The 288358-nt window shown below is 43.2% G+C and overlaps 3 protein-coding genes across 3 annotated transcripts; 1 reads left to right on the forward strand and 2 right to left on the reverse strand.

Moving 5' to 3' along the window:
- Positions 1 to 100930: 100930 nt before the first annotated feature.
- On the forward strand, positions 100931 to 226359 carry LOC147452588 (AMP deaminase-like). The gene is made up of 20 exons (XM_086518223.1): positions 100931 to 101094; positions 101502 to 101966; positions 102660 to 102793; positions 103293 to 103503; positions 112429 to 112607; positions 112738 to 112789; positions 163479 to 163606; positions 163693 to 163872; positions 177361 to 177428; positions 177512 to 177654; positions 178972 to 179033; positions 180101 to 180214; positions 215662 to 215802; positions 216466 to 216618; positions 216721 to 216774; positions 216856 to 216966; positions 217055 to 217228; positions 217330 to 217410; positions 217502 to 217600; positions 225733 to 226359. The coding sequence occupies exons 2-20, from the start codon at positions 101573 to 101575 to the stop codon at positions 225799 to 225801; spliced, it is 2547 nt and encodes an 848-aa protein (XP_086374349.1). The 5' UTR covers positions 100931 to 101094; positions 101502 to 101572; the 3' UTR covers positions 225802 to 226359.
- On the reverse strand, positions 115064 to 118388 carry LOC147452589 (uncharacterized). Its single transcript, XM_086518977.1, has one exon. It carries the CDS (start codon positions 118344 to 118346, stop codon positions 115239 to 115241), a length of 3108 nt encoding a protein of 1035 aa, XP_086375103.1. The 5' UTR covers positions 118347 to 118388; the 3' UTR covers positions 115064 to 115238.
- Positions 154383 to 156211, reverse strand: LOC147452590 (uncharacterized). Its single transcript, XM_086518978.1, has one exon. The coding sequence runs from the start codon at positions 155373 to 155375 to the stop codon at positions 154410 to 154412; it is 966 nt and encodes a 321-aa protein (XP_086375104.1). The 5' UTR covers positions 155376 to 156211; the 3' UTR covers positions 154383 to 154409.
- Positions 226360 to 288358: the final 61999 nt, after the last annotated feature.

The raw sequence follows: 288358 nt of genomic DNA on the forward strand, positions 1-288358 counted from the left end.
ATACGCAAATTGGCTTTTATAACATAGCCAAGGTCTAAAAATAAGGATTTTTGACTCAAAATCTAGGTAAACCAAGGCTAATAGCTGCATCTGATCAAATGTAATTACGAGCTAGAAGCCCTTGGCCATTTACCTATTTTACACGTCCAAATGAATGATTTGATACAACCATATTGGGTTTGATGGGGTTTTCCTTCAATAAGTGAAGCATATCACAAGAGATGTAGCTAAAATGATAAAAAGCGATATTCTACTTAGCTGAGTAGCTAGCATTTCCCCCCTCCTTGCATGTGTTGTCCGCGACACAAGTACTTATTGGCCCACATAGTGTGTGTGACTTGGCATGTAGCATTGCGTTTTTGGAGTTGCTCCAAGTCTTGGTGGTACTTGATATGGAGCTCTTTGTCAGCCACACTGAAATAAATTGCATTGTAATTTGGTTTTTGTCTACAATGGCAAAGTAGTCCACAAACCTTGCACGGTGGTTCGCAAATGACAGGGCAAAGGATCTTTGAACTATGAGTAGAAGACCCTGTGTAGAATGCCTCCTCAAAGGTTTTCATATAATATGAGGCTAGGAACATCAGGCATGCCTAGATCTCATATAGAGTTTCATGGACAGGCTAATCGGACAAGTTATTGCAAAGGCCTTGGTTTCTCTCTAAGAATTACATCCATTCTGTGTCAATTTGTTCAACTGTATGGAGAGTCTCTAAACATGTAAGCATCATTTTGGGAATATTTATAAGCATAATGCATGCTAAATTTGGTATGCGTCTATCAAAGTATGCACAATATGTTCTTCGGTTGATCGTACATCCTTTCATGGTGGTACTCGTGGATAATTTAGCCATGTAAGATGCCTTTGCTTCAATAGGAGATGGTTGGACCAACTCTTGAATCTTGGCATTGAGCAATGTGTAGGATCTTTCTTTATCTTTGTAGGGGCACCGACATATAATATCAAAAACCTTGGATGTCAAGATAGCCATATTCTTCTCCATGTCGGGCCCTTCCATTGTTGCATCTTTTGTTTGTTCTTAAGTAGTCTTTCTTAGCAACTCAAATTTTATCAATGGAACTAGTAGAGACTTTTTGATGCCGCTCTTGTTCAATCTTTTTAGGTGTCAAAACTAGGTCGCATTGAAAGAATGGAGAATTCTTACCTCCCATTCCATTGCCTCGTTCCAGATTTTCTCTGTCTTTTCTAGGTTGTTTGCTTTGAGTTCCCTTTTGGCTTCTATACTTAGACTTTTTGGTGCTACAAAGAATCCGGCTTCAACTTCAAGTGTGTGAACTCTGGCAGTGATATTGATGCACCCACGGCTCATCTACATAATGTAAAAATTGTAGAGCTTCAAAGTCACGTGTGGATTTCTCTAACCACTCTTCCTCAAAGTCTATGTGCTTTCCCTTGCTAGCTTCATGTGCTTTATTCGATTTTGTTTTCAGTCTCTCAATTTATTGATGGTATGTCTCTTTGTTTTGCACGAAGCTCATAGAGAGCTCCCTCCTCTGCATGTGCTCCAACTTTAACTCCATTTCCAGGTCCTTGTCCTTTTTCTCCATAGCTTTATATGCTTCGTTCGCACCTTGTAATGTAAGCATCGATGGGTTGACATGGAGCTGATTTAAAAGTTGAGCTTGTTCTTGGTTCCTTGATTCCACTTGTGGTAGTTGTGTGTTTCCCACATTGAGTTGTACTTGGACCCTCTAAGCATGTGCACTAGTATTGTACAATAGAGTGCTCACTACTTTGAGTCTTGTATAGTGTAGTGCTCACTACTTTGAGTCTCTACGCTTGATGTTCACTTATTATAGATAGTTGGTTCAAAAATTTGGCCAAATTTGAAATTTTTTTGAGTTGGTTTTGGTTGACTTATTTCAATTCTTGTATCTCTTTTTGAGCTCTCTCATTGACTTTACTATAGTCTTTGTTGAAGGCATTGTCTACTTCGAGCCTCGTCGTGGTGAGCTGAAGTGTTTGTTGGAGGTTATGGATCTAGCTTTGCTTGGTAAAGAACTCCTCTTTAATCTTCTCCATGACTGTACGTACATACTCAGTATGTTCTTCTATGTCTTCTAGTGGGGCCACTTGTGAAGTGCTAGCTTCCTTATCTCTGGTTGTATTATCTCCTCCTTCCTGTTCATGTTCTTCTTCTTTACTAGTTTCCAAATCCTCTATATTTTCTTATCATTGCCCAAGTTCTTCTAGATCCTTGTGCATGCCATGTTCCTTAAGCTCTCCATCTTTTGGGTCTTCTTCCCTTATTGAGTACAATGTATTATGTCACCTATTGTGTGTGGCAAAATCTAAAGGCTTTGATTGAGTTTCGAAGGGTGTTGTTGTTGTTTAAGAAGTTGTGGCCACTTCTAGTAATTGTGCATCACTGGTATCAATCACTTATTGCTTTCTTTTCATAGTTTCTTCTTCAATTTTGGCTCGATCAACATTTTCTTTCACCCCTTCCTCTTGTATTCGAGTTGTCTCTTCTTCCTGTTCATGTTCTTCTTCTTTACTAGTTTCCAAATCCTCTATATTTTCTTATCATTGCGCAAGTTCTTCTAGATCCTTGTGCATGCCATGTTCCTTAAGCTCTCCATCTTTTGGGTCTTCTTCCCTTATTGAGGACAATGTATTATGTCACCTGTTGTGTGTGGCAAAATCTAAAGGCTTTGATTGAGTTTCAAAGGGTGTTGTTGCTGTTTAAGAAGTTGTGGCCACTTCTGGTAATTGTGCATCACTGGTATCAGTCACTTATTGCTTTCTTTTCATAGTTTCTTCTTCAATTTTGCCTTGATCAACTTTTTCTTTCACCCCTTCCTCTTGTATTCGAGTTGTCTCTTCTTCTTTACAAAGGAATTCTAGGCCAGTCGTGCGAGTCGCCTTGTTGTCAGTACATAGGATTCTTTGTGCGTAATTTATTGGGGTTTGGTTGCCAAAATTCTTCAAAATCTCCTCGTAGCCCTCTTTCTAGCCCAAAATATTCTCTTTCTCTTTCCAAGCGGGTTGCCCTTTGAGATGGTTCTTCAACTTTGATAGATGGCAGCGCTCAAACTTTTTTCTACCTCTTTCTATTACTTTCTCCTTGCCCTTGGCTACCCTCTGTTCTTCCTTTTTATTGGTTGGTTCTAGGGTTGTGTTAGCGATAGCTTCTTGTGTGGTGTCAGTCATGGCTTCTTGATGAGCAATAGCAGCTTCTTCTTCTTCTTCTTCCTCGAATTGCCTCACTCTCACCGATGTTTTTTGTGGTTGTGTTGAAATTGGATGTGCTCTTGGAAGAGTCTTCTCTTCATCATTATCTCATTTCTAAAGTAACCAATCATTCATCCTAAAGTGGGTGGTAGGTGTTCCACTTGCGTAATGGCATGATATGCCACGTGTCAACACCTCTTGTGCTCCCAAGAATGTGATAGTTTTGGGCATTTTCATCTTTGTTAGAGTCATATGGATGTATTTGGCATGGCTGAGTGGCAATGCCCCTTTCTTTCTCCATGCTTTTGTAAAGGTAGAGGCTATTGCATGATTTGGGCAAGTATATCTCGAAGGTCTCTTAGCGGTGAAGTGAAAGTTTTGGTGGTATACATAGAGGGCATTCTCCACATCCTTCTACTTCAAATTAGCAAATGAGGTTGGTGGCTTGGATGAACGTCTCAGTGGTTACCATCTCCCTATGCCTCATAATTTGACCCTCTACAGGTACTCTAAATCTTCTACCAATGTTTCCTTTTAAATATGTAGTTTAGTGCTTTTAACACCATTTCCTCTGAAATGTGTATCTCAACTGGAGTGTTTTTGAGATCTAAGATGGCTGCTTGGCCGTCTTCCTTGATGGTTTCTACCAATTTATAGGCCCTCTGGTATTCAAGTGAACATGATGGTAGCTCTATATCTTCCTTCAAGCTGACCTTCTTTAGTAGGGGTTATATTGCGATTTCTTTGGCTGAATTTGCAGCTTCTTATGAAGCATGTGTACTTCAGCTTTTCCACAATGTGCACTTTTGAATAATCTATGCTATACAGCAACTTGTTGTGTAACATTTAATGCACTAGTAACTTGTGTGTAGCGAAAATTGATAACATAGTGAGCATTTCATTAAGAACAAGTTCCTAATGAGCATAGAGAGAGTACTTAATTTGGGAAAGCAACATAGCAATTTACACCTAGCTATTTTGGCATTGACAATACTTGAAAAGAGAGAGAAACTAAACAATTGACAACAATTGAAGATTGGATTTACATGGAGCCGGGTCCCCCCTCCATAAAGGCTTTGTATTATAGCTTCTCCCATCAAAGGAGACTTGTGTACAATACAATCTTTGTGTTCCTTGACAAAACTAGTTGGTACAATGAAGATGGAAGCTTCATGCACCAAATTATGCTTGAAAAACACACCCAGTATCCCTAGCCTCAGTCCCAAGACCTCACACACCTTCAAAAATGGCAAGAGCCAGCAGGGAGTGAGATTAGATTGAGAGGTAGACGATGTATCTTACGAGAAAGAAGTATTCTCCTCACATAATCACTTTAATAGCATAGCTTAGCTTAGTAATTAGCATGGTAGAGGAGATGAGCATGCCATTGAAGCTTGGCTCTTGGTTGGATTTGCATTCCATAGACAAGAGTTGTTGGTGTAGGCCTCTACTTCCCAAAGCTTGGAGAAGGAGATGGAGTTCTTCTTGCAAAATTGAGTTGTGTGTGTGTGTGTGTAGAATTGTGTTAAGAGTAAAATGCAGCCCTCTCTCTCATCTTGGTCAACTCCTCTTGCTATTTGCTCATGCAGGCCTCCCATTGGCTCCTGTAAAGCTTAGCCAATCACAAATTAGAAGTATAATTGATAGTCTTTTGACAAGTGTCCCCCTTTCCCCTTTTGTGAAAGCTTTAGGTAATTAAATAATTCAATTAAACTCTCATTAGACCTCTTAGTCTTCTGGCCAATAGGAATTAGGCAAGCCATTGGGTTGTTGGATGCTCATTGGACCCCTTGGTAGACTATCCAATAGTCTTCTAGGGAGCTTAATTTCTATTGGTTCTTTTATCAAGCATTTTTAAAATTGATTATACTAACTTTACTCTTGCATTATTCTCATTGGTCCACCTCTATGGCCATCCAATAGGATTTGAGGGGAGCTTGGGGGCAACTGGCCTAAGAGCCTGACATGTGTCCAGTATTCCCTTTGTGTAAAAGGGAGAGATTGGGGGAGAGAGTGTGTGTGTGTGTGTGTGTTTCTCTCTCATCCCCTACTAAAAGGGCTCGTCCCCTCCTTCCTAGGGATGTGGGAAGACTTTTTAGTCTTCCCATGACCATCAAATTTCCCCTACTTAGGCCTTTGGACAATTGAATTCAAATTAGGAACCTTAGCCTATGGAAGTTTTAATGGAGTTGAACCTTAGGTCTTTTAAGCCCCACTTTGGATCCCTTTTTTTCCTCCTTTGGATCCCTACAGAGACCCGTCTGATAGCCTTACCAATAATCTAGCTTGGTCTCCCTTTCCCATTTTGTGAGAGCTTTAGGTAATTAAATAATTCAATTAAACTCTCATTGCACCTCTTAGTCTTCTAGCCAATAGGAATCAGGCAAGCCATTGGGCAATCGGATGCTCATTGGACCCCTTGGTAGAATGTCCAATAGTCTTCTCGGAAGCTTAACTTCTATTGGTTCTTTTATCAAGCATTTTTTAAATTGATTAGACTAACTTTACTCTAGCCTAATTCTCATTGGTCCACCTCTATGGCCATTCAATAGGATTTGAGGGGATCTTGGGGGCAACTGGCCTAGGAGCCTAACATGTGTCCAGTATTCCCTTTGTGTAAAGGGGGAGCTTTGGAGTGTGTGTGTGTGTGTGTGTGTGTGTGTGTTTCTCTCTCATCCCCTACTTAAAGGGCTCTCCCCCTCCTTCCTAGGGATGTGGGAAGACTTTTTAGTCTTCCCATGACCAACCAATTTCCCCTACTTTGGCCTTTGGATACTTGAATTAAAATTAGGAACCTTAGCCTTTGGAAGTCTTAATGGAGCTGAACCTTAGGTCTTTTAAGCCCCATTGAAGCACATTGCTCTTTTGTAGATTGTCCCCCTTTGGATCCCTATTTTCCTCCTTTGGATCCCTGCAGAGACCGGTCGACGGCCTTACCAATATTCTAGCTTTTACTCCCCTGGTACTTCCCCATATTAAATGATCAGTTTGACATGATAAAATCATTCGGGAGAACTAAATATTAGTTTTTATGACTCTACCTCTCTCTTGAAATCATAGTCGTCCTCGACTATGAGGTAGAGAAGATAAAGCCTAGTCATTAGTCTGTTTGCTAGCGGGTAGAGGATACCTATTTTACCCTACAACACCATTCCATAATGGATGACTGGTCCATTTGGTGCTTGAGAGCCTTAGCTGCCGCAAGCATGTCTGCACTTTAGTCTGTATCAATCTTCCATAGTAGAGTGACAAACTCTACTTGGTGTTCAGGAGAGGTCGTCCCCACAAACATGATCCTAAGCATGCATACTTATTAACATGTGTGCACAATAAAGAAAAAGAGAGTCTTATAAGACAAAAAAAATGTTCATTTATACATATTTACATTTGCTTACTCTAGGGAATCGTTGTAAACGTTGACAAGGTTTAGGTTATCATTTGATTGTATGCCTTTCATCCATCTAGCATCTTCAAAATAATAATTTTTAAACTTGATAAGATATCGTCGGATAGTCCTACCACCTCGTAATACCTTGTCTTCATATCGGAGAATGGACTCGGCTTGCAACACCTCTTATTGGTCCTCGATCTCCGGTGGGTCTTCAATAATTGCTTCTTGAGGTGGCTCTCCATTGTAAGGCTTTAGTAGGCTCACGTGGAAAGCATTGTGTATGAGCCAATGGCTGGGCAACTTGAGTTGATAGGCCATCTCATTGATTGGCCTAAGAATCTGAAAGGGACCATAATATCTTTTTGCTAACTTAGCATAGTACTTTTGGTGTCCCGTAGGATTCTTGCCCGTTGTGTGCCTTAATCCAGCCTTGGGAAACTTAAGCAAGACCCAATCATTTTGTTTAAAGGCTAGGGCTCTTATGTGCTTATCATCAGCAACCTTTGGCCTTTGTGGAGAGATGGATATAGCATCCTTAATCTTTTGGAAAGATTCTTGTAGGCCTCGGCTATATTCATCTGCAACATAGATCTTCCCATGTACCTTGAGTAGCAGGGGACTTTTTTATCTTCCCTCTATAACCTCAAAAGGTGCTTTTTCTGTGGAATTATGTACAGTGTTATTGTAGGCATACTCCACTAAGGGTAAGTATTTCTCCCATTGGGACTTTTGATCTAATTCAGTGACATAAGCTTTTAGTAGATCAAGAATGGTTAGGTTAGCTATTTCGCTTTGGCCATCCGTTTGGGGATGATAGGCCGAAGAGAAGTTTAGCCTTGTACCTAAATTCTCAAAGAGACCCTTCCAGAAATTACTGGTCATTCTAGGATCTCTATCCGACACTATGGATATTGGCAAGCCGTGGTACTTGAAGATTTGTGATATAAAGAGGGTTGCCATTTGATGGGCCTTGATAGTCTTTTTGACAGGTATAAAATGTGCTTGTTTGCTAAACCTGTCTACTATCGTCCATATTCCTATATTCTTATGGATAGACTTGGGAAATCCAAAGATAAAATCCATGGATATGCTCTCCCATGGTGAATTAGGGATTGGCAAAGGTTGAAGCAACCCAAGTTGCTTCCGTCTATCAAACTTTGTCTTTTGGCATGCCACGCATTTTGAAACATACTCTTGTATGTTAGCTTTCATGGCAGACCAATAGAAATATGTTTCTATCGCTTTTAGGGTAGACTGAATCCCTCTATGCCCCGCATAAGGAGGAGCATGAGGTTCATACATTACTTTCTGACGTAGTGAGTTAGTAACGCATAGTCTATTGCCATAGAGAAGATAACCATCTTGTAGGGTAAATGGTTCTTCCTTCTTCCTTCGTGCAAGGGCTGAAATCACATCTCTAAAATCGGGATCGATAGCATACTCATCTATCATAGAAAATAGATCATTGTGAGTTGCTATGGATACCGCATTCACTCTCCGCCATCTTGAGAGTGCATCGGCTACTTGATTATGCTTGCCAGCAACATTAGCAATATGAAAATGAAATTGTGAAAGGAATTTTTTCCACCTCATTTGTTTGTCGGAGAGCTTGGTTTGTGTCATGAATTACTTAAGGCTTTGGTGATCTGTTCGCAGAATGAAAGGAGTCCCCAATAAATAGTGCTTCCACGAGTCTAGAGCATGTAGAACTGCTAAGAGTTCCGTTTCATATATCCCTAGAGCTTGCTCGATAGGGTCGAGCCTTTGACTTTCATAGGCTATGGCATGCCCTTCTTGGAGAAAAATAGCTCCAAGGCAATGACCCCAAGCGTCGCATTGGACCTCAAATGGCTTTGAGAGATCCGGCAGTGTAAGCATTGGTTGAGAGATAAGCTTCTCTTTAAGCTTTTCGAAAGCATTGTTCTCCCTGGTGGACCATATATACCTAACATTTTTCTTTGTTAGGTCATGTAATGGTCCTGCGATTTTGAGAACTTTTCTATGAAGCGCCTATAGTATGCACACATACCTTTAAAGCTTCTTAGTTCATGCAAATTCCTTGGATTAGGCCATCCTTTTTTTACCTCTAACTTTTCTAGATCCATTTGGATGCCATCTTGAGAGATGATGTGACCTAAATACTGAATCTCTTGTAAGAAAAAATCACTTTTCTTTCGATTTATATAAAGCTTATTCTCTCATAAAACTTGAAATATTACTTGGAGGTGTTTCTTGTGGTCGTCTAATGAATTAGAGTAGATGATTATATCATCAAAGAAGACTCTAGTAAAGGTTCGATGAGGCCTGAATAGCTTCTTCATCAAGCGATTAAATGTGGCTGGTGCATTGGTCAAGCCAAAAGGCATGACAATGTACTCTTAAAGACCAAACGTAGTCCGAAATGTGGTTTTTTATAATGTCCTGATCAACTATCCTTATTTGATGGTAGCCACTTTTTAGGTCAATCTTACTGAAGTAGGTCGACCCTTGTAGCTTATCAAATAGGTCTTCTACCCTTGGAACGGGAAATGTATTATTGATAGTGATCCTATTTAGTGCTCTATAGTCCACACACACACACACACACACACACACACACACACGATATGTGCCATCTTTCTTTTGCACTAATAACATTGGTGAACAAAATGGAGATGAGCTAGGCCTAACCATGCCTTTCTCAACCAACTCATGCACTTGCCACATAATCTCCTCTTGTTGAGCTTGAGACACTCAATAAGGAGGTTTATTAGGCAAAGAGCTTCTTGGAAGAAGTTCAATTGCATGGTCGTCATTCCCTCGTTTGGGAGGTAGTTCACAAGGGATGTCGTCAATAAAAACATATTGGAACCCCTTGAAGAAGTTGGATAACTCTAATTCCTTTTGATTGTTTATATTTTCTTTTGCTAAAGCATTAGGTTCATTTTGAGAATCTTTAACAAAAATCATGTACATGAAAATAGAGCTCTTTATTGACTTATTGAAAGCTTGCTTATGTACAATGGGTATGGTACTACCCAACTCCTTAGCATCTATGTACATATGTTTTTCCCTGAACCTAAGGTAGATTTGCCTTTCAAGGACTTTAACATTAGCAGCCGTGTGATCAAACCATGGTGCCCCTGGGATCACATCCTCATGCTTGAGAGGAGAGATGAAGACATCCTCCTTGTCCACATAGCTTTGGACATGGAGCCTCAATTTCCCAATAAGGGGGTGACTGAGGCTTCTTGCCCCTTGAAAGCACCATCGGCAGGTAGGAAATCTCCCATCTCATAGGCTTGGGTGCCTAGCTTGGTGGCCAACTCTGTGGATATGAAATTGTGAGTAGAACCAGGGTCAAAGAGAATAAAAGCATCATATTCTCTTACCTTTCCCCAAGCATGGATAGAGGAGATCCTTTGTGATGAGCATCCTCTTCTTGAATTTTGACCAAGGTAGCTCTAGGAGGCTCATTACATGTATTCTTGTGGGGACAAGCACGATAGGCATTCCCTTGCTCCCCACACTTGAAACAATGGTTATCTTTTTGATAACGCTCTAGCTCTTCAAGAGAGAGTTTATTTTTGCCTTTATAAACTCCCTTCTCCTTAGCTTTGTTGTTATTGGCGTTGCCTTTGGGAGACTTTTGGACGTTGTCCTTCCCCTTAGGCTCATTAAGTCCTTGTTTTTCATGGGCTTAAGATTTCTCTTAGCCCCTTGTTGGAAATTGATTCTTGAAGCCACCATGGTATGGTGAATGACCGCAGATATGGTGCGTGGTCTTTGGGAGTTAACATACTCCACCATATCCTCAGTTAAACCCGCACAAAATTGTTTTTTTTTGCTTTCCAATATCCATATTTTTGAAGACAGTGGCTTTGAGGTGTAAATCCCAAAACTTGTCTACATATTTGTGAATAGATTCATAGGGAGAGAGCTTCAAGCTTTGCCATTCGGTGAGTACTTTGTCTTTGGCATTGGTAGCCAAAAATTGCTTCATGATGGAAGCTCTTAAAGCTTTCCATGTTCGTGGAGCTTCATCGTTTGCTCGTAGGCTAGATCACCATTGCCTGGAAGACTTTTGAAAATGCATGGTTACATGATGTAGCTTAGAGGACTCCTTGAAGCCCTCATCTCCAAACGCCGCATCGAATTGTTGGATAAAGGCCAAGACTTTGTCCATAGCACCAAAAGTGCCATCATAAGTAAGGAAAGAGATGTGCTTTCCTCCATCTTTGAACTTTTTGAGCTTGGAAAACCTCTTCTAGGTGGCATAGGATCTCTTATGGCCTCTTCTTTTAGGCGGTTCAAGAGCTGCGCAATCACTTTCTTCAGAAGAGGAAGAGTATGAGGAGGATGGAGAAGAGGGTGACCTCTTTCTCGCCCTTTTCTTTCGTTGTTCCTCCTTGTCTGCACCATCACTTTCTTCATAAGAGGAAGAGGATGAGGAAGATGGAGAAGAGGGTGACCTCTTTCTTGCCTTTTTCTTCTCTTGTTTTCTCTCTTCCCTGTTTGAATTATGGTGTAGAGAAGTATGCGATGGTCTTCTCTGTTTAGGGGGTGTTGGAGAGCGTTTTGTTCATGGAGCCATCTCCGTCAAGGTGGTAGGAGACTCAATTCTTTCTCGTTCTTTCGGTGGGGGCTCTACTGTTGAAACTTGGGTTCTCCTTTGAGAGGGTGATGCGTCATCAAGCAGTAAATTTTTGAGCCCTTCGTATGGATCCTCCTCTTCTTTCCTTATTGGCGAGAGTCCTCTTTTCGAAGTCTCACCAAGAGCTTTCCTAGGTACTCTCTCTTCTTGGTGGGGAGTTTGGAGAATACCATGGGTGCCCAATTGCTGTAGCACTTCACCTTGGAGGGATGGGTTGCCCAGGGCTTGTTGAAGCCTAGATACAAGATAGTTTACAAGCATAGGGGCATCATTAGTTGCTTTTTCATTAGTTTCTTTTTGAAGCCTAGAAACAAGATAGTTTACAAACATAGTGAGCATTTCATTAAGAACAAGTTCCTAATGAGCATAGAGAGAGTACATAATTTGAGAAAGCAACATAGCAATTTACACCTAGCTAATTTGGCATTGACAATACTTGAAAAGAGAGAGAAACCGAACAATTGACAACAGTTGAGGACCGGATTTACATGGAGATGGGCTATCCACCCTCCATAAAGGCTTTGTATTATAGCTTCTCCCATCAAAATGCTGATTATTTTCCTTCAGTTTCAAATTTTGACCGAGGGCACTCCTTGAAAGCCACTTTTGAAGGTGTTAGGGCGAGATTTTGGGAAAGTTTTGTATGTAGGAAATACAATCCTTAACACAATAAAAAACATTGGTTCTTTGAGTATTTTCAGATTCCATGGTTTTAATGCTCGTTGGAGCCCACAGATTAAGGAAAAAGTAAGAAATGTTTGTTTTACATCATTTTTAAAGAAATTACCAACTTGCACGTTGTCTTTTTGAGAATCCGAGCAAGATATGATTTTTTTTGCATCACAGTCTAAAAGTTCAACACTATAAAAAATAAAAAAGAGTGGTCACAAGGGTCCGCGAAATGCCCATCCAGGACTCTTGGATGGCCATTTTGCGCGCCCTTGTGGCCACTCTTGTTGAGGGCCATGGAGGCCTTTACATGGAAAAAATTTGCAAATTTATTGTGTATAAGTATGAGATAAAGCTGTAAGTTAGATGTATAGAGTGCGAGAGCTCACCCCCTGGGGGCTTTGAAGGTGTTAGGGCAAGATTTTGGGAAAGTTTTGTATGTAGGAAATACAGTCCTTAACACAATAAAAAACATTAGTTCTTTGAGTATTTTCAAATTCTATGATTTTAATGCTCGTTGGAGCCCGTAGATTAAGGAAAAAGTCAGAAATGTCTGTTTTATATCATTTTAAAAGAAATTGCCAACTTGTACGTTGATTTTTGGAGAATCCGAGCAAGATATGATTTTTTTGCATCACGGTCTAAAAGTTCAACACTATAATATAAAAATTAAAAAAAAAGTGGCCACAAGGAAGTCCCGGATGGGCATTTCGCGCGCCCTTGTGGCCACTTTTGTTGAGGGCCCCGGGGGCCTTTACATGGCAAAAATTTATAAAATTATTGTGTATAAGTATGAGATAAGGATGTAAGTTAGATATACAGAGAGCAAGAGCTCCCCCCTTGGGGCCTTATAATGACAAATAGGGGCTTTTTTTAATGCATGGCCATGAGATAGAGGTGTAGCATTTGATGTAATCAGAACCCCCCCCCTGTCCCTTTTTCTCTGTGTTCAAAGGTCTGAACATTCACCATGTAAATTTACAAGAATATAAAATCCCTTATGTTGAACATGTGTGCTATGTTACATATACTTTAATGAACTCCCTAGGTCAAAGGCCTCACAAATCCTTTGCACTAAACATTCAGCACTAGAAATTGACCAAAAAAGGAGCCAAGTTTTACTTCCTCGTGTCCACCTCGTGTTCTTGGGAATGTTTTGGTTAAGCCATTTCTTTGGTATTTGAAACCACATGTTACCCGTATTTTTATAGTATCCAACCAAAGGTTTCTTGATTAGCAATTTACATAGGCTCGATTGGTACATATCTTCTATGTTAACAATGCATGTATCTATAATTTATGTTTACACTTTCTCTATCCAAGTGAGCTACATAGTAAAAATCAACTCCACAACTTAACTGTTAAGTTCACAAGGTAATAGGATTGGTATCATCTTTAGTAATACCAAAGAAATAGCTACCCATAGCTCATGAATAGGGATATTTAAGAAGATTTGATACCAAAAACTTGTCAACACTACTCAAAAAGGTGGAAACTCAAAGGCTTTACAATATATGTATGATGAAACACGAGTCAATAATAAGTCACCCTTATACATCGACACCTTCATCTCAAGTTGTCATTTCTCTAAGTCAAGCTTGGCATAGTCATAGTATGGAAACAATAACATGTTGGAAAGCAAGAATTTAGCTTTCTCAACTTGTGAAATGTTGCTAATGATATATATTCAACATCCCCAAATGAGGACATCTTGACAAAGGTTATGATCCACCTTATTAAGAATAACCATTAATGATTAAACTGAAATCAAAATATTGCTTGAATTTCTGATTAAGACTTGAGACTTGACACATCTTACAAGCAAATCAAAATATCCATAAAGTTCAACAATAATTCTCAAATCTGTATGAAACTCTAGTAATCTAATTTAAATACTCTCACTCAATGCGACACCATTTAACAAAAAAACACATTATTGCATTGATAGAGGAATCTAGCCTCATGAAAATAATTACAAACGGAGACAATGTTGTTGTTATTAGGCTTCTCTTACAAGTATTTGTCTTCCTCATCTAGAGATCCATATACACTTGAGTATTTGTGTGTCTATGACACTAGGGAAGATAGTAGTACTATATGGATGGCTTTTCTAAGAGCTCCTAGAGAGTACCTATTGGTTCAAGATTCTACAAAAATTCTACTATTCTTATCAAAATCCTTTAACATCGTAGTGAAAGGTTCCTCATGGAACAAAAATAGAGTGATTTTCATCTTTGCACATGGTTGCTTGCTCATGTCCTCTGAAAAGAAGTTGACTCTGTAAGTAAACAAAAGATTATGTGAGCACAAAGTTATAAAGTACAAAATGACAACTATACAAAAAATATATTATAAGAAAAATCTTTGATGACTCTCCATAGATAACACAACTTACTTGCATTGTGAGACTCAATCACATGCTGCACAACTATAGATGGCGCGCCAAAGCCATCAACAAAATAACACCACCCAGTGTTATGAGGTATGAAGCCTAAACATTGAAAGCCATAAAGAGGTTTATTCTCTCTAGTATGATAAACTTAAAGATGGAGATGATGTTAATCTCTGAATGTAAGCTACAAGGGTAGTTTTCTTACCATTTTATCTTTATGTTGGAGATGAACCCTTGCAATGCCCACACACTATTCACACCTCCTATTGTTGTGGTATGCAAGTCATGTGAGCTCATACTTTTGCCATCTTTGGGAGTAGAGGTTTCCAGGTAGTGTTAGTGAATAAAATTAGAAGGAGTAGAATCTTGTTTCATGGTGTAATGGAGCTGAGAGAAGGAAGAGGAGATAGCTTGGTGTGAAACTATGTGGTGAGCAAGGGGAAGAGATGGGGGAGGAGCTTGCTTGGTGCTACAATGGAGGTGGGAGAAAGCTAGCAGAGAGATAGTGTTAGACTAAAGGGGGCGCATGTGGTTGTTGTACCAATGAGAGCTTAAAAGAGTTTGTAGAGAGAGAAAATCACTTTTTAGCTATAGAATAGGTTTGGAAAGACTTTGGAGGGTGGAAAATGATGTTTTGAAGTTTTTTTTAAAAAATCAATTTTTTGGATTTTTTAGTGCACATTTTTGACTTTTGGAGGTCAAAAATACTTTTTTGACCATGAAATAAATTTGGGAACCGTTTAAAGAGGGAAAACTTGAAATTTGATTTTTTTTTTAAATTTGAATTTTTTAGTGTATTTTTAAATCCGGACCAAAAAGCGGGGGGGAAAGGTCAAAGTGGTCCCTCCCCCCCCCCCCCCCCCCCCCCCCCCCTTTCCCCTCCCTTTCCCCTAGCCACCTCCCTTACCTTCTCACTAGGTAAGAGTCCATTAAGAGGTGTAAGGCTACCTTGTCCCCCTACTTTTTTGAGGGTATAGAGTGTGTTCACCACCCTCTTCCTATTGGTTGGCTTCTAATTAACCTTAATCCCAAAGAGACCCTAGAGGTTTCATATTTTTCCTAATGTAACATATCATTTATTAATGGCAAATGATACTTCTCAAATCTACCACCACTAAACAAATCTCCAATTGCAAACATATCATTTTCCTTGTTCTTAAACTTTGGAATGTGTTGTTTCCATGAGTCCACTAGTACAAGGTATCATTTTTGAATCCCTTTGTGAGAATTTTTGAGTCAAAGAACTATTTTCGTTTCCACTTTTGAGTGTAGATATGTGTTATGGTCATCAAGTTTTTCAAGCTCTTTGAGCTTGTCAAACACTTTATGTCCATCCCATTCAAGTGGTTTAGCTACACAAAGTGTTGGAATTAGGAATTCCATTGGAAGTATTGCATCCTATCCAAAGACTAAGTTGAATAATATTGAGTCAAAGCAGTTTTGTAATCTACATGGTATGCCCATGATCCAGAGTGCAACTGTATTTTCAAATCAGTTTGTCTGGTATTAACAATAGTCACATGAGAATTGAGTTTGTGGATGATAGGAAGGTGTCACATTGAATTCATTCAATGATTGCTCAATTACTTTGTTTAGGAAATGAGTTCCCCGATTACTCACAATCTCAATAGGTAAGCCATAGTGTGTATATACATTCACGTACAAGAATTGTGTCATGATTTGTGCATCATTTTTTCTTATAGCCTTGGCTTCCACCCATTTTATCAAACAATATGTAGCAACAATGATGAATTGAGCTTGGGTTTTATGTGTTAGCAATTGAATTTGTCCTATAAAATCAATACCCCATTTCGCCAAGACTTGAGCACCCATCATTGTTCATAAAGACATATAATCTCTTCTTTGTGGCACTTGTGCTCTTTGACAAGCATCACAATGTTTAACATACTCTTTTTCATCAAACTGTAGTGTAGCTCACCAAATTCCTATTGTTGCGATCAATCTTGCACTTGTGTTTGTAGAAAAGTGTCCTCTTGCTATTCTTGCATGTGCTTGCTCCAATATAGGAATGTAGTCCATCTTGTTTGCATAGAGGCAAAAATGTTGATCCTATCCCCGCTTATACAATTAATCTCCACCTGATGTATAGTTTGGACTTCTAGTTCAATTGCTCTTCGACATCGTTTGCTCATTTTTTTTGGAAAATTTTTATTTGTTGATAGAAGTTCTACCAAATGTTTGCTCCATTATGGTGTTGGCATTACTTGAAATAGGATGACATGCGAAATAAGTCTCATCTTTTGGCATTGCTTGCACAACTTTATGTGCATTGCAACATTGTGTATACTTGATGGCAAACTTGAGTCTTTTCACCATTTGATCCCTTCCATAATGAAGATCGGTAATTTTTTTATGAGCTTGTTTCAGATAGTCTATTTGTTCATGGGGTTCTATGCATAATGAATAGATAGGCATCTAACATATCATCATCTATTCATGATGTTTTTTTCCTGTTATTATGGTGAGCCCTCACATTATGCCCATGTTACAAAGCTTGTTTACCAAGTAAAGAAGGGCTTGGTGATCCACAAAATATGTGAATTTGTATGCTAAACTTCTTTATAGCATATATCATTCAAGGTCCCTCTCTCTCCGTGGTTGTGTAATTGTTCTTAGCAGTGTTGAGTTGTATACTAGAATAGCGGATTGGAAAATCCCTGGTAACATGACCTGGTTGGGCTAGTATACATCCAAGGTCCCTCTCTCTCTATGGTTGTGTAATTGTTCTCAACAGTGCTGAGTTGTCTACTAGCATAGTAGATTGGAATATCTATGGTGTCCTCACCTGCTCAAGCTAGTATACATCCAATAGAAAATTGATGCATCTACATAAACATGGAATATTTTGGTCCAGTCTGGTGCTTTCAAGATAGGTATAAAAGCTAACACATCTTTCAGCTTCTAAAAGGATACTTCAAACTCATCCATCCAATTAAAACTTGTGATCAAGCCATACAGTGGTTTAGCTACAACATCATACATGTATCTATAACTTTGATAATGTCCACAATTTCCTATGAATGCTTGAACTTCTCATACTGTAGTTGGCCAATTTGTAATCAATCCATAGAGTGGTTTAGCTACAATATATAAATCGTCTCAGCAATATCTATAATGTCCCATGAATGCTTGAACTTCTCATACTATAGTTGGCTTGGTCAATGCCATAATGTCCGTCATCTTTTCAAGATCTATTGAAATCCTATTTTTTGAGCTAATATGTTCAAGAATTTTTCCTTGTCATACCATAAAAACACACTTTTAAGGATTTAAACAAATCTACTTTAGTATTTTTCAAAGATATTCTTGAGTTGTTCAAAATGATCCAATTGCAAAGAAGAATGAATACGGAGATAATCCATATACGCTTCCAAAAATAAGCATAGATGGTGGCTAGCTATCAAGCCTCACCATGTCGATGCTAGCAAAGTAAGAACCAGATACAAAAAATGTCAATCCGTGGGACGTAGCTGACCTGACTAGTGCATGGAGGCTACAAGAGATAACTAATCTCTCGAAAAACCCAAGTCTAAGCCTCTCCTACCTATCTCAGTTTCAAATGTGTGTCAAACATCAAAAGCTACTTTCCTTACCACAAGCTTGATCCGATGATTTGGCATAGCTAAGAGTCTATGAATGCAACAAAACTTTATGCCTAGTATGAGCAGAGTATCCTTAACGCTCTCGTGTGCTCAGATGTCGTTTTTGACACTCGAACAAAATTGTACATAAGATTGAAAAACCTATTCTAGGTCAATCAATTTGGGTGCCCGAAGCACTCTATAGCTTCCTCTAGACGTGCTCTACCTATTCCTAAGGTCAAAAACCAATTTTGGTGCGTGTATTGTGCATAGGAAGCAAAATCAGCTTGTAGAAAACACGACTAAAAACACATTTTCATCGTGAGAAACTTACGTTAAATTGAAGAGCCTTCACCTGCGAATGCGTTGGTATGCTCAGAATAGCAATGCAACACCGTACAAGAGAGACACAAAGAATTAAAGAAACAGTAGACTCACATTGAGCTTCTGTAGCAAAAGCTTACTTTCATTATGCAAAAAATTAGGTTTTTATTAATTACAAAAGTTTTCTTTTATACATCAGTGAAGGTTCAAAGAATGGATTCCTAGCTATTTGGGCTCAATACAAAGCTTAAAAACTGCATACAAATATAACTTGGAGGCTCTCAACCCCTCTAGACTCGTTGGCGATCAGTAATATGACAATGACTTTGGACTTTGGGGGATTTCACAATAATACAAAGGGGTTTAATACAATCAATTGTCTTTAAAAAATGAGTGGCATCTCTTTTGATGATCTTTCTCCGGCTCTTGTTAGTTCAGCAGCTAACATTTCCCCCCTCCTTGCCTGTGTCGTTCGCGACACAGCTACTTAGGGTGCTAAGTAGTAGTCGGGTTTCCTTGCCGGGGTCCTTTGTGCATGCTATTCTAAACCTTGTTTGTATCCAAGGTGGAGTTCTTTATCTTCAGTAGACATAAACTTCATGGCTGATTTATTTGTTTGCTCAATTGCAGAGTAACTGACACATATCTCACTCGCAGATTGGTGATGACATTGCCAAAGATCTTGGACCGATAAGTGAAGAAGCCTGTGTAGAATTCTTCTTCAAATGTCTGCATATAGTAAGCCTGGTAGAAACATCACCCTAGCATAGAATCCATGGAGCACTTCTTTCGAGGTCTGGCCTGATAAATCATAGCATAAGCCCTTGGCACCTTCAAGAAAGGACATCCATGCTGCCTTTGTTTGCTTTGCACTGTGAAAAGTCTGCAAACAGGTTAGGAGCATTTTGGCAATTTTTACCAACATAATGCATGCCCGATTCAAAATTCCGTGAAATAGAGTGGTTTGTTCTTTAGGTGAGTCCTCTCTAGGTGGTGTATTGTCTTCTTCTTGTGCCTTGGCCTGCTCTTGTTGACGTTCTTCTTTGTGATAGAGATGTTCTAAGCGGGCTTGAGGATTGTCCTTCGTATCAAACATGGTATGTTTGGTTCCAATTTTCATCCTTCTTGGAGATGGTTTCCATTTCTCCCTAAAATCTTGTTTGAGTCCTCTCTCTAGCTCAAAATCCACCTTCTCTCTTTCTACTCTTGCTGCTTTTTGGACTGGTTCCTCTGCTGCTACTACACGTCGTGGTCGCTTTGTGGCTTTTGCGTCTAGCTTAGCTTTCCCTTTTTCTCTTTTCTTTCTTTCAAGAGGAGTGTCTTTCTCCGACATCTCTTCTTCTTCCTATTCGCTTTCCACAGCTCTTGCTACAGTAGTTGTTTCATGGCTGGGGACATTGACTACCTTGTCCTCAGTCTTGTCGCCACTGGTGGAGCTCTTGTATGCACTTTGTCTTCATCAGCTATCTTGTTTAGTAGCCATATATTTTTCTTTGCGAGGTGGTAGATGCTCTACCTGGCCTATAACGTGGTAAGAAATCAATGTTAGCACTTCTGGAGCTCCCAAGAAGGTGATTTTCTCTAGCTTTTTCACACGAGTGAGAGTTGTGTAAATATATCGGGCGTGGTCCACTTCTGTCACTCCTTCTCTCTTAGAGGCTTGTGTGAATGTGGAAGCCACGGCATGATTTGGAACTATGTACCTCAGAGGTCTTTTAGCAGTGAAATGAAAGTATTGATGATCGAGCCGAAGAGCCCGCTCTATCTCTCTTTCCTTTAGATCCAAGGAGGAGGTTGATTGACTGGTGAAAATGCCAGATGTGGGTAACCCTCGGGATTTCTCATGGGTTTTCCTACTCTTTGCAGCTTTAGGGCTTCAGTAACCTGGTCCTCTGTGATGTGCACCTCTATTGGAGAGTCATTTAAGTCTCAGATGGTTGCCCTTCCTTCTTCTGTGGTGCTGTGTAGGAGCTCATAAGCCCTCTTGTAGTCCCCACCACAAGGCTCCAGTTCAAGGTAGTCTTTAAGGCCAATTCTCTCCCACAGTGGCCTGACTGCCTCTTCTTTGACAAAGATCTTGATCTTCCTTTGGCAACATCTGAACTTCCATTTTGGATCCTTGTACGCTTTTGAATGATCCATGGTATATAGTGACATGCTGACTTTCTACTTGTTCTTTTGACAAACATGTGACATTTGCTTCCTTGAGGGAGTCTTCTTCTAACGAGTATGGTGGAAGCTCAGAAAATTTTTCCTTCATGGTTTTCTTCTTTGGGGCTCTCGAGGTAGATGAGAGTGAACCTGGCAGGGCATCATCCAATTCATTGATCATACCAAGTTTAGCAAGTCCTAGTCAAGTAGAAAAACCAATAAGGTAGAAATGAGCTCCAAAAAGCACAATCTTGGCAAAATTTATCTTAGGTGCACCTAAGATATAGATGGGTGCAAGTGTATGCAAATTGGTGTCGGAGTGACCGCATAGGAAGTGTATGGGTTGTTGGTGATGTGCAAGAAGTTTGATAACTTTTGGACACTTGTGGTGAGAATTGTGCACAAAATTTGTGTCCGCTTTATTGCTTTCAAAGCTTTTGGTGATTGATAGAGTTATATTGTGCCAAACTTGATGAAACTTGTCAAGGTAATTTATTTGACAATTGTAGACATACATGTGTCTTCAAATTGTAAGTGAGGTCCTCCCTATAGCATTTCTATCTTAGGTGCACCTAAGATAAGAATGACTAATTTGGGCTCATTTTGTTCTTGTGACACCTTGATTGGTGGTGGAGTGTTGATTCTTGATGTCCCATAAAGTTGGGTTTTGAATTGACAGGCTAAAAGTCAGTTTTGAGGCACTTGAGTCTATTTGGTGCGGTAAAGTGCATTTGAGAGTAGTTGTGCATGAAAGGAGAGTACCAGTGTAATGTGGGCTTTGTGAGTGGTAGGGGAATCATGCCAATGTGAAAACGTGTGAAAATATTCCTCCATCTTAGCAGATTATCTTCGGCGTCTTAAGATAATTTTTACAAATTATTGCAATTTAGGTCCTAATCTTGCCCCATATAGCTTCCACTAGGTTAATTATGATGGGTGAACCCCTTGGTTGTGTTTCTTGCACTTGTTGATGTGCTTGATTAGGTTGACAGTTCCTTTTTGAGCTGAGCTTGACTTGGAGTCATTAGTCACTAGTTGTATGCCCACTAAAGGTTGGTGAAACTCCAATGTAAGGTATAGAGAGCCCCCTTTGAGTTTGAGGTTAAACGGATCAATATTTGCATTGTGGTGCAAAATGTTGCTTTGCAGTAAGGATATGGTCATTTTTCCGTCCACTGATGACTGGCCTCCAATGCATCCCTAATTCTCGAGAATTGCTTAACATGATAGTCCCAACACATATGTGAAATCTTGTCCAGATTTGGGTTCTCTATCTTTGGTGCACCAAAGATACTAGGTCAGCTTTTCTGACACATTTTACATCTTTGACTCTAGAAATGTGTTTCTCTACTAGTGAAGAGCCTCTGGTTCACGTTTGGTGTAATATGGATGTCTGATGTGGCCAGTGTTAGTGGTTCTGATCCCGGATGTTCCCAGATTGGCCTGTGTTATCGTGCATCGTACAACTCGCCCTTTTGACAATGTGATATTCAAAATGCTTCTAGACATAATTAGGAACTTACCCCTCATGGCTGGAGTGAGTAAGAGCTGGCAAATAGGGCGTAGGAGAGCGTGGAATGTCGTCAAAATTCACAATCCGAAGCTCTCTCTCTAAAGGCTAGAATGTAAATGAGCAAGAAGATGGCCCAAGGGACTATACATACTTGGACTTTTTCGACACCCCCTATCCACCAATGCTTAACCAGTGAGCTTATTAGGCCTTTCAGTCTCCCGAATCAAAAATCTTTGAAAATTGACATCCATGGATCTTTTTGTCGCAATCTCTCCTAGATGATTAGTGAGTCGGAGGGAGTGGCCGTTGAGTTTTTTGATCAGAACTGCTTCAATATTTTTTTGCCTTTTCCATTGAGCTTCAAAATTTGGTGATTGAAGTTGAAATCCAATTCTGACATTCTTGTTTAGTATTTTTATTTATTTGGTTTTTATTAGATTTTATTAGCAAAATTCAAAGGAAAATTAATGAGACTGCTAAAAAAAAATTATCCTATACTCAAAAACACTTCTAATTTTATTATTTGGCTCTATTTTTATGGATTCCTCCGTTTTCATAACGATTTTGGTGAGAAAACACGTAATATAAGTTTTTATGGATTTTAGCAGTTATGTACAATATACACACACACCGAGGGGTTAACCTATTGCATTCCCCAATCATCTTGTTATTAGGGCAATCGGCTAATGTATTCAATAAGATCGTACGTTAACACACAATTGCTTCAAAACATTACCCTTATCTTTTCCAAATCGATATGCTTTGTCCATTTTCAGATTGTCTACCCCCCTCCTTGCTTCAATCCTCCGGGACAACAGAGTATTTTGGCTATGCAGTGGGTAGGTTATAAAGTCGTGTCTATGCATCGACATGATTGGCCCTATAATTCTATTGATGTTGATGCAATTAAACACGCTATGTTGTGCAAGAGGTGGGTCTTGAGTATTGTACTCAAGGGTTTTCGATGGCGAGGTATGTTGTGATTGAACTCTCTTGAAGAGTAAATCTTGTAGCAATTGATGGCGTTCTTTTACGGTGCGATATGCATTGTCTGTCGTGTGATGATTGGAATCGATGGTTTCAATCTTGATTGGTGGTTTGACTTTAGGTATCCACTTGTACCTGATGGAGGTTGGCTTGAGTTGCGGTGGGGTTTTTGGTACCCATAGTTTGACTTGTTTGCTTTGCACAGTTGGTCTTTTGCTTTGAGCTACACATTTCTTCTTTGGTTGCCATATCCATTTCATCTTTAGTAGCGGTGGTTTCTGTTGAAAAGGTGGATACGATGGTTTTCCTTTAGGGTTGCTAGAGGTGTACATCAATCTTTTGGGCACCCAGATTTGTGGAGCCCGATTGACAAGCTGACTTTTGGGTATCCAAACTTGCATGGTTCCCTGCATTAGTTGAGTGGCAAAAGTCTTTATTGGAGTTGTAGCTGTAATTGTGGTTGATGACTCATGCTTATTTTATTGGAAATCACCAAGAGCTTCTTTCCATTCCTCTTTACTGTATGCAAATGGTATTTTTAGTTGTTCTCCTTTGAGTGTGAGTTCCAAAATTTTGGCATCCCAATCCTGAATTGCTCTATAGGTTCTCATCCAATGTAACACCTAATATTAGTTCCTCATTTATGCGTTCATCCGCTATACATATGAAAGTATCCGAGCAAGAGAATCCATGAACCATAATATTCAAGTTGATGTTCCCTAAAGTTGGAGTGACGCTCTTTTTGCAACCCTTGACCCGTGGCTTGACAATACTCAAGTGGTTGATTAGTTGCTTTGCGATAAGTGGAATAGTTGATTGCATTGACTCGGGCTCCTGTATCCGCTAAAGCTTTGACGTTGTAAACCTCGTTCAGATTCACATTGATTCGCATATCAAGACCATCCAGCCACTCATAATCAATTTTGACCTCATTCTCTACTAAGCGTTGAATGTGCATAGTACTCAATAGTCCTCAGTGGTACAGCTTAGAGAACAGGTTGTCTTGCAGCTTTTTGTTTTAGAACTTGAATGCGAGCTTCTTCTTGAACCTCCTCAACAACCTGTTGTCGTTTAAGCTTCCTTTCCTTGGATTCATGCATTCTTTGCAAAAGTTCTTTAGTCAAGGGAAGGTTGTATTTGTGGAATTGACATCCACTAATCCAATTTTCCATGATTTCTCCATGTACAGTGGCTAACTTGATAGCCCCACTTGGTGAAACATATTCAATGACAAAAGGACCATGTCCTTTTTTCTTGAGCTTGGGTATATGTCGTTTCAACGAGTATACTAGGACTAAATCTCCTTGTTTCAAAACTTTAGTCAGCAAATGCGAGTCAAAGAACTGTTTTTGTGCATATATGTCGGCAATGGCCGCTTAACCTTGTTCATCTAGGCGTTCTAAGTCCTTGAGTCATTGTGACAACTCATGCCCTTTCCATTCCAACTCAGTCTTGCAACTCTAAGTGTGGGTAATAAGATTTCCATTAGCAATATTGCATCCATGCCATAGACCAAATTAAAAGGAGTCATGTTCAAAACCGTTTTAAAGGAAACTTGATAAGCCCATAAGGTAGAGTAAAGATGAATTTCCCAGTCCGTTCTACCTGAACTAACAATTTTGGTTAGTATAGAGCTCAAAATGTTGTTTGTATGTTCTCCTTGACCATTTGCTTGAGGGTGGTAGGGTGCAGATTTGTTATGGATTACCATAAACACATCTAGTAGATATTCTATCACCTCATTGAGGAAATGCGATCCGCAATCACTTACAAGCTCAATTGGAAGTCAGTATCTAGTAAAGATGCATTCGTAGAGGAATATAGCAGTGGCTCTAGCATCGTTCTTCTCGGTGGCTCGTGCCTCAGCCCACTTGGTTATGTGTTGCCACAATAATATATTATGCCTGAGTTTTGTAAGCTAGTGGTTGTATTGTATCTACAAAGTCTATACCCCATTTAGCAAATGCGCGCACTCCCATCATAGGTCGCAGTGGCATGTATGTTATCCATTCTCGTTGTCATCTTTGCTCATTGACATGCATCGCATCGTCGAACAAATCTTTTGCATTAGCAAGTAGTTGGCCCCAAATGCCTGCCATCAAAATGGCTTGGCTATGGTTTCATGAGAGAAGTAACCCCCTGCTAGACCTGCATGAGCTTGTTCCAAAATAGAGAGTGGATAGTTATCTCGTATGGTGGCAAAGTTTACTTTTTTGAGATTTACACACACTCTAAGTTTTCCATTCTTTTTAGGCACCACTACAATTGATGATACCCAATCAGTGTGTTCTATATAGATAAGTTTAACCTCCTTGAGTTTCTCTATCTCTTCCTTGATTTTTTTGGCAAAGGTCTCGTTATAGGTGTATGGTCTCTGTCTGCTTGGCTTACCATCATTTCTCATAGGGATAGTGTGTTGGCATATGGCAGGATCCACCCCTTTGAGATCTTTATAAGACCATGCAAAATCATCCATGTATTCTTTTCCGTCCTTATAAGAATCTTCTCTTCTTCTTGCAACAGATCCTTGGCTATGTATGCCGCTTTTGAATCTTCTCCAGGCCGTGCAAGATCAACTCGTTTGGTGTTCTCCGGACCTTCATAGGACTTCCCCGGTTCTCCCTAGGGTTGATCGTGCGATCTTGTACAATTAATTTCTATAATGAGTTGGAACACTGATTTTTCCCAATTTGTCACTATCCAATTCCATTTTCGTGGTCCATACTTATTTCAAGGTTTGTTTCAGTTCTTTGTATTTTGCTTTTTGCTCCGTCTTTGTCATCGAAATTTGTTTCCCTTTGATTTTATCTGTCTTAATTGACCTTGGTTTTGTTTGGTTTTGTATCTTTGCATGCTCTACATTTGGATACCTTCCAATTATCTTATATTTATGTAGCCTGCTACGTTTTCTTTCATCAAGAATTGAGTTTTGGTTTCCAATGGCCGTTTTGTAGTTTTCTTTCTCAAGTTATGGTCTCATTTTTTCCGATATCTTTGTTGGTATCTTTGGTATTGGTTTGGAAACTCCTCTGAATAGAAGTCTGGCCCTTGCCTACTCTTTCTTAGAATTCGATCCCTCTGTTGTAATTGGTTCTTCTTCCCACTCCTCTGAGTACAAGTTTGGCCCTTACCTACTCTTTCTCGGAATTTGATCCCTCTATTGTAATTGGTTATTCTTCCCACTCGTCCATAGCATCATAATAGTGATTAGAGAAGACTTGTTGATCCTCGATCATCTCAATAAATACCATTTGGATTGGGACTATATCATAGCCTTGTTTGTCACAAAAGTGTGTAGGTGTAGATTCATTAACACATATATCCATGGTGTCCAGGATTTGAGTCCATTCAAAGGGTTCGAACAAATGTTCAAGGAATGGTTCTGGTATGTAATCTGCATCATTTACATATTTGTCCAAAATGTAGTCTTCCTTTTGTAAACTACCCGATTGAGAAGCCCCACACATCCAAACTCGAGTGTTTTTATGTACCCGTGACGGCAGTTTAGTTTTTGCATAAGTTTCAAAGTCCAATTCCTGTATTGGTGTCCTCATGACATCTTTGTAAGAATGGTCTTTCAAGTTCACTCGAGTGACTACCCCTACTTGTTTTAGGTAGAGATAATCATTGCCCCAATCTTGGATTAGTTGTATCTGTCTCATGAACGGTCTTCCCAAGATGAGTTCATAATTGAGTTCCTTCCCAAAGTCTACAATGGCAAAAGTGTGTTGGTAGTCAATTCCACAAGAGGTGACTATCACATTCTCTAGTAGGCCCATTGGTTTCGCTACATGTCCATCTACCAAATGAAAATTCACTTTTGTTTGCCTAATTGCTAGTTTTCCCCAAGCTTCCCAGACAGCTTTGATTTCTATGGCTATGTCTACTCCATTGTTCAAAACAATTGTTACATCATTGTGTTGTACTGGAAGGGTTGGATTTCCCTCATTCCCTTTACAATAGTCCCTAACCTTATTTATAGTAGGTACCGACTTGACAAGTCTAGTATTTATTTATTTGTTTTGTAATTTTTTCAGGTTCATTCAAGATGCTCCTTTTAATCCCATCCTTGCGATGGTGGTTTGTATATCTTCCCATAGATGTGGCCTCAATTTTAATAGCTCACCCAAAGTGATTGTGCACTGAATTGGTGTCAACATAATGGATTGTAGATTAGCCAGAACCAAAGTCTATCTTGGCCTTTCTAGTTTTGTTGTTTTGCAGACCATTGATTTCTCTTCATTCTCACCTAAGTAAGATGGTAGTGTTCGCAAGGTTTCAGCTTTTGTAGAGTCTGATTGTTCTAATCCCCAATCTCCATACAATGATTGTTCATCTAATTTCATGGATGATCTATCCAACCGAACTTCTTTGGTTGGTGTTGATTTCAGAGTCAATCTCCCATCTTTCACTTCCCTAACTTGTTTCCATGGATAGTTCCTTCTTCACTATCATGAGCTTTGAGTTTAGATGGTTGTATTTCATTGTTTCTCAGTTTTTTGACCCTTCCTTTTTTTGAGCTTTTCTCTTAGGGTTTTGGTCTTAACTTCTGTCGGTTCTCCTATAACTTCCTGCTGAGGATTATATTTTTTCATCAAGGTTTGCGTGATTTGCACCAGGTTCCTGTACGCTTCTAATTTAGCTACTTCCATTTCAAGTGTTAATTAGTTTTTCCATTGGTTTTCCAACGTTTGCTTGGCTTTTAACCCTGCTTGAAAAGCTTGCAAAGTTGCATTGATTGGTTCAAAAATTTTATCAACCAGAACAGATCCAGCCAATTTTGGTTTGGGTTCTTTAAAATATGTTAAAAGAGTGCATTTTTTCTTATGTCTCCTTTTTAAATCTTCCCTTTGATCTTCTTTTGCTGTTTTTGTCTCTTGCGTCTTTCTTTCTTGGACTTTTTGGAAGAATTGTTGGATTTATCAGATTCTTTTGCATTTTTTTGTTTGTTTTGCTTGGTTTGTGCTCTAGTCATCACTTGAACAGGAATAATCGGTTCCCCTTCTGATGAACTACTTGGCACCACTTGAACTATGTTTAAGGCAATTTTCTCTTTGTTTGCCGAATTCCTAGGGTAGTCCTCAAGAAAGTGTCCACCCTTGCATCCACACGCTCTGTAATATGCCTCTATAGGTCTCACATACTTATCCGGTTCAAGACAATCATTTTTCCAATGGTCATTCGCTCCATTGTGGCAATTTTCACTTTGTGGTTTGGGCATTGGCTTGACCATAGGTGATCTTGCCCCCTGGTTTGCAATAAAGTAAATAGGTGTTCTATAAGTGGGTGTTTGATATATCAGCTCGATAGGGACTGGAGCAGGTTGGTTATACCACTCTTCTTCTATCCTCATTGTTACTGAACTAGTCTCACGATATGGAGTAATCGGTACTAGTGCATGTTCCACTGTTTGTTCCTCAAACACCGTGTACTTAATATGTATAGATTTATTCCCTGGAACTGGCGACTGCTGACCCAACACCGGTTGTGGTCACTCCACATTCATGGGTTATCTTTGCATGGGTGTCATATTGAGTCAGTATCTATACATGGGTTGCCCCTGTGACCTCATTGGCACATACTGGACATTTCCATCATATTTAGGCTTTTAGTAGCACTCGTTTGTCTCATGATTTGTCCATTTTCCTTCAATGGTGCACCATTTTAACTACCTTTGTTGTCCCATAGGTTGTCCTTGATTTTGGTCCCTGCACTGAGCCTCGCACCAGCATCCTTTACATGTTGATCATCATATCGTTCATGCATTTAAGCATGTCCTCTATCGCATTGGTAGGAGCTGCATCCGCTGATCCTACTTGTGTTGGCACAATGGATGTGTTTTTCCCACTCTATGTATTTTAAGCTTTGCTTTCCTCATTGAAGATCTCACAATTATCACTCAAGTCAATCACATCTAGACTACATGCTTCCCAAGTCATGTGTTTTTTGCTATACAAAATAGCACGCAAATCTTTGTTTAATAGCCCTTCTAGAAATAGTGAGACTAGTCTTTCCTTGGTTGGAATCTCCAACTCTGGGCATTTGTCAATGTATTATCTCATCCAACTCACGCTATCTCTGGTAACTTTTGTTTTTGTTTGAAACTATAGATTTGTGTCATAGTGCTATGCTTTATTCCCATTTTAGAACAAGTAGCAACAAATCTCATGGCCAAAGTCTTCAAGTCGATTATCGATCCATGAGGTATGGTCTAGAAACAAGTCAACGCTTTCCCCTCCAAGGTCATCCCAAATCCCTCAAACTGTGTATGGAAATCGGTTATGTGTCTGAGCTCTCAAAACCTGTCTGAAGCTGGTTTCCTATCCCACTATATTTTTTAACGCACTTTTGGAAATCTGCTGGTTTGACTATACAATTGTGTTCAACACCACTCTCTCCCTCCTAGCTGGTGTTTCTCTCATTAATCCCTCAAACCAATTGTTTGGTAAGTGTGAGTCATATGGACCTCTTCTCGTCCTCATGTCACTCATTCCTCCCCTATTATAGGTGGTTTCCACCTTTCTTTTCCTGTTGGCATCATTGAGGTGGCTACTCCTTGCTGCGCTTAATTGTTGATTGACCATGCTATCACAAGTTCTAGCATTTTGAGCCACATCCCGATCGATTTCTATATTGTTCCCTGATCACTTCATGGATTGAGTGTCCTTGGTACTTTGTTCGTTTAATCCCTCAAACCAACTGTTTGGTAAGTGTGAGTCATATGGACCTCTTCTCGTCCTCATGTCACTCATTCCTCCCCTATTATAGGTGGTTTCCACCTTTCTTTTCCTGTTCGCATCATTGAGGTGGCTACTCCTTGCTGCGCTTCATTGTTGATTGACCATGCTATCATAAGTTCTAGCATTTTGAGCCACATCCCGATCAATTTCTATATGGTTCCTTGATCACTTCATGGATTGAGTGTCCTTGGTACTTTGTTCGTTCAATCTCCTTTGCACTCATCATGACAAAATTATTGTTGTAACAATCCCTAAAGAGATAAACAGGAAATTTTGTTAATCCCTTTTCCTTGATTTTTAAAATGTACACAATTTTCAAGGGTGTTAGTTATCCTAATCTGGCATGTGTAGTCCATACCAAATCTTTAATATTGTTTTCTTCTTAGCAATAAACTCCAAGTCTTGGGTTGCTAGCGGGGATGCGTTTCAATGGTTTAGCATCTATTAACTCATACCCTTCTAATTCTAACACTTGATGTCATAAAATCTAATATCTAATATCTAACCAACCCAAATGATTTTCTCATATTAAATTGATCACTTAATGTGGGAGAATAAACGGGAACAAGTGTTAAGATATAGACATGTGCTTATAGATCTATCTCAACACGGGGCCAATGGTAAAGGGGCCCAAATGAGAGATGGTCTATCAAAGAGCAAGGCTAACAAATGGAGCATAAGACCTTAGGGTTAGCTTCATTGAAGACCTCCAATAATGTGTATAAAAGGCATTTGACCTTAGGTAAGCGAGGGCTGAGCTTGAGGCGCGGGAACCTGACCCAGCTCGAGGTGCTTGTCCTGCTTGATGACTAAGGTGCTTGAGGTGCTTGATGATTGAGGTGCTTGAGATACTTGAGGTGCTTAATTATTGAGATGCTTGAGGGGCTTGACATGCTTGAGATGCTAGGGTTGCACTTGAGGTGAGAACCCAGCCCAAGCTTAAAGTGCTTATGAGCCAAGCTTGTGGTGGGAACTGGGACTATGCATGAGGGGCTTGAGGTGTCAAAAAGTCAAAGATTCAATCCCTACAAGGAGGGGGCGAGCCCTACATGAGGGGGGATGAGAGAGAACACCCACACACTCACACAAGGCATGCATGGTACAAAGAAAGCAAAACGGACACTTGTCAAGTTCCTCCTCATGTTGCCCTCATTGTGTGCCTGAAGCCTATTGGTTGGCCACCCAAGGGGTCCAATAATAATTTAGGACATTTGATTAATTGATTTAGCATTTATCTAGCCCTCTCTCTCAAAGGGGAAAGGGGGACACTTGTCTCAAGGCTACCCTTGCTGCTTGTAACGCCTCCTGCTTGTGATTGGCTAGGCCTGGAGGGGTCCAATGAGCTTCAAGCATGAGCTACAAGGGGGGGTCGACCCAAGCAAGCTAGGGGGTTGCTTAGGGGGTATACTCACCCACACACACTCACAAACACTCTCAATGTGTTCTATGCAAAGTGCAAGAGCTCCCTCTCCTTCTCCAAGCAAGTAGAGGTTGAGAGCCTACACCAACACTCTTGGATATGGAGTGCAAATCCAACCAAGAGCCATGCTTCAATGCTTAAGCTTTCCATCTCCCTCTTCTTCATTACTATGCTATTATATATGCTAGCAACAAGAGTTATGATAAGTGAGGAACTAATTCTTTCTCCTACGAAATGTTTCTTCTTCCTCTTCCCTACCCTCATTCCCTGCTAGCTCTCTCCACCTTCGAAGGTGTTTGAGGTCTTGGGACTGAGGCTTGGGATAGTTAAAGATTTCTTCAAGTTTATGTTATGTTTGTGGTGAATGAAGCTTTCCATCTTCATTACATCACCTAGGTCACAAGGAACACAAAGATTGTATTGTAACAAGTCTCTCTTAATGGGAGAAATCATAATACAAATGCCTATTGGAGGGGGGACCAGCTCCACATAAATCCGGTCCTAAACTGTTGTCATGTTCTCTAAATTCTCTATCTTGCAAAAGTATTGTTCATGCCAAGTTAACTAATTGCTATGATTATGTTGCTATCTTCAATTATATTCACCCGCTATCCTCACAGTCATTTCTCAAAAGTACTCTCATTAATTTCCGCTACTCTCAAATTAAATAGGCCAATTTAATTACATTGGTATCAGAGCATTTGGTTTTCTTGCTTAAGAGGATAGAACGGCTCCAATGGCATCATCCTCTACTGATGGATTTACATAAAACACTTTCTCCCAATCAGGAGTCTACATGGCTGACAACCCCCCTAACACCTCTTTCTTCTCTTGAAACAATGCTTCACACTTGTCATCCCATTGCAATGGATCATGCTTTGCCACTTGTTGTAATGGATAAAGGAGCTGTGAAGACAATGGAATAAACCGTTCCATGTACTTCATAAAGGTTGCCAATTTCTTTGTACTCGTAGGTGATGGAAGAACAATAATAGACTTAACCTTGTCTGGATCTGCCTCAGTGCCATTTTCTGACACCATATGGATCAATAACTTCACCCTTGGCTGTGCTAGATGACATCTTTTTGGATTTAGTTGTCCTCCACATTCATCATATCGAGCCAATACCATCTGCAGCTTCTCATGGTGCTCAACCCTATTGCTGTAGACACAGAAGTCATCCATAAAAGCTTTAACACAACTACCAGTGAATGGTTTCAAAAATTCAACCTTGGTTTGCATTAGCCCTTCAATCACTTCATGAGGCCCTTCACTTTCATCTTCAATCTCCTTTGCAAATGCAACTAAACTAGATTCATGGATTTCTTTGTCCATCAAAAGAAATGCAACATCAACATCCTCATCATTGCTGGTAGTACTATCACTGTCCTCGTCAGTCACTGTGGAATAGTCTTCATCACTAGACTTATCCTCACCTTCATAAAGCTCCTCCAATACTTTCCTTGTGTCCATATTACATAGCTTCTTGACACCTGTCTTTCCATAGAGGCTAATTGTACCACGCCGCCAATCTTGAACAACCCCCACTGCACGTAACCATGGTCATAGACTCCCAACCCCACTGGCATCACATGAAAATCAACCACCGCCTTTGCATCATACGCCTCCACTTCTAAGCTCTTTATAACACCCAAATATTTTACTTTCTAATGGTTTGCCAATCTGATTCGAAAGCCTGACACCCGAGTCACTGTAAGACCCATCTTCTCAATGCATGAGTATGTTATGACACGTATTTGGGCTCCGCCATCAACATAACCTTGTCCCATATTTTTTCTTTTGTGCCACACATCTACTATTGGACAAATGTCTGGTAGCTCATCCATCGCCAACACCTTCACTAAAAATCTCTCCATTGGGTTAGCCATCCTCTTCCACTGTTGCTTTAGCTTAGGCACCATCTCTATAAGCTGCCCAAAAGTAACATCTGCTTTCCTGCTTGTCAAATCCTCCTTCAAGTCATAGCTTAATTGCCCATCCCCTAGTGGAAAATCGGAAACATGAAACTTGCAATGATCCCTTCTTTTCTGCTTGACCTTGATATCCTCGTCTTCATGGCTCTTTCCCTTCTTCTTACTAGGACTTGGGGCACTTCTTCCTTCCTTATCCTGCGTGGTCCTCTTCCCAATAGGCATCACTAATGTATCCTCCAGCTTTGCTGCCTTCTCCAAGGTGACCACACTTATCACTTTTGTCTTTCCCTTTTCCTCTTGGGTTAATCCATTGGTTCCTTCTTCTCCCTTAATTTCAATGCCATAATCATTTGACCTGTTAGCACCTGCCTTGGAAATGGATACATGTCCCCCCCCAACCTTGGTGGCTTATCACATTGCGGGTTGATGTGGCCCAACTCTCCACAATTATAACACGTGGGAGTCTACCTCCAGAACCTACCAGTGCTTTGTCCAACACCATTCCTCGGTTTTTCTTCACGTCCTTGCTGATTTGCAAACCTCCCCCAACCTCGATTATTTCCCACATTACCTAGCATGTTCAGACAAAGATTCTTCATTAAATCTACCACTTGCCTTATGTCTTGCCTTAGCCCATCATCTTGCACTACTATAGCGACCACTGCTGGCATAACCTGAGGAGTAACCAAAACCACTGGTTCATGATGAACCCCTGGCATGAGACCTTGCAAAGAATCCATAGGCTGAAACTCAGACCTCCTGGGCAAAGACTCTACTCCTAGCTGACTCATTCTTCTCAGCTTCCACTCTTTGTTCCTCGCTACATCTAGTGCATCTTCATATGTCCTAGGCTTCTTTAGCTCCACTCCAATGTATATACTCCCAAAGACCAGCCAAGAACCTGTCCTTCTTCATCATGTCAGGTGGGGGTACCTGTGGTGCTAACGCTTTGCACATCCTCTCCCATGCCATTGAAAACTTACATATGTATGCATCTACTGGCTCACCTTCCCTTTGCACCAAACTCTGTACTTCTTGCCACACTTTGTCAGGATCTTCTATCTTCACAAACTCCACTTCCAATCCATGCCTTAGATTGTCCCAACTTAATCTCACAAGCGGAGTTGCCGCACGCAACTCCTCCTCAAATGCTTTGGACCAAACTCGTGCATCACTCTTCAAACAAATTTGGAAGACGTAATATCTGTGCTGGATCGTGAATCTGATTGCTAATGCAAGCAACCTCCATCTTTTCCAAAAAGTCTCCATATCTTCATCACTTCTTCCATGAAATTCCGGATAATAAGAGAAAGCCATGGCTACCCAAGTTTCAATGCTTTGAGAACCCCTTCTAACACACGTGCAAAAACCCAAACTTTTTATTGACTCGATCCCTAGAAACTTCAACGAAGCTCGTCTTTAGATAAGGACAAACACATGCACATCAAATGAGTTTTCATAGTTAATCATTAGAATTATAAAAGGCAAAGGGTATTCCAGTATCTCTCTTAATCTTCTTGGACCAAACATAAAGACTATGCAGTGCTGGAAAAAATCTTCCCGGACACATTAACATTTATCTGAATTTTTGTGCAAAATGAAAAAAAGTGAACTGAGGTTGGCTTTGATCATCCATTAAAGCCAACCATGCAGCTCCCAAGAAGGCACACATGACTTATCCTCTGATTTTGCGAGAATTTCAGGAGCATAACAGCATAAATGGCATAAAAGACCAAAAAACAGCCATCACAACTTGGAAAAATTTTGGCAGAGTTTCCCCAAAAGTAGAGCAATAAGAACCCAAAATATAGATTGTATATGTATGCATAACCTGCCAACAATAGAACCCGAGCATCAAGTAGGAATCACTAGTACGTAGCATATGGCAAGGTCACGAAAAGGGTGCTCCAGCCACCTGTATCACCAAAAGGATCTTACATTTGAGAATCCCCCAGCTCAATAAAACCTCACGCTACCGACCCTCTCACGAAAGCTTATGCAAATCTCGTATAGTCAAGCCTCAGAAATGACTATCTTCCATACCAAGTCTCAGAAATGGCTGGGACTACCAAATAAAACCAAGTATGGCTCCACAAAGGCATACAATGGTAGTATCCACAAGTAACGTACAATACAAGACAATGCACTCAAACAGGCACCAATTGATGCATACGGCAACTTTAAGTGACTTCCACTTGCCAGTATATCACTCTATTCTAGCTACCTGTACCTATGTGAATCACCTGTACCTATGTGAATCACCTGTACCTGTAACATGTAATCTGTAATCTGTAATCTGCAACCTGTAATCCCGAAGTTGAAGGTACTTGAAGAAGATCCTCCGTGGGGGTGCCAAAAGAATGTGAGCAGGATGGAAACATACACAACACCTCTATAATCACCCAACACACACTCTTGGGATAATTCACACACACTATGGGGCACCACTCAGCTTATACAACCCACTTGGCTGAGACAGGGAACACACCGATGGAGTGAGAGGAGAGAGGCTATCCATTTGCCCACTCAACACAGATACACACACACACATACACACATACCCAAAAAACTCAGCTCAAAAGAGGAATACTTCTGATGTTTAGATACAATTGAGCCTGGGCCAACACCAATGGGGCAAATAGCTCACAGAATATGGATGAAATATGTCAGATACAATCACAAACTGGGCAGAGGCTTCGCTGAAATGAGCAACTTACACAGTCAAAACAATAGAAAATAAATGAGGAATTTGACAAAATGGATAGCACCATTGCGTCCGGAATGGCCAAAAACCCCATTCTACAATATAAAAGTGCTCAAATACGACCTCGGATGAGCAGTTTATGGCCAAAACAGGCTTCAAAAACAGCAAAAACTCAGTTGTGGTTGCTCCTCCTCTTCTCTCCACACTTTGCTAGTTTTTTTCTCAGGTTTTCCAGTTTCCACACTTCACTTTATCCCTTGGGAATCTTTGGCCTTTTCATTGACCTCAAACGAACAGGCCAAAAAATAGGCACGTGGTGCATTTTTGTCACCCTTCGACATCCATCCGCACACTTGGCACTCGACTTTTTCCAATAATGCATCCCATAATCATGTGAAGTGGTCCCCCAAATACAGTTCTCATGATGACCTTTCTGCATAATCATCACAAGAAAACACCCACGTTATGTCCATACTTATCCACGTGAAATTCTTGACCCCATCCGACCTCCTGACGCCATTGGATGTCATCTGATGCACTTGCTTACCTCATGGCGTGTGCCTGTTGATAGCTTCCTCAAGAATTTTTACGTGCTATCAACTCCTCATTATTATAGAAAAAACACATTGGTACTGGTGATAATGAAAATCAATGCACTATGTACATGTTGTCCCCTACATGTACACATGTGGGCCCCACGTAACCACCTAGCTCTGAAAAATGGGCAATTCTTTATTTGATGCACCATGCATGGATATGTACATATGTGCAATCACTTCTTCTGAAAAACTCCTAACAACGTGATGGAGATTTGGGAGGTGACCTAGTAGGGGAAGTCCATCTAGTAGGTATCTGTGGACTCTTTGTTGTCATCAACATAGGATGTTGGCAATGCCATGGAGCATAGGGCAATCCAGTCATCAGGGAATATGCAGCATCATGTATATCCCTTTAATTCCTATCACAGGATCTCCTACATGATACACTATAAGGCTCGTGCCTAGCTCAAAACATGGCATGGCCGCTCTCATCGATATCTACATCCACAATCATCAACATAGGTGAATGTGTGCTCAAGTCTATGTAACTATACTATCCTCGGATGTACCCTTGTGTCCAAACAATCATCAGAATGTGCTCTCTCTGCAACATTGTATGGGCTAATCAATAGGGACATGTATGTGCCCTTGAGCTCATGAGTATAGAACTAAGTCGAACCAAAGTGACCTCTATGAACTCTAACTACCTATCATATTGAACGACCAATGTCATCTAAGAAGGTGCCTTTGGTGCAAGAATGTCCATCAAAGTCAAGAAACCAAGGCATGACTCTTCTATAGCTAAAAAATGTAGCACAAACTTAGTTCGGTGCTCTTTGCTCATCTTGGGAACTCCATCCTCATGTGGTACATGTGTGGTGTCTTTCAACTTGTCAGCATAATTGATGCATGTGGTCTTTTAGGCTCTATGTCTGGTGTGCTTATGGTCTATGGTGTAGTCTCTATAGCCTCTCTAGCATGTGTACTAGTCGTGATAGTGGTCAAAGTCTGTGATGTGGATGCCTCTATGTATGGTAGCTCTGGTTGTGCAACGAAACATTGTTGGCAAACACGCAAACTGGAACACCTCTAGAGCTTTGTAACCCAAGAGATTTGAAAGGGCACTACAAGAACACAAAAAGCTTTGGAAAACCCCTTTGAAACACCACAAATCCAACAAGAGTTATCCCCTTGGTAATTTACTGGCCATCACCCACCTAAGAGACTATGTCACATAGGTGCAAAACCCTGTCAAAGCACGGATTTATAGCACACGCCGACCAATGCATATGAAGACAAGGGCCTCCCCTTTCACAATTGAACATCACAAACCCACAACTTCAACATCAATTCCACAATTCATAGATACATCCCCTCCCAATCCGTGTGCACACAATTTGCCACTAGTGTGCCATAGCCATAACCCTGCAGAGAACTAGTCGTAACCTGAAGAGCACAACTCCAATTGGGGCACTTTAAAGATTGAGAGAAAGCTTGAAAAATTACTGGCAAGAAATCTGAAGATGACCAAATTTGAATCTACATGCCACTACATGCAAAATTGATGCAAATAGGGAGCTGTCCCGACACGACTACACGTAGAGTAGGCAAGGCGGGGGCAAACACTGCAACAAAAACCACCAAGCTCAAACGTGAAATTTTTTGGAGTTTGGCTAAATGTTTTTTAAGTTTGTACATGAGTTTACGTTATATACAAGTCTCCCTTCAAAAAACTCACTCACGGGCACTTAGAACAGCCCAACAGCTGGCGCTATACTAGTGACTTGCCCTACATGTACATGTGCTTGCTAAAGCAAGCTAAAAAACCCACAAAAAGAAATCCCACACACACTTTTGACATCGGGCATCATGTACATATGTAAAAATGTACAAAAAACGGGGTGTCAGAAATGCGCCCAACATAGTTTACCACACCCCAGCCTGCAAGATCATTCATGATCAGTAGCACAAAAGAGATCCAGTAAACCACATGAGAGAGTCTTCACTTCATATTCATCCTTAGCCACATGATCAAAAAATTATTCAAAAGAAGGCTCATCCTTAATCACAGTCATCAACCTTGCAATATACTGCTTCAACCTATAGCCATTCACACGTGCTTTATGTGGGGTACCATCGAAGTCAGCAAGTTGATATGTGCCATTTGGAAACCTATTTAATACCAAGAAAGGACCTTGAAACTTGATTTGAAATTTCTTTTGAAAAGTTCTATCAAGATTGCTATTGTAACGAAGCACCATGTCACCCTTCTTGATGTCTTTGTCCTTCACCTTTTCATTTGCTTTTGCTTGATTGTTCTTCAAGACCTGCTCATAATGCTCAAAAGCCAGCAACTTATCTAGTTGTACAAATTGCAAATATAGAAGCCTTTCCTTGAATGCATCATTGGGCTCTTCTTCAAAATTTTGCATCATCTTCAAAGCTGGTATCTCCGCCTCAATAGGAAGTAAAGCCTCTTTGCCAAAAACTAGATGGAAGGGAGAGAAACCAGTAGCTGATTTGATGGCGGTCCGGTAAGTCCATAGAGCACAAGGTAGCTCAAAATCCCATGTCTTTACATTGTTTCTTGTCATATTTGTAAGCATCCTTATGATTTCTCCATTAAACCTTTCATTCATGCCATTGCATTGGGGATTTTATGGAGTAGTAAACGTATGATGCACATGAAGCTTCTCACATAGATAATCCACCAGCTCTTCCCTAAAACTTGGACCCTTGTCAGAAAGTAACTCCAATCGCATGAAAATTTTCAACAAATATCTTCATATATAAATTGGGAAACATCTTTTCTCGTGGTATGCTTAACAGCTTTGGCTTCGGCCCACCTGGATAGATAGTCAACAGCAGTAAGTGTGTAGCATTTGCCTCTAGTTGTCATAGGTAGATCACCTATTGCGTCAATACCCCACTTCTCAAACACATCATAAGCCACAATGGTGCCTCTAATTTCTGATTTGAGAACCCTATTTTCCATGGTTTGACACTCTTTACAGGACTTGCACCAATCATGAACACCACGTTCAATGCTTGGCCACGCATATCCTCCCGCAAGACTTTATGCAAAGTGATCTTTGAAGCAAAGTGACCACCACAAGAACCCTCATGATTCTCCTCTAAAATTTTATAAATTTCCTCTTTCCAAGGAACTTTTCTTATCACAAGATCAGCCCCTTCATATATAAGGCATCACCAAGTAGCACCTACCTTTTGGCACGGCGTTGGAACCCATACTTTTTTGGCTTTTCCAACTCTGATGGAACCATACCTGTTTGTAGAAACTCTTCCTCCCTCTCTAAAGCTTCCCTTCCCAGATAAAGAGGAGAATTATCCCTTATCACATACAATTGTCAGGTTGAAGCTTGCACTGCACCATGTGCTTCTTCATTTTGAGACATGTCCACATGCCTTAAACTCCAAGCTTCAAAATGCTTAAGTAGATTCTTCACTTGAAAACACGTATTTTATAGCCTTGGATTCTTACTTTGCCACACACCAAGTACTTGCTTAACCACCAAAAGAGCATCACCTCTTACCCTCACACGATGGATGCCAAGCTCAAGGCAAAGGTTGAGTCCTTTCTCCAAAGTAGCATACTCGGCTGCATTGTGCTTTGTTCTGTAACATTTAATGGCCTAATATCTTATGTGTAGCGGAAATTAGCATGAACATAGTGGGCATTTCATTAGAATAGATTCCTAATGAGAATTACAAGAGTGCTTGGGTGGAGAGAGCAACAAAAAGCATAACACCTAGTTAGATAGCATCAACAATACTTTCAAAAGAGAGAGAAATTAAGCTATTGACAACAGTTGAGGACCGGATTTGCATGGAGCCAGTCCCCCCTCCAAAAGGCTTTGTATTATGGTTTCTCCCATCAAGAGAGACATTGTACAATACAATTCTTTGTGTTCCTTCAAGACTAGCTAGTGCAATGAAGATGAAAGCTTCATGCACTAAGCAAAACACTTAGCAAACACAACTTGAATTATCCCCGTTCTCAGACCCAAGACCTCACACACCTTCGAAGATGGTGAGAGCTAGCAGGGTATGAGAGTAGATTGAGAGGAAGAAGGAGTATCTTACGAGAAAGATGTACATCTCCTCACATAATCACTCATATTAGCATAGCTTAGCTTAGTAATTAGCTTGGTAGAGGAGATGAGCATGCATTGAAGCTTGGCTCTTGGTTGGATTTGCATCCACATGCCAAGAGAGTGTTGATGTAGGCTTCTATCTCACAAGCTTGGAGTAGGTGATGAGTTCTCCATTAAAGCTTGGGAAGAGATAGTCTTCTCTTTCTTCACACATGAGATTGTGTGAGTGTGTGTGTGATAATGCCTTCCAAAAATCAGCCCCCCCTCTCTCTTGGGCGAGCTCCCTTGCTATTTGCTCTTCCTGCAGCCTCATTGGCCCTCCCCAAGTCAAGCCAATCACAATTAAGCAGCATAAGTGATAGCCTTCTGACATGTGTCCCCCTTTCCCCTTTTGTGAGAGCTTTAGGAAATTAAATATTTGAACTAAACTCTCATTGGACCCCTTTGCCTCCTGGCCAATAGGAATCAGGCAAGCCATGGGGCTCCTGAATGCTCATTGGACCCTTTGGGAGACTGCCCAATAGTCTTCTAGGAGACTTAATTCTTATTGGTTTCTTTTATTAAATGTTTTTAAATTAATTAAACTAGATTTACTCTAGCTTAATTCTCATTGGTCCACTTCAAGGGTCATCCAATAGGAATTGGGCACACCTTGTAGGCATCTGGGCTAGGAGCTGACATGTGTCCCTAATTCCCTTTGTGTAAAGGGGCTTGTGTGTGTGTGTGTCCCTAATTCCCTTTGTGTAAAGGGGCTTGTGTGTGTGTCTTTGTCTCTCATCCCCTAGAAGAAGGGCTCGCCCCCTTCCATGTAGGGATGTGCATTGACTTTGGAGAGCACACAAAGCATCCAATTCCCCCTAAGCTTTAACCCTTTGGGCACAACCTTTGAATTTTGGAACCTTAGCATTTTGGAAGTCTTAATGGGCTGAACCTTAGGGTCTTTTTAGCCCATTGTTGCACATGGCTCTTTTGCAGATGGCCCCCCCTTTAGATCCCTATTTTCCCTCCTTTGGATCCCTACTGTGGCCGGTCTGCTAGCTTAACCAATATTCTAGCTTTTTCTCCCCTGGTACTTCCCCACATTAAATGATCAGTTTAATATGAGAAAATCATTTAGGAGAATTAGATATTGATTATTATGACATTACCTCTCTCTTAAAATCATAGTCGTCCTCGACTATGGTGTAGAGAAGATAAAGCATATTCATGAGTCCTTTTCTTAGCATGTAGAGGATCCCTATGTTACCCTACGACATCATTCCATAATGGATGACTAGTCCATTTGGCACTTGAGAGCCTGAGGCTGCCGCAAGCATGTCTGCATATCAGTCCTATCAGTCTTCCATAGTAGAGTGACAAGCTCTACTTGGTGTTTGGGAGACGTCGTCTCCACAAACTTGATCTAAGCATGCATACTACTTCATTTTTGTGCACAAATAAAGAAAAAGAGAGTCTTATAAGACAAAAACTTTGTTCATTTTTAACATTTTGTACATTTGCTTACTCTTGGGAAGCATTGTAAGCATTGACAAGGTTTAGGTTATCCTTTAATTGTATGCCTTGCATCCATCTAGCATCTTCAAAAGGATAATTCTTAAACTTAATAAGATATCATCGGATAGTCTTACCGCCTCTTAGTACCTTGTCTTCATGTTGGAGAATGGACTCGGGCTGCAGCACCTCCTCTTGGTCCTCGATCTCCGGTGGGTCTTCAATAGTTGGTTCTTGAGGTGGCTCTCCTTTGTATGGCTTTAATAGGCTCACATGGAAAGCATTGTGTATGATCCAATGATTGGGCAACTTGAGTTGATAGGCCATCTCATTGATTGGCCTAAGAATCTGGAAGGGACCATAGTACCTTTTTGCTAGTTTAGCATAGTACTTTTGGTGGCCCGTAGGATTCTTGCCCGTCGTGTGCCTTAATCGAGCCTTGGGAAACTTTAACAAGACCCAATCGTTTTCTTTAAAGACTTGGGCTCTTCTGTGCTTGTCAGCAGTAGCCTTTTGCCTTTGCTGTGAGATAGAGATAGCATCCTTAATCTTTTGAAAAGATTCTTGTAGGTCTCGGCTATACTCATCTGCAGCGAAGATCTTCCCATGTACCTTAAGTAGCAATGGACTTTTTGATCTTCCCTCAATTACTTCGAAAGGTGCTTTTCCCGTTGAAGTATGTACAATGTTATTGTAAGCATACTCCACTAAGGGTAAGTACTTCTCCCATTGGGATCTTTGATCTACTTCCGTTACATAGGCTTTTAGTAGATCGAGAATTGTTAGGTTAGCTATTTCACTTTGGCCATCCGTTTGTGGATGATAGGCCGAAGAGAAAGTTAGCCTTGTCCCTAAATTCTCAAAGAGACCCTTCCAGAAGTTACTGGTCATTCTAGGATCTCTATCCGACACTATGGACATTGGCAAGCCATGGTACTTGAAAATTTGTGAAATGAAGAGGGTTGCCATTTGATGGGCTTTGATAGTCTTTTTGACAGGTATAAAATGAGCTTGTTTACTGAACCTGTCTACTATCGTCCATATTCCCGTATTCCCATGGATAGACTTATGCAATCCAAAGATAAAATCCATGGATATGCTCTCCCATGGTGAATTAGGGATTGGCAAGGGTTGAAGCAATCCAAGTTGCTTCCCTCTATCAAATTTTGTCTTTTGGCATACCACACATTTGGAAACATACTCTTGTATGTTCACTTTCATGGTAGGCCAATAGAAATATGTTTCAATTCCCTTTAAGGTAGACTGAATCCCTCTATGCCCCGCATAAGGTGGAGCATGAGATTCATACATTACTTTCTCACGTAGTGAGTTAGTAACGCATAGTCTATTGCCATAGAGAAGATAACCATCTTGTAAAGTAAATGGTTCTTCTTTCTTCCCTAATGCAAGGGCTGAAATCACATCTCTAAAATCGGGATCAATAGCGTACTCATCTATCATTGAAGATAGATCATTGTGAATTGCTATGGAAACCGCATTCACTCTCGGCCGTCTTGAGAGTGCATCAGCTACTTGATTATGCTTGCCAGCAATGTGAGCAATATGAAAATGAAATTGCAAAAGGAAATTTTCCCACCTCATTTGTTTGTCGGAGAGCTTGGTTTGCGTCATGAAGTACTTAAGACTTTGGTGATGTGTTCGCAGAATGAAAGGAGTCCCCAATAAATAGTGCTTCCATGAGTCTACGGCATGTAGAACTGCAAGGAGTTCCTTTTTGTATATGCCTAGAGCTTGCTCAACAGGGTCGAGCCTTCGACTCTCATAGCCTATGGCGTGCCCTTCTTGGAGCAAAACAGCTCCAAGGGAATCACCACAAGCACCACATTGGACCTCAAATGGTTTTGAGAGATCCGGTAGTGTAAGCACATGTTGAGAGATAAGCTTTTCTTTAAGCTTTTTGAAAGCATTGTTCTCTTTAGTAGACCATGTATACCTAATGCTTTTCTTTGTTAGGTCATGTAATGGTCCCGCAATTTGTGAGAACTTTTCTATGAAGCGTCTATAGTATGCACACATACCTATAAAGCTTCTTAGTTCATGAAGATTCCTTGGTTTAGGCCATCCTTTTATTACCTCTAACTTAGATGGATCCATTTGGATGCCATCTTGAGAAATAATGTGACCTAAATACTGAATCTCTTGCAAGAAAAATTCACTTTTCTTTCGATTAACATAAAGTTTATTCTCTCTTAAAACTTGAAATATTACCTGGAGATGTTGCTTGTGTTCCTCCAATGAATTAGAGTAGATGATAATATCATCAAAGAACACTCCAGTGAAGGTTCGATGAAGCCTGAACAGCTTCTCCATCAAGCGGTTGAATGTGGCTGGTGCATTGGTCAAGCCAAAAGGCATGACAATGTATTCATAAAGACCAAATGTAGTACGAAATGCGGTCTTTACAATGTCTTGATCAACTATCCTTATTTGATGATAGCCACTTTTTAGGTCAATCCTACTGAAGTAGGTCGATCCTTGTAGCTTATCAAATAGGTCTTCTACCCGTGGAACGGGAAACCTATTCTTGATAGTGATCCTATTTAGTGCTCTATAGTCGACACACATACGATATGTGCCGTCTTTCTTTTGCACTAATAGCACAGGTGAGAAAAATGGAGATGAGCTAGGCCTAACCATGCCCTTCTCAACTAACTCATGCACTTGCCGCATAATCTCCTCTTGTTGAGCTTGAGAAACTCTATAAGGAGGTTTGTTAGGCGGTGAACTTCCTGGAAGAAGTTCAATTGCATGGTCATCATTACCTCGTTTAGGAGGTAGCTCACAAGGGATGTCGTCAATAAAAACGTCTTTAAACCCCTTGAGAAAATTGGATAACTCTAATTCCTTTTGGTTGCTTTTATTTTCTTTTGCTAAAGCATTAGGTTCATTTTTAGAATCTTTAACAAAAATCATGTACACGGAAATAGAGCTCTTTATTGACTTGTTGAAAGCTGGTGTATGTACAATGGGGATGGTGTTACCCATTTCCTTAGCATCTATATACATGTCTTTTTCCCTGAACTTAAAGGAGATTCTCCTTTCAGGAAATTTAACATCAATAGCAAGGCGGTCAAACCATGGTGCCCCTAGGATTACATCCTCATGCTTGAGAGGAGAGATACAGAAGTCCTCTTTGTCCACATAGCCTTGGACATGAAGCCTCAATTTCCCGATTAAGGGAGTGACTGAAGCTTCTTGCCCCTTGAAGGCACTGTCTGCGGGTAGGACATCTCCCATCTCGTAGGATTGAATGCCTAGCTTGGTGGCCAACTCTATAGATATAAAATTGTGAGTAGAACCAGGGTCAAAGAGAATAAAAGCATCATGTTCTCTTACCTTTCCCCAAGCATGGCATAGAGGAGATCCTTTGTGAGTTGTTTGGTGAGTCTCCTCCTCTTGGATTTCAACCAAGGAAGCTCTAGGAGGATCTTGGCGGTTGTTCTTTTGGGGACAAGCGCGGTACGCATGCCCTTGTTCGCCGCACTTGAAACACCGGTTATCCTTGCGATAACGCTCAAGCTCTTCAGGAGAGAGTTTGTTCTTACCTTTGTAAACTCACTTCTCTTTAGCTTTGTTGGAGTTGCCCTTAGGAGACTTTTGGACATTGTCCTTCCCCTTAGGCTCATTGGAACCCTTGTTTTCCGGGGGCTTATTATTTCTTTTAACCCCCGTTTGGAAATTGATTCGAGAGGCCACCATAGTATGGTGTATTACCGCTGATATGGTATGTGGCCTTTGGGAGTTGACATACTCCGCCATTTCTTCGGTTAAGCCCGCACAAAACTGTTGCTTTTGCTCTCCAAAATCCAACTTTTTGAAGACAGTGGCTTTGAGTTGTAAGTTCCAAAACTTGTCTACATATTTGTGGATGGATTCATTGGGAGAGAGCTTTAAGCTTCGCCATTCGGTGAGTACTTTGTCTTTGGCATCGGTGGCCAAAAACTGCTTCATAATGGAAGCTCTTAAAGCCTTCCATGTTCGTGGAGCTTCATCGTTGGCTCGTAGGCTAGACCACCATTTTCTGGCGGACTTTTGAAAGTGCATAGCTACATGACGTAGCTTAGAGGACTCCGTGAAGCCCTCATCTCCAAACGCCGCATCGAATTGTTGGATAAAGGCCAAGACTTTGTCCGTAGCACCAAAGGTACCATCATAGTAAGGAAAGAGATGCTCTTCCCTCCCTCTTTGAATTTCTTCAGCTTGGACGACCTCTTCCATGCGGCATAGGATTTCCTATGGCCTCTTCTTTTTGATGGTTCAAAGGTTGCACCATCACTTTCTTCAGAAGGTGAAAAATTTGAAGAAGGTGGAGAAGAGGGTGACCTCTTTCTCGCCTTTTTCTTGTCTTGATCTTTGTCGTCTTCACCATAGCTTTCATAAGAGGAAGAGGATGAAGAAGATGGAGAAGAGGATGTCCTCTTTCTCGCCTTTTTCTTCTCTTGCTTTTTATCATCCCTCTTTGAATTGTGGTGAGGAGAAGAATAGGATGGTCTTCTCCGCTTTGGTGGTGATGGAGAGCGTTTAGCCCGCCGTCTTCGTGGAGCCATCTCCACCGAGGTGGCGGAAGACTCGCTTCTTTCTCGTTGCTTCGGTGGAGGCTCTTGAGTTCTCCTTTGGGAAGGAGATGCATCATCAAGAAGTAAATTCTTGAGCCCTTCATAAGGATTCTCTTCTTCTTCCCGAATCGGAGAGAGACCTCTGTTGGGAGTCTCACAAGGAGGCTTCCTAGGTGTTCTCTCGTCATGGTGATTAGCTTGAAGAATCCCGTGAGCACGGAGCTGCCGTTGCACTTCACTTTGGAGAGATGGATTGCCCATGGCTTGTTGAAGCCTAGAAACAAGATAGTTAACAAGCATTGAAGCATCATTAGTAGCTTGCTCATGAGCAAAATCAAAGTTATCAACATTAATTTCACTCTCTTTACTATTGTCAGCCATTCTAACAACTTTTAGGTGTAAACTTTTTAGGTGTACTTTGGCACTTCAAGCCCTAGTTGCTACTCCTCTTTACCCCTTTAGAAAAAGCACTCAAGCTACTGTACCCGCGGCTCGAATACCATTAATTGCAAGGAATAGAAGAGAGGGTCTTTCAACACCAAAACAACACCGGCTCCTGTCAAGCTTCTAATAGCTCAATAGTGGTTAAGCCGTAGGAAAGCCCCATAGGACTCCACTATTAAGACCATAGCTCTCGACGGTGATGCCCCGTTAACTGCACAAAGGCAGGCGCACTGCAAGGCTGAAAAATCCCTATTCTACTTACTCACAGGCAATTAATAATACCAACCATTTGTAGCTAGCTTGAGGACCTCCCTTCTTGAGCAAGAAAAGAGAAACCTTGAGCTCTGATACCAATGTAACATTTAATGGCCTAATATCTTATGTGTAGCGGAAATTAGCATGAACATAGTGGGCATTTCATTAGAATAGATTGCTAATGAGAATTACAAGAGTGCTTGGGTGGAGAGAGCAACAAAAAGCATAACACCTAGTTAGATAGCATCAACAATACTTTCAAAAGAGAGAGAAATTAAGCTATTGACAACAGTTGAGGACCAAATTTGCATGGAGCCGGTCCCCCCTCCAAAAGGCTTTGTATTATGGTTTCTCCCATCAAGAGAGACATTGTACAATACAATTCTTTGTGTTCCTTCAAGACTAGCTAGTGCAATGAAGATGAAAGCTTCATGCACTAAGCAAAACACTTAGCAAACACAACTTGAATTATCCCCGTTCTCAGACCCAAGACCTCACACACCTTCGAAGATGGTGAGAGCTAGCAGGGTATGAGAGTAGATTGAGAGGAAGAAGGAGTATCTTACGAGAAAGATGTACATCTCCTCACATAATCACTCATATTAGCATAGCTTAGCTTAGTAATTAGCTTGGTAGAGGAGATGAGCATGCATTGAAGCTTGGCTCTTGGTTGGATTTGCATCCACATGCCAAGAGAGTGTTGATGTAGGCTTCTATCTCACAAGCTTGGAGTAGGTGATGAGTTCTCCATTAAAGCTTGGGAAGAGATAGTCTTCTCTTTCTTCACACATGAGATTGTGTGAGTGTGTGTGTGATAATGCCTTCCAAAAATCAGCCCCCCCTCTCTCTTGGGCGAGCTCCCTTGCTATTTGCTCTTCCTGCAGCCTCATTGGCCCTCCCCAAGTCAAGCCAATCACAATTAAGCAGCATAAGTGATAGCCTTCTGACATGTGTCCCCCTTTCCCCTTTTGTGAGAGCTTTAGGAAATTAAATATTTGAACTAAACTCTCATTGGACCCCTTTGCCTCCTGGCCAATAGGAATCAGGCAAGCCATGGGGCTCCTGAATGCTCATTGGACCCTTTGGGAGACTGCCCAATAGTCTTCTAGGAGACTTAATTCTTATTGGTTTCTTTTATTAAATGTTTTTAAATTAATTAAACTAGATTTACTCTAGCTTAATTCTCATTGGTCCACTTCAAGGGTCATCCAATAGGAATTGGGCACACCTTGTAGGCATCTGGGCTAGGAGCTGACATGTGTCCCTAATTCCCTTTGTGTAAAGGGGCTTGTGTGTGTGTGTGTCCCTAATTCCCTTTGTGTAAAGGGGCTTGTGTGTGTGTCTTTGTCTCTCATCCCCTAGAAGAAGGGCTCGCCCCCTTCCATGTAGGGATGTGCATTGACTTTGGAGAGCACACAAAGCATCCAATTCCCCCTAAGCTTTAACCCTTTGGGCACAACCTTTGAATTTTGGAACCTTAGCATTTTGGAAGTCTTAATGGGCTGAACCTTAGGGTCTTTTTAGCCCATTGTTGCACATGGCTCTTTTGCAGATGGCCCCCCCTTTAGATCCCTATTTTCCCTCCTTTGGATCCCTACTGTGGCCGGTCTGCTAGCTTAACCAATATTCTAGCTTTTTCTCCCCTGGTACTTCCCCACATTAAATGATCAGTTTAATATGAGAAAATCATTTAGGAGAATTAGATATTGATTATTATGATAGTTCTGTAAGCTTCAAACTCCTTTTAGTTACCAAAGCACCTTGAGGATCATAAATAACAACATCTCTTGAAGCTTTACCATACGCTTTCCTGTAAGAGCCATCAAAAAATAATAGATAGCCATTGTCTATGTCAGGATCCTCCATGTGTTGCTTCTTCATTGTGTCCTCCTTAAGAAGAAGAGGGCTTTCCTTATAAGTAAGCAAATCATCCAATGTAGCCCTTGTACTCTCCTCAACAAGAAAAGAGAAGTGGAATTCTTGTAACTCTGCAATCCACTTCATGAGACTCTTTGAAAGTAGGGATATTCGCCAATTGAGGTAGAAGAGTGTAGCTAGTGAGGAATGTGAATGGTTTAGGGAGAAGGTAGTGTCTAAACCTTCTACATACATAAATCGCACTCACCATGATGAGATCCACCTTAGTATAGCCTCTTTCCACCTCTAGCTTCACGCTGCTAGCACAATAGATAGGCTTCATGTAGTGGGAGTTGTTACCTCTTTGAAGAAGCATAGCTCCAATAGCATCCTCACCTACTGATGGATTAACATAAAACCCCTTATTCCAATTAGGAGCTTGCATAGCAGAAAGAGAACCAATAACTTTTTTGATACCTTGAAAAACCTCTTCACATTCATTTGTCCATTGTAGAGGATCCAACCTTGCTATCTATTGTAGGAGATAAAGAAGTTGAGAGAACACGGGAATGAACCTTGACATATACTTCACTTTTTGAATGAAAGTAGTAAGTTGCTTTGTATCCTTAGGTTATGGGAGGAGCACCAAAGCCTTCACTTTGTCATGATCCACTTCAATCCCATTCTCTAAGATCATATGCCCCAAAAACTTTACTCTTGGTTGAGCAAGATGACACTTCTTTGGGTTGAGTTGACCTCCACTTTCATCATATTGCTTCAATGCCATCCCAAGCTTTGCACAATGATCCTTTCTAGAGCTATAAAGACAAAATTCATCAATAAGATTCGTCACAAACTTGCCAATGAAGGGAGAGAACACAGATACCACGGACATCCATTCATAAGACCAAAGGAAGCACACAATAACAAAAGCATCCCCATGGTGTGATAAATGTGGTCTTCTTTTGATCTTCTAAAGCCAAGCTGAGCTGAAATATCCAGAGAATTCATCACATACACTATACCTTTCATGCCCTGCAATAGAATCAAGTATGTCATCTATGAAAGAAAGAGGGTACGGATCTCTCTTCATGGTTGCGTTTAGAGGCTTAAAATCAACACATATCCTCCACTTTTCATCCTTCTTGGGTGTGACAACAACAGGACTCACCCATTCTACAGTACTCAGAGGAGATTTGAAACCTGCTTCAAGAAGCTTGTCTACTTCTTCCTTTAAAGCATTAAGTTGTACCTGTCCCATTCTCCTTAGCTTTTGGCGTACGATCTAAGCTCCTTCCTGGATTGAAATGTGAATTTCCTCTCCCTTAAAGCCTCTAATTTCCTCATAAGAAGTGATGAATAAATGGGGAAATTGTTGTATCATATTTAGATACTCACCCTTCTTAGGATTAGTCAAGTCAGGAGAGAACATACCTTGTATTAGCTCATGTTTGACATTAGGTTGAACTTTGGGTTGCACCAGCTCTTCAATTTGCTCATAGGTACCAAAGATATTCTCATTCTCCATAAGGCCAAGAAATCTTTGTTTCTCATCATGCTCTTCTTCAAGAAACAAGGAGGAAACGTCTAGATCACTATCGCTGCTATCTTCCACTTCACTGCCATCATCCCCATTGTCTTCTTTAGCCAGTTAATTGAAGTATATCAACCATGACAAAAAACCAGAAGCTGTTATGAAAAGGACATGTGTGTATAAAATCTAGCTAAATATTCAGTTAATAAGCATGTTCAATTTCAAGGTAAAAAAACCAGTTAAAGTCCCCCAACAGAGCAAGGGATTTCCTCAGTATTGAGATTTTGAGTACAGAGTTAAATCACCTGTGAGCAGAAGCACCTATGAGCAGAAGTTATCACTTGACTTCCTCCATAAAGCCAAGAGAGCCCAAGTCTAAGTGAAGGGAAGATCCCCTCACCTTAATATATAGGTTAGAGAGGCATGACAGTAGTCGTCACAGCAAGCCATGTAAGGCCACCCCTTGCAAGCCATTCATGGCGCATAATCGTCATCCGGATCGCGTGGAAGCCCTAAGGAGGGGGAGATTTTATGAAAAAGGTAGAGCAACAGGTATCGTCGGGTCACCCATCATCATCAGAAGGGGATCGGTGGTGACAGGAGGAAAAAAACACTTGATTCCAATAGGTTAAAATCCTATGGAACTGCTCCCACCAAGCCCAAGTTCTAATAGGTTTAAAAGGAGTCGCTTCCATTGGTCCCAAGTTCCAATAGAATGGTTACTATTAACCCAAGTAAACCAAATGAGATTAAATCTACAAGGGGTTGCACCCACCAAGCTAAATTTCTTTGTGGCATTCATTCAGCCATACAACAGTTGGATGCAGTTGGATGCAACAGTTTATTCTTAGATAAAGTGACTAAGTGTGTGAATGTGTGTGTGTGTGTGTGTGTGTGTGTGTGAGTTGTAACTAGCATCAAGGTCAGATGTTGTGACCAAGTGTGTGTGTGTGTGTGTGTGTGTGTGTGTGTGTGTGTGTGTGTGTGTGTGTGTACCCGCCCTAACCCAGGCGCCATACACAATGGGTTTCGGCAGTAGGCCCATTGTGTATGGGCCTACCGCCTCATCAAACAGATAAGTTAAACAAGAGTCTTTAGCATAGAAGTGCCAAGTGGAAGTGTTCCTAAAAAGGGTAGAATTGGTTGTACTAGTACAAAATCAAATAACGTCTTCAAGGAAGACAATACTCCTGTAGGAGTTTTAAGGCTTTGTCAGCCAGTTTGAAAAAGTATGGTTGTCATTGAGTTAGTCAATAGGTGATATACGCCAAGCATTTCCACTTGTTCCCAAAAGTCATCGTATGTGCAATAGGTAGCAAGTTCCTGTAATTGTCAAAATACAATTTGCTTAAGCATAGGTGAGTAAAATTGGATTAACCTACTACTTAAAACTGCCTGAGCCAAAAGACTACAATAGTCGTGAGTAGGAATCCAGTCTATAGTCAAGGAGAGACCACCTAACACCTGTCACCAGTCAAGGAATTAAAGACAGTGGCTCACTCAAAGCCTACAAACACAAAAGATCCAAAGCTAGCGTCCTTGTCCTCCCAGTTGCCTGAGAGGGCTTGGTGTTTAGGGGTGTGTGTAGCTGTTTTAATTAAAATAAATAACACACCAATGAACAAGATGTTCAAAAAGATGACTGGCTAAAGATGTATAGGCAAAGATAACTATAGAAACAACTCAGTCTTTGATTCATAACTGTACAACATAATAAGAATGAAGTATCATTCCAAATGAATTTTTACAGAGGTATCAGAACTATCCCAATTGAATCATAGAATGTTTTCAAAGTCAGACTGTAGAAAGCTAAACTTCTTTAAGCCAAGACAGAATTATCACCTGCATCCATATAGTCAAGACAACTGATATGTTAAACTCGGCTACGTATGGTAGGCTTCAAAGAACCTATCAGTTGTTATCTATGTCCAACTTAAAAATTATTAGACTAGCTACTATCGTGTATATTTAAAGTAGATAATATCTCAAGTTTTTTCAGCATTTCAAAGTACATCTACCAGAATTGCTTTATATAACAGTTCTTCTTTAAAACAACTGTTGTGCGCATATGTCGCACGTGTCAATGCAAGGAACTTGCCGATACACTATGTGCGAGCCACAAATGGCTCCAAGCACACAACAAGCCATTTGTGTGACTCACCGCTCTACGCTTCCTGTTGTGGAAGATTCCTCGCTGCGAAGAAGAGGGAGACGTCGCTACGCCGCGCTCAACCGCCTCGCCGTCGTCGTGCCGCCGCAATGCTCGATCGCACTCTCTCTCTCTCTCTCTCTCTCTCTCTCTCTCTCTCTCTCTCTCTCTCTCTCTCTCTCTCTCTCTCTCACGCATACACACATACACAAGGAGATGAAGAAGAAGAAGATGGAGATGGAGCAAGAGCACTCTTCAATTGCACAAATGAGAGAATGAGTGAATTTTAGGTTTAGTTGACTTTTATATGAGCTCGCCCTATTCACACTTGGGCGCCCATGCTTAGCCAACTAATCCCTTGAATGTTCCAGTTAGAGTGCGCCTCTCATCGATGATCACTCTTACCCTTTTCCTATTGGACCGACAAGCCCGGTACCTGACTCTACCAAGTAAATAATACAACGTTTGTCGTAGGTGATAGGGTGTCCATGAGCCGTGAGGATTAACATGCCCCCCTTCCTGATGTAGATTCCGTCCTCGGAAGCTATTGAGTTGAAGCGTAATCAGTGAGGTATTAAGAGAAGATCTGTAACACCTAACTTGGTCAAACTAGCTTAGTCGGACTGCTTGATTTTTAAACCTAAACAAGTGATTATGACAAAAAATTACATTGAATTTAATGTTTTATACTAAGCAAATGTGTTGAATATTATGCTACCAATCATAATTAAAGCAAACAAATGTGGATGCAAAAAGGTAAGAGGCAATGCTAATGGACAAGAAACACCTGTTTGTGTTGATGTTCGCGCTTGATTTGAAGTGTGAATGAGAGAAATATTCCATGAAGGTCCAAATCCTAACCACAAAAACACGTTCCTGTACACACGAGGAAACACAAAGAATACCTCTAGCAGGCATATCAGTGGGAAGAAAGAACTTTGCTAATCACTAAACTCTAAAACAGAAACACTCCTATCGTACTAATCTTACCTACACTCCATCACTCAAGTGATGAGGATCAAAGGTGTTTGATGACATAGGTTTCTGTTTCAGTGTACCAGATGTGAATGTGTAGGTCTGGGTCAATGTTTTGACTTTTATTGTGCATACTCGTTTGCTAATTGCTCTTGCTCTTTACTTTTTTTTTTCTATTTTTTGTGAGTATAAGGATTTATATATACATTCCCTAAGATTGGGAGATTGAGAGGTCAGGGAGGAATGTTGAGAGAGAAGTAAGTGAATGATGGATGTCAGCAAACACTCCCCCCTTCCTTGGGTAGATCATACCGTTTGAGATGTGCTCGTCACCCTTTAGACATGATTGTTCCAGTTGGTAATAGGTGAGGATTTTTGCCATTAGTTTTCTATTACCTTAGGTGCCTCATCGAGTTGTAAGGGTGGTAAGGTACTCTCCCAGAATCGAACTTGAAGTGGTTCAGTAGGTGATTCTTGAACACTGGGAGGTGTGGATTCCTTTGTAACTTCATGGAGGTCCACTTTTGTAGGTGGAGGCTGTGGAGAAGCTTTTACCTCTATGGATGCATTACATGAGGAGCTAGAAGCTTCATGGGACTCCCCCCTTCCTGACCTAGGTAGAACAAATCGTTTTTTCTTCTGTACCCAAACTAGCTCTGGAGCAGGTGTGTAGCATTCTATGATTTTTCTCTTTCCGCGATCATCAATTTGTTTTGGAGCTACAAGATTGGGCTCACATGGGCCAGGTGACAGGTAAGAACACAATCTACGTTTTGGCACCCAGATTTGATCATTTCCTTGATAGTAGCCTTGGGCTTCCAATAGTTTTTTAGGAATCCAACGCCACGTTTTCTTACATTTCTTGGGGCGAGTGGGACGTTTCTTACAAGGCTTCTATTTTTTAGCACTAGCTATGGTCGCTAAAGAAGCTTTAGGTACCCACTTGTATGTTTCCTTTGTTATATGAGGATGAGTCTTGACAGAAGCTATATGCATTGCTTGTAGGATATTTAAGGGTACAAGCATTTCATCCCCCTCAAGTGTTACCCAGGTCGTCCCCCTGTTTCCCCAAGTGTCTATGGTTGCTGCTAGGTGGACCCAATCCACATAATCCGACTTAGTCATTCTAGGTAGTACATTCATATAAGGAGTCTTCCTCAACATCAATGCCTGCTTTACACATGTAACAATACTGCAATGGGGCCGAGTGAACTGTGGTGTCAGATCGATGATCAATTATAAACCTGTTTCCTAGAGGATGTGCTTGACCCATCACAAGATCCACTCGAGTGACAGAATCTTGGAACTGCAAGTAAACATGGTTTTTAGACCAATCATGCACCATTTTTGCTTCCCTCATGAAAGGACGTCCTAAGATCATCTCCGATGCCATTGTGTTTGGAGAAATCCATAACAATGAAGGTAATCCTTATTTTATGTCCAAAGACCTTGATCTTGAGATCTTCTAGCATCCCAATAGGTTTAACAATAGACCCATTGGCCATCTTCACTACTATAGTTGTGGTCGCAAGGTGAGGTCTTCCCATAGTTTCCCAGCAATTTTTAGTCACAATGCTAACCCTAGCGCCACCATCAAGGATTCCCTTCACAGTTAATCCCTTAGTAGTGATTGGTATGGGTGCATTAGAGTCATCACCCTCAAAGTATTGTCCCAACTTGTTAACAGGTATTTCTATAACAAGGTTCTCATCTAGGTTGAGTGGTGGATATAAGTGCTCCTCCTCTATTGGCATCTCCCCAGCTCCATCCATGTGGGCAAATTGTGGTAGCCCAAACTTTAGTTCTCCATTGAGGAAGGCTCGAAGAGCTGAGACTAGCTCAGGGTCTTTATATAGTTTGGACATGATGGTAGTTCTAACTTCTGAAGACATGAAATCCATCAATTTGGCAATGTTTAACGGCACCTTTTGGCCTTGAGTCCCTTGACGTGGGGAAGATGGGATCTCCATTTCTTCGATAGAATCAAGTAGTCCCTCTGTAAACATTCTTTCCATCAAGAAGTGAGTACGCCCACTTTCCCATGACTTTAAGTCACTTTCTTCTTGGATGACACTAGGTATGGCTAAGGGTCTATGGATTTGGTGAGGTTGTTGTTGCGTAGGGAACACGATGTCTATAATCTGGATTTGCCTAGGTGCTGGTTCTAGATCCCTTTGGGTATCTTCTACCAAACTCCTTAATTGCTTGACTCGCTCGATCTCCTCTGTAGGGTTTGGATAAGTTCCTATCTTCTTCTTATCCCTGCCATTATGGCTCATGAAGATCTTCCTTGTTCGTTTCTATCTTAGTGGTCGTTTTGGTCTCCATGGTTTCACCTGAATCAGAATCCTCTTCAGAGTCGTTCATATATACGGGGTCGTCACCAGTCCCTATGTTGGTCTTTGAACTAGGGTTTGATTTCGCTGCTTTTTACGATCTCTTCCTTCGTGTTTTCTTCTTTTTCTGAGATTGGGCAATTGATGCCGTGTCTCTTCCTCAGGGATATAATTTTGTTTTTGGAGCATCGATCGTGTGAGTACGTTTACTGGTACCACAGGTGTACTTTGTGATGGCTCCTCGGTAACTTCAATCAAGTTTAATGGCGTGATCTTTGGTGCATTTGGATTATTTGGATTATTTGAACATGAGTATCGGCATTGTAGATGTGCTCACTTGACTGGTTTGCATTAGTGTGGCGTTCTTTTGTAGCCTAATAGGACACTCGGCTACACGATGTGGACCTCCACACTCATAGCAATGAAGAGGTGGTCTCTTAGCAGTGTAATTCATATTTTGGCCTCTTGCAGCAAGAGCAGCTACTTGATATACAGGTTTGACTTGTCCCCAATAGTCCTCCATGTAGTATTGTGGACTTTCTTCAAGCACATCCATCCCATAGGCAATAGGGTCTATATCTTCCTCACACCTTCCAAACAAGCAATAGATGACTCACAACCCACTTGATTCACAGAAGTGATTCTCGGATGTGGTGGTTGCAGTCCTAGCACTGGAGGTGGTAAGGGTGTTGTTTGAACAACATTTTGGGCCCTAGGGACCATGTGTTGTGTTGTTTGTTCAAGAGGTGGGGACGGCATCAATGCAAGCACTCGAGGTGTGTCTGTCCATGCTAAGGTTGGTCTATTGGCCATCGCACGCTTAAATACTATGCAATCCTTAGCTTGATGACCATACCTCCCACAGGCATTGCAGTTCCCATTGAATTTTACTCTAAAAGTAGGGCATTCACTGGTACTATGCGGTCCATAGCATACTGAGCACCATTGTTGCTCCCTTCTTGGATACATATGATTGTTTTGCGGAGCACGATTATCCCTAAGACTCTCTTGAGTAGCCTTGGTGAGATCTGCTAAAGTCATCTCTGATATCTTTGGCTCCTTAGCAATAAGCTTTAGGGTCATTGGCTGATGCCCTGATGCTTGTGAGCTAATAGATTTAGGCTCAACAGACAGTCTTTCTCCTTGAATCATTAAATTATCCTCCAATTGGATCGCATTGGTGGTGACTGCTCCCCAAGTTGTGATACCTCTAATGACTAGGCCATTGTAGATATCCTCATGTCGTAATCCCCTAATGAATCTATCAAGCAATTGGTTATTGTTGAAGCGCTCATTTGGATTACAACGAGAATTCAAATGCTTCAAGCGACTAATAAAGTCTCTCACCGGCTCTCCTTCCTCTCGTTGGGCTTTCTGGAGCTGAGAGGCTACACCCCAAAGCACTCCCTCTTGTATGTATTCTTTCAAGAACAATCTCCTAAGAGTAGGGTAAATCGTTTTTTCTTCCACCCTTAGGGTTCTATACCAATCCCCTGCCTTCTCACTTAAGGTTAGGCTTAAAGCATTACTCTTATGCAGGTCATTGTGTTCTCCTAGAGAATCGCATATTTGTTCAAACACTTCGATATGCTTTCTCACTTCCCCATCTCCACTAAATTTCTGTGTGAGCTTGGCTATTTGTACTGCCTTACTTCTAGGCTCTCTATCAGGCGTGTTACGCATATTCTCAGCAATCGATTGACCAATATCTTGATCTAATATTGCCAAGTCACCTAAGTGAGCAGGCACCGTGGGTGAAGGCGATCCAGGGACTACATGTGGAGTAGGTATTGGCATTTGGGCTTGGCGTATAGGAAGCCGTTGGGTTTCACGTTTGGTACAGTGTTGTGCCATGTGGCGGCCCAAAGTTCATATGTGTGGCCCTAGGCAGGCAAACGTCAGATGTGACATGCTAATGCTAGCCGGTATGGTCCCATGGAAATAAGAGCTTGGGTGTTGTGGTTGTGGAGCATAGGTAGTTGAAACAATGGGAGGGGTAGGGACTACATGAGTGCGATGACCCATAGGTGCATATGATTGGTACACACTTGTAGGTACTGTTGCAAGCATTGAGCTACCATGTAGCAGTGCTTTACTAACAAATGAGGTCCATGGCGTGTTTCTTGGCATGCCCATCATTGGGGTAGGCATGGTAGCCGTGGTGTCATCAAGGGAAAGGTGAGCTAGACTTGGAAAGGTGAAGCTATCACTCGTGGGTTCAGATTGCACTGAGACCCCTGGAGAAACAACATATGGAGGATCCATCGGACTTACCGAGGGAGTCTCCATTTCCGACAAGGTTGGTTGTTAGCCTTTCCTGTATCCAAGAATCTCATGAGACCCGTTGAAGGCATGTTGATCCCCTTTTTCTGTCTCTCTAACTCAATGACCCTATGGATGACCTCACAAACTCTTTGTTGTTGATCCTCCAAACTAGAAGCACCCATTGTGGATTGTAGGACATCTAACCAACCCACGTGATAGGTGTGACATGTGTATAGGTCGGTCAGAGTTTCCGTTTGTAGTTCGTACTCCCAATTCTCATTTAAGAACGCTCCATCTATGATTGAGGTGCTAGGGGTGTCCCTTGAGCTAGATGCAATGTTGCTTTCTAGGGGTTGGTCCTTAGCGGTTGCTAAGTCAGGAGCACACGATTGCTCTCTTAGCAAGGATATTGACATAGGGGATTTCTCATTTAACTCTCTTCATTGCTCCGCCTTGCATAAGCTCTCGACTTCCTTTTCCCTCGCTGCAAGGATATACCGCTCAACCTCTTGCACTTCGGCAAGGCTTCTATCATCAGGTAATATGACCTCGGAGGGAAATAACTCTCAAGAGTCAGGAGGTGCAGTGAATGAAGTATTCACGTGCACATTCTCTAAGGGCATAGGGTCTACGTTGGTCATGAATGGAGAATTTACTTCCCCACCCCCCTCATTTACATCATTAGCTCCATGTTCGGAGTGAGTGGCTCTACTAAAGGTTTCCTGCAGGCGGTTAAGCACACTCGGCCCGGACCGTGGACCCATGGCATGCATGTGTTGGCTTGAGCTATCGAGATTAGGCATTGGGAAACCCTCCATGACATCATAGTCAGAGGAAGAGTCACTAGCCGCTATGTTCGGGTCTTGGTTTGTACTACCTTGGGTCCCCGCCGAGGGCATGGAACCTAAGGTAGGTGGATATTGAGAACTCGCGTAAGTTGAAATTCTCTCTAGTTGCTCCGTCTCTACCACACGACCAGAGCGCAGATGCATGTGCCTTTGGCACCCTACAAGCGTCGGTGAATAACCTCGAAGGTTAACTGCTTACTTTTTTAGGCGTCCGTTTTCACTCGTTTTTTTATGTTTTTTAATATTCTTGAATGATTGGTTTTTTTATTAAAGTGTGTGATAGCTCAAAACGAGCGTATCACTCAGAGGGTTGAGGGTTGCGGTGTGCTTTACAACACAACGTTTGGTCACCTGAAACTCCGTTGGTCCTCAAAAAAGTAAGATTTTTAGCTACGTGTGAAGCTAAAATACGTGATTTTAAAGGGGCCTGGGGCCTAAGCCTGAGCGTGAGCTTGGGCTTGGGTCTCGGATTTGGTCTGGGAGATATTCTCGATCCCGATCCTACCTTTAAATTTTTTTGAATTTTTTTTTATTTTTTGCTTTTTAATTTTTTGGGATAAGGTCGTCGCGGCCTACGTGCGAGCACACACACACACTCTACCTACCTACTTCGAACTAATACACCTATTGTTACACACTAACACACTTTATTAGCTCTCACAGATCTACTTCTTACTTACCGTACTTTATATTACACAGAACTAACAACCTTAATACTAACACCTTACATAGAGAAAAAACACAGTGCCTTTGAAAACTCCATTAACAAAAAAATACACAGTAGTAACACAAAATCCTTCTTCTCAACACGCACACCCTCCTTCCTTACCTTTCCTACAATTGAAATTGTACTACAAAAGAAGCACAGAGTGCCATTCAAGCTTAGTGTATGGCATTCCCCGGCAACGGCGCCAAAAATGTGCACGTATGTCACACGTGTCAATGCAAGGAACTTGCCGATACACTGTGTCCGAGCCACAAATGGCTTCAAGCACACAACAAGCCTAAACTAATAAGCTCAGAGATGGCGTTGGTGTGTCACTCACCACTCTACGCTTCCTGTCGTGGAGGATTCCTCGCCGCACAGAAGAGGGAGACGCCGCACTCAACCGCCTCGCTGCCGTCATGCCGCCGCAATGCTCTCTCTCTCTCTCTCTCTCTCTCTCTCTCTCTCTCTCTCTCTCTCTCTCTCTCTCTCTCTCTCTCTCACGCATACACACATACACAAGGAGATGAAGAAGAAGAAGATGGAGATTGAGCAAGAGCACTCTTCAATTGCACAAATGAGAGAATGAGTGAATTTTAGGTTTAGTTGACTTTTATATGAGCTCGCACTATTCACACTTGGGCGCCCATGCTTAGCCAACTAATCCCTTGAATGTTCTAGTTAGAGTGCGCCTCTCATCGGTGATCACTCTTACCCTTTTCCTATTGGACCGACAAGCCCGATACCTGACTCTACCAAGTAAATAATACAACGTCTGTCGTAGGTGATAAGGTGTCCGTGAGCCGTGAGGGTTAACAACAGTTTACTTGTGAAAGGAAGTCATCTGCAGCATATCATTCAAAGTATTCTTTTAGCTAAACATTATATGAAAAAACAACCAAAGTATTTAGATAGTTTTCCAAAGCTCAGTGAGCAGGCTTGAAGTAAATTTGTCCAGTTTGAAGACTTCCAACCTATTTAATGATGCGGCCAAAATTCAATATTTTATTTCTACTAAACCAAGTGAGCAGATCCACCTAGATTTATAAGAGATATTCCAAAAACTTCAACTACTCAGTGTACCAAAACTAGGTAGTAAAGTGCCATCAAAAAGATGATCTATCTGTAAAAAGTTTTGGATTTAAGCTAGATATCCAAGACCCAAAAAGGCCAACCAGTAATCAACAATCAAGGAGTAGGTAAAGCCAACCAGTTACCCCACCTTGGTATAGAGATACCCAAAAAAAAGGCCAACCAGTAACCAACAATCAAGGTGTAGGTAAATCAAAGCAAACCAACACCCCCTGCTTAGTATAGAGATTTTTGTATTTTCGGTTTTATCAAACCTGGACCAGATTAAAGGTATTATTCCAGTAATCAGTGGCATGTTTTAGATTTTTCACCTTAAGGAAAGCAAGACAAAGTCCAGCAAGGTCAACACAAAAAAGTGAGAGGATCTTGCAAAGAAACAGCTCAGAGAAGTATTAGCCAAAGCCAGAGAAGTGCCAGCCAGAGCCAGAGTTGGCCAACCAGATGTAGTAAAAAAAGGACCAGTTTTAAGCTAATAAACCAAGTATCAAGCAGAAGGTTTAATGTTTTGTCAATGCTAGTAGCCTCCCCCATATCATACCATACACAGGTAGTAGAGCAAAAAAAGGCCAGATCAGTACTTCACAAGGTCAGATCAGAATCTAAGCCAATGCTTTTCTTTATGAAAACCAGAATATGTATGAAGCCAAACCAAGAAAGAGCCAAAACATGTTTTAATCCTGCAAAACCATAGAGGCCAGTAAGAAGTGAAAGGATCTAGAGACAGAGAAGAAATTGCCAGAGTAAAAGAAGTGTCAGAGAAGTGTCAGCCAAAGCCATAGCCAAAGCACCAATGTTTCAGATTTTTTGCAAATTGAATGTATCATACCCAGATAAACAACTGCAACAATCCAAATTCAAATTTTAGCAGCATAACCAGCAATGCCACTATTCTCACTATAAGTATCAATTTCAATGCAAAGAAACATCAAATTTAACAGTTTCCATGATAAGTTTCCTTGAATCTCCTCATAACCCACCAGAATATGAACCATCACATAACATTTTAGAGTATCAACCAGTGATCAGTTAGATCAGTTTCAGCATATTACCATAGTATACCACAATTAGGTAACAACCTGATCAGTAACCATAGAATTGATGCCACTTTTTTGTCAAGCAACAAAAAACTAGAGTGAGTATGTAAACAATACCAGGTAGGAAGCAAAAAGAAACCATCTATTGATGTGCAATTAACATTGCCAAGGTTATCAAACATATGCTTTAGCTAAAGAAAGTCCCAAATGTACAGTTCTGCCAATACTTCTAATGTAAAATGCCTATTGTAATTACCCAACAAAGCAAGGAATTAAGCATTTGAGATTTTGAGCATTAGTAAAAGACTAGAAAAGCCAGTGTGGTAGAAAAAACTTTAGCCAGCTAACTGAAGTATATCACCCATGACAAAAAAACCAGAAGCTCTTATGAGAAGGACATGTGTGTTTAGGCCGCATGGTAGAGCTTTTTTTTATAAAAATATCTAGATAAATATCCAATTGATAAGCATGTTCAGTTTCAAGGTAAAAAAACCAATTAATGTCCCCCAACAGAGCAAGGGATTTCCTAAGTATTGAGATTTTGAGTACAAAGTTAAATCACCTGTGAGAAGAAGTAATCACTCGATTTTCTCCATAAAGCCAAGAGAGCCCAAGTCTAAGTGAAGGGAAGAGCCCCTCACCTTAATATATAGGTCAGAGAGGCATGACAGTAGTCGTCATAGCAAGCCAGGTAAGGCCACTCCCTGCAAGCCATTCATGGCGCATAATCGTCATCGGGATCATGTGCAAGCCCTAAGGAGGGGTAGATTTTATGAAAAAGGCAGAGCAACAAGTATCGCCGGGCCGCCCATCATCATCATAAGGGGATCAGTGGCGACAGGAGAAAAAAATGGGAAGGTAACCCATCACTTGATTCCAATAGGTTAAAATCCTACGGGACTGCTCCCACCAAGCCCAAGTTCCAATAGGTTTAAAAGGAGCTCCACCCATTGGTCCCAAGTTCCAATAGAATGGTTAATACTAATCCAAGTAAACCAAGTGAGGTTAAATCTACAAGGGGTTGCACCCACCAAGCTAAATTTCTTTGTGGAATTCATTCAGCCATGCAACAGTTGGCTGTAGTTGGATGCAACAGTTTATTCTTAGATAAAGTGACTAAGTGTGTGAATGTGTGTGTGTTTGAGTTTTAACTAGCAATCAAGGTCAGATGTTGTGACCAAGTGTGTGTGTGTGTGTGTGTGTGTGTGTGTGTTTGGTATGTGTGTGTTGATTCAAAGATTTGCATTTTAGGGGGGAGAATTTTTCAATAGGTTTTTTGAAATAAAACAAAAGTAAAAAACTAATGTATAGTTTTACAAATAAAAACTACAAAAGAAGAAAGAAACATAGCATGCCACAGTAAGGACCCAAAGAATTCAAACTTGTGAAGAGGAGGCAATTTCCAAAATATCCATGTTGAATACACTATGGTAAGATCAAATGTGTTCAGAATTCACCAGTATAACATCACCATATTTTGTGATCACTCATCCTTTCTCATTCTCTCTTTTCTAAGCAAGATAGAAAGGAAAAATAACCATTTTCAAGCATAGGCCTATAGCCTTTTAGTAGACTATCACATCCTTTCTAAACCAAAATTAGATACAAAATCATTGTGTCTTAAGATCAAAATCAGGCAAAAAATAGAGTAGGCCTACATTTAAGCTTTACAATACCTCTCAAGTTGGACAACCATGTCAAGGCCCAATATTGAAGATGTAATCTCATATAGACAAAGTGTGTTAAGCAAAGCAAGAACTTTTAACTAGTGGCATTCATGCAATGAGGATGCCAAGGTGGAAAGCATAATTAATCAAACAAAAATATAAACTTAGTAAAGGACCTGAGATGAAGATGCATCCTCGATGATCTCCATGTGTTTCAAAATAGATGAAGCCCTTAAAATTGAGTGAAGTATAAAAGAGCCCTCTTACACTCACTCTCTCTAGCTTTTACAAAAATCAAAGACAATCGAAGACTAAGTGAGAGATAGAAATCCCTCACCTTTAGGTAGATGCAACGTTGTCGAGTCAAAATCAGAGCCAAGATCAGGTCCATTTGCTACTCCATTGCATCCAGTTTAAAACAATTTTCAGGCAAAGTAAATAACATTTAATGCTTTATTAGTACATCATTCAAGGGAGAAGAAATTACTTGCAAAGGTGAGACGCAAGTGAAGTAAATGTGGCAAGGATGGTACCTCACATGAAGATCAAAGAGCGCATTGAACCGTGGTTCATTTACCATGCCATATTTGTGATGACTAGACATCAAGCTCCTAGGTGTAGATTATTGAGAGTATGGTGATGTAAGAGGAGAATACCTTAGCTATGGATAGAGAGAGGGTGTAACCCTCTAAGCTAAAATGAGATGAACTTGGACTGAAAACACTCACCCACGAGCATGTAGTCCCATCAAAAGGACCTGGGAAACCACTCACCCATGAGTATCAAAAGGACATGGGGAAACAACACCTTACAAGCCTACCTACGGAGCAAGGAGAGGGTGAATTTTCCATGCAAATCCTTGTTGCAAAGGGGTCAGAGGCAAGGACCATCAAGATAGAACATAGTAAGCTAGTTGAGGGAGATAGTGTGAACTACCTTCCCAAGTTTGGAAGTGAGTTAGGTGGGGAACTATAAGAGGTACTTCTTGTGCCAATCAGCACCTCTTGACAAAGTTTTTTGGATAATTTTGAAAAAATTAAAGTAGGAGCACCTCTTATAGCAACTTGCATAGGAGGTTACTAGGTGTAAGGCCATTTGGCATAGTGTAGGTAAGCAAGTAGATCAAAGGAGTGAAGAGTAAGGACTCATTTCAAGACCATTGAAGTTTTAGCTACCGACAGGCTTTACAAAAGAGAAGAATCAATGTACAAGCTCCAATACAAACTCAAGCTAGGGAGAGTATATTCTGAGATAGTTTTTAGAAAACTTCAAAGATGTTCATGCAAGAGAACATCTTATAGGTTTTGAGAGAGTCGGTAAGCAAGTACCAAATACAAGCAAAAGAAGTTTCTAGAAGATTGAAGTGCACTGAGATGAGATTACTTGTGTGCTCTTAGATGAGAGCACACAAGTACATGTGTGTGTGTGTGGATCCCACCTAGGTAGTGCAAATCTTAAGGATCGCTGCAATCATAAGGGGCATTAGCTACCCTGCCACCTAAGTTCAATAGTGCATATAGAGAGGCATATATCAATACATAGGAGTTAAAAAGTGTGTAAAGATAGGGGTGACGAGTTAAGAGCAAGTATTTGTTTCATGGTAGAGAGCACTATCAATAGATCCAATAGAGATTGAAGTGTGGCAAAGCGAGATGAGGAGATCCAATCATGTAAGAGATGTTCGATAGGATAATGAATTTGAAGGTAGATGATTAGAGAGATGAGTGCGCTTCCAAGTAGCACTAGTAGATGTGTGCATGTGTGTGGTTGTGTTTACCCACCCTTTCCTAGGCACCATACTCAAAAGGGAATAGGCCAATTGAGTATGAGTCTACCACCTCATCAAGTCGATGAGGTGATAGACTCATACTCAATGGGCCTATTCCTTTATCAAGTCAATGAGAGTACAAAAATCAAGTTTTTGTACTCTCACCAAGTGGATGAGAGTACAAAAATCAAGTCTTAAGACGAGCAAGTTGTTATAATCATTATCAAAGTAGATGATATAGCATAAGTCATGCTAATGAGAACATCAAATCATACAATGTTCCCATGAACATTATAGGCAACAGTTTCAAGGCTTTGTCAGCAAGTAAAAGATAGAGTGGAAAAATTTCATAGCCCTTCTTGAAACAAAAGGCTTCAATACTAGATATAAAATCTACCAAGAGGAAGTAAATTGATAGCTCCTATTTTTTGAAACCAGTAAAGTCAAAGGATTAAAAAGGTTTGTGAAGAGGAACCCCTGTTTGAGATCAATGTCAAGACCACCTAACACTTTTCAACCACAAAGGAATTACTAAAAATGGGCCTGTGAACGACCATAGACAATAGAGTAATCCAAACTCAGCATCCCCACCACCCAGTTGCTTAGGTAGGCCTTGCGTTTAGGATGTGTGTGTTGTTGTATTAAAATAATACTTATACACAAAAGAACATGTCATTCAAAAGACAACTGGCTTTAGACATTAGGAAGGTAGTTTGCACAAAAATGATTCTGTATTTGACTCACTTTTGTACAATATGATAAGAATGAAGTAACATTCTAGCTATCCTATACAATAGGATTATACCAACTTAATAGTATGAAATAATCCTTTATCTCTAAGGTTTATGCAGCAAAGCTAAACCTCTTTAAGAACTTGTATCGATATAGACAAAATAGTAGATTTTGTTAGACTTGGCTACATGTGGAAGGTGTCAAAGAACCTATTAGTTGTTATCCATGTCATAATTATAAATTAGTGAACAAGCTACAATCCTAAATGTGCAAAAGTAACTAAAGTAAAAAAGTTTAGAAAAACCATCCTTTCCTTTGAAGCTTACTGCAAAGTTTGAAAATATTGAAAATAAAATAGATATCCTCTAAAGAAGATACGACCTCTGCTTGTAACTTTCATTCGACTCAGAGAAAGCCCCTTCCATAAATTCCATGAGCAATCCATGAACTCATAGCCATATCATGTTTCCAATTCTCTCACTTTCTAATTCTAAAGTATTGTAGCGCATCCCAAGCATTTATGGGTTCCCAACCAACAAAATTCACTTGTCCAAATTTAGACACAATAGCCACATGGGATAAATTTTCAAGTCTATCAAAATAGACTTCCTTTAGTAAAGCATCATAATCAAAAGACAATTTTCAACAGCGAGCAGACCAATACCCAACCGATTTTCAGCTAGTAGATCAATATCCAACCAATCAACATATCAGTAAATCGACCAACAATCATCAAATAATTGGGGTTTCCCACTAATATTTAGGGTTTAACAAGCCAATTTTAGGACCTATTTAAAGTTTAAGCCCAAGAAAAGTTATAAGAAACTAGCAAAATAAAGAAGTCTAAGATCTTAGTGCCATCAAAGAATCATTAGAAGGCACACAACCATAAGTTTTTAAGAGAATTAGATATCAAGCAAAAGTAAATCAAATCCAATCAAAGAGGACAATTAATAAATATTCTAGATCCTTAAAAGCAAAGAAATCCCATTTTATCAAGAACTGTGACTAGTATAAAGTCATCCAAAATTAGAATAAGGTAGAAAAACGCACATATTTTTTAGAACAAACTCCAAAAAGGAGATCAATTTTCAGTGTATGAGACCAAAATTATGTTGTTTATCAAAAAGTAGAAGTATCCAAGCCAATCATGCCAAAAGTACTCAAAAAATATGCTTTCCAAGGGATTATCTAAGCAAAGGAGCAATTAGTTTGCAGCTAATCCAACTACGGATAGTGAAATTATGTTGCACCTTCAATGTAGGTCAGTAGTGAAATACTGTAAGTTCTTTAGAACAACTCAACAATTCAATTACTAACCCTTAAGAATAACCAAACCAACCAATGAACAATTGATATCAAAACAAGGAGTCAGTAGGCAGCCAGCTAGCCAAAACTAATGCCAAAAGGAGTGTAACTCAATATAGCAAGAGATTTTAATACAACAATTTTAGAGTAGTCAAAGTGCCTATTTCCTAGTGTCATCAGAACAAAAGTTCTAGAACTATTATCTACAATAAACCATATCATAACTCATAATCAAGTAATAACATAGCAAGGATTCAATAATGAAAAGTCTAGAATCATCAGAAGGTCATCACACCATATATTATTTTTTACCCTCAATCCATGTCCTGTGGAATTTAGTATAATAGACAGAAGGCCCAATCAACTTTTGCAACATGCCAATAACTTTAGGAAATGCACTTTTCCAAAGTAGTCATTAAACAAAAAGTGAAGCCACGATTCTCAATCGTGCGGCCTCAGAGGTTGCATAGTAGCAAAGAATAAATGCCAGCAACCTGGCCGAGCCGCGAAGGCAACTAAGCTAGTTAGCAACCCCAACATCTATTGCTGGTCATTGTATATGACCTCAAAATTCAAGAATCGATGCATTATTGTATTGAGGGGTTTCTCAATGTCATATGTAGGTTTCATTAAACAACCTTATTAAGCATTGGTGTCAATGGATCCTAAGCCAGGAAGACCATATCAAAGCTCAAGCCCAAGCACAACCAGAGAAAGAGTCTAATAGAAGTTTAGGAGAAAGAGTTATCAAAAAGTCATCATATGGCAAAATATTTTTAAGAGTCGTAAATAGTTAAGTGTCCTCAAAGAATTCTTCCAATGACTCAGAGGCCTGAGAAATACACAGTACAAGCATTATAATGTTAAGCATATTAGAGCCGTTCAATCAGTCCCTTACTTGAGAGCTTAATCCAAGTACTTTACTCTCGTTTGGACAACCAAACCAAAGACTCAAAGTGAGTAAGGTAACAATGGCCAATCATTAATAGTGTATGTGATCCAAAATTTCTAATGTAAAACCGATCCTATACAGCAATACCTCTCAAAACAAAGCATCAATAGTCTCATAGCATGCAAGAGTACCCAACGAACCAGATACTATTCAAATCGGTGAAGAGGAGGCAATCTTCAAAATATTCATGTTGAATACATTATGGGGAGGTCAAATGTGTTCAAAACTCACCAGTATAACATCACCATATTTTGTGATTGCTCATGCTCTCTCATTCTCTCTTTTTTAAGCAATAGAGAAAGAAAAAATAACCTTTTTCAAGCATAGGCCAATAGCCTTTCAATGGAGTATTACATCCTTTTCAAAGCCAAAATTAGATACAAAATCATTGTGTCATAAGATCAAAATTGAGAAAAAAGTAGAACAAGCCTACATTTAAGCCTCACGATACCTCTCAAGTTGGACATTCATGTTAAAGCCCGGTATTAAAGATGTAATCTCATATAGCCAAAGTGTGATAAGAAAAGGGACGATCATCAAACTAGTGGCATTCATGCAATGAAGGTTCCAAGGTGGAAAGCACAATTAATCAAACAGAAATGGAAACTTAGTGAAGGACCTGAGATGAAGATTAATCCTCAATAATCTCCATGTGTTTCAAGATAGATGAATCCCTTAAAACTCAATGACCCACATAATAGCCCTCTCAAAGATCCCTCTTACACTCACTCTCTCTAGTTTTTACAAAACAAAAAAACAGTCAAAGACTAAGTGAGGAATAGAAATCCCTCACCTTTAAGTAGATGCCAGGTTTTCAAGTCAAAATCAGAGCCAAGATCAGGTCCAGTTGCTACTCCATTGAATAAATTTTCAAGGTGGTATAGGTAGAATACAGAGCATTTAAATAAACGATACAAGGGAGAAGGTGAAGCAAATATGGCAAGGATGGTACTCACATGAAGATCAAAGAGCTCACTCAACCCTAGTTCATTACCATGCAATAGCCATGGTGAGGGGACATCAAGCTCCTAGGTGTAGGTTATTGAGAGTATTGTAATGCAAGATGAGAATACGTGAGCTATGGATAGAGGGAGAGTGTAAGCCTCTAAGTTGAAATGAGACAAACTCGAACAAAAAACACTCGCAAGTAGGTAGTCCCATGAAAAGGACATGGGGAAACAATGCCTTACGAGCCTACCTATGGAGTGAGGAGAGGGAAAATTTTCCATGCAAGTCCCTACTGCATAGGTGGGGTCCAAGGCAAGGACCATCGAGAGAGAACAGACAAAGCGAGGAAGGTAGTGTGAACTATCTTTCCAAGTCTCAAAGTGAGCTAGGTGGGAAATCATAAGAGGGAGTTCTCGTGCTAGTCAACACCTCTTGACATGGTTTCTTGGAGAATTTCAAAAAAGTTCAAGCAAGAGCACCTCTTATAGGGACTTGCACAGGAGGCTACAAGGTGTAAGGCCGTTTGGCATAGTGTAGGTAAGCAAGTAGACCAAAGAGGTTAAGAGTGAGGACTCATTTCAAGACTATTGAAGTATTAGCCATGGACAAGCTTTACAAAAGAGAGAACCAAGGTACAAGCACCAATACAAACTCAAACTAGGGAGAGTATCCTTTAAGATAACTTGAATCATATAATGAGATAGTTTTTAGAAGCTCACATCAAAGGGAGTGGGAGCTAATTCAAATGGTTGTGGTAGTGTGTATCGCTGACAAGGGGATAGGGTCAAGCATATAAGGGTGAGTATGGTTTCCTCTTTCAGTGAAGAACATGTTTTTATAGTTGGGGGCAATATGGGTGGTGTAATGTATGAAGCATGACCCACCAGATTCCTCCCAAGCTGAAATGCATTGGTGTTGTAGAAAAGCTTCATTCAATTGGGAGTCTATTGAGGCATCATGTAGCAAGTGAAATGCATCCCATCTCAGAAGTACCAATTTTTTTGTGGAATGAGCATGCCCATTGGGTGAGCCTTCAGCTAGAGAAACATTCCAATTGTACAAGGGGGGTGCCTCCATGAGGGAATCACTCTAGGGAGAATGGATCCAATTGAGGCTAGGCATCCTCTTGGGTAGGACCAAGAGGGGACTATTGTTGTTCATCCATGACAACCATACTACTATTGATGCTTCAAACCTTTTTTACTACTTTCTGATTGAAATCATGGAGCTTTGCCTTTGAGACTCCATTTCATGACCCATGCACACTTGTCGTTCAAAGTACTACTCATGTTGTGGGAACTTTGCAATGTCCAAGTATTTGTTGAATGGTTCCCCTTTTAGAGAAATCTTAGTTTGGCCGCCCTTTGGATGACATCTTTGTTGGCTAAGATTGAGAGCCCCAAAGTGATAGGTTCAAGCTTCTCCATGATGTTAAGCTTGCCTTTTGTGACTACCTAAGGCTGTGGGAAATGATATTTTGGCATGCATCACCTTGACCGTGACCTTAGTTAACTAGAAATACCAATGGGCTATGTGTATCCATCATTATGGGAGCGGTCTATTGGGAAATGATATTTTGGCATGCATCACCTTGACCATGACCTTAGTTAACTAGAAATACCAATGGGCTATGTGTATCCATCATTATGGGAGCAGTCTATTGTGAAACAAGCCCAAACCAATTGATTTCTCAAATGAGCCCAAACCAATAAATTTACCAACTTCCCACTAGACAACGTTCTCCATGGTGAGCTTCTTATTCTTTTCAGCTAGCGTGCATTCCATTATTATAGTGTTTCAGCAATTTTTTGCATAAATCCATTGGGCCCTTTCGGTGCACTTTCCAATCCATGCAACTTTGAAGTAGATTTGCCAAGATATTTGTGATATGGCATCAATCTAAGCATGGGCCTCATTATTTTCTGTAGATCAATGATAATGCATTTGTTTTCTCCCATCTACACCCACTAGGCAATTGCCAAGCCTTAGACCAATCAACAAGCACCACATATTTCTCTACATCAAGAGGTTTCATCATGGTAGGATACAATGCACAATGAAAAGTTGGAAGCACCTCTAGTTTAGGACCATTAGCCTATAAGAGTGAGGGAGTATCAAGCATCTACTTTTGTGACATGCTTCAAGAGTTGCATCTCTTGCTTTGCCATATTTGCCTTAGAGTGCCATTGTTGATGCAAGTCATGTAGCGGTGTAAAAAAATAGTTGGCTAGACTCAAAAGATCTTCAGGAATTTGTAACTCCTACACATGCCAATCCAAAGTTTTCCTAATGTAATCTACTTAATCCAAAATGCATAGTATCTCCTTGTAGCACTCATCCATGTATCCATACTTTTATTCATTTCCCTAAAGAGCTCTAGTAAGACCACGGTGCCTTTTATGCCACATAATTCCTTTTTGCATCAATCCTTGCTTCAAGTAAGGTAAAAGATTGTGTTTTTCTCAATACTTGAATGCAAATGGGATCTTGGGGTACCAACATTTGGCAAGATTGTGCGGATAGAACTTAGGCTATCCCTTTGTCAACTTCTTGACCCTATGCTTCATGGATCTTTGTACTAATGGGCTTATGAGACCCCGTTGCACCATAATCTTCCGCCTAAAGATGCTTGAACTACACTTTCACCCATTTACTAATGTTATCTACGTCCCTCTTGTTGATAGGTTCCTCCCCTTTCAATAGCCACCATAAGGCCCTTCACTACTAGCATCTCCCAATGACCTCCAAGCTGCCTCTCTTATCTTCTAGCCCTTTCCCTTAATTAGTGCCTTTTTCCTCTCCTTATCTTGTCTAGCTTGCTTTCTAGTCTTGCCACATTCTTCCTTCCCTCATTCCTTGCTAGGACTCTTATTTTCATTCTCAAGCTTCCTAAATTTTTCCGGATTTGTGTCCCCTGCACCCAAGGTGCATTCATCTAGATCATTTCCATCCTCATCATCATCATCATGCTTCCGTCCTCTTTCATGACCCTCACTTGTGCTATCCTCCTCATTAAGCCTACTTGCATGAACCTACTCCTTCAAGTGCATTGTATTCAAGCATAATCTCAAAGCCAATAAGGAACAAGGAGAAATTGGGTCAGTTACACCAAATAAAGTGCTTTGCTCAATTGGAAGCACCTTTACTACTCAATAGAAAATCTTAAAGGGTACTTCAGCTTCCTCCACAAAGGCTTCCATAAACAATGCAATCAAAGACCAAGTTAAATCCTCTTGCAATAGTGCATTAATGTACAAATGGATTTAGTTTAAGGTGTATTGCACTACTTGACCAAGATGCAAAATTCAACTTGGTTTCCAAAACCCTCCGGTACCTACTTGGTCAACCACCAACAATGCCCAATCCTATCAAAACTACAATGTAGATTTGTACATTAAGCAACAAATTCATTGACATCACCACTAGCTTAAATGATTATCTTGAGGTTTGTCAATTTTCAAGTGATGGAAACGGCACACCTAGTGAAAGAAGTGGTCCTTGCTCAACTTTGGATGGCTCAACCCCAATGTTACAAAGGGATTGTTATACTTTTAATCGATTCCAAGTGATAGTTAACAACTTCTACAACTACCCCTAGTACATGACCACGTCAATCAAAACACCAACATTGATACATAATCTACAGAAATACATTCATCTAATTCTATTCTATGCTCAAATGCCAATCATCCTCCTCGAGCACCTCGAAGAGTAGACCAAACTCAAGGATCAATGATGGAATCATCTCGATTTCTCTAATAGTCTTGTGAAGATACTTTACGTGTGTCACATACTAAGTTTTCATGAGCAAAAAAACACATACAACGTGGTAATGTTAGACCTCATATTGTTGGAATTAGGGTTGCAGAGAAACGCACACATCTTGGAGAAGACGAAGGAAGCTCAAGGCACACAATAGAGAGTGTGTTACTTAGTGTGCAATGGAAAGATAGATAGCCCTAGAGTGATGGGCGTATATACAATGCACGGGGGAAAAAACCTCCTCAAGAGGGGAAAAATGCCCCGGCGATCCTAGTGTGTTCACACACATCACTACCACATGTATATGGTAACAAATCCCCCCTAGAGTAATGCGGTGAACGGGGGCTGGCACATGAGTAAAGGGAAGTGCCATGCCCTGAGGACATGATCAGTCCACAAAGGGGAGTAAGCCCAAAGCTTTGCGGAAAGCTTCAAGCTTCTCATGAGACAATGCCTTTGTGAAAAGATCTGCAAGGTTGTCCTGTGTTGGCACATAAGCCAAGCTAATCTCTCCTGCTGAGAGCCTCTCCCTGACATAGTGGTAATGCACCTCAATGTGCTTTGTGCGAGCATGAAAAACTGGGTTTCTCGCAATTTCCAATGCGCTCTGACTGTCAGTGTAGATAGTGTTGGCAGTGTCCTGTCCAACACCCAAATCAGCCCATAAGGTGTCTGAGCCATACACACTCAACCGTAGTTGTGAAGACTGCCTTGTACTCAGCCTCACAACTCGAAGTGGCCACAGTAGGTTGCTTCTTGCTCAACCATGATATACATGAACTGCAAAGCATGAAACAAAAACCACTTGTGGACACTCACGTGTCAAAACAGCCAGCCCAAATTGAGTCCGAAAAAGCATGTAAATCTGGCGGCAATGATCCCCCTTTGGGATAAAACAAGCCAAGATGTAAGGTGCCACTAAGGTAGCGAAAAATCCTCTTGACAGCTTGCCAATGCTTAGACCCTGGGCTATGCATAAATCTGCTGACCTGTGAGACTGCAAACTGAATATTTGGCCTTGTGTTGCATACATAAATGAGGCAGCCAACAGCAGTTTGGTAAAGAGTGACATGAGCACGATCGCTAGCATCAGTATACCCAAGTAATGATGCAACAACCCCAAATCTTTCATCTTGAAAGTAGCATTCAAATCAGCCTTAAATTCAGCAATATGTCTCTCATTTGGTCCAGTGATCAGCAAATCATCGACATAAAGAACCACAATGAGAAGTACATCACCCTCACGCTTTACATACAATGTGCTTTCTATTGGACTGTTAATGAAAGCCTCGTTTGACCAAATGAGTGTCAGCTTTCTCATACGAAGCACGAGGAGATTGCTTCAACCCATACAAAGCCTTCTTACATCTACACACTTTGTCCTCTTGTACTTTTATGACAAAACCGCAAGGCTGTGTTACATAAACTTCCTCAAATATGTCACCATTCAAGTTGTCTGATTGATGTACATCCCAACCAAAATGAGCTGCCAATGCACATAGAAAACGCACAGTAGTCATACGACAAGTGGGAGAAAAAGTCTCTTCATAATCTATGCCTTTTTGCTGTGCATAATCCTTTGCAACAAGTCGAGCCTTATGGCAATCGATCTCACCATCCAGCTTGCGTTTCAACTTGTAAACCCACTTCGTACCAATGGCCTTTTTTCCAGGAGGCAAACTTACATAAAGTCCATCTGTCATTTTTTATAAGTGCATCATATTCTGATTGCATGGCAGCCATCCAATTTTTTGAATTTTGTGCTTCATCAAAAGATAGAGGCTCCTCAACCTCATGTAAGCTACACACAACCAAAGCATAACAATCTGATGCATAACATCCATGTTGTTGTCAGCCATGGTAAATGTTGCACCTGATGTGAAAACTGCCCGAAAATAGGAGAAACGGAGTGGAAATAACACGTGCTATATAGCACAAACCGTAGAAGACTGTAAGGCACCTGTTATGCAGAAAACGGCACTGACAAAAATTATGCACAAAATGATGAAATTGCATGTGCAGACCTGCCTGAAGTGGAAACAGAGGCCAAAATGAGCCTGAATCAGAAATCTGAGCAGACTGAGCTCTACGAGTACGCCCGAAATATTTGTAGACCTGCGAACGCTCGCCAAACCTCACTGTAATCGAAGAAAGTGAGCAGGCGTGTGCTGGAGCAGCTGGCGACTAAGCCCGAGAGGACCTAACCTGCTCTGATACCAATTGTTGGAATTAGGGTCCAGAGAAACGCACACAGCTTGGAGAAGACGAAGGAAGCTCAAGGCACACAATAGAGAGTGTGTTACTTAGTGTGCAATGGAAAGATAGATAGCCCTAGAGTGATGGGTGTATATACAATGCACGAGGGAAAAAACCTCCTAAAGAGGGAAAAAATGCCCCGACGGTCCTAGTGTGTTCACACACATCACTACCACATCTACCGCAATTTTAGTAGTCAATTATAGGCATAGAAGCCTTCAAACAAAATTCAAAATTACACAATAATAATGTATATCAGGAATGGAAAAAAAATAACAATTGCCTCACAAATCCTATGTAGCAATGATTGTGACGTTTTTTAACAAGTATGTAGCACAATATTTAAGACTCTTTTGCTACCTTTAGAAACCTCGTCGGCATTATATGTACATTTGGTTAAAGCTCTTAACTAGGACAAGTAGAGAATGCTAATTGATCATATCTGGGAGAAAGAAAAGATCTATAAGATGAGTCTTGAACTCAAAAGTTAGTTTGCCACAAGGAACCACAATCGGGCTTACTCTAGTTTCTCCTTCTTATTCTCTCACACATACACATAATCTACTTGAGAGATGGAAGAGTTAACAAAGACCTCAAATATCTTTTTTAACAATTCTTGAACTCAAAGATAGGTATTTAAGTAGATAGAGAGTAGAGAGACAAAGAGAAAGAAGAGACAATACATATACATAAAGAGAGAAAAGAGAAATTCAATGAGTGAGAGAGAATTGTGAAAGAGAAAAGAGGACCTCAAAAGTTAGTTTGTTGTAAGGAACAACAATTGGGTTATAAAATCTTACTCTATATTCTCCTTCTTATTCTCTCACACATACACATTATCTACCGAAGAGATAATTGAGATTACCAATCTACCACACTTAGGTGACACTCCTATAAGAAGATAAATTTTCAACATCATAGGAACAATCTCAAGAGGCCTCAAAGATCCAACGAGTCCATGGGATAAGTCTTAAGTTCAAAATCTGATATTATAGAGAGAATTGGGGTGAATTGAAGTAACCAACCTACTATCTTTGGCTAACAGACATGTTATGCCAGTTTTGGGTGCTTACTTATACCCAGAAGATTCCGCAATCATGGCTAGGGTCATAAATTGTATTCCATCAATCTAGCACGCTTGGGTGGCAAAAAGGATATGCCAATGCTCTTTGCTTACACACTCAAACTTCTACAAGAAGAGAAATTTAACATTGAAGGAAGAATCCCAAGAGGCCTCAATGATCCTGCATGGGATGAGTCTTGCATTAAAATATTATACATAAAAGAGTTTTGGAGTAACAAACCTATGTCACCTTTCGCTAATAGAAAAATTACCCCAATTTTGTGTGCTCAAACCTTACCCAAGAGATCCCAAAGATATAGCGAATCCAACCCTTGGATGATAGAAGGATCATGCCATTTTTTTGTGATTACTCTCACACCCAAGATACCTTATCTACACTCACAATTCTATGAGAAGATAATTTTTAGCATTGTAGGATTAATCCCAAGAGGTCTCAAATATCCATCAAGTCCATGGGATAAGTCTTAAACTCTAGCCTACCACTATGGCTAATAGTAAGGTTATGCTAGTTTCATGAGCTTACTTATATCCAAAAGGGTCTCAAGCCATGTTTAGGGTCAAAAAAAATTTATTCCAATTTTGTCGAGTTACCAATCCCAACAGACACTAAAAATTTCATCAAGTCCATGGGATAAGCCTTAAGATCAAAAATTGATACTTTAGAGAGAATTGGAGTAACCAGTCTATCATCTTTGGCTAACAAAAGGAAATTCAAGAGAGAAAAGAGATAACCAATCTATATTCTATTTTCCTCTTCTTATTCACATATACTCCCACACACGTAAACACATATCCATATAAATTTTAACTTAGTAAGAATGATCCCAGGAATACATAGACATTTCAATGAAATCAAGATGTGATGCTCAAGAGGGCACTGCGATAAGAGGGCACTTTGATGATCAACCTACTTTGATGATCAACCTATTCTTGCTCATCTCCAACTCTTGCTCTGTGAGGGGACTTCTAGAAGCTTCCTTTTAAGTCACCAACATGTTCTATCCTATGAGTCTTGAACTCAAGACCTTATATTCATGAGTGAATGTGGATATCCAAACCACCACACTTTTGTGGGTTACACTTATCTTGAGAGACCTCATACTCTAGAAAAAGGTGAAACCAAGGAAAATTTTAAAAATTAGTTAAGTGATTCTTAATTTCAAGAGACCACAAGAGATCTATTTGATGCAACATAAAATAAGCATAGATTAGTTAACCTAGCAAAAGTGATGTCTTGATTATCAAAAGAAAATTGAAGAAACTAATTTCCACACTTAGGCGACCAAGTGACCAATATTTTATTTTAGTTTCCTCAACTTACCAATTGCAAGAGCTCACCACTATTTATCGAGGACTCTTATTTAAGACTATTTGTAGAGAGAACGAGAAAAGCCAAGAGAGAGATTTCAAAGAGGATGAGATAGATTGATAGATAGCTAACAATAGAGAGCTAAAGAAAGAACATAGGTGTGATTGAAAGGATATTCCAATTTTCCTCTTCATATTCACAAACACACTCCCTCTCTCTCTCTCTCTCTCTCTCTCTCTCTCTCTCTCTCTCTCTCTCTCTCTCTCTCTCTCATCCATAGGATCCATGATGTGAGTGATAATCTCAAATTGTGATACTCTAGAGAGAATTGATCTCCAATTTAACTCATTTAGGTGATAAAAAGATTATACTACTTTCTTGTGCTTACTCTGACACCTAAAGAGATCTTAGCAATTTAACGGATCTCATTTTTGTGATAAAAAGGTTATGCCAGTTTCCTGTGCTTACTTTCACACCCAAGAGATCTCCAAGGTCTATTCAATGTGCTTAGTCTCACACAACTGCAAATCAAAAAAGGGGAGAGAGAGAGAGAGAGAGAGAGAGAGAGAGAGAGAGAGAGAGAGAGAGAGACAAAAACACTTATCTACTGCTTTAAGCAATTATCCAAAGAGACGACTTCAAATATCAAGTTTTTGCTCTAGGAAAGGATACTTTTTTGGGAGAAGTCGTATAGCAATTAGATTTATGTTGTCTCCTCTTTTTTTTCCTTGGCAGTGTTATGGCTCTTAGGATCTCGGAATGCTTTGGTCATGGGTTTGAAGCCATGGAGATAGTTTTTGATGACATAATGAATGATCCATTATCTTGGTGGGAGAAAGATAACTCTTGTCAGTCTTGTTTGAGGTCTCTTTCCTAGTGTTACCTTAGAAGAAGCTTGGAGAGCCTATGATGGCATGTCTAAGACTCAAGATAGTGTACCATTTCACCAAGTGTTTGTGAAGATTTAGATTGATCCCAATCAATGGTTTTGTAAGCTACACCTTTTGCAAATACAAGTAGAGTTGAGATACTCAGATGCTCTTTGCCTTGATTCCATGCTAGGCTGTTGTTCTATCACTGAAGCTTATAGTAAAAGTGACTCTTTAAAGCACATTGTAAGGTCTAAGAATATTGAGAATAACAAGGAGTGTCCTTTCAAGCATTTTCATGTTAAGTGCTCTTTTCAAATGTAGATAGGAATGATTATGTAATAAGCAACAGTTTCATTTGATTCTAGCTTTGTTTAATTTTAAAATATGATGAGCACTTTGGTTTGTTCATCAAATGCCATGTAGTTTCTTGCTATTTATCAAAGTTATAAATTAATGTACGTAAATTGCCAATATAAGTTTAGATGAGAAATTAGGTAGAGACTGCCTTGTTCATTATTATTTTTTGAAGGTAGGTATGTAGAAAGTGAAGATACAAGGAGAGGAGTCATTTCTTATGCACATCTTTTAGCATAGTTAAAAGAAATGTTCCAAAATGGCTAAGATATGACGAGATATACAAATAAGAGATCATTTTAATTCCTTCTATTTGGTTTTCATGCTTCAACTTGCAACAACCATTGTAATTTTTGTGTATAGTAAACTGGAGACTGGTCATGTTGTACCTCTTGCTATTGCGACCAATGGGCCAACATTTTCTCAAATAGAGCCAATATCCACATCGGCTATTCTAGTTTTCTTAGCTTACCAATTCAAAGAGACCTTAAAGATCTACTCAATGAGTCATGTGTAAGACCTTCAATTGCAAATGAGAACTAAGATAACTGATCTAGCCTCAAAGATCCATTGAGTACATGGGATAAGTCTTTAGTTCAAAAAGTGGTACCCTAAATAGAATTAGAGTAACCAAGCATATTGGGGTTTTTTTATAATCTTTAGTCGTTTTGGAGGCATTCTATGAAAGAGCCTCTATGATTAGTATAGAATATAATAGTAGTTTACTATTCAAAGAGAGGCATTTGCTATCTAAAGCCTCACTAAAAAATAAAATAAAAAATCCGTCTATTTGGCTGATGTGCTTCCCCTTACAACCATTGTATTTTTTTGTTTATAGTAAAATGGATATTGGGTATGTTGCACCTCTTGCAATTGCAACCAATGTAGAAACCTTGGAGACAATAGCAATGTTGGCTCATAAGGAGGAGATTTTGTTGGCACTTCCAATTTGTGATGTATGTGCAACAAAGAGAGAATCCTAAACTCTAGGAGAGTTTCTAAAGGAAGATATTTTAAACCCTTCAGTAGGTCAAGGTATCATGTAACTAGTTGAGACAGTCCAGCACAATATCACCAAATTTTTTGGGGAGGTTTTAGAACATGTCTCGATGATAAAGTTTCAAAAGCAAAGCCTTTCTCATGCTCATAAATTGTTGATACTTGCACTTGAGTATAAGTCTATGGATACATTTCAATATGATAAATTGGTTTGTGTAGAGCTTCTATATAAGATTTTGTTTCCAAAATTATTTGATATACTAAGCTGCTACAATGTTTGTGGGCCATGCGGTTCGTTGAATGCAAATGCTCCATGCATAGTCAATAGCAGTTGTAGATTTAAGTTCCTACATAAAATTTTCGTGTCTACGATTGTAGATAAAAGTGGATATTGTACTTATTCATGACAAGATAATGGAAGGATTGTTTGATCAAAAGATTTCAAATTGGATACTTGTTGGGTTGTTATATATAGTGTGCTTTTGTCTTTGAGGTATAAATGTTGAGATTTTCTCAACTGTAACGGCTATAAAAGACCTTTATAAGTATGTTTACAAGGGACATGATAGGTAGGCTCCTATAGTGCTTCATCAAGATTCCAAAGGATTTAGTGATAAAATCAAGAGTTATCTTGATGCACGTTATGTTTTTGCATCTATAGATTTGTGGAGAATATATGGTTTTGACATACACATTGAACAACACGCTATTCAATGAGTACAAGTACACCTTCCCTCATAGAATTTGATTGGCCAAAATTAGCTAAGTTTGAACATAACTCATTGAGATATTTTAGGACACCAACACAGTGGCATTTGTGACACCGTCCAGGAAATGCAATGTTCGAGGTTTGTGATTTAGTCTAGTAGTAGTATTCACCGGATGAACCTTGCCTAGGGTCAGTGGAAACTCAAACACCATGTGACCACTGTATGTTTTCATAATCTTTTGCACTTGTTTGGTTTCCACTATTTTTTAGATAGAAAGCCTCCACCGAAATCAAGACTATTTTGGTATTCAAGTTTGTACAAATGTGTATTTTCTTTTGTTATACAAATTGAATGTGCACTAAGATATTTTTTATAGTCTCCCCACATATTTTGCAATGGAAGTTCAATGACTATAGCTACCTCCTTATTTTGAGGAGCGAGCATTGCTCGACACAATGATGCATTTACAATATTTGCACAACAATGTTGCACACAATAGGTGGTATTTTTTTAAAGTCTCCTCCAAATAGAAATTTGACACCAAACAAAGTGTCTGATCACATCATATCCCTTAAAGTTATGGCCAATTCTTCAAATGCATAACAATGTAGCATAGGAGTCTCAACTCATATAAGCAAAGTTGCTTTCCTTATGACTTTTGCAAGTTCACTATTTGTCTTTATGTTGCAAGTAGCTTCGGAATCAAGCTTCAAAGGTCTCTTAAATCTAGAATCAGTCTTTCTTCAATTAGATGAAAGCAAAGCTACAATACATGGTGGTGCACATGCAAGAGCAATCTTACAATCACCTTGTAGTCACCCCGAGGTGATTGTCTTTCCTGAGCCACCCCGATCATCCAAGAAGAATTCCTTTCCTGATTGAACATCAATTGCTTATAAGCATTTTGTTGGTCATCATTCAATGAACTTTCCAGATAATTTGCCATAGCACACTACTCATCCACATTGAACATTGTCTCTTCTAGTATAGAATCACTTTCACTAAACATGACATTGTTGGGTCTATTGCAAGCAATAATTAATCACAAAGTCTCTTGCCATGTTGCTGCAGGAAGATTTCTTTGTTAAATAGAGCTTGTTTTTTTGCAACATCGAAGCGCATGGTTGCATCGCAAATACGTATCCTTAAAGCATAAGCATAGTATTATAAGGGTTCATGCCAACCTATCAGACACCCATCACTAACTAAATTATTTCCCTTAATAGAATAAAGAGCAAAGGATAACTATCCTTACTTGTGCTCTACCACTCTTGTATGTCTTCTCCTTCCCCCACACATCTCATGCATGCTCCATATGCACTCGCTCATGGTATTGGAGCTATGGTGATTTCGCCTCTTCTCCTCCCATGCCCGCATAAGCTCCTTCTACACAAAAAAACTAAGGCTTGGGTGGATTAAGGTTGTGTGCAGAGAGAATTGGAGCAGATTAGAGAGAGAAGATGGATCGTGGAGAATGTAGAGCAAGAGAGAGAGAGGGAGAGAGAGAGAGAGACAGGGACAGAATGGGTCGGCAGCCCCCACATCAAAGCTGCAATTTCTTGTCCACGTCATGTGCATGCAGTTTGAGCCTGAATTTTGGTTCCACTTGTTGTTCAACTTCTTTGTCATTCCAAGACTATTCCCACTAAATGTCCTAAAATTTTACCCCCCTTTCAAAGCCATTTCTACCCTCAAAATCTCCATCTAAGTATCACAACAGAAGATAGCTTGCAAGCAACATTTTTTGCATCGAGATCAACTCTTGACACTTCTTGGCCTATGACATTGATTTGGTTTTCTCCTTGCATCCCATTGACATTGGCATCCCCCATCAACTTCAGCATCCCTCGTGTCCTTGTCATTGACTATCTACCTCCGCTAATGATCATCATACGACATCAATATCACACTTGTAGGTATTTTTTGTATCCACATCCCTATGTTTTGTTTTGGCTCAAAGACACGCTCTTCCATGTCAACGAGAGAGTGTCATAGTGTGCTTGAGGGCTACCATGGTGTAGTCTTGTAGTAAGAGTGTACCTTTTGCTCTCATAGAGTCTCTCAAGAGACTATTTTCTCATGCGCACTGATTGAAGGTGGATTTTTCTGCATTCACATCGCAAGTGGTGTTAGTATTGGAGTTTTAAAAGGACTCCATTTTGATCGAGGCGTAGATTTTCACGATGAATTTACACATCATGGGATAAGTTTAACACAGCCATAAGTAACTCTGTAGCTGGCAAGTTTCAAGTAACTCTGCAGCTGGCAGGAAACTTGCATTCAGTGATGTTATTGGCACTTTGCTCACTAAAAAGATATGTCAATCTATTGATTCTAATGGACATGGAGATGCACATGGTTAGTGGTGGTTATCACAGGCAAGGAGTTTGTAGTTGCATTCTAAAGACTGCAAGAATGGTCGTAGCAAGAGCCGTGGATGTGACATGCATAATGCAGAATGCTACCATTGCCACAAGAAGGGCCATTTAAGAAAATATTTTTGTATTTTGATGCGTAAGAAAGGGACATCCATTGCGAAGTATGATCCTCCAAAGAGAAATGTGAAGATTGAGAAGCTCAATGTAGATGAGTGTCCACCAACTAAGGTTCTTCTTGACATGTGTAGATGATAGATGCGTAGATTTTCAGTGTGGTAATCTGAGCGAGATGCATATTTGGCTCTAAGATGAGTGTTATGTACACAATTGGATCATTGACTCATGTGCGAGTTTTCATGTTACTCCGCATAGGGAGTCGTTCTCCAATTATGTTCCCACGCATGGTTTGGTCAAGCTTTGTGATTTCTATTCGCTTGAGATTTGTGGCATTGGAGATGTGAAACTGTGTATCCATAAGGGCACTAAATTCCATCTATGTTGTCGAGCTGCCTTATACTGAGTTATGGCATAGCCGGCTTGGTCATATGAGTCAGAAAGGAATGAAACAACTTTACTGTTTATCCTACTTACTGGCAGCGAAGGAGAGAATAAAGTGAGTTTTATGAGGGCCAAAATGGGTAGCTATGGAGTCTTTGAGGGCTAAGAGGCCTTGTTTGATTGGGATACTAGGATAAAGGGCCTCAACATCAAAGGTGAAGAGGAGGGTATTAAGTGGAAGGGGGACGTTGTTAAGGTCTTGGATGAGAGTGAGAGAGTTTTAAAGATTTTTCTTATAGGTGAGGAGGATAGGAAAAAGTTCAAAGTGAAGCCAAATGAAAGCTTTTTCAAAGATATAGCCTTTGTAGGAGAAAATGGGCTATGAGACAAGGGAGGGTTTGTGGAGTTTTGGATGAAGTAAATGGGGCAAGGTTTAAGTTGGTTGACAAAGGGCGAGAGGATGAAATTCCAATCTAATGCAAGTAACACCAAAAATTGGATGGTGAGGGAGGAGAGGAGGGAGGAAATTAAGGGAAAGGGGATGGAAGGGCAGGGCTCATAAGTGGAGGTATCATTGAAGTGGGTGAGGGCATTACTTTCATACCAATCCAAAGGTAAAATGGCGAAGCCTAGGTTCTTGTTAGCCGGTTTTATGAGACGATTGAAGGTTTTTGAGGCTAGATAAGGCTTGAGTGACAAAACGGGGATATTTGAGGGTGGGAAAAAAGTAGAGTTCAAAAGGAAGCTAATGTTGAGATTCAAGACATTTCAGCAATATTACACATGCTCAATGGTGGTCACTAGGTCCCTTTGAGGGCCTAGTGCCCCCTCTGAGATCTCCTAGTGTGGGAAGGAAGGAGGGCCACTTTTATACGCATAATAGATGGAAAAAATCTATGTGGGATCATATACATGTTTACTTTGCAAGAGAAACTCTATAAGCCTTGGTTTAAATCAATTCATGGCACACCATCATGGATTGATGTGGATCTGGAATAGATGGTACCAAATGAACAATATTGAGCATAAAAGGTACCCCACTCCCTGCATGGTGTGTCCACCTTCTTTGTTTCTAACCCCATCACGCCACTCACCCATAACAGAAGAAAACCGCCAGCTCCTAACCCATGGACCCACCTATACTATGCTATTTAAGAGCATATGCATGGAATCCTTTGAGCTTAAAATTGGAGGATATTCTCCTTGCTCCTACACCACGAGTACAAGCTCTCCAACCATGCCAACCAGGTCCTCGAGCATCGTCAAATTTTTTGCTATGTTGACGTCTATAACATGTGTATTGGTCTTATGGCACCTATAGTCCATAAATTAAGAGGGTAATTCTAGTTCTTTTGGTTTATGATGGATGCAGGTACCAGGATCAATAATTTCATAGTTGGGTATGTGGATAAAGTTGAAAGGGTTAAGCTTAATATTTCCATAGCAAAAATTATTGTACTCCGTGACCTTTTTTATGGAAGCATCAACTGTTTCTGAGCCACTATCTTTAGTCTTAATCAATGTAGTTCTTGTGATGTTTTTTGCTTATACACACACACGTGCACGCATGAGCTTTGCTCTACACACTACCTCTCTTTCCCTAACTCTCCCTCTTATTGCTCTCAATCCCCCCCCCTCTCTCTCTCTCTTTCTAGCACGCTCTCTCCATCTTTCTTGCAATGGCATCATCTTTATGTGACGACATCTTGCTCATCAATAATGCATTCAATTTTACAAAAGCCACCCTAGAGAACAAAGAGGCCATGCACACTGCAAGGACACCACAGATGACTAAAGTCCAAATTGCCCGCCTCATCAATTATGATGATGACCAACTTACGTACCTAAAAGAGCTCAATTCTAAACTTGATGACGATCAATGCCACCAAGTGAGTGATCTTTTGATTGTAGTGAATGTGATCAAGTACACAACATGTAATAAAATCTAATATCTAACCAACCCAAATGATTCTCTCATATTAAACTGATCATTTAATGTGGGAGAATAAACGGGAACAAGGATTAGAATATAGACATGTGCTTATGGATCTGTCTCAACACGGGGCCAAGGTTAAAGGGGTCCAATGAGAGATGGTATGTTGAAAAGCAATGCTACCTAATGGAGCTTAAAGAACTTAAGGTTAGGTTCATTAAAGACCTACAAAAGGTAGTGTTAAAAAGTCCTTTGAGCTAGGCAAGCTAGGATTGACCTTGAGGTGGAAATCCTACCCAAGCATGAGGTGCTTGTCGTGCTTGCTAACTAAGGTGCTTAAGGTGTTTGTGGGAACCTTGGCCAAGCTTAAGGTGCTTCTCATGCTTAAATGACTAAGGTTCTTGAAGTATTCAATTCAAACATGATCTCTCAAGAGGCATAAACAATTTTCATGCTTAAATGACTAAGGTGCTTGAAGAGTTCAATTCAAACATGATATCTTAAGCATAAAAGACACATTACAAGATCCTCCCCATGTGGCCCTCACGATGTGCTTGAATCCTGTTGGATAGGCTTTAAGGGGTCCAATGAGGATTTAGATGCATAAAAATAAATAATTAAGTTCTTTCTCTCAAAGAGGAAAAAGAAGACACGTGTTCAAATGATATAATTAAATAATACAAGAGAGAGAGAGAGAGAGAGAGAGAGAGGTGGACCAAGCATGAGAGGGGATATACTCTCCTACACACACACACACACTCTCTCTCTCTCTCTCATTGTGTGAAGTGCAAAGTGCAAGAGCTCCATCTCCTTCTCCAAGCTTGTTGAGAAGTTGAGAGCCTACACCAACACTCTTGGCTATGGAATGAAAATCCAACCAAGAGTCATGCTTCAATTCTTAATCTTTCCATCTTCTTCATCTTTATTACTATGCTATTATGCTATGCTAAGCAAGAAGAGTGATGATAAGTGAGGAACTATTTCTTTCTCTTATGAATGATTCTTCTTCCTCTTCCCTACCGTCATTCCCCGCTAGCTCTCTCCACCTTCAAAGGTGTTTGAGGCCTTGGGACTGAGGCTTGGGATAGTTAATGATTTTTGCAAAGTTTTTGTTATGCTCGTGATGCATGAAGCTTTCCATCTTCATTGCATCAACTAGATCACAAGGAACACAAAGATGGTATTGTACCAAGTCTCTTTTAATGGGAGAATCTATAATACAAACGCCTTTTGGAGGGGGGACCTGCTCCAAGTAAATCTCAACTATTTTCATGTTCTCTAATACTCTCTCTTTCAAAAGTATTATTCATGCCAAGTTAATCAACTACTATGTTTATGTTGCTACCATCAATTAAGTTCACCCTCTATGTTCTCAAAGTAATCTCACAAAAATGCTCACTCTAATTCTCTTGATTCCGTTATTCTCAAAGTTCATAGGCCATTTCTATTACATTGGTATCAGAGCATTTGGTTTCTCTTTTCTTGCTTAAGAAGAGAGGTCCTTAAGTAGCCTATTAATGGTGGATTTTGTTAATTATATTAGGGTAAGTAGGACTGGGATCTATTATTGGTTTTGTTGAGCCCACTATGTGGGATATGGTGCACACCTCTCGGGAGCTTTGGTCTTAATAATGGGGTCTTTTTAGACTTGCCTACGGCTTTACCATTATTGAGCCATAAGAAGTCCGAAAGGATCCACAATTCTGCAATATTAGACCCACTCCACTACTCTCTATAATTAACCAATTTGAGCCGTGGGTGTAGATACTTAAGTGCTGATTTTCAAAGGCCAAGAGGAGTAGCAACTAAGGTTTTGAATTGCCAAAGAAAACAATAAGTAAACACATAAGTATAATTAGCATGGTTGACAATAACCAAGAGAGTGGAATGAACATTGATAACTTTGATTTTGCACATGAAGGTGCTAATGATGATGCCACCATGTTTGTCAATTATGTTGTTACTAGCTTGTAGCAAGCTATGGACAACCCTGCTTTGCAAGCCAAAGTTACTCAACAACTTCGTGCTTATGGGGTTTCCCTTCCACTCCAAGAGGAGAGAGAGCTTAGGAGGCCTCTTGATGAGACCCCCAAAAGAAGACTCTCTCCCATACAAGAGGAGGAATCCAAAGAACAAGAAAGTAATGAATCCCTAAGTTCCTATAAAGATGTGGCTCCACAAAGACGGTGGTCTAGACGATCGCCAACTCATCCCAAGAGGAAACGGTCAACGCAGTCCTTCTCCTCATCACTCCAAAAGGGAAGAGAGGAAACAAAGGAAGAAAAGGTCACCCTCTTCTCCTTCTTCTTCACCTTCCTCCTCTTCCGACGAAAGCTATGGCTATTCTCGTACAGAATACAAGAGGGGAGGACATCGCAAATCATACATTGCATGGCGAAAGTCACAAAACCTCAAGAAGCTCAAAGAGGGAGGAAATAGTATCTCTTTTCTTACCTATGATGGCACCTTTGGTGCCACCAACAAACTATTGGCCTTCATCCAACAATTTGATGCGGCCTTTGGAGATGAGGGCTTCACGGAGTCCTCCAAGCTACGCCATGGAGCTATGCACTTCCAAAAATTGGCTCGTCAATGGTGGGCTAGCCTTTGTGGCAACGACAAAGTCCTAAAGACATGGAAAACTCTACGAGTTTCCATCATGAAGCAATTCGTTGTAAGCGATGCAAAGAACCGAGTACTTACCGAATGGTGCAATTGGAAGCTTCTCTCCCATGAGTCTATTGGTACATACCGTGTGTGTGTGGACTATCGAGCACTAAACCGTATCACTATAAAAAAATAGATTTCCCATGCCTCGGGTAGAGGTTTTGTTTGATAAGCTACAAGGCTCCACCTACTTCAATAGGATTGACCTTAAAAGTGGCTATCATCAAATAAGGATAGTGGATGAAGATATCCTAAAGACCGCGTTTTGTACAAAGTTTGGTCTTTATGAATATCTAATCATGCCTTTTGGCTTGACCAATGCACCAGCCACATTCAATTGTTTGATGGAGAAAATATTTAGACCCTACCGCAAGTTCACTGGAGTGTTCTCTAATGATATCATCATGTACTCCAAGTCCTTGGAGGAGCACAAACAACATCTCCGTGTGTTTTTAAGCATTGAGGGAGAACAAGCTTTTTCTCAACCAAAAGAAAAGTGAATTTTTCCTTCAAGAGATTCGACACTTAGGTCATATTATCTCTCAAGATGATATCCCTATGGATCCATCAAAGTTTACGGTAATAAAAGCATGTCCTAATCCAAGGAATCTACATGAGCTAATAAGCTTTATTGGTATGTGTGCATACTATAGACGCTTCATAGCAAAATTTTCTGAAATAGAAGGACCATTACATGACTTAAACAAAGAAGAACGTTAAATATTCATGAACTGATAAGGAGCAAAATGCTTTTGACAAGCTCAAAGAGAAGCTTACCTCTCAACCAGTCCTCATGCTTCCCGATCTCTCAAAGCCATTTGAGGTCCAATGTGATGCTTGTGGTGATTGCCTTGGAGCGGTCTTGCTTCAAGAAAGGCATGTCATAGCATATGAGAGCCAAAAGCTCAATACGGATGAACGGGTCTTGGGCATTTATGAGAAAGAGCCTTTAGTTGTTCTACATGCCTTAGACACATGGAAGCACTATTTATTGGGGACTCCATTCATTTACGAACAGACCACCAAAGTCTCAAGTAAATGAAGCTTTCCGATAAATAAATGAGGTGGGAAATTTATTTAACAATTTTATTTTCATATTGCTCACATTGCTAGTAAGCACAATCAAGTGGCCGATGCACTTTCACGACGACCAAAAGTTAATGCGGTGTCTATAGCAACTCACAAAAATGATCTATCTTCTATGATAGATGAGTATGCTACCGACCCTGACTTTAAAGATGTAATGTCAGCCCTTGCTTTGGGGAAGAAAGAGGGACCATTCACCTTGCAGGATGGTTATCTTCTCCATGGAAATAGGCTATGTGTTACCCACTCCCTTCGTGAGAAAGTCATGTATGAATCCCATGCTCCTCCCTATGTGGGGCATAGAGGCATTCAACCTACTCTTCGAGGAGTAGAGACGTACTTCTATTGGCCTACCATGAAAGTGGACATATATTAGTATGTTTCAAAATGTGTGGTATGCCAAAAGACTTAGTATGATAGAGGCAAGAAAACCCGAATTACTCCAGCCATTGCCAATCCCTAATTCAGCATGGGAGAGTATATCCATGGATTTTATCTTTGGATTACCCAAGTCTATCCATGGGAATACGGGATATATGGACAATAGTTGACAGGTTTGCAAGAAAATTATTCCTATCAAAAAGACTATTAAGACACACCAAATGGCAACCCTCTTCATATCTCAAATTTTCAAACACCATGGATTACCAACATCCATTGTGTCAGATAGAGATTCTAAAATGACCAGTAATTTTTGGAAAGGTCTCTTTGAAAATCTAGGTGCAAGATTGAATTTCTCTTCGGCCTATCACCCACAAACAAATGGCCAAAGTGAAAGCCAATCTTACAATACTAGACTTATGTTACAGAAGTAGATCAATGCTTGGCAATGGGAGAAGTACTTACCCCTTGTAGAGTATGCGTACAATAATATTCTCCATACTACTACGGGAAAAGCACCTTTTGAGATCATATAGGGAAGACCTAAAAGTCCCTTGCTACTTAAAGTACATGGGAAGATCTTCGTTGCTGAGATGAGTATAGCCGTGACCTACAAGAATCTTTTCAAAAGGTTAAGGAGGCTATATCCATCTCTCAACAAAAGCAAAAAGCTGCTATCTACTAACAAGCACAGAAGGGCCTTAACGTTCAAAGAAAATGATTGGGTCTTATAGTTAAGTTTCCCAAGGCTCGATTGAGACAAATGACGGGCAAAAATCATACAGGCCAAAAAAATATTATGCTAAACTAGCAAAAAGATACTATGGTCCTTTTCAAATCTTGAAGCCAATCAATGACATGGATTATCAACTCATGTTGCCCAACCATTGGCTCATACACAATGTTTTTCATGTGAGTCTACTTAAGCCCTACAAAGGAGTGCCACCAAGAGAACCAATTATTGAAGACCCTCCAGAAACCGAAGACCAAGAAGAGGTACTACAACCCAAAGCTATCCTTCGGCATGAAGACAAGGTACTACGACATGGCAAGATAATCCAATGGTATCTTATGAAGTTCAAAAATTATCCTTTTTAGATGGATGCAAGGAATACAGCTTAAGGATAGTATGAACCTTGTCAATGCTTACAATGCTACACTAGAGTAAGCAAATGTAAATGCTTTCTAAATGAACATTTTTTTTGTCTTATAAGACTAATCCTCTTTTGTGCACAAATTTAAATAGTTTGCATGCTTAGAATCATGTTTTTGATGATGACGTCACTCAAACACCAAGTAGAATTTGTCACTCTACTTTGGGAGTATGATATGGACTAAAGAGTAGACATGCTTGCGAGCTACGCCTCCTAAGCACCAAAGGGACTAGTCATCCATTCTGGAATGATGTCATAGGGTGAAAAGGGATCCTCTACCTGCTAAGAAACGTGGACTAATGAATAAGACTTTATCTCTTCTACCTCATAGTCAAGGACGACTATAATTTCAAGAGAGAGGTAATGTCATAAAATATAATATCTAACCAACCCAACTAATTTTCTCTTATTAAACTGATCATTTAATGTGGGAGAATAAACGGGAACAAGAGTTAGAATATAGACATGTGCTTATGGAACTGTCTCAACATGGGGCCAAGGTTAAAGGGGTCCAAATGAGAGATGGTATGTTAAAGAGAATGCTACTTGATGGAGCTTAAATACCTTAGGGTTAGCTTCATTAAATACCTCCAAAAGTTAGTGTTAAAAAGTCCTTTGACCTTAGGCAAGCTACGATTGACCTTGAGGTGGGAATCCTACCCAAGTATAAGGTGCTTGTCGTGCTTGCTAACTAAGGTGCTTAAGGTGTTTGTGGGAACCTTGCACAAGCTTGAAGTGCTTCTCATGCTTAAATGCCTAAGATTCTTGAAGTGTTCAATTCAAACATGATCTCTCAAGAGGCATAAATGATTTTCATGCTTAAATGACTAAGGTGCTTTAAGTGTTCAATTCAAACATGATATCTTAAGAAGCATAAAAGACACATGTTAAGATCCTCCCCATGTATCCATCATGATGTGCTTTGATCCTATTGGATAGGCTTTAAAGGGGTCCAATGAGAATTTAGATGCATAAAGATAAATAATTAAGTTCTTTATCTCAAATAGCAAAAAGCGGACACATGTCCACACTGTTGGGATCGAAGAGCACACACACAGAGAGCCAGCACGAAGAAGGAGATAGACGCAGTGTGTGGCGGGGCGGTACTCACACTACAATGTGTAGTTGTGAGTATAGTTATTATGAATGAGTAAATGAATGGCTGTACATGGGCGGCTGAACAACGGGCAGCCGGGCTGTGAAGCTTATGTACATGTACCTAAGGCAAAACGCAGCAAATTGGATCCAAAGAGCAAGAGATGTATCTTCTTGGGTTATGGTAGCTCTGGTGAGATGGGTTATCGATTGTGGGATCCTATTGACAGGAAGATTGTGCGCAGCCATGATGTTGTTTTTGATGAGGACTCTATGTATAGAGCATCACCGCGAACGGTTGAGGTTCGGCGTGTGATATTTGAGGAGGATGGTCATCGGTATGATGGTCCCATGGCTGCTCGTGGGCAGCCCATTGACCCTCAAGTGGGAGATCAGCCCTTGTTGGGAGATCATGTAGATGTGGGACAGCCAGATCAGCCCTTGTTGGGAGATCATGTAGATGTGGGACAGCCAGATGCACCTCCTGCACAGTCTTTGAGGCGTTCAGAGCGGCGTGCAAGACAGCCTCAGCGTTTTGTGTCTTCTATGGATTATGTATTGTTGACTGATTGCGGGGAGCCATCATGTTATGATGAGGCCATGTCTAGTGTTGACAAGCTCAAGTGGGAGCAGGCTATGCAGTCAGAGATGGATTCGTTGATCCAAAATAAAACGTGGGAGCTTACTCCTTTGCCAAAGGGTAAGAAGGCACTACCATGCAAGTGGGTTTACAAGATAAAATTGTGTTCAATGGATGCAAAGCCTAGGTACAAAGCAAGGCTTGTGGCTAAAGGATTCAAGCAACAGAAGGGCATTGATTTTGACGAGATCTTCTCCCCAGTGGTGAAGATGTCTACTTTGCGTATGTTGTTTGCTTTGGTAGCTACAGAAGACATGGAATTGAAGCAAATGGATGTAAAGATAGCTTTCTTACATCCGGACTTGCACGAGGATTTGTACATGGAGCAACCAAGTGGGTTTGTTATTCATGGTTCAAAGAAGATGGTATGCCGGCTTCTTAAGACCTTGTATGGGCTGAAGCAATCATCTCGTGAATGGTATCGTAAGTTTGATGCATTCATGAGTTCATTGGGCTATGTACGCAGTTATGAGGACCCATGCCTCTATACTCGCAAGGCTGCAGATGGTAGTCTTATTGTTTTGGTTTTGTATGTGGATGACATGCTAATCGCAGGGAAGTGTATTTCTGATGTGGATGCCTTGAAACATAGGCTACATGAGACCTTTTCCATGAAGGATCTTGGGGATGCCAGTCATATTTTGGGTATGCGGATCACTCGTGATCGTTCTCGCAAGATGCTCTTTCTTAGTCAGAAAGAGTACATTGACAGGGTGCTTGAGCGTTTTCATATGGAAGGGGGGAAGGCCATTAGTACCCCGTTGCCTCCATATGTAAAACTCAGCCATGATGACTGCCCTCAGACAGATTTGGAGACTACAGAGATGTCTCAGATTCCCTATGCGTCAGCTGTTGGTTCCTTGATGTATGCCATGGTGGCTACGCGTCCAGATCTTGCTCATGCAGTTGGTGTGGTTAGCAGGTACATGTCTAACATGGGCAAGCGTCATTGGGATGCAATGAGAGGTATTCTCAGATACTTGAGAGGGACTTCAGAGTTGTCCCTATGTTATGGTGAGAAGGATATGTCTGTTTGCGGATATACAGATTCAGACTATGCAGGGTCAGTGGACTCGAGGAAGTCTAGTAGCAGCTATGTGTTCACAGTTGCAGGTGGACCGGTTTCGTGGGCATCACGTTTACAGCCATGCGTTGCTTTGAGCACTACAGAGGCTGAATATATGGCTGCCACTGAGGCTGCCAAGGAGGCCGTATGGCTCTCACGACTAGTGGGAGATCTTGGTATGGCTGGTGATGCTCCGATTCTACATTGTGATAGCCAGAGTGCCATAGCATTGGCACGGAATCCTGTCTTCCATGCGAAGACAAAGCACATTGAGGTGAGGTATCACTTCATACGAGAGGTGCTAGAGGACAAGCGCATAGAGCTTGTCAAGGTACACACTGACGATAACCCTGCTGATCTACTCACGAAGTCGTTAGCCTCACAGCGGTTTGCACACTGCAGATCGCTGATGGGTATGGCTTGACTTCTTTTGCTGTACTTTGGCCACTTTAAAGGCACACTACCTTTAAGTGGGAGATTGTTGGGTTAAAGGCCCGTGTGCCCAGCTGCCCGTTGTTCAGCCGCCCATGTACAGCCATTCATTTACTCATTCATAATAACTATACTCACAACTACACATTGTAGTGTGAGTACCGCCCCGCCACACACTGCGTCTATCTCCTTCTTCGTGCTGGCTCTCTGTGTGTGTGCTCTTCGATCCCAACACACAGAGAGAGAGAGAGAGAGAGAGAGAGAGAGAGAGAGAGAGAGAGAGAGAGAGAGAGAGAGAGAGAGGTGGACTAAGCATGAGAGGGGATATACTCTCCCACACACACACTCTCTCTCTCTCTCTCTCTCTCTCTCTCTCTCTCTCTCTCATTGTGTGAAGTGCAAAGTGCAAGAGCTCCATCTCCTTCTCCAAGCTTGTTGAGAAGTTGAGAGCCTACACCAACACTCTTGGGTATGGAATGAAAATCCAACCAAGAGGCATGCTTCAATGCTTAAGCTTTCCATCTTCTTCATCTTCATTACTATACTATTATGCTATGCTAAGCAAGAAGAGTGATGATAAGTGAGGAACTATTTCTTTCTCTCATGAATGATTCAAAGATTGTATTGTACCAAGTCTCTCTTGATGGGAGAATCTACGCCTTCTAGAGGGGGGACCGGCTCCAAGTCACAATCCGGTCCTCAACTATTGTCATGTTCTCTAATACTCTCTCTTGTAAAAGTATTGTTCATGCCAAGTTAATTAAATACTATGTTTATGTTGCTACCATCAATTAGGTTCACCCTCTATGTTCTCAAAGTAATCTCACAAAAATGCTCACGCTAATTTAGTTCCGCTATTCTCAAAGTTCATAGGCCATTTCCACTACACAACATACAAGCTTCTTGAGGGTGGATACCTCACCAATAAAACAAGGAGTGGAGTTATAAACTCATAGATAGCAATATACCACTTTATACTATTGGCCAAGATTTGTGGGTTTGGTCACCGTGGATGGAAAACCTGCCAACTTTTGGGTTGCTAAACCAAGTGAACCAAGGATTCTTGGTTTGACAACCAGTTTTAATTGCATTTTGAATACTATCTTTGGATAATTTTTATTCTACTACCTTAATATCTATGTTTGTAATGGTTTCTTTTGGGTTTGTAATGCCAACATATTTTTTAATGCACAATTACACCCACACACACACACAAATGTGCAACTTCACAATGTGTGCACGCGAGAGAGAGAGAGAGAGAGAGAGAGAGAGAGAGAGAGAGAGAGAAGGCACATAGGTCACTATCACATGAATCCTATGGTGCACAAATCACAAGCACTTGCTTTCACTTATAGCGTGATATGGTATGTTAAACTTAATTGATGTCTTTTAACTCAAAGTATTGGCTAGAAATGGATCATCGGTTAAGTGTATCTTACGTTGATATCACTCAATTTATTTGAGGCATTATTCTTATTTTTTTTAAGTGGAACATTAACTTAACCTTTTGCTTACTTGAAAAGATTAGCTTACACATTGAAGTGCTTTTTGGAAGATCCACCACAATTGAGGGGAAGAGTTCTAGCTATGTGTTTGGTGACTTTATTTGCTACGACTCATGCTATATTATAAAAGTTTTAGTATGGAAAATTGATAGTATTAAGTTTTCATTTTGCCCTGCATAATTTATAGATGCTTTTGTAGAGTTCACCATCATCGAGAGTGTGTCATCATAGGTGTTTATGGAAGGTTGTACTAAAAAAGAGAGATGCCTATGGCGGTTCTTGGATACTACCATGTTTTCATTTCTTTAGGCTGAGAGCTTCTTCAATTTTGAGTCAATATTTGGTTTATGAGTGATGAAAGGTCACTCAATGCACCATAGGTGGGGATTTCTGGTGACCAAACTACGCCAGAGGATATTCTCTCAAGTCAAAGCACCCCCTCACATCTTGCAAAATCTCTATAGCATAAGTTCCCCAAACTTATGGAATCCCTAATGTGATCTTTAACACTAGAATGGTAACCTAACAGGACATAAAAGTGTCCTTTCAGGGTTTTGGGAAAAAATTCCAAAACCATAGTAGATCCACTCATTTTGAAAAATCCTTTCATGAGCTTATAGTTCAATAACTACTACATATGGAAAAAATGAGAAACTTGTAATTTTTCTCATCCCTTGGTCACTACAAGCCTCCAAAGTTGATGGACTAGTACATTTTGCCAAAACAGCAATTTCTTACGGTTGATTGCATATAAACAAGAGTGGGGATTTTTGTAGGACATGAGATAAAATGCCCCGTTAACTTCAATGGGTTGGTGACCAAAACATATGGTTGCTTTTACCTCAGTAATTTTTTTTTGGGCAAAAAAAATATGTACAAAAAAGTTGCATTTTTGCCATTCTGCGGACCTATCATCAAAGTTTCTATAGTCACGCTCAATACAGGTACTATATACATGTTTTCTTAGTTCCCTTTGGGCCTTTGGATCTAAAAGGAGCCATGGAGCATGTCAAAAGGATAATGGATCTCTTACAATTGGAACCTTGGGGGCAATGATAAAGCACTAAATACAGCAAACATGAAAAAACTGGGTTTAGCATTATGACCTCTAGAAACCCATAGAAGCTACTCAATATCTAGCCAAGTTTGTAGTCTATGATTAGATATGGTTACTACCTACAAAATACACACAATTGGCCTAAGAAACTAGCAATATTGAGAAAGTTATACTTGCTACTCTAAAATGTATCATATTCTTCAACAATCAAAAACCTCAACCATCATCATATACTATGCTATATAGCATATTAGGTCCCCCAAAACTCAAGGAAGATTAGCTTTATGTTATACATTACACTTACACAATCAAAATTGAATTTGGATATCAAGAAAGCCACCAAAAAAATCATAAAAGTGCTAATTTTGGCAAAAAAACAGGATTATGCAATTCTTGTAAATTGGTCATAACTTTCAATTTTAACACTTAGCTCTCCCCACAAGCATCAAAACATGTTGAGAACTATGAAGGCCTAACCTCTAGCCATCTAAACCTCACAAACATGAAGTTTAGAGTGATATATTTGCCAAAAATTGAAAAAAAAGCCAAAAACAGGACCCGTTTTTTCACACAGTTTAGGTTCAAAAATGTTGTGCACGAGTAAGGTTAATGGTGAGATCGATACTCCAAAAAAAATGCTATGTTTTTTTCAGCTCATAAGGCAGCTTTGTGGATATATAGCACTAGAAATTCATTTTCATGCTCTTCAAATAATTCAAGCAAAATGGTCACTTAACAGGACACAAAAGTGTCCAAGGACATAAAAGTGTCCTGTTACCATTCTAGTGTTAAGAGGCTAACATTTGCATGATAACTCTTTTGTATTGTTTCTTTTACATTGTATTATCTATGCATTTCTATTTGTAAAATCATGAGATTTTGAAGTCTTTTGTATCTCTTTTATCCTTTCCTCTCTCTTTAAAAAAAAAATTATATCCCCCTTTTTAACCAAAGAGAAATAATGGCATGACACCCTATGCTTTCCTGCACCCTCAATGAAGCACCATTTTACATTCAAGGTAGAAAATAACTTGGATTTGATATCAACTTTTAGATAGATGATAAGTCAATCTTTATTCTTCACATTTTTATGTTTGAAGTTTCTTTATAGATCCTCCTATGTGGAGGGGCCCTACATGTACTGAGGACATAGTGTGCATTATCGAGGACTTTGAGATATGTAGATCATAAATCTTAAATTTGAATTGATATGGCATTAACTAGATTTTTAGCTTTAGACCAATTAAATGGATTACCATCTTTATTTGCAGACTTCAATATCATTGCGGGAATTTTATTATGGCATTGTATGAGGTGCACTATTTTAGAAGTATCATATGCTATTACCATATAGAGCTATACATAGATAAGGTGCAAGTTATTGAACAAGAGTTTGGTATGCAACAACTCATAACTTGCCAATTGTCATTCGGTCCCTATGGTATCATTGAATAGTTCTTTAAAATCTATTATCTAAGTGACACTCCTCGATGATTTTTTGGTCGGAGTGTTTGACACGTTGGACCTTGGATCTTAAGGGGCCCGAGTAAAGCGTGTCGCAAGATAAATTTCTCTAAATGATCAATTGGACTTATTGTCTTTCAATTGCAATAACCATATGTTTTTTAATTTAATTATGAAGCAATTATTTATTATCGTGTCAATTTCTTGAAGTGGGTTTATATCTACTACACACACATACCCACGTATGTGTGTGTGTGGGTGGGTGTGTGTGTGTGTGTGTGTGTGTGAGAGAGAGAGAGAGAGAGAGAGAGAGAGAGAGAGAGAGAGAGAGAGAGAGAGCTATTTTGGCTGTGAAGAATGTCATTAAATTTGCTTAATTTTATTTTACCTTTGTTAATTGCTAATGTAGATTAACATGTGTATGATCAGTTCACTGTTCTCCCAACACTCGTGTCATGTTAAGTGTTAATGTATATTAACATATGTCGCTATTCTCCCCAACACAAACAAATATGCACATCAATTTGAAAATTAAAGATGAGTCTATTTGCCAAAGATCTGGTGCATAATATTGATGGCATCATTAAATGTATTAGTATGTAGATGGACGGTACACAAATTATGGATAAAGTATTTTACTATATACAATGTCATAAATATTGAGTGAAACCAAAATGATGAGATCTAAAAAAAAACCATATACGATTGATATTTATTATGTTAATGTGGGTGGTTGTGATATTCAATTGCGGAAGGTGTACCACAATTAAAATTTTTATATTTGAAACGAAGAGTTTAAAGTTTTGCAACTAATTGTAAAGTCTATTGATGAAATATATTGGAGCGATCCTCAACCGCCCAACTCTACAATGCAATATAATGATATCCAAAGATTGAGCTAATGAAGCTACTTATACTTTGTGGCATTGCAATTTTATATGTTTTTTCTCTTGATTTTCTAATCTAATTGTTTAAATTTTGATTTTGTATCACTATGAATAGTTGTAGTGTAGGTGTTGTGATTGTAAGAATTCTTTTTTTTTTTTAGTATTTAAATGCACGTTTTATGCAAAGTGGCCGCGGCGGTCATCTCTCTCTCTCTCTCTCTCTCTCTCTCTCTCTCTCCATAATTTTAAGCTTTGAACATTGGTGTTGTCTTTCTTTCTTTTGCATCAGAAAAATGAATCACAAAATTGTGAGAATTTGTCCAAGCACTAAGACTCTTATTATTGTTATCTTTGAAGAATATTTGCCACCTGCTGAGTGGAGATGGCGATGGGCTGTATGGGGATCACACGTTGATAAAGAGTTGGATACACAATTTAGATCAAGTTGCATGATCCATATTTCTTTGCCAATCTTAAGCTCATGCTCTCGAAGCAAGAGCTTGGGTTGATTCACTATTGCAAGATTTACTTGAGCTAGGTTCAAATAATAGATTTAGAAGAAACATGTCGATCTCCAGCTCAATATCTTGATTCCATTGAAATAGCATGACCAAGAGTACTATGTATGTATATTCTAGAGCCTTTTTTGCCATAAGTAACATAACCTTCGAAATTTTCATATTGTAGAACAAAAAATCCTATTTCTTTGAAAATATATTCTCATAGACGTGCTTATTTGTAGTCTCTCTCTCTCTCTCTCTCTCTCTCACACACACACACACACACACACACACACAAAATTTGTCTTTGTCTCTCACTAATGTACCTTGACATGAGATGACTTTGTAGACTCGCTCTTTATGGATTACACTTCCCACATTGCGCTACAAATCATAAGAGTTTTCCCATAAGAGAGAAGATCATACTCACATATTAAAACATGAGCCTATCTCCTCACATAAAATCTACACCATAGTAATGATCCAACTGAAGTTTTAGCTCACACTCCCTTCGATGCAAGACAAGACATTGGCGCACTAGGGAAGAGCCCCTTTGTGTATGCACACTATGCCCTTTGCAAATTCTAGCATCTAAAAATTGCCCTTTGCAAGACGAGACATCTGTGAGCACTAGGGTATAGCCCCTTTGTGCATGCATACTATGGCAAGTTCTAGCATCTAAACATCATAGCATACTTGAGTATTAAGCTTTTGATTTCATTTGATATTTCTTTCCTCACATTTTCAGCACCAGAATCAAAGGTTGAAAGAGAGAAGGATAATAATAAAAGGTTTAATGTTGGAGGAACAATCCCAATAGAAAGTGGTTTAAACGCTATCTTGAAGGAAGAAGAGAGGGGGATATGTTGTGTAAAGGCTTTGGTCTCTCTCTCTCTCTCTCTCTCTCTCTCTCTCTCTCTCTAATTTTAACCTCACACTATATGTTGACTTTTTTGTAGAGTACGCTATGTGGATGTGTGTTTTTGAAAAGAGGGAGGACGAAAGGAGAGGTGCATTTCTGTATATGTCCACAATCCATCACCTTCGTGGGGACTAGACCGACCTACCACTAGTGCTTTAGTAAGGCCAACTTGGCCCTCTACTTTCTATGGAAGTTTTAGCTTAGAACCTACCTTTCTGCATGAAGGGCACTTTTAAAAAATTGCCCTTCAAATGATACATACATTTTCTGGTGCCCTTCTAAATACGAAACCGCCAAATCTACGCTTAATTTTTAAAGCCAATTTCAACACAAAAATGTATCAAGTCACATAGATAAAAGTACAACCTCGAAAATTTGGCCTCCAACTTTCAGCCTTGAGAAAAAAATCATTGTATTATAATTAGTGCTACATACAATACATGCATTTGTAATCATTTTTTTTCTCAAAAAAAGTACCCGTTAAGGGCAACATTGTCTTTGATCTGCCCTTCCACAAGAATGACGAATTTTAGGAATAGCCCTTCATATGCAAATCCTCGAAATTTTTGCCTTCAAGAGCTCTGCAACCTTCAAAAATGAAGCCATGAACCCTGACTGTAACGTAGGGGCAAAAAACATAACGCTTGAACCTTTGTGACAAACATGTAACTTTACTATAGTAATACTTGTTCACATTTTCCTTCCCTCCAAAGCGAAGGAAAAGGTGGCCATTGAGAGAAGTGCTCACAAACAGTGCGCCAACAACGCTTTGTTGCATTTTACTAGGGGCTGAAGGTCGAGCTGGACCTACCTACGTCGGAGCAGGAGCTCAAAGGTTTCCATTGCTGCTTGAATTATCTGCCTGTTTTCCACGAGTGTGACACTTTGGAGAGAGAGAGAGAGAGAGAGAGAGAGAGAGAGAGAGCGTTCTTGCCAGCATGCAGAACGGAAACCACAAACTTATGAGTGATATCTGTAGAATAAAACTTCTATATTTATGCATACGTAAAAGACTTGGTAGCTACTGCTATGGAGCTAGATTGACGAAGAGCTGAAAATTAGAGGAAAAAAATATTTGAATGATAGATTCATGGTTGTGATGCATGCATCCATCTTGTATTGCATGCACCTGTCTCCATTCTTTTGCAGCGAAAAGAAGAAAGATAACTTTTACGAGAGAGAGAGAGGTATTTGCAAATCGCACTGACACAGTTTTCATGTATTCGTCTTGACTCATCATAGCAAGAATTTAATATCATAGAGCCGTACATTGTATATTGCCACTTCACATAAGAGCTTATTGGACAAAGGCCATGGAGACGACTGTGAAGTGGGAGTCTTGGCTATCATTTGTAGCATCGGCTATCTTGGGTGCAACACTGGTTGCCGTGCCAGCACTCTTGTATCACAAGCAGGTGGTGGATGAGCTAATACAGCAAAGGAACTCAAGAATAAACCAAAGCCAAATAAATTCATCCAAAGCTTCACATGGTCAAAGTGGTAGACGCTCGTCCAGCAAGGATAGGACCTCTGTGCTTGTGCATGAGGGTGTCCTGGGACTTGAGAAAGATGGTCAGAAGCTGCATCGCTCTTCCAAACACCAGGACCAAGAGCGCAATACAGATCATAAGGGACTCTCACAAGTGCCTTTTGGTGTGCTAAGCTCAATCCCTCCTGGGCTTCCGTGGGTTCAGACAGTACAAGAAGGTATCATGATAAACTTTTAGAATGGCTTGGATATAATTGTCTTATGCTTGACTATTTCTATGCACTCAAGTATAAAACAACGTTTTGTGTCTATTTTAATAATTATCCAGTACACACATTAACCGACACGGTCGAGAAAAGAAATTTGGGTTCCTAGATGAGGAAAACCCTTGACAAACATGTTGTATTTATGATATCAAATACTACAAAGACAAAGAAGTTTGTGGTCTGCTTAATCGTGAGGCTACCTAACTCATGATGGTTGTAAGTGCAAACCTGGTTGATTATGCGAAATATGTTGAACGCATTTCAAACAGATGCTTATGCATGGACCTTCTCTACATGTTGAAAAGCATAGCTGCACTTTTCTTCATAGGTGAATTTGGGCTCTTCTTGGATTCATCTAGGTACATGTTTATATATTGAATGGGCTATGACATATTTGAATTTCATTGTGTAGGTTTTTGTTTTGTAATTTTCTATGGCGCTTTTAATATCTTTTAGTTCAGCACAAACACAGAATTGATTGTTTGTATTTTGAAGTGTGACAACATCTGACCAAACTCGTCAGATATTTAATACCAAACCCTGTTAAAATGTTCATGTTGACAATTGTAACCAATCATTTCAGTCCAATCTGGTGGTTATATCGTTTTCCAGTTTTACACTTAACTCTAACACATCACATCTCAGTTGATGCTAGCGGCTTCGAAGTGGAAGAAGGTTCAGAAGAAGACGACATTGTAAATGATCAGGATGAGCATACCTATGAATATGAGGAAGCAAGTGGAAACTCTCTCATGTCTAATACAGCCTTGCTAGCAAAGGTAGCTCATACTCTTTTACTAGTGAATGAGGAAGCTACACTGTTGTGTTTAGTCGATTGACTTTCTTCTCATGTTTCACTTTACCTCTTAAGCGTGAGTCTTCTAAACCTTTTAAGCTTTCTGGTCGTGCATGTGTATAGCTGTAAGATTGTGTTTGGATGAGTTATGGGCTTTCCCAAACATCAAAGTGGAGCAAGAGGTCACGGAGGTTAGGACAATATTCCCACAGTTTGGACAGAGAACTTTTGTGCTTTTGGGACTTTATAGTTCCCTTGCTTATCATCGATTAAACTAGTGTGTAAGAAAAAGGGAAGCATCTTTGTGAATTTTCTGGATACTTTGAAAACTTGATGCTGAGCTCCAAAGGGGAAAATTTTGATGAAGCCCAAAACTCTAGATGATATCTAGTTCACTTCTATTTCATTTTGCACTTGCTTATGCATTCCTTCATGCCGAGTCTTGAACATATGCACTTTGTATTTGCCAACGTTTTGGACAGGATGACAGTGTAAAATCCATGTTATCTTCTGCTGTGGTGGCCAAAGATAATGGAAATGGGTCTGCGGAGCGAACAGGTAACACTGTAAATAGGTCACACAGCATACCCGGAGAGCTTCATGGTATCCATGCTCCAGATCCTGTGGCAGCTGATATCCTTAGAAAAGAGCCAGAGCAAGAGTGCTATGTACGACTTCAAGTTGAACCGATAGGTATGTCTCAAGTTTTGGTTTCAAGCATTTGCAGAAAGAGATCTGTCTTGCTTTATTTGGGCATAAGGACCCCATCTTGGACCTAGAGGGTTACACACCCTAATCATGTGTTATTTTTCCTTCTTATAGAAGGTGTCAAAGTTTCCAAGGTCTCAGTGTCCTCAAGTGTCCGTGCTGTCCCTTGTCCACATTTTTCAAATTATTGGACTTTTTAAGTCCTGACTGTTGTCAAGTGCCTTAGCAATGTCATGATGTCCCTTTCCAAAACATCATCGAAGGACTTTCTTATTGGAGATAAAGAATAGTATAATCTGATTGCCGAAGGCATCCGAACCTGCATGTAACAAACTCCCTTGTTGTATAGATTGGTTTTGGTAATGATGCAAGTGAATAAGCAAGAAAATTTTTGACCCAGTATTTAGCATTCTTCCTACAACAGGCCTCAGTATTTCAAGTCTTGAAATTTGTTCATACTTGTGTCATGTTTATTCCCATTTTCTAACCCTTTCTTTTTTAATTTTCCTTAGAGGCTGCAAAATTGTCAAGCTGGTGGGTGTAGACGATGATGTTTAGGGTAGACAGAAAGAATTTAAGAAAGATTATACTAATGTGTCATCAGTGGCAGCAAAGGCCTCAGCAGTTGCTGATGTGGCAATGTCGTGCAGCAAGGCACAACATACTTTTAGAGAGGGTATGGGTCAGAGCCAACATGAGACATAGAATGTGGAAGGGGAGGGGTCGGGGGGGGTGTTATAGACTTGGGCACCACAAGTCGGAAATCTGGCACGACACATGAGAGAATCACTTAAAATACTTCACAACTTTATCACACTTTAATAATTGGAGTTGACATGGCCCGGTGTAGTTCCGTGCCTAGAGGTATTGGCCCCAAAATCTGGCCCCCCTTACGGTATTTATTTTTATATTAATGCTTGAGCAAAGTACAACACCCGCGGGACCTCTGCTCTCAGACTCTTTGTCCAGATGCTTTGCTGAGTGAGCCCCCAAGCATCTATTTATTCTTACAAGGGATGCCCCAAAAGCAGAGCACCAAAAGCAGTCAAATCAATCAAATCCCAAAAGCATCTGGCCTAAAAACTGCCCAAAAAGCAGCCAGCGCAATTGACGGAAATCTGTACAGCAGCCATGTCAGCATGTCAGCGCTTTTTTGCTGAAAATCCGTACTGTCTGTCCACATCAGCACAGGTCGTGGAAATCCGTATTGCCTGTCCACGTCAGCACCCGGGCAATAGTGCCACGTCATCATTTTGTGACATACCCCCCTCTTGAAAGAATTGTAATCGCCCTCGATTACGCCTGCAAAATCAGACATAAGCCATAAACTGGTTTAGTAGACACTGACTCTAGGTAACGACGCACTAGATGACACAAATCAAGCACTTGTACAACGACGATAGTCACATCACATTCACATGACATTCAAATCATATCACATAAAATCCATTCTGATCTAGGACCATGATTCTTGGCGACGTATTTAGCAATCATATCTAGATCCACACCGGACCTCACTGATGTCGGATTAACTAATCCTTATTGCGATCATGTCCATAGATTTCTCAAGGCCAAAATGCTGCAGTCATTTCATCAATCATTCCATCTGTACTCAAACACAATCACACGTGTGAGTAATCATTTCCGGGAATTCCAATCAGACATTGAGTTCATAGTGAACAGAGTGTTTCAATCATTCAATTCTAGTCATCTTTTCGCCGTGTGGCTATCTCATCCCTTGGGAACTCTTGATGCGCTCACCACGGTTTCGTTCATTCATCAATCAGTCATCATCATGATTCAGAATTCATGATTCTTATTGTTATCATGTTCATTCTGGAGCTGTCATTGCTCCGAATTCGTCATCATCTCATTCTCGATTTTTACCTGTTAATCTGTTCACAAATAGGAGGATCTTCCATAAAACATTAGTTTCATATGTAAATCAAAGTTATCTTCGAAAAGTTCTACTTCAAAATTATTCATTCATAAATTCACAAAGCAAAATATTGCTAGTTCATTCGTAATTTTTTATCTAGGATTTGTTCTGAAATGAGTATCTCTTTGCCTGGTTCTATTTTCAATATGTCAGTCATTCTCATTCTTGTGTCTTTTTGGGACACCGTGCAAATATATGTCCTTGTTTCCCATATTCAAAACACTTTCCTGTTTTGAGATATTTGTCTTTTTGTTCTTCTGTCAGTCGTGGTCGTGTATCTTTTTGTCGTCTGCTTCTGTTATGACTTGTTGAAGGTTCATCCGATGGATAAGTCAAGTTACCCGAATGCATAGCAAAACCTTGCTTAGCATATCCCATCAACTGCTGTATGGTCTCAGATTTTTGTAACAAAAGCAGTAGTCTCGTATCTCTTTGGGCAGTCCACAACAGAATCGCCTCGATTTGCTGCTTGAAAGTGATCTTCTTAAAGGATGAAGCAGGTAGAAAAACATCCCAAAATCTCTCGCAGTAAGTATCCAAAGTTTTTGCCTTGACCATTCGAAGATGATTCTAGTCAATAATCACGTCTCGTTCGTATTCTTGAGTGAGCCACGAAGAAATAAAGAGTCTCTTGAACTTCAGCCACTTTGTCGATGCTTTTTTTCTTAATAGAAGAGTGGATCATCATGTCCGTTCATTGCCTTTCAAAATGATGTTGCCCGTCTAATCTTGGAGTGCTTTGTAAAGCAACCTCCAGAAAATGCTATGTCAAAGTGTTGAATAAAGGCTAAAGCCTTAGGAGCATCTCGAAACCTTGAAAAGGTTTCAAAGTTTACTACAAGGAATGTGTTTGAGCTTTTTAGAATGTAAACAATGCAAGCGAAAAGTGTGGGTACTCTCATCCCGCCCGGGAAGTTTGACACATGCAATAACTGTCTATTTTGATGCCTGATATGTAGCGATGCGCGAACCGCGCTAGAAGTGGTCAAAAATGGTATGTGAGCACGTGGCAATGATATTTGGGTATCAAGGACCAAGTCTACAGAATTTGGTGGATTTTGGAGTCCGTTTGGTATTTTTTGCGAGCTCGTGCGGGGTCAAAATTGGTCAAAAATGGGGCTAAGAATGTCAAAAAATGATGTGAAAAGGCTTTAAATTGCCACTTCACTTATGGTGCCGTGAGTGTCCAGGCTGAGGGAGTACTTTTGAAGTGCAATATCAACACTTTCACCTCTGTGTGTGGGAGGAAGTAGGGTTCCTACAGGTGGTCTGGTGCAGTCCCGTTGCATTCGCGTTCTGTTTTCGAGTGTGGAGGAGCGAATGAGAGATTTTTCTCTTCAATTTTGCACTTGGGAGAGTCTATGGAAGTTTTGAGGTTTCCATGGATGTGTGTGTGCGAGGAATTGAGGGAAGGAGGTGCGTCTTTCTGCAAGACTATGTGACCTTGTATCGGTGCTATTAGGGTTGAGGCTACTCCAAAGAGTCCAACAGAGTGGAGTTTGGTGAAGCTTTTGCAATGGTTTGAGAGAGGCCTTTTGTGGCTGGAATTTTTGAGTTTTTGATGGTTTTTCTTGTATATTTTGGTCACCATCAAGTGCGATTTCAAGCGTTGATCAACTTGACTCACCTTGTAGTGTCTGCGGGCAGGCAAGGGCTTGTAGGTCAAGGTGTTTGGAGTTTGAATAGGGATTGTGGGGAGGATTTTCATTGAGCTCTTGAGTGGTGGTGTGTGGTGTGGAATCAAAGTAAATTCCTTGCGTTGTTTTAAGGTGTCGGGGTGTGTGAGTATGCGCACGGTGTCTTTTGCTCCATCATCGGCACCCGATGGATGAGGTGCATTCCCTTTGGCAGAAAGCCACCCATTCTCCAATAAAGTCAGCCCTCAAGAAACCTTCTGTCCCACGGATGTTTACTAAAGATGAACTTGAGAACATTGTTGAGAGACGAGTCAACCAACTTTTGGGGGCAAAGAAGAAGCAACTGAAGAAACGCAACAAGGGAACTGACTACCTTGGTTATTTAGGCCGAAAATCCTCTTTTTTGGATGCAAGAAAACAAAAGAAGCATGTACGCTTTGAAGGATTGTCCAGTTCGTCCTCATCTTCTTTAGACAGCTCGGACAACTCATCCTCTTCTGACTTGAGTGATGAGGATAGAAAGGGCAAGAAACGACGAAAGAACCAGAGATTGGGAAAGAACAAGAAGGCCAAGAAAAGTGGATCCCAACACTTTTCCGACAGTTTTGATGAGGATTCATCTTCTTCTGAGAGTTTGGACTCCGATGACCATATGTTTTATTCAAAGAGGAAGCACTTTTACAGAGCCAAAACCAATATGACTTTCTCGAGGACAAGGGTAAAAAAATTAAGGAATTCAAAGAGGGTGGACAAGAGCCAAAATAAGCCACTCGGGACCACATCCGATACCCTATCCAAGCATGTACTTGTGCATGACTGCCTTCACGCAAGCATGACTATTTGCAATGTGTACACGTCGCATCATTTTTAAAACTTGAAACCACTTTGCAAAGCTCCTAAATGCATGTATTTACATCTCTTTGTACATATGCCCATGCATATACACGCTACTTTGTACATGCCAAAAGCGGTCTATCATCATTGGCCACCCTCTAGGTAGAGCATTTATGCTTAACCAAGAGACTGTTTGCATCTGACACCACATCCCTTGCAAAACATTTCTTCAATCTATAACCATTTATTCTATAGCGCAAACATTTGCCAAAAAGCCTTTCCAACTCATATGTGCCATTAGAAAATACCCGCTTCACTCTGTACGGCCCCAACCATTTGTCCCTCAACTTCTTTTGAAAAGTAAAATCCAAGCGAGAATCGTACCTCATCACCAGATCTTCCTCTTTAATTTCTTGTTCTGGCAACCTCATATTCATTTTCTCCATCCTCGTCTCTGCTTCTTGAAGATAATAATCATTGGCTTTCTCTCTATTCATTTGCAACAACTCTAGAGCAAGAATTCTTTTCTGCAACTTGTCTTTACATCATGGTTTTAGGCGCATGGGTTCAGCATAGACAGAGTGCCCCCCTTCCAGTACTCACTAGATGCACTTTCTCTGACTCTCACATAGTCCGAGATCACCAGGCTCATCCGCCAGGACTCGACTCAGCTAGACACCAGGAGGACATGGATACAACCAGCACAGGAGCTGAGCACGAAGATGGCTTTCTATAGAGAGCATCTTCTCCAGCTTACGGAGGACGTTTTTGTGACGAGATCTAGATACATGGACACCCACTTGTCTCATGGGATACGATGTGCTATTGGCCAGATACGCACATCCTCACACCAGCTACGGATCGAGATTGGGAGATACAACAGAGTACTAGCAGAGGCAAGGACATGCTTCTTGTGTGACGTGGAGCTTGAGACAGAGTTGCGCTACACATGCCACTGCCCCGTCTACTATGAGATACGCGGCCGCTTCCACTGCTTGTTCAGAGAGAACTTCGGACCACTCTCCAGAGTCATGCGGTACGAGGATCAGAGATGCTTGGGTCTGTTTTTGCTCGAGCTGCGCAGACATAGAGAGAGCCTGATGAAGGGAGAGACCAGCCAGTCTTAGAGATGGATCATAGACTTCTTTAGAGTAGACACTGGACACACTCGGAAGAGCTACTACCACAGGAGAGCTCGTAGCCTCACACCAGAGGCACACTGATCGATCGAGCGACCGAGCTAGGGAGATCCAAACGCCCACAATCGCGGAGGACTACACAACATCGACGGAGGTTGCATCAGAGGATTCGGATCACTGTGGCCCGCGACATGCACGACGCTCGGTCAGGCTATTGACCATGGAGGAGATTGATGAGATCCGCTAGCGACCGATGCTGGATCTTTTGTGATCTGTGATTTAGCTATCCCACCTAGCTGCTTAGATCACACCTAGCTGTTTCGGATTCCATAGCACTTTATTTAGTCATTTTTGTTACTCTGACTTTGTATCAGATCCACCACATTGTAACTTTCTGGTCTCATAGGTCATTCTGGCCTTCTGAAGACGTTAATATAACATTTCATCTCTCTCTCTCTCTCTCTCTCTCTCTCTCTCTCTCTCTCTCTCGATCCATGCCCACACACGTGCTTTTTTCACTGCTGAGATGGTGAAGAAGGCCATTTGACAGGATGAGGGCTGGGAGAGCATATGATCATGATGGCTTAGTGGCTGAGCATTTCATGCATGCCAGAGATCTACTAGCAGAGCTTCTAGGAGTTATGTTTAACCGTGCCATGTGTGAGGGCTTGCTTGATACTTGGAGCCTATCTACTATTGTACCTATCCTCAAGTCAGGAGACCCTATGGAGCTTGGGAATTATCGCACTATCATGATTGGACACACATTGGCACAGTTGTACGCATCCATTCTTGAGCAGCAACTGAGTAGATGGGCAGAGAGGGAGGGGATAGGCAGGGTTCTAGAGAGGTTTTTTACTCTTGACCATATCTTGACACTCAGAGCCATCATTGAGGAGGACAGATCACATGGGAGACGGATCTATTGTAGCTTTGTGGACTTCCGCAAAGCATTTGACAAAGTACCCAGAGCTAGATTGATGCGCAGATTACAGCAGATGGGAGTACCCACAAAGCTCATTTGGGGGCTCATGGCATTATATAGGTCGGTAGTGGGGCATGTACGCACCTCAGAGGGTCTATCTACACCGGTTTACTCCACTATTGGGGTGCAACAAGGCTGTCCACTCTCTCCTACTCTATTTGGTATGTATGTGGATGAGGTTTCTGACTACATTGAGAGAGATGGTGATAGAGGTGCACAGCTGCCAGGGACATGGATTCCACTATTGTTATATGCTGATGATATTGTGTTGATCTTTGAGTCTCCAGAGGGGATGCAACGTCACTTGGATGCTTTGCATAGGCCCATGAAAGTGGTTTGTCTGTCAACCTTGGTAAAACCAAGGTCATGGTATTTAATACCACCCCACAGTGGATCAGGAGGTCAGCACTCGCGTTCACATACGGCCAGGAGACAGTGGAGTATACCGATGCTTACACTTACCTTGGAGTGGCTTTTAGTGGACCAACATTTTCACTGAGGAGAGCAGCATAGACTAGATTGACCAGAGCCCATGCAGCATTGGGTAGACTGGAGAGGATGTGTTCACAGGTTCAGTTTCAGGAACCTCGGACAAAGCTCTGGCTCTTTGACACTTTGGTGGCTTCTACATTGCTCTATGGAGCTGAGATATGGGGACCTTCATTGGATCATCAGGGGAGGACGGGTCGCACTGGTGGATGGGGAGACATGGAGAAGCCTCTGGTCTCTATGATCTCGCGGCTCGTTAGAGCCAAGGCTTCCGTACCACGTGCCATTATCCGAGCAGAGCTAGCTGCCCCCCAACTAGTGGTTGAGGCACTCACCAGATCTGTCTCCTTCATACACCGCATGTGGGAACTTCCCAGAGACAGATGTGTCCGCCTTGCACTTGAGTCCTCTCGACAGTTAGCCATGCAGGGAGATACAACATGCTGGTACGGGGAGATGACATCATGGTTTTAGGCGCATGGATTCAGCATAGATAGATTGCCCCCCTTCTAGTACTCACTGGATGCACCCTCTCTGACTCTTACATAGTCCGAGATCACCAGGCTCATCCGCCAGGACTTGACTTAGCTAGCCACCAGGAGGACATGGATACAGCCAGTACAGGATCTGGGCACGAAGATGGCTTCTACAGAGAGCATCTTCTCTAGCTTACGGAGGACGGTTTTGTGACGAGGCCCAGATACATGGACACCTACTTGTCTCATGGGATACGATGTGCTATTGGCCAGATATGCACATCTTCACACCAGGTGCGGATCGAGATTGGGAGATACAGCGGAGTACCAGCAAAGGCCAGGACATGCCCCATGTGTGACATGGAGCCTGAGACAGAGTTGCACTACACATGCCACTGCCCCGTCTACTACGAGATACGAGGCCGCTTCCACTGCTTGTTCAGAGAGGGATTTGGACCACTCTCTAGAGTCATGCGGTACGAGGATCAGAGATGCCTGGGTTTGTTTTTGCTCGAGCTCCGCAGACACAGAGAGAGCCTGACATGAGGACAGGCTAGGCAATCTCAGAGACAGATCACAGACTTCTTTAGAGCAAACACTGGACACTCGGAGGAGCTACCACCAGAACATAGTTTGTCGCCTTACACCAGAGGCACACTGATCGATCGAGCGACCGAGATGGGGAGATCCAGACGCCCATGACTGCGGAGGACTACACAGCATCGACGGAGGTTGCATCAAAGGATCTGGATCACTTTGGCCCGACATGCACGACGCCCTGTCAGACTACTGACCATGGAGGAGATTGATGAGATCCGCCAGCGACCGATGCTGGATCTCTTTTGATCTCTCTTGGGACTCAGCTATCCCAGCTAGCTGCTTAGTTCACACCTAGCAGTTTAGGATTCCTTAGCATAGTATTTTCATTTTGTGATTTTGTTACTTTTGTTACTCTGACTTTGTATCAGATCCACCACATTGTAACTTTCTGGTCTCATAGGTCACTTTGGGCTTTTGAAGACGTTAATATAACATTTCATTTCATTTCATTTCTGTTCGTGTGCTGCTATTGATTTCTCGCTTGGAGTGTCAAGCCTGTTACCTGCATCCCAACACATTAAACATGATTAGGCTTCTCTTCAAATCCTTAAGCTTCCGCTTCAACTCTACACAACTCGTGTTTATGATTTCCCTAGAAATTAGGGAGTTTGAGCTCTTTGTGCATGGCTTGAATAGGTAACCCAAGTCATTTTGATAGACTTTACTTGGAAACTAAACAGATCATAATCGTCTTGATTGAATAATCGATGGTTATGTAGCGGTGCTTTTGAGATGGTTTCTCTTGTGATTCTAGCATTCGTAAGGCTAAAAACTTGAACTTCTCACTATGCCTGTGGCTGTTTTTTTGCAGAGGCTCCATCTTCAGAGGAGGAGGAGGTATGTAGATTGATGCAAGAGTGTCTTGCATTGCGCGAAAAATATGTCTTTAGAGAGAAAGTTGCACCTTGGGACACGGAGACAATTACAGATCCTAGTACTCCAAAACGCGATCCAGACCCATTTCAATATGAGCAAGAACCAGCCTCCAAGGTCTGCTTGTGATATTGAAGTTTTATGTTGGTTACAGAGATAGAATCTAGCTTATAAACTCAATATCTATTCTTTATGTGCCTTGCTTATATATCCTGATACATGCAGTAAAAATGACACTGTTTTGCAGCATGTTTTCCAAATGATTGATGGGGTGGTTCATATCTATGCTAACGAAAAAGGTATATAATTACAGAGAAACCAAGAAGTATCAATGGTTTTAGCGTAGGATGTGAAAACGCTCATTTATGGAGTTATCTTCATTGGCAGCCTGATGGACTGAAGCTTCTTTTTCTTTCTTGAAGATGCACACCTAAGATTGGTAATCTAATGTAAAGTGGAATGCCTTGTCGTTGAAGTGACAATGTTTAATCGCACAAATGTTCTTAGCTAAGAATTCAAAAGTAAGAGGTATCCGAGAGCCATATGTGCTGACGCACCCATGAACCGCCAAATTTCTTCTTTTTCCTAGGATTGGTCTCTCTATAACATTCAATGCTTTTTCCCTCTAGGAATTTTACTTTTCTGGAGCACAATGTTGCAGACTTGTATTAGAAAAGACTGCCTGTGCTAGAATTTGCCTTAATGATTCTCTCTTGTGTGTCCTTGTAGGGATCTTGCTTTTAGAGTTGTGTTATTTTCTCTAGATTGTTTCGTTGATTGTTTAATTCAGCTTTAAAATACAAGCATTTTCAAAAGGCGACAAAAAGAAAACTAAAAAACGATGGGAATGGTTTGAAACTATCCTTCATTTTGGAGAAGAAAACATTGGGGCATTAGATAAAGCTTCATTTTGTAAACCAACAAAACAGGGCTTAGGCCCTTAAGAGCCCATGTTTAAAAAAAAGTTAACAGTGGGGAATATTATAGCTTCACTTTTCAAATTTGTGAAAACAATAGTATGCTTCTTGTAGCAAGGATTGTTGGTATACACCTGCAAGACTGTCTGTTATAAAGAAGTTCAGGTGACTGTAATTCCAAAATACCTCTTTGTTCCCACTGCCACCTATGTTTGGGTGCTGCTGTGCGCAGCTTTTCCATGTATTCATAAAAATAAGAAAAAAAAAACCAAGCCACCACCGCATCTTGGTGGCACTCTGCATCCACCACAGTGCCCCTCCTTTTTGTCCTTTTCGCTTCCTTTATCTGCACAATATCAAAAGATTTTTGGTGCTTTTGCCCTTGGCCTACCATGAAGGCAACGACAGTTTGGTCTCCTTGGACTGTGAACATTGTTCTTTCAGAAACTTGCACAGAAGCAAGTGGATAGTTGGCTCTTCCTTCTTGAGAGCAGAGATTTGTAGATATCTCCAAGAATGAGGCCTTTCTAGCCACCTTATGGCATGCTCGTTTATCTTCTCAGAGATATTTCGTGCTGCAACTCATGAAGAGCCTTTTTCTAATTGCTAGAAGATTCAACATGATTGGATTGTGGTGCCTGAAGTCTCTAATTTTGACTTCTAACAAGGCACAGCGTTCCTTCCCATTTTTGCACCCAGAGATTTGCAGAACTACTACTAATACTGCCCCGGAGAACTCGGGTTCCAAGCCATGAAATTTCAAAGGCCACACTTCCCCATGAATACTCCCCCCGAGAACCGAGGTTTTGGACCATGAGATCTAGAGGTCTGATACAACCAAACACTCCCCAAACCACAGCCCGTGTTGCTTGGAGGTTCCATATACAACTAAATGCTCCCCAGAAAGTAGCCTGCGTCGTTTAGAGGTTTCTAATTATACATTCACTCAATCATCCTCCCAGGATTAAGACCTGAGCCATGAGTTATTCAAATCGCAGTTTTTTTCATCCAATACTCCTCCCAGACCAATGTCCGAGCTATGAGTTATTCTCATCTGCCAAAATACAATTGAAACCAGCATCAAAACCAGAATCGAGCAATCACAATTGGCACTAAAACAAGTTTAAAACATATAAATTTCATTTCAAGCAATTTCCAAACAGTATTCTCAAACAAAGTTTAAAGTATTTGAATACAAAGCAAAACTGAAAATCAATCGGGGTTTGTCTTAGTCAATGGAACTTGATGGATGACTGGCTTGTCCTTTTGCACCAAAGAGATGGTACGGTTCCGGATCCGGATGGCAACATCGTTCTGGTCGTGCCAAGGCATGCCCAAGAGAGCGTCTCAATGCCGTGACTTCATGATGTGAAACTGTAACGAGAAGGCACTGCGCGCCAACGAAAAAGAACAAACGGAACAAACTTTTAAGCACTTCAAAGACAACTGAACTGAAAGAGATGCACGACACACGAGACACAGAGTGGCGGAGTTCCACCCAAACCCTGCTTTGCATTTGCTCCCGCTAGAAATGCTAGATAGAGAGAGAGAGAGAGAGAGAGAGAGAGAGAGAGAGAGAGAGAGAGAGAGAGAGAGAGAGAGAGAGAGAGAGAGAGAGAGAGAGAGAGAGAGAGAGAGATGAAATGCTATATTAACGTCTTCAAAAGGCCAAAGTGACCTATGAGACCAGAAAGTTACAATGCGGTGTATCTGATACAAAGTCAGATTAACAAAATAAATTAAACTAGGATAACAAAATATAAATACTGCGGGATCCTAAACTAAGTAGTACAATGTGAAGACAATATGGGAGGGGAGTAGAGATCCATCTTCATCTGCACTCTGGACGACGAAAGAGTATGGCTTGAATCCTTTGCTGTAGCCTCCTTCGAAATTGTGTAGCTCCTCTCCTCCCTCGGGGTCGTCTAGATCTCCCTAGCTCCAATGCTCGGTCTATGAGAATGCCAGTAGTGCGGGTAGACCTCTCCACCGTCGCTGGTTGCTCCTCTGTCTGTTCTGCTGGGTGTATAGTATCTAATGTAAAGAAATCTGTGATCTGTCTCTGGGGATGTCTCTCTTCACCTCTCCTCAGTAAGGTTCCTCTATGCTTGTGTAACTCAAGTAGATAAAGCCCAAGACATCTTTGATCCTCGTAACTCATGACCCTAGATAGAGGCCCAAAACCTTCTCTGAATAGATAGTGAAAACGACCTCGTATCTCATAGTATACTGTGCAATGACATATGTAATGTACTTCTGTCTCTGGCTCTAGATGGCATAAGCGGCATATTCTGTTATCTGCCGGTGTCCCTCTGAATTTGCCAATCTCAATCTCGAGCTGATGTGAGGACGTGCGTATCTGGCCAATGGCACAACGCAAACCATGCGAAAGATGCGTGTCCATATAGCTAGGTCGAATCACAAACCCATCCCCCGTGAGGTGGAGAAGATGCTCTCTATAGAAAGCCATTTTTGTGCCCAACTCTTGTAACGGCTCTATCCATGTCCTTCTCGTGTCCAGCTCGATCAAATCCTGATGGATGAGTCTATTAATCTCTACCCGTGTCAGAGACCTCAAGGGTGCCTGAAGAGAGTATTGAAAAGGAGGCAACCTATCCATGGTGAAACCATGTGTCTGAAACCATGATGTCATCTGAGCATACCAGCATGATGTGTCCCCATTAAAAGCTAATTGTCTGGAGGACTCGAGAGCCACCCTGGCATATCTGTCTCTGGTAGTATCCCATTGACTGTGTACAAAGGAGACTGATCTTGTGAGCGCCTCAATCTCCACAGGGGGGGCAGCTAATTCCGCTCGAATGATATCATGCGGTATAGAAACCTTGGCTCTAATCAGCCGAGAGATCATAGATACCAGGGGCTTCTGGATACGCCTCCACCGATCCTGGCCTATAGAAGGTCCCCAAACCTGCACCCCATATAACATAGTAGAGGCTACCAAAGTATCAAAGAGCCATAACTTTGTCCTAGGTTCCTGGAACTGAACTTGTGAACACATCCTCTCCATTCCTCCCAGAGCCGCACCGGCTCTAGTTAGTCTAGTCTCTGCTGCTCTTCTCAAAGAAAATCTCGGCCCTGTGAAGACTACCCCAAGGTAAGTGTATGCATCTGTATACTCCACAATCTCCTGACCATATTTGAAAGTAGGTACTGATCTCCTGACCCATTGCGGTGTGGTGTTAAACACCATAACCTTTGTTTTACCTAGGTTTACACCCAGGCCACTATCCTCTGCAAAATTGCGTAGTGCGTCCAAATGTCGTTGCATACCTTCTGGTGAGTCAGATATCAGTACAATATCATCAGCATAAAGCAACAATGGGATCCACGTCCCTGCCAGCTGGGCACCCCTGTCACCCTTTCTGTCAATGTAATCAGACACCTCATCCACATACATACCGAATAGAGTAGGAGACAATGGGCAACCTTGTTTCACTCCAATAGTAGACTGAACTAAATCAGATACCCCTTCTGGAGTGCGTACATGTCCCACCACTGATTTGTACAAAGCCATTATCCCCCAAATTACCTCTATGGGCACCCCCATCTCTTGCAGTCTGCGCATCAATCGAGCCCTTGGTACCATGTCAAATGCTTTGCGAAAATCCACAAAGCTACAATAGATCCGTCTCCCATGTGCTCTGCCCTCCTCAATGATGGCCCCGAGTGTCAGAATATGATCAAGAGTGGAGAAACCCCTCCTGAAGCCGGCCTGACCCTTTGCTAGTACACCCTCGCCCTCTGCCCAACTACTCAGGTGTTGCTCCAGAATAGATGCATACAGTCGTGCCAATGTGTGTCCAATCATAATAGTGCGGTAATTCCCAGGCTCTGTAGGGTCACCAGCCTTGAAGATGGGCACAATATTAGACAACCTCCAGGTCTCAGGTAATCCCTCACACATGGCACGATTGAACAACACTGCGAGAACCTCCATCAGTATATCCTTGGCATGTATAAAGTGCTCCGCTACTAGACCGTCATGATCATATGCCTTCCCGGTCCTCATCCTGTCGATGGCCCTTCGTACCATCTCAGGCGTAAAGAAAGTGCTCGTAGTTGGGCAAGGCTTGGTAGGGTCTGGAAGGGGTTCCTGTCCCGGAACCGTATATAATGATGTCGCATATTGGCCCCACACATCAGGTGAAGTAATCACTGGGGGAGGAGAGTGCTTATGGAAGAGTCGCCATGCCTCTCCGGAGTCCCTACTCAAGAACATCTGATATAAGTCTCGCTCCATCTGAGCTAGGTAAGCTCGCTTCTCTTGTCGCACAAGGCGTCGGAAAGCAATCCGAGATTGTTTGTAAGTGATGACTCCTAACAGAAGATCCCTCTGAAGCTGTGCCCTCATCTCTCTGCATTCCTCATCATACCAACTATTCTGTGGCATGCTCCCAGCATGTCGTCTCTTACCCGGTTGAGTGTGTGGATATGCCACTGATGCAGCCCCATGCAGTGTCTCAGTCAGTATATTGGTGCACTCCTCCACTGAGAGGCCTGTACCATTTCTGCCAGCTGTGCCTTCCAATAGACGGTCCCAGATCTCCTCTGTATAAACGAAATCAGTCTCTGGTGTAAATGTATAATGGGTGTGTGGCCTGCCTCCTGGTGTCTGGGTTGTACTATACTGAAATTTAACGGACAGTGTCAATAGAGCATGATCTACTGCTATGCCCACTGGCCTGGCTCCCACTTTGAAATCATGAATGCAGGGGATAAAGCTCGGTTGTGTCATAACATAATCTACTGTACTGGCCCCATGTCTATGTGGAAAGCATGTGAAACTGGCTGCTCCAGGAAATCGCTGTAAGCCATTAAGTATGGCTAATCCATGTGTGGTCGTCATTTCCATGAGGTATCTCCCATACTCCGTTTGCTCTCTGTCATCTGAGCATCTGTCAAGCCCCAACTCACCCATATCCAGCTCTCGAAGCACCTCATCTGAGGTGTCGTAGAAGACTGTCTGAGAGAGAGAGAGAGAGAGAGAGAGAGAGAGAGAGAGAGAGAGAGAGAGAGAGAGAGAGAGAGAGAGAGAGAGAGAGAGAGAGAGAGAGAGAGAGAGAGAGAGAGAGAGAGAGAGAGAGAGAGAGAGAGAGAGAGAGAGAGAGAGAGAGAGAGAGAGAGAGAGAGAGAGAGAGAGAGAGAGAGAGAGAGAGAGAGAGAGAGAGAGAGAGAGAGAGAGAGAGAAATGAAATGAAATGAAATGTTATATTAACGTCTTCAAAAGGCCAGAGTGACCTATGAGACCAAACTGATACAAAAGTGGTGAATCTGTTACAATGTCTGAAAAGTGTGAAAGTGTGAAAATAAATGCGAAAAACTAAATACAAAGTATTAGATAAACTTCTTAGGAGCATTCTTGGTGTCTGGCTAGAATACTTCTAATCCTTTGTTGTAGTCTCCTCCGATGAAGTGTGCTTCTACATCTCGGTCGTGGTCGTCTCGATTTCCTAAGCTCAATCGCCCTGTCAATGAGGGTGCCTTTGGTATGAATGTGGGTACTCCTTTGTGCTTGCTGCTGGCCTCTTGCTTCTCCTTCCATTCCTGCTTCTCTCGATCCGAAGAAATCTGTGATCTGCCTCTGAGGCTGTAGTGCTCTTTGTCTTCTCATTAGATTATCCCTGTGCCGATGTAGTTCCATTAGGTACAGGCCTAAGCACCTTTGATCTTGGTATTGCATGACTCTATCTAGATGTCCAAAGCCTTCTTTAAATAGGCAATGGAAACGCCCACGTATCTCATAGTATACGGTGCAATGGCATATGTAGTGTAATTCTGTCTCCGGCTCCATTCCGCATAACTTGCAAATTCTGCTCTCAGGTGGGATTCCCCTATATCTGCCAAATTCAATTTCCAGCTGGTGTGAGGATGTACGAATCTGACCAATAGCACATCTCAAAACATGAGACAGGTGGGTATCCATGTAGCTCGGGCGAATCACAAAACCATCTTCAGATAGCTGTAGGAAGTTTTCTTTGTAGTCGGCCATCTTCGTGCCCAATTCTTGTGTAGGGTCTACCCATGTTCTCTTAGTGTCCAACTGTATAAGATCTTGGCGGATGATTTTATTAATCTTCGCTCGTGTGATTGCCAGTGATGGAGCCTCAAGAGAGTATTGGAAGGGGGGTAATCTTTCCATACTGAATCCGTGTCTCTGAAACCACGAGGACAGTTGCGCATACCAGCATGATGTATCTCCTTTCATTGCTAATTGTCGAGAGGATTCGAGGGCCAATCTAGTATATCGGCAATTATTTGTATCCCATAAACCATGTATAAAGGACACTGATCTGGTAAGAGCTTCAATTTCTATCGGAGGGGCAGCTAGTTCCGCTCAGATAATCGCGTGTGGTACGGAGGCCTTGGCTCTAATCATTCGGGAAATCATAGGTACCAAAGGTCTCTCCATTGACTTCCAAGTATCCTGATCCACAAATGGTCCCCAAATATGGACCCCATAAAGCATAGCCGAAGCCACCACAATATCAAAGAGCCAAAGTTTTGTTCGTGGTTCCTGAAACTGCACTTGTGAACACATCCTCTCCAACCCTCCCAAGGCCGCAGAGGCTCTGGACAATCTAGCATCCGCTGCTTTCTTAAGAGTTAACTTCGGTCCTGTAAATACCACACCAAGGTATGTGTATGCATCTGTGTACTCTACTGTATCCTGGCCATATGCAAATGTAGGTGCCGATCTCCTAACCCACTGCGGTGTGGTGTTAAACACCATAACTTTGGTTTTACCCAAATTTACCGATAGTCCGCTGTCCTCCGCGAATTTATGTAATGCATCTAACTGCCTCTGCATTCCATCCGGTGATTCTGATATCAATACAATATCATCTGCATACAACAACAAAGGGATCCATGACCCTGCAAGTGGGGCACCTCTGTCACCCTCTCTATCAATGTAATCTGATACCTCATCTATATACATACCAAATAAAGTAGGGGACAGTGGGCATCCCTGCTTTACTCCAACGGTGGAATGAACAATGTCGGAATCCCCTTCTGGAGTACGTACATAACCAGTTACTGACCCGTATAAGGCCATGATCCCCCAGATAATCTCTTCGGGGACCCCTAACTCTTGCATTTTGCACATCAATCTGGCCCTTGGTACTGTATCAAAAGCTTTCCGAAAATCCGAGAGAGAGAGAGAGAGAGAGAGAGAGAGAGAGAGAGAGAGAGAGAGAGAGAGAGAGAGAGAGAGAGAGAGAGAGAGAGAGAGAGAGAGAGAGAGAAATGAAATGAAATGAAATGTTATATTAACGTCTTCAAAAGGCCAAAATGACCTATGAGACCAATCAGAGAGAGAGAGAGAGAGAGAGAGAGAGAGAGAGAGAGAGAGAGAGAGAGAGAGAGAGAGAGAGAGAGAGAGAGAGAGAGAGAGAGAGAGAGAGAGAGAGAGAGAGAGAGAGAGAAATGAAATGAAATGAAATGTTATATTAACGTCTTTAAAAGGCCATAGTGACCTGAGAGACCAGAAAGTTACAAGGTGGTGGATCTGATACAAAGTCAGAGTAACAAAATAACAACAGTACAAAACAAAGATATATACTATGGGATCCTAGATTGGTCGATGTGAACTAAGCAAAAATGGGCGGCTTGCTGGGATAGCTGAATCACAGGAGATCTAGCATCGGTCGTTAGCGGATTTCATCAATCTCCTCCATGGTTAGTAGTCTGATCGGGCGTCGTGCATGCTTGGCCAGAGTGCTCCGAATCTTCTGACGTAGCCTCCGTCGATGCTGTGTAGTCCTCCGCAGTCGTGGGCGCCTGGATTTCCCCAGTTCAGTCGCTTGGTCGATCAGTGTGCCTCTGGTGTGCGACGAGGGGGAGCTCTGCTGTGGGAGTGGCTCTTGCGGCTGTCCCGTGTCTGCTTTGAAGAAGTCTGTGATCCGTCTTTGAGACTGGCTAGCCTCGCCACTCATCAGGCTATCTTTGTGTCTGCGCAGCTCGAGCAAGAACAAACCCAGGCATCTCTGATCCTCGTATCCCATGACTCTTGAGAGTGGTCCAAAACCCTCTCTGAACAAGCGGCCTCGTATCTCGTAGTAGACGGGGCAGCCACATGTATAATACAACTCTGTCTCAGGTTCCATGTCACACAAGGGGCATGTCCTGGCCTCTGCTGGTACTTCGCTGTATCGGCCTGTACAACGTAGAGGGCGGTACTATTTCAATTACCTGTTAACTTTACACAGGGCACTGAGAAGGGAAGAGAACACAGTTGCGTCCAGCGACTCGAATGTCACTGCGCACATGAGACGGACACCCTGTAGGCCCCAAAGACTGGCGCCCCTTTCGGTATTTCTTTATTCAAATCAAGGTAGACGATCCGACCACTTAGCACAAGCTTTCACAAAGCTGTCCAAACCTGGCGAGGGCTGAAAACGCAGGTTTTCGACCTGATTTTGGCAGCCCTGTAGGTCAAAAGCACCTGTCTAGGACGGATTCCCTCGCTATCTGGAAGCTTTCTGGTGAGCTGTCACAGAAATTCAGCGGGCTGTAATTCCCTGTTTTTCATTGCCGGGTGCCCAAAAGCCAGTACACGCATCCCAAGGCTCTCACGAGGCTCCCCCGGGGTTCCCTTGCAGTTTAGGTGCGAAACCCTAACCTGCAGAAAAACACAGCAGGCTGTAATTCGCTGTTTCGGATCGTTTTTAGCGGAGCGAACACGCCTACGCGTGTCCCAAGGGCTCCCGCACGCAATGGGACAGTTCCCCTGTGAATTGGACGAGTTTTCACGCGAGAAAACTCTCCGAACTCTCAATCTTTCGCGATGGAACTCTGCGTACCTGTGGGGGATTAGCAATTAGCTAATCCGGTTCTTGTTCAGAATGCTCTTGCCTTGGCAAACGCGCATAAACCCCCAGAAGTGTACATGTTCATCTGAGTAGCCCAACTAGTGGGGCATTACCATATGTGCCAAAGGGGAGAGAGAGATGCACGAGAGCAAGTCATCGCGCTACATGAGACAGAGGAGAAGGCAAGCTTTCCATTAAAGCTGTAGACCTGCACCCACTACTCACACACACACTGTAGGTCACTTGTGTTCAAAAATCAGCCTCCTCTCTCAAATTGGGCGTCCCCTCTTCATGCTGGAAGTGGCAAAACTGCCTGGAGCCGCCATGTGTCCAGTTTGCCCCTTTTGAGTTAATTCTCTAGTTCCCACTGACTTATAAAGTTATAAGTGACTTTCCGAGTGGCCAGACTTCATTTGGCGCACACAAGCTTCCATACTCATTTGAATTCACTGCTAACTGGCCCGACCAGTCCCAGACTGACCGACCTAGACTCCCGCTGTGAGAAACCTTTTCGGCCGTAGCCGTTTCACACTGGCCATGCAATGTCCACTTGCACCTTTTCAAGGGTTCTAGGGAAAACAAGTAAAAATAAAAATAAATAAAATATCTAGTACTTATTTACGAAAGGCAACAGGAAAAATACACCTCCTGGTGACACACCCCACCCTTGAAATATTGCAAGCGACCTCGCTTGCATGCCAATAATACATGCGGTATCTGTTGATATCACACATATTCTATGATGGGAATCCAAGATATAATGCTTCCGGAAATGTAGCGTTGGATGATTAAACAATCCCACCAACCTGGCTACGACACATATATCAAGCATAGAAGCCTTCTAGTGTACTCTGAAGCACAAACTTCTCTAGCTAAATTCTGTATGGAATGAGTAGATACAATTGCTTAACTACTCTCTTGAGCATCATGAACCATGCTCTTGCCTTGCTCCAAAAAGGCTACATCAAGTCACTGTGGGTTCCATTTGAAAGGCTTCAAGATACAATTGCAATAGATGAGGTGAATCAAGCAATTTAGACTCTTCCATCCATTTGGCATCCAACGATGGATAGTTCTTGAACTTCACCAAATAGCGTCTTGCAACCTTTCCTCTAACCTTTCTTTCTTTATGTGCCAATATTTGTTCAGGAACAAGGATTTCATACAATTCTTCCACTTCGGGTTGTTCCTCATCAAGTATATTCTGTGGCACATCACCAACAAAGGGTCTTAGAAGGTTGACATGAAAAGCATTATGTATTTTCCAGCCTTCTGGTAGCTTTAACCTGTAAGCTACATCGCTGATCTTTTCTGAAATCTGAAAAGGACCATAATATCGCATACTGAGCTTAGGAAACAAGTGTTCCTTGCCTTTCCTTTTCCTTAACTTGGCCTTTTCAAAGCGCAAAAGCACCCAATCACCAAGTGAAAATACAAGTTCACGACGGTGACGATCAACAGCTTTCTTTTGCTTAGCCCGAGTCTTCTCAAGAGCAATCTTTATCTTCTTGTATGTTTCATCCATATCTTGAGCATACTTGTCTGCCTCAAAAATCTTGTCCTTAGTCTGCAAAATGGGCGGGACTTTCTTCCCTCCTTCCACTATCTCAAATGGTGCCTTACCTGTTGACGTATGCACAGTGTTATTGTAAGCATATTCAACCAATGGAAGATGGTGTTCCCAAGTTGCCTTGTGCTCTGACACATAACATTTGAGCAGGTCTAGAACAATAGAATTTGCCTCTTCTGACTGTCCATCAGATTGCGGATGAAACAAAGAAGAGAACTCTTCAAACAATGCCTTCCAGAAAAGACTCGTCATACGTGGATCCCTGTCACTGACAATTGACTGAGGCATCCCGTGATATTTAAAGATATTGCTCATGAATATCTTGACCATGTGTTTTGGCTTTATCTTCTTCCTCACAGGAATGAAATGGGCCTGCTTACTGAACCTACAAATGATAGTCCAAATCCCATCATTGCCTGTTTGCGTCCTTGGAAGATCAAAGATAAAGTCCATTGCTATGCTTTCCCATGGCCTATTTGGGATTGGCAATGGCTGCAACAATCCCTGTTGCTTTTGTCTGTCAAATTTGACTTTTTGGCATACTAAGCACGATCTTACAAATGTGTCAACATCTTGACGCAAAGCTAGCCAATGGAAGAATGCCTCAACCCCTTTCACTGTCGCATCAATTCCACGATGCCCAGCATAAGGTGGAGCATGACTTTCCATCAAAATCTTTGGCCGTAACTGTTTAGTAACGCATAACTTTCCATGCATCATGAGAAAGTCATTCTTAAGCATATAGTGCTCATGATGTTGCCCATCAACAAGTTGGTCATAGATCCTTGCAAAATCTAAATCTTCAGCATATTGTGTCTTCATTTCGTCTAGTTCACAATGGTACGGAATTGACATTGCTGAAATTTGGGGCTTTCGTGACAACGCATCAGCCACCACGTTCTTTTTCCCTTGCACATTCACAATCTGAAAATGGAACATTGACAAGATGTTTGCCCATCGCATGTGCTTCTCAGACAACTTCGTCCGTGTGAGAAAATATCGCAAGGTTTGATGATCCGTTTGGACAACAAAATCAGCCCCTAGCAGATAGTGTTTCCAACTAGTGAGAGCATGAATTACTGCCAGCAATTCTTTCTCATAGACTTGCAAGTTCCTTTCAGTCTTCAAAAGAATTCTGCTCTCATATGCGACTACTCGGCCATTCTGCATTAGAACTGCATCAAGACTATGGCCACACGCATCACACTGAACCACAAAAGGTTTCGAAAGATCTGGCAAAATGATTACCGGATCTGAAGTCAGCTTCTCTTTCAAGTGTTTGAACGCTAAATTTCCTTGGCTGTCCACTTGAAAGTAACTCCTTTTCCTTGTAGTGCATGGAGTGGAGAAGCAATCTCAGCAAAATTTCGGATGAACCTTCTGTAGTAGGAACATAAGCCTAGGAAGCTTCGAAGGTCATGTACGGACTTCAAGTCTGGCCATGACCTAATTGCTTCCACTTTAGCGGGATCCATGCGTACCCCATCCTTTGAAACAATGTGCCCAAGGAAGTGAATCTCTTGCAAAAAGAATTCACTCTTCTTCGCATTAATGAGTAGCCTGTTCGTACGTAACTCATTGAAAATTGCAGTCAAGTCATCCCTATGCTCCTCTTCAGACTTCGAATAGACAATCATGTCGTCAAAGAAGGTACCCACGAAGTTTTTATGTGGTTTAAAAATTCTGTCCATCATTCTATTAAACGTGGCAGGAGCATTTGTGAGACCAAATGGCATAACAAGAAACTCATAGAGACCAAATGTTGTCCTGAACGCAGTCTTATGGACATCTTCTGGTCTAATGCGTATCTGATGATACCCACTCTTTAGGTCTATTCTTGTAAACAATGACGCTCCCTCAAGCCGATCAAGAATGTCATCTATCCTCGGTATGGGGAACCTGTTCTTGATGGTATTCTTATTCAAGGCGCGATAGTCAATGCACATGCGCCATGAACCATCCTTCTTCTGCACTAAGAGTACAGGCAAACAAAAAGGGGATGAACTGGGCTGAATCAGCCCCTTCTCTAAAAGCTCGTTGACTTGACTCATAATCTCTTTCTGCTGGGCTGCACTAACCCTGTATGGTGGTCTATTCGGTGGACCAGAACCTGGCACAAGATCTATGGTATGATCCTCAGGTCTCTCAGGAGGTAACTCCCCTGGCAAAGAGTCCGAAAAACAATCACTGAAACCACTCAAAAAAGTTGACCTGTCTTTATCTAAGGTAGACAAATTAGATACAACTTGAGGTACTTCTTTTGCAAAGATCAAGTACGCAGAAAGATGATTCTTTATTACAGATGAAATAGCAGAAGCAGAAACAACTGGAAGAGACTCGCCTTTAAGCTTTACATCAAGGACATGAGTCTTTCCTCTATGTACAAGGGTAATCTTTTTGTTGTAAGTATCCACCGTAGCATGCAACCTGTAACACCATGGGATACCCAGTAACACATCACAGCCCTCAAGTGGCATAATATGAAACTCTTCCGCATCCACATAACTCTGAATGTGCAGACGAAGCTTCCCCAAAATGGGAGTAACGGGCTCTGAATGACCTGGGCATGCCAAACGTGCTTCCCCTGTCATACCCATCTCCTCTGCACGAATGCCCAACTTTGATGCCAATTCTGGTGATATGAAATTTGCACGGGCTCCTGGATCAAAGAAAACCAGCACTGTCTTGTCTCTAACTTTGCCCCTAGCTCTGCACAGCTCCGTGGCATCTGTGTTTGGCTGGTCTCCAACCAAATCTGGAACAAGTCATGCACTTGGCTTTGCCTTCTTCCCTTTATGGTCTGACTTGTCATCCTTATCCTGTGACTTCTTCTGTGGGCATTCATTTGCAAAATGTCCTTCCTGTTCACAAATGTAGCATTTCTTGGCCTCCCTAAGAGCTTTCCGTTTTTCAAAAGTTTTGCCAAAAAAATGCCTCTTTTGTCCTTGTCCTCGTCCTGAAGAAGACTTAGACTGCTTCTTGGACGTATCACTTTCTTCAGTGGAGGGCTTCTTTGTGGGAGGCTCAGAAGGCTTTGCTGCAACATTGCCCTTGGCTGAAAACTGTTTGCCCTGGGACCCTTTCTTGTGGCTATTAAATCCATCGGAATCTCCCTTCGACAGATTGCTGGCCACTTCTTGCATTCTCTATCAACTGAAAGGTATTCATGACAGTAGTCTTTGTGCAGTAGTCCCTGATTTTCTTGGGCAATGCGCAACAGTACTTCTCAATCTGTTCTGACAATGGCACAAACCTGTAAGAGGTGACTGGCAACAGTGCGGCCCAAAACTGTTTATTGTACTCTTCCAAATTTGTACACTGTTTAGAATTCAACTCGTGCCATTCTGTCATCACATCCACTTCAAAAGTGTTTGTCAACCATGCAGGCGCAAAAAGCTGTTTGAATTGGACCCACGTTGTTGGGGCTTGACCCTGGTTCAACAATGCGGTCCACCATTGAAGCGCATTCCCTTTCAAGAAAGTGGCAGCCTTGCGTATTTTTGAAGATTCCGTGAAGTTTCCTCCAGCATAAGCTGCATCGAATTGCTGTATGAAGGTCAAAGCCTTCAATTGATCCTCAGTTCCTTTGAAAGTTTCAAACTTCACTCCCTGCCCACCTTCCTTGTAATCCTTCAGCTGACTCAAAGGAGCCACATTATCATAAACAGGTGCCTGTAACAGTGGTGCTCCATGATTGTTCATTCCAGCACTCGCATCAACTGTTTTACCCGTCATATCTGCATTTTGTACGTATGACTGCGAAAAACCAGCCATACCAAATTGTGTTCCAGGCACTCGAAACTGGCCGTAGGCACCCTGAAAACCTGGTTGGACACCCATGTTCGCGTACATAGGGTTACCCATGCCTGTTTGCATTGTCCCGAACACATTCCCATGGCATATAACCTGTGGAAGGTCCTGCCATAGCTTGAAACACTGAACCACCTCCAAAATAACCAGGATAAGTATTAGGTAATGGAAGTGTCTGACGCATAGCGTGTTCATTACTCCCTTGACCATTCACAAACGGTTTCTGTCCAGCTAAAGCAGGTTGCTTTGGATCATTGGACACCGCTAGTTGCTCAACCACATGGGCTTTCCCTCGAGCATCATGAGTCCTCTGCGCATTGGAAATCTCCTTTTCCTGCAACGGCTCAGTCATGCCTTGTGTAGGAGGCTGAAAACCCTGTGGCGGAGCCTGTAAGAACTCCTGCATCCTTGGGTTGTTAGCCAACTGCTGAAACATGTCCATGCAGCAACGCAGTTGAGTTCTAAACAACGTGTCCTCTTCTTGAAGAGTTGAAGGAACTTTCTCCGTGCTATGTGAGGAAGATCCCTCTTCAGGTACTTGGTCTCTCTTCTCTGCCATAACGACAAGCTCTGTGTTGCTTTCACCCACAACAATCAACGCTGCACTTTTTGAAGAAAAAGTGACTATCCCGTCGATGGAACCATATAACCAGCTTGCACAACGTAGAGGGCGGTACTATTTCAATTACCTGTTAACTTTACACAGAGCACTGAGAAGGGAAGAGAACACAGTTGCGTCCAGTGACTAGAATGTCACTGCGCACACATGACGGACACCCTGTAGGCCCCAAAGACTGGCGCCCCTCTCGGTATTTCTTTATTCAAATTAAGGTAGACGATCCGACCACTTAGCACAAGCTTTCACAAAGCTGTCCAAACCTGGGGAGGGCTGAAAACGCAGGTTTTCGACCTGATTTTGGCAGCATAACGGCGCAAAAACCCCTGTAGGTCAAAAGCACCTGTCTAGGATGGATTCCCTCGCTATCTGGAAGCTTTATGGTGAGCTGTCACAGAAATTCAGCGGGGTGTAATTCCCTGTTTTTCACTGCCGGGTGTCCAAAAGCCTGTACACACATCCCAAGGCTCTCACGAGGCTCCCCCGGGGTTCCCTTGCAGTTTAGGTGCGAAACCCTAAACCTGCAGAAAAACACAGCAGGCTGTAATTCGCTGTTTCAGATCGTTTTTAGCGGAGTGAACACGCCTACGCGTGTCCCAAGGGCTCCCGCACGCAATGGGACAGTTCCCCTGTGAATTGGACGAGTTTTCACGCGAGAAAACTCTCCGAACTCGCAATCTTTCGCGATGGAAGTGTGCGTTCCTGTGGGGGATTAGCAATTAGCTAATCCGGTTTCTGTTCAGAATGCTCTTGCCTTGGCAAACGTGCATAAACCCCCAGAACTGTACATGTTCATCTGAGTAGCCCAACTAGTGGGGCATTACCATATGTGCCAAAGGGGAGAGAGAGATGTACGAGAGCAAGTCATCGTGCTACATGAGACAGAGGAGAAGGCAAGCTTTCCATTAAAGCTGTAGACCTGCACCCACTACTCACACACACACTGTAGGTCACTTGTGTTCAAAAATCAGCCTCCTCTCTCAAATTGGGCGTCCCCTCTTCATGCTGACAGTGGCAAAACTGCCTGGAGCCGCCATGTGTCCAGTTTGCCCCTTTTGAGTTAATTCTCTAGTTCCCACTGACTTATAAAGTTATAAGTGACTTTCCGAGTGGCCAGACTTCATTTGGCGCACACAAGCTTCCATACTCATTCGAATTCAGTGCTAACTGGCCCGACCAGTCCCAGACTGACCGACCTAGACTCCCGCTGTGAGAAACCTATTCGGCCGCATCCGTTTCACACTGGCCATGCAATGTCCACTTGCACCTTTTCAAGGGTTCCGAGGAAAACAAGTAAAAATAAAAAAAAATAAAAAATCTAGTACTTATTTACGAAAGGCAAGAGGAAAACTACACCTCCTGGTGACACCGTTGTATCTCCCAGTCTCGATCTGCAGCTGGTGAGAAGATGTGCGTAACTGGCCAATAGCACATCGTATCCCATGAGACAAGTGGGTGTCCATGTATCTGGGTCTCGTTACAAAACCATCCTCCGTAAGCTGGAGAAGGTGGTCTCTGTAGAAAGCCATCTTGGTGCCCAATTCCTGTGCTGGCTGTATCCATGTCCTCCCGGTGTCTAGCTGGGTCAGGTCTTGGCGGATGATCTTGGTGATCTCTGACTGTGTAAGAGTGAGAGATGGTGCATCCAATGAGTACTGGAATGGTGGCAGCCTGTCTATGCTGACCCCATGCGCCTGAAACCATGATGCCATCTTCCCATACGAGCATGTTGTATCTCCTTGCATGGCTAACTCTCGGATAATGGCCCGTGGTACTGATGCAATGAGCCGCGAGATCATAGAGACGAGATGTTTCTCCATGTTCCCCCATCCATCTGTGCGACCCGGCCTCCCGTGGTGATCCAATGAAGGTCCCCATATCTCAGCTCCATAGAGCAATGCTGAAGCCACCAAAGTGTCAAAGAGCCAGAGGTTCGTCCGGGGCTCTTGAAACTGAACCTGCGAACACATCTTCTCCAATCTACCCAATGCTGCGTGGGCTCTAGTCAGTCTGGTCTCTGTTGCTCTTTTGAGTAAGAATGTAGGTCCGCTAAAAACCACTCCAAGGTAAGTGTAAGCATCTGTGTACTCCACAATCTCCTGGCCGTATGTGAATGTAGATGCTGACCTCTTGATCCACTGTGGGGTGGTATTAAACACCATAACCTTGGTTTTACCAAGGTTGACAGACAAACCACTTTCGTGGGCAAACCTATGCAAAGCATCCAATTGGCGTTGCATTCCCTCTGGAGATTCAGAGATCAACACTATATCATCAGCATATAACAAAAGTGGAATCCATGTCCCTGCCAACTGTGCACCTCTATTACCATCACTCTCAATGTAGTGAGAAACCTCATCCACATACATACCGAAAAGAGTAGGAGAGAGCGGGTAGCCCTGCTTCACCCCAATAGTGGAGTGAACTGGTGTAGAAAGTCCCTCAGGGGTGCGTACATGCCCTACTACTAATCTGTACAATGCCATGATCCCCCAAATGAGCTCTGTGGGTACTCCCATTTCCTGTAATCTGCGCATCGATCTAGCTTTGGGTACTGTGTCAAAAGCTTTGCGGAAGTCCACAAAGCTACAATAGATCCGTCTCCCATGAGATCTGCCCTCCTCCATGATGGCCCTGAGTGTCAAGATATGGTCAAGAGTAGAGAAGCCTCTCTTGAACCCTGCCTGCCCAGCTGCACGCATTCCTTCCCTCTCTGCCCATCTACTCAGCTGTTGCTAAGAATGGATGCATACAACCGTGCCAGTGTGTGTCCAATCATGATAGTGCTATAATTCCCAAGCTCCATGGGGTCTCCTGACTTGAAGATAGGTACAATCGTAGATAGGCTCCAAGTGTCCGGTAGGCCCTCACACATGGCACGGTTAAACATAATTGCTAGAAGCTCTGCTAGTAGGTCTTTGGCATGCATGAAATGCTCAGCGACTAAGCCATCGTGACCATATGCTCTCCCAGGCCTCATCCCGTCAATAGCTTTCTTCACCATCTCAGCGGTGAAAAAAGCACATGTGTGTGGGCATGGATCGGAGGGGTTGGGAAGGGGCGACTGTCCAGGTACTGTGTACAAAGATGATGCGTATTGACACCAGGTCTTTGTGGAGGGAATAGCAGGGGGGGGGGACTGCTCATGAAAGAGCCGCCACGCCTCACGCGAGTCCTGACTCAAGAATAGCTGGTATAGATCCTGCTTGAGTCGGGCCAAAAAAGCCCTCTTCTTCCGCCGCACCAGGCGTCGGAAGTCAATCTGTGACGGTTTGTTGAGTGACGTCCCCCAAAAGCACCTCCCTCTGAAGTCTGGCTCTAGTCTGGCGGCACTCCTCATCGTATCAGCTGTTCTGAGGCATGCTCCCTGATCGACGTCTCTGCTCAGGCTGGGTGTGTGGGTATGCCTCTGTTGCTGCATCATGTAATGTCTGTGTCAGTATAGTAGTTAGCTCCTCCAGAGATTGCCCCGGGTCCTCAGTGCATAGGCGTCTGTAGATCCCATCTATGTATACAAAATCCGTCTCCTGTGTGAAGGTGTAGCGAGTAGGGGCTGCTACCTGTGGCCTGTGTGCTACACTGAACTGGAAGGAGATGGTCATTGACACCAGAGCATGATCCACTGCCACCCCTACCGGTATGGGCCCAACTGTGAGATCCTGGATACTAGAGATGAGATTCGGCTGTGCCATGACATAGTCCACTGTGCTGGCTCCATGTCTGTCTGGGAAGCATGTGAAACCTCCCGCAACAGGAAATCTCTGTAGGCCATTCAAGATGGCCAATCCATGTGCGGTGCCCATGTCTATCAGGTGTCGCCCGTACTCAGTATATTCCACATCATGTGATAGTCTGGACAAGCCCGTCTCTACATCTAGCTCTCTTAGCATCTCCTTTAAAGTATCATAAAACACTGTCTGGTGATGGGCAGTCCTAGCATTGAAGTCCCCTAGAATGATAATGTCACCATCTCTAGAGAACTCCCATATGTCATCATCCAAAATAGAGAAAGGGGACTGTCCTCTGGGTGATGCATAAACTGATGTACTCGGGGGAAAGTAGCAAATAGCAAGGTAGAGATATCTGCTTGTCTCTGCTTTCAATCTCACCCACATGTACGTAGCCCGCAGGTACGTAGCCCGCTCATCCCTGCGGGCTATATGTATCAATGGTTGCAAATCCTCTCTAAATAACACTGCCACTCCCCCCGAGCCCCGTCCTCTGTGCTCTGAGCGTCTCTCCTGTCTGTAAGCTGTCTCCCACCTGTATCCACTGATGTGAGGCATGGATTGCCCAGGGGCTTGGTGCGTCTCAGAGTAAAAGATGATGTCTCTTCCAGTAAAGCTATCCTCAAAAGCACCCACATCAAGACGCATAGATCCATTACAGTTCCAGGCAGCCACTTTGAGTGTGGTCCCATAAGTCTCGCACCGTCACATGGAGCGTCGCTCTAGTATTACCACTGTTCCATCTCGGTAAAAGGCAATCTTGCCTTTTCCCCTTGCCGCTCTAATCTCCGACATTACTTTCTGCATATGAACGATCTGCGAGAGGGTGAGATCATCCCCGAGAAATATGCCCGTCTCTTTAAGAGTAGGTCTTTTCTTCAAGAAGGACTTCTTCGCTTCCATGGAGGGAAAACGGAGGATGAGTGCTCTTTCTTTTGAGGTTTCCCCACTGCTTCCATTTTTCTTTATGTTGCCCACTCTCCATGCTCTTGTGTGCGTCGGCTCATGAACCCCCATCAAGGCTATGAGTTCTTTTACCTCTTCGTCCACATTGCCTTTGTCTTTAAGACCGCAAATCCTCACATGTAAAGCGCACACCCGTCTTCTTTGCTCCTCCTCTAGTGTCTGATTAATGATAGTGGGTGTGGACGTGGGCGTTATCTCCTTGCCTTTTCCTTTCTTGGCCACCTTGATCCATTCCTCGGCTTCATCCGCCTTCTGTTGAGTTTTGGTAAGAACATCCACCCAAGAAGTCGTCATTTCTTTGTGTTGCTCTTCTCCCTCTTTGATGGCCCGTACTTGCTCCTTGATCGTGTTGATTTCTTCGATTACTGAGGGTTGCAGTTCGCCCTCTTCCAGTGTGTTTCTTGATCGTGCTTTGGCGAGATCTTTCTTGAGTGACGCAATCTCTTCATCGTGAGTCGTCACTCGGTCTTCCAACGTATTTATCTTGCTCTCTTGGATCGGCACGCGTCCTTCGAACATGTTTATTGTGCCCAAGAGATTGCGGTTCATCTTGGTAATGGTCTCCATCATTTCCTCTTTGCACTTTTGAATGGCATCCTCTAGGGGGTCGGCTTTATCGTTCAGCTTCCTCATGCTTGATCGCCGTCCGAAAAAGAGCCACTAAGCGCACGTGTGCATCCACATTAGCAGCGGGCGTGGTAGCTGGGCGAGTGGGGAACGTGAGGAGGTATGGCAAGGGCGGGGCAGAGAGAGAGAGAGAGAGAGAGAGAGAGAGAGAGAGAGAGAGAGAGAGAGAGAGAGAGAGAGAGAGAGAGAGAGAGAGAGAGAGAGAGAGTTAAAAGTTAAAAACGTTAAAAAACTAGTTAAAAACGATAGAGTTAAAAAAATATAGAGTTAACAAGCTAGTAGGTTAAAAAATTAAAAGGAGCGATAGACAGAGAGAGAGAGGCAGCGCGATAGAGAGAGGAAGCGGGGGGGGGGGGGGGGGGGGCAGCACGCTGGGTAGGGGAGAGAGAGAGAGAGAGAGAGAGAGAGAGAGAGAGAGAGAGAGAGAGAGAGAGAGAGAGAGAGAGAGAGAGAGAGAGAGAGAGAGATGAAATGAAATGAAATGTTATATTAACGTCTTCAAAAGGCCAAAATGACCTATGAGACCAATCAGTTACAAAATAGTGAATCTAATACCATGTCTGGGTACAAAAGAACTAGAAAAGAACTAGAAGTGGAACAAAATACTACTACTACTACTACAATCTAAAACTACGTGGGTGTAGCAGCTGATACAATAGGTACCCGGTAAACTGGATGTAACAGTGTGTGAAACAAAGATGGAAGAAATGGTGAGGATCCATCCTCATCTGCACTCTGGATGTCGAGAGAGTATGGCTCGAATCTTCTGTTGTAGTCTCCGTCGATGCTGTGTAGCTCCTCTCCTCAATCGCGGTCGTCTGTATCTCTGTAGCTCCAATGCTCGGTCGATGAGAGTGCCAGTAGTGGTCGAATGAGTGTGGGACGAGCTCTGCAGTGGTGGCTGCTCCTCTGGCTGTCCCATATCTAGTGAAAAGAAATCTGTAATGTGTCTCTGGGACTGCCTCTCTCTAGCTCTCCCTAGTAAAGTGTCTCTATACCTGTGTAACTCAAGTAGATATAGTCCAAGACATCTCTGATCCTCATAACTCATGACCCTAGATAGAGGACCAAAACCCTCTCTGAATAAGCAGTGGAAACGCCCCCGTATCTCATAGAACACTGTGCAATGACATATGTAGTGCAACTCTGTCTCTGGCTCTCTCTGGCATAATCGGCATATCCTGCTGTCTGCTGGTATCCCTCTGAATCTACCAGTCTCAATCTCGAGCTGATGTGAGGATGTGCGTATCTGACCAATGGCACAACGCAAACCATGAGACATATGTGTGTCCATGTAGCTGGGTCGAATCACAAACCCATCTCCTGTGAGGTGGAGAAGATGCTCTCTATAGAAAGCCATCTTCGTGCTCAACTCCTGAGGCGGCTCTATCCATGTCCTCCTGGTGTCGAGCTGGATCAGGTCCTGACGAATGAGTCTAGTGATCTCCACCCGTGTAAGAGACAGCGAGGGTGCCTGAAGAGAATACTGGAAAGGGGGCAACCTGTCCATGGTGAAGCCATGCGTCTGAAACCATGAAGTCATCTGTGCATACCAGCATGAAGTGTCCCCCTGTAGAGCTAACTGTCTGGAAGACTCAAGGGCCAGTCTAGCATATCTGTCTCTAGTAGTATCCCATAGGCTGTGCACAAAGGACACTGATCTGGTAAGCGCCTCAATCTCCATGGGGGGGGCAGCTAGCTCTGCTCGAATGATCGCGTGAGGTACGGAGGCCTTGGCTCTAATCAATCGGGAGATCATAGATACCAAGGGCCTCTCCGTACGTCTCCAACCATCCTGGCCTACAGAAGGTCCCCAAACCTGTACCCCATACATCATAGCTGAGGCTACTAAAGTATCACAGAGCCATAACTTTGTCCGAGGTTCCTGGAACTGAACCTGCGAACACATCCTCTCCAAGCCTCCCAAGGCCGCATAAGCTCTGGTCAGTCTAGTCTCTGCTGCTCTCCCCAAAGAAAACCTCGGCCCAGTGAAGACTATCCCAAGGTAAGTGTATGCATCTGTATACTCCACAATCTCTTGACCATACGTGAAGGTCGGTGCCGATCTCCTGATCCACTGCGGTGTGGTGTTAAACACCATGACCTTGGTTTTACCAAGGTTTACAGACAATCCACTATCCTCTGCAAAACTGTGTAATGCATCCAACTGTCGCTGCATACCCTCTGGTGAGTCAGAGATCAAGACAATATCATCAGCATATAACAACAATGGGATCCACGTCCCTGCCAGCTGGGCACCTCTATCACCCTATCTGTCAATGTAATCAGACACCTCATCAACATACATACCAAATAGAGTAGGAGACAATGGGCAACCCTGTTTCACCCGATAGTGGAGTGAACTAAGTCAGATATCCCCTCTGGGGTGCGTACATGTCCCATCACTGATCTGTATAAAGCCATAATCCCCCAAATCAACACTGTGGGCACCCCCATCTCCTGCAGTCTGCGCATCAGTCGAGCTCTCGGTACCATGTCAAATGCTTTGCGGAAATCCACAAAGCTACAATAAATCCGTCTCCCATGTGACCTGCCCTCCTCAATGATAGCTCTGAGTGCCAGAATATGGTCAAGAGTGGAGAAACCCCTCCTGAAACCTGCCTGTCCCTTTGCCCGTACACCCTCACCCTCTGCCCAGTTACTCAACTGTTGCTCAGTAATGGATGCATACAATCGTGCCAGTGTGTGTCCAACCATAATAGTGCGGTAATTTCCAGGCTCTGTAGGATCACCTGCCTTGAATATAGGCACAATAGTAGACAACCTCCAAGTCTCAGGTAATCCCTCACACATGGCACGATTGAACAACACTGCAAGAACCTCCATCAGCATATCCCTAGCATGTATAAAGTGCTCCGCTACTAGACCGTCATGATCGTAAGCCCTCCTGGTCCTCATCCTGTCAATGGCTCTCTTTACCATCTCAGTGGTAAAGAAGGTGCTCGTAGGTGGACATGGCTCTGTAGGATCTGGAAGGGGATCCTGCCCAGGAACCGTATATAACGATGTTGCATACTGGCCCCACACATCAGGAGAAGTAATCACTGGGGGAGGGGAGTGCTCATGGAAGAGTCGCCATGCCTCGCCTGAGTCTCTACTCAAGAACAACTGATACAAGTCTCGCTCCATCTGGGCCAGGTAAGCTCGTTTCTTCTTTCGCACAAGGCACCGGAAAGCAATCCGCGACTGTCTGTAGGTGATGACTCCTAAATGAAGATCCCTCTGAAGCTGGGCTCTCATCTCTCTGCACTCCTCATCATACCAACTATTCTGGGGCATGCTCCCAGAATGTCGCCTCCGATCCGGTTGAGTGTGTGGGTATGCCTCTGATGCTGCATCATGTAGTGTCTCAGTCAGTAAAGTAGTGCACTCCTCTACTGAGAGGCCTGGAGCAACTGTGCATAGACGATCCCAGATCGCCTCTGTATAAACCGAGTCAGTCTCTGGTGTAAATGTATAACGGGTGTGTGACCTGCCTCCTGATTTCTGGGCTGTACTAAACTGAAAAGATACGGACAGTGTCAAGAGAGCATGATCCACTGCTACGCCCACTGGTCTGGCTCCCACTGTGAAATCCTGAATACAAGGAATAAAGCTCGGCTGTGTCATAACATAGTCCACTGTACTGGCCCCATGTCTGTGTGGAAAGCATGTGAAGCCTGCTGCTCCAGGAAACCGCTGTAAGCCATTAAGTATGGCTAGCCCATGTGTAGTCGTCATCTCCGTGAGGTATCTCCCATACTCAGTCTGCTCTCTGTCATGTGAACATCTGTCAAACCCCAGCTCACCCACATCCAACTCTCTAAGCATCTCATCTGAAGTGTCGTAGAAGACTGTCTGACAGTTGCCCGTTCGAGCATTGAGAGAGAGAGAGAGAGAGAGAGAGAGAGAGAGAGAGAGAGAGAGAGAGAGAGAGAGAGAGAGAGAGAGAGAGAGAGAGAGAGAGAGAGAGAGAGAGAGAGAGAGAGAGAGAGAGAGAGAGAGAGAGAGAGAGAGAGAGAGAGAGAGAGAGAGAGAGCAGGAGCGCAGGGGCAGGGGGTGCGGGTGCGCAGGGCCAGTGTGTGCGAGGCGGGAGAGGGAGAGATTCACTTGCTGGTGCGGGGCGAGTGGAAGAGGGAGCGCAGGGGCAGCAGCGGGGGGCGAGAGGAAGCGGGAGCACAAGGGGAAGCAGGGGGGGGGGGGGGGAAAGCGCGTGCGAGAGAGAGAGAGAGAGAGAGAGAGAGAGAGAGAGAGAGAGAGAGAGAGAGAGAGAGAGAGAGAGAGAGAGAGAGAGAGAGAGAGAGAGAGAGAGAGAGAGATGAAATGTTATATTAACGTCTTCAAAAGGCCAAAGTGACCTATGAGACCAGAAAGTTACAATGTGGTGGATCTGATACAAAGTCAGAGTAACAAGAGTAACAAGATGACAAAATGACAAAATAAAATACTATGGAATCATGAACTGCTAGGTGTGAACTAAGCAGCTAAACAGCTAGCTGGGATAGCTAGATCACAGGAGATCCAGCATCGGTCGCTGGCAGATCTCATCAATCTCCTCCATGGTCAGTCTGACCAGGTGTCGTGCATGTCGAGCCAAAGTGATCCGAATCCTCTGATGTAGCCTCCGTCGATGCTGTGTAGGTCCTCCGCAATCGTGGGCGTTTCGATCTCCCTAGCTTAGTGGCTCGGTCGATCAGTGTGCCTCTCGTGTGAGGCGAAGAGCTCTGCTGTGGTAGTAACTCCTCCGGGTGTCTAGTGGCAGCTCTAAAGAAGTCTGTGATCTGTGTCTGAGACTGGTTAGTCTCTCCTCTCATCAGGCTCTCTCTGTGTCTGCGCAGTTCGAGCAAAAACAAACCTAGGTATCTCTGATCCTCGTACCGCATGACTCTAGAGAATGGTCCAAAGCCCTCTCTAAACAAGCAATGGAAGCGGCCTCTTATCTCATAGTAGACGGGGCAGTGGCATGTGTAGTGTAACTCTGTCTCAGGCTCGATGTCACACAAGGGGCATGTCCTGGCCTCTGCTGGTACTCCGCTGTATCTCCCAATCTCGATCCGCAGCTGGTGTGAATATGTGCGTATCTGGCCAATAGCACATCGTATCCCATGAGACAAGTGGGTGTCCATGTATCTGGGCCTCGTCACAAAACCATCCTCCATAAGCTGGAGGAGATGTTCTCGGTAGAAAGCCATCTTCGTGCCCAGCTCCTGTGCTGGCTGTATCCATGTCCTCTTGGTGTCTAGCTGAGTCAAGTCCTGGCGAATGAGCCTGGTGATCTCGGACTGTGTAAGAGTCAGAGAGGGTGCATCGAGTGAGTATTGGAAGGGAGGCAATCTGTCTATACTGAACCCATGCACTTGAAAGCATGATGTCATCTCCCCATACCAGCATGCTGTATCTCCCTGCAGGGCTAACTGGGGAGGGAGGGTGGTAAAGGCCCGATGCCCTCTAAAAGCTCTTTACATGAAAAGCATTAGATCCCAAAAGCATCTGGTCTCGAAAAGCTGCTAACTTAAATTCAAGAAATCCGTACAATCTGCCATGTCATCAGCCAACGCAAAATGTGAGTGTTGCAACTGCCACGTCCGCATGTTAGGGTAAAATCCAACTGTTCGTAGAGCTTGCCACATCATCATCTCCTATGCAAGATCTTGTGTGTATTTTTAGGCCCCATCAAACGGGATCCCATAAGTTGGCTGGAGGTTAGGATTTTAATCCTAACCCTTCTTTAAACAAATTGGGCCGCTCGACGAGGATCTGTAAGTTGGTAAAGACTTCTTTTTCTTCTGCTTCTACTAGGGTTCTGCATTGCTTGGAGGTTTTGACTCTTGAGCATACAACTAAACGCCCCCCAGACACCCGGTTTGCGTCGATGAGAGGTTTCCAACAATCAAGAACTCTCCTCCCAAGAGTAAATTACAAACCTAGGACGACCTTGTCTCTGTCGGAGGCGAAATCACCTTGGCAAATTTACTCTTGGTTTGTAATTTACTCTTAGGTTTGTAATTTACAATTCATGTCCTCAAAGAGCCGAGACATCCTCAAAGCATGTACATCCATTGTGGAGACGGATTCTTGACCAGTTTGAGGAGACCTCGTTTGCCAGACAGTTCACACTTGAACGGGAGTTGTACAACCTCTAGTTCAAGGATTTCAACTCACTTGATGGGTTGACCCGCCGCATGTAGGAACTCTGGGACGACCTTGTCTCTGCCGGAGGCGAAATCACCTTGGCACGCATGGCTGGCCTCTTACTATTCAAGCTTCCCCCACGCTTTGATCCCTACTTTCAGAGTTTGCTCACATCTGGACGTACCTCTTTGATCACTTGGGACGAGATTCTCCCTTCCCTTACACAGATTGAGGGGCACTCCGCATTCCGAGCTGGAGGTGCTGTTGATGCAGAAGGAGCTTTGATAACTCAAGGAGGTAACAAGAAGGTAAAGGTAAGAAGAAGAAGAACAAGGACATCGAATGTTACCCTTGCCACAAGAAAGGGCACCGAGAATCAGAATGCAGAAAGAAGAAGCGAGACGAGGCCAACAGGGAGAAACAGACAGCCTCGACTGCAGTTGTAGCCTCTCACGAGACGGAGTGGACTGCTCTTGTCGCGACGACGGACCACGCTCTTGCTACATCGCAGTCAGGTACTTGGGTTGTTGACAATGGAGCCACCACTCACATGACTCCCCAACAGTCATGGTTAAGCTCTCTTAGGGACACTCATAGGCAGATCGTCACTATGGGTGACAACCGTGAGATTCCAGTGTCTCGCACATGCCAGATTACCCTCTTTCGTTCTACCTCAGACCCGAAGTTCAGTTCAGTGGAGGCGCTTTACGTTCCAGACATGGCCTTCAACCTCCTCTCTCTGTAGAGTTTGGACTCTCAGGGAGCAGACATACACTTTGGGAGTGGCACAGTTACCATTTCTAATTCTATGACAGGTGCTATCCTTGCACGCGGTCAGCACGCTGGTTCCCTATACCGCCTCACTGCTCTTCTGTCTAGGACCACTTAGTCTTCTTCTCTATGGCATGCACGATTTGGACATCATGTTATCAGCAGCTTCAACAGGTTGCTAGGACTTCTATGGTGGAGGGTTTACCAGCGATACGCTCCTCATTAGGCGTATGGGAGGCTTGCCAGATGGGCAAGCAACACAGTGTCGCCTTTCCGAAGCAGGCATCCAACAGAGCTTCGGCATAGCTTTGTAGGACATGACTCTTTATTAGGCTTACTACGGGCGAACGCCCTCGGTCTCACACTTTCGAGTTTTTGGATGTTCGGCCTTTGTCCATGTGCCAAAGGAGAAGCGATAGAAGTTACTTCAAGGCGAAGAAGCTCATCTTCCTGGGCTATTCACGAGAGTCTGACGGATACCGGTGCTTTATGATCTTAGATGCCAAGACCACTACAGTTAGCCGTGATGTGACTTTCATGGAGCTCTTCAGCACACCTGCAGAGGGGGCAGTATCCAAGCCTATACCTTCCCTACCTCCTCCTCGTCCACCTCCTACACCTGATCCTACCCCTATTCTTGTTCTTGTTCCTGTTCCCTCTACACCGCAGCGAGTTACTTCACCCGATCATGTCATGTCAGATTCCGATTCTGATATGGATGATGGTTCTCCTTCGGTGGAGGCGGTCCCACCTCGCAAGGAGAAGTTAGTTCCTGGTTGCTCTACTCTACGGTTTCTTCCTCTGGAGTCACGAAGTTACTAGACTCGCTAAACCCTGGACAACCTCGACATTCTGCACGCCTCAAGGACATGCAAGTTTGTGATGGCGCAGAGTTCGTGAACTTTGCCCTCATGTCGCAGATTCAGGCTTCACCAGTTGAGTCTTCCTCGGTGGAGGAAGCACTCCAGCATGATTGCTGGAAGCCATGCAAACAGAGATGGACGCTATCGAGCGGAATAAAACCTGGACCTTGGGTCCTAGGCCCAACAAGCCGAAGGTGGTTTCTACGAAATGGATTTTCAAGACAAAGTACAAGGCCAGTGGTTCCCTCGACAAACACAAGGCAAGACTTGTTGCTCGGGGTTTCACACAGCGACCAGGCATGGACTTTGACGAGACCTTTGCTCCCACTGCTCGCATGACTACCATACGCACTGGACTGTGTTTGCTCTCGTAGCCAACTTTGGTTGGCCTATCTTCCAGGTGGATGTCAATAGTACGTTTCTGAATGGAGGTTTGGATAAAGAAGTTTATGTGGAGCAACCTCTTGAGTTTCGTATACCAGGCAAGGAGGATTGGGTCTATCAGTTCTGGAAAGCATTGTATGGACTGAAGCAGGCTGGACGACAGTGGTACCTCACACTTGACCAGTTTCTCGTGAAGCTGGGGTTACGGCGTACCTTATCAGATTCCAACTGTTATGTTGTCTTTGATGGCTCTTTGGTTGCGATAGTGATTGTCTATGTGAACGATCTCATTTTCACAGGCTCTTGGACCAGCAAGATTAGGTCGATCATGAAAGCTATGGAGACGCGTTTCGAGATGGCCGATCTTGGGCTTCTTCACTATTTTCTTTGATTCGAGATTTTTCAGGCACCAGACGTCATCTTCTTTTCTCAGCGGAAGTATGTGAAGGCTATCCTAGAGAGATTCCAGATGACAGGCTGCAAACCGATTGGCACTCCTCTTGAGCCCGGAGAGAAAGTATCGCTTCACGATCCTTCCCCACGGATAGACTTGGAGCAGTACAAGAATGTTGTTGGCTACCTCGTATGACTGACTTATTCCCGACCAGACATCTGTTACACAATTTCTGTCCTTAGTTCCTTCAACACCCGACCTCGTCAGCGACATTGGCAGTGTGCCCAGGGTACTTTGCGGTACAGCAGGGGCACCTTGGACCATGGTGTGTTCTATGGTCACTCCAAGGGTTGCACCTTACTTTGTTGGTGCGATTCAGATTGGGCAGGAAATCCAGATACTTGGCGCTCTACTACAGGAGTAGTTTTCACACTGAAGCAGGTTGGACGACAGTGGTACCTCACACTTGACCAGTTTCTCGTGAAGCTGGGGTTACCGCGTACCTTATCAGATTCCAATTGTTATGTTGTCTTTGATGGCTCTTTGGTTGCGATAGTGATTGTCTATGTGAACGATCTCATTTTCACAGGCTCTTGGACCAACAAGATTAGGTCGATCATGAAAGCTATGGAGACGCGTTTCGAGATGACCGATCTTGGGCTTCTTCACTATTTTCTTTGATTCGAGATTTTTCAGGCACGAGACGTCATCTTCTTTTCTCAGCGGAAGTATGCGAAGGCTATCCTAGAGAGATTCCAGGTGACAGGCTGCAAACCGATTGGCACTCCTCTCGAGCCCGGAGAGAAAGTATCGCTTCACGATCCTTCCCCACGGATTGACTTGGAGCAGTACAGGAATGTTGTTGGCTGCCTCGTATGACTGACTTATTCCCGACCAGACATCTGTTACACAGTTTCTGTCCTTAGTTCCTTCAACACCCGACCTCGTCAGCGACATTGGCAGTGTGCCCAGGGTACTTTGCGGTACAGCAGGGGCACCTTGGACCATGGTGTGTTCTATGGTCACTCCAAGGGTTGCACCTTACTTGGTTGGTGCGATTCAGATTGGGCAGGAAATCCAGATACTTGGCGCTCTACTACAGGAGTAGTTTTCACACTGAAGCAGGTTGGATGACAGTGGTACCTCACACTTGACCAGTTTCTCGTGAAGCTGGGGTTACGGCGTACCTTATCAGATTCCAACTGTTATGTTGTCTTTGATGGCTCTTTGGTTGCGATAGTGATTGTCTATGTGAACGATCTCATTTTCACAGGCTCTTGGACCAGCAAGATTAGGTCGATCATGAAAGCTATGGAGACGCGTTTCGAGATGACCGATCTTGGGCTTCTTCACTATTTTCTTTGATTTGAGATTTTTCAGGCACCAGACGTCATCTTCTTTTCTAAGCGGAAGTATGCGAAGGCTATCCTAGAGAGATTCCAGATGACAGGCTGCAAACCGATTGGCACTCCTCTTGAGCCCGGAGAGAAAGTATCGCTTCACGATCCTTCCCCACGGATTGACTTGGAGCAGTACAGGAATGTTGTTGGCTGCCTCGTATGACTGACTTATTCCCGACCAGACATCTGTTACACAGTTTCTGTCCTAAGTTTCTTCAACACCCGACCTCGTCAGCGACATTGGTAGTGTGCCCAAGGTACTTTGCGGTACAGCAGGGGCACCTTGGACCATGGTGTGTTCTATGGTCACTCCAAGGGTTGCACCTTACTTGGTTGGTGCGATTCAGATTGGGCAGGAAATCCAGATACTTGGCGCTCTACTACAGGAGTAGTTTTCACACTCAGCTCGGGACCCATTTCATGAAGCAGTATAACTGGCAACCCACTGTTGCGCTATCTTCTACAGAGGCGGAGTACAGAGCAGCTTACTATGCTGCTTGTGAGGCCATATGGCTACTGAGATTACTGGGAGAGTTGTGTTTTCCCCAGACTGTTACGACTCGTCTTTTGTGCGACAATCAGAGTTGCATTGCTATTGCCAAGAACCCTATCTTTTACGCTCGGACAAAGCACATTGAGGTGCAGTACCACTATGTTCGGGAGCGGGTTTTGGCTGGAGATCTTCATTTGGAGTATGTTCCTATAGCGGACAATGCAGCAGACATCTTCACGAAGGCTGTACCTCAGCGGACTTTGGCTTCTCATCGTCGGCTCCTCTATATTGTCTCGGCATTCGGTGCTGAGAGGGGGGTGTTAGAGTTACACCACCGTTGCTTTGCCATTTTGTACGGCTAGTGATTGTCCTGGGTTGGCCACCCATCGCACATCATGTAGATTGCATGGGCGGGCACTTTTAGCACCGACCGGTCATTTTTTGAGCCTAGCTTGGTGCACATTTTTAGCCATTTTTGGGCTTCTATGTTTTTTGCACCAGTTACACATTTTGCCCTACCTCAACCTAAGGTTCTATAAATAGAATGCTTAGGGTCTTGTAGTCATTCAAATTGTGTATTGAGAGCATCATTTGCAGAGCTCTTGTGTTCTCTCTCTCTCTCTCTCCAGTGTTTTTCGGTGCGCGTGGCTCTCACTCTTTCCGCTGCTCACTCTCACAATAAGTTGGTGGGTACTAGGAAGTTAACTCAAAAGAGGCGAACTGGACACAAGGCAGTAGGAGAGCAACTTGCAGGCCAACACACACTCTAGAAGCTGTATTCTCAAGAGGGGGCGCCCATTTTTGGAGTGGGGGCTGATTTTTCAACTCAGCGTGACTACAGTGTGTGTGAGTAGTGGGTGCAGGCGATCACAACTTTAATGGAAAGCTTGCCTTCTCCCTTGTCTCATGTAGCGCGATGATTTGCTCTCGTGCATCTCTCTCTCCTCTTTGCACATCTGGTAACGCCCCACTAGTTGGGCTTCTCAATTGACCGTGTATAGTTCTGGGGTTCCATCGTGAAGGATTGCAAAATCGAAAAGTTTTCTCGTGTGAAAACTCATCCGGTTCAAAGGGGAACTATCCCATTGCGTGTGGGAGCACTTGGGACATGCGTAGACACGTTCGCTCCGTCCAAATGATCCAAAACAGAAAATTACAGCCTGCTGTGTTTTTTTGCAGGTTTAGGGTTTCGCACCTAAACTGCAGGACATTGCCAAGGGAGCCTTGGGAAAGCCTTGACCTGACAGTGACAAAACAGGGAATTACAGCATGCTGAAAGTGACCTGCAGCTCATTGGAAAGATTCCAAATTGCAAGGGTAGTGTCCTTGACATGTATTTTTGACCTACAGGGGTTTTTGCGCCGTTATGTTGGCGAAATTGGGTCAAAACCTGCAATTACAGCCATGGACAGATTTCGATAGCTTGATGAGAGTTAAGTGAAAGCGTTCGGATCGTTGATTTGCAATAAGAATAAAGAAATACCGAAACGGGCGCCACTCTTGGAGGCTTGCAGGGTGTTGCTGTCTCCCAGGCCGTGTTTTGTTTGAAGTGTAATTTCCAGTCACAAGCTTATTCTTGAAGTTTCTCTGTGTTGTAAAGTTCAAGTAAAGAATCGGGTGAGAGCTAAAGTCTACCACCCTACGGGCCGGTTTCATCCAGCCCAAGAGAGCACTGATCCAAACGATGGCGCCTCTTTTGGTATTTCTTTATATTGCTTCGACATAGTAGTACAGTACAGTAGCGGTGGCCTTGCTTTGCATCTGCGCCCGCTAGAAATGCAAGAGAGAGAGAGCTCACCCTTCAATTTAAAGGCCCCAGGCCTTTTAAAAGCAGTTTGCATGAAAAGCATTAGATCCCAAAAGCATCTGGTCTCCAAAAGCTGCCAGCGCAAATTCAGGAAATCTGTAAAGTCAGCCACGTCATCAGCCAGCGCAAAATGTGGGCGCCCGTAGAGTTGCCACGTAAACATGTTAGCGTGAAATCCAATTGTATGTAGAACTTGCCACGTCGTCATCTTTTGTGTAGGATCTTGTGTGTGTGTGTGTGTGTGTGTATTTTTAGCCCCCATTGGACTGGGTCCCATAAGTTGGCTTGGGGTTAGGATTTCAATCCTAACCCTTCTTTAAAAAAATTGGGCCACTCGGCGAGGCTTTGTAAGTTGGTAAAGACTTCTTTTTCTTCTGCTTCTACCAGGGTTTTGTCAGGTGCAGTGGAATTGCTTTCCATGAAGAGAGAGAGAGAGAGAGAGAGAGAGAGAGAGAGAGAGAGAGAGAGAGAGAAATGAAATGAAATGTTATATTAACGTCTTCAAAAGGCCAAAATGACCTATGAGACCAATCAGTTACAAAATAGTGAATCTAATACCATGTCTGGGTACAAAAGAACTAGAAAAGAACTAGAAGTGGAACAAAATACTACTACTACTACTACAATCTAAAACTACGTGGGTGTAGCAGCTGATACAATAGGTACCCGGTAAACTGGATGTAACAGTGTGTGAAACAAAGATGGAAGAAATGGTGAGGATCCATCCTCATCTGCACTCTGGATGTCGAGAGAGTATGGCTCGAATCTTCTGTTGTAGTCTCCGTCGATGCTGTGTAGCTCCTCTCCTCAGTCGCGGTCGTCTGTATCTCTGTAGCTCCAATGCTCGGTCGATGAGAGTGCCAGTAGTGGTCGAATGAGTGTGGGACGAGCTCTGCAGTGGTGGCTGCTCCTCTGGCTGTCCCATATCTAGTGAAAAGAAATTTGTAATGTGTCTCTGGGACTGCCTCTCTCTAGCTCTCCCTAGTAAAGTGTCTCTATACCTGTGTAACTCAAGAAGAGAGAGAGAGAGAGAGAGAGAGAGAGAGAGAGAGAGAGAGAGAGAGAGAGAGAGAGAGAGAGAGAGAGAGAGAGAGATGATGAAATGAAATGAAATGTTATATTAACGTCTTCAAAAGGCTAAAGTGACCTATGAGACCAGAAAGTTACAATGTGGTGGATCTGATACAAAGTCAGAGTAACAAGATGACAAAATGACAGCAATGACAAAATGACAAAATAAAATACTATGGAATCATGAACTGCTAGGTGTGAACTAAGCCAGCTAAACAGCTAGCTGGGATAGCTAGATCACAGGAGATCCAACATCGGTTGGCTGGCGGATCTCATCAATCTCCTCCATGGTTATTAGTCTGACTAGGCGTCGTGCATGTCGAGCCAAAGTGATCCGAATCCTCTGATGTAGCCTCCGTCGATGTTGTGTAGTCCTCCGGAGTCATGGGCGTTCGATCTCCCCAGCTTAGTCGCTCGATCGATCAGTGTGCCTCTCGTGTGAAGCGACGAGCTCTGCTGTGGTAGTAACTCCTTCGGGTGTCCAGTGGCAGCTCTAAAGAAGTCTGTGATCTGTCTCTGAGACTGGCTAGCCTCTCCTCTCATCAGGCTCTCTCTGTGTCTGCGCAGCTAGGCATCTCTGATCCTCGTACCGCATGACTCTAGAGAATGGTCCAAACCCCTCTCTGAACAAGCAATAAAAGCGGCCTCGTATCTTGTAGTAGACGGGGCAATGGCATGTGTAGTGCAACTCCGTCTCAGGCTCGATGTCACATAGGGGGCATGTTCTGGCCTTTGCTGGTACTCCGCTGTATCTCCCAGTCTCGATCCGCAGCTGGTCTGAGGATGTGCATATCTGGCCAATAGCACATCGTATCCCATGAGACAAGTGGGTGTCCATGTATCTGGGCCTCGTCACAAAACCATCCTCCGTAAGCTGGAGGAGATGCTCTCTGTAGAAAGCCATCTTCGTGCCCAGCTCCTGTGCTGGCTGTATCCATGTCCTCTTGGTGTCTAGCTGAGTCAAGTCCTGGCGAATGAGCCTGGTGATCTCGAACTGTGTTAGAGTCAGAGAGGGTGCATCCAATGAGTACTGGAAGGGAGGCAATTTGTCTATGCTGAACCCATGCGCTGAAAGCATGATGTCATCTCCCCATACCAGCATGCTGTATCTCCCTGCATGGCTAACTGTCGAGAGGACCCAAGTGCAAGGCGTACATATCTGTCTCTGGGAAGTTCCCACATGCGGTGTATGAAGGAGACAGATCTGGTGAGCGCCTTAGACACTAGTGGGGGGGCAGCTAGCTCTGCTTGTACAATAGCACGTGGTACTGAAGCCTTGGCTCTAATGAGCCGCGAGATCATAGAGACCAGAGGCTTCTCCATGTCCCCCCATCCATCACTGTGGCCTGTCCTCCCGTGATGATCCAGTGAAGGTCCCCAAATCTCATCTCCATAAAGCAATGCAAAAGCCACCAAAGTGTCAAAGAGCCAGAGCTTCGTCCGAGGCTCCTGAAACTGAACCTGTAAACACATCCTTTCCAATCTACCCAATGCTGCATGGGCTCTGGTCAATCTAGTCTTTGTTGCCCTCCTCAATTAAAATGCTGGCCCACTAATAACCACTCCTAGGTAAGTGTAAGCATCTGTATACTCCACCTTCTCTTGGCCGTATGTGAATGTTGGCGCTGACCTCCCGATCCACTGTGGGGTGGTATTAAATACCATGACCTTGGTTTTACCAAGGTTGACGGACAAACCACTTTCCTGGGCAAACCTATGCAGAGCATCCAAGTGACGTTGTATCCCCTCCGGAGAGTCGGAGATCAACACAATATCATCAACATATAACAATAGTGGAATCCATGTCCGTGCCAGCTGTGCACCTCTATCACCATCTCTCTCAATGTAGTCAGAAACCTCATCCACATCCATACCAAATAGAGTAGGAGAGAGCGGGCAGCCCTGCTTCACCCCAATAGTGGAGTAAACCGGTGTGGATAGACCCTCTGGGGTGCGTACATGCCCTATTACTGACCTTTATAATGCCATGACCCCCCAAATGAGCTCTGTGGGTACTCCCACAGAGCTCATTTGCTGTAATCTGCGCATTAATCTAGCTTTGGGCACTGTGTCAAATGCTTTGCGGAAATCCACAAAGCTACAATAGATCAGTCTCTGTAACAAACTGCTGACGTGTCAAAGCCTAAAGAATGGAGTCAACGTACAGATGTGGCCGAGGGGCCTAAACCCTAATGTTTGCCAGAAACCCTAACTGCTGAAACCCTAACCCTAAAACCTGCAAACCCTAATTTCTGGCAAAAACCCTAACCTTAACCCTAAGGCAGCAGACAAATTCCGAAAATTGCGCTGACATGATGACGTGGCAGGTTATACGGATTTCCGCGTTTTGTGCTAGCTGATGACGTGGCAAGCTGTACGGATTTCCGTAAATTGCACTGGCAGCTTTTTGGCTTTGCTTTTGAACCAGAAGCTTTTGAGTTTGAAAGGCTTTTTATTATAACTGCTTTTCAGGCCAAGGGCCTTTAAATATGAGGCTATGGCTCATTCTCTGGCATGCTTCAGTACGAAGGTGCAGAGTCTAGAGTACTGCCTTGTACTTTGATGATGCAATATAAAGAAGTACCGAAAGGGTTGCCAAGGTTTGGGGCCAATACGCTCTGGGGTGGAATTCCGCCACTCCGTGTCGCGTGTCGTCTCTCTCTTTCAGTTCAGTTGTTATTGAAGTGCTAAAAGTCTGTTCAGTCTGCTCTTTTCTATTGGCACGTGGTGGCCTCCTTGTGACAGTGGTATCAGAGCATCAGGCGCGTGCTTTTCTGAAAGCATACAGGTCCCACAAAAGAGCAGACAGAGCTTTATTCGAGGATATCTTCGCCCTCCAACCCGGACTTGTTAACCACTCCCACCCTTACTTCATCGCGCATCGGGCACGCTCCCATCTTCACCGCAGTGTCTTACAGGGCATAAGCCAATTAAGAACCCAATACTTGGAATTCATGGATTCAACAGAATATTTGCAGTTCCTGCTCAACGAACTCCACGACATTCTTTTGCTGCATCCTCAGCAGAATCTTCCGGTGCTGCAAAGTTTTCAACAATTTTTGAACTACATGTTACCCCCTCTGATGCCCCAGGTGGTACCTCCTCCTCCGGCACCAGAAAGTACGAGAGCTTCTAACCGGCAACCTTCTTAGCCGTCTGTTCCAATTGGGGGAGTCTTCAGGACTATGGTGCAACCATCTGACCCTGATCCAGTGCAACCGCCTTTGCCACCGCCATTGCCCCCACCTCCACCACCACCGCCACCAGGGTACAATGGTTGGAGCCCATATGGATACCCTTATTATCCATACTCGGCATATGCGCCTAACCAACCCAAAGATTTCAAGGATGGTGGCACGACAGTCAAATTTTTCACTTTTTCTGGGGTGAAAGATCGCAAGAAAGCATTGCGCAGTTCCTACAGCAATTCGACAACATCTATGCTTTGGGGAACTATACAGAAGAATCCAAGATTTCTCGAGCAGCGGGATTTCTCAAAGACAATGCTATGCAATGGTGGAGTTCAATCGCGACACAACAACATGCTCCAAGGACCTGGCAAGCTTTCAAGACAATTTTTGAACGTAGTTACATGACTTCGATGTTTGAAGTCCGGATTTTGGCAGAGTGGGGCAACTTGAAAATGCTTGCCACCGAAACCATGGACAAATATAACCAAAGGTTTCTCGACGTGTACCTTCCGGTGTCCTTTTTTAGATCTGTTCCCTTGGAGGCCCAGTGCGAGCGATATACCATTGGACTACCATCACCATTGCAAGAATACTGTCTATCCAAGCAAGTCTCTACCATGCAAGAACTTATGGACCATGCCGGGGTCGGCTACAAACTGATGAAGGGAAAGCTAGAGTTTACCACAGAAGAATCTTCGGCCGCTAACCACAACTCTCGGCAACAACGAACAAATTCTCGAGAGTCTCGTGAAAGTCAACCACAAAGGCCTCGTTTGACACCTCAACAACGAGACACCTTACTACAAGAAGGCCGATGTTTTGGATGCTTTCAAACAGGACATAACTATTTTGGTTGTCCCCAACGCACTGACACACCTGCGGAGCTGACTCCCGCGTCGACGGTCGACAGAAACCCAAGACCATCTCCAGCCAAATGAGCTAAACCGGCCATTGGATTAGTACCTGACATCTATGGCATACGCCTTGAAAGTACAAATGAATTGTGTCGAGCATATAGCAAAGTCACGGTTTGAAAGCCCTAATTTTCTTTGACCCAGGAGCTACAGAGAACTTTATCCATCCACAATTCTTGAAGCAGATGGACTTTGATTATGATGCAGAGGGTGGAGAAATTGAAGCTGAGCTAGCCACAAGGCAAACTCAGAAAGTGGTACCACTCATTGGTGCTCTTCCAGTGACTATCCAAGATTATCATGGAAAAGCCGATTTCCACATTATGAAGTTGGGCAATTGTGACGTTCTATTAGGCATGCCTTGGCATGACAAGAATGATGCGACTCTCCAAGTTTGGAACCGAACCATCACCGTGATGCAAAAGGGCAAGCCAGTCATCCTCAAAGTTCGGTTGTCCGAACAAAACCCTGAATGAACTCTCTAGTTGTTCTATAGTTAAATGCTTTTGAACTTTGTTTGAGAAAGTATTGTTTGAAGCTTTGTTTGTAATTTGTTTGAAATGGATGGTATCTATTTTGAACCTGTCTTGGTGCCGATTTGAATTGTTTGACTCTGGTTTGATATTGGTTTCAATGATTGGTGATTTTACTCCCGGGTGGAGAAGTGAGAAATGATGTTTAAGAATGCTTGTTCATACTCATGGCCCGGACCCTTGTGGTTATTTGCGGGGGGAGTATTGAACGTTTGAAAAGTGCTTTAAAAAAAAAAAAAAAAAAAACTCATGGCCTGGACCCTTGTGGTTATTTACGGGGGGGAGTATTGTTGTTGTCACTCATGGCCCGGACCTGGATGGTTATGCGGGAGGAGTATTAAGAAGTCTGAGCAGAGGTTACTCTCAGCACCTCCAAACGACGCAGGTTGCGGTCTGGGGGGCGTTTGGTTGTAAAAGGCCTCTATATCTCATGGCCCGGACCTTTTTAGGTTATTTGCTGGAGGAGTGATGAGGGAATCGTTGAACAGCTCATGGCCCGGACCTGGATGGTTATTTGCGGGGGGAGTGTTCATCGACGGCTTTATGTTTCTATGTCTTGTAACATGCATATGTGAGCATTTGTGTTGCATTGTGATGTACCAACCACTGAATATTCCTAATTGGATGAGATTGCCTGGGTATGTAATTTTAGTGCATCAAGACACCCGAGGAAGATCAGTACGATCTGGGTGTGATGGCTAATTTTACTACGCCGGAATATCAAGAGTTCCGATTTGGACGAAAGGAGAATCTAACTCCTTGATCAAAACAGCCGATAGGAGCAGCTAACTCCTTGATCAAAAGAGCAGAAAGGAGAAGCTAACTCCTTAATAAAAAGAGCAAACGGATTGTCCCTCGGAATGACCCTCGGAAATTTTTGAGCTAACTTGAGTGTTTTGTAGGTATGCTGGAATCGCGGACGATTACTCTCTTTCAAGAAGGGGAGATGTAACAAACTGTTGACGTGTCAAAGCCTAAAGAATGGAGTCAACGTACAGATGTGGCCGAGGGGCCTAAACCCTAATGTCTGCCAGAAACCCTAACTGCTGAAACCCTAATGTTGGAAACCCTAACCCTAAAACCTACAAACCCTAATTTTTGCCAGAAACCCTAACCCTAAGGCAGCAGACAAATTCCGAAAATTGCGTTGACATGATGACGTGGCAGGTTGTACGGATTTCCGCGTTTTGTGTTGGCAGCTTTTTGGCTTTGCTTTTGAACCAGAAGCTTTTGACTTTTAAAGGCTTTTTACTATAACTGCTTTTCAGGCCAAGGGCCTTTAAATATGAGGCTATGGCTCATTCTCTGGCATGCTTCAGTACGAAGGTGCAGAGTCTGGAGTACCGCCTTGTACTTTGATGATGCAATATAAAGAAATACCGAAAGGGGCGCCAAGGTTTGGGGCCAATACTCTCTGGGGTGGAATTCCGCCACTCCGTGTCGCGTGTCGTCTCTCTCTTTCAGTTCAGTTGTTATTGAAGTGCTAAAAGTCTGTTCAGTCTACTCTTTTCTATTGGCACGTGGTGCCCACCTTGTGACAGTCTCCCACGCGATCTGCCCCCCTCAATGGTGGCTCTGAGTGTCAAGATATGGTCAAGAGTAGATAAACCCCTCCTGAAACTTGCCTGCCCGGCTGCGTGTATCCCCTCCCTCTCTGCCCATCTACTCAACTGCAGCTCAAGAATAGATGCATACAACCATGCCAATGTGTGTCCAATCATGATAGTGCGATAATTCCCAGGCTCCATAGGGTCTCCCGACTTGAAGATAGGTACAATAGTAGATAGGCTCCAAGTATCAGGCAAGCCCTCACTCCTCATCATACCAACTGTTCTGGGGCATGCTCCCCGAACGGCATCTCTGCTCAGGTTGGGTATGTGGGTATGCCTCTGCTGCTGCATCATGTGGTGTCTGTGTCAGTATAGTAGAAATTTCCTCCAGAGGTCGCCCTGGCTTCTCTGTGCACAGGCGTCTGTAGATCCCATCTATGTATACAGAGTCCGTCTCCCGAGTGAAGGTGTAGCGAGTAGGGGCTGCTGCCCGTAGCCTGTGTGCTACACAAAACTGAAAAGAGATGGTCAACGACACAAGAGCATGGTCCACTGCCACACCAACAGGTCTGGGTCCAACTGTGAGATTCTGGATACTAGAGATGAGGCTCGTCTGTGCCATGACATAATCCACTGTGCTGGTTCCATATCTTTGTGGAAAGCATGTAAAACCCCCCGCAGCAGGAAATCTGTGTAGGCCATTCAAGATGGCCAATCCATGTGCAGTCCCCATGTCTATCAAGTGTCGTCCATACTCAGTGTGTTCTCCATCCTGTGATAGTCTGGATAGGCCTGTCTCTGCAACATCCAACTCTCTCAGCATCTCCTCTGAATTATCATAAAATACTGTCTGATGATGCGCATTCCTAGCATTAAAATCCCCTAGAATGATGATGTCACCATCTCTAGAGAACTCCCATATGTCATCATCCAAAATAGAGAAGGGGGACTGTCCTCTGGGTGGTGCATAAACTGACGTACTCGGGGGAAAGTAACAGATAGCAATGTAAAGATATCTTCCTGTCTCTGCTCTCAATCTCACCCACATGTACCTAGCTTGCTCATCCCTGCGGGCTATATGTATCAATGGTTGCAACTCCTCCCTGAAGAACACTGCCACTCCTCCTGAGCCCTGCCCTCTGTGCTCTGATCGTGTCTCCTGTCTACAGGCTGTCTCCCATCTATATCCAGTAATGTGAGGCATAGATTGCCCCGGGGCTTGATGTGTCTCAGAGTGGAAGACGATGTCTCTTCCCGTAAAACTATCCTCAAAAGCACCCACATCAAGGCGCATAGATCCATTACAATTCAAGGTGGCAACTTTGAGTGTGGTCCCATAGGTCTCGCACCGTCATGTGGAGCGCCGCTCTACAATCACCACCCGGCCATCTCTGTAGAAGGCTGTCTTTCCCTTCTCCCTTGCCGCTTGAATCTCTGGCATTACCTCTCTCAGATGCGCAAGCTGTGTGAGAGTGAGATCATCTCCAAGGAATATGCCCGTTTTCTTTAGTGTAGGGCGCTTCTTCAAGAAGTCCTTCTTTGCCTCCATGGATGGGAAACGGATGATTAAAGATCTCCCTTTTGAAGTCTCCCCATTGCCTTGTGTCTTCTTCCCTACCCTCCATGCCTTTGTATGAGTAGCCTCACTACCCATCATGCGGAGAAGTTCTTCGACTTCCCCTTCCACATCATCTCGGTCTTTTATACCGGTTACTCTTATATGCAAGGCTCTAGTTTTCCTTTGCTGCTCTTCTTCTAGAGTCATGTTGATGATTGTAGGAGTGGGGACGGATGTGGTTTCTTTCCCATTCCCTTTCTTAGTGACTTCTATCCATTTCTCGGCCTCATCCGCCTTCTTCTGCGTCTTCGTGATCACATCCATCCACGAAGACGTCTTTACCACCTTCTGTTTCTCCTCCTCTGTGATCATCCGTACCTGCTCCTTGATGACCTTGATCTCCTCTATCACCGAGGGTTGGAATTCCCCTTCTTCTAGTCCACTGCTTGCTCTATCAACAAGCTCTCGCTTGAGGGCTGTGACCTCTTTTCTAAGTGCTTGTGAATCCGCCTTAAGTGCTTGTACCTCTGCGTGCAAGTCCTCTTTCTCCTTCTTCCATTGCGCGCCTTCGTTGAGGAACATTTGAAGAAGGTTGGCCTTCTCTTTCCACCATCCCTCCGTCTCTGCTTTCCATTCTTTCATCTCCCTTTCCATTTGTGTTATCCGCTTGTTTGTAAGCACAAAGGTTGCCTTCGTATGGGGCTTACATACTGGCGAAACGATCATGGTCTCCTCTGGCGAAGCGCTCATGGCCTCCATTGGCGATGCGGGTATAGCTCGACGCTCTGGCTCGGCTGAGTCCAGGCGGAGAAGTAATAACAACCACAACCCGAATGCGGGTATATGCACTACCACAGCCTATGCGGGACACTCAATCTGCTCTGCCAAATATCAAGAGGCTCAGCCCCATTTTGGTTTATTCACGATACCTGCACCATGTGAATATATTTGTTGTCCTCAAATATGCATACATAATATAGCTGAAAATCTGTCTGCTGAGAGAGAGGCAATTCTGGAATTTCTATGCGGGCTGAAATCTGTTGCTGATCTGATCCTAACTTGGGGCTGATCTGGGGTGAGAATACTGCTAAACATCCTGGCTGAAAACCGGCTGCAATCTGGGACTGTTTAGGGGCTGAAATCTACTGCTGAATAGAGGCTGAATGTCTGCTACTACTGGCTGAAAGGGGTGTTGTCCACTTGGCTGAGATACCTGCTGAAAACGCAGGTATCCTTGGGCTGAACCTGCAAACGCAAACCAGCCAGGAGGCTGAAAAAACACAGGCAGATGGAGGGACTGCAGAGGATGGCGATGGGGCTGCTAAGGACAGTAGGAGGCTGGCGCTGATCTTCTGCTGCAGAAAGAAGGTTGGCGATGGCCTCTCACAGGAAAACGCTGGCAGTAGGGGCTGCCGGTGTAGAGAGAGAGAGAGAGAGAGAGAGAGAGAGAGAGAGAGAGAGAGAGAGAGAGAGAGAGAGAGAGAGAGAGAGAGAGAGAAATGAAATGAAATGAAATGTTATATTAACGTCTTCAAAAGGCCAAAATGACCTATGAGACCAAAAAGTTACAATTGGTGAATCTGATACCATGTCTGAGTACGGAAATTACAGAGTTACAAAGAACTAAATCTAAAACACTAAGGAGAAAGGAAATGGGAGGGGGGGGGGGGAGCTGGTTTGTGCGTTCATATGAAATCTCTCATCGGTCGCTGTCGGATCTGATCGACCTCCTCCATGGTCAGTACTCTGGTTGGGCGTCTTGCATGTTGAGCTAGAGTGATCTGTATCTTTTGTTGCAGCCTTCGTCGGTAGCGGGAGACCCCCCGAGGTCGTGGACGTTTGGATCTGCCAAGCTCCGTGGCTTGATCAAGCAGTGTACCTCTAGTATGAGTAGGCTCTGAGATCTGTTGTAATGACTGCTCCGTTGGCTCTTCTCTGGTTGGTGTAAAGAAATCTGTGATTCGTCTCTGAGACTATCTTTCCTCTGATGTCCTCAGCAAGCTCTCCCTAAGTCTGCGCAGCTCTAGCAGGAACAATCTGAGACACCTTTGATCCTTGTATCTCATGACTCTAGAAAAAGGTCCGAACCCTTCTCTAAACAGGCAGTGGAAGCGGCCGCGTATGCCGGGCAGTGACATATGTAGTGCAATTCTGTCTCTGGCTCTAAGTTACATAGGTGACATATCCTAGCTCCTGTCGGCACCCCTTGAAAACGGCCAGTCTCCATTTGGAGCTGATGTGAGGATGTGCGTATCTGTCCAATAGCGCATCTTATCCCATGAGATAAGTGTGTGTCCATGTATGCAAGCCTAGTCACAAAGCAGTCCTCCGTGAGTTGGAGAAGATGCTCTCTGTAGAAGGCCATCTTCATGCCTAGCTCCTGTGTCGGCTGTATCCATGTGCTCTTGGTATTTAGCTGAATCAGATCCTGACGTATGAGTCTGGTGATCTCTGTCCGTGTCAGGGACAGAGAGGGTGCGTCCAGGGAGTATTGAAGCGGAGGTAATCTATCCATTGAGACCATGCGACTGAAACCATGCTGTCATATGTCCATACCAACATGCTGTATCACCTTGTAGAGCTAGTTGTCGAGATGACTCCAGGGCAAGCCGAGCGTATCTGTCCCTGGGGAGATCCCATAGACCGTGCATAAAGGGAACTGATCTCGTCAATGCCTCCACCACGAGGGGGGGGGGCGGCTAGCTTGGCTCGGATAATCTCATGTGGTACTGAGGCCTTAGCCCGAATCATCCGAGTGATCATGGAGACTAGAGGCCTCTCCATACATCTCCATCCGTTTGTGTTGCCAGATCTCCCCTTGTGGTCTACTGAGGGTCCCCATACGTGAACTCCACAGAGCATAGCTGGAGTCACTAGAGTGTCAAAAAGCCAAAGCTTTGTTCGCGGTTCCTGAAACTGAACCTGCGAACACATCCTCTCCAATCATCCCAAAGCTGCATATGCTCTCGTCAGTCTAGTCTCTGATGCTCTCCTTAGTGACAACACCGGTCCAACGAAGACTACCCCAAGATAAGTATATGCATCTGTGTACTCCACACTCTCTTGGCCATACATAAATGTGGGTGCCGACCTCCTGACCCACTATGGTGTGGTGTTGAACACCATAACCTTGGTTTTTCCGAGATTGACAGACAATCCACTGTCACAAGCAAATGTACGCAGAGCATCCAAATGACGCTGCATCCCCTCTAGAGAGTCAGAAATCAGCACAATATCATCAGCATATAGTAACAACGGAATCCATGTCCCTGCTAGCTGAGCCCCCTGTCCCCATGACGCTATACATATTCCGAAAACTCATCCACATACATCCCAAAGAGTGTCGGGATAGGGGGCATCCCTGCTTTACTCCAATAGTGGAGAGGAACATGTCAGACATTCCCTCAGTGGTTCGTACCCGCCCCATCATTGTCCTGTATAGAGCCAGAATCCCCCAAATCAGCTCTGTAGGCACACCCATGTCCTGGGCGTATAAGTCTGGCTCTTGGCACTGTGTCGAAGGCTTTGCGGAAATCCACAAAGCTACAATAGATCCTCTTGCCATGGTGTCTACCCTCCTCAATAATAGCTCTGAGTGTCAGAATCTGGTCAAGAGTGGAGAAACCTCTCCTGAAACTTGCTTGCCCTCGTGCTCTTATGCCCTCTCGCTCTGCCCATCTACTCAGCTCCTGTTCAAGAATGGATGCATAGAGCCTAGCTAGTGTGTGACCAACCATGATGGTGCGATATTTCCCGGGAATCATGGGATCTCCTGACTTGAAAATAGGCACAATCGTGGACATACACCAAGTCTCGGGGAAGCCTTCATACATGGCTCGATTAAACATCATAGCCAGGAGCTCTGCAAGCATATCTCTAGCATGGATGAAGTGCTCTGCTACCAGACCATCATGATCATGTGCTCTCCTTTTCTTCATCTTGTCAATAGCTTTCCTTACCCTCTCGGCAGTAAAGAAAGAACATGTCTCGGGGCATGTCTCTAGTGGGTCTGGCAGAGGTGGTTGTCCTGATACCGTGTAGAGAGATGTGGCATATTCCTCCCATGTCTTAGTGGAGGTGACCGTTGGTGGTGGTGAATGTTCGTGGAATAGCCTCCATGCTTCGCCTGAGTCCTGACTTATAAATAACTGATACAAAGCTTGCTCTAGCAGGGATAAATAAGCCCTTTCCTTTCGTTGCACTAGGCGGCGAAAGATAATCCGTTACTGTCTATGCGTGGTAATACCCATGAGCACTTCCCTCTGTAGCTTGATCCTCATCTCTCTACACTCCTCATCATACCAACTGTTCCGGGGAATTTTTCCAGATCGTCTCCGTGTAGGCTGGCTGTGGGGGTATGCTTCTGATGTTGCATCATGGAGCGTCTCTGTCAATATCTGAGTGAGTTCATATAGTGGCCGTCCTGGCTCGTGGGTGCACAGCTTCCTGTATATCTCATCCATATACACAGAGTCCGTCTCCCTCATGAAGGTATACCGGACGTGTGTAGGACCTCTCCTAATGGAGCTGTGCTGAACTGAAACGTCAGGGTGAAGGACAAGATAGCATGATCAACTGCCACTCCAACTGGCCTAGTGCCCACCATGAAATCTTGAAAGAATGGAATGAGACCTGGCTGGGCCATAACATAATTCAGTATGCTGGCACCATGTTGGTGTGGAAAGCAAGTAAAACCTCCAGCTGTCGAAAATCTTTGTAGGCCATTCAAGATGGCCAATCTATGTGCGGTTCCCATATCTATCAAGTATCTGCCATATTCCGTGTATTCCTCATCTTGTGATATTCTGGATAGACCCATCTCTGTAACGTCCAGCTCGCTAAGCATTTCCTCGGAGGTATCATAAAATATTGTCTGGTGGTGGGCAATCCTAGCATTGAAATCCCCTAGTATGATAATGTCACCATCCTTAGAAAACTCCCATATGTCATTATCCAAAGTAGCAAAGGGGGATTGTCCCCTAGGTGATGCATATAGTGACGTACTAGGAGGAAAGTAACAGATAGTAATGTAGAGGTATCTGTCCGTCTCTGCCCTGAGCCTCACCCACATGTACCTAGCATGCTCATCCTTGCGTGCTATATATATCAATGGCTGCAGCTCCTCCCTGAATAGAACTGCCACTCCCCCTGAGCCTCGTCCTCGGTGTTCCGATCTGGTCTCTTGTTTGGAGGCTGTCTGCCATCTATACCCGCTCACATGTGGCATGGATTGCCGATGGGCTTGATGCATCTCAGAGTAGAAGATGATGTCTCTCCCTGTGAAGCTATCCTCAAAGGCCCCTACATCAAGACGAAGTGACCCGTTACAATTCCAGGTTGCCATCTTTAGTGTGGTCCCATAGGTGTCGCACCGTCATGCAGGACGTCGCTCCAATATCACCACCTTTCCATCTCTGTAAAAAGCAATCTTCCCCTTTTCCCTTGCTGCTCTAATTTCCGGCATTACTTCTTGCATATGAGCAATCTGCGAGAGGGTGAGGTCATCTCCAAGAAAGATGCTAGTCTTCTTTAGGGTCGGTCTCTTCTTCAGGAAGTCCTTCTTCGCTTCCATGGAGGGGAAGCGGAGAATGAGTGCCCTTTCCTTCGAGGTTTCTCCGTTGCTCCCGCTTTTCTTTGTGCCCACTCTCCAGGACCTTGTATGCGTCTGCTCGTTAACCCCCACCAGAGTCATGAGTTCTTTCACCTCTTCCTCCACATTATCTTGGTCTTTGAGGCCACATATCCTTACGTGTAAGGCCCGCACACGTCTCCTTTGGTCCTCTTCTAGTGTCAAGTTGATGATGGTTGGTGTGGAGGTAGGGGTTATTTCCTTGCCTTTCCCTTTCTTGACAATCTCGATCCATTTTTCGGCCTTTTTTGCTTTTTGTTGGGTCTTTGTGATGACATCTACGCACGAGGTCGTCATTTCTTTTTGTTGCGCCCCATCTTCTTTGATGGCCCGCACTTGTTCCTTAATCGTGTTAAGCTCTTCAATTACTGAGGATTGAAGCTCTCCCTCTTCGAGGACATTTTGCGATCGCACCTCTGCAAGCTCTTTCTTGATTAGTGCGATTTCCTCATCTTGGGCCTTCACGCGATCCTCGAGTGTATGTATCGTGCTTTCCTGTGCTGCCACGCGTGCGTAAAGTATGTTGATAGTACCTAGGAGGTGGCGGTTGATCATGCTGATGGACTCGCTCAACTCTTCTTTGCATTTTTGGATGGCATCCTCCACCGGGTCATCTTTGCCATTCTGCTTCGTCATGGTCGGAAGGCCGCCAGAGGTGGGGTAGAGGGATATAGGAGTGAAGGGAGAGGCACGCGGCTATTCTCTCTCTTTTTTTTTTTCCTCTCTCTCTACGCGGCTAGGCTTTCTCTCTCTACGCGCACAGGATTTTTTTTTCTCTCTCTACGCTCGCAAAGTTTCTCTTTCTACGCTCTGCCCTCTTTCTCTCTCTACACAAATTCTCCCCTCTTTCTCTCTCTACGCCCTTTTCCCCCTCTTTCTCTCTCTACGCTACTTTTCCCCTCCCCTCTTTCTCTCTCTCTCTCTCTATGCGCTAGGTTAGGGCAGGGACAACGCGCGAGCAGGGCGGGGGGGGGGGGGGGGGGGGGGGGGGGGGGAGGGCGGGTGTAGGGGTAGCGCGCGAGCAAAGGGCGGGGGTGAAGGAGGCAGTGCGAGAGCAGAGGATGGGGGCAGCAGGGGGTGCAGTAGGGCACGCGACGGGAGCGGGGCAGCAGGGGGGAAAGAGCGCGAGGGGGAGGAGGGGGGGGGGGGGGGGGAGCAGGGATGCAGTAGGGGCGACGGGGGCAGGGCAGAGGGGGGGGGGGGGGGGGGCGGCGGCTCTTACTCGCGTTGTAGAGGGCTGCCATGACTTCACGTTGCTTCGAGCTGCCATGGCTCCCAAAGATTGATGCCCCTTTCGATATTTGTTTATTATTAATGCTTCACAAAGTACAATGTCCGAGGGTCCTTGTCTCAACAGTGCTCCCAAGCGTATCTGCTCGAGATTGAGGCCCTGGCACTTAATTTATAGGCCTTGGGCCTTCCAAAAGGAGGGTACGTGAAAAGCTTCAAGTCTAAAAGCATTTGGGTCCCAAAAGCTAGCGCTCCAACAACCAGCGCAAATCGTGGAAATCCGTATAGATGCCACATCAGTAGCCAATGCAATTTGCGGATGTCCGTACAACGTTGCCACATCAGAATCTCCACACGATTGGGGGGTCCCACTTTATTTTAATCCTCTAGTGCCCCTTTGGGCCCTGTCGGACTGGTCGTATAAAATGGTACAACTTATAAAAGTGAAGGTCCTTCCATTTTTGACTCTCAGCTTGGTTTTGCAAGTTGGTACCACTTCTTCTGTATCTTTCAGCAGGGCTCTGACCTCTTTCTGTCCGGAGTCTGTCCTCTAGGTCATGCCACATCATCACTTTGTGACAATCTTAGTGCATCAAGACATTTGTAAAGGATCAGTTTAATTGGGGTGTGATGATTGACATCACTGTTAGGTTATTGATAAATGCGACGAGGATGAGATGGTTGGATAGAAATATGATTGTAGACTTGTATTGTGTGATGCATGCTAGAGAATGTACTATCTTGTGTTGATGGTCATTGGCATGTATACATGGAGGCAGTGTTTGCTAAAGAATGGGATTAACTTTTTGCAGGTGTAATTGCGGGTAATTACTTTTGTTTTAGAGGGGGGGGGGGGGGGGGGGTATGTCACAAAGTGATGACATGGCATCTCCGCAAAAGAGCAGAGTTAGAGAATCATAAGTGATTATGAGGCAATAAGGTACGGATTGTTGACATGGAATCCCCTAAAACATGGCGCGATTTTCGGGAGATGATGTGGCAAATCTGACGCAAATTAAACGAGCTTGTGGGCGAGCAAGTTTAGAAGTTGCTTTTAAATGTGGAGCCAGATTTTGTTTACTGATGCTTTTTGATCAGTGGCCTTTAAATGTGAGCCTTGAGGGCCACTTTTGCAGATCAGCTTGGTAATACATCGCAAAGTGTGCTTCTCCGGCAGCTTGTCCTCTATGAAGATCAATATAAAAGAAATACTGAAAGGGGCGCCAGGGTTCTGGGGTTATTGCATCTGACAGTGGAACTCCACCATTCCGTGTTTACTGTGTGGAATCTCTCTCTCAGTTTCAGCTGTGTTAAAAGTTTGTTCCAGTTGTCTGTTATTTGGCACGTGGTGCTTGAGCACATAACACCACACCCAACAATGCTTTTCTTGGGGTTTATTCTTTTCATTTACATGCTTATGGGACTCTGAAAAGAATCACTCAAGGGGCAGTTGAAATGAACAAACGTCAAAAGAGTTCTAAGAACAAGCCTTGTGCACTAAGTGCAAGCCTATTAAGTCCAGAGTGAGAGAGAATTGTACCCATAGGTGAGTGGCCAAGTTTAATTTAAACAGAAATATTTCAAGGAGGGCCAAGCTCGTCTGTTCTTTGGATTAAGTTGTCTTCTGTGATTGCTATTTTGTCTAGCTTGTGTGGTTTACAGGTTAACCACCTGCCTCATGTGAGGCCAGCTGGTATTTTCCCTGTGCACGCACCAGCGAGCCTCAATATGATTGTTCCCTTGAACCAGGGGGTCCAAAAAAGCTCTCTCATGACATGTGCAGCAAGGTCAAACCAAGGTTGACCACCTTTGCCCTTGCCCTGAAAGTATTGGAGTTTGATTATGCATAATGCTTTGGAACAGAAGCATCTTTGTTTTAATAGAACTAGGGGCTATTTGTACCTGTAGTGATTTGTTTCTTTTTGGGACATGTATTGTTGGTGATTATGTTTTTTGTTTGAAGTTGTCTTTTCTAATTACTGAGTTTTTTTTTTTTGGTTCAGGAGAACAAGTGCTTTTTCCAGTTTTTTCTGCAACGGAGTTTTTCACTGACATGCATCGAATTCTGAAGATAATTTCACTCGGCAATGTTCGCACGCTTAGTCATCACCGTCTCCGGTTGCTTGAGCAGGTACAAAGAACATGGATCTTCTCCAGCAGTTTGAAATTGCATGCTTTGCTGAAGTTCAACTCAAGATTTCTCATATATGGCAACAGAAATACAATTTACACTTGATGCTTAACGCGGACCGAGAGTTTTTGGCTCAAAAGAGTGCTCCACATAGGGATTTTTATAATGTTCGGAAGGTGGATACGCATGTACATCATTCTTCATGCATGAACCAGAAACATCTTCTACGATTTATCAAGTCTAAACTGAGAAAGGAGCCTGATGAGGCAAGTTGACACTATCTATCATAAAATAGGTGGATGCTCATCATTCTGTATTCATCTTCTAAAACTGTTGGCGTTCGTAAGTTATGCTTCACTGTATGCAATTTAACTGTCCTTTTCTTATGAGGATGACATTAGTCATGAGTGTATGCATGGCGTGAGTTGAAAAGAGATTTAAACAATTTGTTTAGTAGTCTACCTTTTTTCGTGTTATGATAGATGTTGAAAGGTGTAAAGCTGGAACTGCTACAACACTATCCCCCAAGAAAACCATGGTGGAATGGGGTCAGGTAGTTAACCCTTTTAGAAAATTCTGGCAACAATTAGTTAATTTAACAGTACTTGCATGTGTTTCATTGGCAAGAGTTGCACTGTTACGTAGAGACTTGAGCGTTATTCACAATTTATACTGACAACCATGACAACAATCGTGAAGCATGAAACATATCAACAAGAGAGCAGATAACAATGAGAGCCAGGAGACCTGAGCTGTTGGTGGTCGCTAGACAATGGCTGTATCTCGGCTTATAAGTAGGTGGAGGTGAAGGTTATCTTAGGGAGAGACAGAGAGGAGATTACACCATGTTGGGGTCCCTACCGACTCTCTGAAGGATCCCCACTCCATGACCAGGGTGCTACTTGCTTCTGAATTGCAAGAACAATGTGAAACCGAATGATGACTTGGCACTGGCTGTTGACTCTCTTTGAGGTTCGATCTGCTGCCAAAAACTTGCTTCAAGTAACTTCTTGCAAGCGGTTTCTCTTGAGGCTGCTGTCTACCGCTTTGGAGAGGCTATTTGGCTGAAAATGACTCGAGAAGGGCTGGAAGTTTAGATGTGATGGATGATCTGATTTGGGAGTCTACTGAGGGATTATTTCCTTCTCCTATCTATGGCTGAAAACCTGCAGATCTGATGGCCTGCTCACCTGCAGCAAAACTCAAGGAGAAGAGGCAGATTGCAGGTATTTTCTGCGATAGAATACCCCACATGTAGGTTGCCTATGCTAGCTGAGGGCAGATTTTCCCTTAGCAGCAGAAATATCAAGGGATGACGAGTTCTTTGGCTGCTCGAGGCACCCCAGAAGGCTCATGACTGCTTGCCAACAAATTGCCAGGAGGATGTGGGAAGGGTGCCTGCAGCTGGGATACTTCTACTGCTTGACTGCTGCAATGAGGGCCATGGGTTATTTATTTACTGGTGGTGCGTATGCCCTATCAACTACCTCATTCTTTCTATCTTTTGTGGTGCGTATGCCCTATCAACTACCTCATTTTTGTACTAATTTTTTCGATTTAATGCTTCTTTTAGTGCTAGGCTTCATTATGGCTGAGTCTGCCCTTGATCTCCGGAGTCATGACAGAAACTCAGTACGCTGAACTTTGTGTTGATGTATGCTCATGTGTGTGTGGCGTGTGGTGTGTGTTGTGTTGGGGAGCATATGTTAGTACCTAGTTCTACACCCACTATTGGGCACTGACGACGTTAGTGGGGATGTCGTGGTATTTAGTCAATACTATGCGTGATGGAGCTGATGGTTATTTTGTCTTGTGGGTGACTACCATGGGTCTATACCTTGCACTTTCCTTCAAGGGTGAATCTGGGCTTATCCTAGATTCATCTAGGTATATTTATTTACTGGTTCATAATGGTTTGATCTTGAGTTTAGTAAAGATGCTTTTAAGGTTAAAAACTGATACAAAGGCGTCATACGCTGTCGGGGGATTTGTGTTCGAAAGGTGAGCCGGGAAGGCACGGGGTCTTTGGCTGTGAGAGGTGCGAGGAAGAGAGTTGCAACAGACACAATTAATGGAGACAGAGCTTAAAACAAAGTTTCCTTTGAACCCATCTTCATTCAAGTGCTTGCTCATCCTTGTGCACAGTTCTAACACAGTTCAGAATTTCCTCCTGACTATGGAGATTCCCTTTCCGATGCACCCGTCACCCACCTTGTGACGCATCAGGAATACCCATCACCTAATCCTTTCCTACCGAACTTACGGTACAATCTCCTTCGCGATGCTCTGTCACCCATCCTTACTCATCGGAGATGTCCGTTCTTGGATGGTTGGATACTTCTTCTCGATGCTCCCTGTCACCCATCCGATGTGACGCATCAGAAGTACCCGTTCCTGGTGGGCTTACACATATTCCCTTTCACAGTGCTTCCATCATCACTCTGAATGACTCACTAGAAATATTTGTACTCGGATGTCTCCAATAAGAAAAACCCTTTCACTTAAAATTCCAATAATTCATTTAGAATTATTTTTCATGGTGTTCCAAGAGAAAAACCCTCTCACTTGTAAATCCAATAATTCATTTAGAATTATCTTTCTGTTAGATAAAGCCAATTTAGCAACATCTTCCACCATTGAGGCAGAGTATGTTGCAGTTTCTAGTTCTAGTAAGGAAGCTGTGTGGTTATCTCGTCTAGTGGGAGACCTTGGTATACACCAGACTCCAGTATTACATTGTCACAGTCAAAGTGCGATTCTAGTATTAGTCAGAGTGCGATTGTGTTAGCAAAGAACCCCGTGTTTCACTCCAAGTCGAAACACATAGAGGTCAAGTATCACGTGGTACGGGATATTTTGGCTAGCAAATGCATTGAGTTAGCCAAAGTTCACATGGATGAAAATCCAGCGGATGCTCTAACGAAGAGCTTAGCCTTAGAGCAGTTCGCACATTGCATAGGGATGATGGGCATAGGGTGAAGCTACAGTCATGTTTCACGTTTGTACATTCGTACATAGTAGCCCCTACATTCTTTAGCCACTTGGCCACGTTGGCCTTCAAGTGGGAGATTGTTAGGTTTCAAGCCCCATGGCCGGGCGTCCGCCCATTTGATTATTTAGTTTGGTTATGATGAAGAATAAAGAGAAGAGAGTATCACGTCTCATAGCTCCACCAAAGATCTGTGTATGCTCATCCCCTTCCCCTTCTCTCCTTTCCTCTCTTGCACTCCGCATCCTGCATCCATTTGGAGAGAGAGAGAGAGAGAGAGAGAGAGAGAGAGAGAGAGAAGCTATGGTTATCTTTACCAGTGCTGAGAGAGAGAGAGAGATCGTTGTTTATCTTTTAAAAAAAAAAAATTCAGCCAGGCAGCCAGCGCTAGTCTTTTATTAAGCCTTGCTTTTTATTTAAAGTGGGCGGCTGGTCACTTCTTTAAAAAAAACGTGAACCTGGACAAAAAATAATAAAACTGAGTGAGCTGAAAATTGATGCTTACAGTCACATTCCAGGTGTCCCTGGGTGCAGTTCTCAGGAATAGATGAAGAGCAAACACAAATTCCTCGCGGGAAAGCATTCGCGCTTTGCGAAAAATACTTGCAAATATTTCGCTTTTCAAAAAAAGCTTCTCAAAACACATTTTTATTCTTGTGCTTGCGTCTTTACGTGTATTCCTTTTCCAAGCCGGGTTTCTTGCCAGACTAGCAGAATATTCTCTTTCCGATGCTTTCTTCATCTATCACGTGACGCATTAGGAATATCCGTTTCCCGGTATTTCCTACCGAACTAACGGTACATCCCCTTCGCAATGCTTAATGTCACCCATCATATGACACATCAAGGTTGTCCGTTCCTAATGGCTTTTAGATGATTCCAGTAGATCTACAATTCCAACCTTACGGTTCAAGTGCACACATTTAAATATCCTAATTTCAATAAAAAGAAATTACTCGAGAAAATAAGAAAATAGTCCATTTTGCAACATACCTTTGGCTTCGAAACAGTTGTTCTCAACTGTAGTGTTTGTACATAACCTTCCAGTTTCGTGGATAGAGTGCTAATTCTTGCTCGGGTGTCCCTTGAGCATCCAGAGTGTAATCTTTCTAGACTTAAGTGTTCGGTCCTGATGATGTATGGTCTGCTCCGGTTGGTGTATCTCTTATGTAGTTCGAGTGTAGGTCCTCAGCAATGATTGTTGACTCCATCATCCTCTGAAGGGTATTATGAGGATACACTCTCACGCTCTCCTGAAGCTGTGGTAGGAGACCCGCTTCAAATTTTCACATCTTTTCCTCGTCGGAAATCTTCATGAAAGGAATAACCTTTAGAAGAACAGACCAATACTTGTTAACATAAGTGGTGACTTTCTCATGTTCTCTCTGGGCGAGCCAATCCCATTTCTTCTGGATGTCCTTCTCGAAATCTGGTGGAAGGAATTGTTCATAAAATTCAGCTTTGAACTGAGTCCACGTTTTGGCTTGAGAGCCTTCCAGAATCTTGGCTAACCACCGGTTGCTTGTCGTCTCCTTGAGATACATCCCAACATGACGCAACTTGGATTTTTCCGTGAAGTGCTCATTAGCGAAAGCAACTTCACACTGCCTGGTAAAGGAAAGTGCTTTAGAGATATCTCTCTGTCCAATATAGCTGTCAAACTTGACATCCTTGTCGCCATATTTGAAAATCCTCAGGCGGCGATGAGACTTGCGACTATCCTTCTTGAATCTAGGGTAGTAGTAGTGGCTTCTTTCTTCTTGGGAGAAGATTTAGATATTGTATGAGAAGTGGAAGCGGTATAATCAGGAGAGTAATGGAGAAGAGATAGAGACATCCTTGCTTTCATCCAGCAGAGAGAGTTCCTTTTCTTGGCCTTTGCTCTTTGTAGGCCGTTTGTCCTGATCCGAAGATCCCTTGTGCGTATCGGCACCATCCTCAGCATGTTCCTCCTGTGGTTTTGTACCACCCGCAATATTTTCTTGATGCCCACCGTTATTTGTTCCTTGCATCTTATTAAGTCCGTTCAAAACCTAATGGACATCTGGCAACGTGAGAAGTTGTTGCAATTCCGCAAGCTGAGCTCGCACTTGCTTGAAGTTCCTCTACAACGCTTCTCCCTCGGCCCAACATGGTTCTTCCCGTTCCTCTCAGAATCGTCCTTCTTTGTAGAGAAAGAGAGGAACTCGAGCTCTGATACCACTGTCACAAACGAGAGCGCTCACAAATAATCAACAAGCTGAAAATAAATAAACTTTCAACTAAAAGAGCCGAGGGAGAAGATCGACATATTATTTGGGACCAGAAGATGGGCTGGTTCCCCCCCTTAAAGAGAATCTTTTTTACAAGCACAAGAACCGGAGTGACCCCTTCGTTCTAGATCTTCCGACTTGAAGGTCAATTCCTTCCTTTGTGGCGAATTCTCGAGAGACGAGCTCTCAAATCTGTTTCCGTCTGTTTCCACAGGGTGAAGCTCAACAGACCATTCCCGATTCCGTTCCCGGAATCTCTGAGCATAGGCCGAGGCCTCGTTGCTCCTCCTTCGTGATGGAGCACCTGCAAAAGCACAAACACGAAACAAGAATGCAAATCGCGAGTTCACTATTGATACCTGTTGCTCCAAGTGCGGGAAACGAGACCTCGCGCACTGCCTTCGCTTGATCACTTGCAGGTTCTCCGTCGGAAGCGTTCCTTGCTGCTAGCGCTGGCAATTCTCTATACGAGAGAGAGAGAGAGAGAGAGAGAGAGAGAGAGAGAGAGAGAGAGAGAGAGAGAGAGAGAGAGAGAGAGAGAGAGAGAGAGAGAGAGGGGTTTGCTTTTATAGGCTTCCGCACTCGGCACGAATAGCCGGTGCGGAGCCGGGTCCGAAATAGAGCACTGGTAGCGTTGGAGAGAGAGATAGAAGCTACGATTGTTTTCGCCAGCGTTGAGAGAGAAAGATTGATGTTTTAAAATAAAAATAAAAAAATTCAGCAAGGCAGCCAACGCTTGTAACAAACTTGGACACCCCAAGTCAAGAATCTACCGCGACATGACAAGAATTCACTTCTAAACAGTTCACAATTTGATTCGACACCTGCCCGGCGGAGTTCCGTGCCAAGAGGTATTGGCCCCAAAGACCGACGCCCCTTTCAGTATTTCTTTTTGTATTAAATCTGTTGCACAAAGTACAAGGGAATGGGAGGGTCTCACTCTTAGACTTTGCTTAGACTTTGCGTCCAGATGCTCTGAGAAGTGGGAGCCCAAACCACACTTATAAAGGTTTACAAGGGATGCCAAAAGCAGAGCCCCAAAAGCTACCCATAAAAGCTTTAAAAAATAAAGCAATTATTCTCACAAGCTCTCTCTTGGGAATTAAAAATAAAGCAAGGAATCCCCAAAAGCTATCTCTTTCTCTTGTGTAGAAATCAGCCAGCTTCAGCAGCCCAAAAATTCCACCGGATTTTGCGCCGCAAATTGCGGGGGTCCGTACGGCAGTGCCACGTCAGCATTTTCAGGGTTTGTCCGGGGCTGCCTTGCTGCACCATTTCTTGCTGCCCATTCTAGGGATCATGCCACGTCACCGGTTTGTTACATACCCCCCTCTTGAAAGCATTGTAATCGCCCTCGATTACGCCTGCAAAACAGACAAAGGCCATAAACTCTCTTAGCAGACACTGACTGTTAGTACTAACGCACTAGAAACACACATCTAGCACATGTACCAATCGACAATCGCATCACAGGACATCACAGGACGTCACATGACAAATCACATTCAAAATTCATTCGGATCTCAGACCATGATTTATCGGCAACGTATTTAGCAATCGCATCTAGATCCACTTGGGACCTCACAGATGCCCGATTGACTAATCCTTATTGCAACCATGTCTATCGAGATTGTTCAGACCGAAATGTTGCAGTCATTTTGTCTATTAGTTCCTGCACTCAGACAAGTCAAGAACAAATAAATATCATATTATCGGAAATTCTAGTTCATAAAGTCATTACAGCAGAATACTGTTAGCTCATAGTATCCCTGAAATTGAAAAGAGACATCAGTAACTTTAGTATCAAAAATCAAGGCAATCTGTTGACAAAGGAGTGGAGCGACTTCCCTCTTCTGCATACCCGCTGCACCAAATTCCGCCCAAGCTGAGTTTGGGGTTCCATTTAGAATAGACTATGCTAATCCAAATGCTTCAAGGTAAAGATTCACAATCTGAGGAGTATCTACTAGGTCCTCCTCCCCCTCCCCATCCACTTCGCATCCAATGCAGGATAGTTCTTGAATTTAACCAAGAACCGCCTTATCGCTTTACCCTTAATCTTTTTGTCTTTATGTGCCAATATCTGTTCTGGAACAAGGATCTCCTCGTTTTCTTCCACTTCGGGTTGCTCATCAGGCTCCCCATCTTTGGGCACATCGCCTTTAAAAGGTTTCAAGACACTCACATGAAAAGCATTGTGAATTCTCCAAGTATCGGGCAGCTTCAGTCTGGAGGAGACATCATTTATCTTTTCGGAAATCTGCAAAGGTGCGTAGTAGCGCATACTAAGCTTTGGAAAAAGTCTCTCCTTTCCCTTTTTCTTTCTCAAGCGTGTCTTCTCAAAATGTAAGACCATCCAATCGTTCTCCTTCAATTTCAAATCATGACGACGGCGATGTGCTGCCTTTTTCTGTCTTTCTTGAGATTTCTGCAAAGCCTCGCGGACCTTGGCAAAAGCCGTGTCCAAGTCACGCTTGTACTCGTCGGCTTCAAAATCTTATCTTTCGTGCTTAGGAAGGGTGGAACCTTCGTAGCACCTTCAATAATCTCAAATGGCGCCTTCCCCATCGAAGAGTGTATTGTGTTATTGTTGGCAAATTCCACCAAAGGTAAATACTTTTCCCATTGAGTCTTCTGATCTGAGATGTAACACTTAAATAAATCTAGTACCATTGAATTAGCAATCTCTGATTGCCTGTCAGTCTGCGGGTGGAACAATGACGAGAACTGCAACCGCGTGCCAATGTTCTCCCAAATAGCCTTCCAAAACAAACTCGTGAATCTGGGGTCCTTGTAGTCAGAGACAATCGTCTCAGGCATGCCATGTAATCTGAAGATTTGGGCCGCAACAGTCTTGCTAAGTGATGCTTGACTGTTTTCTTTACTGGAATGAAATGAGCTTGCTTGCTAAATATGTCAATAACAGTCCAGATACCATCGTGACCACTCAGTGTTCTCGGGAGATCAAAAATGAAATCCATTGCAATACTTTCCCAGGGGCGGGTGGGTATGGGTAAAGGTTGTCACAATCCCTGTGCTTTATGCCTATCAAACTTGACCTTCTAGCATACCAAGCAACTGCGCACAAAATCGTCCACATCCTTCTTGAGTCTCGGCCAAAAGAAGTATCTCTCCACACCTTTCAAGGTGGTAGCAATGCCGCGGCGACCCGTAAAAGGCGGACAATGGCATTCGGTTAAAACCTTTTCCCTCAACGACTCTGTAACGCACAACATAGTTTTCCTCGTCAAATAGCTATGTCGAATAGAATATCCCGCTACTATCTCCCCATTGCGTATCCGAGTGAAAATATCTGCAAAATCTGTATCTGTGGCATACTGATTGACCATATCCTCGAAGCTCCTATGATGTATCGCAGAAATAGCCAGAACCAACGACTTCCGAGACAAAGCATCTGCCACCAAGTTCTTTTGTCTGTGCACATGGACAATCTGGAAGTGAAATTGTGGCAAGATGTTCGCCCACCGCATCTGCTTTTCCGATAGCTGCTTCTGTGACAAGAAGTAGCATAAACTCTAATGGTCTGTGAAGACAGTAAAATCTGCTCCGAGTAGGTAATGTCGCCATTGAGTAAGAGCATGGATAACCGCCAAAAGCTCTTTCTCATAAATTTGTGTTGTCAATTTTGGTCTTGAAAACAATCGGCTTTCGCAGGCAATGACATGGCCTTCTTGCATTTAGACCGCATCCAAACTACGACCACAAGCATCACAATATACTTCGAATGACTTCTGCAAATCCGGCAAAGTCAAAACTGGTCCTGTAGTCAATTTCTCTTTCAATGTCCGAAAGGCAGTCACCTCTGTGGGTCCCTACGAGAAAGGGACTCCTTTCTGTGTCAAGATATGCAAAGGGGAAGCAATCTTTGCAAACTTTCTAATGAACAGCGTGTAGTACGAACACAAGCCCAAGAAGCTTCTAACTTCATGGACATTCTTCGAATCGGGCCAATCACGGATAGTCTCTATCTTGGCCGGATCCATCTGCACTCCTGCTGCTGAGACAATATGTCCCAAAAAGTGTATCTCGGGTAGGAAAAATTCACTTTTCTTCGCATTAATCACCAACTTGTGATCTCGTAATACCTGAAAGACCTGTAGCAGATGTTCTCTATGTTTTGCCTCATCCTTGGAGAAAACAATGATATCATCAAAGAAAGTGCCAACAAATAGTCTGTACTCTCGAAAAATCCTGTCCATCATCCGGTTAAATGTCGCAAGAGCATTGGTTAGGCTACAAGGCATCACCAAAAACTCAAATAACCCAAAAGTCGTCCGAAAAGCTGTCTTGTAGACATCTCGAGGCACAATTCAGATCTAATGATATCCACTCTTCAAATCAATCTTGCTAAAACACGAGGATCCTTGTAACAAGAATATCATCGATCCTCGGAATCGGAAATTTGTTCTTGATGGTGATTTTGTTGAGAGCTCTATAATCGATGCACATTCTCCAAGATCCGTCTTTCTTCAAAACCAACAACAGTGGAGAGCAATAAGGTGAAGTACTAGGCTGGACAAGACCCTTTTCCAAGAGGTCTTTCACTTGGTTCATAATTTCTTCATTCTGGGCTCAGCTCACACGGTAAGGTGGCCGTTTGTGGTGTGCTTCTAGGTATCAGATCAATGGTATGATCCTCAAGACGAGCGGGTGGTAACTTGCCTGGCAGGCCCTCTGAAAAGCAATCGGCATGAGTGTGGAGAAAATCTTGGTCTTCTTTATCAAGTTCAGACGTATTTGTCCTATTCTCATCATGCAACTCTTTCAAAAAGATTGAGTAAACAAACAGACTGGATTTCATTAATTTTGAAGCGGTCGAAGTTGATACAATAGGGACACTCGCCCTTAAGTTTTACATAAAGTACAATAGTTCGGTCCTTCTCTGTAGTCAAAGTCTCTTTTCTCGCCCGATAGTCGACCACGGCGGCGTTCTTATGGTACCAGGGAATTCGCAGGAGGACATCACAACCTTCCAAGGGCATTATGTAGAAGTCCTCGTGCCCCAAATACCCCTGACAATGCAACCGAAGATTGTCAATGACAGGTGTAATGGCTACGTCCTTGCCGGGTGCCGCTAGAACTGCCTCTGCTAGTGGTCCCATCCGATCGGGTGTGATCTCGAGCCGTGCCGCCAATTCAGGTGAAATGAAGTTGGCCTTGGCTCCTCCATCAAAGAAAACCAGGGCTTCTTGGTCTTTCACTTTGCCCCAAGCTTGGCAAAGTTCTGTACTCTCATCCATCGTGCTTGGGTCAGTAGTCATGCAATGTGGAACCAATCCTGCTTTTATCTTGCCTTTTCATCCACGTTCCTCTGCTGCTTTTGAACCCTCAGGCCTTTCTTCATCTCTGTCGTTCTATTCTTTCGGTTCCTTTTTAGGGCACTTCGCGGGGATGTGCCCAGTTTCCCCGCATCCAAAGCACTTCTCTTCTTTGATATAGTTAGCCCTCTCTCGAAGAGTGAGCTTGTGTTCTTTGAACGAGATCTTCTTAAATGAAGCTCTAGAATCTCTCGCAATATGCGTTCAATGTATCCTTCTTGGTCATCCGAAGATGGTTCCAAGCAGTTCGTATGTCGCGTTCGTACTCCCAAGTCAACCAAGAAGAAATAAAAAGCCTCTTAAATTTCAGCCATTTAACTGGCGCTTTCTTGTTCAATAGAAGAGTGGACCACCAAGTTCGAGCATTTCCCTTGAAGTAAGAGGTAGCCCTTCGAATCTTGGAGTGCTCTGAGTAATGTCCTCCAGAGAAAGCTATGTCAAACTGCTGTATGAAGGCCAAAGCCTTCGAAGCATCTCGAAATCGAGAAAACGTGTCAAATTTAATTGACTGTCCACCTTCTTTAAACTCTCGGACTTTCTTGCTTTTATCTTCCAGAAAGTCATACTGGTTGGCTTTTTAAAAATCTGTTGTCATCGGAGTCCGAACTATCTAAAGACGAATCCTCTATAGAACTGCCAACAACTAGGCAAGATTTAGACTTCTTTGTCTTTTTCTTGCCCTTTCCGAACGTTGCTTTTTGCTTCGCTTTTTCCCCTTTTTGTCTTCTTCGCTCGAGTCAGAGGAGCTAGAAGAACTATCACAAGAAGAAGAAGAAGAAGAACCGGGTACTCCTTCAAATCGCACATGCTTCTTCAGCTTTCTTGCCGAGGCAAATGTAGACCGACGACCCAAATAACCCGGGAAGTCAATGCCTTTCTTTTGCTTTTTGTCGTGCTTTTTGGCTTTGTTCTGCGCGTCAAAAAGCTGGCTAATCCGTGCATCAACCACCTCTTGCTCTGTAAACATCCTTGGAGTAGGAGGTTCCTTGAGTGCCGGTTTGAGGGGTGGCTCCGTGGTTTGCCGCCACTGTGAGTACACCTCGTCGAAGGAGGTCTGGGTGAAAATTTTGCAAGTTTAGGGTCCTTCGCAAAATTCATCATCAACTTTGTCGCATCATCGACGAATCTCCGATGTTCCATCTCTTCAAGCTCCGCTTGAGTAGGCCGAGGCGGGCTGTACTCCTCGCGTGAATCTTCTTCTTGATCTCTTCCCGCATCTCCGGATGTAGAGGAAGTCGACTGTCCTTTGCTTGAATCCATAAGTGCCGTGTAAAAAGGATTGGATTTCCCGGTAGAAGAGAAATCGGCCGTGCTCTGATACCACTGTAACAAACTTGGACACCCCAAGTCAAGAATCTACCGCGACACGATAGGAATTCACTTCAAAACAGTTCACAATTTGATTCGACACCGGCCCGGTGGAGTTTCGTGCCAAGAGGTATTGGCCCCAAAGACTGGCGCCCATTTCGGTATTTCTTTTTGTATTAAATCTGTTGCACAAAGTACAAGGGAGTGGGAGGGTCTCACTCTCATACTCTGCGTCTAGATGCTCTGAGAAGTGGGAGTCCAAACCACACTTATAAAGGTTTACAAGGGATGCCAAAAGCAGAGCCCCAAAAGCTGCGCATAAAAAGCTTTAAAAAATAAAGCAATTATTCTCACAAGCTCTCTCTTGGGAATTAAAAATAAAGCAAGTAATCCCCAAAAGCTATCTCTTTTTCTTTGCGTAGAAATCAGCCAGCTTTTGCATAGGAATTCCGTACAGCTTTTTGCCACTTCCGCTGCCCGAAAATTCCACCAGATTCTACGCCGCCAATTGCGGGGGTCCGTACGGCAGTGCCACATCAGCATTTTCAGGGTTTGTCCGGGACTGCCTTGCGGTTACAGTGGGACCTAGGGGAGCGGCTTTGGCGAGATCCCTTCACTCCAGCCGATCACCCAAGGACCCCCTGTTTCCAATACATAGCTCAGCTCGGTCGCCACATACCGACAGCGAGGAGAGAGGCTCGTCCTACTGGAGCAGTTCATTGGCAGGAGGAGGGTCTCACATCCGAGTTTCTGGCATGCTTTTGGGAGCGCTTATGGGACAGCAAGCAGCCGAGGCGAGTCACCATGTTCTAGTGGCTAGTAGCTAGTGGTAGTCTTGGTTGGTGCACATGCAATATGTGCTGCCTGTGACCACCCACTTGAGACCCAACGGCATTGTCTGTGGGATTGCCCCATGACACAACAGCTTTGGCTTCGTATTCTTTGGCTGATGCCCGCTTCTACATCCAGCCTGTACACTTGGGGTGCTGCAGTTTGGTCCACACTCACGGGCCCAGCGCTTCATTTTGAGATGGCTTCAGTCAACAGGATGATTGTGATATAGGAGGGCCGGCCTACACTCCAGCCAGCCATCGAGTTGGTCCCTCAAGGGTGGAGTAGAGATAGAGAGTGGTGTTGGGAGCTCATCTACAGCCTGACACTGTGGTTCATCTGGCGAGCCCGCTGGTTCCGCATCTTCGAGGCTCGACCTGTCCCACTGGCAGAGGCTGTCCGCGACATTTGGCTGGAGCTGATCCGCACACTCAGAGGCGAGTTTGAGAGACTCCAGGGCAGCTCCGACCGCAGGCGGGAGCACTGAGAGGCCTTCTTGCGACTTTCACGTCCAGGTCCCTTCTTCACCATGATCAATGGTGCACCTAGATGGCAGTACCGTCCATTAGTGTGGCTGTTTCCTCCTCTCATCTTCTGATTTAGCCATCCTTGTACATATCTTGTTTTTTTAATTCGTTGGAAGAGTTGTCTCCCCACATGTTGATGTAGCCTCACTAGCAAGGGCAGATTGTAGCCCATTGGGCAGTTTTCTCAATTGATGGAAGGATCTTTTACTCGGAAAAAAAAAGATGTATGCAATACCAGGAAGACTATATAGTGCTTGATACCTAACTGTAAAAAATGATGGGGAGCAGATAATGTCTAATAATCACTTTCTTTGTTTTTGAACAGTCTCTCCACCATGCACTACCTCAAAAATGTTCATATCTGTTTTCTTCTACCCCTTGTTCTCATTGGGCATAAAGCCTTCAAAAGGATAATGCTTTTGTGTATTTGATTTGTTATTGCAGATATGTAGACTATTTTTTGTTCAGTTTCTGCAAAACCAAGTGAGAAATTTGCATTCTTATGCAGGTTGTTATATTTCGAGATGGCAAGTACCTCACACTCAGAGATGTTTTTGAAAGCTTAGACCTAACAGGGTAAGCTGCTTAGAGTGTGGGCAATCTTGTATCTTTCAATCTTCTGTTTTGTTTTGTCACTATGTGCTTTGTTTGAGTGTCAGGTATGACTTGAACGTGGATCTTCTAGATGTACATGCTGATAAAAACACATTTCACCGTTTTGACAAATTCAATTTGAAGTATAATCCATGTGGTCAAAGCAGGCTGCGGGAGATCTTTTTGAAGCAAGATAATTTGATACAGGGTAACAATTTCAAAATTCTTATGCAAACATTGTTTTTTGGTTTCTGAAGTTCTTGGTTTTTGATTAGACTCACAGAAAATTAATCTGCTTATATTGCTTGCTGGGTATGTTTGCCTTCAAAGTTTTTCTGCCAGTTACCTAACGTTTTTTCTCCTTTACCTTCAAGCTGCGATCCCTGTCTAGTATCTATTATAGAATTTTGTGTGGTGCTTTTGGCTTTATGTAGTGCACGACACCCCCCCCCCCCCCCCCCCCCCCCCACCCCCCCCCCCCCCCCCCCCTCCCCCCCCCCACCCCCCCCCCCCCCCCCCCTCCTCGTGCACGCCTTCTGCTGCGCACCAAGCAGCTCTTCAGGGTTGGCGTCTTTCTGACTACTGCAGCGGACGGGCTTGGCGAGCTGTACAGTATTTTGCATGTCCAAAAAACCCCCCAAAAAATAAATAAAAAATTCTATGGTTCATAGTTTTTAGGGTTTTTTGGTGCTTTTTCGACATTTTCAGCCACTGTTTCCTTCCCTTTTTGGTTTTGTTCTTTTGCCTTAGTATCACAGTTCTTATGATTTTCCTTTCAGGACTTACCCTCTTTATGGTGAAGAGCAACTCCTTTGGTTAGTAGAGGAAGCTTTCAGGGAGACAAGGACCATTCAGGAAAAAAATTGAAGGCTGATAATTTCTGTTGGAATACCCAAAGGCCCCCAAAGAATCCTGTATGCTATTGTTCAAGACCTTGACAAATAGGATGCCAAAGCCCCTGAGAGTTGGATAAGAATCTGTGAAGTACATTTCATTGATTGCAGGTGCTCATTGCAGGTCTCCACTAGCTGTCTCTAGATGGGAGTAATCAAGCTAGACTCATCTCCCAATAGTAGCATGGCTCATCTATTTTGAATAGTAGCATGGCTCATTTATTTTGGAGCTCTTGCATTATTTTTAGAGGACCACAGAAATTGTGTGCTCATGTATTGTTTCATGTGTAGTTACACTAAGTGATCAGGGGGCCTCCTTGGGTAGGCATCTTTTCTAGGGAGGCTCCAAGCCGTGGCAGGGGCTCCTGGCCTGCTTGCAGTTGCATGCATTGTTTTTGCCAACATTTTCAATCTGATTGTTTCTTGCTCAGTTGGACGGTGCTTTCATGGTTGTTTTGTCTATTGTAATGTGTTATTGTATTCTTACTCTGTTACAAGGAGTGCTTGTGATTGGTTGTTTGTGGCTAAACCATGGTTCAATGATTGATGCCTTCTCATACTGTGATCGTTGGTAACTTCAACTGCATGACATCCGAAGATGTGATATAAGGGATGTTTTGTTTGCAATGCAGGGCGGTATCTGGCAGAAGTAACAAAACAGGTTTTTCAAGATCTAGAACAAAGCAAATATCAGGCACTGCTCAATCTTCTCGATGTTTACTTCCTACAGTTTCTAAAGAGGATATTGGAGTTTTTTGGGGGTCACATGAATATCATTTGAAAGCATATTGAATGAACTCTAGCACAGCATAAATAGGGTCCTCATTTTTTGCAATAGTTGATTTTGAAAGTTGTGACTGAAGACTATTGGTAATTATACCTTTTGAAGAGCAACCACTCACATGCTCTATACCTATTTTATATCTGCTCTCTCATAAATTTGCAAATAGTATATGGTCTCAACAGAGTTCTTCATTTTCAAACTGTTCTGGAGTTTAAAGCTGCTCCTGTGACCTCCAAAGTTTTAATTAAATCTCACCTCATGACAAGAATTTATAGTAGCAGGACTCCTTCATGATGCAATTAGTTTATGGGAATACAAAGGGCTAAATGATACTGGTCAAGAAACAGATAGGACAATCAGGTAATCGTTGCAGCTGATTTTTGATGGAGAATGTTACGTACCTCGCCCATCTTGTGTTGTACCTGCTGCCAATTCATTACCACATAGAAATCGAAACATTTTTCCCAATCCAAGCATTTTCTATGAGGTCCACCCAATTACCTCCCCAGCAGGATTAGTTTTGTAGTCAGCTTTTTATATAGTACCCAGTTGATGTCCAGATAGACATGATGTTATGATGTATACAGATTTGTCTCATTTGGCATTAAGGAGACATTAGTGTGATCTGTCTCTCTTTCTTTGTTCATGCTCTTTGTAGTAATGGACGGTCTCAAATGGACGTACCCAACCATGTCACAGCCAACATCATTTTCTCTTTTTCTAGTCAGCCTGCTTGATTTTGTTGCAAGAATAATCAAGGAACCAAGTGGATTAAGCAAGCAAGTTAGTTCCAGTTACCTTCCAATACTATTTTACTCATGCATTCTACAAGGTTAAGACTTGCCAGTAATCAATTTAAGGATAAGACCTGAGCATCTATATAAGTTTGAATTTATTACTCTTTGTGGTTTTCATGTTTGGTAAAGCTGTCACACATGGAACTGCTTAACTAAGATATTGTCGTTTTTTGGATCTAGATGGCTGAGTACAGAATATCAATCTACGGTAGAAAACAGAGTGAGTGGGATCAACTGGCCAGCTGGTTTGTCAACAACGAGTTATACAGTGAGAATGTAGTGTGGCTAATTCAGGTATATATACGCGAGCTCCCAATCAAACACAAGTTTCCTGAATCTTACAGAACTTTCATTGAATTGAACCTGTAGCTGCTTTGCAAGCTGCAGCTGGCGAAGTTTTTTCCTCATCAAGAATAGGACTTGCTCTTATTCAATGTCAAAGTCCTCCTTTTTAGGGCCTCATAGGCATTAAAATCCTACACGCAAGACATTTTCTTTCTTTTTTTTAAAGATTAAAATCATTCCAGTTAAGAAAATGCCTAAAGCCCAAGGTCAAATTCACTTTTATAGCTTCTGCACACCTCCTCAAGTATACACAGATCCAGACAAAGGGGAGCCATCTTTTTTTTTAAATTTTGAACTATTAAAGATCTGCCACTGCTTCTAGGTAGGCGCTATCTACTCTAAGAACTGGGAAGAAAGATGGCCTTTGCTGCTGCTGGAAGGCCTTTGTGGCATCTAGACTTGCAAATGTTTTCTGAAATAGAAAGGCCTAATGCTGCTTGTTGAGCTCTGGTTTGGACTCCATGGTGCTCAGTTGATGGAGGTGGTTCTTGAGGAGACAGTGCATGAGTTGAGGGTGCCGGTTGATGAATAGAAATGTATAGTGGTCCTTAGCCTCAGGACAATGAAGTCAGCGTGGGGATCCCTGAGGAATAAATTTGCTCAACTTCAAAAAATCAACACTTTCTGTAGCAGTTACCTTGAGAAGTTGTCCCAAAGAGCCTCAAACTCCCACTCAAATGCTTGTAAATTGCCACCCAAGCTTTGCTTCAAAACGTCCAGCTTCCGCTTTACTTCATCGAGCTGTGTATCCGCCACAAACTTGCATCGAAAGGCTGCTTCCAAGATCACCCAATTCAGCTTTTCTTCATCGCTTCTTCCGTCGTACCACTTCTTCGCCTCTCTCCCACTCCCTCTTTGCACCACACAAAACATGGTTCGGGGGAACACACACGCACACCGACACGGACACCAAAGAGCAGAAACACTAGAGAAGAAAAGGGGGGTGGGGGGATTGGCAACAAGGAGGAATTGGGAGCTTGATTCCAAAAAAAACGTGCACAATGGCCTTCTCGGCTTCTTTCAATCCTCTAAGCAGAAGCTCTGCAAAATGAGGGCCCCTTATAGGGGCGGATTTTCTTTTTTTAGCAGCTTCGTTGTCCTCCGGACACTTGTCCACGATCCATATCTTGCATGTGCGCATGAGAACCACCTCTTTAGTGGCCGACCCTCCAAGTTAACTTGCACCGCGGGAAAGTTTCCCTATTCATAGCACTAGCGCTCGGTGCTATGGGCCCAGGCATGAGCCCTTACACCTCCAATTAAAAGGGGAGGGGGCCCGTGGGCACCCCCCTGTGTGAATGTGCCCCTACAGGCTCCACCAGAATTGGCACCGACGCCAACAACCAGCACCCAGAGCCGCCGACATGAGGCACACACGCCGAGGGCCACCAACGGCGTCGCTCAGCAGCGTCCACGCACATGCGCCCGTGGGGTTGGGGGGAGGTGAGGGAGCTCCGTGAGAGCTCTCCCCTTCTCCTTTCTTGACAATGGAAGTGTCTCATTGCTATATAGATACCCTTGCATGCTCGACCTTTGCTCCCCATGTGGGTTAAATGGGCCGCCACGTGGCAGCACCAGAATCGCCCCCTCCTTGTGAGTTAATAAAACACCCCATAAAACTCCACAAAAAACCGATTTTCCTCCCTACTTTGCAATGTTTTCATTTCTTGCTCCCATGCCAGATTGCCCTTTTGTAAAATATCCGAGGTTCCGGACTTTGACTCCCATCCTTCGCTCTATAGTCTGACTTTTCTGTGCCCTCGATCGACGTGCCCAGAGATGGCAAAAAATCATCTGTCACTATTTCCCTTGCAACTGCTTCCGTTTTCAAACCGGGTATAACTTCGCGCTCACAACTCCAATTAACGCCCTTTAACTTCCAAGTGGGCTGCACTCACTGCATACCACCTTTGCAAACCCTTGTGAGCTCAAGAAAATCCTTGATGGCACACTTACCGAGGCGGCCAAACTGGCTTAGACCTAGCCCCCATCAAAACTTTAGCTGCCCATAACATGGCCGTCCGAACTCCGATTGCCGATCCGAAAAACCCACATGCACCATAAATCAAGCACTTCAGGTCCATGCAATCACATACACTCTGACCATCCATCTGCAATTGTCCAATCCGACGGGGATCTGCAAACCACTTCTACTTTCAAACTGCCATAACTGGCACCCTGTAGCTCCTATTGTGGAGCCGTTTGGACCAGCTTAGAGAACACGTCGAGGACCACCTCTGGCACTGCCACTTCAACACTTTGAACACTCTGACCAGCCACCTTTGATAGGCACCATAGTAGAGCACCTTGACCCAAAAACCACATAAGGCATACATATATGGATTCTGCAACCACTTGCCTGCCCTTGAACTTCATATGTGTCTTACCACTTTAGCATGTACCTGTAAGCACACATAGCTTGCCTTGCACTTTCCATAGCATCGACCAACTTTACCTGCATCATCATTGCCCAACCCTCTTGTTGAGCATTCATGTTCAACCAAAAGCTTGCTTATTGAACTTCGAAAAGTGCAAAACTAGAAAACATTGTGAGCAAACCAAATAACCGCCACCATATGTACTAAGTCTTATTCCCCTTCGAAAAGTGCAAAACTAGAAAACATTGCGAGCAAACCAAAAAACAACTACCATATGTACTAAGTCTTATTCCTCTTCTCAAGTGGTTTGCCCAACCCCTTGCTTAGCTAAACCGCTTGGATCAAACACCTCGCATTGGGCGCACCCATCCGTTTGCATCAACTTCCCACATTGCTGAACTCAAGCACATAACCATCCATGCATATAAGCTGCCCACATCATATCTTCACCACTCCAAGCATCACCCTACATCCAACTTGCTTCCAACCAAGCACCATAGTACACACCATCTTGCTCCATATACATACCCGACCTTCCCTCCCAACCCTCCCTCCCAACCATGTAACACATAGATCTCCTCAAGAGAACCTTGTAACTGACGGACAATCCATTGCACAACTGCACTCACAAGCGTACTCTTCAACCATGAAGCACATACCTCTTTAGAAAGCTTTGATGAGGCCACGGCTTGGGTTGATTCTACTTATTCTAAGATATGGGAAACCTTCCAAAAAAGGGATCTAGAACAAGAGGTTTCCAATGAGAATGAATCATTGATGGGTGCTTTAGAAGGATTTAAGTGGAAGAATTTTGCCATAGATGATGGCTATTTACTCTACAAAGGTAGGGTATGTGCCCCAAAAAATGAAGAGATTAGGCACCAGATACTCTATGAGTGTCATGATAGTCCAAGTGCGGGACCCAAGAGTAAACAAAACTCATGGTCTTGTTAAAAGGAAGTTTTATTGGTATGGAATGTATAAGAACGTCCTAGAATATGTAATTGAATGTAAGAATTTCCATATCAATAAGTGTGAAAGGCTTAAGTTGTGAGGACTACTCCATCCATTAGACATTCCTTCAGGGAAATGGGAGAGTATCTTGATGGACTTTATAGTTGAATTTACAAAGAACTAACACTAACACTAAAACACTAAGGATAAAGGAAATGGGGGGGGGGGGGGGGGGGGGGGGGGGGGGGGGGGGGTTTGTGGGTTCATATGAAATCTCTCATCAGTCGCTGTCGGATCTCATCGACCTCCTCCATGGTCAGTACTTTGGTTGGGCGTCTTGCATGTCGAGCTAGAGTGATTTGTATCTTCTGTTGTAGCCTTCGTTGTAGTGGGTGACCCCCTGAGGTCGTGGGCGTCTGGATCTGCCAAGCTCAATGGCTCGGTCAAGCAGCGTACCTCTAGTATGAGTAGGCTCTGAGATCTGTTGTAATGACTGCTCCGTTGGCTCTCCTCTAGCTGGTGTAAAGAAATCTGTGATTCGTCTCTGAGACTGTCTTTCCCCTGATGTCCTCAGCAAGCTCTCCCTAAGTCTGCGCAGCTCTAGCAGGAAGAATCCGAGACATCTCTGATCCTTGTCTCTCATGACTCTAGAAAAAGGTCCGAAACCTTCTTTGAACAAGCAGTGGAAGCGGCCACGTATCTCATAGTGTGCCGCGCAATGACATGTGTAGTGCAACTCTGTCTCTGGCTCTAAGTTACATAGGTGACATATCTTGGCCCCTGCTAGCACCCCTCGAAATCGGCCAGTCTCGATCTGGAGCTGATGTGAGGATGTGCGTATCTGTCCAATAGCGCATCTTCTCCCATGAGATAAGTGTGTATCCATGTATGCATGCCTAGTCACAAAGCCGTCCTCCGTGAGTTGGAGAAGATGCTCTTTGTAGAAGGCCATCTTCGTGCCCAACTCCTATGTCGGCTGTATCCATGTGCTCCGGGTATCTAGCTCAATCAGATCTTGACGTATGAATCTGGTGATCTCTGTCCGTGTGAGAGACAAGGAGGGCTAGGGAGTATTGAAGCGGAGGTAATCTATCCATGTTGAGACCATGCGACTGAAACCATGTTGTCATCTGTCCATACCAACATGCTGTATCGCCTTGTAGAGCTAGTTGTCGGGATGACTCCAGGGCAAGCCGAGCGTATCTGTCCCTGGGGAGATCCCATAGACTGTGTATAAAGGATACTGATCTAGTCAATGCCTCCACCACGAGGGGGGGACTAGCTTAGCTCTGATAATCTCATGTGGTACTGAGGCCTTAGCCCAAATCATCGGAGCGATCATAGAGGCCAGAGGCCTCTCCATACATCTCCATCCATTTGTGTTGCCAGATCTCCCATGGTGGTCTACTGAGGGTCCCCATACCTGAACTCCATAGAGCATAGGTGGAGTCACTAGAGTGTCAAAAAGCCAGAGCTTTGTTCCCGCTTCCTGAAATTGAACCTGCGAACACATTCTCTCCAGTCCTCCCAAAGCTGCATATGCTCTCGTCAGTCTAGTCTCTGATGCTCTCCTTAGTGAAAACACCGGTCCACCGAAGACTACCCCAAGATAAGTATATGTATATGTGTACTCCACAGTCTCCTGGCCATACGTAAATGTGGGTGCCGACCTCTTGACCCACTGTGTTGTGGTGTTGAACACCATAACCTTGGTTTTCCCCATATTGACAGACAATCCACTGTCACGAGCAAATGTATGTAGAGCATCCAAATGACGTTGCATCCCCTTTGGAGAGTCAGAAATCAGCACAATATCATCAGCATATAGTAATAACAGAATCCATGTCCCTGCTATCTAAGCCCCCCTGCCTCCCTGACGCTCTACATAGTTTGGAAACTCATCCACGTACATCCCAAAAAGAGTCGGGGATAGGGGGCATCCCTGCTTTACTCCAATAGTGGAGAGGACCATGTCAGACATTCCCTCAGTGGTGCGTATCCGCACCATCACTGTCCTGTATAGAGCCAGAATACCCCATATGAGCTCTGTAGGCACACCCATGTCTTGTAGTCTGCGTATAAGTTTGGCTCTCGGCACTGTGTCAAAAGCTTTGCGGAACCTCTTGCCATGGTGTCTACCCTCCTCAATAGTAGCTTTGAGTGTCAGAATCTGGTCAAGAGTGGAAAACCTCTCCTGAAACTTGCTTGCCCTGGTGCTCTTATGCTCTCTTACTCTACCCATCTACTCAGCTCCCTCAAGAACGGATGCATACAATCTAGCTAATGTGTGACCAACCATGATGGTGCGATAATTCGGGGGAACCATGGGATCTCCTGACTTGAAAATAGGCACAATCGTAGACATAGTCCAAGTCTCCGGGAAGTGTTTATACATGGCTCAATTAAACATCATAGTCAGGAGCTCTGGAAGCATATCTTTGGCATGGATGAAGTGCTCTGCTAACAGACCATCATGATCATGTGCTCTCCTTGTCTTCATCTTGTCAATGGCTTTCCTTACCCTCTCGTAAGTAAAAAAGGAACATGTCTCCGGGCATGTCTCTAGTGGGTCCAGCAAAGGTGGTTGCCCTGATGGTGTGTAAGAGATGTGGCATATTGCCCCCATGTCTCAGTGGAGGTGACCGTTGGTGGTGGTGAATGCTCGTGGAATAGCCTCCATGCTTCGTCTGAGTCCTGACTTATAAATAACTGATACAGATCCCGCTCTACTTGAGATAGATAAGCCCTTTTCTTTCGTTGCACTATGCGGCAAAAGATAATCCGTGACTGTCTATGTGTGGTTAATACCCATGAGCACTTCCCTCTGTAATTTGATCCTCGTCTCTCTACACTCCTCATCATACCAACTCTTCTGGGGCATCCTCCCAGATCTTCTCCTTGTGGGCTGGTTGTGGGGGTATGCCTCTGATGTTGCATCATGGAGCGTCTCTGTCAGTATCTGAGTGAGTTCATCTAGTGGCCGCCGTCCCGGCTCTTGGGTGCATAGCTGCTTGTATATCTCATCCATATACACAGAATCCGTCTCCCTCATGAAGGTATACCGATTGTGTGTGGGGACCTCTCCTAATGGAGCTGTGCTGAACTGAAAGGTCAGGGTGAAAGACAAGATAGCATGATCAACTGCTACTCCAATTAGCCTAGTACCCACCATGAAATCCTGAAAGAATGAAATGAGACCTGGCTGGGCCATAACATAATCCACTGTGCTGGCACCATGTCGGTGTGGAAAGCAAGTAAAACCTCTAGTTGTCGAAAATCTTTGTAGGCCATTCACAATGGCCAATCTATGTGCGGTTCCCATATCTATGAAGTATCTGCCATATTCAGTGTATTCCTCATCTTATGATAGTCTGGATAGACCCATCTCTGTGACGTCCAGCTCCCTAAGGATCTCCTCGGAAGTATCATAAAATATTGTCTGGTGGTGGGCAGTCCTAACATTGAAATCCACCAGTATGATAATGTCACCATTCTTGGAAAACTCCCATATGTCATTATCCAAAATAGCAAAGGGGGATTGTCCTCTAGGTGATGCATATACTGACGTACTAGGAGGAAAGTAACAAATAGCAATGTAGAGGTATCTGTCCGTCTCTGCCCTAAGCTTCACCCATATGTACCTAGCCTGTTCATCCTTGCGTGCTATATATATCAGTGGCTGCAACTCCTCCCTGAATAGAACTGCCACTCCCCCTGAGCCTCGTCCTCGATGCTCCGATCTGGTCTCCTGTCTGCAGGCTGTCTCCCGATTATATCAGCTCATCTGTGGCATGGATTGCCCAGGTTCTTGATGCGTCTCAGAGTAGAAAATGATGTCTCTCCCGGTGAAAGTATCCTCAAAGGCCCCTACATCAAGACGGAGTGACCCATTACAATTCCATGTTGCCATCTTTAGTGTGGTCCCATAGGTCTCGCACTGTCATGCGGGGCGTCGCTCCAATATCACCACCTTTCCATCCCTGTAAAAAGCAATCTTCCCCTTTTCCCTTGCTGCTCTAATTTCTGGCATTACTTCTTGCATATGAGCAACCTGCGAGAGGGTGAGGTCATCTCCAAGAAAGATGCCATTCTTCTTAAGAGTCGGTCTCTTCTTCAAGAAGTCCTTTGCTTCCATGGAGGGGAATCGGAGAATAAAGTAGCACTTTCCTTCAAGGTTTCTCCGTTGCTCCCACTTTTCTTAGTGCCCACTCTCCAAGCCCTCGTATGTGTCTGCTCGTTGACCCCACCAGAGTCATGAGTTCTTTCGCCTCTTTATCCACATTATCTTGGTCTCTGAGGCCACATATCCTTACGTGTAAGGCCCGCGCACGTCTCCTTTGCTCCTCTTCTAGTGTCAAGTTGATGATGGTTGGTGTGGGGGTGGGGGTTAATCGATCCATTTTTCGGGGGAGAGAAGAAGAAGAAGAGAATTTTAACGTCGTAGGAAACCACACACACACACACACACACACACACACACACACACACACACACACACACACACACAGAGAAATGAAATGTTATATTAACGTCTTCAAAAGGCCAAAATGACCTATGAGACCAATCAGTTACAAAATAGTGAATCTAATACCATGTCTGGGTACAAAAGAACTAGAAGTGGAACAAAATACTACGACTACTACTACAATCTAAAACTACGTGGGTGTAGCAGCTGATACAATAGGTACCCGGTAAACTGGATGTAACAGTGTGTGAAACAAAGATGGAAGAAATGGTGAGGATCCATCCTCATCTGCACTCTGGATGTCGAGAGAGTATGGCTCGAATCTTCTGTTGTAGTCTCCGTCGATGCTGTGTAGCTCCTCTCCTCAGTCGCGGTCGTCTGTATCTCTGTAGCTCCAATGCTCGGTCGATGAGAGTGCCAGTAGTGGTCGAATGAGTGTGGGACGAGCTCTGCAGTGGTGGCTGCTCCTCTGGCTGTCCCATATCTAGTGAAAAGAAATCTGTAATGTGTCTCTGGGACTGCCTCTCTCTAGCTCTCCCCAGTAAAGTGTCTCTATACCTGTGTAACTCAAGTAGATATAGTCCAAGACATCTCTGATCCTCATAACTCATGACCCTAGATAGAGGACCAAAACCCTCTCTGAATAAGCAGTGGAAACGCCCCCGTATCTCATAGAACACTGTGCAATGACATATGTAGTGCAACTCTGTCTCTGGCTCTCTCTGGCATAATCGGCATATCCTGCTGTCTGCTGGTATCCCTCTGAATCTACCGGTCTCAATCTCGAGCTGATGTGAGGATGTGCGTATCTGACCAATGGCACAACGCAAACCATGAGACATATGTGTGTCCATGTAGCTGGGTCGAATCACAAACCCATCTCCTGTGAGGTGGAGAAGATGCTCTCTATAGAAAGCCATCTTCGTGCTCAACTCCTGAGGCGGCTCTATCCATGTCCTCCTGGTGTCGAGCTGGATCAGGTCCTGACGAATGAGTCTAGTGATCTCCACCCGTGTAAGAGACAGCGAGGGTGCCTGAAGAGAATACTGGAAAGGGGGCAACCTGTCCATGGTGAAGCCATGCGTCTGAAACCATGAAGTCATCTGTGCATACCAGCATGAAGTGTCCCCCTGTAGAGCTAACTGTCTGGAAGACTCAAGGGCCAATCTAGCATATCTGTCTCTAGTAGTATCCCATAGGCTGTGCACAAAGGACACTGATCTGGTAAGCGCCTCAATCTCCAATGGGGGGGGCAGCTAGCTCTGCTCGAATGATCGCGTGAGGTACGGAGGCCTTGGCTCTAATCAATCGGGAGATCATAGATACCAAGGGCCTCTCCATACGTCTCCAACCATCCTGGCCTACAGAAGGTCCCCATACCTGTACCCCATACATCATAGCTGAGGCTACTAAAGTATCAAAGAGCCATAACTTTGTCCGAGGTTCCTGGAACTGAACCTGCGAACACATCCTCTCCAAGCCTCCCAAGGCCACATAAGCTCTGGTCAGTCTAGTCTTTGCTGCTCTCCCCAAAGAAAACCTCGGCCCAGTGAAGAGAGAGAGAGAGAGAGAGAGAGAGAGAGAGAGAGAGAGAGAGAGAGAGAGAGAGAGAGAGAGAGAGAGAGAGAGAGAGAGAGAGAGAGAGAGAGAGAGAGAGAGAGAGAGAGAGAGAGAGAGAGAGAGAGAGAGAGAGAGAGAGAGAGATGAAATGAAATGAAATGTTATATTAACGTCTTCAAAAGGCCAAAATGACCTATGAGACCAATCAGTTACAAAATAGTGAATCTAATACCATGTCTGGGTACAAAAGAACTAGAAAAGAACTAGAAGTGGAACAAAATACTACTACTACTACTACAATCTAAAACTACGTGGGTGTAGCAGCTGATACAATAGGTACCCGGTAAACTGGATGTAACAGTGTGTGAAACAAAGATGGAAGAAATGGTGAGGATCCATCCTCATCTGCACTCTGGATGTCGAGAGAGTATGGCTCGAATCTTCTGTTGTAGTCTCCGTCGATGCTGTGTAGCTCCTCTCCTCAGTCGCGGTCGTCTGTATCTCTGTAGCTCCAATGCTCGGTTGATGAGAGTGCCAGTAGTGGTCGAATGAGTGTGGGACGAGCTCTGCAGTGGTGGCTGCTCCTCTGGCTGTCCCATATCTAGTGAAAAGAAATCTGTAATGTGTCTCTGGGACTGCCTCTCTCTAGCTCTCCCCAGTAAAGTGTCTCTATACCTGTGTAAAGAGAGAGAGAGAGAGAGAGAGAGAGAGAGAGAGAGAGAGAGAGAGAGAGAGAGAGAGAGAGAGAGAGAGAGAGAGAGAGAGAGAGAGAGAGAGAGAGAGAGAGAGAGAGAGAGAGAGAGAGAGAGAGAGAGAGAGAGAGAGAGAGAGAGATGAAATGAAATGAAATGTTATATTAACGTCTTCAAAAGGCCAAAGTGACCTATGAGACCAGAAAGTTACAATGTGGTGGATCTGATACAAAGTCAGAGTCAAAGTAACAAGATGACAACAATGACAAAAATGAAATGACAAATGTCACAATAAAATACTATGGAATCCTAAACTACTAGGTGTGAACTTTAGCAGCTAGCTCGGATAGCTAGATCACAAGAGATCCAGCATCGGTTGCTGGCGGATCTCATCAATCTCCTCCATGGTCAGTAGTCTGACCGGGCGTCGTGCATGTCGAGCCAAAGTGATCCGAATCCTCTGATGCAGCCTCCGCCGATGCTGTGTAGTCCTCCACAGTCGTGGATGTCTAGATCTTCCCAGCTCAGTTGCTCGGTCGATCAGTGTGCCTCTGTGTGAGACGACGAGCTCTGTTGTGGTAGTAACTCCTCCGGGTGTCCAATGGCAGCTCTAAAGAAACCTGTGATCTGTCTCTGGGACTGGCTAGCCTCTCCTCTCATCAGGCTCTCTCTGTGTCTGCGTAGCTCGAGCAAAAACAAACCCAAGCATCTTTGATCCTCGTACTGCATGACTCTGGAGAATGGTCCAAAGCCCTCTCTGAACAAGCAATGGAAGCGGCCTCGTATCTCGTAGTAGACAGGGCAGTGGCATGTGTAGTGCAACTCTGTCTCAGGCTCGATGTCACACAGGGGGTATGTCCTTGCCTCTGCTGGTACTCCGCTGTATCTCCAAGTCTCGATCCGCTGCTGGTGTGAAGATGTACGTATCTGGCCGATAGCACATCGTATCCCATGAGACAGGTGGGTGTCCATGTATCTGGGCCTCGTCACAAAACCATCAACCGTAAGCTGGAGGAGATGCTCTCTCTAGAAAGCCATCTTTGTGCCCAGCTCCTGTGCTGGCTGTATCCATGTCCTCCTCGTGTCTAGCTGAGTCAAGTCCTGGCGGATGAGCCTGGTGATCCCGGACTGTGTAAGAGTCAGAGAGGGTGCATCCAATGAGTACCGGAAGGGAGGCAATCTGTCTATGCTGAACCCATGCGCCTGAAACCATGATGTCATGTCCCCATACCAGCATGCTATATCTCCCTGCATGGCTAACTGTCTAGAGGACTCAAGTGCAAGGCGGGTGAAACCGGCCCGTAGGGTGGTAGGCGTTGGATTTCAGCCGAAATTCTTTACTTTAGACACACACACAGAGCACTTTGCAAAGAGAACCTGCGACGGGAATTAACACTTGAATACACACAGCTCGGAAGCTAGAATGCTCCGAGCAGACACTGACAACCTGTAGGCCCCAAAATTGGCGCCCCTTTCGGTATTTCTTTATTCCTTAGGAGGGTAAAGTACAAAGAAGAGGCCTGGGAATCCTTTGACTGTATCCCACTAGATACCGCCTGTTTTGGCCAAATTTCGGCAGCATAACAGCCCCAAAACTTGCGCGAAACCAATTCCCCTGCTGGAACTCGCTTCTACTGGCGTATACCCTCTGATTCCTGCCCAAAAACAGTAAATTCAGCACGCTGTATTTACTGGTTTTTGCCCTGTTTTCAGCCCCAAACAGTCCCCTAACTGTCTTTTGTCAGTTGGGCACGATTCCCAATGGTCCCGGTGTCCGTATGGTTGATAAACAGTCAAATTACAGCGCATACACAACGCTGATTTTGCACCTGTAAGGTGATGTTATGACCCTCACCAGTGCTTGCTTTGGAGTAGCTGGTAGCTACCCCTGTTCCTGCTCAAGGAGGCTCTTGCCTCAGCACAAAAGCATGAACCCACACAACTGTACATCAGTCAAATGAGGAGCCCTCTTGTGGGGCATCACATAATTGCACGTAGGGGAGAGAGAGAGTAGTGTGTAGTGTGCAGGGCATCACTCCTAGCACCACACTGTACATGAGAGGGAAAGGAAGCACTCCATAGCTCTTAACCTGTGACAAAGAGTGAATGAGGCCTCTCCCAGCTTAAAAATCAACGCCCATTTTTCTGCAAGAGGCAAGTGCATGAGAATTTGCCACTTGGCGCATTTTCAAGCATTTTCCCGTTTCGGGTTCGCCGCTTAAAAATATCCTGACCGGTTGCCCAATTGACTTCGCGGCAGAGTTGTAAAATGTTCCCCTAGTCATACGGAAGGTAAAGACGCGAACACATTTTCACGGCCCAAAATAACAATTCCCTAAATTTTAGGAGATGCTTCCGTTGGGCTCCCACTGGTCTTCTGACCATCTATCCTGACTGGGACCGCATCCAAAAGTGCAATGTGGCCCAACTGTCGGATACTTTTTGTTGGTAGTCCCACCTTGACTTTACGCCTTAATTGAGTTCACCTCCTAGTATCCACCAACTTGCTAAGTGCGAGGGGGGGACCTATATGATCTTGCTCTGGGCCTAGAGATCCTCTTACCATACGAATTCCAGTGCCGACCACTTCCCGTCTGCGCGTGAAACTACCGTTCACATTGGCCATACAATGTCCGACCGTTTGCTACTTCAAAAAGAGGGTCTCAAAACAAATAAAATAAACCCCATTGGAAAGAAACCAACAACCAAGGTTAGGAGTTGCCACATCTTTGTGACATGGTTAATAACGGCGACGTCCTCGTGACATACCTCCCTCTTGAAATCGCAAACGTCCTCGATTGCATACCACAAATACACGCCACTGATGATCTTGTGCTATTAACACTCTTTTATCATCGCATGTATCCGCAAGAAAGATCGTAACATACATAGATACAAATGACTTAATGAGACCTTCATACTTTTGCCGTTTTCATCTATGGCACCGAATTCATATGTACATTTGATGTACTAGCTCTATCATTACCCCTCCTTTGCACACGTTGAGTTGGGGCATAAGTAGGCTGTAACCCAAAGGCTTCAAGGTAAAGCTGCAATACATTTGATGACTCTAAGAGTTCATGCTCTTCCATCCAGTTTGCATCCATAGGCGGATAGTTCTTGAACTTCACCAAATAGCGTCTTGCAACTTGTCCTTTAACTTTTCTGTCCTTATGTGTCAAAACTTGCTCAGGTACCAGGATCTCATCAAGTTCCTCAACTTCTGGTTGATCCTCATCTGGCATATCTTCTGGCACATCACCCACGAAGGGTCTTAGAAGACTCACGTGAAACGCATTATGAATCTTCCACGCATCAGGCAATTTCAGCTTGTAAGCCACATCGCTGATCTTGTCAAGCACTTGAAAAGGCCCATAGTAACGCATGCTGAGCTTAGGAAACAGCCGTTCCTTGCCCTTCATCTTCTTTAACCTTCCCTTTTCGAACCTTAACAGAACCCAATCACCAGGTGATAGTAGCAATTCACGACGGTGACGATCAACAACCTTTTTCTGCTTTGCCTGAGTCTTCTCCAAGGCAACTTTAATCTTCTTATACATTTCATCCATGTTCTCAACATATCGATCTGCCTCAAAGATCTTGTCCTTTGTATGCAAAATGGGAGGAACCTTTTTGCCGCCTTCAACAATTTCAAAAGGTGCTTTGCCAGTAGACGAATGCACCGTATTATTGTACGCATACTCAAGCATAGGCAAATATTCTTCCCACTTGCCCTTATTATCTGACACATAGCATTTCAGTAGATCTAAGACAGTAGAATTAGCCTCTTCTGACTGTCCATCAGTTTGTGGATGAAACGAAGACGAGAACTTGAGCGTAGTACCCATGTTCTCAAACAATCCTCTCCAGAACAAACTGGTCATGCGAGGATCACGATCACTGATAATCGATTGTGGCATAGCATGGTACTTAAACACATTGTACATGAACAAGCGTGCCATCTGATCAGATTTTATCTTCTTCCTGAGAGGGATGAAATGGGCCTGCTTGTTGAACCTGCAGATAATGGTCCATATACCATCATTCCTTGTTGGCGTCCTTGGAAGATCAAAGATAAAGTCCATAGCAATGCTTTCCCATGGCTTATCCGGAATCGGCAGTGGTTGTAACAACCCTGGTGCCTTTTGCCTGTCAAACTTGACCTTTTGGCAAACTATGCATGCTCGCACAAAGGCATCCACATCTCTCCTCAAGGTAGGCCAATAGAAGAATGTCTCTACCGCTTAAACTGTCGCATCAATGCCACGATGCCCTGCATACGGTGGGACATGACTCTCTTCCATGACCTTATGTCGCAGTGGCCTAGTGACACAAAGTTTGCCATGGATCATCATAAAACCATCTCTGAGGAGGTAGTGCTCGTGATGTCGCCCCTATTGTAACTGTTCAAAAAGTCTTGCAAAATCTTCATCAGCAGTATACTGTTCCTTCATGTCATCTAACTCATGATCATAAGGAATTGACACAGCTGAAATTTGTGGCTTTCTTGATAACGCATTAGCCACAACATTCTTCTTGCCTTCCACATGCATAATCTGGAAGTGGAACATGGAAAGAATGTTTGCCCATCGCATATGCTTTTCGGATAACTTTGACTGTGTCAAGAAGTATCGCAAGGTCTGATGATCTGTTTGGACAACAAAATCAGCACCTAAAAGGTAGTGCTTCCAGCTAGAAAGCGCATGAATCACGGCCAAGAGCTCTTTCTCATAGACTTGCATAGTCCTCTCTGGCCCTTGCAAAATTCGGCTTTCATAAGCTACTACCCGTCCGTCTTGCATTAGCACTGCTCCGATGCTACTGCCACACGCGTCACACTGGACCACAAATGACTTCCTGAGATCTGGCAAAACAATAACTGGATCTGAAGTTAACTTTTCCTTTAAGAGACTAAAAGTTGAAATCTCTTTTTGGGTCCATCTGAAAGTGACCTCTTTCTTTTGCAATGCGTGAAGAGGCGATGCTATCTCTGCAAAATTTCTGATAAACCTTCTATAGTAGGAACATAATCCCAAGAAGCTTCTGACATCGTGCACAGTCATTAAGTCAAGCCATGTCTTGATAGCTTCGACCTTTGCGGGATCCATTCTAACACCATCCTTTGAGACTATGTGGCCCAGAAAGTGGATCTCTTCGAGGAAGAATTCACTTTTCTTAGGATTGACAAGTAACCTGTGACTGCGCAGCTCTTCGAACACAATGGTCAAGTGATGCCTATGCTCCTCTTCATTCCTCGAATACACTATCATGTCATTGAAGAACGTTCCAACAAACTGTTGATGTGAGCGGAAAATCCGGTCCATCATTCTGTTGAACGTGGCAGGAGCATTTGTTAGCCCAAACGGCATCACTAAAAACTCATAAAGATCAAATGTCGTTCTAAACGCAGTCTTGTGCATATCCTCTAGCCTTATACGAATCTGATGGTACCCACTCTTAAGGTCTATCCTGCTGATAATTGCAGCACCCTCTAAACGATCGAGAATATCATCAATTCTAGGAATAGGGAACCTATTCTTGATGGTATTCTTATTCAACGCACGGTAATCAATACACATGCGCCATGAGCCATCCTTCTTGTGCACTAGGAGCACTGGGGAGCAAAAGGGTGAAGAACTAGGTTGAATCAGCCCCTTCTCTAATAAATCCTGAACCTGGCCCATAATCTCTTTCTGCTGCGCCGCACTAAACCTGTAGGGAGGTCTATTTGGTGGGCTACACCCTGGCACCAAATCTATCCAATGGTCCTCAGGTCTCTCTGGTGGCAATTGTGACGGTAATGAATCAGAGAAACAGTCACTAAACTTTTGCAAAAATGCTGACCTTTCTTTATCTAACATAGATAAATTTGACTGATCACTATCTGAGACATCACGTGCAAAAATCAAGTACACAGAAAGATGATTCTTTCTTACAGAAGTGATAGCAGAAGCAAATACAATAGGGACTGACTCTCCTTTAAGCTTTACATCCAAGATGTGAGTTTTTCCCCTATGCTGTACAGTGATCTTTTTGTTGTAGGCATCCAAGACTCCATGCACTCGGAACATCCACGGGATCCCCAACAAGGCGTCACAACCTTCCAGCGGCATGATGTAAAACTCTTCAGTGTCCACATACGACTGAATATGCAGACGCAGTTTTCCAATGATGGGAGTAACACACTCTGAGTGGCCAGGACATGCCAACCCTGCCTCTGTTGTGTACCCCATCTCTTCAGCTGTGATGCCCGGCTTCATAGCTAACTCTGGTGAGATAAAGTTGGCTTTGGCACCTGGATCAAAGAAGATGACTGCCGTCTGATCCCTAATTTTACCCCATGCCCTGCATAACTCACTGGCATCTGTGCTGGGCCTGTCACCCACCATGTCTGGCACTAAACCTGCTGTGGGTTTTGGCTTCTTGCCTTTCTGGTCTTCTTTATCCTCTGAGTCAGCTGGCCTTTTCTTTGTGGACAATTGATAGAAAAGTGACCAGGCTGCTCGCATATAAAGCATTTGTTCTCAGCCATTAGGACCTTCTTTTCCTCGAGTGACTTGCGCACAAAAGTCTTCCTTTTCTGTTTCTTTGCGTGCGCTCCAGAAGTCCCGGCTGAATCCTTGTCTTTGGTGGCCTTTTCTGACCCCTGTGACGCATCAGGAGCCGTTTTCACAAAGGGCTTCTTCGCTGAATTTTTCTTTTGTTGCCCTCCTTTGTCACTGCTCGGTCCTGTCAACAAGGCAAGACTAGTGTTCGCAACTTCCATAAGCTGAATAAGGGTAGCCACTCTGTTCTATGTACAGTAGTCACGAAGCCCTTTAGGCAGCCCACAACAGTACTTCTCTATCTGCTCTGTCAATGGCACAAATCTGTAGGAGGTCACTGAGAGTAACGCTTTACAAAACCTCCTATTGTACTCCAGCAAGCTCTTGCACGAAGCTGAATTAAGCTGGTGCCAATCTGTCAAGACGTCGGCTTCAAATTCATTTGATAGCCAAGCAGATGCAAACATTTGCTTGAAGTAACCCAAGTGGCGGGTGTCTGTCCTTGCATTAACAATGCCGTCCACCATGTAAGCGCATTGTCCTTTAAGAAAGTGGCAGCTTTCTTGACCTTCGAGGCCTCTGTAAAATTCCCTCCGCATAAGCTGTATCAAACTGCTGGAGGAAAGTGAGGGCCTTTGTCTTATCCTCGAAACCACTGAAGGTACTGAACTTTACTGCTGCACCACCTTCTTAGTAAGCTTTCGGCTTCTCTAGTGCCCCCAAGTTGTCATACGGAATGGTCTGCAACATGGGCACTGTACTAGGCATGATCGGCACGTGTTCGCCATTCACATTTTGCGTCAGAGGTGCGATATCTGGCTGCTGTCCAGAAAAACCAGCCATGCCAAAATGACCCTGTGGCACCCCAAACTGGCCCTGGTTGCAGTGGAAACCTTGCTGCATGCCGATACTACCATACATGGGGTTTGGCATGATGCCTTGCATACCCCCGAACACTGTTCCTAGCATGTACGGCTGACTTCGAGGCGCATAACCAGGCATACTTTGGAACATTGATCCACCTCCGAAATACCCAGGATGTACCGTGGGTGGTGGAAAAACTGAGTGCATAGCCTGGTATCCAGCTCCCTGTCCATTCAAGACAGCATGCTGGCTCTGAAAGGTGGCGGGCTGAACTGGCATAACCTGTGGAATAGGCGTTCTAGCCACCTGTTCAAGCACGGGAGGAACTTGCTTTGGAGCCCCCGACTCCGCAACATGCGAGTGTTCCCTTTCCTCCTGCGCCACATGAAGGACCTGGGCTTGAGCATCAACAAGCTCTGTACGTGGCGTAGGTTGCCTATTTTGCTGTTGCACTGGTGGCTCTTGCAAGAATTCCATAAACCTTGGATTCTGCACCAGCTGCGAAAACACATTCACCGCGGCAACTAACCGAGTCTTGAATGCATCATCCTCAAGTTGCCCAGTCATAAAGCGCTGTACTACTGGAGGGACATTCACGTTGACAGGAGGTACAGACCGACGTGGCCGTGAGCTCTCGCCAATCTCAAAAACCATAGGAATCTCCTGTCTGTCCTTTGAAGAGGAACCCTCTTCCATAATTCCCTTCCCCTTGTCGGCCATAGTGTAATCTCCGCGTTCCTGCACTCTGTGTCTTTACCCTAAACAATCGAGGCTCACTCTTTAAGGAAAAAGTGATTGATGTCCCGGCAATGGAACCATGAAACCGGCCCGTAGGGCGGTAGGCGTTGGCTTTCACCTGAAATTCTTTACTTTAGACACACACACAGAGCACTTTGCAAAGAGAACCTGCGACGGGAATTAACACTTGAATACACACAGCTCGGAAGCTAGAATGCTCCGAGCAGACACTGACAACCTGTAGGCCCCAAAATTGGCGCCCCTTTCGGTATTTCTTTATTCCTTAGGAGGGTAAAGTACAAAGAAGAGTCCTGGGAATCCTTTGACTGGATCGCACTAGATACCTCCTATTTTGGCCAAATTTCGGCAGCATAACAGCCCCAAAACTTGCGCGAAACCAATTCCCCTGCTAGAAATCGCTTCTACTCGCGTATACCCTCTGATTCCTGCCCAAAAACAGTAAATTTAGCACGCTGTATTTACTCTTTTTTGCCCTGTTTTCAGCCCCAAACAGTCCCCTGTCCTCTGCTAGTGGGACACGATTCCCAATGGTCCTGGCGTCCGTATGGCTGAAAAACAGTCAAATTACAGCACATACACAACGCTGATTTTGCACCTGTAAGGTGAGGTTATGACCCTCACCAATGCCTGCTTTGGAGTAGCAGCTAGCTACCCCTGTTCCTGCTCAAGGAGGCTCTTGCCTCAGCACAAAAGCATGAACCCACACAATTGTACATCAGTCAAATGAGGAGCCCTCTTGTGGGGCATCACATAACTGCACGTAGGGGAGAGAGAGAGTAGTGTGTAGTGTGCAGGGCATCACTCCTAGCACCACACTGTACATGAGAGGGAAAGGAAGCACTCCATAGCTCTTAACCTGTGACAAAAGCTGAAATGAGGCCTCTCCCAACATAAAAATCAGCGCCCATTTTTCTGCAAGAGGCAAGTGCATGAGAATTTGCCACTTGGCGCATTTTCAAGCATTTTCCCGTTTCGGGTTCGCCGCTTAAAAATATCCTGACCGGTTGCCCAGTTGACTTCGTGGCAGAGTTGTAAAATGTTCCCCTAGTCATACCGAAGGTAATGACGCGAACACATTTCACGACCCGAAATAACAGTTCCCTAAATTTTAGGAGATGCTTCCGTTGGGCTCCCATTGGTCTTCTGACCATCTATCCTCATTGGGACCGCATCCAAAAGTGCAATGTGGCCCAACTGTCGGATACTTTTTGTTGGTAGTCCCACCTTGACTTTACGCCTTAATTGAGTTCACTTCCTAGTATCCACCAACTTGCTAAGTGCGAGGGGGGGACCTATATGATCTTGCTTTGAGCCCAGACATCCTCTTACCATACGAATTCCAGTGCCGACCACTTCTCGTCTGCGGGTGAAACTACCGTTCATATTGGCCATACAATGTCCGACCGTTTGCTACTTCAAAAAGAGGGTCTCAAAATAAATAAAATAAACCCCATCGGAAAGAAACCAACAACCAAGGAGCAGTTGCCACATCTTTGTGACATGGTTAATAACTGCCACGTCCTCGTGACAGCGGGCATATCTGTCTCTGGGAAGTTCCCACATGCGGTGTATGAAGGAGACCGATCTGATGAGCGCCTCAACCACTAGTGGGGGGGCAGCTAGCTCTGCTCGAACAATAGCACGTGGTACTGAGGCCTTGGATCTAATGAGCCACGAGATCATAGAGACCAGAGGCATCTCCATGTTCCCCCATCCATCACTGCGTCCTGTCCTCCCGTGATGATCTAATGAAGTTCCCCAAATCTCAGCTCGATAAAGCAATGCAGAAGCCACCAGAGTGTCGAAGAGCCAGAGATTCGTCCGAGGCTCCTGAAACTGAACATTTGAACACATCCTTTCCAATCTACCCAATGTTGCATGGGCTCTGGTCAGTCTAGTCTCTGCTGCCCTCCTCAATGAAAATGTTGGCCCACTAAAAACCACTGCGAGGTGAGTGTACGCCTCTGTATATTCCACAATCTCCTGGCCGTCTGTGAATGCTGGCGCTGACCTCCTGATCCACTGTGGGGTGGTATTAAATACCATGACCTTGGTTTTACCAAGGTTGACGGACAAACCACTTTCCTGAGCAAACCTATTCAAAGCATCCAAGTGACGTTGCATCCCCTCCAGAGAGTCGGAGATCAACGCAATATCATCAGCATATAACAATAATGGAATCCATGTCGCTGCCAGCTGTGCACCTCTATCACCATCTCTCTCAATGTAGTGAGAAACCTCATCCACATACATACCAAATAGAGTAGGAGAGAGCGGGCAGCCCTGCTTCACCCCAATAGTGGAGTGAATCGGTGTGGATAAACGCTCTGAGGTGCGTACCTGCCCCACTACTGACCTGTATAATGCCATGACCTCCCAAATGAGCTCTGTGGGTATTCCCATCTGCTGTAATCTGCGCATGAATCTAGCTCTAGGCACTGTTTCAAATGCTTTGTGGAAATCCACAAAGCTACAATAGATCCGTCTCCCACGCGATCTACCCTCCTCGATGATGGCTCTGAGTGTCAAGATATGGTCAAGAGTAGGAGAGAGAGAGAAATGAAATGAAATGTTACATTAACGTCTTCAAAAGGCCAAAGTGACCAAAGAGACCAGGAAGTTACAATGCGGTGTATCTGATACCAAGTCAGATTAACAAAATATTAACAAAATAAAATACTAACAAAATAAAATACAAAATATTAACAAAATAAATCCAACTAGGGATAATTAGATATAAATATTGCGGAATCCTAAACTAAGCGGATAGGTGTGAAAGGCGAAAGGCGTGAGATGTGTGAACTGAGCTATACAATGTGTAGACAATTTGGGAGGGAAGTAGAGATCTATCTTCATAGAGATCCATCTTCATCTGCACTTTGGACGACGAAAAAGTATGGCTCGAATCCTTTGTTGTAGCCTCCTTCGAAACTGTGTAGCTCCTCTTCTCCATCGGGGTCGTCTAGATCTCCCTAGCTCCAATGCTCGGTCAATGAGAATGCCAGTAGTGCGGGTAGACCTCTCCATTGTTGGTTGCTCCTCTGTCTGTTGTTCTGGGTGTACAATATCTAGTGTAAAGAAATCTGTGATTTGTCTCTGGGGTTGTCTCTCTTCAGCTCTCCTCAGTAAAGTTTCTCTATGCTTGTGTAGCTCAAGTAGATATAGCCCAAGACATCTCTGATCATCGTATCTCATGACCCTAGATAGAGGCCCAAAACCTTCTCTGAATAGACAATGAAAACGGCCTCGTATCTCATAGTACACTGTGCAGTGACATATGTAATGTACCTCTGTCTCTGGCTCTAGATGGCATAAGCGGCATATCCTGCTATCTGCTGGTGTCCCTCTGAATCTGCGAGTCTCAATCTCGAGCTGATGAGTGGACGTTCGTATCTGGCCAATGGCACATGGCACACCATGAGAAAGATGCCTGTCCATATAGCTAGGTCTAATCACAAACCCATCCCCCGTGAGGTGGAGAAAATGCTCTCTATAGAAAGCCATCTTTGTGCCCAACTCTTGTAACGGCTCTATCCATGTCCTCGTGTCCAACTGGATCAAATCCTGATGGATGAGTCTATTAATCTCTACCCGTGTCAGAGACCTCAAGGGTGCCTGAAGAGAGTATTGAAAAGGAGGCAACCTATCCATGGTGAAACCATGTGTCTGAAACCGTGATGTCATCTGAGCATACCAGCATGATGTGTCCCCATTAAAAGCTAATTGTCTGGAGGACTCTAGAGCCACCCTGGCATATCTGTCTCTGGTAGTATCCCATAGACTGTGTACAAAGGAGACTGATCTTGTGAGCGCCTCAATCTCCACAGGGGGGGCAGCTAATTCCGCTCGAATGATATCATGCGGTATAGAAACCTTGGCTCTAATCAGCCGAGAGATCATAGATACCAGGGGCTTCTCCATACGCCTCCACCCATCCTGGCCTATAGAAGGTCCCCAAACCTGCACCCCATATAACATAGTAGAGGCTACCAAAGTATCAAAGAGCCTAAACTTTGTCCTAGGTTCCTGGAATTGAACTTGTGAACACATCCTCTCCATTCCTCCCAGAGCCGCACCGGCTCTAGTTAGTCTAGTCTCTGCTGCTCTTCTGAAGGAAAATCTCGGCCCAGTAAAGACTGCCCCCAGGTAAGTGTATGCATCTGTATACTCCACAATCTCCTTACCATATTTGAAAGTGGGTACTGATCTCCTGACCCATTGCGGTGTGGTGTTAAACACCATAACCTTGGTTTTACCTAGGTTTACACACAATCCACTATCCTCTGCAAAATTGCGTATTGTATCCAACTGTCGTTGCATACCTTCTGGTGAGTCAGATATCAGCACAATATCATGAGCATATAGCAACAATGGGATCCACGTCACTGCCAGCATCGATGTAATCAGACACCTCATCAACATACATACCAAATAGAGTAGGAGACAATGGGCAGCCCTGTTTCACTCCAATGGTAGAGTGAACTAAATCAGATACCCCTTCTGGAGTGCGTACCCGTCCCATCATTGATCTGTACAAAGCCATAATCCCCCAAATCACCTCTATGGGCACCCCCATCTCCTGTAGTCTGCGCATGAATCGAGCTCTTGGTACTATGTCAAATGCTTTACGAAAGTCCACAAAGCTACAATATATCCGTCTCCCATGTGCTCTGCCCTCCTCAATGATGGCCCTGAGTGTCAGAATATGATCAAGAGTGGAGAAACCCCTCCTGAAGCCGGCTTGACCCTTTGCTCGTACCCCCTCGCCCTCTGCCCAATTACTCAAGTGTTGTTCCAGGATAGATGCATACAACCGTGCCAACGTGTGTCCAACCATGATAGTGCGGTAGTTCCCAGGCTCTGTAGGGTCACCAGCCTTGAGAGAGAGAGAGAGAGAGAGAGAGAGAGAGAGAGAGAGAGAGAGAGAGAGAGAGAGAGAGAGAGAGAGAGAGAGAGAGAGAGAGAGAGAGAGAGAGAGAGAGAGTCCAAGCTTCACTTTGGGTCTTGCTTTTACCGTTTGCCAGTCTCGCCCATTCTTCATGGCAGCTTTGCCGGTCTCGAGTGCTACACACGGCGCTCCATCACCGCTTGCCTGTCGCGTGGACTGCACTGGCGACCTATTGACATGCATTGACTCCAAAGTACAACACTTGGCTCAACATGCCTTGGTTGGCCGGATGATTGGACAGTCTCCACCTCGATCTTCTTTACGTGATTGGTGTCAGACTGCATTGGGCACTACTCAGGGACGGATCTCGGAGCTTACATTCCTTGGCAGGGGCATATTCATGGTACGTCTTTCAGATCCCGCTACTGCCTTAGCTCTCCTGGCTCGCTCTCCGATACTCTCTGATCGCAGGATGATATACTTGACGAGGTGGTATCCCGAGTTTTCCACTGAGGAGTTTGACAGTCCACACCTTATTCCCAGATTCCCTCTGACGCTCTCGTTCTCGGATATGCCTCTCCATTTTATTGATGAGCATCTCCTTCAGACGATTGCTGCTCATTTTGGCACGGTAGTTCCATGATCCTGCATCTTCTGATCTGGCCCACCTCGCATTCAGGTCTTGGTGTTTGGGGATACTTCATTACCAGATACAGTTACTGTGGCTGTGCGTGATCGAAACTACTCTCTCCGAATGGTAGTCACTGGCCGCCCAGGACAGTGCTTACGCTGTCACGAGATGGGACACTTGGCGCGAGATTGCCCCACCCTGCCACGCCATCGGCGGCAACAACAGCTGGCTCGTGGCAGCCGTGCTCAGCCACGTGGTCAGTGTCAACAACCGGTTCCTCCTTCTTTCCCATCTACTACTCAAGCACCTCAGCAGCCTACAGGCGCTCCTCGAGCTCCGACCCTCCATGATCTCCCTCCACTTCAGCTCCGACTGAGGCAGCATGGCAGACAGTGGGTCGTAATCATTCCTTCCGTCCTCGTCAGCAACCAACAACACAGCCAGCCCCCAGTGTTACCTCTCCTGCTCCCTCTCAAGTTTCCACCACCCCCTTACCCCCTGCATCTCCTCGCCATTCTTCTTCTTCGCCACAGGATCACTTACCTCTGCTACCAGCTCCTCCGCAGTTCCCCCGCCCGCTCCTTCCCCTCTTCCCGAGGTCCCTGTTCCCATGCAGATGGATCATTCACCGGTACTACCTCTCCCTTCTCCTCCTCTTCCTCTCGCCCTTACTCTCCCCCCTCCGCCTTCTGGTCCTCCCCCTCCCTCAGCAGCTCATACTTACGTCCCACGCAGTTTTCTCAGCTCTTGCCCTCTTTCCTGGGGCACTCATCAGGTTGAGATGTGCGGTGACTAAGAAGGGCCATTGCGGGTGCAGCTCTACCTTATGCATCACAAGACAGGTTGTGTTCCCTCTTTAATAGGCAGTCGCTCTCAGCCTACCCATTCCTTTTTCCTTCCATTCCACGATGCTCAGAATGGTCCGTGGATCAGGTTCTACATTTTGTGCACGCACAGACTATGGCTCAGCTTCATTTATGGTTGTCTACTTCTGCTCCTGATGTTTTGTCTCCTCACTACCCTTCATGTATTGGTGCTATGGAGTGGAGTGATGTTTATGCTTGCTATTCACTGCCTATGGTCATTCATGTATCCTCAGATGTGGTGCTTCCTATGTCTATGCGCATTTGGGGTGTCAAAGCTGGAGCATCGATAATGCAATGTAAACAAGCTGAGGTTCGCAGTTGGTGCAATGAGACACCATATCTTAGAGAGGGCTTGCTGGTTGCTTTCCTACCGCCTGAAGCTCACCCCTTGGATGGCCCAACTGCCTCCAAGAAGATGTGCAGTTAGTCAGATGCTATACAAACTCTTTCATGCAGTCTATGGATTTACATGTAGTTTCTTGGAATGCTAATGGTTTACAGACTTCTCGGGTAAAAGGTTCCCGTAAGCTTTTACTTCGTAGAGATTTACACGCTCATGTAGTGGGCACTGTGGATATATTACTAGTACATGAGCATGAGATTGCTAAAGGGAGGTGCCCGCACTTTTTGGGAGCCTGCTCTGGGCCTTCATTGACAGAGTTGCGGTGTATGCATCTCAGTGGGGCCACGTTACTTGGCCTTAGTTCAGCAGCATGGCACCCTTGTCGCTGGCAGAGCAGTTTATGTTTCTATTCGGATTCGGGAATCTATCATTGGTTTTATGTTAGTCTATGCACCCACTACTTCTCGGGAGAGGGCTACTTTTTTGGTCCTCTTTGGCTGCTGTTCTACCTGCTGTAGACTCTTGGGTTGTTGGAGGTGACTTCAACAAGGTTGAGAGCGACTCTGATTGGCGAGCCATCACACCTCCCGTTCTATCATCCATTTCTCCCGATGAGCAGCCAGCTTGGGATCGATTTCTTCTAGCTATTCAAGGTGTTGACGCCTGGCACATACCCTCTTTTGGTCACCACCCTGCTACACTTCATTACTCTTGGGGGTTTCAGAGACAGCAGGGGAGATTATTAGAGCGACTTGATCGTTTTTACATTGGCCCTTGGGCAGCAGCTCTAGGCAGACTTACTACTATATGGAGAGGGACCAGCCTCTGAGATTCATTTACCCATCTCATTGTTTATCTCCTTCACTAGATCCTCTGCACAGAGACGAGGCTGCCGCATCCCTGACAATGTTCTCACCACTCCAATATTGCAGCAGCAATTTGGGACTTACGGTCCACGGATGCTTCTTATTGTGGACCCCCTGGAGAGTTTCATGCTCATTGCATTACTCAGTCTAGTATTTACTACCGTGATCAGACTGCTATTATTCATCGTCAGTTGAGAGTACGCGAGTCTTATCTTCACATCCCTCTTGGTTCCACTCAGCGCTTGCTTGAGGAGTAGCCTCAGGATGCTTATCTCCCTTCTAGACAGACAGAGCTCACAGAGGAGATTCGCCGTGTACAGGAGGCTAGGTCTGAGTTCACTCATCATGCTTCAGTATCTCATTGGATAGCTAAAGCTGATCGAATGAATAAAGACTTCTTCGCTGCGCATAAAGAGCGCCCTCCTGGCACCACCCTTCGGACTTTGTGCGATGCTCAGGGGACACTACATATGCATCCTGATGTTATACTTGATATGTCTGCAGATTATTTTGAGACATTGTTCACTGCTGATGTATGCACTACTGAGGTTTTACTTGCTCGTGAGCAGATCTGGCATCACACTCGACACCGTTGTACAGACACTATGGCAGAGATCTTGTTGGCACCCTTCACACTTGCAAAGCTCCATGCTGCTATAGAGTCTTGATCCATCCTCCTGTCCAGGAGAGGATGGCCTCACTAGAGCTTTCTTTTTGACATATTGGGATGTATTATATATACCACTGTTTCGCGGTTGTCAGGACATCTTTGCATCAGGATATATGCATCCGGATCTTTGTTCAGGTCTCATATCTCTTATTCCGAAGGGGGGTGACACCACTCAACTCCGACAGTGGAGACCTATTACCCTACTCCCTTCGGTGTATAAGATATTAGCGTTATTGATCAGCCATCGCTTGCGGCCGTTCTTACCAGATATGATTTATACCTCTCAGACAGGCTTTGTCATGGATCGATGCATCCTGGATAATATCTTCACTTTTTATGAGGCAGTAGAGTGGGCCAGATCATCTTCTGAACCTCTCGTTTTTTTCATCCTTGATTTCGAGAAAGCATACGATCGTGTTGAGTGGGACTTTCTCGAAGGATCTTTAGCCAGGATGGGTTTCCCTTCGAGATGGATCTCAGGCATTTCCGCTCTCTTTAGGACTGCCAGCAGTGCTATTACTATTGGTGGCCGTGTCAGTCGTAGTTTTGAGCTTTCTCGATCTATCCGTCAGGGATGTCCTTTAGCAGCATATCTGTATCTGTTTGTAGGAGAGACTATGTCCGACTTTCTTCGTGCTCAGAGTCGTGCATTTCGTGGCTTGACCATGCCAGTACCTATAGCTCTAGACCTTATCGATCAGGAGTTTGTTGATGACACTATGCTCATGTTGCACTATTTGCTAGCTGCTCTTGACGCCATGCGGGAGGCCCTAGAGGTTTTTTGCATTGCCAGTGGTGCACGCATTAACTGGCATAAATCCTATGGGTTACTGGTTGGCAGTGATGACATATCTATTTGGGGGGTCGCTGATGGTTTCACATGGCTGCAGCCGGGTCAGACATGCAGATATCTGGGCTTTCAGGTTGGATTTGATGTTTCCTCACAGCAGCAGTTTGCACCCGTACTACAGTCTATTCGCAAGAAGCTATGCCATTGGTCTTCACGTCATTTGTCGTTGGCTGCCCGTGCATTGGTCGCCAACCAGGTCATTCTGGCTGCAGTATGGTATACGGCCTCCTATTGGATGTTACATTCTGGTGTGATAGCTCAGCTCCGCCGACTAGTGTGGAATTTTTTATGGAGTGGCACAGATGGGACTACTGATACTCGTGCTCGAGTTCGTTGGTCCACGATTATTCGTCCTAGGTCAGAGGGAGGCCTTGGCATTATTGATCCAGAGTTACAGAGCCGCGCCCTTCTTACCAAGCTTATTGTTCGGGGTCTTTTTCTCGGCCAAGAACCTTGGAAGATGCTTCTTCAGGCCGCTCTTTGCATAGTGACTCCACGACTCGGCACTAGAGATGGTCATACTTGGCATACAGGGTATCGTTTTCTCTTTACAGATGCCCCCTTGTCCACCACCACCCTCTCACCCTTCATCCGATCGCTCCTTCAGATTTGGGTTTCCATGCGACGGGCTATCATACGCTCACCTCCCTCGTGTCGTGAGGAGATTGAGCGACAGCCTCTCATTTGGAATGCTGCAGTTCTTGATTCTTCGATTAATCCACCCCGTCAGCTTGGAGAGAGGACTCACATTGATTGGGCTGCTTGGGACATTGGCCCTGCTGCCTCTATGCTGTTGTTTCACGAGACAAGTATGCTGGATGCAGATTTTGTGGCAGAACATTATGACATTGGTCGCGGGGTGACAGACAGATTGCTTGAGATTGATTCCGCCGTTCCTTCAGAGTGGGATGCAGTCATGCGAGGCACGGTTCAGATGCCTCCCCATTGTGGCTGGGAAGGCCTCTTTGCTCAGAGCACTCTCTTATTAGTTCGTTTAGACACCATGCTGTTCACAGTTGATACTGACTACTCTCAGGGGATTCATGCTAGACTGACATTGTTGGGATATAAAGCCCAATGTGGTCGCGCAGGTAAGTGGGCGGGCCGCCAGGTATGTACACATATTCTTTTGTTAAAACCTAATAAGAACTCACTATGCTCTACACATTACAGTAGAGCGAGTTCACCATATCATCGTGCTCTTCTTCTCGCACTCTCTCTTGCGTCGCACTTCCGCTCCTACTCCTTCAACTGGTATCAGAGCTCAGATCGAGGCTCGGGGCAGCATTTGCAGGTAGCCAGAGTCACCTGCTCAGATTGGAGTGAGATTCGACAAGCGAAGACACGGCCCCAAACCCTGTGGGTAAGCCCGAAGGTATCGGTGTTCTCAGAATTTCATTCTGAGGTCATCTCGGCCATCGTTCGGCTTCAACTAAGTTTTGCGCAGGCCATTTTCGACTACGTGGTCTCGGCGGGTGCAGATCCGACTCTGCAAATTTGGGGTTTCGGCCTACGACTGCAAGTGCTGAGGATATCTGTACTTCGAGAGTGCTAATTTGTGGCTGTCTACACAACGAAGGACGGCTCACAGTTCTTGGAGGCGTGTCACATATGACACGGGTGCACCTACACACAGACTGTAGGCGACATCCACTCGTTCATCAGGTAGCTTGTGTTTGCTGCTTGATATTCCAGATTTCATCCTGACATTGCAGGTACTTCCACATGGGATGTATTGTCAGAGATGATGTATGTCTGTTGAGGGTTTGCTGGCTGTGAGTCACGCAGCAAACAACCGCCGCAGTGGTTACAGCATACAGTGGGAAATTTATGGATGTATGACTTTGTGGGAAGTCTATGTACTGTCAGATTTACTACAGCCTTTGTTGAGGGTCGAGTGAGGTTTTATTGAGCTGGGGGATTCTCGAATGTTGAGATCCTTTCGGTGATACAGGTCTTGGAGCGATCCCTCGAGCACCCTTAGATAGGCAGCTAGGATGTATTGACTGTGAGTTAGACAGTTGGGATTGCATCTTTGCTTTACTGCCGTTGAGGCATTGTCGCAGTCTATGCTTACAAGACAGTGAGAGCCAGTACATGTGCAGGACAGGTTTACCCACAACTTACAGTGTTATAGAGACAGTGGTTTTTTGAGCTGTTTTTGGTCTGTTTTTGAGTACACCAGAGCCATTTTACAAAGGAAACTTCGTCGAAATTTCTGCAGATTCTGAAGCTTTCTTGGTCCATTTGACAGGTTGATATTGGTTCAGAGGTCAGTTTACAGGGGGAACTCTGCCAAATTTTTCCCATGAAAGTAAACTACTGTGAAGCGTAGCTATGGCTGGATCACAAGACACTGCTCTTTACAATATCAAGAAGCTGGATGGAACCAATTTCCCATTGTGGAAGAAGCAGATTTGGCACGTGTTGGTACAAAAGAAGCAGATAAAACCTATAAAGCTCAAGGGGATAAAACCAGAAGATATGGACGAAGATGAATGGAGCGAAATGGATGAATTGGCACTTTCTACCATTATGCTGACTTTGGCAGAAAGCGTTTACTTCAATGTAGCAGCCGAGATGTCGGCTTATGAAGCATGGACAAAGCTGAGTGATCTTTATGAGAAGCAGAGTGCAGCTTCACAGGTATACTGGCTTAAGAAGCTTGTTGACTTGAAGATGAAAGAAGGGACCCCTATGTCCAATCATCTGAATGAATTCAACACCATCTATAGTCAGTTGTCAGCTCAAGGTGTCAAGTTTGATGAACCTGTTAGAGCTATGTTCCTGTTGATCACATTGCCGGAAAGTTGGGACACTTTTCGCACAGCTTTGAGTAATTCTGCACCTCCAAATGGTTTGACCATAGCAGGTGTAGAAGGCAGTCTGCTTACTGAAGCAACCAACAGAAAGACAATGGACAAAGGCAAAGGAGAAGCCTTAGTTGTCAGGGGAAGGACCAAAGAAAAGTACAAAGGTGGAAAGAGGAATCAGTCTCGTAGCAAATCCCGCAGTGCTAAAGGCAAGAGTGACATAGAATGCTACCATTGTGGCAAGAAGGGTCACATGAAAAGAGATTGCAGAGAATGGAAAGCAGAAAAAGGCAAAGAGAAATCTGAAGACCATGGTGAGAAGAACAAGTCCTCAGTGAAGATTCAAGAAATAAATGTGACAAACACTGTTGCAGAGGATGACAGTCTAGTGTCAGGAGACATCTACTCCTTGAAGAATACAATGGACTCAGCTCTTCTTACAACATCTAATGGAAATGCAATGAGTGACTGGATTATAGACTCAGGGGCATCACTTCATGTGTCTCCAAACAAGGAGTGGTTTACCTCTTATGTGACCACTAAAGATCATGTTCGGCTAGGCAATGGGCAGACGTGTGAGATCTTAGGTGTTGGAGATGTTCAATTGAAGTTTCAAAATGGCTCTTCTTTCACGCTGAAGAATGTGAGACATGTTCCCGCAATTACAAAGAGCTTGATCAGCACAGGTTTACTTGATGATGCTGGCTACGTCACCACTTTTGGACAGAACATGTGGAAGATATCCAAGGGTTTTATGACAATAGCACATGGAGTAAAGTCTGGAGGACTTTACATGATTTATGTATCAATTGTCTCTAAAAATGTAATCAATGTAACCGAGCAGCCGAACGTTTCTTTGTGGCATGGCCGGTTAGGACATATGTCCAAGAAGGGAATGGAAATCTTGTCTCGTTCTGGTTATTTGCTTGGCTTTTCATTTAATGATTTTGAATTCTGTGAACATTGTCTGTATGGTAAGCAAACACAGCAAACAACCACATAAGCATAGAAGCAGTAGAAGAGATACACAGTTGGCACTTGTTCATAGTGATTTGTGTGGACCTATGCCTAACCTATCTCTAGGGGGAGCTTCTTACTTTATGACATTTATAGATGATTACTCGAGGAAAGTATGGGTTTACTTTCTCAAGCACAAGGATGAAGCGTTTAGTGTTTTCAAAACGTTTGTGACACTTGTGGAGAATCAGAGTGGCAAGAAGCTTAAATGCTTACGCACTGACAATGGTGGAGAGTATGTTTCAAAGGCCTTTCAAGACTTTTGTGAGTCAAAAGGTATAAAACGTGAACTTACTGCTCCTTACAATCCTCCTCAAAATGGTGTTGCTGAGAGGATGAATAGGACCATACAAGAGAAGGTCAGAAGTATGTTGTCTAATGCACAACTGCCAAATGGGTTTTGGGCTGAAGCTGTATTAACAACTGTTCATCTTATAAATAGATCTCCTAGCAAGGTTTTGCAGAAGGATTCAGTGGCAGAGAGGGTATGGTCAAGCAAAATGCCCTTATACAAGCATCTCAGAGTCTTTGGCTGTGAGGCATATACTCATGTTCCAAAGGAATTTAGGAACAAACTTGAGCCAAAGAGTAGAAAGTGCATCTTTCTAGGCTATGGTAATTCTGGTGAGATGGGATACAGACTTTGGGATCCCGAATCCATAAAGGTTATCCGCACCAATGATGTTCACTTTAATGAAGCCAAATATCATTCTAAACCAGAGAGGGTTGAGGAGATTAGAAGAGTTGTCTTCCAAGAAGATGGACCTGCACGTGCAAGACAAAATGTCAGGGCTCAAGAGGAGCAAGGACAGGATAGAGTGGAACCACAGGTTGTGGCTGAGCCTCAGCCACCTATTTTGCATAAATCGGGACGGATTTCACGACCTCCTGATCGGTTTGTTCCATCTATGAACTATGTCATGTTGACTGATTGCAATGAGCCTTCACGTTACAAGGAAGCAGTGCAAATGAAGGACTCCGGGAATTGGCAATTGGCCATGCAGTTTGAGATGACAGCTCTGCATAAACACCAGACATGGAAGCTAGTTAAATTACCACAGGGCAAAAAGGCTCTACCTTGTAAATGGGTTTACAGGTATAAGATCACCGCTCATGATAGTCAACCAAAGTACAAAGCAAAGCTTGTTGCCAAGGGCTTTAAGCAAGAACAAGGCATTGACTTTGATGAAGTCTTCTCTCCGGTGGTCAAGATGACTACATATAGATGCTTTCTTGCATTGGTTTCCATATTAGATTTGGTGTTGCACCAAATGGATGTCAAGACAGCGTTCTTGCATGGTGATTTAGATGTGGAAATTTACATACAGCCGCCAGAAGGGTTTGTTGAGAAAGGCAAGGAAGATTTGGTATGCCAGTTGTTAAAGAGTCTTTATGGCTTAAAACAATCACCGAGGGCATGGTACCATAAGTTCCACAAGTTTATGCTTTCTCAAGGCCACAAACGTAGTGAGTTCGATCACTGTCTATATACAAAGAAGGCTAAGGATGGCAATTGGCTGAGCCTTATTTTGTATGTGGATGACATGTTGATTTTTAGCAAGCACTCGGAAGAAATTTTAGCTTTGAAGTCAAAGATGGCAAAATCGTTTGACATGAAAGACATGGGTGAGGCAAGTCATATACTTGGTATGCGCATTGAGAGAGACAGATCAAAGAAGTTGATTTGGTTATCTCAAACAGAGTATATTGACAAGGTTTTGCAACGTTTCAATATGGAGAAGGGAAAGGCATTGAGTGTTCCATTGCCACCATATGTGAAACTTAGTGTCTGAGGAAGAACAGGCTGAAATGGATAAGATTCCATATGCGTCTGCAGTGGGTAGTTTGATGTATGCAATGATTGCTACTCGCCCAGACATTGCATTTGCAATGGGAGTAGTAAGTCGATACATGTCAACCCCAGGCAAGAAACATTAGGAGGCAGTGAAAGGAATATTGAGATACGTGAAAGCTACAAAGAGTATGCTTATATGCTATGGGAGTCAAGAGCTAAGTGTAAAGGGTTTTACGGACTCAGTTTATGCAGGTGACTTAGACAACCGAAGGTCTACGTCAGGGTATGTCTTTACATTGGTTGGTGGAGCAATATCATGGCGTTCTAGATTACAAGATTGTGTTACTCAGTCTACTACAGAGGCTGAATATGTTGCAGCATCAGAGGCATGCAAAGAATCAATTTGGCTTAATCGACTAGTAACAGATTTGGGAATCAAAGAAGAGATGCCTGTGTTATATTGTGATAGTGAAAGTGCTATACAATTGGCTCGCAATCCAGTTTATCACTCAAAGACCTCAAAGACAAAGCATGTGGATGTGAAGTATCATTTCATCAGGGAAATGCTCGAGGATAAGCAACTTCAGCTTGTCAAAGTTCACACCACAGAAAATCTTGCTGATCTACTTACAAAAGGACTGCCCTCAGAGAGCTTTGCGCATTTTCGCAAGCAGTTAGGTGTAGGGTAGTACATCACTTCTCTATATCTCTTGTATATTAGCTTGTATAGTAGCTTCTCTCACACTTAAAGTACCACATTGGACTTTAAGTGGGAGGTTGTTGGGATATAAAGCCCAATGTGGTCGCCTAGGTAAGTGGGCGGGCCGCCAGGTATGTACACATATTCTTTTGTTAAAACCTAATAAGAACTCACTATGCTCTACACATTACAGAAGAGCGAGTTCACCATATTATCGTGCTCTTCTTCTCGCACTCTCTCTCGCGTTGCACTTCCGCTCGTACTCCTTCAGACATATGATGTCACCTCTCCACACCTTGTCTTCCCCGGCGCTCGATGGGAGGCCATCCGAGTAGTTGGCTCCCGCGGGAAGCGTCGTTGTGTTGACCCCCGTTTCGCTTCCGCTGATGCTGCACTTTGGAGGCTTTGGGTGTGGGAGGGTCGTGCCCTATCTCAACTTTATTGGGACCCAGGAGAGTGGCATTGGCCTCACTCTGACCCCACCGGTGCACCTGTATCCTTCTTTGAGGACACTGTCAGGATTGAACAATTAGCATTGATGAGACAGCAACCAGAGCAGCCCACTCGTATGCGTTTCTGGTTACATTCAGGCCTCTCCCATGCCTATCTGCAACAATTTTGGTCCGCCATCTGGGATTTACATGCGGCTCGTCGTATTTCTTTTTTCATGCGGATGATTGCACATGCGGGACTTCCAGTTGGGACTTGGCTAGCTACTATGGGTCATGATCCGTTATGTACTCGCTGTCCCTTGCGACTACTTGAGTCACCTGCACACAGTCTTTGGTCATGCTCAGCTTCCCATGTAGTGTGGCTTGCAGTTTGCTGTCTACTTAGCAGAGCAGGTGTTCAGCATGGATTTCTTACTTGGGGATCTGTCTCATGGTTGATGCCGATGCCCGGCCTGCATCTTTTCTACGAGGGCTCAGACACAGATCCAGCCTTTATGCTTACCTCGACTGGTTATTGGCGAGGGACTTTGGCTATGCTACCACAGATTGCTTGGCAAGGGGATTCTCAGACACGTGATGAAGTTTTTTCAGTCATCACTAGTATTACACTATGGAATGTTTGGAGAGCTCGTTGTCTCCACATTCTAAGTGCGGCTCCACAGCTCCTTCAGGATACCCTCACTGCCATTTGGCTGGACATCATTCACACCCTGATGTGGCATTGGGATTCTTCCTCAGGTACATCTCGAGCAGCCGAGGCTCGCCGATTTGCCTTCCTTCGGCGTTGGGCCCGATCCCCACTCTTCTTCACACTTATAGGTGGCCAGATTACGTGGCATTATGCCCCTCCTCGGTGGTTTCTCCTCCACTCATCACACCGACCACCATGAGATTGTTCTAGTCGAGTTGTCACTATAGTGGCTCTCCTCCTTACATTCAGCTTGTACACCCCACGTGAGGCTATTTTGGCATCCGCTGGGGATTATATTGTACTCAGTAATATACAGCCCTGACTTTTTCCAAAAGAGAGAGAGAAATGAAATGAAATGTTATATTAACGTCTTCAAAAGGCCAAAATGACCTATGAGACCAATCAGTTACAAAATAGTGAATCTAATACCATGTCTGGGTACAAAAGAACTAGAAAAGAACTAGAAGTGGAACAAAATACTACTACTACTACTACAATCTAAAACTACGACTTTTTCCGAGAGAGAGAGAGAGAGAGAGAGAGAGAGAGAGAGAGAGAGAGAGAGAGAGAGAGAGAGAGATTACTTTTTCTTGGCAGCTTCCTCGTTTATACAACATATACAAGGAAATGGGAATAGCTCATTCGTTCCAAAATATGCTAGACAACATTTTCATACCGTTGTTTGAAGTGACGATTGACCCAGGATCTCACCCTCAGCTACATGTGTTTCTCAAACAGGTACCATGAATGTACTTGTAAGTGGAATTGACTAATATGTTTGTTGTTATATTACTGATCGAATGGACATGAGCCAGAGGATACCATAGTTTTTGATATTGTGGTCATAAGGATAGTTTCACAGATCTCTTGCGGTGTGCAGTGTTTATTATTAAGTCCAATGAATCCTTGCCAATTGTTTATGCTTGAAATTGCAATTGCTATCTTTCTGTTTTGTAAAGTGGCTTCTAGGATGGTTTAAGGTTTTACTGGTATCAAGATACACCTGGCATGTCCCTCTTAAAAATGATCTTAGGGATGAGTTTCGACTTTTGGTACGATTGTGGGAAAAAAGGGTAAAAAACAGACCACCATACAGACGAGTACAAAAATATGATTCAAACCCTGAGGCTGAATCATGCATGACTCTAGTTTTATAACATTTTACATATATATATGCATGGCATTGCTCTGGTATGAAATCTTAAGGGTTAAAACACTAATTATACAATTCACTGGCTCGACAAAAGGTTTCTTGAAATCGAGTTATTCTTACATGATCCCATGTTCAAAAACCAAATGGTGTATTTAAATGCAAAGTTTATGGAACTAGTAAACCCAAACAATTTTTTAGATGAGGTTTGAATGCAATTATGTAATGTGAGGTTTTGTATTGATGTGCAGGTCGTTGGTTTTGACTTGGTGGATGATGAGAGCAAACCAGAACGTCGACCCACAAAGCATATGCCCTCTCCTTTGGCTTGGAATATTATTTTCAACCCTGCCTTCTCCTACTATGCTTACTACATCTATGCAAATCTTTACACTCTCAACAAGGTATGAAAATGCTCAAGGTGGGCTCACAACTATAGTTACTATTTCAGTTATGACAGTTTATAAGTGAATGAAGTGTAAGATGAATCTTGCTGATAACTGCAGCTTCGGGAATCAAAAGGAATGTCGATCATAAAATTCCGCCCTCACTCTGGTGAGGTATGAGCAGTATCTACTCTTTCAGTATATTATGGTTGTATCTACAATTGTCCGGCTTGACTTTATGTAATGACAATGCAGGCTGGTGAGCAAGACCATTTGGTGGCAACCTTTTTACTTTCTCACAATATAGCCCATGGGAACAATCTGCGCAAGTCACCTGCCTTGCAGTACTTATACTATTTGGCTCAGGTAGCAAATCACTATTGTGCAGGCTCACCTTAGAACTGGGTTCTTCTGTGACTGACTAAGCTTAGTTCTTGTGTTTTTTGACGTACAGATTGGCTTGTGCATGTCTCCGTTAAGCAACAATTCCCTCTTTTTAGATTATCACAGGAATCCCTTTCCAATGTTTTTTGCCCGAGGCCTCAATGTTTCTCTTTCAACCGATGATCCCCTTCAGATACATTTGACAAAAGAGCCTCTTGTTGAGGAGTACAGCATAGCTGCACAGGTTATTATGGACTTCTCATGTTCTAAGGAAAAATGTGTCAATTAGTTATGAATGTATTGGTCTGAAGCGTTCTTTGTTTAATTGGGTACGACTATGTCCAGGTTTGGAAGTTGAGTCCTTGCGACTTGTGTGAAATTGCTCGGAACTCAGTGTATCAATCAGGTTTCTCACATGCTTTGAAGGTATTCCCTGGAGTCAAGTGCAGGTTTTTATGCTTGTTCCGAGTGGATCTCAAATCAAGCATAGAAACTTGAAACTTTTGGTGTGTGGCAGCTACACTGGATTGGAACCAACTATTATAAGCAAGGCCCAGAAGGAAACGATGTTCACAAGACAAATGTTCCCAATATGCGGGTGGAATTCCGACATGAGGTGAGTTTTTGTTTGAAGTTCTGGATGGTATGAGACTGAAAACAAAATTGACCTTCACAGAAATAAGTGTTAGCAAACTGGGAAAATGACATCAAATCTGCATGATCAAAGAAGCCCATGTTGATGGTTATGCAGAGGCTACTTGTGTCAAGGCAGCTTAGTGCTACTTATTCAAAATTAGGTTATGGTCAATAAGCCGAAGTAGTGCGAAACTGACAAATCTATTAGATACAGGATGAAGTGAAGACTTTGGCTTAGAATTTTGCTATGATCAAGCTTTCTAAATACCATCCTTTCTTGTGATAAGCTTACCGTAGTTGGCACAAATTTGTTGGCCTCTCTCCCCACCTTCCAACCTCAAAAGGTACCTTGGATGTAGATATGTGCAAATTTTATGTAGTAGCTCCAATTTTACTCAGGATCTGATACATAAACTCAGAACTAGTCAGAAAAGAACAACTCGCTGCTGCTGTACACTCCCGCTGCGCCATTGCCATCGCCTCCCCCCCCCTCCCTCGCGTGCTGCCCGCTGCCCCCCGCTCGCCTGTCCCCTCCCGCCTACCCTCAGCCCCCGCTGCCCCCCCTCGCGCTGCCCTGTTCCAGCCAGTCCGCCCGCCCTCAGCCCTCAGCCCCAACCCGTTTTATTCCCCCGCCCCCCCCCCCCCCCCCCCCCCCCCCCCCCCCCCCCCCGACTCGGCCCGTTCAACCATCCGTTTGGGCCCTCCGCCCCAGTTACTCCTTGCAGATTCGGCACTTTCGGCATCTGTTTCAACTCCTTGGAGCAGTGTTGGCGCGCCCTTTTGCAGCACCCTCCCGTCGTCCTCTTCTTACGCCACAGCAGTAGACACAGATGGAGGTTCTAGCTTCGCCACAGAGGGACTCGCCAGAAGCCCCCTCGCCCGACCCCGCTGAGCCCACCATTCGACTTGCTCTCTCGCCTACAGAGCAAGCGAGCCTTGCCGCCGAGGTAGAGCGATTGCAGGCGACCTCGGTCATCCGCAAGATTCTCGGCACCCGACCTAGTAGAGGAGAGCTGCGAGACCTTCTCCAGGCCCGCCTTCTCGCAGAGGTGGGAAAGATTTTGGATGTCCAGATTCTCGGACGGGGTTACTATCAGATCGAGTTTGAGTCCTCCGAGATGGCGTCCAAGGTCATAGCTATGAGTCCACTGGCCATCCGAGCCTCACGTGCCCACTTTCGACAGTGGCGACATGGTTTTGACCCAGCTTCGGATGTTCTAGTAGAGGAGGTAGACATCCCCATCTCAGTCTGCTTTCTGGGTTTACTGAGGGAGTACCTACCACTTCTTTCCAGGATCGGTTCCGCCATTGGGACTGTCCTGGAGACACCTCGCATGGCAGCATCAGTAGCTGCCAAGGCGGCTGGCATTCCCTCAGTTCGAGTTTTGGTCAGAGATACCCACATGCTCCCGAAGGTTATCCTTCTACCTCGGGTGAGTGGGGGTTGGTTTTGACAGAGTGTGGAGTACTCGGGCCTCCTGAACCAGTGCTTCATTTGCCGCCAGATGGGCCATCTAGCGAAGGCCTGTCCACGGAGGAGGCCGCGACCTGCACCACAGCCTCAGCCTCAGCCCCAGCCTGCCAGGGCTGGCCCGCAGCCACAGCTAGCGGCACAGCGTACAGATGCAGAGCCACCCTCCGAGTCTGGGGCTCCAGCCGAGGAGGGGTGGCAGCAAGCCCGTGGTTGCCGACGCCAGGGGCCACAGCGTCAGCCTGGCACTCAGAGTGGCCCTCAGGTGCCTACTCAGCAGCAGTGGGTTCCCACGGGGAACCGTTTTGGTCCTCTCGAGCAGGAGGAGATCCCTACGCCAGCCTCCATCTCCGCTTCTCCCTCGACAGCCGCTCCCCTCCCCCAGAGTTCCCTCCCTTTGCCTCATCCTCCCCGCCTTCTGCTCCCGTCGCCTCTCCACCCCGCCCCTCTACCTCTGTCGCCCCATCCCGCCCCTCTTCTCCTCCACTCTCCCCAGCTCCCTCTCCTCCTCCTGCTCCAGTTCCTCAGTCGGCTCAGGCGCTGGTCCCTCTCTGGCGGCTAGGAGATCTCTTGGCAGCGCCTTTGCCACGAGTCGCCTAGCGCGAGAGGGTCAGCCCTTCTTGCGGCCCCCTTTGCAGATTCAGACATTCTCCCCTGCAGCCATCCCTCGTGGGTTGACGAGCATTGATATCAGACGCCGCTGGGACTTCTTCGACTACGGGTTCACTGGTTTTCTCGGCGACTCCGCAACAGACCATGAGGCAGCCTGTTTCAGGGTCCATGTTTTGTTCCTCGCCGCTAGGGGGACAGAGGCCCTGGACTCAGCAGTTGGTTTCTTCTTCCCCCTTTGTGGTAGGACCGAGACAGAGTGGTCCCTTGACTCAGTGGTGGGATGGTTGTATACACAGGTCTTAGAGTTCTCTCACCACATGGGAGAACTTGGAGTTGCAGATATGCTGGAGACTTTGTGGCCATTGGCCAAGTTTGCGGTGACACCCCCAGACTCAGCAGGATGTAGGCACATTGTGGTGTACTTCTTTGCTGATACGCAGTGTTTGCCTTGCTATGTATACATTCATGAGGACTCCTAGACAGAGGATGTTGCGTTACGTACGGCTCGCTCTGCTTGGGCTTGGGCTAGGCACACTGCAGTCACGCCTATCTAGAGGATGCTCGGATGCGGATTACTCCCCATCCAAGCCTGCCTCGAAGATAGCCCGTCTTGCTGCTGTGGCAGCATCTGTTCTCTCTCGCTCCCCATGAGGATCTCTCATGGAACGTGCAGGGACTAGGTGGGCCCCAGTTTTAGCGACAGCGGGGCCGATTGTGTCAGGAGCTTCAGCGTTGCCTTGTGGGAGGAGAGATTGATCTCCTTATGCTTCAGGAGCACCATCTGTGTGAGAGCCGCATTCGGCGTTGTGGTCAGATTTTGCGTGGACGGTATGATACCTTTTGGTCAGCTGCTTTTGGACCTTGAGGCATCTAGGGAGGGGTATGTATGACTATTGCGGACTCATTGCAGCAGGCCATTGTAGGCAGAGGATTATTGTGCCAGGCAGGGCTCAGTGGATTACTATGCAGGTTCAGGGTGGCCTTGTGGGCTTCCTGAACATCTATGCGCCCAATGTGGCCAGTGCTCGTGCAGAGTTTTGGTCACAGATTGTTGAGTCTTTGCCGCAGGCCGATCACTGGTGTATAGGAGGGGACTTCAAGATGTTGGAGGACCCTTTTGACAGGATTGGTGGTAGCCATGCTACTGTGCATGGAGTCGAGTTGGCAGCTTGGGAGAGGTTTTGTATGACTTTGAGGGTCTCGGATACATGGCAGCACTTAGGTTTTGTGAGGTCCCGAGACAGTCTTGCCTTCTCTAGATCGGACCGCAGAGTGGGAGGAGTGAATCTATCGCGGATAGATCGCTTCTACACTAGTGACCACTTCAGTGACTTGGGGGGTTCAGTGGGCATCCTAGCAGGGACTTCCTTCTCGGACCATGCACCAGTGATCCTCACAGTGGCAGACAGGCAGAGGAGTGGGAGCACGATGCTCCGCATCCCAGAGAGGGTCTTGTTGGACTCAGCACTCAGAGAGAGGGTAGAGGCTCTTTGGACAGAGGGTATGGACAGACAGGATTCACCTACAGACAGAGTGGCCTCAGGCCTAGCTCAGCTTAGCCACTTTTTTCTTCAGGAGTCTCTGGCTCGCTGGGCTGCAGCGAGAGAGGCGGAGCAGCGTCTCAGACGGGGCATTGCTTCACTGCAGAGGATGCAGGAGCAGCATCCAGACAGTCCATGGTTGGAGGAGCAGTTAGAGCAGGCTCGACAGGAGCTTGCTAGCACAGAGGAGAGGCGTCATGAGTTTGCCTTCCACCGACAGGCATCTCAGTGGACTCAGGTGGGTGACAGAGTGACTGGTGCTTTTTTTGAGACAGTGGGGCCTCGGCATTCTCATGCCAAGGTCAGTCAGTTGAGGAGGCCCGGTGGGTCAGTTGCTTGTGAGCCCGAGGATATGCGTGCAGTCGCTATTGACTTTTACCGTGAGTTACTGTCAGTTGAGCCTCAGTCAGTGTTGCTAAATTGGCTTTATTTGACAAAAAAATAATTCTGAATGAATTATTGGATTTATAAGTGAGAGGGTTTTCTCGCTTGGAACACCAAGAAAATAATTCTAAATGAATTATTGGAATTTTAAGTGAGAGGGTTTTTCTCACTGGAGACATTCGAGTACAGAGTATTCCTAGTGCGTCATTCAAAGTAATGACAGGAGCACTAAGAACGGGAATATCTGTAAGGCCACCAGGAACGGGTACTTCTGATGCGTCACAACGGATGGGTGACAGGGAGCATCAGTAAGAAGTATCCGACCATCCGGGAACGGACATCTCTGATGCGTCATAGGATGGGTGACATAGAGCATCATGAAGGCGATTGTACCGTAAGTTCGGTAGGAAAGGACTAGGTGATGGGAATTCCTGATGCGTCACAAGGAGGGTGACGGGTGCATCGGAAAGGGGATATCCATAGTCGAGAGGAAATCCGAACTGGAAAAGAGGAATACGCGTAAAGACGCAAGCACAAGAATAAAGATGGGTTCTGAGAAGCTTTTCTTAAAAAGCGGAGTATTTTAACGAGTTTTCAGGGAAGAGCAGACGCTTTCCCGAGAGGAATCTATGTTTGCATTGCATTCGTGCATGTGGTTGCATCCAGGGACGCCTGGGAAGTGCTGTGAAAACATTGTTTTTAACTTATAAGGTTTTATTGAGTTTTTGGGCAGATTCAGACTATTTTTAAAATACGTCGGCCGCCCATTTAATAAGTGGACAGCCATCTGATAAATAAGGCAACAGATCAGCCAGCGAATTGTCTCTCCCTATTTCGGGTAGAACAGAAAAAAAAAAACGGCCGCGATCTCTACGCGAGCAACTATTTGTGTCGTGGTCAAGGAGCTATAAAAGCACCACATGCCCTCACTGAAAGGAGGTCACCAACGCCAGCAAGAGAAGACTGCCGCCAGATAACGCAAGAGATCGCGATACTACGAAGCACGGAAGTCGCTTTTCCCGTGCAAGAGCGACAGGTATCTATTGTGGATTCGCCATACGAATTGTTGTCGTGTGTTTGCGCGTGTGTTTGTAGGTACTTCATCGCGAAGGAGAAGCGAGAAGGCTTCAGCCTACGCTTGGGAATTCCGAAAACGGAATTCGGAAATTGTCTTCGGAGTCTCCACTCCGAGTAGAGACGGAAAAAGGATTGAGAGCTTGTCTCTCGGATTTCCCTTACAGGAAGGAACGACCATCGAGTCAGAGATTTAGAACGGAGGGGTTTTCTCCGGTTCTTGTGCTTGTAAAAAGATTCTCCCTAATAAAGAATTCTCTATAAGGGGGGGGGACCAGCCCATCTTCTGGTCCCCAATACTGTGTCGATCTTCTCACTCTCTCTCTCTCTCTCTCTCACTATCTATTTCTCTCTATATCCTTTGGCTTCATTATTAAGTGATAAATTCTATTTATCCGAGTATATTTTATATTGTTATGCGCTCCCGTTTGTGACAGTTAGAGCGGCAGGATGCATGCAGGGAGCTGGTTTGGGCACAGATGCCATGTCTTGTGACAGAGGAGATGCGCCAGAGGCTAGAGATGCCACTTCAGCTTGAGGAGCTGCACACAGCTCTGAGGGTCCTCCCTCGTGGTGGCTGTCCAGGTGAGGATGGGTTGACTCCCAGCTTTTTCTTGGAGTACTGGGACATGCTTGGCCCAGATCTTTGTAGTGCTTTGCAGTATATTTTGCACACAGGAGTGATGCCTGACAGTATGAGTGAGGGCCTAATCTACCTCATTCCCAAGGAGGGTGGCTCCTTGGATGAGATTCGACAGTGGCGTCCCATCACCATCCTCAACTCAGCCTACAAAATTCTTGCCAAGGCTCTGAGTTTGAGGATTCAGCTACTTTTAGAGAGCCTTATACATGGGACTCAGACAGGTTTTGTCAAGGAACGCAGTATCCTTGACAACATCTTTACTTTCTGGGAGGCTTCTGCCCTGGCACGGCTCCGTGGTGAGGACCTTGTGATTCTTCTTCTCGATTTTGAGAAGGCCTACGACTGAGTTGACTGGGACTTTCTAGAGGGCACTCTTCGCAGGATGGGCTTCTCAGATGCTCAGTCAGGAGGCCCTTGGAAACCTTCCCTTGGAAACCTTCGACCAGATGGATCTTTACAGAGATGCGTCGAGTTGGTTTGAGCAGGAGACTGGAGGATCGTTTTGTTGTGAGTTTGCTTCGTTCTTGGGAGCTCCTACGGCGTGGCCTGGAGCAGCGACAACCGATGTGCACGGAGGAGCGCCTATGGCAATCCCTCGTCTGGAACCCCATGGTTAGCACTCAGAGAGGCCACTTGGTTGGTAGTCGACCTCATGTTTCCTGGGGTCCCATGGCAGCAGGTCCAGCGCGCTCTCTAGGTGACTGGCTAGAGTTCACAGGTTTGTCAGAGGAGGTACAGGGTTTCCAGCTGCTGCAGGGCATGAGAGGGGTGCAGAGCATGTGTCAGGACATCTGAGAGTCAATTCTAGCTGAGTGGCTCACGTCTCTTGAGCCAGTAGCACCCCGGTGGATGGGAGCCTTCACACGACTAGAGGTTCTCATTTCAGTCAGGGCCTCCTCAGAGACTGTCCCAGCCTTGTTCTTCGAGCTTTAGGGTGGGGGACGATTACAATAGAGGCCCCGCAGGTAGCAGAGTGTTGTTTTCAGAGGATCCGAGTTGTGGGCATCTGTGGGAGGACTTGCGTCATAGACCCTGACCCAGCAGCTCTTGAGACTGGACATTGGAGGCTTTGGGCTTGGGAGTGCTGTCCACTGGCACGAGTACAGTGGGATCCTGGTGAGTGGCTATGGAGGGACCCCTTCTCTTCTGCAGACCACCCAGGAGTCCCCTTCTTTCAGTACACTGTTTGGCTTGGACGGCATATACTAGCAGCACAGAGAGAGGCCCTCCCTGCTGCAGCACGTCATTGGCAGGAGGAGGGTCTCACAGTCGAGTTCTTGGCAGACTTTTGGGAGAGGTTGTGGGACTAAAGACAGCCGAGGCGAGTCACCTTGTTTCAGTGGCTGGTCGCACATAGAGCCACAGCAGTAGGGAGCTGGCTAGTGCATAGTGGTCTCTCGGCCACATGTGCAGCTTGTGACCATTTGGTGGAGAGTTAGCGTCACTGTCTTTGGGATTGTCCCTCGGCCCAGCAGGTGTGGCTACGAGTTCTTCGGCTGATGCCTGCTCTCTCCACGGCTCGACAGTACACTTGGGGGGCAGCGGCTTGGTCCACCCTCACAGGCCTGGCACTTCAGTTTGAGCTATCTTCCACCAGCAGGATGATAGTGATGAAGGGGGGGGCGTCCTACACTTCAGCCTGCTACTACAGAGCTTACTCCATAGGAGTGGTGTAGTGAGAGAGAGGAGTGTTGGGAGCTCATCAGTGGCCTGACACTTTGGTTCATCTGGCGGGCCTGCTGTTTCCGCATCTTTGAGGCTCGCCGTGTGCCACCAGCAGAGATTGTTCGTGACTTCTGGCTAGAGCTGATCCATACTCTCAGAGGACAGCTTGAGGGACTACAGGGCAGCTCCGACCGCATGCGGGAGCGCCGCGAGGCTTTCCTTTGACTTTGGCACCCTGGGCCTTTCTACACCATAGTCCAGGGGGTGCTCAGATGGCACTACTGTCCACCTGTGTGGCTCTTCTCTCCTCCCATCTCTTGATTTAGCCTCATTGTATATATGCTGTTTTTTCATTGGGAGAGTCTCCCCATCATGCTTGTTGTAGCCCTCTCTTGCAGAGGTGGTTGTAGCCCTATGGGCAGTTTTCATTAACTAATAGAAGGATCTTTTTCTCGGAAAAAAAAAAAAACTAGTCAGAAAAGTATTCTGTACGAATTTGCATGACTCTCGGTGAATGACAAGGTACATATGTATGTGTGCCCGCACGGACATGCAAACACACAAATTGCACACAGGCATGGACATGTGAATTTGTTTTTGATTTATTTGTACCTTCGTGCTATTTATTTTCTATTATATAGGGGCAGACATGCAGTGGCAGATGGAGGGACGCATTTGTGGGTTTGATGTGTTTGTATTTTTCATTGTTATACTGTATATAGGTGCTGAAGGACGAGTTACAGTACGTGTATCTTGGATCTGCACCAATTGCTGATAAGATAAAGCCGTAAAGGAGTTCAAATTTTGAGGTTGTTGCAGCGGGTTCTTCCCCCTGAATTCCTCAAATGTTGCCTACCAAGGACATTTGATCAGGTAAAGCAGCCAGTTCAATTGTCTATGGTTTCCAACAGGTGAAGCTGGTGGCAGTAAACCCTAATTTTTTTTCCACTCGCTAAGTCAACCCATGTAAATAAACAAGTTTTGCTTGTTGCCTACTTAAAATTGTAGCTGAACAGATCTGTATATACTACTCCTAGTACACAAAAGCTGGCCCTCGTTTCACTGGGTACAGAGAAAAACATTTCAGTGATTGTGAAACTGGCAATCCCGTTTCACTAGCACGAAGGTTATCATTGTTTTAGGTTTTAGGGCCTTTCGAATTGACATATGCAGGTCTCCGTCCCATGTTTCACTGTGCTCTAACATTAGACTGAAATCTTTCATGGTGAAACACTACGTTTCGAGGGTGAAACGTTTAAGCCTTCGAATGCACACGGTGAAGCTGATAATGTTGGAAATTGCTGCAGCCTTATGCAGTGTCTTTTAGAACAATGCAATTACTTTTGTGACGTCTTGCTCTTCTAGGTACAATGCCCATGCATGAAATTTGTAGATTGTGTCCACAACAGTAATTCTGTCAAGCAATTTCAATGCTCAACTCCTTGCTTCATACAATGTCTTGGTGGATGTGCATTGCTTCCTATCTGACATGTTCATTGTGTGAGATAAAAAACAAACCTGACGTTTGGTTTTTGTTGGAGTGACATGAAGGCAAACATCATATAGCTTTTTTTATCTGATGGACACACATTCAGCATGAGATAAAAAGGCAGATGTGACATTCGCCATGAGGGCAGCATATATCGCACACCACTTGTTAAGTCTGTCTGATGAAGTGGAAATCGGCTTAATGACACCAGATGATTGACTAAGAAAATGGAGCTAAATGCTTGGATTTCAGGTAGATTCATGGACCTCACAAAATGTGTGACAGAAGAGCCTGTACATTTTGTACTAGGCAATCAAGTACGGTGCAGACAGTGCTAGCTATGTTGTAAGCACTTCGAAAAAACAGAGCATCTTACCTAAATTTACAACTTGCATTTCCACATGCAACCAGCATACAAGTTGACCTCAACATTGTTCTAGAAAGCCCTTGCTTTGCAATGCATTTTCAATTAGCCCAAAAAAGAAATTTTAAGCACGCATCTTCAGTAGAATGAACAAGGTCGTATGTGCAAGAAACAGAGCAAAAAATTCCTCGTGGTTTATAATTGATAATATGTTTTTTCTATTTCAACAGCATGACCACATTAAATTTTCAGCAGCATAGAAAAATATAAGGCATTGTCAATTCAAAGTAATCTAATTAGCCCCATTGCCCCTTATTTTCATATGTCGGGTTCATAGTGTCTTGCTGGAGGTGTCTTTGCCTTTAACCCTTGGCACACTGCAACATTTTGTCACTTTGTTCAAGCTATTACTTTGTCGTTGGATTCTATCATCCATGCACAATCTTTTTGTAGATAAGCTTTTACTTAAATGTGAATGGAAAGGGTTTCTTACATGCTTTCAAAATTCAAGGAATAGTGCTCACTTTCAAGCTCATGAATTTGCATCACCAAACCCACCAATTACTCCCTTGAGTCATCCATTGAGTAATTAAAGCTAGAAACATTATCTTATTTATATGATGGTAAGATGATATGTATCTCAATTGAAAGTGGAATCAAGTAACTAGTGTTCTAGATTTCATTATGTGAGATCTCATGATGTTTTGGTTGACCTATATGGGGCATTGAGGTCTACAAGTCTTTGTAAAGAACAAAAGAGGAGTGCTAACTCCATATCCAAGAATAATCTCAAATATTCCTTCATGTCAAGCCTTGTGCTAACTCCATATCCAACAAGGAAGCAATGGGTCAATATTTGAGCCAGTTCTGAAGGTCTTTGCATTGGAGCTTTCGACAATATGCTACTAATTCTCAAGGCCACTGGAACTTAAAACAAGGTGCAACATCTCAAAGAGCCCTTTAATACTATAGATAAGAAGCATAGGGCAAATATGTGAGCCAATTCTTTGGGTCATTGGAGATTTCGATAAGGTACCACATATTTGAAAATCTTCAATAACCAATGGGTAGTCTTTTCTAATAAGAGCAACATTATTATATTTTATGTACTTGATATTAAGCATAATTAGTGAAATCTCTTATTGTGAAAACCAAGATTACTTGCCCAATGAGCCCATCCCAAAGTCCCCCAAACCATATTTGTTCATATGCTTCAAAATTATCACATACACTACGTAAAGCACGTTGGGTTGTGTCCTTGTTGATTCCAATTGGACAATTTTTTTCTCAAAAGGAATGCCATTTCTGAAGACAACATCTCAACCTACAAATGTGAAGGGATCAAATCCTAGCCTAATCCATGACTTGGTGGTAGGACCTTTCTTTACCATCCAGCTCAGAAGTTTGGGGATAATCATCAATGTGTTGAGATATAGAAAGCAAAAGAGTTGGACATGAACTTGAGATTTAGGATTCAAGGACCAAAAAATAAGACACTTGAAGGAGGAGGTAAAGAACATGGATTCATCTTTCAACAAGGAGCATCTCTTTCCATAGAAGAGAGCTACATTGATAAGGTAAATTTTAGTAGCAAAGGCAATACCATCATGAATTGCATCCACCATCAACGGGTCACTATCTACGAAGTCTCAAACAAGGTAGGAATGCAAGATCACAATCTCATCCACAAGTTCAATAAAACATTTATAATTGCCTCCATAAAGGTATTATCAGGTCATGATTTTTTGTATGTTTGGACCTATTAAACATCAAATCCACTTTTCTTACGAGGAAATTTAATAATGGAAAGCATAGTAGATAACAAGCCGACTTATTCCTAATGCATATCCATCTATTCAAGGCCCTAGAAGATAGTTGTAGAACCATGAGTCACTCCTTAGCTTATGGGGAGGATTATAGGGATAAACTCTAGCTTGTACCTTGGTCGTGTGAATTTCCTCTAGTTGGCTGGCATGCATAAGACATGGTTGTAAGGTCATAAAAAAAGAGACCTTCCTAGTCATGCCACATGAGGCACACTTGTTGGCATTACCTAAATATATCTACCTCTATGGATTTTTGAGTCATTGCATAGATAAGTTGTAAAGGCTACTCCACCTCTATTTATAGAGGGCCATTATATGTCATTTAGAAGTGAACTTAACTAGGAAGGTACTCAACCTTGTGTATTCTCTCTACTAGTGCTCCATTAATCATGTGGAGCCCTCCCCTTAACCCCAACAATCCCATATCATGCATTGCAACAACTCCACACTTTATGGCTAATCTTCTAGGCAAAGTATAAGCTAAGTCCTTGATGAATTGCTAAAAAAAGTAGAATTACGATGACAAGCTTGATGAATGTAGGGTTTAAAAACTTGTTATAAAGGGATGGTACATAAAGGATGATCACACGGTGGTAAGCTTGAGCCTTGTTTGTTTGACATGTTCATTAGAGAGAGAGAGAGAGAGAGAGAGAGAGAGAGAGAGAGAGAGAGAGAGAGAGGAATAAAGCGTGGGACAAATAATCTCAAGAGACTTCAAAGATCTATCCAACAAGCCTTGAACTAAAGACCTATTATTTAAGAGGAAAATAGGATAACCACCGACTGCACGTGGTTGTTAGAAAAGTAGTTCCATTTTCTCGTTCTTATTCACATGAATTCACGAACATGCATAGACACATCCATGCACACAAAAGACAAAAGGGAGAAAATTTTCCTTTCCTCCTAAAACTTATACAATTACGTAGGATATTGATCTAACAATCTAGATCATGCGATCAATAAGAGCTTCTAATTCTCTAAGAATCATGACTGTAGATTTCTACTCTTTTCTTTGGGAAGGGCAAGCTGTGTAAGATTATATAAATATGAAAACGTTTGGGTGATAAGGGAGGAATATAGCACTTGCTTTAAGTGTGAGAGATACTATAGCCTTCCAATTTTGACATATAATGCATAACGTGGACCATTGTGCCCATTTGGACATCTAAGGATCAAATTGAGATTGGTAAACATTGCACGATTTTCATCATTCAAGTTGTACAAAACCTTTTTAAGCAGAAGATTACATCATATTACCAAGGGCATGACTTATGCATGGATTATATACACAAAGAGTCCCATCGTCATCGTTGGGGCTTGATACATTGCATGAGTCCATGGCAAGAAAATTGAGGCACCAAAGTGTATTAAAAGTTGATACAAAGCATTATTAGACTGGTGTATTGTGCGCTCCTTGCCGCACTGTCGAAGCAAGGGACTTGCCAATACACCGTATGCGAGCCACAAACGGCTCCAAGCACACAACAAGCCTAAACTAGCAAGCTCAAGAAAACAAAGGGTGTGTCACTCACCGCTCTACGCTCGCCTTCGTGGTGGATTCCTCGCCGCGATGAAGAAGAAGCTGCAGTCGTGCCGCGCTCAACCGCTTCGCCGCCGTCGTGCCTTCGTAATGCTCGATCGCACACACACTCTCCCTCTCTCTCTCTCTCTCTCACACACACACACAAGGAGGTGAAGAAGAAGAAGAAGATGGAGATGGAGCAAGAGCACTCTTCAATTGCACAAATGAGAGAATGAGTAAAAATTAGGTTTAGTTGGCTTTTATAGGAGCTCACCCCATTCACACTTGGGCGCCCATGCTTAACCAACTAATCCCTTGAATGTCCAAGTTAAAGTGCGCCTCTCATCGGCGATCACTCTACCTTTCCTTATTGGTCCGACAAGCCCGGTACCTGACTCTATCGAATACATAATACGCGTCCATCGTAGGTGATGGGGTGTCCGTGAGCCGTGAGGGTTAACATGCCCCCCTTCCTGATGTAGATTCCGTCCTCGGAAGCTATTGAGTTGAAGCTGGATCGTCGAGGTGGAAGAGCATTTGAGATGAATGTCCTTAGCCTTCTTCAGTCACTGCAAAATCAAACAACATTGGCACAGTAATTGCATTCTCTTAAAAAGCATATGCAGTTTTAGGTAGAAAAATTGATTGGTCAAAGAATTTCAAACAATTTGGTAGCAATAAACATTAAATTGCAATGTAATCAAATGCATAAACAGATGTAAAGGTAGAAAATTAAACAAGTCTGGGGTCGCTAATTTGACGGTCGAAAAGCACTAGAGATCGAATATTAATACCATGGGTAAGCTTCTTAATTTTCTGTGGTCAATTAAGTTGTTTAATCGCGAGAGCCAAGTATTCATGTTCAAGGGCTGACTAGAGGCTATATCTAGAAAACTTTGTAGTTAAGCTACCATAAAAGGAATTTCTCATGAAATCATCGCCTGACTGATTACTTTTTCTTTGACCCCCCAAGGTCTTTTCACAGTGATTCAATTATGATGTGTGTGCTTATTTTGTATGCCTTGGGTTTTTTGCTTTTCAAGGAAAAGCGCCCACACTGGGAACCTCTAGGGCTCTAGTACCATAGGCAATACATGTGAGTGAAGTACCAAATCAAGCTGAGATTTCTCTTCCAGCGTAAAATTTTACATTGTGGCACTTTGATTTTTTGTTTGTTCATTTTCATCATTTTAATTTTGTAACTTTGGGAGGTCATATAACACTGTTACATTCCCCAGGCTCATCACATTAGTAAACTCCCTTTATAATACTTAAGCTAAAGGTCGATAGGGTTAAGCCCACTAGAAAGCCCTAGTACATTTCACACAATGCTGCCTAAATCGGATTAAGAACCTAAGTAACCATTGATTATTAGGAAGGCATTCCCCATGGTATTAAGAGAAGATTTCTAATACCTAGCTTGGTCAAACTAGCTTAGTCGGACTGCTTGATTTTTACACCTAAACAAGTGATTATGACAAAACATTACATTGAATTAAATGTTGGATACTAAGCAAATGCGCTGAATATTATGCTACCAATCACAATCAAAGCAGACAATCATAGATGCAAAAAGATAAGGGCAATGCTAATGGACAAGAAACACCTGTTTGTGTTGATGGTCGCGCTTGATTTGAAGGTTCCATGAAGGTCCAAATCCTATCAATAGAAACACGCTCCTGTACACACTAGGAAGCAAAAGGAATACCTCCAGGAGGCACATCAGTGGGAAAAGAGAACTTTGTTAATCACGCAACTCTAAAACAGAAACACTCCTATCGTACTAATCTTACCTACCCTCCATCACTCAAGTGATGAGGATCAAAGGTGTTTTATGGCATAGGTTTCTGTTTCACTGTACCAGATGTGACATGTGTAGGTCTGAGTGAATGTTTTGACTTTAATGTGCATACTCGTTTGCTAATTGCTCTTGCTCTTTTTTTTTTTCTTTTTTTTGTGAGTATAAAGCTTTATATGTACATTCCCTAAGATCGGAGATTAAGAGGTCAGGGAAAAAGGTTGAGAGGGAAGCAAGTGAATGATGACAGTCAGCAAACACTCCCCCCTTCCTTGGGTAGATCATACCGTTTGAAATGAGCTTGTCACTATTTGAAACCAATTGTTCCAGTTGGTAATAGGTGAGGATTTTTGCCAGTAGTTTTCTATTACCCTAGGTGCCTCGTCAAGCTGCAAGGGTGGTAAGGTACTCTCCCAGGATCGAACTTGAAGTGGTTCCTCAGGTGATTCTTGAACACTGGGAGGTGTGGATTCTTTTGTAGCTTCATGGAGGTCCACTACTATAGATGGAGGCTGTGTAGAAGCTTTTACCTCTATGGATGTATTACATGAGGAGCTAGAAGCTTCATGGGACTCCCCCCTTCCTGAGCTAGGTGGAACAAATCGTTCTTTCTTTGGTACCCAAACTAGCTCGGGAGCGGGTGTGTAGCATTCTGTGATTTTTTCCTTTCCGCGATTTTCAATTTGTTTTGGAGCCACAGGATTGGGCTCACTTGGGTCAGGTGATAGGTAAGAGCACAATCTACGTTTTGGAACCCAGATTTGGTCATTCCCTTGATAGTAGCCTTGGGCTTCCAATAGTCGTTTAGGGATCCATCGCAACATTTTCTTACTTTTCTTGGAGTGAGTGGTACGGTTCTTACTAGGTTTCCGTTTTTTTGCACTAGCTATGGTCACTAAAGAAGCTTTAGGGACCCACTTGTATGTTTTCTTCATTACATTAGGATGAGTCTTGTCGGAAGCGATATGCATTGCTTGTAGCATATTTAAGGGTACAGGAATTTCATCCTCCTCAGGTGTTACCCAGGTCGTCCCCCTATTTCCCCAAGTGTCTATGGTTGATGCTAGGTGGACCCAATCCACATTGTCTGATTCCGTCATACCCGGTAACACATCCATGTAAGGAGAATCTTGGCCAATGTCTGTATCCTTCTTACAAGTGTAACAATATTGTAGTGGGGCCGAGTGAACTGTGGTGTCAGAGCGATGATCAATAATGGTTTTACTCCCTAAGGGGTGTACCTTACCAGTCACCAAATCCACTCTAAGGACAGAGTCTTGGAATTGCAAATAGACATGATTTTTAGACCAATCGTGAACCATTTGTGCTTCCCTCATGAATGGTCGTCCTAAAATCATTTCATATGACATAAGGTGTTTAGAGAAATCCATTACAATGAACGTATGTCGTACCTTGTGTCCTAGAACTTTGATCTTAAGATCCTTGAGCATCCCCATAGGTTTGGCTATGGTACCATTTGCCATCTTTACCACAATGTTAGTAACACTGAGGCGGGGTTTTCCCATGGATTCCCAACAATCTTTTGTAACGATGCTAACTCCCGCACCACCATCAAGAATTCCCTTTATAGTTAATCCCTTGGTAGTGATGGGTAGGGTCGCATTAGACTCGTCGCCTTCAAAATACTGGCCTAATTCGTTAATGGGTACCTCGATCATAGACTCGGGTCCATCTAAGTCAAGTGATTGCACATGATTTTCCTCATCAATCATAATCGAGTCAGGCCTATTTGGTTGCGCAAACTGCGGTAATCCCGTTCGTAGCTCTCCGTTAAGGAATGCTCGAAGTGCAAGGAATAACTCAGGATCTCCATACAGCTTTGCTATGATCGTGGTTCGGACCTCAGAAGACATGAAGTCCACTAGTTTGGCAACATTCATTGGCGTTTTGCAGGGTGTAGGTCCTTGACTAGCAACTGGTGAGGATGGAATCTCATATTCCTCAATGGGATCAGGTATTCCTTCGTTAAACATCCTTTCCAACAAGAAGGGTGTATGCTCACTTTCTGATGTCCTGTCCTCACTCCCTTCTTGGATGATACTAGATATGGCTAACGGTCTATGGTTCATGTGGGGTGGATGAACTTGCGTGGGAAACACTGTGTCATGAATTTTTACATGCATGGGTTCTGGTTCTAGTTTCCTTTGAGTCTCCTCCACTAAACCTCTTAGATGTTTCACCTGCTTAATCTCATCTACTGGGTTTGGGTACGTCCCAATCTTCTTCCCTTTTTGCCCCTGCGGTTTATCTTGGGGGTTTTGGATTGGATTTGGAAACACTTGTGGTGTTTTCAGAGGCTCTTTATGGTTTTCTCTTATTCGGTTTTCATTTGGTTCCATGTTACGATTTTCTTTGTCGGTCTTTCCCTTTGTGGTATTGGTTCTAGTCTCCATTGTCTCGACTGAATCTGAATCATCCTCGAGGTCATTCATATACACGGGGTCATCTCCTGTTCCTATGTTTGTTTTGGAACTTGGCTTTGAATTTTCCGTATTCTGCGACTTCTTCCTTCGTGTCTTCTTTTTCTTTGCTTGGATAATTGACGCGGTATCTCTCTCTTCGAGGATATGTCCTGGCCCTTGAAGCATGGACCGTGTAATCGCATAAGCGGGTGCGACGGGTGGTATTGGTGATGTCACAGTAGCAATTTCGACCAAATTCAGGGGTGTGATTTTAGGCGCATTTGGGTTATAGGGGCATTGGGCAATCAAGTGATCTATGCCACAACGATTACATGTGAGTATTGGCATTGTAGACGTGCTCCCTTGATTCATTTGCATCTGTGCAGCATTCTTTTGCAGCCTAATAGGGCACTCCGCTACTCGATGTGGTCCACCACACTCGTAGCATTGAAGAGGTGGCCTCCTAGCCTGGGTGTTGATATTTTGACCTCTGGATGCGAGAGCAGCAGCTTGATAAACCGGCTTGACTTGTCCCCAACAATCTTCCATGTAGTATATAGGACATTCTTCCAATGTATCAAGTCCGTAGGCAATACTAGTGTCTATTTCCTCCTCACAACCATCTGCATAAGCATTAGATGGCTCGCAACCCACTTGGTTCATAGGGGCGACTCTTGGATGCGGGGGCTGCGGTCCTAGCACAGGAGGTGGTAACGGTGTAGCTTGTACAACATTTTGAGATCTAGGGACCATGTGTTGCGGTAGTTGCTCAACAGGTGGAGCAGGCATCAATACAGGAGCTCGAGGCGCATCCGTCCAGGCTACAGGTGGTCTATTTGCCATCATACGTTTGATCATTAAACAATCCTTAGCTTGGTGACCATACCTACCACATGCGTTGCAAGTTCCATTAAATTTTACTCTAAACGTAGGGCACTCACTAGTGCTATGTGGACCTAAGCAAATGGAACACCATTGTTGCTCCCTTCTTGGATACATGTGACTATTTTGAGGGGGTCGATTACCCTTAAGAGACTCTTGGATTGCCTTGGTGAGGTCTGTCAAGAATGTCTCAAATACCTTTGGCTCATTGGCAATGGGCTTTGCAGTCATGGATTCATACTCAATGGCTTGTGAGCTAGTGGATCTCGTGTCAGTAGACACCCTCATGCCTGCTATCATCAAGTTGTCCTCTAATTGGATTGCATTGGCAGTGACATCTTCCCAGGTTGTGATACCTCTAATACTAGTCCATTATAGATTCCTTCATTCCTCAACCCTCGAATGAATCGATCAAGCAGTTGGTTATTGTTGAAGCGCTCATTTACAGGGCAGCGAGAGTTTAAGTGCTTTAGACGACTAATGAAGTCCCTTACTGACTCTCCTTCCTTACGTTCGGCCTTCTGTAGCTGAGATGCTACACCCCAAAGCACACCTTCTCGTATGTACTCCTTTAGAAACAACCTTCGAAGGGTAGGGTAGATTGTTTTCTCGTCCACCCTTAGGGTCCTATACCAATCTCCAGCCTTCCCACTTAATGTCAAGCTTAAGGCATTGCACTTATGTAGTTCGTTGCGTTCCCCTAAGGAATCACATACTTGTTCAAACACTTCAATGTGTTTTCTAGCATCTTCGTCCCCATTGAATTTTTGCGTGAGTTTGGCAATTTGTACTGCCTTACTTCTAGGCTCTCTATCAGATGCATGACGCATATTTTCCGCGATAGATCGACCTATGGTTTGAGCAAACGCTTCCAAGTCACCTATGTGAGGAGGTAGGGCCGGTGGAGGTACTCTTGGAATCATATGTGGGAGAGGAACGGGTATCGGTCTTGGCATATGTGTAGATGATGCAGGATATGGAACATAACCGGGCATAGGTCCACTCGGATAAGAGCTAGGGAGCGGCACTCGAGGAGCATAAGCAAGTGGTACAATTGGAGGTGTGGGGGCCATGTGTGCATAAGGGGCTAGAGGCACATATGGTCGAGGCCCCATATTAGGTACTACGACACTAGGTAGTGGCACTGCGCTAACCGTAGATGTCATCGGTACATTCTCTGTCAGGCTTATCCCTGGAGTGAGCACTGTGTTTTCCTTGATAGAGGGTTGAGCCAAGTTAGGGAAGCTAAAGTTTTCGCTCGGAGGCTCAGATTGCATAGAGACCCCAGGTGAAATGACGTAAGATGGGTCCATGGGGCTCATTAGAGGAGTCTCCATTTGAAATAGAGTAGGCTGTTGAGCCTTGCTCGTATCCAGAAATCTCATGGGGCCAGTTGAGAGTATATTTACCCCTCGGTTTTGCCTTTCTGATTGAATAATGCCATGGATAACATTACAGATCATTTTCTGTTGATCTTCGATGCTCGTGGCACTAGAGGTGGATTGTACAATCTCTATCCATCCTACATGGTAGGCGTGGCCAGAGTGTAGATCCGTCAACACCTCAGTGTGGAGGTCATATGTCCAATGATCATTAATGAACAATCCTTCTAGAGTCGACGTGTTAACGGTTTCTTGTGAGGTAGAAGCAATGTTGCTCCCCGTGGTTTTACTTGCCACCAACGGTACTCTAGAGGGAACTTCTGAAGGAGGCAGCTCAACAGGGCCTTCTTGGTAAGAAGTTGGTAGGATATCCACATGGACACTCTTTGGGGGTGTGGGGTCCACGTGCGATGTGAAAGGAGAGTCCACTTCCCCACCCCCTTCGTGTGCTTCATTTGCCTCAGGTTCCCAGCGAGTAGCTCTACCTAATGTTTCCATGAAACGGCTAAACATACTAGTACTAGGCTGTGGAGCTTCGGGAGGTGCATGGCCTTCTCTCTCAGTGTTTTGGTTAGGGTATGCTTCCATGATTTCTGAGTCAGAGGAGGAATCACTAGCGGCTATTTTAGGGTCTTGGGTGGTGCTACCTTGTGTCCCCGCTGAGGGTCTAGAGCTTATCGTGGATGGGTAATGGGTGTCCGTATGAACAGAGGCACCCTCAATATGCTCGTGTTCTAGCACCCGCCCAGAGCGTAAGTGCATGTGCTTTTGATACCCTAAGGTGTCAAAAAGCTGCTCTAGGAGGCCTTGTGACTAGTTTTTAGCGTGTTTTTTGTTTGATTTTTTTGCTAGATTTTTTAGAGCATGTCGTGGAATGGGCCGTGTGATATCTCGAAACGAGCGTATCGGTCAGAGGGTCGTGCCGTGCTTTACAGCCCTCCGTTTGGTCACTCTATGCCCTCGGAATCCCTAAAACTGTCAATTTCCAGTAGGGAACTAGGCCCAAACTAGAAAGTCTAAGGGTGCAAGTGGGAAGAGAAAGGAGGAGAGTGGAGGACTTGTCCCACATGCTCTCATTCTCTCTTGAGGGAGTAGGGTATATATATAAGAGTGAGTCTAGTATATATCATAGGACTGAGGACTGAGGCCTGGGCCTGGGCTTGGGCTTGGGCTTGGGAAAATGATCCCGATCCCAATCTATCTTTTATACAAACCAACCCGTCCGTTTTAAGAGTCACGTTTTTTATTTTCGAAAAATTTCGCCGCCCACTCGCTCGCGTTTTTAATTTCCGATTTTTTTTTCTTTTTTTTTTCCAAAAAAAAATAAATTTTTTATTTTATTTTTTTTATTGATGCCGAAAATACAGAAATTGAAAAACGCAGAAATGCAAAAAATGCAGAAACAACGCAGAAATTGTAGAAAATGCAGAAAAAACGCAAAAAATTGTAGAAAATTGGCAGAAATGCGGAAAATTGCAGAAATTGAAAACGCCGAACTTGAAAACGCCGAACTTGAAAACGCAAAAATTGCAGAAATTGAAAAAACGCAGACAATAGCAGAAATTGAAACTTGACAGCAATTGCAGAAAATGCAAAAAACAGAAACCTTCCACACACTCCTTCCCTGCCTTTCCTATGATAGAAATTGCACCACAAGGAAGCGTAAAGTGCTAACCGAGCTTAGTGTAGGGCATATCCCCGGCAGCGGCGCCAAAAATGTGCGCTCCTTGCCGCACTGTTGAAGCAAGGGACTTGCCAATACACCGTATGCGAGCCACAAACGGCTCCAAGCACACAACAAGCCTAAACTAGCAAGCTCAAGAAAACAAAGGGTGTGTCACTCACCGCTCTACGCTCGCCTTCGTGGTGGATTCCTCGCCGCGATGAAGAAGAAGCTGCAGTCGTGCCGCGCTCAACCGCTTCGCCGCCGTCGTGCCTTCGTAATGCTCGATCGCACACACACTCTCCCTCTCTCTCTCTCTCACACACACACACACACAAGGAGGTGAAGAAGAAGAAGAAGATGGAGATGGAGCAAGAGCACTCTTCAATTGCACAAATGAGAGAATGAGTAAAAATTAGGTTTAGTTGGCTTTTATAGGAGCTCACCCCATTCACACTTGGGCGCCCATGCTTAACCAACTAATCCCTTGAATGTCCAAGTTAAAGTGCGCCTCTCATCGGCGATCACTCTACCTTTCCTTATTGGTCCGACAAGCCCGGTACCTGACTCTATCGAATACATAATACGCGTCCATCGTAGGTGATGGGGTGTCCGTGAGCCGTGAGGGTTAACATGTATGATTGCACTTTATCATCAACATTGTTTTTATAGTAAGTTGTAGTTGTGATTATTGGTAAAGAGGATGATGGCAAAGGAGCCTTGATGGCTTGCGATTCTTCTTGTTATATGTAGATAGCATTTTTCACATTGTGGATTAGATGATATGCAAAAGTCATTTAGAAGCATAGTAGGCATTCATAGGATTCAGATCTTGTTGTCCATATGTGAAACCCAAATTATGATAGAAATCCAAAAATCATGCACAAATTAATCCGTATTGTCTTTACTGGAGGGAATGAAATTTTACATCTTTTGGGGAGCTATTTTTGTAAGAGGAGTGAGCCACAAGATAGAAATTTTATGATGAGACTTAGCTTGCAATATGCTTGAGAATAGGTGTTCACAAGTATCCTTCCAACACCCTTTTCAATAGCCTCTAGCAATGCTTGTTTGCTACATTTGTAACCAAAATAACTAAAGTCTATGCGGCACCCTTTTCAACCTTGTATCAAACTAGCCACGCAAGTGTAGGTGATCATATGGAGACACTTAGTATAAGTGCTATAGGGAGTGAGTCCCTAGACTAAGATGTATGGTCAATTTCTATAAATTAGTTAATGGAAGATATATTGGCTTTGATTATCAAGACTAAAACTAAAAAAGACAATTGAAATAAAAATAAACACAAGACTATAATTAGAAACATTGATATATTTTGTAAGAATTGATACAACTAGCAGTGTTAAAAAGGCATCAACGAACTACACTCAGTTGCAACAACTATTGATTCGCACTAGGAAAGATATAGTATCTATAAATGTAATTCATCACCGTCATCAACCTTTGTCATCTTGGTATTGTGATCATTAATTTCTTTATACTTAATTGAAAATTTTTAATGGAATTGGTTAAAATCTATCACGTTTAGCATGCCAAGATTTCTTAGATTTTCCTATATATGATCCTTGAGAGTATTATGTAGGTAAGACATTGTGCAAAGACATCTTTGAAGACAAGTAGGACTTGTGCCTATGTCCTGTCATGGCATATGCCAATGTCAAGGGGAATGTATGTTTGTGGTACCACTTGTGATTGATTGAAATTATTTTTGTTTGGTTTGATGTAGTTGATCCTTTTAACAATACATTCAATATGACAACAATGATGCAGTGGTGTCATCTTTGGGAACATTGTAACCTCTTATGCCAATGCCACTGCCATCTCCCATGTATTCTTTGTTTATAAATTCACATGTGTGTCCAAAGAAATCCACAAGTTATGACCCCCTTTGGAGTACACAACTGCCAAGTGAGGATGGGAATGAATGGAGTTGAATGACAAAATCAAAGTTGCCATATGTTGCAAAACTCACGTGTAGACCAGGAGGTAGCATCCTTTGAGGCACAAAACACAAGCCAATAGGATGTTTTCCACCAAAAAATGGAACTACGAGGGTCTAAAAATACAGTTGCAATGTGAATTTTCACATGCTTGTATGCTCTCAATAGGTAACAAACTAGTGTAGAGGATTCAACAAGGGTAAATCTCTATGTGTATGATTATCAAATAACTAAAAATAGAGAAAAAATGGCACCATAACACCTACAAAAAAGTCCCAAAAGTTCAGATTTCAATCGATCAATGTAACAATTACCTAATCACAGAAGAAGGGAAGTCTAGCAAGATCCATAAGCAGAAGGCCTATCTCATACTCCAACAAGGTTTTAATAGTGAGTGTATTTTTTGGGTAGTAGAGAGTTCATCTTTGTCAACTCTCTCCCTCTCTTCTTTGGCTCCTGCTCATGGTCCATAAGCAAGATCCATAAGCAGAAGGCCTATCTCATACTCCAACAAGGTTTTAATAGTGAGTGTATTTTTTGGGAAGTCTAGCAAGATCCATAAGCAGAAGGCCTATCTCATACTCCAACAAGGTTTTAATAGTGAGTGTATTTTTTGGGTAGTAGAGAGTTCATCTTTGTCAACTCTCTCCCTCTCTTCTTTGGCTCCTGCTCATGGTCTCCTTATTTGACGGTGATAGGTTGAAGATAAGTTAGTTGTATCCCGCATTCCTGAAGAGTTTGCACCAAAAATTGTTGATCATTATGGGATCTCTATCAGGCATAATGGAAGTAGGCAAGCCACGATACTTAAAAATTTGAGAGATAAGAGGGTTGCCATAAGGAGTACCTTGATAGTCTTCTTGACATGAAGAAAATGAGATTTACTTACTAATTATATCTACTCTCGTCCACATTCATGTATTCCCATGAATGGACTTTGGTAATCCAAAGATAAAATCGATGGATGTACTCTCCCATAATGGAGAATTAAGAATAGGAAGTGGTTATAGTTACCTTTGCTACTTCCGTCTTTCATATTTAACCTTTTGGCACATATGACATTGAGATACATAGTCATTAATGTCTTTCTTCATTGTAAGCCAATAAAAGTATGTAATGGAAATGGACTATGAACTTTGAGAATAGCGGAATTAAGAGAATTAGAGTGAGCATTTTCATGAGACTACTTTGAGAACATAGAGGGTGAACTTACTTAGTGGTAGCAACACAACCATTATACTTAATTAACTTGGCATGAACAATACTTTTGCAAGAGAGCGAGTTAAATAACTTGACAATAGTTGAGGACCGGATTTATGGGGAGCCGGTCCCCCCTCCAATAGGCTTTTGTATTATAGATTCTCCCATCATGAGAGACTTGGTACAATACAATATTTGTGTTCCTTGTGACCTAGGTGATGCAGTGAAGATGGAAAGCTTCATGCATCACAAGCATAACACAATCTTGTAAAAACATTATCCATACCTGGCCTCACTCCCAAGGCCTCAAACACCTTCGAACGTGGATAGAGCTAGCGGGGAATGAGGTTAGGGAAGAGGAAGAAGAAGTAACATACAAGAAAGAGATAGTTACTCACTTATCATCACTCTTCTTGCATAGCATAGCATAATAGCATAATAATGATGATGAAGAAGATGTCAAGCTTAAGCATTGGAGCATGGCTCTTGGTTGGATTGCATTCCATAGCCAAGGGTGTTGGTGTAGGCTCTCAACTTCTCAACAAGCTTGAAGAAGAAGATGAATCTCTTGCACTCTTTGCACCTCACACAATGAGAGTGTGTGTGTGTGTGGGGAGGGGGGGGGGGGAGTATACCCCCCAAGCTAGCCCCTAGTTTCCTTGGTTGACCCCCCTTGTAGCTCATGATGGAAGTTGATTGGACCCCTTCAAGCTTAGCCAATCATATGCATAGTGCATATCAAGCAACCATGCTAGCCTTGGAACAAAGGTCCCCCTTTCCCCTTTTAGACAAACGACTTGACAAATGCATAACAATTAATTAAATCAACTAAATTATCCTTGGACCTCTTGAAAGGTCCACCAATAGGCTTTAGGCACACAATGAGGGCAATATGGAGAGGAACTTGACAAGTATCCTTGTTGCTTCTTTAGACCAAGCTTGCCTTGTGTGAGGGTGTGTGTGTTCTCTCTCATGCTCCTACAATGAGGGCTCACCCCCCGTTGAGTAGGGATTTTGTTGACTTTTGGGAACACCTTGAACCCCTTAATCACCTTAGTCATGGAGAACCTTAGCACCTTAGTCATTAAGCACCTCAAGCACCTTAGTCAGCAAGCACGACAAACACCTCAAGCATCTTAGTGAGCAAGCATGACAAATACCTCAAGTTTGGGCTGGGCTCCCACCTCAAACACATTCTTAGCTTGCCTAAGGTCACAAAGGACTTTCAACACTAACCTTTGGAGATCTTTAATGAAGCTAACCCTAAGGTCTTGAAGCTCCATTAGCTAGCCTTTCTCTTTGACAGGTCATCTCTCATTTGAACCCTTTAACCTTGGCTTTGTGTTGAGATAGATCCATAAGCATATGTCTATATTCTAAGCCTTGTTCCCGTTTATCATCCCAATTAAATGATCAATTTAATATGAGAAAATAATTTGGGTTGGTTAGATATTAGATTTTGTGACATTACCTCTCTCTTGAAACCATAATCGTCCTCCACTATGAGGTAGAAGAGATAAAGCGTTAGTCATTAGTCGATGTTTCTTAGTGGGAGAGGATCCATTTTTACCCTATGAAATCATTCCAAGATAGACGACTAATCCATTTAGGGCTTGGGAGACTTAGTTGCCGCAAGAATGTCTACTCTTTAGTCCATATCATAGTTCCAAAGTAGAGTGACAATTTCTACTTTGTGTTTGAGAGACGTCGTAAAAACACAAACATGATTGTAAGCATGCATACTACTTAATTTGTGTACAAGAAAAAGATAATTAGTCTTATAAGACAAAAACATTGATCATTTAAAAGAAACATTTACATTTGCTTACTGTAATGTAGCATTATAAGCATTGACAAGGTTCATACTATCCTTAAGCTATATTCCTTGCATCCATCTAGCATCTTCAAAAGGATAATTTTTGAACTTAATAAAATATCATCAAATAATCTTACCATGTCATAGTACCTTGTCCTCATGCGATGCGGAAGGATAGCTTCAGGTTGTAGCACCTCTTCTTGGTCTTCGATTTCTGGAGGGTCTTCAATAATTGGTTCTCTTGGAGGCTCTCCTTTGTAGGGCTTAAGTAGGCTCACATAAAAAGCATTGTGTATGAGTCAATGGTTGGACAACTTGAGTTGATAAGCCATATCATTGATTGGCTTCAAGATTTGAAAAGGACTATAGTATGTTTTTGCTAGTTTAGCATAATACTTTTGATGGCCCATAGGATTTTTGCCCGTCGTTTTCCTCAATTGAGCCTTGGGAAACTTGGGTAAGACCCAATCATTTTCTTTGAAAGTTACGACCAGTCTGTGCTTATCAAGAGCATCCTTTTGCCTTTGTTGAGAGATGGATATAGCCTCCTTAATCTTTTGGAAAGATTATTGTAGGTCACGGCTATACTCATTAGCAAAGAAGATCTTCCCATGTACTTTAAGTAGCAAGGGACTTTTAGGTCTTCCCTCTATGATCTGAAAAGGTGTCTTTCCCATAGTAGTATGGATAGTATTCTTGTAAGCATACTCTACAAGTACTTCTCCCATTGTGAGCATTGATCTACTTCGGTACCATAAGTCTTTAGTGGACTATTGTCCATATTCCCGTATTCCCATGGATAGACTTGGGTAATCCAAAGATAAAATCCATGGATATATTTTTCCATGGTGAATTAGGGATTGGCAATGGCTGGAGTAATCCTGGTTGCTTCCCTCTATTCTATTTGGTCTTTTGGCATAGCACACATTTTGAAACATACTCTTGTATGTCTACTTTTATGGTAGGCCAATAGAAGTACGTCCCTACTCCTTGAAGAGTAGGTTGAATGCCTCTATGCCCCGCATAGGGAGGAGCATGGGACTCATACATGACTTTCTCACGAAGGAAGTGGGAAACACATAGCCTATTCCCATGGAGAAGATAACCCTCCTGCAAGGTGAATGGTTCTTCTTTCTTCCCCAATGCAAGGGCTGATATTATGTCTCTAAAGTCAGGGTCAGTAGCATACTCATCTATCATAGAGGATAGATCATTGTGAGTTGCTATAGACACCGGATTGACTCTTGGTCTTTGTGAAAGTGCATCAGCCACTTGATTATGCTTACCACAACAATGTAAGCAATATGAAAATAAAATTGCAAAAGAAAAATTTCCCACCTCATTTGTTTGTTAGAAAGCTTGGTTTGCGCCATGAATACTTGAGACTTTGGTGGTCCGTTCACAAAATAAATAGGGCTTCCATGTGTCTAAGGCATGTACAACAACTAAAATCTCTTTTTCATATATTTCCAAGACTCGTTCATTGGCATTGAGCCTTCGGCTCTCATATGCTACGACATGCCCTTCTTGAAGCAAAATTGCTCCAAGGCAATCACCACAAGCATCACATTGGACCTCAAATGGCTTTGAGAGATCCAAAAGCATAAGTACTAGTTGGGTGGTAAGCTTCTGTTTAAGCTTGTCAAAAGCTTTTTTTTGTTTAGCAGTCCATAAGTACTTGACGTTCTTCTTTGTTAAGTCGTGCAATGGTCCCGCATTTGAGAGAGAATTTGGCTATGAAGCGTCTATAGTATACACACATACCAATAAAGATTCATAGCTCATGTAGATTCCTTCGATTAGGCCATGCTTTATTACCTCCAAATTTGATGGATCCATATGCATACCATCTTGACAGATAATGTGACCTAAGTATTGAATCTCTTGAAGGAAAATTTTCTCTTCTTTTGATTGATAAAAAGCTTGTTCTCCCTCAAAGCTTGGAAAATTACTTGGGGATGTTACTTATGCTCCTCCAAGGACTTGGAGTAGATGATGATATCATCAAAGAACACTTCAATGAATTTGCGGTGGGTCTAAGTATTTTCTCCATCAAACGATTGAGTGTGGTTGGTGCATTAGTCAAGCCAAAAGGCATGACTAGATATTCATAAAGACCAAACGTTGTGCAAAACACCGTCTTTACGATATCTTCATTCAGTATCCTTATTTGATGATAGCCACTTTTGAGGTCAATCCTACTGAAGTAGGTCGAACATTATAGCTTATCAAACAGATCTTCTACCCGTGGTACAATTTTTTTTTTTAATAGTGATATGGTTTAGTGCTCAATAGTCCACACGCATGCAGTATGTACCATAATCCTTTTGCACTAAAAGGACTAGAGAGCTAGGCCTCACCATCCCTTTGTCTACCAAATTTTCTTGTAATTGCTTATGATCTCTTGTTGTTGAGCTTGGAAAACTCGATAATAAGGAGGCTTGTTAGACGGTGAGCTTCCTGGTAGGAGCTCAATTCGATGATCATCATCCCCTTGTATTGGAGGTAAGTCTATAAGGATATTATCAATAAACACATCTTGGAATCCATTTAGAAAATTAGGCAAGTCTAATTCTTTTTTATTCCTAGCACTTTGCTTTGTTAAAACATTAGCATCATTTAGAGACTTTTTGACAAAAATCATGTACGCAAAAAATTGAGTTTTTCATTGATTTATCAAAAGCACGTGAATTTACAAGTGGTATACTATGATCAGACTCACTAGCATCTATATACATGCTCTTTTCCCTATAGGTGAAGTAGATTCTCCTTTCAGGGAACATGTTGGCAGCCATGCGTATGAACCATGGTGCCCCTAGGATGGCATCCTCATGTTTGAGATGAGAGATGAAAAACTCTTCTTTGTCGATGTAGCTTTGAACATGAAGCCTCAACTTCCTAATCAAGGGAGTAATGGGAGCTTGATGTCCCTTGAAAGCTCTATCGGTAGTTACAATACCTCCCATCTTGAAAGCTAAATGCAAACTTAGTGGCCATTCCGTTGATATGAAGTTGTGAGTAGATCCATGGTCAAACAAGATGAAGGCATCATGCTTCCTGACCTTTTTCTAAGCATAGGAGAGAGGTGATCCTTTGCAATGAGAATCCTCTTTTGGAGCTTCAATTGTTGAAGCTCTAGGAGTCTCATTGTGGGCATTTCTTTTGGGGCAAGAACGATAGCAATATCCTTGCTATCCACACTTAAAACATTTGTGGTCTTTACAAAAGGCTTCTAGCTCTTCAGGAGCGATTTTATTTTTACCTTTGTAAACTCCTTTCTCCTTGGACTGATTGTTGTTATTGTTGTTGTTGTTGGAATTGCCATGGGAAACATTTTGGGCATTGTTTTTCCCCTTTGCATCACTTTTGTCTTTGCTTTCCATGGGCTTGGCATTCCTTTAGCCCCTTGTTGGAAATTGATGCGCGGAGCAACCATAGTGTGGTGGATTACTTCGGTGATAGAACCAGGCCGTTGAGAGTTGACGTACTCGGTCATTTCTTCATGTAATCCTTCACAGAATTGTTGCTTTTGCTCGGCGAAGTCTATCTTTTGAAAGACAATAGCCTTGAGATGTAAATCCCAAAACTTGTCCACATATTTGTGGATAGACTCGTTGGGGAGAAACTTTAAACTCCGTGATTCGGTAAGCACTTTGTCCTTTGCATTGCTTGCAAGGAATTGCTTCATGATGGAAACTCATAGAGTTTTCCATGTCTTTGGGAATTTGTCGCTGCCACGAAGGCTAGCCCACTATTGACGAGCAGATTTTGGGAAGTGCATAGCTAAATTGCGTAGCTTGTAGGACTCTGTGATGCCCTCGTCTCTAAAGGGTGCATCAAATTGCTGGATGAAGGCCTATACTTTGTCGGCAGCACCAAAGTTGCCATCATAGGTGAGAAAAGAGATACTCTTTCCTCCCTCTTTGAATTTCTTGAGCTTTTGGGATCTTTGCCATGCAGGGTAAGATTTGTGATCTCCTCTTGTATTCTCTAGGAGAATAGTTGTTGCTTCTGTCGAAAGAGGAGGAAGGTGAAGAAGAAGGAGAAGAGGGTGACCTCTTTCTTGCCTTTTTCTTCCCTTTCAGAGTGACAAGGAAAAGGACTATGGGTTAACCGTTTTCTCTTGGGAAGAGTTGGCGACCGTCTAGACAGCTGTCTTTGTGGAGCCACATCTTCAAAAGAACTTGGGGATTCGCTTCTTTCTGGTTCTTTGGATTCCTCATCTCTTATGGGAGAGATTCTTCTTTTGGGAGTCTCATCAAGAGGACCCTAAGCTCTCTCTCCTCTTGGAGAGGAAGGGAAATCCCATAAGCACGAAGTTGTTGAGTAACTTCGGCTTTGAAAGTAGGGTTGCCCATAGCTTGTTGCAACCTAGTAACAAGGTAATTAACAAACAAGGAGGCATCATCATTAGCACCTTCATGTGCAAAATCAAATTTATCAATGTTCATTCTACTCTCTTGGTTATTGTCACCCATGCTAACTAAACTTATGTATAAATTTCTTTGTGATTTAGTACCCTCAAAAACCTTAGTTGTTACTCTTCTTTACCTTTGAAAATTAGTTCTCAAGCAGCCACACCCGTGGTTTAGACATTGTTGATTGCAAAGAATAGTGGAGAGGTTTGAGTGCATGAATGCATGCGTGTGCAGAGACTGAGAATGAGAGAGAGAGAGAGAGAGAGAGAGAGAGAGAGAGAGAGAGAGAGAGAGAGAGAGAGAGAGAGAGAACAACACAGGGATGTTGGTGGAGCTCCCAAATCTCACTATATGAGCACAATGTGAGAGTGAGTGAAAGATCCTTATTTCTTTGTATGTAAAATGAATAAGGAGATAAATATGGGCAACCGGACACTGGCCGATGGACATGGGAAAAACATGGTGAGGCACATTGCCTTTACCTAACATTCTCCCACTAAAGGCTGTGTGTCGATAAGTGGTGAGAAGACTAGCCTAAAACTAGTATATACAAGAGGTGAGAGAAGACGGCTCTCAACCTATGTCCACTGGCTCACTCTGTAATCGCTCTAGTGTAGATGGAACATGCATACCAATAAGGCTAGAGCTACAATGACACTCCTGATGCAGGTATTGAGTGATGACTTGCATGGCTCCACAATGCACAATGATAGTGTCAGTCATCGCAATCGATTGAGAAGAGTTCTCCCCCCAACAGTAATTGAATGACGAGGAGTTGTATGAGATGCGAATCTCACGTACGGTTTTGTATAGCGACGTTATAGCTGTCGACTATCTCACAACGGGGACCCATGGACCGACCCCATTGATCCCATCCCGTAGGTGGAATTTCGTGTGGTAGGGATAAAATCCTCCCACTGCAAATGCATCAACCACATAAGCAAGATCACGTCTCGAGACCAAAAGGTCAGACATGAGAGACCCGAAAGTCAACGAAACATGCACTATGTGTCCAACCTATCCCTGTCAGCAACCTCAATGCCATAGACATCCTCATCAGGAACCACTTGACTATGTGTCACCATGTCAACATCGTCTGGCAAAGGCATATCTGCTAACATTGACTGCAAAACCAAAAAATCATCACCACTGTAATCACACACAGCTATTTGAAGGACACTGTCACTCTCAAACGTGTTAGACACATCATAGAACAATGCATCGGTCTTCTCTCGCTCAATTGATGTCACCTCAACTGATGACTGACAAAGTTGTGCATCCCCAGAGATACCACGGTTCATATGAATGTCACCACAAGAAAAATGCACAACCTGCTCTCGATGCGGGACATCCGCAAAAGAGACACACCTCATCTCTCGATCCAAACATGCCAGCAACAAAACCAAGACGACGCCGTCTCGAACCTCAAACACATGCATAGGATATACCAGGCCATTGTGGGTTCCTTTGGCAATCACTAATGAACTGTAATGCATCTGGAAAGACCGCTCTCTAAATAGTATCTGACAACCAAAAGCTGCCAACTATCTCAGTGAGATCAAGCTCTATCTTAGCTGAGGAACATAGCACACATGTCGTAGCGTGTATGACACACAACTGGACAAACAAAGGTCTCGTGCAACCTCTATGTCAAATGCCGAACCATCAACAAGTCGCACACAACCAAGTCTCCCATTAGACAAAGTGCTAAACCACTCACGACATGGTGTGATGTGGAAAGCAACATCTCTATCTAGTAACAAATGTGGATAAAGTGTGCTAACCATAGACAAATCTGCAAGAGGTACACTCGAGGCAAGCGCGACATCACTGTCACTGGCATGTACTGCCATTGAAACTGCCTCTCTAACATGTATCAAAGCCATATATGCATCACGCATACATCTCCAGTGTTGTCTAATACGTCTGAAACAACAGCATCTAATGTGTCCCGTGTGACCACAAAGCCAACAACGCAAGTATCGTTAAAAACAAGACCTCCGTCTCTCATGAGCCGTTCACTTAGACTCAATTGTGTCACACATCATGTCAATGCATACGTGTCAAAAATGGGAGATCACTCGACCACTACGGTAATCAAGCATAAACCAACCAGTAGCTCAATAGTGAAAACCTGTAACGTGCATGCTGTAGTCTCACGCTCAGAATATGCGTCGATGTGAGAACATGAAGCAAAATCAAAGGAAACCTATAGCCACTACGAGCATACCATAAATGTATGGCTAAGAACCACAGTATGGCGAGAAATCTGGGAAAAATCTCACAAAATCTTCCCTGCAACTGAGAAAAACCTCAAGTACAATCTCAACCATAAACCATGTCAAACTGGCAACAAAGTGGGAGGTAACTCGACCACTACACAATGCTCAAAAGCATGATCAATCGCATCAAAAGCGATGCTCACATATGCATAAAACAACTCCACAATATCTGCAAAACTCTACAAGCATAAACTGGGACAAACTGCTCAATCGAGCGTAAAGTGCATAACCATATACGCAAGTACAGAGCAAACTAGCTCAAAACGCATCCGATAAGAGAAATTGCCATCAAAAATCTGCAAAAACCTGTGAAACCTGTGACTAGCCTGTATTGTAGCCACACAAGCATACACAAATCCTCACTCCTACGAAAGTGGGTACATGAAGACCAAATTGTGTCCAAATTGACAAAATCTGTGAAAAGTGAGAGTAAACACTTGATCACTGTCAAAGTGGGAATATATTGACCACTGTACAAGATGGCATAGCATTGCAAACTTTTATGGCAAGAAGACGGGAAAAAACGAACAGAATTTCCTTTGCAAAATGAGTCAAAACTCAATGCAAACTGCAAGCCAAGAAATTGCAGATAACTGCCAGAGTGAGAGTCAACGCGACCACTAAAACATCAGAGAGCAAACTGCGAATACGCATAAACCATGGCAAGAAATCTTGGGAAAAATTCGACAGAGTTTTCCCTGGAAACTAGAAAGAAACTCAAAAAAAAGCTCACCAAATACGCATGACAATAGACATTGTCTCAGTAGCAAAATCCACAAACGGTCTACATGTAATGCCAAAAGCCTGGCCAACTGGCTCACTCTTGACTGAGTAGCTCTATGGACGTGTACCTATCCAAAAAACATTGCAAGCCTATAAATCTGCTACTTGTGAGCTATGGCTAGCTCAAACTTTATCCGCATAATACATACATAGCATGAAACTGCACAAGACCGTGCTAAAAAAAGCTCTCTGAAATGCCCCACACAATCAAACAATGCGCGTGAAATCGCATCCGAATGTGTAATGATTTGAAATTACATCCCAAAGCATCACTTGCATATGCAAAAACAAGGTGAATTCTCTTTCAAATAGCACCACAATGTGCCATACATAGCCAAAGATGCAAACCACATCTCTGATCACTCTCTACACTGTAGGAATCAAACTACAAAACCTCAATATGTCGAGATTGTCGACAAGCTGCTGCAGAAACTTCAGTGCTCATAATTTCAAATTCTAATATAACCAACACGTTTGAAACATGCCAAAACCTCAGGGTAGACTCCTAGATCACATGTATCCGAGTTCGGGTGTGAGAGAGAGGACTTGATAAATGCATAAACAATTAATTAAATTAGCTAAATTATCATTGGACCCTTGAGAGACCAACCAATAGGCTTTAGGCACACCATGAGGGCAACATGGAGAGGAACTTGACAAGTGTCCTTGTTGCTTCTTTAGACCAAGCTTGCCTTGTGGGAGGGTGTGTGTGTTCTCTCTCATGCTCCTACAATGAGGGCTCGGGACCCCTTGAGTAGGGATCTTGTTGACTTTTGGGAACACCTTGAACTCCTTAGGCACCTTAGTCATGGAGCACTTTAGTCATTAAGCACCTTAGTCCGCAAGCAAGACAACCACCTCAAGCACCTTAGTCAAGCAATCACAAGAGGCATCTCAAGCTTGGGCTGGGTTCCCACCTCAAGCACATCCCTAGCTTGCCTAATGTCAAAGGACTTTCAACACTAACCTTTGGAGGTCTTTAATGAAGCTAACCCTAAGGTCTATAAGCTCCATTAGCTAGCCTTGCTCTTTGATAGACCATCTCTCATCTGGACCTTTAACCTTGGCCCCGTGTTGAGATAGATCCGTAAGCACATGTTTACATTGTAACCCTTGTTCCGATTTATTATCACACATTAAATTATCAATTTAATATGAGAAAATCATTTGGGTTGGTTGGATATTAGATGTTATGACAAAGTATGTCTCAATAGTAGCCATAGTAGCTTAAATACCACAATGTTGAGCATAAGGTGGATCATGTGATTCATACGTAAATTTCTCTCATAGAGAATGAGTAACACAAAGGTGAGAACCATAAAGATGATTACAAAAAATGGTTCTTGTGTCTTTCAAAATATCTCTACAATTAGGATCAGAAGCATAGGCATCTACCATAGAGGTAAGATCATTATGATATGCCACAATAATAGAATTGGTGTGGCCTTTGTGGAAGTGCATCTCCTACTTGATTGTGCTTCTTTGAAATGTGTGTTATGTGAGAATGAACTTGTGAAAGAATAATTGGGAAGCACACCCTTCTTGACAAGTTCATTGAGTCGTGTTGTAATCTCCTCTTGTTGAGCCAAAGAGACTCTACAAGGAGGTTTATTAGGAGGAGACCCTCTGGGAAGGAGCCTCAGGGGGGGTCACTTAATTATGTGACTATCACGTGAGTGCAGCAAATGGGGTTATTAAACTTCCTTTCCTCTCACATTTTCACACACAAAAGGGTATGATAAAATGGAAATGGGAAAAAAATCTACAAATTGAATAGAAAAAGGATGCATTTTTTGAAAAAAAATCCACAGATAAGGAGCTATATAACTTATAGTCCTTGAACGCACGTGATATAGATAATTTATACATAGTGACCCCTCCCAGGAAGGAGCTGTATTTTATGATCATCATCTTCTTCTTTAAGAGTGACTCTCTTGGGATAAACAAATCAATATGTCCATCTAGAGAAAATGAATAAATTCATAATCCTCCTTTGATGAGTCAACATCTTGGGAAGAGAGAGAGAGTTAACAGTAGGACAATCTTGGAAAAAAATTATGGAGATAAAAACATAAGTATTTATTGATGTAATAAAGGTAGCATGGGATGCAAGAGATATAGCATGTCTTGTCTCATTAACTTGCAAACTAGTCTCTTTATATTTATGCTGAACAAATCTCTTAGAAACTCAAGATGAAATCAAACATGGTGCTCCTAGCAAAACATCTTCATTCTTAATTGGAGATATAAAGAAGTCTTCTTTATCCATGTCTCCTTGAACATGGAGCTTGATATTTCAAATCAATGGAGTGATTGGAACTTCTTGACCTTTAAAGGCCTCGTCTACTACTAGATCAATCCTCAGCTCATGGGGATGCATTTTGAACACGTTCTCTACCTCTATAGAGCTAAAAAGTGTGTGTAAATCTCACATCAAATAGTGTTAGGAAATAAGACGTAGCTAAATAGATAATTGAGTAGATTACTTAATGGAGAGAGACAGATTTATATACACGAGATTATAGAGTAGAGAGAGAGAGAGAGAGAGAGAGAGAGAGTACACACGATATACGTGGTTCACCCAATGTGGGCTACGTCCACGGGAAATCAGCCACTCAATGGCTTTAGTACTTCAAAACAAGAAGTAGTTTACAAAGGGATTATACCCTTAATGGAGCTCCCGCCTTGCTTCACTCTCACCACCTCACACTCACCTTGTTGCATCAACTTCACACTATGAAATGTGTGTAGAAATGGCCTCCTTTTATAGGCCAAAAGGGTTGCCCTCTCTTATGAGAGACAGCCATGTGTAGCCGCCCTTGTGCGAATAAGTCCAAATCGGACCCTCCAATCCGCCCATGTGTGGCCGCCCTTGAGAAGACAAGTCCGCTTTTGAATTCGGCCATCGGCTATTGACTTCCGACGAAAAAGAATATTCCGGCGAAAAAAAAAGTCTCTGGGGCCTCCGCCCCCAAGGCTTTTAAAGTTGCCCCTGATTCTTGTCCGTGAAAATTTTGGTTTCCGGTGAGTGATTTTCCTTCACGCACAATGGCTTCTCCTCATAATGGGGGCCTTACAAATGTGCGCTTTTACCACAGAAAATTACAAGGGTAAATCAGGCTCCATACTTAACAAATAGGAATAATGCATCATGTTTATGTACCTTTTTGCATATGCAGAGTAAGGGGGTGCTGATCTTGGATGATCTTGATTGTATTGTTTAGCAAAGAACTAATGCTTTTGTTTGGAGAAACTTCTATTTGTTTGTAGATAATTTCTTTGAGATGCAAGTCCCAAAACTTTCCCACATACTTTTGGATAACTTCCACACGATTTTCCATGCACTAAAAACTTCATCTTCAACTTATCTAATAAGAATTACTTCATGATTGCAATTTGACATTCTTTCTAGGTCCTTGGGGATTCTCCCTTAGATTGGTGACTAACCCACTATTGACAAGCCAACTTTTGGAGATAACATAGAAATGTGTCAAGCATTGTCTCTATAAAATTTTGGTCTCCAAAATAATATCAAAACAGTTGTACAAAACTCAAAACCTTTTCAATGTTTCCAAGCATTCTATCATTAGAGGGAAACATGATACTATTCCCTCCCTTGTTGAACTTCTTCAATTGGCTAGCATGTTTCCAAGTAGCATAAGTGCAACAATTTTCTCTATGCTTATAAAGTTTGCAAACAATCATATAAATTTTGAAAACTTGATTGTTTGGACTTGAAACACTATCCAAGTTAGATGATCTTGATGATGAAGAAAGAGAAGATGAGGATGTCTTCTTTCTCCTCTTCCTATTGGGATTTCTTCATTTCGTCCTTAGAGTGAATAAAAGATTTGGAACTTGGCATTCTTTTGTTCTTCATAGGAGAGGGAGACTTTTGCATGAGTCATCACCTTGGATGAACTTTGTCGTTAGAAGCCATGAGACTATCTCTTTCTTCCATAGGAGATCTTTGTCTAAAGATAGGATTTTTTCCCTTCTTGCAAAAGATCCTTTTTCCTTCCTTGAAGGGTTTCTTTCTATTTTCTCAATTCTCTCTCCATAGAGTTTCCTCTTTTGGAGATCTCTCAAAAAGTCTCTCTTTTTGGAGATCATGAAGAAGGTTGTTGTTCTAGAGTTGGTTCTTGTACCACCAATTGTAGAGCATGGTTGTGCATGGCTTCTTCCAACCTATGAGCCAGGTACTCAATGGCCCAAAATGCATCAAGAGAAGCAATGTCATGTAGAAATTTAATAATAGTGGAATATATAATTCTCTCTTCTTGGAGTCAAACCTACAGTTTATTTCTGACAATCCTAGACTCATCTTTTTATTCAAAAAGAAGAAATAGGCCTATGTTCTAATGAATAATAAAGAGAATTATCCAATCAAGTATAACAATTGGTGAGTTATCATAATTCTAGATCGAGAGATCTAATACAGATGCATGCATTGATATAGCTAGACAGGAGGGGGGGGGGGGAGAGAGAGAGAGAGAGAGAGAGAGAGAGAGAGAGAGAGAGAGAGAGAGAGAGAGAGAGAGAGAGAGAGAGAGAGAGAGAGAGAGAGAGAATACTATATATATACAAAAATACTAATAGAGTGCTAAATTTTTTTATCTGATGCCACTTTAAAATGGACTTTATTATCTTTGTTCTGTTGTAGAGAAATTTTGAATTAATACATGATTCTAGCTCGACGCCATAGACTCCATAGACCAAAGAGAGCAAAACTCTGAGATCTAGTGGTATAAGATGCGTCATTTTTCTAGAAGAAGAAGTGACACCTCAATCCCAAGCCCTTAAACAATTATCAATCCAAGAGAACTATGAGGAGAGAGGGAGATTGACAGGAAGAAAAGTATGTATAAGATAAGACACACTACTCTTCATCTTAGCACATTAAGATAACTAGCTTATAGGAGATGGTAGCTACGGAGAACTCGTATGGGAAACATGGAAAATATCCCTTAAAGGAGCCTTTTGGGAGGAAGAAATATTGCTCTCAAGCTACATTAAGCCTACTTTGAAAGTAATAATTCATAGATTTTTTCCTCTTCTTATCCTTTTCTAGCAAAAGGGTCAAGATAAAGTTTAGATCTTGTTGTTTTGGGTCGGTCTACCTAGGCAAGTTTTAGGGATTGCATTGTTTTTGTGACATGTTCCAAAGCTAGTCTCACTAGGTCTCTTTCTAGCAATTCAACCACTAACACTATTTTAGATAAATTGGGAAAATCCCGTTTCCCAAATGCTACATTGGCGTATTAGGATCGTGCTATTCTACTATTTTTTAGCTCAATTTTTCCTTAATGTAAATAATATGTCATGATTCTAGCACCCAAATTTGACTTTTCTATTTTAATTTTTATAAAAAGACTTTTGATATAGATTTTGCAAAAGGATTTGTATCAAAGAAACTCTTTACAAAAAAAATCTAATGGATTCTACTAAGCAACACATATATTGATTATTCCAACCAAAAATATAATATCTAAACACAAAGAGCACCAACAACTTTTATCATAAAATTGATCACCTTAATCTCAAGTGCAAAAAGTAGCTAGTCTCAATTTTAAATCACTATCAAGTATCAACTACACTATAGTATGTACAAGACCTAAATTAACATTTGATAATTAAAAAACCTAAAGAATATTGTGGAGTATCCTATGGCCCGTAGACCATGATTTGTCATCTATGGCACCTATAGTGTCATTTGGTGTCAAAGAATATATGTTTGTGCCAAAGAAGCTACATTAACATGCCACATTTCATCAATGCATGCTTTAAAACTTCAACAAAGCTTCTGGATATGGTCTCTCAAAACTTCAATACATGATTTAAAACTTGTAGAGGTAGTTTCTCCAAAAGACGAGGTGTTTAAAAACACCATTGATGTGACTAATAAGCGGCCTATGAATTGATTACATCAACTATGGGTTGTGCACAAAGATTTCCAACAACTCATTTTATAAAATTCATAGTCTTTATTTCATGTACAACAAAGTATAAAGTGCAAGAAGTACAGTATCTCCAAGATAGAGGATGTTCAACAAACACCATTTTGGTAGCAATATCAATTGTCAACATCATTTTGGTAGTTTTCATCACCTCAAATAAAACAAGCACTAAGAAGAAAATGATGGGATCATCAAAAAATTATATTATCAATGTTACTTAAGTGAGATATGTCTCCTCACATAGGATTCACTTCATCAATCCAAAATTTAACGAGTTTTTGAAGCTATTTCTTAGTTGAGATTTTTTCTTTTGTTTGAAAGAAGTTGGTAGCTTATCAAATCATTGTTCCACTTTGAATGAGATACTTAATGTAATATGAGAAGAAATTCTCCTAATTTATGACATTATATTTTTCAAAACATGCCTAGGAATGACATCAAAAAATCAATAGCAGAAGACTTAGTATCTTTGAGGTCATAGGATACCCTCTAGTCATATCTCATTAGAGCACCTTTTTGTCTTATGGCCTCAAGCTCATAGTGTTATGATATTATGTGGTGTGGATATGTTGTCTTCCTATGGATCTAGGATCATAGGGTTCTGTGATTCCAAATTACAAAAATGCTTTTTAAGATTCTCAAATGTTTTTTTGTTGCTTGAAAGGCTAAGATCCTCCTTTGCCTCTGTCAATAGATGGAGCCTAAGTGTGGCCTAAGAGAGTTATGTCTTTATTTCATAACTAAGAGGCTTGTGCTTTTCATTAAGCAGCTTAGAGATAGCCTCCCATGATATTAAGGCTAAGGGGTTCTAATTCCAACCCACACAAGGTAAGTGCTTTTTGGAATAACATATGTCAACTTATGGCCTTATGGTCATAGGGTTCTAATTCCATAGGTGCAAATTACATCACTTCTTATGACTTCAATTAATGAAAAGCCTTGTAGAAGTTAATATAACAATCTTTGGCCTTAAGATCATAGAGTTTTTTGTGGATAAACTAGTGTGGCCATATGTAGGATCATACAGTGCCAATAGTATGGCTTCATATGGCCACACTTTAACAAAGTGTGGCCAAAGAACAAACGGATCTCTATGACCCAAAGGCCATAAGGTGCCATTTCTAAATAGCATAAAGGCACTTTAAGAATGTCAAAAAGAATGTTATTTGTCCTAAAAGGCCCATGCTTTTTATTGAAGCTATCTATATAGGGATCTTAAGTGCCTTGTTAAAAACCTTAGGATCTTATGACACTTATTCTTAACCACAATTAGTAGGTATCTTGTGGAAGAACATAAGCCAATGTATTGCGTTAGGTTCATGGGGTGTTGATACTATAAAGTGCAAATCCCCTAATCTCATAACATAACATATGGCCTTATGGCCATATAGATTGTCCTTGATGGTGCAATGGATACAAATTGTAAAATAACAAACATTTGAATATGTCAATAAACTAAAATTGAGCATTTGGAACGTCAAAGTCAAAAGTTACATATAACATTGAAAGACAAATTTTCATAAGCACTCTAAAAAATACATAAAGTGCTTTTGTAGATTCCATAATATTACAAAAATCTACTTGCCCATCTCCTCAATGGAGATCTATTTGAGATTATATTGAATCTTTAACTGTTTAATATAATTCTGGGCCTCATGTACTTTGATAGACTACTCCTTATTTCCCAATTTTTTAGTAAGCATAATTTCTTCAATACCTTTTAGGACTGATAAAAGTTTCATACTCTTTAAAAGCCTTCACTTTTTCTCGATCAACCATTACAATTTTCTTGCCCTAACTTCTAGTGGACATTCCACTATTGCTAGATGTTGCACCTTTTTCATCATCACGAGGACGGAAAGCTTCTGATAGTCTGCATGTGGAGTAGGTTTTCCATAGACAAACCAAATTTTTCTCTTGCCACTTTGCAACAACCTTGTGAACATGATTATAAAGTTCATGTCCTTGCACTATGGGTGCTTGTCCATATAAATAAGAGCTTGTAGTTGTGAAAATGTCATTGACATGATGAAAATCTTGAATATATGGCAGCAAATCCCCAAGGAGGATGTTATCCTCCTCATCAACATTGAATGATGGTGGAAAAATACAATTCAATGCAGGATTAACACGTCCCTTTAATGGTGCATCATCTACTAGAAGCATTCTTTTTGCATCAATCCCAAATTTTGTTGATGCAATAGCCAACGATTTGAAAAGAGCTTCTACTCCTTGATTATCTCGATGAGTGATTCTTGATTCTTCACATGGTTGACATTGGCTTTGTCCCCAAATCATAAAGAATGGAAAGTTTTTTGTAGCCTCCTTCTCTAAAATCTTGATGATGTCCATTACATGTGTATCGTTAGCAGCTAACCATATCCCAACATTGAAATTACTAAGTAGAGTCTTTGAAAACTCAAGGCATCTTGGTCGTAAAACAATATACTCATGTTGAAACTTTAAGCTCTTCATTTTTTGGACTTGTGCTAGCATCATCTCAAAAGCAATCCACCCAATCTCACTATTATAGTTAGCATTGGTTTGTCAGTGAATGAAAGGTCCAAATCACCATGCACCCCAGTTCCCAGATCTTGAGCTACTAAAATGTTCTGGATAGATTCTTCTTTTGATCTTGTATATGTTTTGGAACTTGCATCACCTTCTACTCCCATAGCATCACTATTCAAATTCTTCTCCAATGGCTGCAATGGTTGACCTTCAGGAACTTGTAGATTTTTGTCAACTTCTTCAAAGTTGCTATGGAGATCCATAGAATCTTCTACTTCCATAGCATCACTCTTCAAATTCTTCTCCAATGGCTACAATGGTTGACCTTTAGGAACTTGTAGATTTTTGTTGACTTCTTCAAGAACTCTTTGGTTTCTATGGAAGTCCATAGACTCTCTCTCAGAAGGTTCGATTTCTTGAAAATCATTTGTTCCAACAATCTCAAGTGAAACTTTGTCAACCTCAATCTCAAAAGGCTCAGTAGCTTGAAAATCCTTTGTACCAACAATCTCAGGTGAAACTTTCGTTAATTGCAAGATTGTGTTGAAGGACTGCAAGTTTAAAAAAAACCCATATTGTTAGCTTTGTCACACTCTTGGAAGAAAATTAAAGAGTATCCAAATGACAAGTTTGCTATCTCACAATAAACTTAATAGATATCTGAGAATACATTTAATAAGACCAAGGATGTCATTGCAATATAGCTAGTGGAAAACTTAGGACCACCCTAAAGGGCCTTATCTTTGCATGGTCAACTTTGCCTACAAGGTGTTGATAATAGGTTTCTTGAAGGAAAACACATTTTACCCTATGGAATAAGGGTCATAGGGTGAAATTTGTAGGTATCTTGAAGACTGCTTCGGAGCTTAAAATATGTCTTCTATGGTCTTAGGTCCATAAGGATTTTTCTTTGTAGGTAATTAAAAATAGAAAAAATATATAGTCTTGGGATCATAGGGTACTTTATACCCACTAGACCCTCTACATTGGAAAAATTTAGACTTACGATTATAGGGTGTTTTCTATATGATCCTATGACCATAATGTGCTTTATTTTGAACCTGAAGGACCGGAAGCTCATGTTTTTTCACCTCTACATTGACACTATACGTCCCTAGGGACATAGGGGCTCTGACTCTGTTTTCTAGGACACGTGATTTTGATCATAGGTAGGTGATAGGTTTCTCTCTATTCTAATGAGAGATCCTATGGCCTTAGGGCCATAGAGTATGAATTTACAAGCTTAAGGGCCATATGTTGTCCTCTATTCCAATGAGAGATCCTATGGTCCTAGGGCCATAAGGCTCCCAAGGTGCCCATGTAGGTGCCATTGAATAGCCTGAATTCTCATTTAGAGATTTTACATTGAACCTAAGTCACCCGCTAACCCTAGAGCCATATGTTTTTCTCTATTCAAATGAGCCGTCATATGGGCCTATGTCATAGGGTGCCAATGTATAAGGCCCAGTGCCATAGGTTGCCCCATATTGTAATAAGAGATCCTATGTCCCTAGGGTCATAGAGCTACCATGATGCTCATGTAGGTTCCCCTGAATGGTCTAAATGATGCTTGAGAGCTTTCACATTGACACATAGGCCACATTGTCCTAGTGCCATATGTTTTCCTCTATTTTGATGAGAGGTCTTATGGCCCTAGGGACATAGGGTGACATTGCATAAGCTCAAGGGCCATAGGTTGTCCTCTATTCCAATTATAGGTCTTATGGCCCTAGGGCCATAGGACTACCATGGTGCATATTTAGGTGACCTTGAATGGTCTAAATGCTTTTTGAGATCATATACATTGACACCTAGGCCACCCTCTAGCCCTAGAGCCTTAGGTTTCCCTCTATTCTTATGAGAGATCCAATGGCCCTAAAGCCATAGGATGCCAGTGTAGAAATTCAAGGGCCATAGGTCGTGCTCTATTGTAATGAAGGATCCTATGGTACTAGGGCCATATGTCTACCATGCTACCAACGTAGGTGTCCTTGAATGGCCTAAATTCTCTTTGAGAGCTTTTACATTGATACCTAGGCTATCCTATGGCCCTAGAGCCATAGGTTTCTCTCTATTCTAATGAGAGATCATATGGACTTAGATCCACAAGATGTGAATGTGTAACCTCAAGGGACAAAGGTTGCCCTCTCTTCCAATGTGAGATCCTATGGCCCCAGTGCCATAGGTCTGCCATGGTGCCCATGTAGGTACCCTTGTATGGCCTAAATGCTACTTGAGAGCTTTTACATTGACACTTAGTCCACCCTCTACCCTAGGGCCATAGAGTATGAATGTGTAATCTCAAGGGCAATTGGTTTACCTTTTATTATAATGAGAGATCCTATGGCCCTACGGCCATAGTGATTCCATGGTGCCCGTGTAGGTACCCTTGAATGGCCTAGATGCTCTTTTATACCTTTTAAATTCTCACATAGGTCACCCTCTAGCCCTAAGGCCATAGGTTGATCTCTATTGTAGTGAGAGATCATATGTCCCTAGGGCCATAGGATACCAATGTATAAGCTCAAGGAACATAGCTTACCCTCTATTGTAATGAGAGATTATATGGCCCTAGGGCCATAGGTTTTCCTCTCTTATAATGAGAGATCATATGGCGCAGGGCCTTAGGGTGCCAATGTACAATCTCAATGGCCATAAGTTTCCCTCTAATCTAATGAGAGATCATGTGGCCCTAGGCCCATAGGGCTGCTATGCTAACATGTAGGTACCCTAGAATGACCTAAATGCTTAGGGTACCCTTGAATGGCCTAGATGCTCTTTTATACCTTTTACATTCTCACATAGGTCACCCTCTAGCCCTAAGGCCATAGGTTGATCTCTATTGTAGTGAGAGATCATATGTCCCTAGGGCCATAGGATACCAATGTATAAGCTCAAGGAACATAGCTTACCCTCTATTGTAATGAGAGATTATATGGCCCTAGGGCCATAGGTTTTCCTCTCTTATAATGAGAGATCATATGGCACAGGGCCTTAGGGATCAATGGCCATAAGTTTCCCTCTAATCTAATGAGAGATCATGTGGCCCTAGGCCCATAGGGCTGCTATGCTAACATGTAGGTACCCTAGAATGACCTAAATGCTTTTTGAGAGTTTTACATTGACACCTAGGCCGCTCTATGGTCCTAGGTCCGTACGTTTCCGTCTATTCTAATGAGAGATCATATGGCCCTAGGGCCATAGGTGTCAATGCATAAGCTCAAGGACCATAGATTGCAGTCCATGGTAATGAGAGATCTTATGGACCAAGATCCATAGGACTCAAGAGCCTTAGGTTTCTCTCTTATCAAAACAAAGATTTAAATATGGTCCTAGGGCCAAAGTGTGTCAATGTATAAGCTCAAGCACCATAGGTTGAGAGTTCTTATGGCCCTAGGACCATAGGGCTAACATGGTGCCCATATAGGTGCCCTTGAATAGCCTAAATGCTCTTGGAGAGATTTTACATTGACACCGACGCCCCAGAATGTGGGCGCGTCGGGGAGGGACCGTTTTCCTTTGCTCTGATACCAAGTGTGACGCCCCAGAATCTGGGCGCGTCGGGGAGGGGACCTTCAAAGGCCCGGCGGGGATTTATACCCGCGCGGGCGGAGGGGACTTTCGTCTTCAAGGGGTCCTGGCGCGGACGGCACCGGCTCAGGAGGGCCCGGCTCGGACGGGACCGGCTCGGGTCAAGTTGCCTTCACGGGGGCCCGGCTCGGACGGGACCGGCTCGGGCGTGGTTGCGTTCCATGGGTCGACGGCCGTTTGCGTTTCGCGGGTCTTCGCGGGTCTTGCGTTCCGGGTCCCTAGCCCCACGTAGCCTCAGGCTCCGCCGCACCGCCGGCGGGTCATAGCGTGCCCCGGGGAACCTTGCGTGGAGTCCCCACGGTGCGCGAGTGCGTGGAGTGAGGCTACCGTGTCTAGGTGGGGGGTCCCCTCCCGTGGCCGTTCTCGGGAGGCTCATACCCCTTATATACACCCCCGTTTGAAGAGAGTTCGACGACCGCGTCGAACGTGGGAAAAGAGTGCTTGGCTATGCATGAGGCCGTGGGGACAAAGGGGTGCATATAAGTGCAAGTGATCAAAACTGTTCCCAAAATGCAAGTAAGTAGGCATGCTTTGTTTTTGTACTTTTGAGAATAAAGTGAGTGTGTGTATTTTTGGGGTTTTGGCAGAAGGCTGAAAAAGTATGCTTTGAACACCCAAGTAGAATTCCCCGTACTTGAGCGTTCCCCGAATAGGTAACCCAGTGTGCGCGGAGCCACCTGCTGCGTTGGGACACATGACATTGATTATAGGTTTCTTGAAGAAAACTATATAGGTACTCGCTGTATGTGTCTTGAATACTTTGCAAAAGCTTAGAATACACCTTTTCATGGTCTTATGGCTATGTGGATAAGATTTTTTATAGGTATAAAATGGAGAAAACTTTATAGCCTTAGGCCTATAGGATGCACATCTATATTTGCACCATATGGTCCAAGGGCCATAGGATTTCTAGAGCAGAGAGTGTTGATAATAATTTTCTTTAAGAAAATTATATTTCATCCTATGGCTCTATGTTGGTATCTTTAAGAATATACAAGAGCCTAAAATATGTATATCTGTGTCTTTAGGGCCATAGGGATAGTATTATTTGTATATATAATATAGAGAGCTCTATAACCTTGGGATTGTAGTAGGGTACTTTTTTAATGTGTCACCCTATTGTCTTAAGGTCATAGGATATATATGGAGTATTGTAAAAACTCAGGATTGTATGGTAAGTTTTGCAGGTATAAAAAAGGAAGAACTCTATAACCTCAACATTGTAGTGTACTTTTTTCATGCATTACCCTATGGCCCTAAGTCCATAGGGTGGTTTTTGTATGTACCATTATATGGCACTAAGGCCACATAGCATTTTTGGAGTACTTTACACATGAAAAGCACTAATCTATAGCCTTTGGTCCATATGATATAGTTTAGTGAAACAACTCCTTTGCCTATTTACTTAGCATTATGTAGATTCTAAGGACAAAGGGTCCCTTCTATGTTTGTGGGAGACTTATTGCGTAGACCATAGGGTGTCCAAGGTGCTCATTAAGCGAATAAAACAATACATATGAAAAGTATCCAATGGCCTCAAGGATAATGGTGGACTAAGTGTCCTTCTAGAGCATCCATGTTTACACCCTTTGGTTGTGGAACCTAGAGGGTACCCTCTATATGATGTTTATGATCATGACATGCTTTATTTTGAGTCTAAGGTATTGTGGCCTTATTTTTATGTATTGGTATATTAGAACCCTAAGGAACAAGGGCCATAAGGGTTCATAATAACATAGATCATAGCTAGACAACCTATGGACTTATGGTCATAGGGTGACAAAGGTGCCCTTTAGCATCCTAATGTTACAAGCGAAGAGTACTCAATGGCCCCAAAGCCATTGGTGATCAAACTATACTTGTAGACAATCTATATTGGGACTCTATGGCCAAGGGCAATAGGGTACCCATTGTATGGTTTTATGACCATAACATGGCAGTCTTTGAGCATAATAGCCCGTAGTGTTACATAGATCCTATTTCTCTTTGCTTCTTAAGTGTCACTTGGACCATCACACAAGACACCCAAAGAAGCTTAAAACATGTGCTATTAATACACATCTTGAAGACTACATAATAAGCTAAATTATGCTACCCTTATGGCCTCAAAACCATAGGGTCCTTTGCAAGTGTATACTATAAAAGGAATTTGGAATTGAACAATAACCTATGTAATTATGGAAAGGGAAGGGTACAAATAATACTAACAACAGTTTTTAAAGTGCAAAGAGGAGCATTGAAAAGAGAATCAACAATAGCTTTGTAGGTGCTTGTTTTAAACAATAAATAGATTGCCAAATCTTCATCTTCATGTTTTTCTTGAATTTAAAGTCAAATGATCACAAAAAATTCTTTTGTATATTATGAAATCCGATAACACGTTTACTTTTCTCAATGTTCTCAATAACCACCTTATGTAAATCTGGTTGTCTGATAGAATCCTCAAAAGTATTTGATGCTAGAAGTTTTAAAAGAATTGAAAGGGCCCGGCACATCATTAATATGTTAGAAAAACATCCTCAAGAAACTAATCAAGGTCACAAAATTAAAAAGGAACCTTTTAAAAGTGCAAACACATCCACAAAGATCATTAATAGGTTTAGGATTTGTACTTCAATGCATTTTCTTGTCTTGAATTAAACCACTAAATATCAATCCAATTCTCAAACTTAAACAATTCTCATACATTATACAACCATTGCTTTGCAAGAAATCTTGATAGAATGTTCTAATTGCTATAAGACAAGCTAAACACTATCCTAGTCCTAGTGTCCCTTTATTAGAACAAATTCAAGATATCCATTTTAGTTCTATACATCATCCAGAAGAAAAACAAAACCATAGTTCTAACCAAGATACTCACACTTTCTATCTTTGAATAAAACCCTGTTGCAATTGAAGAATTAGATCTTCACGTAAACCAACAAACAAATGCTTTATAAACCATATGTGCTTTGATACTTGATGTTCATTGTTTAGGCAAGTATTTTACATATCTAACAAATACTGAATATACATTTAATCTAGCTATTTGCAATACAAAGGTAATTATTTGAATGCGTACACCATCAATTCATAATAAAAGAATTTACACTCAACCTAAAATGATTTAAGATGATTATAAATTAGCTATACACGCTCCCATTCTATAATTTTGCAGCCAAAACCTCCTTTTATTCTCACAAGAATATTTCAACCTTAATCACAAGCTAGGGAATATATGTCCCTATTGTATATGACCCCTATGATTCCCAGGAAAAAAGTTGGCATATCTTCTTCCATAAGTTTGTTCTAGAATCAGCACACTGTGACCCTAAGATCTTTAACAAGATAGTTAGGCCAAATGATAACTTTTTTGAGACTCTAAAACAGTCTTTAGGTGAGCTAGAATAACCATTCTATGGCTTGAAGGCCATAGGGTGTTATGTGATATGTTATAAGGTGTCTCCATAGAGAGCCAGGTGATTTTCACCCTATGGCCCTAAGGTCGTAGGGTATCCCAAATGCTCATGTGTCTTTCTAGAGATTCTATGTCATCACTCTATGGCCTTAAGATTGTAGGGTAGTCCAAATGCTTTTGGGGGATCCTATGGCCCTAAGGCCATAAGGGGACATGTCTACAAAGAGCTCTATGATCGTCAAGTCACAGGGTGTTCTAACCAAACCCATAGTTTTATCCAACACACTATAAATGGATTATAATAAACACCTTATGTTCACTTAGCTTTAAAGTATTACATAATATATCTTATGACCATATATATGTAGCGTGCTATTTGCCTCAATACACTTATTGTGGAAAAACTCAACCTCACAAGTTGACATTTTTCAAATAAATTGAGAAAGAGAGCAAGCTAAATATCAATGTTTTGAACAAAATGGGGGGATTTGAAATGGGAAAAATAAGATAAAATGATAAATGTAATAATCTAAGCATCAATGATGTAATCTCATGGGTGGCTAGCTTAACCTTATCCTGTAGACTTTCTAGAATGGCATCAGCACTCGCATCCAATGGTTCTTCGACAATTTCTTCTTCCTTTGACTCTGTGGAATTGACAATCTCTGTGGAATCTACACATATCAGGGTCTTCAACCACTATGGAATGACAAAGAGCTTCCAATTACGTCAATTGATCATCAGTATAGGCAATTGATATTACCTTTCTCTGTTGTTATTGTAGTGCCTCTTTAGTCCCATAGCCTAATGAGAAGATGTCTATTACTTGATCATCTTCTTTTACACATATGCATTTGATTACACGATGCACAAAAAAGGATTTGGCCGTGGTCACAACATCATACTCGTCTCATTAGGATGCAGAGAGAATGCATTGGCTCCAACAATGACTTTTTAACACTAGAATAGTTGGTGTATTGCTCTCCTTGACTAAATAATGCTCAAATCCCAAAAAGTACTTCACGAAAAGCACATGCTTGGACGGTCTTTGATGCTAAGGCGCTCAAAGGTAGAGCACACATTTCATACCATCTGGCTTTTTCAAAAATTTCCTTCTCTAGGGAAGCAGTGTGATGATACTTGACTGAGCCAATGATTACAAACTCTGATGGTTGATGTGCCACCCACATACTCCATCAATTACTTTACCAAATTGGATAGCACTCCAACCACTAGATATAAGACTTTTGTGTGTTTTATCTATGATAAAGACACCAACACAAATTGTAGAGCTATTCTCACTGCGAAGAAACTTAACACCTTCCAAATTCTTTTCAAGCACTTGATTGTCCATGGTAAAGTGAACTGCAAATTAGAGGTGTCATTCTTTTGTGTAATGATCCATTGCACATATCCCTTGGTGATTTTTGGAAGTGGTTGTTTCTCCTTTGCTTTTTGTAGCTGAATATTAAGCCATTGAGTATAGCTCATGAAGAGAGATTTGTAGATCTCATCTGTAATGTTATAATGAGACTTATATTCTTCCCATGAGGTAACTTGCTGATGGATACAGCTCTTTAAACATCATCAACACTCGAGCCACAAAAACCTTGGTCTACTTTAAGTTTATTGCACATGCAGAGAGGTGGATCATGTCTGCTTGATGTGGTTGCCTCCGTAAGTATATCTTCTCTTCTATCAGCTCCTATTGTAGTAAATTGACATCACTATCTTCTAAACCTTTTAGGCATTTGAAGGTTGTTATGCATGGTTGTTTCCTAGGAGCAGCTGATGCCTGGTAATTCTCCAATATGTTTAGCCATTGCTCGTATATTTCATCATCATACATGACCATGTGTCCTTCTCTATTGGCAAATGGTTGATGGTTGAAAACGAGAAAGAAGTATTCTTCTCACATAATCACTCTAATAGCATAGCTTAGCTTAGTAATTATCATGGTAGAGGAGATGAGCATGCCATTTAAGCTTGGATCTTGGTTAGATTTGCATTCCATAGCCAAGAGTTGTTGGTGTAGGCCTCTATTTCTCAATGCTTGGAGAAGGATATGGAGTTCTTCTTGCACACATGAGTTGTGTGTGTGTGTGTGTGTGTAGCATTGTGTTGGAGTAAAATTTAGCCCTCCCTCTCATCTTGGTTGACCCCTCTTGCTAAATGCTCATGATGGCCTCCCACTGGCTCCTGTAAAGCTTAACCAATCACAAATTAGAAGCATAGTTGATAGCCTTTTGACAAGTGTCCCCTTTCCCATTTTGTGAGATCTTTAGGTAATTAAATAATTCAACTAAACTCTCATTGAACCTCTTAGTCTTCTGGCCAATAGGAATCAGGAAAGCCATTGGGCTGATGAATGCTCATTGGACCCCTTGATAGACTGTCCAATAGTTTTCTAGGAAGCTTAAATTCTCTTGATTCTTTTAACAAGCATTTTAAATTGATTAGACTAAATTTACTCTAGCCTAATTCTCATTGGTCCACCTCTATGGCCATCCAATAGGATTTGAGGAGAGATTGGGAGCAACTGGCCTAAGAGCCTGACATGTGTCTAGTATTCCCTTTGTGTAAAGGGGGAGCCTTGGAGTGTGTGTGTGTGTGTGTGTGTGTGTGTGTGTGTGTGTGTGTGTGTGTGTGTGTTTCTCTCTCATCCCCTACAATAAGGACTCGCCCCCTCCTTCCTAGGGATGGGGAAGACTTCTGAGTCTTCCCATGACCATCCAATATTTCCCCTACTTTGGCCTTTGGACAAATGAGTTAATGTGTCATAAAATCTAATATCTAACCAACCCACCTGATTTTCACATATTAAATTGATCATTTAATGTGGGATAATAAACAAGAACAAGGGTTAAGATATAGATATGTGCTTATAGATCTATCTCAACACAGGGCCAATGGTAAAGGGGCCCAAATGAGAGATGGTCTATCAAAGAGCAAGGCTAACCAATGGAGCATAATACCTTAGGGTTAGCTTCATTGAAGACCTCCAATAATGAGTATAAAAGTCCTTTGACCTTAGGTAAGCTAGGGCTGTTCTTGAGGTGGGAACGCGACCCAAGCTCGAGGTGCTTGTCCTGCTTGAGGTGCTTGTCATGCTTGAGGTACTTGTCGTACTTGATTAAGGTGCTTTAGGTGCTTGTCCTGCTGGATGATTAAGGTGCTTGAGGTGCTTGTCCTGCTGGATGACTAAGGTGCTTGAGGTACTTTGTTGTACTTGCTTGAGATGCTTGTGCTGAGAACACCCCCAAGCTAGATGTGCTTTTGTCATGCTTGAAGGGTACAGTGCTTGAGCACCAAAAGTCAAAGTGATCCCTACATAGAAGGGGGCGAGCCCATATTATAGGGGCTAGTGAGAGAATACACACACACACTCAGGGTAACTCCAAGCCTTAAGAGGCAGCAAGGACACATGTCAAGCTCCTACCCATGTTACCTTCATGAGGTGCTTGAATCCTATTCGCCAGGCTTAAAAGGGGTCCAATGATAAATTACTTGAATTAACTAATTATTTTTGCATTTATCAAGTCCTCTCTCTCAAGGGGAAAGGGGGACACTTGCCCCAAGACTACCCCTATTGCTAGAAATGGCCCAAGCTTGTGATTGGCTAGGCTTGGCATGAGCCAATGAGCTTCAAGCATGAGCTAGAAGAGCGGGTCTACCAAAGCAAGAAGGGGCCTTGATTGCAGGGTAAAATCACCCACACACACTCACACACACTCTCATTGTGTGCTATGCAAAGTGCAAGAGCTCCATCTCCTTCTCCAAGCTCCTTGAGAAGTTGAGAGCCTACACCTACACTCTTGGCTATGGAGTGCAAATCCAACCAAGAGCCATGCTTCAATGCTTAAGCTTGCCATCTTCTCCATCTTCATTACTATGCTATTATGTATGCTAGCAAGAAGAGTTATGATAAGTGAGGAACTCATTCTTTCTCCTATGAAATGTTTCTTCTTCCTCTTCCCTACCCTCATTCCTTGCTAGATCCACCTTTGAAAGTGTTTGAGGTGTTGGAACTAAGGCTTGGGATAGTTAAAGCTTTCTTCAAAGTTTATGTTATGCTTGTGATGCATGAAGCTTTCCATCTTCATTGCATCACCTATGTCACAAGGAACACAAAGATTGTATTGTAACAAGTCTCTCTTAATGGAAGAAATCATAATACAAATGCCTATTGGAGGGGGGACCGGCTCCACATAAATCTGGTCCTCAACTGTTATGTTCTCTAAATTCGCTCTCCTGCAAAGTATTGTTCATGCCAAGTTAACTAATTTCTATTTCTATGTTGTTATCTTCAATTATGTTCACCCGATATGCTCACAAAGTAATTTCTCAAAAGTACTCTCATTAATTTCCGCTACTCTCAAGTTATTAGGCCAATTCCATTACATAATGTTTCAAACCTTAGTCTATGGAAGTCTTAATGGAGTTGAACCTTAGGTCTTTTAAGTCCCATTCAATCACATTGCTCTTTTGCAGATTGTCTCCCTTTGGACCCCTATTTTCCCTCCTTTGGATCCTTGACAGAGACCGGTCTGGCAGCCTTACCAATATTCTAGCTTCTACTCCCCTGGTACTTCCCCATATTAAATGATCAGTTTAACATGAGAAAATCATTTGGGAGTATTAGATATTAGTTTTCATGACATTACCTCTCTCTTGAAATCATAGTCATCCTCGACTATGAAGTAGAAAAGATAAAGCCTAGTTATTAGTCTGTTTGCTAGCGGGTAGAAGATCCCTATTTTACCCTACGACACCATTCCAGAATAGATGACTAGTCCATTTGGTGCTTGAGAGCCTTAGCTACCACAAGCATGTGTGCACATTAGTCCATATCAATCTTCCATAGTAGAGTGACAAGCTCTACTTGGTGTTCGGGAGGCATCGTCTCCACAAACTTGATCCTAAGCATGCATACTTATTAAAATTTGTGCACAATAAAGAAAAAGAGAGTCTTATTAGACAAAATCTTTAGGGAATCATTGTAAGCATTGACAAGGTCTACGTTATCCTTTAATTGTATGCCTTGCATCCATCTAGCATCTTCAAAAGGATAATTTTTTAACTTGATAAGATATTGTCGGATAGTCTTACTGCCTCGTAATACCTTGTCTTTGTGGCAGAGAATGAACTCGGGCTACATCACCTCTTCGTGGTCCTCGATACCCAATGGGTCTTCAATAATTGGTTCTTCAGGTGGCTCTCCTTTGTAAGGCTTTAGTAGGCTCAAGTGAAAAGCATTATGTATGAGCCAATGGCTGGGCAACTTGAGTTGATAGGCCATCTCATTGATTGGCCTAAGAATCTGAAAGGGGCCATAGTACCGTTTTGCTAACTTAGCATAGTACTTTTGGTGTCCCGTAGGATTTTTGCCCATTGTGTGCCTTAATAGAGCCTTGGGAAACTTAAGCAAGACCCAATCATTTTGTTTAAAGGCTAGGGATCTTATGTGCTTATTAGCAACAGTAGCCTTTTGGATATAGCATCCTTAATCTTTTGGAAAGATTCTTGCAGGTCTCAACTATATTCATCTACAACAAAGATCTTCCCATGTACCTTGAGTAGCAGGGGACTTTTTTATCTTCCCTCTATCCCCGCAAATGGTGCTTTTCTCGTGGAACTATGTACAATGTTATTGTAAGCATACTCCACTAAGGGTAAGTACTTTTCCCATTGGGACTTTTGATCTATTCATGTGACATAAGTTTTTAGTAGATCAAGAATTGTTAGGTTAGCTATTTCACTTTGGACATCCATTTGGGGATGATAGGCCGAAGAGAAGTTTAGCCTTGTACCTAAATTCTCAAAGAGACCCTTCCAAAAGTTACTAGTCATTCTAGGATCTCTATCCAACATTATGGACATTGGCAAGCCGTGGTACTTGAATATTTGTGATATAAAGAGGGTTGCCATTTGATGGGCCTTGATAGTCTTTTTGACAGGTATGAAATGTGCTTGTTTGCTAAACCTGTATACTATTGTCCATATTCCCCTATACCCATGGATAGACTTGGGCAATCCAAACATAAAATCCATGGATATGCTCCCCCATGGTGAATTTGGGATTGGCAACGGTTGAAGCAATCTAGGTTGCTTCCCTCTATCAAACTTCGTCTTTTGGCATACCACACATTTTACATACTCTTGTATGTTTGCTTTTATGGCAGGCCAATAGAAATATGTTTCTATCCCTTTTAGGGTAGACTGACTCCCTCTATGCCCCGCATAAGGAGGAGCATGAGATTCATCATTACTTTCTCACATAGTGAGTTAGTAACGCATAGTCTATTGCCATAGAGAAGATAACCATCTTGTAGGGTAAATGGTTCTTCCTTCTTCCCTAGTACAAGGGCTGAAATTACATCTCTAAAATTGGAATTGATATCGTACTCATCTATCATAGAATATAGATCATTCTGAGTTGCTATGGATGTCGCATTCACTCTTGGTCGTTTTGAGAGTGCATCGACTACTTGATTATGATTGCGAGCAATGTGAGCAATATGAAAATGAAATTGCAGAAGGAAATTTTCCCACCTCATTTCTTTGTCAAAGAGCTTGGTTTGTGTCATGAAGTACTTAAGGCTTTGGTGATCCGTTGACCTTGTAGCTTATCAAATAGGTCTTCTACCCGTGGAACGGGAAACCTATTCTTGATAGTGATCCTATTTAGTGCTCTATAGTCGACACACATACGATATGTGCCGTCTTTCTTTTTCACTAATAGCACTGGTGAACAAAATGGAGATGAGCTACGCCTAACCATGCCTTTCTCAACTAACTCATGCACTTGCCACATAATCTCCTCTTGTTGAGCTTGAGAAACTTGGTAAGGAGGTTTATTAGGCGGTGAACTTCCTAGAAGAAGTTCAATTGCATGGTCGTCATTGCCTCATTTGGGAGGTAGTTCACAAGGGATGTCGTCAATAAAAACATCTTGGAGCCCCTTGAGGAAGTTGGATAACTCTAATTCCTTTTTATTATTTATATTTTCTTTTGCTAAAGCATTAGTTCCATTTTGAGAATCTTTAACAAAAATTATGTACACGGAAATAGAGCTCTTTATTGACTTATTGAAAGCTTGCTTATGTACAAGGGGTATGGTACTACCCAACTCCTTAGCATCTATGTACATATCGTTTTCCCTGAACCTAAAGTACATTTGCCTTTCAGGGAATTTAACATTGGTAGCCATGCAATCAAACCATGCTGCCCCTAGGATCACATCCTCATGCTTCAGAGGAGAGATGAAGAAATCCTCCTTGTCCACATAGCTTTAGACATGGAGCCTCAATTTCTCAATTAAGGGAGTGACTGAGGCTTCTTGCCGCTTGAAAGCACCATTGGCAGGTAGGACATCTCCCATCTCATAGGCTTGGATTCCTAGCTTGGTGGTCAACTCTATGGATATGAAATTGTGAGTAGAACCAGGTCAAAGAGAATAAAAGCATCATGTTCTCTTACCTTTCCCCAAGCATGGCATAGAGGAGATTCTTTGTGATGAGCATCCTCTTCTTGAATTTCAACCAAGGTAGCTCTAGGAGGCTCATTACGTGTATCCTTGTGGGGTCAAGCACAATAAGCATGCCCTTGCTCCATGCACTTGAAACAACGGTTATCTTTTCGATAACGCTCTAGCTCTTCAGAAGAGAATTTATTTTTACCTTTATAAACACCCTTCTCCTTGACTTGGTTGTTGTTGGCGTTTCCTTTGGGAGACTTTTGGACGGTGTCCTTCCCCTTAGGCTCGTTACATTCCCGTGGGCTTAAGATTTCTCTTAGCCCCTTGTTGGAAATTGATTCTTGAAGCCACCATGGTATGTATGGTATATGACCGCAGCTATGGTGCGTGGCCTTTGGGAGTTAACATACTCCGCCATACTTGTAGTAAGCTTGAGAACCTCTCTTCTTGAGCAAGAAAAGAGAAACCAATAGCTCTGATACCAATGTAACATTTAATGCACTAGTAACTTGTGTGGAGTTGAAATTGATAACATAGTGAGCATTTCATTAAGATTAAGTTCCTAATGAGCACACAGAGAGTACTTAATTTGAGAAAGCAACATAGCAATTCTACTAAACATGGCATGCTCATCTCCTCTACCATGTTAATTACTCAACTAAACTCTCATTGGACCTCTTAGACTTCTGGCCAATAGGAATCGAGCAAGTCATTGGGCTATTGAATGCTCGTTGGACCCCTTGGTAGAATGTCCAATAGTCTTCTAGGAAGATTAAAGTCTATTGGTTCTTTTATCAAGCATTTTTAAATTGATTAGACTAAATTTTCTCTAGCCTGATTCTCATTGGTCCACCTGTATGGCCATCCAATAAGATTTGAGGAGAGATTGGGAGCAACTGGCCTAGGAGCCTGACATGTGTCTAGTATTCCCTTTGTGTAAAGGGGGAGTCTTGGAGTGTGTGTGTATGTGTGTTTCTCTCTCATCCCCTACAATAAGGGATTGCCGCCTCCTTCCTAGGGATGTGGGAAGACTTTTGAGTCTTCCCATGACCATCCAATATTTCCCCTTGGACAAATGAGTTAATTTTTGGAACCTTAGCCTATGGAAATCTTAATGGACCTGAACCTTAGGTCTTTTAAGCTCTATTGAAGCACATTTATCTTTTGCATATTGTCCCCCATTGGATCCCTATTTTCCCTCCTTTGGATCCCTGACAGAGATCGGTCTGATAGCCTTACCAATATTCTAGCTTTTACTCCCCTAGTACTTCCCCATATTAAATGATCAGTTTAACATAAGAAAATCATTTGGGAGTATTAGATATTAGTTTTTATGACAGTTATATAGTATTGCACATACTAGAAATATATTATATGTTTCTCTCTATTGTAAAGAGAGATCTTATGGCCCTAGGGCCATAGGGCTTCCATGGTGCACAATAGAGTGCCCTTTAGTATGATGTGAGATTCTATGGACTTAGATCCATAAGGTGCCAATGTATAGGGTCAAGGGCCATAGGTTGTTTCCCTCTATTTCAGGGAGGGATCCTATGGACCTAGGGCCAAAGGGTGCCAATGCATAAGCTCAAGGTCCATAGATTGCTCTCTATTGCAAATAGAGATCCTATGGTCTCAGGGCCATAGGGCTACTATGGAATGGCCCAAATGATCTTTGAGAGCTTCTACATTGACACCTAGGCCATCCTCTACCCTTAAGGCCATGGGTTCTACTATGATGTGAAATCCTATGGCCCTAAGGCCATAGGGTACCAATGTATAAGCTCAAGGGCCCAAAGGCTCTGTGAGAGCTTCTTCATTGATATCCAATCCACCCTATGGCCCTAGGGTGATAGAGTGTCCTTTAGTATGATGTGAGATCCTATGGACCCAGAGCCATAGGTTGTGTCCCTCTATTCCAGTGAGAGATCCTATGAACCTAGAGCTAGAGGGTGCCAATGCATAAGCTCAAGGGCCATAGGTTTCTCTATATTGAAAATAGAGATCCTATGGTCCTAGGGCCATAGGACTACCAGAGTACATATGTTGGTAGCCTTGAATGGCCCATTAAGAGCTTCTACATTTACCCCTAGGCCATCCTATAGCCTTAAGGCCATAGGTTCCTCTCTATTATGATGTGAGATCATATGGCCTTAGGGCCATAGGGTACCAATGTATAAGCTCAAGGGCCCAAAGGCTCTTTGAGAGCTTCTACATTGACACATAGTCCACCCTATGGCCCTAGGGCCATAGAGTTCCCTTTAGTATGATGTGAGATCCTATGGCCTTAGGGCCATAAGGTTTCAATGTATAAGGTCAAGGATGATAGGTTGTTTCTCTCTATTCTAGTGAGAGTTCCTATGATCCTAGGGCCATAGAGTGTCAATGTATAAGGTCAAGGAAAATAGGTTGTTTCTCTCTATTCTAGTGAGAGTTCCTATGATCCTAGGTCCATAGGGTTACCATAGTGCATACGTTAGTGTCCTTGAATGGTCCAAATGCTTGAGAGCTTCTACATTGATCCCTAGGACATCCTCTACCCTTAAGTCCAAGGGTTCCTCTCTAGTGTGATACAAGACCCTATGGCCTTAGGGCCATAGGATACCAATGTATAATCTCAAGGGCCCAAAGGATCTTTGAGAGCTTCTACATTGACACCTAGTCCACCCTATGGCCCTAGGGTCATAGAGTGCCCTTTAGTATGATGTGAGATCATATAGACTTAGGGCCATAAGGTGCCGATGTATAAGGTAAAGGGCAGTAGGTTTTCTCCCTCTATTCCAGTGAGAGATGCTATGGACCTAGGGCCACAAGGTGCCAATGCATAAGCTAAAGGGCCATAGGTTTCTCTCTATTGCAAATAGAGATTCTATGGTCCTAGGGACATATGGATACTGTAGTGCATATGTTGGTGCCTTTGAATGGCCCACATGCTCTTTGAGAACTTCTACATTGATCCCTAGCCCATCCTCTACCCTTAAGTCCATGGGTTCTTCTCTAGTATGATGTGAGACCCTATGGCCCTAAGGCCATAGGGTACCAATGTATAAGCTCAAGATCCCAAAGGCTCTTTGAGACCTTCTACATTGACACCTAGTCTACCCTATGGCCCTAGAGTGCCCTTTAGTATGATGTGAGATCCTAGAGACTTAGGGCCATAGGTTGTGCCCTCTATTCAAGTGAGAGATCATATGGACCTAGGGTCATAGGGTGCTAATGCATAAGCTCAAGGTCCATAGGTTGCTCTCTATTGCAAATATAGATCCTATGGTCCTAGGGCCATAGGGCTACCATAGTGCATATTTTGGTACCCTTGAATGGCCCAAAAGCTCTTTGAGAGCTTCTACATTGAGCCCTAGGCCATCCTCTCACCTTAAGACCATAGGTTCCTCTCTATTATGATGTGAGATCCATAGGGTACCAATGTATAATCTCAAGGGCCCAAAGGCTCTTTGACACATAGTCCACCCTATTGGCCTAGGGCCATAGAGTGCCTTTTAGTTTGATGTGAGATCCTATGGACTTAGGGCCACAAGGTGTCAATGTATAAGGTCAAGGGAAATAGGTTGTTTCCCTCTATTCTAGTGAGAGATCTTATGGACCTAGGGCCACAGTGTGCCAATGCATAAGCTCAAGTACCATAGGTTTCTCTCTATTGAAAATACCATAGGTTTCTCTCAAGTACCATAGGTTTCTCTCTATTGAAAATAGAGATCCTATGGTCTTAGGGCCATAGGGCTACCATAGTGCATATGTTGGTGTCCTTGAATGGCCCAAATGCTCTTTGAGAGCTTCTAAATTAACCCCTAGTCAATCCTCTATCCTTAAGTCCATAGGTTACTCTCTAATATGATGTGAGACCCTATGGCCTTAGGGCCATAGGGTACCAATGTATAAGCTCAAGGGCCCAAAGGCTCCATGAGAGCTTCTACATTCTCACCTATTCCACCCTATGGCCCTAGGGCCATAAAGTTCCCTTTAGTATGATGTGAGATCTTGTTGACTTAGGGCCATAAAGTACCAGTGTATAACGTGAAGGGTCATAGGTTGTTTCCCTCTATTCTAGTGATAGATGCTATGGATATAGTGCCATAGGGCTACTATAGTGCATATGTTGGTGCCCTCGAATGGCCCAAATGCTCTTTGAGAGCTTATATATTGAACCCTAGGCCATCCTCTACCCTAAAGTTTATGGGTTCCTCTCTAGTATGATGTGAGACCCTATGGCCTTAGGGCCATAGGGTACCAATGTATAAGCTCAAGGGCCCCTAGTCCACCCTATGGCCCTAGGGCCATAGAGTGCCCTTTAGTATGATGTGAGATCCTATGGACTTAGGGCCATAAGGTGCCAATGTATAAGGTAAAGGTCCATAGGTTGTTTCCCTCTATTCTAGTGAGAGATGCTATGGACATATGGCCATAGGGTGCCAATGTATAAGGTAAAGGGCCATAGGTTCCTCTCTATTACAGATAGAGATCCTATGGTCCTAGGGCCATAGGACTACCATAGTGCATATGTTGGTGCCCCTTAAATGGCCCAAATGCTCTTTGAGAGCTTCTTGCAACAAAAGAAAGCACAAGACGAGCATGCAAATGAAGGATTCCAAGTGCACAAGATCCCACACTCTTGAAATAGCACTAGAAATTTTAAAGAAGGAAAAAGAAAAGTTTGAATTTTGTCTGCTCATGATCACTCAGGTGTACATGGCTGACAATGATTCCCTGAGTCTACATGTGCATCGATACCACACATTGTTCACATCGATGGTGTAGTATTTGAAGGAAATGTGTCAAAGCATTCTTGTCTACAGTGTGCCGATGCTAGACCCATGCCATTGGAGCCAAAATATATATATTCTTAGAGAACAATGCAAATCCCTCACATCTCACGTTAATGCCACTCCAACCCTGGCATGTGCAAAGTAATCATGCAACCACTGCCAATACTAGTGTAGCCGCAACCACCACCACCTCCACCATTAACACCACTTGCACCCAACCCCACCCTAGGGAAGGAGGTCAACGATCCCCTTCAATGACCCAAGAAGATGTATTATCACAGTTGTAAAGGCTAATGCCGATTTATGCATGTTTTTCTTGCATAGTGTTGCACACTTTTTTTTTCAAAAACACCCATTTCCACCCCAAGGGGGTGGTGGGAGGCAGGACAACTCCCGCTTCAAAAAATACAGGATTGGCCTAATGTGCATAGTCAAATGAGAGGATATCGAGTGTCCCTCCTTGGAATAGACCCACGCCCTCATGGCCAAAGCATGCTTCCCTCCACAATGCAATGTTGGTCTCTGTGCATGGCGTCGGGCGGACCTATGAGCACCCTTGGCTCACACCTCTCTCAGGTCAAGCAAACAAGGCACCACAAATGATGTAGCTATTTAAATGTAGGTGTTGAAGCACTCCCTACTACCATCTCAATGGAAGTATACTAGTCAAATATAAAAAAGCAAAAGAACCAACATTACCTGTGAAACAAAGCCCCAAGAAAAATCACAAGAAAGGGAATAACAAAGGGTTAAATTAGAAATCATGGTACCAAACACAGATGAGTACACGAGGACCTTCCTAGGTCACGAGGTTACTTTGATAGCAAAGAATCCATTTGGTCTTTCCAAATCGGCAAATCAAGGATCAAAGGAACTTTATGGCACAAGATAGGCCACCGAATCAAGCACGTAAGGATAGTCTTAAACAAATCAAAGGCACACACACACACACACACACATGAGTGAGTGGTGTGTATGTGTGAAGCGGTACCAAAAAAGCTACTCTAAGCACAAGGCTCTTATAACAGTGCATGGGCACTTACAAGCATAATCCCTATTGTCATAAAAAATACAACAGTCTATCACTTTAAAGATTTATCAAGTAAGCACACCACTAAGTAGAGGTTAATATTAAATCATACATCTACCGATCTCGAGTTGAACACTGCCGACCACTTTGAGATTTTATGTTGTAGAGAGATCACCCTTGAGTATCGCTATTCATTGAGCCTCTCCCTGCTCGAAATCGTGCCCGTCCCTTCCTTAGGGTCCTTAATATGGCCCTTTACCCTAAGTTCTACAATCAAATACTAGAACGTCCACAAATTTCATGAGTGTGGAGCAAGGAAACTCAAATATAAGGTTGACATGATGGGAAAGACACAACTTAATGAAGGTGTCAACTTTAATATGCTAAAGAAGCTAGAACAAAAACTTGGCAGTAAACCATCAACTCTACAACTAAACTTGTTTTCATAAGAGCCAAGAAGTTATTAGATCTTAGACCTATCACTTATAATCATTAAGAGAGAGAGAGAGAGAGAGAGAGAGAGAGAGAGGAGGAGGAGGAGAGAACGTTAATGTGTGTAGTTTTTCTTTTTGTTATCTAGCATCCGTGTCAAATATATATAATTATATGTAGTTTTTCACTTATGCTTGCAAACATTTCTTACAAATTTTTGTGGTTTTACTTTTGCTACATTACACCTTTTTTGCTTCTTTTTCTTCTCCTTTCTTCATCTACCTTGAGAGAGAGAGAGAGAGAGAGAGAGAGAGAGAGAGAGAGGTTACACAAAAGCACATCAATAAAGAGAGATATTTCAAACAAAAAAAAGATTTTGTAACTTTTCAAACAAAAAGATTTCAAAAATTACATCATTGCCAAAATGGCTCTGGCATATATCTACATAGCACTCTAAGTCGTGCTATTTCAACAAGATCAAGATATTGAGCTGAAGCTCGACACTTCCCTTAAATCTATTTTTTGGACCCAACTCAAGTAAATCTTGAAATGACAAATCATCCTAAGCTCTTGCTTTAAAAGCATGAGCTTAAGATTGGGAAAGAAATAGGGATCGAGCAACCTAATGTAAATTGTATCCAACTCTTCATCATGTGACCCCCATACAGTGCAATTGTGTTCGATCACTTCCCATGCTCATTGCCAATCTCATTCAACAAGTAACAAACTTTCTTCAAAGACATCAATTATAAGAGTTTTTACACTTGGAAAAATATTCACAATTTTGTGACTCCAACTGGCATATAAAACAACGATTTTAGATACCATAGCCTTCTAAAGTATCCCATATTGAGGCAAGACTCATTGACAATGTCTTTAGTGATCCTTAAATGATGTAAAAAAATACCAAGCCAAGTACATATATTACATATATTTGATTATTCATGGCTTTTAAGTTCAACTGGAGTGTGTAAGTACCGCTGGCATATAGAGCTATTATGATTTTAGATATTAGAGTTTTCTAAAGTATCATGTATTGAGGTCAAGACTCATTGACAATGTACTTAGAGATCCCTAATGATGTAAAAACTACCAAGCCCACTACGTCTTCTACATATTTTAGATTGTTCATGGCTTTTAAGTTCAAACCCAAGTGGCATGACCTATAGGACACCTAGGTGCAATAGATTAATTATGGTTGTTCTTCATGGGCCCATAGAGTAGAGCTTTATTGAACCTTAAAATTGTACGACAAATTGTTCCCTTCTCTCTATGTATGAAGTGTTGATCAATGTGTAATTTGTCAAGGATAGTTGGTTGGTTATCACAACACCGTCTACAATATCACACCTTCATTTAAAGATTCATCGAAGGACCTTTGTGACTAATAAAATTTCTCCAAGCTCCTACATCCTTGTTCTCCACCCCATAGATCCTTGAGGCCTTTTGGGACTATTTGTACAACATTAAGAGTCATCTCTTCTCATGTTTGAGTGAGTGTGTGTGATGACAGGAAACTTGAAATACCCTTTCTACCACCAAGGTATAGCAGATATATTGGTTATGTTACCATTTGAAGCACGTTGGAGCTTTCTAAGAATCATAATTGTAAAGGGGTTCTTTCTTATTTTGTTGGGTTCATTTTTGCAATTGGGGGCAACTTCAAGTTCCCTATAGAGAACCTCCTGATTAATATTGATGCCTACTACTTTGCACTCAAAAGATCAATAGGTGCAAGCGTGTACCTCTGTCTTATACAAGTCGAATGGCACAGTTGCCTAGTAGTGCTCATTTTGGCTATTGCAGAAAGCATTAGATATTGCTCCTCTAAGCCTCCAACATCTATATTGCTCTTTCTAGATATTAATGGGATGTAACTATTAGTACCGTAAGTCATTTTTGGGGTTCAAAAAATGTTTAATATAACATTCCATACTTATTGGACTTAGTGCAACAAGCATCTTGAAATAGATAATTGTGGGGGCCGAATGCTTGGGCCTTGTGATCAAGGTGCTACACCCTCCTGTGGGCTCAACCCGTTAAAAATTAGTGTGTTTAGGACTCTACACCCTCATGTAGGTTCAACCTATCGGAAATTTTTGTGCCCTCTAGAGGTTCTAACCAATGCAAGGCACTAAATCTATGGCTTCCTTTGCCTTGCTTCATGTGGTGACTGCATTCACTGTCGCCCATTGCCACACTCCCTCTACAATGCGACAATTTATAAAGAGGGTCTTTCTGGTTTTGATGAGTTCAATCTAGCTAATGGACATCCTCTACAACATGAAAGACATAGAGAGAGTAAGAAAGGGAGAGAGCATGTGTAGGACAACATCACCAGGTAGGTGATTCTCAGTGGTATCTACCCGTGTAGAATGATACAGTTTATGCATCCGTGCAAATAAGGAGTAGCTCTCTCTCTCTCTCTCTCTCTCTCTCTCTCTCTCTCTCTCTCTCTCTCTCTCTCTCATACACACACACACACACACACACACTCACTCACTCACACTATTAACCCTCACGGCTCACGGACACCCCATCACCTACGACGGACGTGTATTATGTATTTAGTAGAGTCAGGTACCAGGCTTGTCGGACCAATAGGAAAAGGGTAAGAGTGATCGCCGATGAGAGGCGCACTCTAACTGGGACATTCGAGGGATTAGTTGGCTAAGCATGGGCGCCCAAGTGTGAATGGGGTGAGCTCATATAAAATCCAACTAAACCTAAAATTCACGGATTCTCTCATTTGTGCAAGAGAAGAGTGCTCTTGCTCCATCTCCATCTCCATCTTCTTCTTCTTCACCTCCTTGTGTGTGTGTATGTGAGAGAGAGAGAGAGAGGGAGAGTGTGTGTGCGATCGAGCATTACGAAGGCATGACGGCAGCGAGCTTCTTCTTCATCACGGCGAGGAATCCACCACGAAGGAGAGCGTAGAGCGGTGAGTGACACACCCTTTGCTCTCTTGAGCTTGCTAGATTAGTCTTGTTGTGTGCTTGGAGCCATTTGTGGCTCGCACACGGTGTATCGGCAAGTCCCTTGCTTCGACAGTGTGGCAAGGAGCGCACATTTTTGGCGCCGCTGCCGGGGAAATGCCCTACACTAAGCTCAGTTAAGCACTTTACGCTTTCTTGTGATGCAATTTCAATTGAAGGATTTGTGAAGAAGGAAGGTGTGTGGTTGTGTGGAGAAGATTTTTGTTACACTGTACTGTCTTTTTTGTTTTCTGTAAAGAAGGAGTTACAATTTTTTTGCAATGTACTGTTAGAATTAAGGTATTAGCTATGCAATGTTAGTTCTGTAAGGTTCAATGTTAGTTCTGTAAGGTTAGTTTTGTAGATCTGTTAGCTACTGTAGTACTGTGTAAACAGTGTTAGAGTGTGTGTGGCAGTATCTCTATTAGCTGTAAGTAGATAAGTTAGGTGTAGGTTAAGTGTGTGTGTGTGCGCGTGCACGGCGCAGCCGCGGCGACTTTATTTTAAAAAAAATCTTTAAAAAAATTAAAAAATTAAAAAATTAAAAGAAGGATCGAGCTGGGGATCATTCCCCAAGCCCAAGCTCAAACCCAGACCACAGTCCTCAATTTTAAAATATAGTTTATACACCTTTTTATATTTAAAACCTATTTTTAGGATTTCGAGGACTATAAAGACTATTTTTAGGATTTCGAGAGCTTCACATAGCCGAATAGGGAGCTGTAAAGCACAGCACGTTCCTTTAGCCAAAACGCTCGTCTTGAGCTATTACATGCCATATTTTGTGGCTTGGTTACAAAAAATAACCAAGAATAACGAAAAACTTGGGTTGCAAAACACTAAAAAATACTAGGTGAGCAGCCTTCACGGACACTCACTGACACTTCTAGGGGATCCAAGTCATATGAACCTACGCTCTGGACGAGTGTTAGAGCACGAGCATATTGGTAGTGCCTCCATTTACGCGGGCACCCATTATTCCTCCACCCTAGGTTCTGGACCTTCGGCCGGGACTCAAGGTAGCGCGAACCAAGATCCTCATATCGCGTCTAGTGATTCTTCCTCTGACTACGAAGTCATGGAGGGGTATCCTACACCAAACCCTGATAGTTCAAGTCAAGACATGCATGCCATGGGCCCACGGCCCGGGTCCAGCGTGTTTAGCCGCTTAAAAGAGACCCTTAGTAGAGCTACTCACTCCGAACATGCGGTTAATGAAATAAATGAAGGGAGTGGGGAAGTAAATTCGTCATTTATGCCTAAAATAGACCCTATGCTTCTTGAGAGTGTGCATGTGAATGTTCCATCCACTGCACCTCCTGATCCTTTAGGACTATCTCCCTCTGAGGTTTTACTACCCGATGGTAGGAGTCTTGCCGAAGTACAAGAGATCGAACGCTATATGCAAGCAACAAGGGAGAGGGAAATTGAGAACCTACGAAGGCTAGAACAACGTCGAGCCCTGCAAGCAAAGGCTCCTATGACAACAATCATGCCAGCCGAGCAACCGAGTGCTCCCAAGGTAGCAGTCACGGAGGGGCAAGTGATGGGGAGCAATAATGCTTCCACTTCGAGGGAAACCTCCAGCACGCCAGGCCTAGATGGGATATTCCTAAACGAAAATTGGGAGTATGACCTACAAGCAGAAGCTTTAACTGATCGGTACACCTGACACGCCTATCATGTGGGTTGGCTAGATGTTCTACAATCCACATCGGGTGCTACTAGCATAGATGAGCAACAACAGAAAGTCTGTGATGTCCTCCATAGGATTGTCGAGTTAGAAAGACAGAACACAGGGATCAACATGCCTTCAACAGGCCTAATGAGATTCTTGGATACGGGAAAGGCCAACCAACCAACCCTATCACAAATGGAGACTTCCTCAGTGAGCCCCATTGATCCTCCATATGTTGTTTCGCCAGGAGCCTCAGTACAATTTGAGCCCACAAGTGGCAGCTTTACCTTCCCAGATCTAGCTCATCTTTCTCTTAATGACACTACGGCTACCATGCATATCCCAGTGGTGAGCATGACAAGAAGTACACCATGGAGTTCATTTATTAACACTGCGCTGATGCCTAGTAGCACAGTGCCCCCAACTATACCTACATGTATGTATCAATCATGTGCACCTGTCGTACCTTAGCCTCATGTAGCTCCTACACCTCCGATTATTCCAAGAGCTTACAATCCACAATGGAATTATCCAAGCTCTTATACAAGTGGAGCCATGCCATTTAATAATAACATGCCATATCAGGCACCCCCTATGCCTAGGGCCACGCCTGTAAACTTTGGACCACCGTCTGGTACACCACCATACGAAATATGGGACCCAAGAGCCGCGCGTATGCCAAGGCCAAGGCCAACTCCCATCTCACATGTGGTTCCAGGAGCACATACACCCATTATACCTGCTCAAATAGGAGATTTGGCAGCATTTGCTAAAACTATCGGTCGCTCTATTGTGGAAAACATGCGTAGTGCACCTAATAGAGAGCCTAGGAGCAAGGCAGTTCAAGTAGCTAAGCTCACACAGAAATTCAGTGGAGACGGAGATGCTAGAAAGCATATGGAAGTCTTTGAACATGTGTGCGATTCCTTGGAAGAGCGCAATGAGCTACATAAGTGTAAGGCTTTGAGTTTGACCCTAAGTGGAAAGGCTGGAGATTGGTATAGAACCTTAAGAGTAGAAGAGAAAACGATCTACTCTACTCTTAGGAGACTGTTCTTAAAAGAATACATACGAGAGGGAGTACTTTGGAGTGTAGTCTCTCAGCTCCAGAAATCCCAACGAGAAGAAGGTGAATCCGTGAGAGACTTCATTAGTCGCCTAAAGAATTTGAATTCTCGATGCAATCCAAATGAGCGATTCAACAACAACCAATTGCTCGATAGATTCATTAGGGGACTACGAAATGAAAGTATCTATAATGGCCTAGTCATTAGAGGTATCACTACTTGGGAAGCAGTCACCATGAATGCAATCCAATTGGAGGATAATTTTATGATTGCAGGAGAAAGAGTGTTTGCCGAGCCGAAGTCTAGTACCTCGCAAGCGTCAGGGCATGAGCCAATGACGATAAAGCCAATCGTGAAAGAGCAAACAATATCTGAGATGACTTTGGCAGATCTCACCAAGGCCATCCAAGAAAGCCTTAGGGGTAATCGTGCTCCACAAAACACTCATATGTATCCAAGAAGGGAGCAACAACGGTGCTCAATTTTCTTGGGCCCACATACTACGAGTGAATGCCCTACTTTCAGAGTAAAGTTTAACGGGCCTTGTAACGCGTGTGGTAGGTATGGCCATCAAGCGAAGGATTGCCTAATGCTTTAACGCATCATGGAAAATAGACCGCCTATAGCTTGGGCAGACTCACCTCGAGTTCCTGCATTGATGCCTACCCAACCCATGGAGCAACAATTGCCATTACATCACATGGTCCCTAGAACCCAAAATGTGGTCCAAACCACACCGTTGCCACCTCCAGTGCTAGGACCGCAACCCTCTCATCCAAGAGTTACACCTATGAACCAAATAGGTTGCGAGTCATCTAGTACTTATGTAGATTGCGAAGAGGACATAGACTCTAGTATCACCTATGGAGTCGACATGCTTGAGGAGTGTCCCATGTACTATATGGAAGACCATTGGGGACAAATCAAACCGGTATATCAAGCTACTGCGCTAGCAGCAAGAGGCCAAAACATTAATAGTTTTGCCAAGAGACCACCTCTTCAGTGCTACGAATGTGGTGGACCACATCGAGTAGCTGAGTGCCCCATTAGAATGCAAAAGAATGCTGCACTAATGTAAACAAGTCAAGGGAGTGCATTGGCAATGCCAATACTCACTTGTAATCGTTGTGGCATAGATCATTTGATTGCACAGTGTCCTAACAATCTAAACGCACCGAAAATCACACCATTGAACATAATAGAGATTGTTGATGGGACACCACCAACTATAAACATAGCACCAATGAATGCACTCACACAGTCGATGCTCCAAAAGCAAAATTACATCCTCGAAGAGAGAGATGCTGCATCCATTGGCCGAGCGAGAAAGAAGAAAACGCGAAGAAAGAAATCCCTTAATGCTTCTAGCTCAAAACCTAGTTCAAAGACTAACATAGGGACAGGAGAGGATCCCGTGTATATGAATGACCCTGAGGATGACTCAGATTCGATAGAGACCACGGAGACCAAAACTGTTACTACAAAGGAAAAAGCCAGTGAGGAGGATCACGAGAGGGAATTACGACGAACACCAAAAGAGTATTCAAAGTTAAACCACCCAGTTGCGAACCCCCAAGATAAGCCACGAGAGACAAAAAAATGAGGATTGCAAGAGAAATATTGGAACCTATCCAAACCCAACAGTGGAAATTGAACGAGTCCAACAACTGAGGGGTTTGGTGGAAGAAACTCAACGAACATTAGAACCTGAACCCAAACATATCCAGATGTCGGACACAGTGTTTCCCACACAAGTTCAACCTCACAAGAACTACGGGCCGTTAGCTATACCCAGTATCATTCGGGAAGAGAGTGAGGGTAGGACATCTGAAAGTGGACACACACCTTTCCTACTAGAGAGAATGTTTGGTGAGGGAATGCCCGACCCCCTTGAGGAAGTGGAGATTCCATCTTCACCATTCTCTTGTCAGGGTCCTACGTCCCACAAGATGCCATTAAATGTTGCCAAATTGATGGATTTCATGTCTTCAGAAGTTAGAACCACCATCATGTCCAAACTATATAAAGACCCCGAGCTAGTCTCAGCTCTTCGAGCCTTCCTCAATGGAGAATTACAGGCCGGATTACCACAGTTTGCACATATGAACAAACCTGACTCGGTAATGAATGATGAGGAACATTTAGCACCACCATCTGACCTAGCGGGACATGAATCTGTAATTGAAGTACCCGTTAACAAGTTGGGGCAATACTTTGAAGGTGATGAATCTAATGCTACTCTACCAATCACTACTAAAGGATTAACTGTAAAGGGGGTCCTTGACGCTGGTGCGGGAGTCAGCATGGTGACAAAGAGTTTTTGGGAGTCTATGGGACGACCTCACCTTGAAGCCACAAGCGTAGTGGTAAAAATGGCTAATGGATCTATTGTTACGTCTATTGGAATGCTAAAGGATCTTAGGATCAAGGTCTTGGGACACAAGGTAAGGCAGACTTTCATTGTTATGGATTTTTCCAAGCATCCTATGTCATTTGAGATGATCTTAGGGCGTCCATTCATGAGGGAAGCAAAAATGGTGCATGACTGGTCCAAAAACCACGTCTACTTACAGTTCCAAGACTCTGTCATTCGAGTTGATCTTTTAAGTGGTCGAACGCATCCTCTAGGAAATAAATTCATCA

This window comes from Adiantum capillus-veneris, chromosome 8 (assembly GCF_014529385.1).
Source record: "Adiantum capillus-veneris isolate H3 chromosome 8, ASM1452938v2, whole genome shotgun sequence".
In the NCBI taxonomy this organism is placed as follows: domain Eukaryota; kingdom Viridiplantae; phylum Streptophyta; class Polypodiopsida; order Polypodiales; family Pteridaceae; genus Adiantum; species Adiantum capillus-veneris.

Coding starts and splice junctions, on each gene's coding strand:
- LOC147452589 (XM_086518977.1), bottom strand. CDS start 118,346: ATGGGTGAGTTGGGGCTTGACAGATGCTCAGATGACAGAGAGCAAACG.
- LOC147452590 (XM_086518978.1), bottom strand. CDS start 155,375: ATGGAGGCCATGAGCGCTTCGCCAGAGGAGACCATGATCGTTTCGCCA.
- LOC147452588 (XM_086518223.1), top strand. CDS start 101,573: ATGGAGACGACTGTGAAGTGGGAGTCTTGGCTATCATTTGTAGCATCG. Junction 112,790..163,478: donor TATCTATGCTAACGAAAAAG/GTATATAATTAC, acceptor TTTTTGGTTCAG/GAGAACAAGTGCTTTTTCCA. Junction 179,034..180,100: donor TAGAACAAAGCAAATATCAG/GCACTGCTCAAT, acceptor TTTTGGATCTAG/ATGGCTGAGTACAGAATATC.